Source organism: Callospermophilus lateralis, chromosome 17 (genome assembly GCF_048772815.1).
Source record: "Callospermophilus lateralis isolate mCalLat2 chromosome 17, mCalLat2.hap1, whole genome shotgun sequence".
NCBI lineage: Eukaryota > Metazoa > Chordata > Mammalia > Rodentia > Sciuridae > Callospermophilus > Callospermophilus lateralis.
In genome coordinates, this window is record NC_135321.1 from 45,793,928 (window position 1) to 46,082,285 (window position 288,358).

At 40.3% G+C, this 288,358-nt stretch overlaps 5 protein-coding genes across 7 annotated transcripts in view; 3 read left to right on the forward strand and 2 right to left on the reverse strand.

Moving 5' to 3' along the window:
• Nucleotides 1–5,155: 5,155 nt before the first annotated feature.
• Nucleotides 5,156–51,958, forward strand: Ankrd29 (ankyrin repeat domain 29). Of its 2 annotated transcripts, XM_076836855.2 has the most exons (10): nucleotides 5,156–5,350; nucleotides 17,117–17,227; nucleotides 22,770–22,868; nucleotides 26,112–26,210; nucleotides 29,154–29,252; nucleotides 32,010–32,108; nucleotides 41,264–41,362; nucleotides 42,757–42,852; nucleotides 45,194–45,292; nucleotides 51,633–51,958. In XM_076836855.2, exons 1-10 carry the CDS (start codon nucleotides 5,330–5,332, stop codon nucleotides 51,714–51,716), a joined length of 906 nt encoding a protein of 301 aa, XP_076692970.1. In that variant the 5' UTR covers nucleotides 5,156–5,329; the 3' UTR covers nucleotides 51,717–51,958. The 2 variants fall into 2 exon arrangements, with proteins under 2 accessions (XP_076692970.1, XP_076692971.1); XM_076836856.2 differs by lacking the exon at nucleotides 17,117–17,227.
• Nucleotides 51,959–64,842: 12,884 nt separating this feature from the next.
• Nucleotides 64,843–113,518, forward strand: Npc1 (NPC intracellular cholesterol transporter 1). Its single transcript, XM_076837253.2, has 25 exons — nucleotides 64,843–65,036; nucleotides 76,378–76,500; nucleotides 77,421–77,527; nucleotides 79,379–79,554; nucleotides 85,928–86,095; nucleotides 86,604–86,853; nucleotides 88,928–89,001; nucleotides 89,538–89,908; nucleotides 91,323–91,549; nucleotides 94,022–94,122; nucleotides 96,640–96,742; nucleotides 100,012–100,201; nucleotides 101,609–101,791; nucleotides 102,506–102,620; nucleotides 104,242–104,369; nucleotides 104,477–104,617; nucleotides 105,497–105,586; nucleotides 105,970–106,160; nucleotides 106,504–106,619; nucleotides 107,154–107,283; nucleotides 108,788–108,988; nucleotides 109,959–110,190; nucleotides 111,145–111,258; nucleotides 112,074–112,236; nucleotides 112,724–113,518. The coding sequence occupies exons 1-25, from the start codon at nucleotides 64,953–64,955 to the stop codon at nucleotides 112,804–112,806; spliced, it is 3,861 nt and encodes a 1,286-aa protein (XP_076693368.2). The 5' UTR covers nucleotides 64,843–64,952; the 3' UTR covers nucleotides 112,807–113,518.
• Nucleotides 113,207–133,734, reverse strand: Rmc1 (regulator of MON1-CCZ1). The gene is made up of 20 exons (XM_076837254.2): nucleotides 133,489–133,734; nucleotides 132,691–132,767; nucleotides 130,093–130,177; nucleotides 129,011–129,067; nucleotides 127,996–128,082; nucleotides 126,692–126,832; nucleotides 126,276–126,379; nucleotides 124,683–124,772; nucleotides 124,493–124,598; nucleotides 123,483–123,594; nucleotides 120,168–120,212; nucleotides 119,869–119,922; nucleotides 118,335–118,463; nucleotides 117,412–117,518; nucleotides 115,303–115,422; nucleotides 114,927–115,004; nucleotides 114,543–114,647; nucleotides 114,385–114,453; nucleotides 114,076–114,301; nucleotides 113,207–113,394 (listed from the first exon to the last, which is right to left on the reverse strand). Exons 1-20 carry the CDS (start codon nucleotides 133,588–133,590, stop codon nucleotides 113,315–113,317), a joined length of 1,974 nt encoding a protein of 657 aa, XP_076693369.1. The 5' UTR covers nucleotides 133,591–133,734; the 3' UTR covers nucleotides 113,207–113,314.
• Nucleotides 133,735–147,336: 13,602 nt separating this feature from the next.
• Nucleotides 147,337–174,139, reverse strand: Riok3 (RIO kinase 3). 2 transcript variants are annotated; one of them, XR_013089027.2, is made up of 14 exons: nucleotides 173,862–174,139; nucleotides 166,705–166,820; nucleotides 165,763–165,908; nucleotides 165,562–165,669; nucleotides 165,301–165,410; nucleotides 163,925–164,068; nucleotides 160,832–160,959; nucleotides 154,927–155,124; nucleotides 153,568–153,727; nucleotides 151,754–151,834; nucleotides 151,575–151,664; nucleotides 150,388–150,495; nucleotides 148,408–149,026; nucleotides 147,337–148,340 (listed from the first exon to the last, which is right to left on the reverse strand). XR_013089027.2 is itself a non-coding variant. In XM_076836800.2 (13 exons), the coding sequence occupies exons 1-13, from the start codon at nucleotides 173,922–173,924 to the stop codon at nucleotides 148,919–148,921; spliced, it is 1,560 nt and encodes a 519-aa protein (XP_076692915.2). In that variant the 5' UTR covers nucleotides 173,925–174,139; the 3' UTR covers nucleotides 147,337–148,918. The 2 variants fall into 2 exon arrangements, 1 of the variants encoding a protein (XP_076692915.2); XM_076836800.2 differs by having other exon boundaries at nucleotides 147,337–149,026.
• A 12,438-nt stretch (nucleotides 174,140–186,577) lies between these two features.
• Slc35d4 (solute carrier family 35 member D4) overlaps nucleotides 186,578–288,358 on the forward strand; it is a 118,969-nt gene continuing 17,188 nt past the window's right edge. Inside the window, exons 1-13 of the mRNA XM_076836959.2 lie at nucleotides 186,578–186,662; nucleotides 190,885–190,931; nucleotides 196,021–196,098; nucleotides 214,448–214,529; nucleotides 227,837–227,914; nucleotides 232,561–232,586; nucleotides 236,371–236,422; nucleotides 237,894–237,942; nucleotides 239,181–239,226; nucleotides 240,460–240,495; nucleotides 244,914–244,948; nucleotides 253,792–253,861; nucleotides 258,072–258,165. Coding sequence (XP_076693074.2) covers nucleotides 186,591–186,662; nucleotides 190,885–190,931; nucleotides 196,021–196,098; nucleotides 214,448–214,529; nucleotides 227,837–227,914; nucleotides 232,561–232,586; nucleotides 236,371–236,422; nucleotides 237,894–237,942; nucleotides 239,181–239,226; nucleotides 240,460–240,495; nucleotides 244,914–244,948; nucleotides 253,792–253,861; nucleotides 258,072–258,165 — 765 coding nt within the window. The 5' untranslated portion in view covers nucleotides 186,578–186,590. The remainder of the gene's footprint in view (nucleotides 186,663–190,884; nucleotides 190,932–196,020; nucleotides 196,099–214,447; nucleotides 214,530–227,836; nucleotides 227,915–232,560; nucleotides 232,587–236,370; nucleotides 236,423–237,893; nucleotides 237,943–239,180; nucleotides 239,227–240,459; nucleotides 240,496–244,913; nucleotides 244,949–253,791; nucleotides 253,862–258,071; nucleotides 258,166–288,358) is intronic.

Sequence of the window (288,358 nt, forward strand, 5' to 3'; positions counted from 1 at the left end):
CCTGCCCCCAGGGACATATTTCTTCCAACTACACCCCACCTCTTACAATTTCCACCACTGCCAATAGTCCATTCCTTTACGAACCTATCAATGGATTAATCCATTGATGATATCAGAGCCGCAGCTTTCATGAGCCAATCACTTCCCCCAAAGCCCCACCTCCCACTTGCTGCACTGGGATCAAGCCTTCAACACATTAGTCTTTGGCTGACATTCAAGACCCAGACAATAATAGGCAGTCTCATGCTGCAGACTCTCCATCCCTAATCAGCCACAGGAGAACAGGCCTGAGACATCTCCTTACCAAGAAAAAAGAGTCCTTACAGCCTGTGCCGGGCTTGTTACCTCACAGGGGAATGTCTGTCCCTGTAGTGATGGGGCACCTGGCCAACCCCACTACTCTATCTGTACCCACAGGAAGGGGAGAGGATCCTACTGCTACATCACAGAGGGCTGTGTGCAGACTAACTGCCTTTCATTGGCTTCTTGGAGAGACCCACTGGCTATAGGGGTCACTGTCCACCACTGAAGCAGATCTTGTTCTGTCTCTCTGTGAGGAAGGTGATGTTCCATCCAGGGTTTCACTGTGCTGTTTTCCTTGGTGACCCCAATACCAAGATGTAGTGGGTAGGAGTGTTCAGACTTCTACTCCTGATGATAGGAAACAGGTGACACTTGCTTGATAGATATTTTCAATCATCCTAAGGTTGTAAAATGCAGAATGGGTAAGTTCATTTTGATATTTATTCAACAAACGTTTTTATACAAAGCTGGTGAGACAGCACAGTAGGGGGTGCAGGGGCACCCTTGGATTAGCCTGAGTTCAAATCCCTGTGGTCACAAACAAGTTTCTTACCCACTATGAGCCTGCTTCATCATTAATAGCTTTTATATAAGGTTGGAATGAGAATGAAATTCAGGGACACATCTTAGTACATAGTGGACCTTAGTCCACATGGATTAAGTTCCCAGTTCTTTGTTCAGCCATTCTCACCTTGTATCAGAATACTTCCAATGGAAACTAAGAAAGAAACAAACTTCAAGTGACTTAAACAAGAAGATATCCAGGGGTTAGACATCATAGGGCCTTAGTGACAGCATCTATCTGCTCTGCCATCAGAGTTTCCCTCTTGGTCACAAAATGGTTGCAGCAAAACCAGGCATTGTTGTATCCACAAAGGGCCTGTGTTTATCTTAAAAGCAAGGAAACTTTTCTCAGAAGCTCCAAGAACACCTCCTTTCATGTCTCAGAAAGCATAATTTGTCAGATGTCCTCACCTAATCCAGGCACTGTCACCAGCCTAGACTACAGACCTTCAGACAGAACAAGAGACTGCTGTTCTCCCCTTTTAGTCTGCTTTCTGTTACTATAACAAAATACCCGAGACCAAGTAATTTGTAAAAAATAGAAATTTATTTAGTTCATAGTTCTGGAGGCTGGAAAATCCAAGAGCACAGAACCAACACCTGCTCAATATCTGGGGAGGGCTTTTTTGCTGCATCATAATGTGGCAGAGGGTATCGTATAGCAAGATAGGGCAAGTGTGCTAACCCAGGTCCTTCTTCCTCTTCTTATAAAGATATTAATGTCATCATTAATATCACGATATTAATATCATGAGGGGACTCCACCCTCATGACCTCATCAGATCCTAATTACCTCCCAAAGATCTCACTTCCAAATACCATTAACATATGAATCTGAAGACTAAGTTTCCAACACATGAACTTTGCAGGGGACACTTCAACCCCTCTTAAACACATCTCTATAATGCCAACTTTGCAAAGTATGGTAGATTCCTGGCAAAACTGGCCTTTGGATAGGGAGAAGGAAAGGAGAAATGGACATGGGGTCCGTTACTCAACACTGGCTCTCTCTGCTGCAGGAAGCCTCATCTAGTGTAAAGTCCAACATGTAAGGAGAGATTGAGAGATGGGGGGTGGAAAAGTGGACAGGAAATGTAGACAGATAAGATTCCAGGATGGACTCTGAGTTGGGAATTGAAGGGCTCAGGAGACCAGCTTGACCTGCTTCAGAATTCTGGGTAAAGCAAGGTCTGCCTTAACTGAGACAGTGCAAAATTGAGGCCAAACACACTATGGTCTGTGCTGGTGTGAACAGAAGGTAACAATGACCATGGCCTCATTTGAGATGAACACAGATGCCCAGGCATTTGAGCAGTGGTATGAGTCTGTGCACAGAGGTGGTGAACCTTCTGACTGTGTAGAAGTGGACAGCACAGTCTTTGACTGAATCAGCAGTTCTTAAGTTTTGACCACTACCATATCTCCAACTGGAAACGAGACCCTCAGGAAAGTAAAAGACACGGAAGGCACAGGGTTTGGCCTTGACAAATTTGAACTCTGCTAGAGGAATCAAAAGTAAGGGAAGGTAGCCGGGCACAGCGGCACACGTCTGTAATCCCAGCGGCTGAGGAGGCCAAGACAGGAGGATTTCGAATTCAAAGCTAGCCTCAGCAAAAAGCAAGGCACTAAACAACTCAGTGAGACCCTGTCTCTAAATAAAATACAAAATAGGGCTGGGGATGTGGCTCAGTGGTTGAGTGCCCCTGAGTTCAATCACTGAGCACACCATCCCCCCTAAAAAAAAAAAAAAAAGGGAAAGAAAATTGAAATCAAGATCAGACCCTTTGGAATCAAGGGCTGAGGGATGTGGTGCAGGGTGGTCTATGGCAGGAGGTTGGCTAAGTTGGAGAGAGATGGGAGGGTGGAGGGGAGAAAGGAGAGCTCCATCTGTGGATTAGTACCTTGGGTAGGTCTGGATTTTATTTAGGGCAGACAGAAGAGAGGAGAGAGTTGAGAGCCATTAGGAGTGAGAGAGCAGATAATATGGAGAGGATGAGGCAGAGGCTCTCTGGAGGTGGGAGGAATTATTTGAATGTGGAAAGTAGATCATTTAAATTTCCTTTCCTGTTAGGCCCAGCGGTCACTGATAAATTTTGGAAGAGTGAGCCATTTTAGAAAGAGTGGCCTGGTAGTGACCAAGCAGGTTTTGTTCTTTTGGGGGGCTGTTTTGATTTAGATAGGCTTAGCCGGGTTTGTGGGATGGTGTATTAGGCACCTGGAGACTGGCAAGAATCCCATCAGCCAGTTGTGTGGGCCTGTGGATTAGGCACAGTCTTTCCAGAGACTGACAAGAATCCTATCAGCACCCTGGCCAGAGACTCTGCCAAAAACAACTCTGAGCAGCAAGTGTGGAAGTAGAAAGGAAAAGGGCTTTGAAGTCAGATAGAATTAATTAAAGGTCTAGGTTCATCTGTCATTAGTAAATTACTCCATCTCTCAGAACCTTAGTCTTTTAATCTGTGGAATGGGTATAATACTCACCTTGTAGGATTTTCATTAAAAAAATAAAGCTGATACCTAGAAAACATTCAAAATATTAGTTTATCAAAACTACTAAAGTAAAACCTCTGATACTTGATCTTACGTAACATTGTTTTATGGCAACTTAAAAATTGTCTTGTCTATAGATACCCAAGGGAAAAGTTTTGAGTCTTTCTTGACTTAAAACTTGAACTTTTCTACAAAATTTCAGGATGTTTTTATTTTAAAATTGCTTTAAACACAAAGTAATACGATTTAGGGGATAAACATCACATTTTCATTATTAAGTTTTATTTGTCATAGTCTTAAAACTTTTTATCTTCATAAGTATTTTTAAATTTACATATTTTATTGACGCATTATAGTTGTACATAATGGTAGAATCTGTTGTTATATATCTGTGCATGCACACAACATAACAATATTATTTGGTCAATATCATTCTCCAGTATTTCCCCTTTCCCTCTCTTCTTCCTACCCCTCCCATTCCTTTTCTCCTTCAATTTTCATGAGAGTTTTTTAACTTTTATGTTAAAAACTTCTTCCAAATTCAGTTAGGAAGCAGGAGGCACAAACAGGCGAGTGAGATAATAACTAAGTGGATTCCTATTGCTTGAGGAGATAAGACATTCACTTTTTCACCTTAGCAGTTGAGTTTTCTTAACAGGCTTATTATTGCCTTCTATACTTAAAATTTTGAGCAAAACATACATGACCCTCCCATTGTTAATTCCTGCAAACCAACCCTGAGCAGCCAGCGGTATGGCTTAGGAAATGAACCACTCTTCAGTACTCCAAAATGACATTGAAGTATTGAAGGCTTATTCCCTGGTGGTGTGCTCCTGCAATCCCAGCTGCTGGGGAGACTGCAACGGGAGGATTGCTTGAGCCCAGGAGTTCCAGAGCAGCCTGAGCAACATAGCAAAATGGTGTTTCAAAAACAAAACCAAATAGGCTTGTTTCCCAGGTCTTTTCCCCACAAGGAAAAATAAATAAATAAAATCAGCTTCTTAGAAATTTAGAAAAGAGAAAAACACTGAGAAAGACAAAAATTAAAATGAAAATAACTATTTGAAATAGCGGTGGGATGGCAAGTGAATTTTTTTTTCTCGTTCTTCATTTACATCATTATAACATTTGTATTTTAATGAAGATCAAAGTATTATGAGGCTCTTTTCCTGTGTGTGTGTGTGTGTGTGTGTGTGTGTGAGAGAGAGAGAGAGAGAGAGACAGAGAGAGAGAGACAGACAGACAGACATTGTGTAAGGACTGTATATGTGCAATGTGATGTGGAGAATGTTGTGTGTGTGTGAAACCGTCTGTGTGGGATACGCAGAGTGTGCACAATGTACGTGGAGTTTGGAAAGTATTGGGTATGTGTGTGTGTCAGACAGCAGATGTGTATGAGTGTGTAAACCTGAGTGTGAAGAGCTTTGTGTGTGGAAACTGAGTGTATGCTGAGTTTGCCCTTATGAATGGGGTGAGGGTGTGTAAGGAATGTGGGTGTGTGAACGTGAGTGTGGAGTTGTGTGTGACCTTAGGTGTGTGGAACATGGTGACTGCACAGTGTGTGGAGTTGGGAGAGTATGCGGTGAGTGTGTAAGTGTGGGTGTATGAACAGGGGTGTGAGGGTGTCGTGTGTCCAGAGTGCGGAAAGTATGCACAGTGCCCTCTGAGTTTGGAATATGCGGCCGTGTGTGCACGCGCAGCGTGGAGTGTGCAACGCGGCATCCTGTGCGCAGTGCGCGCGCACGAGCGGAGCGCATCGCAGGGCCCAGGACGGGCGGCCGAGGCGCGCTGCCTCCCCGCCCTCGGCGGCCTGAGCACCCGGCGGGCGGCTCAGTGTGCGGCCGCGGCAGTCCGGCCCGGCGGCGGGAGCGCGCGGCGCCGTGGGGGCCGCCCCTCTGCGGATCGCGGAGGGAGAGGGGAAGGACGGGGAGATCCCGGCGCCCCAGCGCTCGGGCTCTTGCCGGTCGCGGACATGTGCAAGATGTCCTTCAAGGTGAGCGACGCGGGCTCCGGGAGGGGGAGCTCCGACCCAGCGGCCGACCCCACCGAGGCGGAGCCAGCACCCGGTGCCCTCCAGAGCCGCCGCCACTCGGCCCGCAGGTGGGGTAGGGCGCTGCCCCTGGCCCCTGGCTGCCCGCCAGGAAGAAAGAGGTGGGGCTGAGGCTTGTCCTGTGGGTTTGTGGTTTGCTTGTCTGCTTTGCTGGAAAGGCTTTCTGCACTTATGGTTGCAGGTCAGGTGAGCTGGGCGGTGGTGACTGTCGCCGGGGTAACAGGTCGCGGGTGGAGGCGGGGAAGAAGCAGGCGGCCAGCGCTTTCCTGCAGCTGCAGGATTCTTTGAACCCGAATCTCTGCGTCCTTCAGCTCTCGCTGCTGTCTCCTTCTCAGAATACTTTTTCTGGACACTGCAGCCGAATGTCCAGCACTGAGAGGAGCTGCAATTGATGACCAAGCTTCTGTGTCCCAAAAGAGTCTTGTCTTAGAAGAGTTTATTAAAATCATCCTATTTATTCCCACATTTGAGGCTGAGAGTGGAATTAAATGGTTTGCATGGAGACAAACCTTTTTAATAAGGTTTTAATAAAAATATTAATAGTTAACATGGATTGAGCATTTAAAATATACCAGGCTGAACCAGTCTTCAGGAAGGCCTATAAGATGGTGCTCTTTGTGACCCAACTGTTTTTAAAAACAAGGAGACTAAGGTATAGAAAAGTGAAATAACTCTCCTAACATCTTGCAGCTGTAAAGTTTATTGTGTTGAGTCTGAAACTGGAGTGTCTGACTCTGAAGCCAATGTAGTCCTATCTCTAACAATAGCTCATGGAAGCCCAGGAATGACGTGGCAACATTAGCATGTTAGAAAGATCACTGGCTACAGCAGAGAAGAGCATGGCACTGGGAGGCCAATCAGGAGGATGTTGTGGTCATCTCAAGAAATGGTACTGGATCAGGGCATAATAGGCAATGAGGATAGAAGGAGACAGAGGTGAATGACTCAAAATTTATTTAATTCAGTAATTGATCTTATTCGCTGAATAGAGAAGGCAGGAGAGGTTTAAAACATGAAACTTTTGGTTTGGAACAAAGTTTGAGGATAGATGGGAATCCAAGCAGCTGTGTTGATTAGCTGACCGGGAACTCAGGGAAAAAAAATCTAGGCAGCAGATGGAGATGAGATTTCAGAGTCAGCAGCATTAAGAGGTAATTGAGCTCATGGGAATGAAGTGATTACCTGGTAATGAAGACAAAAATCTTGAAGATCAAAATTTAAGAATGAGCAGAGTAAGAGAAATCCAATGAGAAACAGCAGCAAGAGATGAATGAGAAAAATCAGAAGCACACTGTCACTTAAACCAAGTATCTTTAGTCTTTAAATAAAGATGAAGAAGATCTTAGTGTTCAAGGCCACAGTGAACTCAAGCTAAGAGTGCAAAAGTAACAGAACAGCCACCCATGACCTTGCCAAGAACAGTTTCAAAAATGCTAGTTTCCGGAGCCAGATTGAAACAGCTTGAAAAGAGAATGGGTGGAAACCTCAAGTGTAGGGAACATTTTCAAGACATTGTGCAAGAAATGGGATTTTTATTTTATTTTATTTTAAAGTATTGGTTACAGTGGGGAACCAGAATTGACCAAGGGTTTATTGGCTTTATAGCAGTAGAAACTTGAACATCTTTAAATGCTGATTGACAACTCTACAATAAAAAGATAATTTGGAAATGGGCAAGGATATAAATAGATATTTCTCTCACGAAGATGTACAGATAGATGGTCAATAAGCATCTAAAACAATGCGCAACATCATTAGCCATCAGTGAGATGCAAATCAAAACCATGATAGGAAACTACTTTACCCCCACTAGGATGACTAATCAGCAAAACAGACAATGACAAGTACTGGCAAGGATGGGGAGAAATTGGAACCCTCATACATTACTGATAGGAATGTAAAATGTTGCAGTCGTTCAAAGAAAAAAAAAAGTCGATCTGTCTTCAGAAGTTTAAAACAAGTTACAAATGACCCAGCAATTCCACTGCTAGTTATATACGCAGGAAAAATAAAAACATATGTTCACACAAAAACTTGTATGCAAATTCATAACCATATTATTAATGGTTATGAATCAAAAGTGGAAACAAATTGAATGTCAATCAACTGGTGATATATTATGTATTGCAAATAAGGTAGATTGGTGGACTTAAACCACAAGTATTTCCCTTGATGCTACAGGCTGGAAAGTCCAAGATCAAGTTTCCTGCAGATTTGGTGTCTGGTGCAGACCTTTTGCTGGCTTGCAGATTTTTACCTGCTCCCTGTTTCTTAACATGATTAAGAGACAAAACTGAGGTGTCTCTTTCTCTTCTTGTAAGGGCACTAATCCCATCAGGGGCTCCACCCGTGGGACCTCATCAAAACATGATCAACTCCCAAAGACCCTAATGCCATCACATTGGGGATCAGGACTTTAACGCACAGATTTAGTAATGACACAAGAGAACAGATGTCTCTAGAAAAGGAGGATTGTCTCTAGAAAAGGAATATTGGCTGGGGGTCCAATATTTATAAAAGGACTGTTTCAGGGGCCAGACTGAAGGCAAAGCCAGAGTGGACCTGCACAATTTCATGCCAGTTTTCCCTGTGCTTGGGTATTTCCCTCATTTTACAAGGGTATGAGCCAAAGGCATGTTGCCCAAGATAGACAACTGTGCTCTCTGCATCTCAATGGCTTGTGGGTATTTCCTTTAAGATTCAGTATTCCCTCTTTAAGTCCCTATCTCAGGAGGAGGACATAAACATTCAATCTATAACATTTCCTGGCCTCCAAGATTGTCCAATAAATTGTCTCCAGTAAATGTTCCTGTAGTTTTTTCCTCTGAGCTATATTTATTTATTATAATTCATTGCATAAATTAATGGGTTTCACTCTGACATTTCCAGGCATAGACATTTCATGCTTTGATCATGTCCATCCTCCCTTCTATGTCCTTGAGCCCTTCCCTCTCTCACTCTCCTTAACCCTCTTTTACTTTCTGTGCTTTTTTTCTTTCTAGTCTTCACATATGAGAGAAAATATGTAATACTTTCTCAGTCTGCCTTATTTCACTTAACACGATGTTCTCCACTTTCATCCATTTTTCCTGAAAAATGGCATAATTTTATTCTCTATGTCTGAATAATACTGCATTGTGTATATATACTATATTTTCTTTATCCATTCATCTGTTGTTGGACACCTAGGCTGATTCCATGTCTTGGCTATCTATGTTCTTTTTGCATGCAAAATATATTGCATTTTATGCAAAATAAAAAGCCTTTATTTATTCAACTCTAAAGTTGAAGTGTCATCTAAATTTCATATCAGATATGGGTGACACTTGAGGTGACACTTGAGGTATGATTGATTCATCCTGAGGCAGATTTTCCTCCAGCTGTGAGCTTGTGAAAGCAAACAAGTTATGTGCTTACAAAATACAATGTTGAGACAGACATCTCCAAAACGGAGAACTGGGAGGAAGAAAGGGTGATGGGTTCCAAGCAGGTGTACAACCTAGCATGGCAAATGCCATTAGATTTTAAGGGTGGAGAGTAATGCTGTTGGGTTTGATGCTCTGCCTTCTGGGCTGACTGGGGCAGGGATCATGCCCTCAAGACGCTGACAGTTAGAGCTTCCACATATAAATTTGGAAGGGACACAAACAAGGTATATCCATACCATGAAATGTCCTTCAGCCATAAAAAGGATGAAGCACAAATACACGCTACAACATAGATGAACCCTGAAAGTAGTATGTAGAGTGAAGGAAGAGCAGACTGTATGATTCCATTTATATGAAATGTCCAAAATAGGCAAATCCATACAGACAGAAAATAGGTTAGTGGTTGTCAGGGACTGGGGGAGAGGAGGAGATGGGAAATGATTGCTAATGGGTGTGAGGCTTCTTTGGGGGTGATGAAATACTCTAGATAGTGCTGAATATACCCAAATATATATATACCCAATATGCCTCATGAATATACCCAAATCCACCAGATTGTATGTTTTGAAAAGATGAATTGGGTGCTATGTGAGTTATCTCTCGATGAAAAAGCATTTTAAAATGATGACAGGGTGTGCTAGACGGCTTGGAGTAGAGGGAATATTGGGCTGAGTGACTGAATTCCTGGGGCAGGGGCGCAGCAGCCCAGCAGGGGTCCCTTGGCTGGAGGAATGGGCTGGGAAGGTGGGGACCTCTCCCATTGGGATAAAAGGAAAGGAAATGAAGTTGAACAACTGTGTCTTGTAAAGGGAAGGCCAGGATGAGGTCAGGATTTGGGGTGAGTAGAAAGGAAGCTGCCCAACTTCACACCAAACTTGATTATGTGACAACTACCAGCTGAGGTGGAGTAAAGGCTGAGAGGTGGGGTGGCCTGACTTTTGAAGGAGCAGAGATTTATTCACTTGAATGGACCACAGTGGTCTGGAAGCCAGGTAGGCCTGTTTCCCACTCCAGTGCTGGTGTGGGAGAGGGCCCTGTTTCCACCAGGAGGGGGTGCTGGGAAAGTTGAGGCAGAGAGAGGAACACCCTGTGCTAGGTTGAGGAGGAAGAGGAGCTGATTTACCATGGAGTGGAGTTCCAGAGGCACAGAGGGAGGGTTTGCAGGGGAAGGGACCCGAGTCTCTGGCCAGTCTACAACTTAGCACTCTCTTGGCCACTCTCAAACATATCACATATTAAAATGCATCCACAGAGCACAATATATAGAGACTTTTATTATAAAAGTTTTGAAGGGAATTTCATTATATTGCTTATTAAACTGTTTAGCTATCAATTTACCTTTAGACCATGACTTTTCTGAAATTGTCATCTATGGTCAGTAGCTCTTGTGCAGTGAGAAAAATCAAACCTACAAATTATTTTCACATGTCATCAGTATTTCATGAATACTGGGGCTGGGGTTGTGGATCAGAGGCAGAGCACTCTCATAGCACGTGCAAAGCACTCAGTTGGATCCTCAGCACCACATAAGAATAAATAAATAAAATAAAGGTCCAACTACAACTAAAAAAAATTTTTTAAATATTTAATGAATACTAAATTTAGCTATTAATAAAGTTAACAAGATGTTATATTTTATAGCTATTTAATTGCATGTTTATCAATTTTTATTTGGGAGCCATGGATTAACTTTTTATTTTTGTAGCCACCCCCCCATAAAAGTCTTCTAAGCTCCAGGTTCTGAATCTTCAAAGCCTACCTGTAAAATGGCCCAGCATTGTTGGATGAGTCTGTGGGGGAATAAACAGCATTAGTCTCCTCTTGATTTAGAAGCACCCCAGGTGGGGCCATTTGCATCTGAACCCCAGGAGCCTCTGTGCATCTACTTTTTTTTAGTACTAGGGATTGAACTCAGGGGCATTTTACCCCTGAGCCACATCCCCAGTCCTTTTTATTTTTTATTTAGAAACAGGGTGTCACTAAGTTGCTTAGGGCCTTGCTAAGTTGCTGAGGCTGGCTATGAACTTGCAATCCTCTTACCTCAGCTTCTAAAGCTGCTTGGATTGCGGGCATGCACCACTGCACCTGTGAGCAGTCACCTTTTCTTTGGTTGTAGGGCAGTGCCTTAACTGAGCTTCATCCCTGGTCCTTTAGCAGTCTCTTCTCCCTGGTATCAGTGTTCCTCCAGTAATCTTCCTTTCACAGTCAGCAATTCCTGATTTATTCCAGTTGAGGAAATAGGTACCTGTGTGTTCCAATTTATTTTTTTTAACCAAACACAAACTCAGAGTGCAAATCTGAGCTTTTTTGTGTAATAAAGTTCATGGATTTCAGTGTATTGACTCTCAACTTTATAACAAGTATTTTAACTGCTCAGACTGAAGTTGTTCTTCAGGACTGAAGGTGCCAAAAGCCTAACACAGTTGGGGAGGAAGGGGGTTACCATAAGAGGCGAGGTCCATTGCTAGATTAAAAAAAAAATCTAGGTCTTTTTTGAGCTCCTCTTAGCCAAGAAAGTAAAACATCTCACTGCCTGGTGTCATGCCTGAGCTGGAATATACAAACCTGTATCCTTCATCCCTGTCTTGAGAGTGTGTAAATTATAATCAACTCCACTTCATCAATCAGTTTAAATCATTTAGATGAGCCACAGGAAAATAAATTTTAAAAACCATATTCTTTTGTGTGTGTGTGTGTATGTGTGTGTGTGTCCGTGTGTGTGTCTGTGTGTGTGTATACATACCTCTTTTTTGGGGGGTGGTTACGGAGGATTGAACCCCAGACCTCCAGCATGTTAGGCAATCTCTCCACCATTGAGCCGCATCCCCAACAAAAGCATATTCTTTTTTTAACAGCTTTGATAAATCACATACTAATTTATCCATTTAAAGTATTCGTTTCAGTGATTTGTAGTAAATTCAGAGTTGTGCAACCGTCAGCACAATCAATTTTAGAACATTTTAATCACACCCAAGGGAAAACTCATGCCCATTAGCCATCACCATTACTCCAAACCTCCCAGCTTTAGGCAACAGCTAATCTCCTTTCTTTCTCTAGAGATTTGCCTATACTCGATATATATGATTTTTTTTAAATTTTTTAATTTGTTTTACCAGACTTTATACTTGGTCTTGAGTTCTAAGTCTGGAGATGCTCGACTTAACATGGGCCTACCTCCAAGGCAGAATGCCCAGGGCAGAGCACTTACTTTTTCTCTTCAGTTCCCTATTGTTCCAGTATAATAATATTGTTATATTTGTGTATATAATAGCATAATAATATTATTATATTTGTGTATATAATAATATTATTATACTTGAACAATAGGGAACTGAATAACACTGACAACTCTGGGTTTAGACTTAATGCTTATTAAGTATTAAAAAAATTTCAAATACTTAGCTCAGAGTGGGACAATGGATATTCTTAGCCAGTGACATCTCAAAAACATTCTTCTGCACACGGCTTCTCAATTTATTGTTACATACTTATTTTATATAACCTCTAATATCCCAGAAATCCATTTATTTAATATACTTGATAATCTCTTGATTAAATCACTGAGTGCTCAGTTGAAGCCCACATTACTCTAAACCCTTTTTTAAAACAATACTTAGAAAATGTGTGCCCCCCACTTGGCTTTTCATTGGAGTTGCAGTTCTGTATAAATCAGTCTCCCTTCTGTGTTTCTGCCTCCCTTCCTTCCCTTACTTAACTTCTGGTAATGTGTCATGAGCCACACATTAGCCAAAATCCTGGCAGTAAAGGTTGGGGGATCGGTGCGGGGGGGGGGGGGGGGGGAGATGTGCAGAGAAAGAAGAACATTTGACAGATTCAGAGCTTTATACTCAAATCCTCAGGATGTTTGAGGCAAGCTTTCAGACTCTGCACCCAAACAGACTTGGGTTCAAATCCTGGCTATGTTACTTCCTCACTGTGTGGCCCTGAATAATTTATTCTGTGCTTCAGTTTTCTCATCACGAAATGGGAATTATTTATACTACCAGCTCATGGAGCCATTTGGGGAAATAAGTGAGTGAAAGCAGTTAAAAAGCTTAGCACACTGCCTGACATAGAGCAGGATGTCAGCCTTTGTTTTTGTGGGCATTACTCATAATTTTCAACCAGCAAACCTGAGGAAGGCCCACTGGCCTTATTGTAAAGATTAAAAGAATCAAAACGGCATCTTTGAAAAAGTGCTAAGCATTTTCATCTGCATCAACGTTTTTTTAATTTATTTTTTACAGAAATGTATTGGAAATTATGGGGAAATGTTACTTGTATGGAAGGCACTTCTAAGAAAGTAAAGCAGAACTGGAATTCTGTTTAAAAGCTAAGTGAGGGTAGAGATTAAGCTATTTGTTTTAAAAAGGGTTTAGAGTTATGTGGGCTTAAATTACACACTCATTAATTTAATCAAGAGAATATCAGCTTTATTAAATAAATGGATTTCTGAGATGTTAGAGGTTATATAAAATAAAACCGTAACAATGGATGCAGAAGCCCGGTGCAGGATATTTTTTGAGATGTCATTGGCTAGTCTAATCCATTGTCCCACTCTGTGATAAGTATTTGAAATTGTTTAAATGCTTAATAAACATTAAGCCTAAACCCAGGGTTGCAAGTATTATTATACTTGAACAATAGGAAACTGAAGAGAAAAAGTAAGTGCTCTGCCCTGAACATTCTGCCTTAGAGGTAGGCCCATATAAGTCTAGCATCTCCAAACTCAGAACTCAAGACCAAGTATAGAGACTGGTTAAAATCACCTATATCGAGAACAGTTCAGATCTCTAGAAAAATAAAAGAGATTTGTGGAAGTTGGCAAGTCCAAGATTGACGGGCAGAGTGGGGACACTGGGGAGGACGCATCTTCTCTTTTAAGGGGTAAAGGACTTGCCCCTGTCCCTCTTTACACCATTTATAATTGTGTGCCTATTATATCCAGAGAAGACTGGGAAGTTATCCAGGGAATGTGACTTGTGTAGACCCCCAAAGAGAAGGAAAGTTGAGGGACTTTCCATCTTGGCAGGAAAGGATCTTGGAATGGAGGACAGGAAGGAGGTCATCAGAGGTCATTTGCTTTCTACAGAAGAATTCCCTGGAGGCAGCACAGGGTGATGATTAGCAAGGCAGCCTCAAGCAGCAGACTGCCTGGCACACTGAGGCCTGACTCACTATTTCTCACCCCTCACCTGTAAAATGGGATAGTAATAGTACCCACTTCCCTGAGCTATGGTGAGGATTAAATGAGGAAGTCTCTACAGAAGATGTACCACGTGGTACCGAGTAAGCACTTCATAAGCATCAGCTCAAGATTCTTGACCCTAGTAAAAGTGTGGTCACAGTGCCATGGGACCACATGCCCATCTCTTTGTTAGACATTCCCCCAGGGGAACTTGGAAGTCAGCACATTCAAAGCCAAGACCATCACTTTTTCCGAAATCCCTCCAATGGCATTTCTGACCCTTGTGGCACCATAATCAGCCTGGCACTGAAACCAGAAACCTGGGAGTCAGTTCACTCTCCTCATCTCTCTTTTCATGCACACACCTTCGCAGACCAAGACCATTCCATTGAGCTCTTTAAAATGTCCCCAGTCTGCCTCGCCCTCCCATTCCCACTGTCATTGCCCTGTTTGGGCCTTATATTGTTTGACACATCTATGCAGTTGACTCCTAACTCTGCAGACACCAATGTCAGGCTGGCTCCAAACCTCAGTCCTCGCCCCTGAGTCAGGGAGACCTTTCTGAAACACAAGACTGATGGTATCTCTCACAGATGTGTCCTTGGCTCCCCAAGGCCCACCAGGATACAGTCCAACTTCAGTGGTATGGTACCACAGAACCCACAAAATCTGCCCTGCTCCGATCCTGCTATCCAGTTGTGCCCTCTCTCCCTCACACCCTTCACTCCATCCCTGCTGAGTATGTGGCAGTCCCCAGGAAGCTGGGGCAAGCCTCAGTGTCTGTGCTTCCCTACGCCCTGTGCGCGGGATGCTCCGTACCCTTTGTGCACCCAGGGCCCTACCTAGCTTTTCAGAACTCATCATAAGGCTTTGTTCTGCTGGGAACTATCCCTGGCGCCCTCTCAGAATTGACCATCTCTGGTTTGTGCTGTTATCACAAGCCACTGCTTTTCTCCTTTGGTGCCTACAATAACTTTCCATGCCTGCCGACATGACTTATCTTCCTGTTATACCATAAAGCCTGTGTGGACAGAGATCAAAGTTGATATATACCTCTAGCCCTAGCCCCTGGCCAGTCCACACACTAGTGACCAAGTCAACACATCACCTCGACCAGGATTGTAAAGAGCTGTGAGGACTGTGCCTTTATAACTACCATTTCTTGAGTGGGCACTAAGTGGGTTTATGTGTTTTTTCCCATTTAATCCCCCAACAATACATGACAGAGGTATTATCTGCATTTTACTGGGGCCTCTAGAAGTTAAGTAACTTGCCCAAGGTCACAGATCTAAGAAGCAGTCTGGACTTGAACACAGCTCCTTCTTTCCCCAAATCAACTCCACTGCCATCCCTCCACCTCAATAATTCCAGCCCTTAAGGAAGAGCAAACTAGTTGCAGCTTTTCAAAAAATCAGTTTCTAGAATTTTATGGGAAACCAGATGCCCAGTCCAGCAGGAAGGGAATCTCCAAGTCTATTCTAGAGAGTAGAAAGTCCTGGATGGAGAGCTTCCCATGACAGAAGATACTGGCTGTTCAGAGATGGTCTATCAAAGGCATGTTTGAGGCTAGAATAGAACCACAGCGTCACTGAAAGTGAATTTCCATTTATCTCTCTCATGTTTGCACATTTTAGGAAAAGTCAGTAGAGCTGTTCCATGGTGTATATTAAATTCTCTTTCTAATTCACCCTCCCAGATTTCACTTGGGCCTTGTATTATATTTCATTATTTATTATACAGTTCAGCCCTGCCTTGCCATTGCTTCACCCTGTTACTAACAACTATCCCAGGTTAGACTCCGCCTGGTGCAAAGGCAGCAAGCTCTGAGGGTCAAGGCCACAGTTGCAATTTGGCCTGAGAACTTCATCTAGTACAGCAAAAATACCTACCCAGAAAGGTAGATTGTTAGCCTGGAATTTGAAGTGTTTTTCTTTTCCCCCTCCCAAATGAGCCAGGAGGAAACTATTCAAAGTATGTTTGTGATCTGGTTATCACTCCCCAGCTTGCCCTTCTCATCCAGATATGCACAAGAGCAGCGGTTGGGCAGGTGCTGAAGGACTTCTGAAATGAAATCCTCACACCAAGCAATGTTGTCATCACTCTGCTGTCCCTGTGCCTTCATTTTAGATAGCTTCCTTGATAGCTGAAATTATGGGCGTTTTCTTTTTAGCATCATGAATTATTTTATTTTATATAATACAGTAGTCCCTCTTTATCCATAGGGAATGCTTCTTGAGACTCCTAGTAGATAGATGCCTGAAACCACAAATATCCCCAACACTATCAATGTTCTGTTTTTTCTAAACATACAAGCCTGTGGCAGTTTAATTTATCAATTTGGCAGAGCAAAAGAGTAACAATAAAACTAAGGATAAAATAGGACAATTATAACAATATACTGTAATAAAATTGCCAGAATCATGATTCTTGCACTTTGAGACCATTATTAAGTAACATAAGGGTAACTGGACACAAGCACCATTGATAGGAGAAAATTCTTTTTCCCAAGCTTCCTTGTTCTCATCTGAAACCTCTGGCATGTTCCAGCTACAGCACAGAAAATTAGACAGAGGAAAGTGAGGGGTTTATTCAAATAACTGGAGTAGGAAAACATTGAGAACATAGAAAAATTACCAATAAACTCCCGAGAGATGTCAGAATGGGGAGAAATTGTGCTCTGCTGAGCAGGGAAGAGACTTGCAATGTTACAGAGAGGAAATGGCATTTGAACAGAACCTTGGCCCTGAAGGATGGGGGAAAGTTCATTTCAAGCGAAGAGGAAATTGTGTAAACAAAGACACAACAGAGGCAGGAAAGTGAGGACATTGGTGGGAACCGGGGTATTAATAGTGCTGTATTGTCAACAACAGTGCCCTGAAGACAACTTTGTGGCTCATGTGTCTGGCACCAAAAACGTACATCCCACAACCAAGTATTTTACAATCTCCCCCCCCCCCCCCGCCCAGGGAGCATCTTTCAAATGATATAACAGACCTGGAGATTCTCTCTTTTGAATGGTATTGTCTAGATGCATAGAAGCAGTCATGTTCCCTAATGTTGATTTTAAGGTTCTGGTTGGTTTTGCTCTTGCAGAAGGAAACTCCACTTGCTAACGCTGCATTCTGGGCAGCAAGGAGAGGAAACCTGGCCCTGCTGAAGCTGCTGTTGAACAGCGGTCGAGTGGATGTGGACTGCAGAGACAGTGTACGGAGGGACTCGGTATCTGCATGCCCAGAGCACCCTTTTCCACCCTGCAGGCACGACAGCATCTCACCAATACAGTTCCCTTTACAATGTTGACTTACTTGCTTATGTGTTTGCTTGCTTTATCCTTTTCAAAAAGTGCTGTGTGTAGTGGTGATCTTAAAAACACACGGGCAAAGTCAGAAAGGAAACAGTTGCATGCACACAGTGGAGGACAGCCACCAGAAGGTTGAAAAGGCACAGGAAGCAGAACTGGCAGGTTCCAAGAAAAAAAGACTGTTGAGTAAAAAAATTCACTTTAAAAAAAATGAGATAATTTAGAGCACACATGGGTTGTTGTGGATGTGGGAGTTGATTTTCTACAAAACTGAGAAAACTGAGACATTGAAGCCTCCACCCAGCCTCCTATCATTTCTTCACCATTCGTAAACAAAAAGACATTAACTGTCAAGTAAGAAGGGGAAATAAAAATAGATACTAGGCCTACTGGCAGGTCCCATCTAGAGAGCCCTTTCCCTCCTCCACTAGAGGCCATGATTTCTTCTGTTCTCAGCAGGACCTCTCTACATCTCTGGGGACAAAAAGCATCTCAGATGAGAAGATGATTTTAGAACTTTAGTCAAAATGCTTTCAAAGGAACCTTATTGTTTTTCTGCAAACAGGGGATGCCATTACACAAATTTATTGCACAAATTTGGTAAATGAGGTCTACCACCAGCCCAAGTGTTTGCTCCAGTTGGCCCACGGGGGATCAGGGCAGGAGAGTGGGCACCATCATATCCACTCCGTACCCTTTTCTGCCTGGCTCCATGTTCCAGAGTCTGAACCATATGAACTGCCCTCCTTCTCTCTGGCCTCTGGTTGGTTTTGGCCAATGGAAGCACCAGCAAGAGACAGAGGCTGGGAGGAGAGAGGGCTGGGGAGCCCAGGGCCCTCCCTGTTCTGTCTGGCAGTGATGCTCTTACTGTGTGCATCCTGGGAGCCGGGCTCTTCCCCTTTTACCTCTGGCCTAGCTGGTCATGGAACCCCACTGTTACTAGCTTCCAGAACTACACTGTTCTTTATAGCCTTTAACACCCAGGCCACAGTGCACACACACTCTCTCTCTCTATATATATTTTTTTTCTTTTTTCTTAATTGATTTTATTTTTTAAATACATACAGCAGCAGAATGTATTACAATTCTTATTACACATATAGAGCACAATTTTTCATATTTCTGTATATAAAGTATGTTCATGCCAATTCATGCCTTTATACATGTACTTTGTTTTTTTGCTTTTTAGGTTTTTTGCATTACAGTTCTTATTACCCATATATACCACAGCTTTATAAATAGTCTCTTTATTAAACTTCTTTCCAATTATCCTAATTTGAATGTGCCATCTGTTCCTTGCCAGAACCCAGGCTGACATAGGGTTCTGGGAATCTGTGAACTGACCATCCTGTTCTTACTTGGATCTCACAGGGCTAGGTCATACCCGACTCTGTCCAACACAATGGGATAGGCCAGTTATTGTGGCCTCAACCACTAACCACTTTGATGACCACTTTCTCTGTTTTTCTTCAAATTATTCCTATTCACATGCCCCATGACTTCCTCCTGACTTTTGGCTTCTCAAGGCCAGTCTGCTGCACCCCACACTCTCCCCCTTGCAGGCACTCTAAGTCATCTGTCCTGTCACCTTCCTTCCAACAGAGCTTATGCTTTGTTCCTGTCTGTCTATTGGGTGACCACCAGCTATTTTGGCCACAAAGTTTGCTTTCATGGATAGATATTAATAGGTTTGTAGATGGCCTCTTCTTGTCTAAATTAAAAAGCCACTGGGGGAAAAAAGTAAAAGGCCATTTCATCAGGCTGGACGCAGTGGCACACACCTATAATCCCAGCAACAGCTCGGGAGGCTGAGAAGGGAGGATTACGAGTTCAAAGCCAGCCTCCGCAAAAGCGAGGGGCTAAGCAACTCAGTGAGACTCTGTCTCTAAATAAAATACAAAATAGGGCTGGGATGTGGCTCAGTGGTTGAGTACCCCTGAATAAATCCCTGGAACTCCCCCACCCCCGACCAAAAAAAAAAAAGCCATTTTATCAGATTTCCAGAGAGATGATTCCTTAACCCAAGGAGCATGCTAAATGGTGGTCATTTCAGACGTAGTATTATTTTGAAAGGGCCTCTCAGGTTGGTGGTGACTGAGAGCCAGGAGATATGTGGAAATAGTACAGGCTTTTGTTTCTCTTGGAATGTCGCTGGCTGGGCTGCTGCTTCCTTCACAGGCCATCTGAGCACAGATTCCAGGTTCCAGGATGATCTCTTGCGATGATTGATATCTAGGCGAGTACTTTACTGGCTTACGGGGCCAGCCCCAGGATCACCTAGGAGGCCTGTGAGAGCCATTAGAAAGCAAGGAGAATGGGGCTGGCGTTGTGGCTCAGGGGTAGGGCACTTGTCTAGCATGTGTGAGGCACTGGGTTTGATTCTCAGCACCACATAAAAATAAATAAATAAAATAAAGGTCCATCAACAACTGAAAAAAAATTTTTTTTTTAATAGAAAACGAAAGAAAGCAAGGAGAGGCCCACAGGACTTTCTTCATTGTCCTTAATCTGAAGTGTGACAATGTTCAGATTTTTCTAACAAACAGCATTGTAAAAAACAAATATTTTTCTCTCTGAGCCACCTACTGTACACCAGAAACTTTGGTTTGCTAACACTGATTCACCTTTGATTCCTAAATGTTTTCTTTTAGCCTTTTTAGATGTATAAATGTATGTGTTTCGTTGTCTTTTGATTTTGGACTTCACTATATTTATATACAATTATATTTGCTTGCTCTGTTCAGAACCAGTTAGGTTTTTTAAAAATGCATTTTAACATGAGTCAATGACATGAAGCAATCTTCATCTTTAGAAAATTAAAATCAGTCAAGCCAATGAATGTTAAATATGTAAAATATTTTATTCTCTTTATTCTCGTTCTCCATTGATCCATTCTGACTTTTTCTCAGTTGACCATGATATAGAATTGAAATACAATCTACAAAGAAGTATTATTGTTATTTGTTTGAATCCTCTTTTAAAAAAAAAAATGAACCTAACATTTTTTATTCTTTTTCAAATAACAAAATTAAGTGCTTTTGTACTTTCTTTAGATCACAATTAATTTTTATTCTGAGACCAGTGTGACACATGATTTTTTAAAAAAATGTCTCTCCTCTCACATAAAAGGGTATATTCGATATATTCATAGCTTGTCTAGTGTAAGACCTTTTTTTTTTTTTTTTTTTTTTGCAGGTGGTACTGAGGATGGAACCCAGAGCCTCATGCATGATAGGCAAGCACTCTACCATTGAGCTACATCCCCAGTTCATAGCTCTAGTTAAGTTGGCTTTAAACTAAGTGTCTTAGTCCATTTGGACTGTTATAACAAAATACTTAAGACTGGGTATTTTTTAAACAACAGAAAGTTAATCCTCACAGTTCTGGATGCTGGGAAAACCAAGGTCAAGGCACCGGAAGATTTGGTGTCAGCTGAAAACTGACCCTCTGTTCATGGATGGTGACTTATTGATCTTTCTCACCAGTGGAAAGAGGAAAGATGTCCCTTCAACTTCTTATTTAGGGAGCGGGGGCCAGGAGAGTAGGGATTGAACTCAGGGGAACTCTGCCACTGAGCCATATCCCCAGTCCTATTTTGTATTTTATTTAAAGCCAGGGTCTCACTGAGTAGCTTAATACCTCGCTTTTGCTTAGGCTGGCTTTGAACTCGTGATCCTCCTGCCTCAGCCTCCTGAGCTGCTGGGATTACAGGCGTGTGCCACCTCGCCTGGTTTCAACTTCAGGGTACTCATGAAGATAAAATTCTCTTGACTTAATCACTTCCTCCAAAGCCCTACCTCTTAATACCACCACAATGGGCACTCCAACATGAATTTTGGAACCACACATTTCAGACTATAGTATGAAGGGTTCTCCTATCTGCTGTCTAGATTAAATATTCTTCACATTCAAGAGGATGTGGGAGGCTGGAGTTGCAGCTCAGTAGTAGGGTACTTGCCTACATGTGTGAAGCACTGAGTTCTATCCTCAACACCACATAAAAATAAATAAATAAATAAATGTATAAAAAATACAATGACATTATTTTTAAAAATGGGGGAAGTTGGTAATACCAAGCTTGCCACTAATGATCTGGAGAATATAAAGGAAGGAGCTCAAATGAATATGGATGATACAGCTTTTATGCAGCCTCATACCCAAATTCCAGGCATAGTCACGTGGGATAGAAGTATCATTGAGCACTACCATGAAGCCATTAGCTTTTCTTGACTCTATGTACTTTCCACGTGAAGCAAACAAGACTTTCCCAAAACTAACATGGCCATTGATAGATGTCAACAAAAGCTAGGTGATGGCCTAAGATTTACTGAACTTTTATCATAATATCTTTTAATATCTAATACTTTCTTAACTAATAATCTAATAGTATGAAACTCGTTGACTAACTAATCTTCTTTACTAATTTAATTAGATTCCTTTTTATTCCCCCTTTTAACTGACAAATAGAATGATAGTTTTAAAGGTTTAATAATGTGTCCAAGTTCATACTGTCAGTGACCAGTCAACCATACTGGTTCCCACGCATGGAAATAGCACAGAGACTAAAATTCACTCAATTACTAAGCATACCTAGTAAGCTGTCCTGTGCAGACTGTCCTTCTTGTCATCCATTCCTGGGAGGCAGGTTGCTAAATATGAGAAGGAGGTGGTTAATATTACAGTTTCAAGCCCTTGAAAACAATTGCAAATTAAACTACAAAACTCCACTTTAACCAGACAGGTGCGTATCATACCTCAAATCCTTAAATCTTTTTTTCTCTTTTTTTCTTAAGCACATGCTTTTCTGCTAAACTATCTCACAGCCCCCAGCCCTTGAATCAAGAGACCTCAATTTAAGATGCAATAAATGAGTCCCAGTGGTGTAAGCAACTTGTCCCAGGTTGTGCTATTGTTTGATGACACAGGCAGACTTGGTCCCTTCAACCCCTGATTTTCAATTCTGAAGTCTCAACGCATTCATCTTTATCTGAATCATTATGAAGTTAAAGATTGCTAAATACAAGTTTAAACTTTTTAATTAAAATAAATATTATTTTAAAAAATTTAAGAAGAATTCTAAGTTCAGAAAATCAACTGGTACTGTTTAACCGGTTTTTGCATTTGGCTCAGGAATAATTTAATGTAAATCATAAGTTGAGAGCAATTGTATCACTGATGCCTTAAAATACAATGACCATGGTTCACTTGGACTCTGTTTCTGAAATTAATAGAAGTAAGTGAATTCATAAACCTCAGCATTGTCACTTTGCTTTCTCCCATCTAGACTGTGTTATAGGATGATTCATGAGGCATTTTGATCACTGCAGGAAATTTTGCACTTGGATTTGTTCTGTATAGAGCTGATATCTCTGTGGTCTCTTCTCCAGGATCCCTCTCTCTGACTTAACGAGGGCCTAACTGTTCATCTGTCTCTCCTTCATCCAGCATGGCACCACCCTCCTCATGGTGGCCTCCTACGCTGGCCATATTGACTGCGTAAGGGAACTGGTTCTGCAAGGAGCAGATATCAACCTCCAGAGAGAGGTAGGTCAGGTTATGCATTTGAATAAAAATGACCAAGCCAAGAGATCTGAAGTCATTCTAATAATGAATTGTAAAGAGGACAAGAGTCTTTATTGCTTTTCTACTACGTTAAAGTTCATTGTAGAATTTGTTGTGCCTTAAATAAGGTTGAGGAACAGACTGTCACTGGACATGTCTGAGATAATTTTAAGAATCCGTTTTGTGTTGCTCTAATAATACCTGAAGCTGAGTACTTTATAAAGAAAAGAGGTTTATTTAGCTTGCTGTTTTGTAGGTTGAAAGTCCAACATTGGTCATGGCAGTATTACAACATGGTGGGGAAGAAGATGGGAAATAAAAATGGCTGCATGCAGAAGAAACAAAGCACATGGGGTGGCCTTGCTTTATAACACTCCACTTTTACAAGACTCACTCACTCTCTGAGACCAACATTAATCGTTTCCAGATTCTACCCACCAATGACTTAATTGCTTTCCGTTAGGCTCTACCTCTCTCAGGTCCCACTGCCTCAACACTGCCACACTAGAGCACAAACTTCCAGTGGATGAAACTTTGGAGGACACGCTGAAACCACATCAAATGCATAGCACGCAGTAACCAAATCTCCTGCCACGTTTCTTAAACATTAACACATTTTGTCTCATGCATAAATCAGTTCTTCCTTCTTCTCTTGGCATAGATGCTATAGCATGTATAGGATTTTCCTAGAGGTGTTTTTAGTCACCAATCTATTCATAATGAAACTTGCTTGCTCTCCATCATCCTCACCAAACCATCTCTTCAAAGGACTTTTCTGTCTGGCCATGTATTAAATAAGCTTTCCCCCAAAAAGCCATGTGGGTGAGTGTTGAACTAAAATGTGAGCCGGTGCCCACACTTCCTTCAGGGTAAGCTTCGGAGTTTGGTTTTGCCAGAGGATCCATTTTTGGTCTAATCTAGAAATGAGTAGGAAGGCTGAGATATTTTAACATACTTTGAGATTCCAGTCCTAGGAGCTTCCATATATTTCTAAGCTGACCTAAGATCTGGTAAAACAACCTTTATGGAGATGTGTACTCTGGAGATCTGAGAGTGAATCTGACCTCTCAGTTCACACTGACTCAGACCTGAGGTGGGCATCCTGGGCAAGCTCCAAAGCCAGCACTTGGTTTTCCTAGATCGGGGCTTATCTCAAGATCTGCCTTGCAGTTGTTTCAGAAAGATAGCTCATCAACCAAAGCCTCACAAAGCCAATGTAACCCATCCTTCCAGTCTAGACCACCACCCCTAAGTGGAGCAAGTTAGGACACAATCAGGCAGGTCTCTGGGCTATGTCAAGAATTCCAAAGTACATCCAGTAGTCCTTCCTGTCACTCTCTGGGGGTTGGAGGCCTTGGCTGTAGATCATGAAAGAACAATGTGTGACTGACAGTTCCTGGAATCTAGTTCCCCATAGACCTTGTTCAGCAAGGCTGGCCTATTAAAAGGGGCAGTGTAAAGAGACCACAGCAAGTTCAGTCAATCTTCCCACAACCAGGTTCTTTTGAACGATTTCCATAACAATAGATCATTGTTTTAGGTCATTTTTCACATCAGCACTTTGTTTCTTTCTGGGATGAAACTCTTTGGATCCATTTAGAATTATAGTTTAAAATTACCATCATCATTTGTATTCTTCCTTTCTGTTTTATGGTCCTTGTTTATTATAACTTTAAAGCAAAGACATTTTCTCTAAAGAAAACAATGTGGTCCAGATCTGCTTACTCAAAAACCGTATCCCAAAGAGCAGGTCCAACATGCACAAAAGTCTGTTTAGAACAACTGAGAAAAGCAAGGAGAGAGAAGCATTTGATTTCTAGCATGGATGGTTTTTATGGTTTTATATTAATCTGTTTGGTTTCAATGGCTCAACTAGTCTTACAGATAAGGATTCACCAAAGTACACTCAGTTTAGAGGTAAACCATATGACTCAAATGATGATACTCTTTAAGTTTCCAGCAGTCCCTTGAATATCCTGAAACCATGCCAATCTGGGGCAATAGAACTGCTAAACCAAAGGGAGACCCAACCTCACGCACCTGATTTGGAAGCTGGATGAGAGAGCCTTTCTATGCTTTGGAATTTACTCTTACGGTGGATTTATACCTTGGTCCATTATTAATCCATTTTGAAATCAAAATATTTGTTTCCTGAAAAAAATACCTGTCATTGTTTCCTTAGCCTGGCTCTGTAGGTACACAGAGTTTTCTAGGGTGGCAAACTGGAAGCTAAATAGTCCCAAAAGACCATAACTATAGAGAACCGCAGTCATGGCTGGTTATAACTGGCACACACAGAAACTGCAAATGCTGTTAGTATGAGACCCTGGGTTTCAGTTAGTAAAGTACATACATTTAAGACCTTTATTCACATTCCAGACTGAAGTCTAGATTCTGTTGTCTATGAAGTGCTCCATTCTCATGCATAATGGTTGATAGTATGTAAGTTAAAAAATTGGCTCAAACTGCTGTCATTATGGCTTTTTATTAATGTGTCAAAAACATATTGAAAAACAAGCTATTTCCATCTCTGACTTTTTTCAACTTGTAAAACCTGAAAGTCTGAATCCATTAAACAATAACTCCCCATTCCTCCCTCCCCTTCACCCCTAGCAACCATCAGCCTGCTTTCTGGTTCTATGAAGTTGACTTCTTTGGACACCACAGTAGAATCCAACTGTATTTGTCTTGTTGTGACAGGGCTTTCTCACTTAGTACGTCTTCAGGTTTCATCCGTATTGTAGGATGTGTTAGAATTTCCTCCCTTTATAAGCTAAATGATATTTCATTGTATGGATATACCATGTTTTGCTTGTACATCCATCCATGGACACTTCAGTTACTTCCACATTTTAACTGTTGTAAATGAGGCTTCTGCTTCACACTTAGGACACTTATCACTGAATTTAGGGCCAATACAGATAACCCAGGTTGAGTCCATCCTCTGAAAATCCTTAACATCTTTTGCCACATAAGGTGATATTCGTGAGTTTTAGGAATTTGAACCTCATCTTATAGGGAAACACCATTCACCCTACTACATCGGGAATAAACTTCTCTTTCACCTTGTCGTATCCCTGATCATGAAATAAATGAGTTTAAATGCAGCCCCTTCCTAAGCTAGAAGGTCTACATGCAGGGATAATGTTTTGTATTCTTTGTAAATGTATAAATCAAATGTAATTTAACTGAATGTCTTTCAAAGCCAGCCTGTCTCTCTCCCAGTCAGGTACAACTGCCCTTTTCTTTGCTGCACAACAAGGTCATAATGACGTCGTGAGATTTCTCTTTGGATTTGGAGCATCTACGGAATGTAGGACCAAAGTAAGAGAACCTTCTTGATTTCATACCCTATTGAAAATTTTCAGAAGTTTTGGGTATTAAAGAAACCACCAATTTGTACAATTTCTTTCTGCAAGATTATACAAATTTGTGCTCCTCTTTCTACAAGATTCTCAAGCCTACGGATGTGGACCTCACCATGTTACTTATAATGATTCAGGGATAGTTCTTGGAATTCATTCCAAACACTTATGATTTTGCTCTGAGCTCAAAATGGGAGAATTTCCTGAGGAATTATTTGAACTCTTTCTTGCACTGGTTGGTGCAAGACAACCAGTGTCTGGGACACTAAATCTTATAATCAGGAGGAGCACAGCATCAGGTAGCTCTCTAACTTTCCCTGTTTCCATGTAACTTTGTTCTGTTTCAAGATTAACCTCAATACTATAATAAGAATCAGTGGAAGTGTTAATCTGATCCTAGTAAATCTCAGAGATTTCTAAAGGCAGCAGTGCTTTCATGAGCTGTCCTCACTGAAATAGATAAGGCATTTACAGTTTATGTAGTTGGGCAAGTCGTTGTGGTCCCTCCTTTAAAGAAGTTATTGATTTTTATGCAGATAAGAAAATCAATGGGCTGGGGTTGTGGCTCAGAGGTAGAGCACTTGCCTAGCATGCATGAGGCACTGGGTTCGATCCTCGGCACCACATAAAAATAAATACATAAAAAGATGTTTGTCCACCTATAATTAAAAAATAAATATTAAAAAAATAAGACTCTTTAAAAAAAGAAAAGAAAATCAAGCCTTGCAAAAAAGACCAATTTTGTGTTCACAACCTAGATTTACTTGGTAATGTTCTGTAGTAGGAGAGTATGAACTGCCACTAGAGTGTTGTAGTCGTCAGCTCATTTCTGGCCTAATCATCATAAAAGCAAAAGTCCTGAAAAAAAATTTCCAAGTTGGAAACTTAGGTTTTCTTAACCGACTGTATGCAACATTTAGATGTCAAAGGAATTTCTGGTAGATCTTTTTTCCTGGTAAATTGCTAACTATTAAAAAAATCCACATTTCATATAGGATTTCCGCCTTTTCTGAAACCTGCTATTTCACTGTGCTCACGTTTCCAAACATACTGAGTATAATATACAGAAATACAAAATATTTATGTATATTTTATATTAATTATCACCTCATTTTTAAAAAATATTTATTTTTTAGTTGTAGTTGGAAACAATACCTTTATTTTACTTATTTATTCTTATGTGGTACTCTGGATTGAACCCAGGGTTTTGCATGTACGAGGCGCGCGCTCTACCGCTGAGCCACAACCCCAGCGCCCCCCACCTCATTTTTTATAATGAGAAATGCAACTAAAAATAGAAAGGTCTACGAACTTAAATCTCCATTCTTTTAACAAAGTCAGAATGATCATGTGTGACCATGTGACTACTTCAGTCTTCTTGGTTAACAAGTTAATACTGGCTTAAAGCCTTTACACCTGAGCCAATTTGTCCTGTTCCAGAAATCCACAGCACATGGGGGCCCAAGAGGAGCAATTCCACATGTTTCCATTAAGTCAACTGCAAGTGTCCAAGAGCTTTTTTTCTTTCAAGGGAAGAAGAGGCTGCAAGTTTCAAAATGCTCCTGTCTTCAAAACTGACTATGTTTCAACAGTTGTTCTCTTTGTATTAAATCTAAAAAGTTGTAATCTAAAACTGTGTCCTTAAAAATCAGAGCTCAGTTCTATCATAATCATTGTATTTTACTCTTCTGTTACCTCATTAGTCAAATAGCTGAGAAAATTGGCAGGACAAAACCTGGAAACAGTGGAACTAATTGATGCTATTAAGCAATTTTTTGATCCCCCCTCAAACCTCCCCAATGAGCTACAGCCTTCAGTCCCTCTCCTCTCCCTTCCCCACCCCTCAGGGCCCAGCTTAGCACCCGTCCCCACCATACAGCCAAACATCTGGGCCTCACCACAAACTTACTAAATCAGACCCTCTGAAGGTGGAACTCCTTTTGAACAAAAACCCTATTCCTAAATTTAGAAACCACAGTATCATATTTATGATTCATATTTTTTAGGCAGATTACATGTTCTTGAATTATTTAAATGTCCACCTAACAATTCACAGAGCCAAACAAACAACTCAACCATTCTAGAAGGGAAAAGAAAATGTCTTACCTGTAGGGTCTGAGAAACACCATTAATGGTTTTCATTGACCACAAACTCAATGAGTCAGTAGTGTGATGTGGTTAGCATCAAAGTTAATTCTAATTTGAGCCACAGAAATAAAAGTAGAGTAGATGGAAGAAAGGAATCTCCACATCAGAGCACACAACTTTATAGTGTTCTGCTTTGGGGGCCCATTCTTTAGAAGAGACCTGGGAAATTGGCGTATGTTCAGAGGAAAACACTAGGTATGACAGTGAGAGACACGTGGGACATGCTGTCATCCTCTGCTCTCTTAATAGACGCAAATCTTGTCCCAAGAAAGCAGTGGTTCCAGAGGATCATCCAAAAAAGCACCTTAAACTCAATGGATTATAACTGGGTGGCACCACAGGGAGAAGCCAGTGTTTGTTACGGAGGGGGGTCTCTGGCCAGAAGCCATGGAGACTCTTCTGGCTATTCCAGGATGGAACTGACAAGACTTGGCACAGATGTTGTGCTCTGTTTTTCTCATATTGAGAAGCAAATAGATGGTTCTGCATTCAGCATGGGAAATTTCTTATCATAATAACTTGGTGAAATAACTGTAATAGATCTCTAGCAAATCATCCAAGTGTACAACATAGACATGTCCTTAAGATGAACCTGATCGTGATTATAAAGCAAAGGTAAAAGGGTGAAAGAAAGAGAGTTTGTTACTATCTATGGGCAAATTCTCTTCCAAAGTTCTATCTATGTGAGGAGCTCCTCCTTGGTAAATACGGGCCTATACTTCTCTAAAGGCATTTATACTTTTCATGTCCACAGGATGGGGGCACCGCCCTGCTGGCTGCCAGTCAGTATGGGCACATGCAGGTGGTGGAGACCTTGCTGAAGCACGGAGCCAACATCCATGACCAACTTTATGTGAGTGTGTTTTCAAGCAGACACTTGCTCCTTCCTTCATCACACACATCATTGCAGTCTAAATCCAGATGTTGGAAACACCAACTTCAAAAACATTCGTCTGAGACATCAAAAGGAAAAGATATAGTTGACCACATGAGCTTTTTCTATATAGAAACCATATAATATTTACCCATCATTTTTTTTGTCCTCACTCTTAAATGTTGTATGTCTGAAACATTTCAGATACCTATGCACATTAAGGTCTTCAAAATCATAAGATACATAATCACTCATATCATGATGACCACATAGCCCAGCATGTGGACTTGCCAATAACCAAAATATACTGTCCTATTGTATAGTCATTTGTGAGGAAGGACACAAGGAGGAGAGAAGCGGGTGGGTGGGCGGATGCACCATAGACCTTTGAAAGGCACCCACTGCTAATGTGGGTCTATTTGTAGCTAATTGGCAATTATCACATTACCTCGGGGCTCTTTTAATTGTGACTGTCATTCCATAGGCTTCATGGAAAATGTTTTCCCGGTTTTGTAGGGGAAAAAAATGAAATATGGGGAGATGAAGTGACTTGACAGAATCTCGTGGAGAGGAGGGAAAGAATTCCTACCTCCAACAATCTAGGAACCATATTCTAGATTATCCCTAAACTAGGTTTTTAGCCCTTATGCCTAGGGCACTCTGCTTTCATAGCTGGATAATGAGCTGTGGAGGTGTGAACGTTTCCACTAGAGTACCCTTTCCAAGTTTACCTAGTTAGCTCTGACAAATCACAGGCCTCTTTGAAGTCCATGGCAACTAGCCTTACCCCTCTGCACTTCAAAATCTGTGACACTCTTTGAGCCTGCAGCATTAAGAGTAGAATGAATGAGTTACTTGATAATGATCTAAAGGAGTGATTCTCAACTCTGGCTGCCCATTAGAAGCACCTGGGGAGCTTTAAAAAAAAATATTTCAATTCCCAAGCCAGCCAAAAAGAGTCTCTGAGGGCACAACTTGAGCAACAGGTGGCTTTGATGTATGGCCAAATCTAAGAAACACAGGCCTATAGCTTTAGCTATTTCTTTGGCTTTATATAGGTAAGGTGTGCCTGAGTGTGTTTACTAGTGCATATATGTGTAGATTGATAGGAAGAGACAAAGTCTTTGGAAAGGGAAAGTTCGTTGTGATTTTCATAGCTATCCAAATTGACTATGGGTAGAGAATTTGTACTCATTAAAAAATATTCTTCCAGAAGACTCTTGAAGGACACATACCTCAGAAATACAGAGTTTTGGTGGGGAACCTCCCATGCCAAATTCCTCTCTATTGTAAGCCGAATCAAAAATTTTATGCATCGATAAAGGGGAATGAAGGGAAGGAAGGAGAGATGGGAATAGGAAGGACAGGATGAACAGGACATAATTTCCTATGCTCATACATGAATACATGAGTAGTGTAACTCCACATCATGTGCAACCACAATAATGGGAAGTTATACTCCAGGTATGTATAATATGTCAAAATACATTCTACTGTCATGTATAGCTAAGCTACCCAGTCAGCTCTAAAATAAATAAAAAGTTGTTTTTTTAAAAAAAATTGTGCATCACAACTTCCCTTTACTCTCACCCGAATATACCAAATACGGGGGTGGGGAGCAGGGGTCAGGGATCTCTTCTAGGAACTGAAACTTGGAATGCCAGTGAAAAATGCATCACTGCCCCAGGGATGCATAGATGGTACAGTTCAGAGAATTCCTGAGAGCAGCTGCTAAGGGCATGGTAGACTTATTGAGGCATTAGGGAGCAGCTGGGATTTCTATCCCTGTATCTGCTTAAAAATCTGTACAGACTAATTTTTTTTTAAATTACTATTGCCTTGAGGGCAGTCTGGCAGCTCAGCTGACACCCACTGGAAATCCAGTACCCTGCACATGAGGCGCCTAGTTGGACTTGCAGGGAAAGGTGTTTTGTGTTTCAGCTGTTTGTTAGCATTCCCAGCTGGAGGTATGATAATTAGCTGGGCTGGGTGGGTGTTTTCCACTAAGGTGTGCTCTGGGTTTTCCACTGCAATCTAGAAACAATGAGGCCAACCCTACTCTGTGCATGCAATCTGGGTGAAGAGAGCATTTGGGAAATGTGCGCTCTCAGTCAGTCATACATTTACTGCAATTACCTGGTGACCTGTGTCCAAGAAAAAAAGAAATGCCCAGGAGACAGAGGCACCCAGTTAAAAAGAAAACTCAAGAAAATGGGAGCACGAGCTTTGGGCTTTTATGCCTCACCTTTCACATTTGTTGATGTCTCCTGGATTGGGAGCATCTTTGTGGAGATTCTTTCAAAGGGCAGTTTATCTGAAAACATCATACCTTTTAATTTTTGTTGTTATTCTTGTGGTGATGGTTATAGTGGTACTGGGAATAAAACTGAAGGTCTTGCATATGCTAGGCAAGTGCGCTACCACTGAATTATATCCTCAGCCTATTGTGCCTTTTAATACTCAGGGAAACCGTATGTTAAGGGGACATGGATAAGGGACCAAGAAAGACAAAGGTGTAGGAAAGATCAAATTGAAAAGACATTTTTACACCCTATTCAAAAAAACACAAAATAGGTTTGAGGAATTTTTGTTGCTATCTAACACTAAGCTCATCATTAAAAAAAGGATAAAAATCTAAAAGGAGGGGGAAATTATATTAAATGTATTTTTCACTTTGATTTATTTAAAAATAAACATGACATAATTTTTGAATATTTTCAATTTGTCTTCTTTCAGGATGGAGCCACTGCCCTCTTCCTAGCAGCCCAAGGTGGTTACTTAGATGTTATTCGATTATTGCTGTCTTCAGGAGCAAAAGTCAACCAGCCAAGGCAGGTAATGTCCATTGATGAAGTTTGCTCAAGTGCATGAGGCTGTCAGACGTCCTCTAGCAGGACATACCTAAGATACCCAGTCAGCTCTAGGCATTCTTTGAACCCTTTTGCCTCTGTGATGAAAACTTAATCTTTGATTAAGGTTTCTCCTGGTCTATGTTTTGGACTAACCAGAAAGCCTATGGAATCAAGTTGACATCACCATTCGGTGCTTTTTAAACTGGAGTGTTTAGTCTGAGGTCAAGTACGCATTCTGCCACCTCCTGTTCAAATAAAGTATGACTCCACTGAAATAATGAGTGTTGGCTAGCTTGGACCATAGGTAAATAGAGGCAAGTCCTGCCCCGCCCCTCTGCTGATACTCTGCCTTATCTCCTACCCCAACCCCCACTTTCCTCCACCACGCATAGAGGAGCCCAAGCTGTTGGAATCTTGAGCAGATTCTGCACCTTCATCTCTCACAATCATATCACTTTTGAGACTTCATTTACCAACAGCCTATTAACATCTGGCTAGTCCATCCACAGATACTTAAAGGAACAGAAATGCAAGTTAACGATGGCAGCACTTGATGAGCAGTCAAGAGCCTTCCGAAAGTAAGGCAGCATAATATGCTGCTCTTTCTCTGCCCCAATTAATTTGCAAGGGGAGGGGTGGTACCAGGTATTGAACTCAGGGGCACTGGACCACTGAGCCACATCCCCAGCCCTATTTTGTATTTTATTCAGAGACAAGGTCTCACTGAGTTGCTTGGTGCCTCGTTTTTTTGCTGAGGCTGGCTTTGAACTTACAATTCTCCCATCTCAGCCTCCCAAGTGCTGCATTTACAGATGTGCACCACGGTGCCTGGTTTGCCCCAATTGTTTTTAACAAAATATTTCAGATTAAAGAGACATGACTATAAAGGTAGTATTTAGGGTAAAGCCAAGCTGCTGTCTTACCAGTAATGACCCCCAGGCAGGTTTCCATTGTAATCCATCTGGTAAGGGAATACCTAGACATTTACAGAATGCCTCGCTATGGGAACCTTTGGATTGGTCTGAGATCTTGGCCATAAACCTTGTGGGTCTTCAGAAGCTCATTAAAAACTGAGGAAAGAAAGAGCTTTGGGGTATAAGGTCTGGATTACAGAGTTCTATATTCGGTAACAAGTTGTGTGGTTTTGAACAACAAATCAACCTCTCCAACCTTCGTCTGAAAATTAGGAAGCTGGGCACGATGAACCTAACAACACTTCGAGTTGTCAAGTTTTGATAGTTGTTTTATTCAACATTCAATCTGTGTTTCCTAGCACATATCATGTGCCAGGCACTGCTCCGAATGTAAAGTTGTATTTTTAGAACTTTAAAGATCTTAGCTTTACATGGTGATAAGAAAGCTATTTAGAAAAAAGTCAAATCCTAAGACCTACCGAAGCTGATATTTGGGGTGGAGTTTGTTATTTTCTTGACTCTCCTTCTTATTTTGAAGTTGTTGACTGATTCTGAATCGGAGCCTTCATTTTACCAAAATTAATTAAAGAAATTCATTGTTTTTAGACTGTAGAAATTTGATTTGGAGATGATTATCCAAGGTGCCACTGTGAACTCAGGCATGAGATTATCAAGCCTCTGTTAGTACATCCTCCCCAAATAATTTATGGCACTTCGACAAATTTATTTGTAAAATATATTTTATTATTCATATGCCAAAGGTTCTGTCTGTAAACAAAAAAAAAAAAAAAAACAAGGTTGATAGATGATATTTCAAATGTTGTATGGGTTTTATCCACTTGAACCTAAATTGAGTCATGCAATGACACTGAAACCAAAAGTTAGAGAATAAACCAACACTGCAGCAGTAACCACAACATGTGGTTGTTTTCATTCCTAGGGAGTGTGGATAAGCTGGTCAAAGGATAAGCTGGATAAGCTGGCCTCTGAGGCCTCACCCTTGAGTTAAGACACATTCTTCTAAAGACTGCACTTCATGGGCTCATTTTGAATTGTTCAGAGCCCAGCTCTGAAAGCACCATTATTCAGGAAAGGGGTGTTTTATAAAATAAGAATTGCTTTGAGGGAAAAAAGCAATGGAATTTTCCCTTTTTATAGAGTATGCTGATCCCATTGTGTTCTTAAATCGTAATCAGTTTTACTAATTGCTGTGAGTTTATAATGAAAGGCTCTTATCTATCCAGGTCAGACTAGCCCAAGTTCTGCCTTCTTTGAAATTATAACCTCTGCTGATTTCATTCTGTTTTTTAAAAAAACAAACAATGTCATAAAAGTGACAAAAGCTATACAAGTCCTGGCTGACTTTGTTATAAGTAATAAGGACCTTTAAAAAAAAAAAGAATTGTAATTTCAAAATTTCCATTAAGATGACCTGCACCTGGTAGTATGTTATAGGCAGAGCATCTGGATACCAACCTTTTGCTCTGAAATCGCAGCTGACATATTGTGTTGTTATCAAAAAATTCTTAAATTTACAAAATAAGGACAAGGATATTTGCCTGGTTTCATTTCTTACTATTCTTAGATAAATCTGAGTTATAATCTTTGTGCTGCCATTGTATGGAGTCCCCCTACTTACCGGTTTATGACTACAGGATGTTAATAAAGTTTCTTTGAAATTGCTCAGCTGACATTTGATCAGAGCTGCAGGGAATCTGAACTGTACTAAGAATGACTTTTCTTTGTAACTCTATCACTGAGAACAAAACGGAGACCTTTGCTGAGGAAGCATAAACACAAGCAAGCCCCAGTCAGGAGTGAGAATGACTAAGCTCTTAATTTGAAACTTGAAGATTTTCCTTCCACCTTGTCCTAGGTAAAGAGGTCAAGAGATCCTTGAACTCCAAATCACACTAAAATCTCATTTGTGTTTCTTTCCATGTATCCTTTCCAAGTAGAGTTGACATGAGTCAAACCTTTGAATCAGTAGCCAAGGTGCCTACTTAGTCTATTTTTCAATCAATAAAATGCCTGGATAGACTGGTTTCCAACTCAACTCAACCACCTTATTAAAACAATTTTTCTAGAATGGCAAAGGTCTGACTTGGTTTACTCCCAGCTGAGATTTGGCCTCTCATCACTCTCTCTTCCTGGTACTCTTGTTATGCTAGTCTGCTTTTCTCTGAAATCCAACAGAAAAGCCATCTAATAAATTGACTCCTCTAGCAGAGGCCTTATATTGGATTTGCACACACAGTTGCTGGGACCTAGAAAATAAATGTTTTTCTGAGTTACAGGATTAGATGGGTGAATACAGAGGTGGATAGGGGAAAGGAGAGAAGACAGATTGGCAGAGTACCTGGGGCTATGCAGACAGTAGCAGACAGACAAGGCCCTGATGCTTGTGGAGGGCAGTGACAGAGTTAGTCCATCTGCATATGGTGACACTCAGAAGAGGAGTGTTGACTGCCAGAAGATATTCTGGAGCTTGGGCAGAGGATCAAAGGGATCTGGAAGCCTGCAGCACAGAATGATCTATGACTGGGAACTAGAAGACTCTAAAGTAGGGCTCAAGGGGCAATGTACCAGTCCCAAGAAGACAGAAAACAGCAGCTAGGGAACCAGATTAAGGGCTCTGGGTGGGGAGAAGTGTGGTAGTTATGGGGACATGAACATATTAAGGAAATGCTGTGGTTTCATTTATTAACTACATGACCTTGAGCAAGTTGTTTGCTTTCCCTGAACCTCGTTGTTTGTTTGTTTATTTGTTTGCCATAGGTTTGCTGTGAGAAAATTAAATAACATAATTCCTGCAAAACTCTTAATGCAGCAGCTCTAGATCAGGGTAGGACTGATGGCAACATTGTCTTGAGATTGAACCTCATCTGCTACTGATGATGCTTCCTTGCATCTCTTGGACCCCAGCTTAGAACAGAATTGATTCCCAAGACTGTCTGGCCTGAGTCTGCAAGTAGAAGTAGCCATATACATGGACTGGAAGGCAGCAGAAACAGGGAATTAGTGTCTCTTCATAGACTTCTTCCTATGGGTTTTAGTTCTTTTTTCTAAATCTTCGAAAGCCTAAATAAGACCATATAAGATTAGTTTCTAATCCAGGTCAAGTCATATGCTCCATCTCATGCTGTGATCTATCCCCCAAAACCAAAGGCTGAATGTTCTGATAAGTGGATGCTGGTCCATAATGGGAAGGTATGGAAATAATGGAGGAACTTTGATGGGGCTAGATTCCATCTCTTGCTGTGATCTATCTATAAAATATCTTAGAGGATACATGACTAGAACAACACTGTTGGAGGAACTGCAAAAGTCACCCTGTTGAATTGTCCATCTAGTGTCTGAGTCCTTCCCACACTAGTAAGCTGCTGTTGAACACCTGCAGGCTTGGGGAACTCATCAGCTTAGTTAGTGTTTAGCCAGCCCTCATTATACTTTCTTTCTTACAGTGACCCCAAGTTTCCATGTGGCTGCAAAGTTTCCATTTAGACTGCAAAGTCAGTCTAAATCCTTTTCCACTTGGTATGCACACAAATAGTAAATAATAGCTATCATAGCCCCATGAATCTTACTTTTCTAAAGATAAATGGCAGACACCTGTAATCACAGGGACTCGGGAGGTGAAGGCAGGAGGATCATAAGTTCAAGGCCAGCCTGTGCAACTCAGCAAGGCCCTAAGCAACCTAGTGAAACCCTGTCTCAACATAAAGCATAAAAAGGGCTGGTGATGTGGTTCAGTGATTAAGCACTTCTGGGTTCAATCCCCAGTACCAAATAAATAAATCTAAATGCTCTTTTTTTCTTTTCTTTTTTATTAATTAATTTATCTTAATTGGGTATATATGACAGCAGAATGCATTTTGATTCATTGTACACAATTACACCACAACTTTTCATTTCTCTGGTTGTACACGATGTAGCAATGCACATTGTGCAGTCATACATGTACCTAGGGTAATGATGTCCATCTCATTACACCATCTTTCCTGCCCCCATGCCCCCTCCCCAACCCTCCCTCCCCTTTGCCCCATCAAAATTTCTCCATTCTTTCCATGCCCTCTCATTATGGATCAGCATCCACTTATCAGAGAGAATGTTTGGACTTTGGTTTTTTGGGATTGGCTTATTTCTCTTAGCATGATATTCTCTAATCCCATCCATTTACCTGCAGATGTCATATCTTATTCTCTTTTAATCCATTGTGTATATATACCACAGTTTCTTTATCCATTCATCTACTGAAGGGCATCTAGGTTGCTTCCACCGTTTAGCTAGTGTGAATTGAGCTGATATAAACATTGATGTGGCTTCGTACTATGGTATGCTGATTTTAAGTCCTTTGAGGAGTGGGATAACTGGGTCAAATGGTGGTTCTATTCCAAGTTTTCTAAGGAATCTCCATATAAACCAATAAACAAATCTAAATGCTCTATTTTCTTTTTTAAGTGCAATAGAGAATATAACTCAACTTCACAGTGATTTATTCAATTGCATATATTCTGAAACCGTTTTTGTCCAGAAATATTCAAAAACTGATTTAAATAGTTTAAAATGTTTTTTCCCATTCTGATTCTTTCCAAAACTCTACCAAAAAAGCTATATTGATTTGTTTTCCATCATTTTCATTATGAAAATGGAAGCTAAGAGCATTGTAAAGAAGGAAGAATAAGAAAAAAGAAATGGAGCTGAACAGAGAGGAAAACCTCTCCCATTCACAGCTAGATAATCACCTGATAATTTGATTTGACTGTAATGTTCTAACTCGCACACAACCCTCTGTGTTCAAAAAACAGATTAGGAGAAGCAATTACCCATCATGAAATACACAGATGACCCCCACATCTGCTTTTACCAGTTATTCCTTCCTGCTCACAATTTACTCACAGTCACTGGGGAGAATCAATTAAATAAAGCAGGTGGAAGTACTTGGGTGAACAAAAGTAGAAATTAAGTTGCTTTTTGTTTTTCATGATGAATAATACTCAGATTCAGTTAACTTTCCTAAGCATCTTTCAGCCTGTTCTTATGCCCACCACCTTTATATAGATTTCCTCCTTCAGAAGTATTGCTGTGAGGCTAATATTCTTACAGATGAGGACATGGAGCCTGAGAGGGATTTGCCTAAGATCTCACAGGCAGGAAGTGGTGACTGCTTTCCCCAACATGGCTTATATAAGAATAATCTGAAGCCAGGCGCGGTGGCACACGCCTGTCATCCCAGCACCCTAGGAAGCTGAGACAGGAGGATTGAGAGTTCAAAGCCAGCCTCAGCAAAAGCGAGGAGCTAAGCAACTCAGTGAGTCCCTGTTTCTAAATAAAATACATAATAGGGCTGGGGGTGTGGCTCAGTAATCAAGTGTCCCTGAGTTCAATCCCTGGCACCAAAAAAAAAAAAAAAAAAAGGAAGAGATCTGAGTGTGACTGTGATAAACTGATAAAGTAAAAGCTGATCCCAGACAGTACCTCTCAGCACTCTTCCAAATTCAGTTTTACTAGAACAATCAACCCCTTGGGAAGCATATCCATCAGGCAGCCCAGCTCATGTCCCTGCCTGCCCTCTGGTGGACAGAACAGAATGGACCCAGAGCAGACAAAAAGGGAGATGCTCATCAGCTGCTGAGTGCCAGAAAACCCAGCAACATTTTAGGTCTCTGGAACCCAGATGCCCTGTCCTGCTTCCCCAGACCCCACCTACACCCCTGGGCCACAGCCTCTAGATTGCCCACCTGCCTGCCAACCCATGTCTGTCCGAGACCCTGTGACTGTATGTGATCCTCCTTCTCTCTAGAATGAACTTTCTTCAGTAAAAAAGACCCTCTGCCAGGTCATCATGTTCCTTTTTTATCCATACTTTAATGCAACACGGCAATCATAGAGAAATTTCCAGGTTTCTTCTCTAGACTAGGTTCCTTTAAAAACATTCTAGGTCTCTGGAATCCAGAGGAGATGTTTAACGATTGTCAGTTGGTTGGATAAATGAGTGATTGATTAAATCCGGAATCTGGGAGAATCAAACTAAAGAATGTAGAAGTGTTTTAGCTTTGGAAACAATAAATCATACCTTAATTTGTACTTAAAATCTGTACTTTCAATAAGAGTGATAATTTGCTAGTGACAAACAATACTCAGATTCAAGAATATTTCTAAGAGACCCCAGTATGAAGGAGTGTGAAGCAGGTGAAAATGTCTTCAGCTTTCCTGAAGCCTTAGTTTCAGGACCTCTTTCCCTACCTCTCCCAGGACAGCCCACATCCTCTGACCTCCTCTCTGCAACCCCAGTTTCTCCTGGGTTTTCAGTTTGACATCTTGCACCACCCACTCAATTGTCTTTGCCTTCTGTCTTTTTGCCTGGACAGCAATGGACAATCATCCTGGGCCTCCTTGGCTAACAGGCTCGGGCTGAAATTGCACTCTACAGCAGAAAATGTAACTTTAAATTCTATAACAGCATCAGGTTGTCCTTTCAGTCCACATTCCCACTGATGGGTAAGCCAGTGTTCTCTGGCTGAAGCAGACTCTTGGCGCTCTATTACTGTAAAGACCTCTGAGGTTAAATTTAGTCAATTCTGGATCCTGCTCCCTCCTCCTGTCCTTCTCTCCAAAGTGACGTAAGATCTCAAAGTTAATGCTTCTTACCCTGGCATCAGGAGAGACTCATGCCTGAACTTTGTGCTGGTCTCTTTTGTCTCCAAACATCCTGAACTGGTGCCCCCCAAATGCAGCTGGTTTCACATAATGTTGACCCTGCCATGGTCTCTGCTCATGAATTTGTGCCTTGTCTTCCCAAACCCAGGCTTACTCCAGGCCACTGTTGCCTGAGCACTTCCAGTCCACAGGCAGACAGGAAGTCCTGGGTACCCGGACGCCTGGTAGATGCGGGTCATAGGGGTTGTGGGATGTCTCAGGTCCACTGTCAAAGGTGACAAGTCCCATCACCATTTCTTTTCTATCTCTCAGGCACTAGCCAAGAACAGAGCTTCTGTAAATCACTTATGATTTTCTTGGGCTCCATCCCAAGAAAAGGAGACAATCCTTCCCCATCTGGAATTCCCCGTAATTTACCTGGGTGTTTCCACCCTTAATTCACTTACCTTCCTGTCTCCACACAACCAGACTCAACCCAGAAGGGGAAGAAAGTGTGGACACTCCACCTCTCTTGCTTCTCCTTCCTACACGAGTGGGTTTTCCCATTTCCTGTTTCTTCTGGCAGGACCCACCCTGCTGTCAAATCCTCCATCCTTTGGGTATTTCACCTTGTCCTCTCTGGAGTCATTATTTCAGCTTCAGGGCTTCTTGTTCCCAAAGAAGTTGGGGCATAATATCAAGAAATATTACCTTGGGGCTGGGGATGTGGCTCAAGCGGTAGCGCGCTCGCCTGGCATGCGTGCGGCCCGGGTTCGATCCTCAGCACCACATACAAAGATGTTGTGCCCGCCAATAACTAAAAAATAAATATTAAAAATTCTCTCTCTCTCTCTCACTCTCTCTCACTCTCTCTTTAAAAAAAAAAAAAAGAAAAAGAAATATTACCAAAAATATTGCCCTGCTTAACTCGCCAGGGTGTGTCACCTGCTAGAGAAACAGAACATTATCTTCACATAAAATGAACCTAAGCTCCCTTAAAACATGATGTGGCTGTGGGGGACATGAGTATAGAAAAGAAGAAGAGAAATGTCTTGAGTTCTCTGACTCTACCTTAAAGGACAATTCTCAGTTTCCCATGGTTACAAAGGACTTTCACTAGGCAGGATGTATTGTGTGCACATGACTGAGCACCAGAAAAGAAATTAGTGGTCTAGAGGCCGAGGACAGGAAGGACAGCCTGGCTTCTTTTCGGATGTATGTAATCTTGTTCTGCCTGGTGTGCTCTGCTGTCCCCTACACATTCCCAGTAAGATCCCAGCAAAGTTCCCACACGGCCTTCCTCAAAATCTGTACTACACTCTGGGGTTATATATCTAGCCCTAAATGACGGTTTTTATAAGCCCCAAACTGGATATTGGCAGTCAGGCAAGCAGTCCAGGCACTGCCAAATGCCAGTGTATGTCAGTGGATTAAGAACACTCTCTTCTTCACTGGAGACTTCTTGGGAGCATATCAATCAGTCGGAGGGTCAATCTGCCTTTATCAAGTTCTTTCCCAGGGTTTTTGGTTTTGGAAATTTGGGGTCAAGCACCGAAGTCACACTGGCCGCCTCCTCTTCCCGCAGGATGGGACAGCGCCCCTGTGGATCGCGTCCCAGATGGGCCACAGCGAGGTGGTGCGGGTGATGCTGCTGCGGGGTGCAGACCGCGACGCCACGCGCAATGTGAGTATCCGAGGGATCCCCGCGGCCACCAATCGGAGTCACCCAACAGACTTGACCAGGCTTGGATGTACACAGAAAGTCGGGTGTTTCTTTAGTTTGCAACTCACCTGGGCTTCCTCCCAATCTCCACGTGCTCTTTAGCAAGAAAACAAAGTCAAAGTTAAAGTCCAAGTCGGTGGAAACTTCTATGAATTCTGGGCGGAGTGGGGAGCCACGGAATCTTGCTGGACCTCTGGCCTGTGGGTCATGGAAGGTCATGCATGGTGTGCAAGGTCATGCATGGTGTGCAAGCAAGTGATACCCCTGGCTGGCTGCATCTCACCCCTGGTCTCCGTAGCTGCAGACTTCTGCACCACATTCCTATGCTCCTGCTGTCCACACTAGCCTCCCAAGGTGTTACCTAATCCACTTGGGTGTGCCTGGAACAAGCCCTTTACCCCAGGGGAACTAAAAGGCAGCTTGGGGAGATTCTACCCACACCAGGCTGTTTGCTTTTTGTCTCACTGTGCCTGACCTCTTTACCTTTCTATCACCTTTGCCTATGTGACCCACCTTCCCCTCTCCAAGTCTAAGCCCAGAAAAGGAAAATCCTAAGATACATTTCCGGCTACTCACATGTCCTTTCTCCCACTCTCTCTTCCCACCATCACTGAAGCCAGAAAACAAAAATCTGTTAAGCCTACCTTCCTTCTTCCTGATGCCAGATAAACCCTAATGGTGACTAGAGGAAAGTTCCAGAGCTAATCCTACAAATGACAGCAAGTGATAAATCAAAGCAGGAAACTTTGAAAAAAAAAAAAAAAAAAACCCTCTTCTTGTCCCAAAAGCGATGACAGAAGCTGAATATGAATTCTTGACTTTGTCCTTGAATTCTTTTTTTTTTTAAAAGCAGATTTCAACCTACCTACCTGGCCCCCTGTCATCAAACACAGGCAAATGGGTATACAGAGGAGACTAGGGCAAAGTTGTATAAATTTTTAAAACAGTACATACAGTACAACAATAATCTAAATGGTTAAAAACAGATGATTTCTGTTAAGTCACCAGCAGCAGAGAATGCCTCTTGAATCCATTAATACCCTAAAAATATGCTCTTCAAATTCCCCTTGTCTCTGACCCCATATTCTAAGGGACTGGGGAATTATGAATTCCCAAATGCAGACTTCTAAGTTAATATAACGATCACATATTGTGTCTAATATTCTTCACGCAGAATTAACTGCTTAATACGCCCCAGACTGCTCCGAGATTGAGACATTGCTGATGTGCTTCATTTACACACTTTGCCTATTTCTGGCAAACACACTATACTCCCAGTTCTCAACTGACAGTTAGTTCTCAGCCAACCCAGACATATGTTAATAATCAACTTTTATTTTCCTGTTTCTATTCAGGACGGTACCACAGCATTGTTGAAAGCAGCTAACAAAGGGTATAATGACGTAATCGAGGAGTTGCTTAAATTCTCTCCCACTCTTGGTATTTTGAAGGTAAGACCTAAGAGAAATTATACAATCTAGAAAGGTAATAGGTTAGAAAATAAGTTGTTATTGAGGACTGCAGTAGAATTTGGGTATAATCAGCCTGGGGAGGGCGTTCTTAAGAAGACACACCTCCAACTTCACGGTGCTGGATTTCAAGGGTACTAGTAAAAATGAGAAGGTGGTAAAAGGAGTAAACTGAGTCTCTAGTATTCTAGGAAAAAAAAGATAATTGTAATGAAATTGCTAAATGGGATATTGATATCATTTGGAAGATTTGTGAAATCAAGGAAGAATGCTCTTCTCTTCATTACCCTAAGCAAAGAACCCCTGAGCTTGGTTACCTTAAATGAAATAAAATTTGCTTCAAAGATCTGAAAGCCTCAGAAAAAATGTCTTTCTGGGTCTTCCACAAAACAGAGCCCAATCCTCTTCGGTAAGTTTTAATACTTTCAGATTAAAATATTTATAAACTATAGTGGATGTCAAGGTTCAACAAACGTTTTTCTATAAGGGACCAGAGAGTAAATATTTTAGGTTTTCTGTCATAACTGCTCTACACTGTTGTGGTGGTGAGAACTCAGCCAGGAACAATAACAACAAATGGGGCTGACTTCCCATAAAACTTCATGTACTTACGGACACCATATTTATGGAATTTTGTATTTTCACATTACAAGATATTCTTCTTTTGATCTTTATTTAATCATTTAAAAGTGCAAATCCAGTTCTTGGCTTGCAGGGATACAAAAACAGGCAGTGAGATAGACTTGACTGGCAGACAGAAGTTTGCTGGCCACATGTATGCCTCTCCTGTCTTCTCAAATAGAGGATGCCACATCTTGGCACAGTGGCTTAGCAGTTTGGGAACTGTGCCCTCAGAGTCTGTCAATGTGCATAAAGTCTACTTGCCCTTGAAGGCTTTGGGACACTTCCTGCCTGTCCTTTAGAGTTTTCGACTCCATTCTTGCTATCAGCTAACACAGAACTGCTGCTGTCAGTGTATGGGTCCTTCCAACACTGAGCTACTTCTGATCTTACGTGAACTTGGAAGACAGAAAACTGCACTTGTTAAAATCATTTGTAAAGTAGGAATAAATCATCTTTGAAAGTGAACTTTATGAAGAAAAGGGATGGAGTTTTAGAAACAATATCCAGTCTTTTTCAAACAGCTCTTTAATTTTTTTTTAATTCATAGCTGTGTTGCACATAGGTGACATTGATAGCCTGGTTAAGATATAGATTTGAGAAATATTACTAAATTAGTAAATTACAACACTTTTGAAAACAACCATAGAAAAATGCTATTCTGCTAGATTTTCCCCCCTCTTCCATAAAACCAGCATAATTTTTAAAAATTTATTTATTTTGGTACCAGGGATTGAACCCAGAGGTGCTAAACCACTGATCCACATCCTTAGCTCCTTTTTATATTTTATTTAGAGACAGAGTCTCACTAAGTTGCTTAGGGCCTCACTAAGTTACTGAGGCTGGCTTTGAATTCATGATCCTCCTGCCTCAGCCTCCTAAGCCACTGGGGATTATAGGCATGCACCACCATGCCAAGCTCAGCATAATTTTTATTAGTCATTACAAAACTAAGTTTGAATTTAGGTACTGTTTATACACATCTGTACCCTCTGGAACCAATGTCCTGTATTCTTATGTAAGTGGTTATATTCTCTTCCCCTCCCCTCCCACATCCAGCTACATGCCACATTTAGCTGCTTCCTTATTTCAATGAACATTTTCACCAAATTTCATATAATGTTAGCAACTCATCCAGTAGTTCATTCTGGGCTTAGAAATAAATGTTCTAGCTCCAGAGTCGCAGGGGTGGGGAGGATGCCTCAGCCCACATATTCTTCCTGCTAAATGCAGTGACTGCACGCCCACCCCTGCCCACTAGAGTGGGCAGACATAGTGACTAGCTGGGCTGACAGGTGGTCCCACTGGCCAGCCAGCTGTTCCTCCGGCCCTGCTGCAAGTGGCTCACCAAATGTACAAAGACTACCTGTGTTATTCTTCAAAAAAAAAAGTTTGGCACAGCATTGCTGGGTATTTTTGCAGCAATTCCTAAAGTATATAAAACTGCCTGAAGTTATCTGTACCGTGGGTCAGATTCCTTGTTTCATTTGCAAAAAAATATTGGCAATATTTATACTTATCATAAGCTGTGTATCCAAGAACACTATACCAGGTTCTGATGTGACTTTGAAAAGTACAAGGGGAAGATAAGGACAAATAAGGTTCTGACATCACAGTCTCATCACTGAGGTAATTTAGGATGAAAGTCAAACTAAGCGCTGATATGAGCTCCTTCCTGACACACACTGTCTTTTTCTTCTAGAATGGGACGTCTGCACTCCATGCGGCAGTGCTCAGCGGGAACATTAAAACAGTTGCCCTGCTCCTGGAAGCAGGGGCCGACCCAGCCCTGAGAAACAAGGTACCTATTTCTTTTAACCCCATTTGGCCCTTGTGCAAAGAGATAAGACTACATCCTCCCAAGCCAGAATAAGCATTTTTCTGGCTTCAATCCCTATTTTCATTCTTATGCACTGGTTGTGTATGCAAGGTTGCTATTAATAGTTTATTCCTGAGCAGTAATTTGGACCCAAGGAATTGTACTAAAAATCCTGTGTCATCAATGGTTTTTCTGTTAACAGTGGTGCAGGCTTTCAGCAGGGATGAGAAAGGCAGGCCAAGCAGTTATTATGGCGAGGAAGTATTATTGTTTTTGTTGTTGTTGTTGTTGTTGTTTTGAGTGTTTTGTTTTATTTTGTTGGTACTGGGGATTGAACTCAGGGGCACTTAACCACTGAGTCACATCCCCAACCCTTTTTTGTATTTTATTTAGAGACAGGGTCTCACTGAGTTACTTAGTTCCTCACTGAGTTACTTAGTTCCTCGCTAAGTTACTGAGGCTGGCATTGAACTCATGATCCTCCTGCCTCAGCCTCTTGAGCAGCTGGGATTATAGGTGTGCACCATTATACACAGAAAGTATTATTGTTCTGTCATCAGAGATGTGCCCTAAAAATGCCAGAGTTCTGGTAGCTAACCACCATCCCCATAAGTTGGATGTCCATGTCTTAAGAATTGTTTGCACTATTCGGTGATTATGTAGGGGAAATGTTGCCTTTATATTGTTAAAGGCAGCCCATGTCACTGTTACAAAACCAACTCATATTTTTTATAGTCCTAAATCCTTTTTACAGTTAATCCAGGGCTAGAGATGTAGTTCAGTGGTAGAGCAGTTACCTAATTGCACAGGCCTTACATTCAATCCCTAGCACTACGAATGAAAGCAAATAACAACAACAAAACTAGTTGCCATAGGCCAAAGTTGGAAGTTGGAAAGTATACAATAACAACGGCAGGAATGTCATTGTACTTCCTCCTATTCAGCATCTGCCTCAGCTGTCACATGCACAGATTCAGGGTGAGGAGACTAACCTAGCAAAAATCTAAACTACCCATTTTTTTAAAGATTTTTTTTATTTGTTTTATTTAGTTACACATGGCAGTACAGTGATCTTGACATATCATACATTTGAGTCAGATGGGATATAATTTCTCATTTCTCTGAGTATACAGGTTGCAGAATCACACTGGTCATGCAGTCACGTATATACATACAGTAATAATAATGTCTGTTTCATTCTACTATTTTTGAAGGAGGATGCATTAATCAATAAGGGAAGGTATGAAAAAAAACTTTTACTTTACTCCAAACACTCTTTGAATTTTATAAATATCTATTACTGTTTTAAATTATTTTAATAATAAAAACAAAACATGGGGTTGGGGGTGTAGTTCAATGGTAGAGCACTTGCCTGGCATGTATGAAACCCTGGGTTTGATCCTCAGGATTGCAAAAAAGTGTGTGTGTGTGTGTGTGTGTGTGTGTGTGTGTATAATATCATGACATTTTGAAAAGAAGCCATTAAGAAGTGCCAATTAAACAATATGCCAGGGGCTGGGGATGTGGCTCAAGCGATAGCGCGCTCACTTGGCATGCACGGGGCACTGGGTTCGATCCTCAGCACCACATTAAAAAAATAAATAAATAAATAAAGATGATGTGTCCACTGAAAACTAAAAAATAAATATTAAAAAATTCTCTCTTTAAAAAAATAAACAATATGCTAAAGTCAAGGGTCATTTTTGTTTTGTTTTGTTTTATTTAGACAATAGAAGTATTTTTCTTTTCCTATTCTCAACCTTGAGTTGCTTGACGATAGTGTTTCTGCTTATCTCTTCCTGGGATATTCAGATCTGTTCTCCAGCCGGCCTGGTGGCCAGTTGAGGTCACAGTTGCCTTTCTTTTAGATCTTACCTTTAGACCTTGCGCATGGACTTTCAGAAGAGGTCAGTCTTTGTTGGTGAACTATCCAGGACTGAATTAAGCAAGGGGGACACATTCAATCCCTAGCCCTTAATATAGGACTTGAAACATGCAATTCCTCCCACCATAATGCAATAATCCTCAATGATAGTGGTTTGAGGTAATGTCCAGTAGGAAAAGGGCTGAACTTTGACCTATCCTAAAACTGCCTCAGTGTATGTTAGTGCTCATGTTGGAGCCTCATACTACTGAAGCCTTTAGAGTTCTGGGAAGCCCTCACATGTCTACCAGCTCTCCTAGAGAAGCCATCATCTTTAATGGCAGCTCCAGAAGCAAGGGGGAGCCTCCCAGGACTCTTGAGATAGTATTCTTGGTTTTCATTCATTCATTCAACAACTACTTGTTGAACACCTAGTAGATATCATGCACTGTTAGTGCTTGTGCTGAGGATATAGTGATGAATAAGATTCACATCATCTCTGCTTTCATGGAGCGCAGAGTTTAGTGGAGAATTAAAATAACTAAACAAACAATTGCAATATAAATGATACGAGCTATAAGCAGGGAAGTAGAGAATGCTATCAAAGGCTTCCAAGCTGAAGTAACTTCTGAACTGTATGGAAGCACTCTTTTGTTCCAGGGGTCCTATGACTTCTGTTCTGGGGCTTCAAGGCCCAGATGCCCAGAAAGAGGACTAACCAGTGGCCCTAATAGCCACTCCTTGCACTATAGCCACCCCCGCTCTAGGTCCAGGAGTCTTGTGTTTCCAATATCCCTAAATGAGCACTGAGAACACATTTTCTTCCAGAAACAATGGGAAAATAGAGCAGTTTGATGCGATAGCATCAAATATGAATATGGGCCTCGGGTTCCTGCTCCATAATGAATAAGATGGGCATGAAGGGCTAACCTGGGGTACCAGCCATCATGAAAATCCATACCACCTTGGCAACCTGGGAATTAAGTGGGGACCAACCAGGAGAGAGGAAGATGAACAACCAGGTTTTTAGAACTACCTAAATGACACATAAAACCATATCACCCAAATTCCTTTCTTTTCATGTTGCTGCTAAGTCACATTCTTCAAGCAAAATTTAATAATAAAGCTCATTTTTCATGGAAAAGGATGTGAACATGCATGCAGATGATCACACAAGGCACTGAGAAGTGAGCAAACTTATAGACATACAGCTCCATAGCTCCTTCTTCCTCCTGATTGTAGTGGCTCATCTGGCCACCTCTGGCGTGCTCACCGCTGATCAATAACTGATATAATCAGTTCAGTTATTCCTGAGTGTTTACTCTGGAGACTGAGTGAAGCTTAGGTCTGTTTACCAGGAGCATTTCCCTGCAGGCCCAGGTGTTAAGCTTGTGCAAAGTCTCTTGCAGGAACTAAGCACATAGTAGACTTTGACCTCATGAAAGGGCCTCTGGCATAGCATAGCAGTTTCCTTTCTGATTCAGTCCAGGGGCAACATCCAAGGTCCCATGTGGTGGGCACGAGCGCAGCTACAGAACATGCCACACAGCAGACCGTTGTGGCAAAGTCATACTTCCCCACAAGTGAGGTCCCAGCCAGCAGGTAGGGAAGCAGGGGTCAGGGAACAAGATCCAGACTTGATGATGAGGACAGCAGGCGCTTCACCTAGGATCAAGTTCCAAAAAGCAGTAGATGGTCCACGAGAAAAAATACATGAAGCAGGTAACATCTATATGCAAGCCCTCCCTCCCACCGTTCTGTGTACCTTTTTACTCTTTTATGATCTGGCCCCAAAACATGTTTTTGATTCCTTTATAACCACTGTTTTCAAAGTGTGGTCTGTGGACACAGGAAGGTCTTCAAAACCTTTTCAGGGGATCTAAAAAGTCTGCACAGTATTCTTGATAATACAAAGATGAACTGCCTTTTTCACCATACGGACATTTGTTCCAATGGTACAAAAAGCAACAGGGGGTAGGCACATTGGCGACGTGGTACACTTCAAAGCAGGTGCACTAAATGATACTGGCAAAACAGTTTGCAATCCTTTGTAAGTTATTTTACAAATTTTGTCGATTACTTTTCAAGAATATTGATCTTTAAAATGTCTTTGATGAAGCAGTGAAAAAAATGTTAATTGTATTAAACCTTAACTTTTGCTGCACATCTTTTAATATTCTGTGTGATAAAATGGATAACGCATTTTTGCAGCCCACTGGAGTACAATGATTGTTTTGAAAGAAAATCCCTCTGCAGTTGTTTGTATTGCAGAGTGAATCAGCCACTTTTTTTCATAGAATGCCATTAATACCTGAAAGAACAACTTCTATGCACCACCACAAGTTCAAGGCTGATAGTCCAAAAAGGCTTTTCTGAAAAATCAGTCGTAATATTAATGTATGTTGCTATTGCACAACAAAATGTGTCAAGATTCAGAAGAATTACATAATTCTGTGAACTGTTTTCCAAATGAGCAATGCATGATGTCACAAATAATGCATGGGTAAAAGATTCACCTATCAATAAATGGACCTGTGGAATTTTTTTTTTTTTTTTTTTTTTTTTTTTTACCAGGGATTGAACCTGGAGCACTCAACTACTGAGCCACATCCCCAACACTTTTTATATTTTATTTTAAAACAGAATCTTGGACTGGGGTTGCGGCTCAGTGGTAGAGTGCTCGCCTAGCCCTAGGTTTGATCCTCAGTACCACATAAAAATAAATAAATAAAATAAATATATTGTGTCCAGCTACAATTAAAAAATAATTTTAAAAAAAAAAAAAACAGAATTTTGCTGAGTTGCTTAGGGCCTCGCTAAGTTGCTGAGGCTGGCTTTGGACTTATGATCCTCCTGCCTCAGCCTCCCAAGCCACTGGGATACAGGTGTACACTACCATGTTTGTGAATTTTAATGTAGCAGAGAATTAAAAGTTCATTGATGTGGTGTCAGGTCTCACATTGCAGTTAAACTTTAAGAAACTACCTCTTGTTGAAGTTTGGTGTAGCATCCAAGAAGAATAGTTCAGAGATCCACCAACCTGTTAAAATCTCCTCCCTTTTCCAATTCTGTATCTGTATGAAGCTGAATTTTCTTCCTGTGCTTCAACGAAAACAACATATCACCAAACACTGATGCAGAAGGAAATATGAGACTCCAACTGTCTTTTATTAAGCTACACATTAAAATAATGCTACTCTTCTCACTCATTTTTTTCTGTTTTGAAAATGTAGTTATTTCTCCATAAATATGTTATATATGCTAATCTGTAATGGCTTTATTATTTTCAATACATTAGGAAGTATATTTAAATTTTTTTCTGTTTTAGTTTCTAATAAGTCAAAACCAAAATCTTGTTAGAGTGCTCAATACTTTTTAAGCATAGGCAAGGGTTCTGAGACCACAAAAGCTTGAAAACCATTGTCCTATAACACCTATTACCTGTGGGAGGAATTGGATTCCTGAGTGCTTGGAGACTGTCTCCATAACAATGAGAAAAGAAAGGACTTCAGGTGATGGGGGTACCTGTGATGAGTTACTGGGTCAGGTGAAGGTCATAGCCACGAAGCTGTTCTTTCTTGGGTTTTGTTCTGCTCTGTGTGTTTCCTAACTCTGCCTTCTCATCCACAGATACGTGTCCTAGCACTGCAAGTTGTCACTTATAAGTGCAAGCTGAAAAGTTGATGTCATAGCAGCAAAAAGTAGAAGAGTGGTCACTAGAGACTAGAAAGGGTGGGGAAGGGATAATAGAGGGAATCAGATAACAGGTGCCAAAATACAGTTATTTAAGATTAAATTCTAGTGTTCTACAGCACGGGATGGCATAGCTTACAACAATTTATTATACATTTGACAGAGAACCAGAAGAGGCGTTTTAAGCTTCCCAACACAAAGAAATGATAACTGTTTAAGGAGCGGGAAATGCTAATCACCCTGATTTGATCATTACCCTCTATATGCATATTCAAATTATCACATTGTAGCCCATAAATGTGTAAAACTTAAAAATAATAAATGAATAAATAAATTGGAATGCAGAAGAAAGAAAAGATACTTGCCCTGTGTCCTAAGTCCCTATTGGACAGAGCACCTCACATAATAAATAATTAAGAATAAGGTATCAACTTTAACTTGACTAGTGTTTATGAGCAGAAATAAGATGCACTACACGTTGTGTTGGAAATGAGGACATAATGATTTCTACAACATAGGTCCTACCAAAAAACTCCAGGAGATTCTTAAGGCCCTGGATGGAAAGAAAAATAACACTGAGATCAGAAAGTAACAGGTAACATTTATATGTTTAAAGGAGATTTTGATTGCTTTAATACAAAAGAGTGTCCAATGGGGATTTTTCATTAGTGGAGGAGAAATTTGTGGGTCAGGTGCCCTCTTTGGAGGCCCTGAAATCACACCAGCTTTGGGAAATCACTAATGACCATTTCATCTTGTTTTCAGGCCAATGAACTTCCGGCAGAACTCACAAAAAATGAACGTATATTGCGTCTCCTCCGAAGTAAAGAAGGACACAGTAAGAGCTAAGTTAGTCTCATGTTTGACAGAAAGGTAGAAACCTAAACCACAATGTCCAAAAAGAAAGTGCTTTTTGCCAGGTATGGTGGTACATACCTGTAATCCCAGCTACTCTGGAAGCTGAAGCAGGAGGATCACAAGTTCAAGGCCAGCTTCAGCAACTTTGTGAGATCCTGTCTCAAAATAAAAATAAAAACCAGGGCTGGGGATGTAGCTCAGAAGTAGAGCTCCCCTGGGTCAAACCCCCAGTATCTATCTATCTCTCTCTCTCTCTCTCTCTCTCTCTCTCTCTCTCTCTCTCACACACACACACACACACACACACACACACACACACACACTTTTCAGTGTTGAAAATTCTTTTAAAAAAGAACATGCTTAGAATGCCCATCCTGTGGGACCCTAAACAAAGAGCTGAGTCAAGAACAGAAGAGCTCACGGTCCCTGTCCCCTCACTTACAGTGAGCTTCTTACACTGCCCTGAAACTCAGTTCCCAGGGACCTGGCATATTCATGGATTCCACAGAAATTCATTTGCCGCTAGGCTAACTTGTGTCTCAAGAGTTAAACTCAAAGTTGGACAGGGTTTTCAATAGTATGCAAAGAGACACAAAGTTTTGTTCCTTTTAAAAACCGAAAGATTGACCTTCAATGAATTGATGTACTTTTGGTTTTGTGTTAAATGTAGGTGTGCTAAAATACGTAGATGCATCCTATTTGACATATATGGACCTATACGTATGTCATTTCAGTGTTAAATGTTTTCTTCCACCGAAGATCATAGCCGTGATAATTGAGAATCAATGACGTGCAAGCATACATTAGGGAAAGCCACTTCTGAAGCCACCATGAGCTATTTAAAGAGGGACTGTTGAACTATAGAATGGGCAACCCATATGTTTGTTGGTTACTGCTCATCTTATTCCTGACATGTAAAAATCCTTTCACTTAGTCAACATGGTAGGTATGTTAGGATACAAGTGGCAAATTTGAAAATCCAGAAAATTATAAACTCTAAGAAATGTAGGCTTGTCTCTTTTGAGATTTTATTTTGGTTCTATTGTTGGGAGTCTATTTCCCATACAACAAATAAGTAGACCTAATATGCTGTGGAATCTTGAGCTTCCAATACCACACCACTTGATACAATGACCGAGGTCCTCAAAGAAAATATGATATATGCAAGTACACGATGCTATCACTATTGTAGGAGTACAAATTATAAAAGATGGCTGTTAGTATTTGGTAAGTGTTCATCTATGCATGTTCTTGGGTTGATGGATTCCAAGAAGGAATTCTGAGTTTTATTGAATTATTCTTTTAAGGGAAATTAAAACTTACATTGAATGCACTTTATGATCAATGGTTTCTAACTGCCTCTGTCAGTGCCTAACTGCACACACACAAAACTAAACCTTCTTTCTATAATCTCCCATAATAAATTCTAATAGTATTTCTGTTATTTAAATACATTGTTAATTTTCTTGCTCCTGTTTTGCTCTGGTTTCTAGCCAATGTTCTGTGTAAAGACACATTAATATGGAGAGAAATATTATAATCCTAGAATAAGTTTTGTTTAATCAATTTACAGTGGTGCTAAAAGCATCATCTTTAAGTCAGTAAATGATAGAATGTAATTTTTGAAAGTAGAAGATATTCTCTTACATTCTTATGATTAATACAATAAAAATAAGCATATTTATCAATGTCACAAACAAAGCCACAGCCTTCAGAGATACCTATTACCTGACTAGCTATACAGAAATCTTCAGCCTAATTCCAAGATAAAAGATTAGAAAGCTCTATATTGCCAAAACACTCAATATAAACATTTTGGTAGCTACAAAGCAGTGCCAGTTTCCTTGTTGACATTCTTTTATTCAGCAAAGTTATACAAACACACGTTTTCCCCTGTGGGAATTTCAGAAAGCTATATTCATTTTTAAGAAGAAAATAATGTGGGCTTAAATGCTTTATAATTTTCCCTTTAGTTAGCCCTTATGCCAAAAATAGTTGCTCACCCTGATCCAAAACAGAACAGCTTAATGGGTAAATGACAAATTTTCCAAAGACAAAATCACAGACTTAATATTTTTAAAGTATGTTGTCATTGGTCTATTCCTTAGATGTGTTAAGTGGATAATGTTCTTGAATAATATTAGGGCCTTAAAAATGAATCTAGTAGCTTTAATAATATTTAATGAAGGCCTCTTACTATCTATAGGTAGGAGGTGTCTAGCTTAGAAGGAACACATTTGAACTAGAGGAAATTATTATATTATCTACAGCAGCAATGGTGATTAATCACCTACCAAAGACCGAACAGAAGGTCTATTCTTTTAAAAATTACATTTTAGTTTGCACACATGTAAATGATTCTTATTTTACATTTACCTAATTCACAATTCAATTAGTTCTGCATCCTAGGACTTAAAACTACCAAGTCTTAGTGCAAATCATCTGCTTACTTAAACTACAGAAAATTTTCATTACATGTATTTGTTTGATGACACATTCCACATTGTAATTCAAAATAAAGTTAATATACTACCCAGTTTGCCTTTGCTGATTTTTTTTTTGCTTGTTTTCAGTCAGAGATTATTTCTGTGATTTTTAATAGCATGGGATTTTAGAGTGAACAATTCAACTCTGTTGGTAAATGTGTTGATTTGGAGGATCCTGAATAGAACTTCAAACTTTATTCTACTAATGGGTCTATGATTTTGTTATTTTTTTTTCCTGTTACATATCAAATGTTTAATATATATGTCACCATTACTATATTTTTAAACAGATTCTCTACCTAAGTGCACAAATACTCATTATTTGTAATTACTTATTTTTACATATATGCTTTCAGCAAGTCTTGAAGCAACAATTTGATTTTTATAAGGTACACGAAAATTTTTTTTTATATTTATTTTTTAATTGTAGTCGGACACAACACCTTTGTTTTATTTATTTATTTTCATGTGGTGCTGAGGGTCGAACCCAGGGCCTCGCACATGCTAGGTAAGTGTTGTACCACTGAGCCACAACCCCATCCCAACATAAAAAGATTTTACCAGTGTTTAAAAGTAATAGCTAAATTCTAAACATTACTTCAGAAATTGAATGAAACTGAATTCAGAAATTTAATTGAACTTAACATTTTAACACATATTCCATTATGGTATTTTCTGGACTATACCCATTCATTGCTATCTCTGAAAATCCAGGACCATTTTCTTACAGAACACAAAGGCTATTGCTCAAAATTCTAGTGAAGACATTGTCAGTAATCATTAATGAAATTAAATAGACACTAAAAGGAAAATAATAGCAACAAAAAAGAACCCACACAAAAAATAATTTTTGAATTAGGTATTGAACCTTAAAACATGACTCAAAGGTATATTTTTGAAGCTGTGTTCTTGGTGTGGGAGATATATATATATATATATATATATATATATATATATATATATATATGAAAGTTTTGGCAAAATGAAGAAAAATATTTTTAAAATATTTAAAAATAAATTTTGAGCAACTCTTCAGTGCATTAAGCATGAATAGGTTTTTGACCCTGAGTTTGACTCCTAGCACTGTTTAAAAAAAAAAAAAAAAAAGTGAGCCTGGCTCATCTTCAGATGAGAAGACTCTTTTGCCATGTGACCTCATCCACATATGCTACTTTCTGTTCTTGGCATCTTGACCCAGGACTTTCAGCCTCCAAAATTGGGAATGCAATAAGCCTCTTTTCTTTATAAAAACCCAGTCTCATATATTCTGTTACAGGAACACAAAACATACTAAGATATATGTTCTATGGGCAAAATTAGAAAAATAAATTCTACATTCTCCAGCCCAGCTGGCCGACCTCTGCCATTTTTTCTTTTCCTTTTCTTTCTTTCTTTTTTTTCCCCCTGTATTGAGGATTAATGTAGGGGCATTCTACCACTGGGCTACCTCCCCAGACTTCTTTTATTTTTCATTTTGAGACAGGGTCTCACTAAGGTGCCTAGGCGGGCCTCAAACTTGCAATCCTCCTATCTCAACCTCCCAAGTCACTGGAATTAACTCCACACCCAGGCCCCAGCCTGCCTCTTGACTCTGCTTAACCTACTGAACACAATTGGGTAAACCAATAACACAGAGAGAGACCTTCTCCAGACTCCCTGACTATCCTCAGCCCTTCATTAAAAATGTATGTAATTAGTGAGTCTGGAAAGTCTTAGAATCTTTTCCTGGTCCCTTTACCCTTATTTTTAGCAGTACTTTAAGGCAATTTTAAAATATGAATGAGTGAGGTTATGCGTTAACAATTATAGGAAGTTATTTAAAGATTAGTTCTCAATTCCTGTCAGCTTTATCTCTGTCAACAGAAAGAGTGACTCCTCTGTCTAGTTCTTCTTCCCTCCCTCACTAGTATTTAACCAGGGAAATACTGTTATTGTTCCTATTTTGCTGCTGTTAAAATTTTAAAAATCATCTTAAAAAGAAAGCTTTGAGTTTAAAGGAGTGAGATTCCCTGTTTTAGAAAAGATTTGACCAAAAACCCACAAAATGTGTGATAGAATCTTCTAGAGAAGGGAATGCTGATTTGAAACCCTGACTGCTAAACTGGAAGTTTTCCCCACCCTGATGGCGTCCTGAGTGGATCCCATGACTGGGTCAACCACTGACTCAACCATCTTTACTATGGTGAATAATATTTTTACTATAAGTCTGATCAGCAATGCCTCATTTCTGAGTCAGTCATAACTATCGGTCATGAGTTGTAGGCATAAGCTGTTTTAAATGAAGAGGAGTGTAAAAATACAGCTTGCTTAAACAAGGAACTTTAAAGGTCTTACTGCAGAACCCAAATGATTCAAGACCACATGTTGAATGTAAGACATGTTTGACAAAGCTCATAACAACAGGAAATGACCCAATATTTTACACCTTGGAATACTACTCAGTAATAAAAAAGGATGAGTTCCTGCCACAAACAATGTGGACGAGCTTCCGACATAATGAGTGAAAGCAGCCAGATACAAAAGGCTATAATTTCATTTACACAAAGTTCAAGAACAGGACACAACAACCTATAGTGATAGAAGTCAGAGTAGTAGTTATTTCTGGGTTAGAAGCTAGTGATGATATTAATTGAGAAAGGGCATGAATGAACTTTCTAGAATGCTAAACTTTCCCTTGGGTATTGGCTACATGAATGGAATGGCCCCAATGTTCCTCTCCTCTAATATTCTTAGACTTGTATAGTCTCTTTCCTGCCTGGGATCAGGACTGGTCTGTATGCCCACCAAAATATGGCAGAAGTGATAGCACATCACTTTTGAGGCTAGAACATGAAAGCCTGTGGCTTTGCTGTGCTGTCTCTTCGATCCTTCATTCTAGAGGAAGCCAACAGCCATGTCTGGAGGATACTCAATCAGCCTAAAAGAGGCCCACATGGAGAAGATGCCAGGTCTCCAGCCTACTGTACCTTAAAAGCAGCTCTTCCAGCCTCATCAAGGGTTCAGATGACAGAAGCCTGAGCCAACATCTTGACCACAGCTTTGTGACAGAAACCATGGGCCATCATCACTTAGAACCACTCCAATCCCTAACTTTAAATTTTTTTTAAACAATACTGAGGATTGAACCCAAGAGCACTCTACCACTGAGGTACATCTCCAGCCCTTTTTACTTTTTATTTTGAAACAGGATCAACTATGCCTGCCCTGAGTATTTGTTCTTTTGACCTGCTGGATTTAGAGATAATTTGTTATGCAGTAATTAATGTAAGTATATGATAAGTTGAAAAAAAAACTGTGAGGATACAGTGAGAAGTCAGCCATCTACAGCAAGAAAGAGCATTCACCAGCAATCAAATCATCTAGGACCTTGACCTTGACCTTCCTGCTTATAGAACTGTGAGAAAGACATTTATTTCTGTTGTTTACCATTACACCACATGATTGTCACAGATTTTAAGCCTATTTTTTTTTTTTTTTGGCAAAAAATGTGAGGTGTGACCATGGTGTGATTTTTTTTTTTTTAATGTGCTGGTATTACTTTAGACTGATTTATTACTAAATAGTCTTTGGTGCAAAATTAGGATGCACAGAATGCTCATGAATATTCATTAAAATTGAGTAATCCATATTCATGCACATGACTTTTTCATGACAGTGAATGTTTTTTTGGTCTGAAAAAAAGTTAATACATCAGTGTGATTTGTGTATTGTAGTCAAAATACTACACTTGAGAAAACTTGTAACAGTGTTGGGAAGTATGAATTTACAAAATTTAATCTTTTGTGTCCAAAGATTCTGCACACTGTTACTGGTTTCATCAATTGACATGCCATCCTCAGGGTCACTCACAGAAGATTTGTTTACCATTAGAACTGCAACCTCTAAACAAAGCATTTAAATCTCAGGAAATCCAGCATGTGCATTCGGAACTCTGGGCCCCTGGCTCCCAGTGCTTGAGAAGACAAATGCTTACTACCTACACTGCCCTGGTGAATATGTGAATTCTGTTTACCATTTTTCCCCTTTTTATTTGTTTTATTAGATACAGAATGTATTTTGGCATATTATACATACATGAAAGATAACTTGTTCTAATTAGGATTTTATTCTTGTAGTGGTACATGATGTGGAGTAACCTTGGTCATGTATTCAAATACAAGGGTAGGAAGATTACGTCTGATTAATTCTATCATCCTTCCCATTCCCCTCCCCTCTCCCATCTCTTCATTCCCTTTTTTCTAATCCTATGAGCTTCTATTCTTCCCCTCCCCACCCTCTCGTTGTAGATTATCATCCACATATCAGAGAGAACATTCAGTCAAAAATCAGGTTTTTGGTATTGTCTTATTTTACTTAGCATGATAGTCTCCGGTTCCATTCATTTACCAGCAAATGCCATAATTTAATTCTTCTTTATGGCTAAGTAATAGTCCATTGTGTATTTATACCACATTTTTCTTTATCCATTCATCTGTTGAAGGGCACCTAGGTTGGTTTCACAGCTTGGCTATTGTGAATTTAGTAGCTGTAAATATTGATGTGGCTGCTTCAATGTAGTATACTGATTTTAAGTCCTTTGGGTATAAATCAAGGAGTAGGACAACTGGGTCAAACAGTGGTTCAATTCCAAGTTTTCTAAGGAATCTCCATACTGCTTTCCATAGTGGTTGCACCAATTTGCAGTCCCACCAGCAATGTATAAGAGTATCTTTCTCCCCACCTCCTCATCAACACTTATTGTTACTTGTATTCTTGATAATTGCCATTCTGACAATTACATTTCATCTGAGTGAGATGAAATATCAGTGTAGTTTTAATTGACATTTCTCTAATTGCTAGAGATATTGAACATTTTTCATATATTTGTTGTTCAATTGTATTTCTTCTTCTGTGAAGTGTCTGTTCAATTCCTTTGCCCATTTATTGGTTGGGTTCTTTGGGGTTTTTTGGTGTTAAGTTTTTTGAGTTATTTATATATCCTGGTGATTAATGCTGTATCTGAGGTACAGGTGGTAAAGATTTTTCTCCCACTCCGTAGGCTCTCTCTTTACATTCTTGATCCTTTGCAGTGAAGAAGTTTTTTAGTGTGATACTATCCAATTCATTGTTTCTTGAGTTTATTTCTTGTGCATTAGGAGTCTTTTTGAGGAAGTTGGTTTCCAAACCTACATGATGGGGAGTTGGGCCTACTTTATTTTCTAATAATCAGAGAGTCTCACACCAATGACATATCAGCTGAAAGGGAAATAAAGAAAACTACCCCATTCAAAATAGCCTCAATAAAATAAAATAAAATACTTGGGAATCAATCTCATAAAAGAGGTGAAAGACCTCTCCAATGAAAACTACAGAACACTAAAGAAAGAAATTAAAGAAGACTTCAGAAAATGGAAAGATCTCTCATGTTCTTGGATAGGCAGATTTAATATTGTCAAAATGGCCATACTACCAAAAGTGCTACACAGATTTAATGCAATTCCTATTAAAATTCCAATGTTGTTCTTCATAGAAATAGAAAAGGCAGTCATGAAGTTCATTTGGAAAAAATAGGAGGCCCAGAATAGCCAAAGCAATCCTTAGCAAGAAAAGTGAGGCAGGAGGCATCACAATACCAGACTTTACATTATACTAAATAAAGCTATGGTAACAAAAACAGCATGGTATTGGCACAAAAGCAAATATAAATACCAATGGAACAGAATAGAAAACATAGAGACAAACACACATAAAATAAAGTTGACTCATACTAGACCAAGGCACCATAGATATACGTTGGAGAAAAGATAGCCTCTTTAACAAATAGTGCTGGGAAAACTGGAAATCCATATGTAGTAAAATGAAATTGAACCCTTATCTCTCACCCTGCACAAAACTCAACTCAAAGTGGATCAAGGATCTAGGCATTAGACCAGAGATTCTGTTTACCTTTTAAGGATGTGACAAACAAAATTATACCATGAGATGATTACTTGATGAAAAGTTATAAACTAATCTTTGAACTGAAAAAAACAGGATGTAGCTATTATGCTACGTTGACAATTATGCAGTAAAATACATTAAGCCACACAATCTATGGTATTTTGCTATAGAAGACAAGAGGAAAAGGTGAGAAAAGAGTAACCAAGGTAAAGAGACTCTAGGTCTATTAATAGCAGTCTCAGATATCACCAAGTAAGATCTGTTGCATCCTGTTACCCACAAAGACCCAACTTTATCTTCATTTCCTATTATGAAATTTAGGCTTCAAGTTAAAAAGTAGGCAATCATGTAATCTGTGCAGTAGTTAGGAATTCTTGTTTTTCTTCACCAACTTGAATCACTATATACTTTGAAGTTTCCAAATCAGCTGCAGATGGGAAAGGCTTTATTTAAGAAAAAAAATCAAATTTGCTTTGTTGTAATAAAACTCTATTAACGTGACTATATTTCTCAAATCATATCTTGTCTAGAAGATAAGATATTGTCAATACTTAGCCAATGAGGCGACCCAAGAAAGACTTAAGGAAGAATATGTTTCACAGAGGAGAGTGTGATCAACCATGTGGAATGCTACTAGTTAAGTGAGATGAGAACAAAATAATTGTTATTGGATTTGTCGACCCAAAACCAACGATGACCTTAAAAAACACAGGTATGGGGTAGAAGTTTAGCTTGGTGGTAAATCACTTGTGTAGAATGCACAGGCTCTGGGGTTGATTCCCAGCAAAGAAGAAGGAGGAGGAGGAGGAGGAGGAGAAGAAGGGAGAAAGAGGAGGAGGAAGAGGAGGAGAAGGAAAAGGAAAAAGAAAGCAGGTATCCATATTCATTGTCTTAGGGGAAGGAGGAAAGCTAATTTTATTTATTTGTTTGTTTGTTTGTTTGTTTATTTTTGGCTGTGCTAGGGATCAAGCCCAGGGCCTTGAGCATGCTAAACACAATTACTGAGCTACACCCCCAGCCTAGAGTTGTATCTTTATGTGATTCTTTATAGTAAATAACTCCAGGTAGATCATTATTTGCATGAAATGATTAAAAGTTTACAGGAAAACATGGAATAACTTTTATAACCCTGAAAACTAATAAAATAGTAAGTGTATCTGCAACACATATTATAGACCAACAGGCTAATTCTTAATAGAAATATTTTTAAATAATTTAAAAAGAAAATAATCTGATACAAAGTAAAAGGCACAGAAAAAGAAAGAAAATCACAATACATAAGAAAAGAGTCTTGGGCTGGGGCTGGGGCTCAGTGGTAGAGCACTTGCCTGGCATGTGTGAGGCACTGGGTTCCATTCTCAGCACTGTATATAAATAAATGATTAAAATAAAGATCCATCAACAATTTTAAAAAGAGTCTTATTCTCATTTACAATTAAATACAAAGAAGGCATTCTAACATTTTTTAAAATAAAAAATAAAATTGGGCTTGGGTATTGCTTAGTGATAGAGGCTTGCCTAGCATGCACAAGGCCCTGGGTTCAACACTCACTACAAAAAAAAAAAAAAAAAAGAGAACAAATCACAGATTTACAAGTCACAGATTTTATGTTCACCTATTTGAATAGCAAAGTGTTGGCAAGTGGGTAGGGAATAAGGCACTTGCATATGTTGTTGACAAATGTATAAACTTCAGTCTCTTTGGAAAGCAATTTGATAGTAATCAAAATTTAACTTTAGATTTCCTTTGATACAATATAAAAAAAAAAAAAACTCCCAACATCATGTTTGCAGGTTATTGCAAATACTTTGGTACAAAGCTGTTCATTGCATCATTATTTCTTATAGTAAGTATCAAACTCAATGTCTATTAGGAGATTTATTAAGTGAATTGTGAATTGGATCAAAATGAATATTTCAACCTTCCTCTTCCATCTGCCTGCTAAATATAATTTTGTCTTGGGTCAATTTTTCCCTCTCTCCCCCAAAGGGAAATAAATGTTCAACAGTTTTTAGATTTTTGTGATGGAGTACCATGAGAAAGTGGAAGGCACAGACAGATACAAGGCTTTGTGGAATCCAGAGAAGCTCAGGAATGTGAGAAAGTGTAGAAAAAGAAAAGGTAAATTTATGGGTTATTACTAGGACCACACAAATCTTCACATGTACCAGAAATCCAAGTACAGAAAATGAGTTGTTTTGAAATACTTGTTAGTTGGTGATCTGAATTTTATTGACTTCAATGCTATTCTGCAACTGGCCCATAGAAGTCATAGAAGTTTAACTTCAGATGTTTTGTACACATGTATTAAAAGTAAAAGTTACAAAAGTATATTGCTAAACTACAAGATGAAAACCATGTACAATATGTTCCCATTGTTTTAAAAGTCTGTATATTATATTCACATACAGATTTTTAACTACATAGAATTATTCTAAAGGATGTTTTTGCACATTTATAAAAATGCATATGTCCAATAATTATATTTTCCTTCTTGTTTTGTCCTTTATTCTGAGATCAACATTGAATGGTGTTTAAGGTAGTGGTACTGAATATTCTTTAACCCATTAAGTCACAAGTTTTCAACTCTGCAAACATAAAAAGTATTCAAACACTATTTCAGTTACCAGTATATTTGTTGCTTAATTTAAGTTTTTTATAGATGTTGCATATTTGGAATGATGAGTCAAAATGGATTAAGCAAACAAGTTTCTTTTAGGATCTCAACCATGTCAAAAAATTTTTCACAAAAGGTGAAAGTACACCACAATAACATGAACTATCCATCAAAGGAATTATAAGTGATTTTTTTGTTGTCTCTAAACTTTTGTGCGTTTTTCAGTCTCCACCATGAGTGCAGATTATTGTATCAACCAAACAAAAAATACCACACAACTGTTTCTCCTAGATAAATGATACTTTATTTTAAAATATTCCCTGGGCTGTTGAACATTTTTTGAAGATGTATAATAGATTGAGGCCTGGGGGAGGTGAGGGGGTGTCTATCAGATGTTTTTGTTAATGTTTTAGTGAATGGTGGACATAATTTGTGGAGTATCTGCCCAGTCTAGAAATGTGTCTCCTGGAACTTGAAATTGCCTTTTCCCAAGTCAATTATTTTAGTAAAGGTGGTTTTGTTTTGTTTTCATGAGTAGTTTACTAAAAGTGGAAAGGTAATTAACTCACCAGAATCCAGGGAATACAGTCAGCAAGAAGTTGAGAACCTAATTGTACAATGGAAACACAGGGAGAGTTTGCTAAAACATGCGTGGCTCCCCCACCCACCCCCCTGGAGGAAAACTTGAGAATTTGCATTTCTACCAAGTTTTCAGGTAATGCTGCTGTGGTGGTCTTGTGACCACCCTTTGAGACTCCTTGCATGAAAGCATATTTATCATCATACATATATTTTATATGTATTTATATATTTTATAGCATACTTACATTTTATCATCAGTAGAACCACCCACCAGAAGCCAGTATCTGGGGAGTAGGAGAGCACTGAGCTGGATGAGAGCCAGGAGGTCCTCATGGAAGATCTAGGGCTAAAGGTCCAGAGGAAATCTACAGTTTCACTGCCAGGCCAGCCAGGTGGACATCTCAGAACTAAGGAGGAAGGGAGGAAAGATGGTAATTGAAATAGTGCTTTGTAGGGTAAGGATGGGAAGGTCACCTTTATCATGCTACCTACATAGAGTTTGGTCATTGCTACACATGATAATTTTTTCACTATAAATGGACTTCCACTATTGGGAAAGAGATCCTTCCATTTTAACTTCAAAATGGTAATGACTGACGCATTTTAGTGATCTGAATAATTGAAGTTTGAGAGAAAATGGTAACAGAGAAAATCATGCAATAAAAATAAGTGCTGAGCAAAAAAATATATAATGAGGGCATGGCTCAAAAACGAAGGTGACTTTTTGTGTGTGTGTGTGTGTGTGTGTGTGTGTGTGTTGCTTGACTTCACCTAGAACTTAGAATACACTCTGGTCTTCCCTCAGAATCATTCTCGGCATTTTCTCTCCCATTGGTTTACTGCGAGGCGAGGCTCCGCCAGCAGGTGGTGCGGTCCCAGCACTTTCCCAAACGTGGTCTGCGTGCACCATAAACAAATAGATTGGCTGAGGCGCACCACCCAGCTCCGCGCTCCGCCCCCTGCGCTCTAGGATCACAACGCCATCGGGCCGCCGCGTCACCGCCCGAGCTTTGCTAGATGGTTCCCAGGCACGAATTCCTTTTGGGTAACTGGGTTCGGGAGAAGAACTGCTCAGTTTGGGGGGCCGAGATAAACATATACAGCACGGAGGAATGGGGTCTTCATTGGGAAAACTGTCTCCAAGTATTCGCTTTTGCTAAAACCTCGCCACCCTCTCCAATTCAGGAGGAAAATAAGGGTGACGGAAAGGAAACAAAGCATCAGGGCCAGATACTGTTGACACGATTCTAGAAATATCCTCCCAGACTGGATTACAAAAGCTCAGCTGCCCAGGTCCGGGAGTCCCCAACCCAACGTTGCGCACGCAGAGGCCGCAGGATGAGAAAGACTGTACGGGCCGGCTGTCGTGGCACTGTCAGAACCCGACCCCGCCCCGGACCCCAAGCCACGCCCCTCTAGGCCCCGCCCCCGAGCGCGCTGGGGGCGGTAGCAGCACCTCCCAGAAAGGGAGGAGCCGACGACGCCTCTTTCCTTCCTGACCTGCGCGCGCTGCCTGCAGCCGCCCGCGCCTGCTCCCTCCCTTGTCAGGCGCCGGTCCCGAAACAGCCCCGGGAAGTGAAGAAGCAACCCGGCGCTCTGCGGAGCGATCCGGACCCTAGCAGATGTGCGCAGCCCCGCGTGGCCGCAGCATGAGCGCGCGCGGTCCAGTCCTGTGCTTCTTCCTTCTGCTGCTCTGTCCTGCGCAGGTGAGCGGCGGTCGGCGACCCCAGCGCACTGTAGGGGACGTGGCCGGGCCGCGAGTCCGGGAGATAGCAGGCAGAGCAGCGGGTTTGGCGGACGTTCCCCGGAGGCGGGGGACCCAGGACGTGGGAGACTAGGGGGCGCGGACCGGCTGGGCCTAGGGAACTTGGTCTGTGGGTGCAGTCCCCGGAGGCTCCCCCACGTCTCCTGGCTCCAGCCACACTCTTCCCTGTGGTCTGGAGGAGGGTGGCAGCTGGGGGCTTGCTTGCTTGACCTATTTAGAGCTCATTTCAACTGTGGTCGTCTAGTTTCTCCATTTAAGATTTGGGATCAGAGGGAAGGGGGCACGGGAACGGTGGGTGAAGAGGGATCGGGACTTAATCTTTTTTTTTTTTTCTAATTCTATATACACATATGAACTCTGTGAAAATTTGTTTAGAAGATCCAGCCACTTTATTTCCTTTTCTCTCCTGAGAATGGAAGTGTAAGGGGAGGTGAAGAATGGAAATTCATGAAGCACCAAATTGAAACAAACTTGAGTACTTTATATAATATAGTCAGCTTGATCTTCTAAGGGGTGCAGCTTGCTACTTATCACCTCCTCTTTAACATTTCAGGAAACTGAGGCCCAGAAGTGGGTAGTTGAATTTCCCCTTGTCACAATTAGCTAGTGACAGAATGGTCCTGGAACTGTGTCCTGACTCCCTGGGTCGACTTCTACTTGGTTTAGTAGCCTTGGGCATTGGCCCCTCACTGATGTTTGTGTGTCTACAGTTTTCTCTTTTAAAACCATGGGGAATGGGGGAAACACCTAAGGATGTGGGTGTTAATGAAATCAGATCAGGATGAAAGAGTGGCCCTCTGGGAATTTTGTGCCCATTAACTCCCCTCAAATAGGTGGGTCATTAGCTAATGGAGTGGTGAATCTGTGGGGAGAGCAGATTAAGGGGTTCTGTGAAAAATCTATTCTTTAAACTTCTGTGTAGTGCTCAGAAAGGGATAGGTGATGCTGATCCAGTAAGGGCCCAAGAGCCTGGAAAGGAGCTTCTTCCTCCAGAAGTGTGTGTGTGTAAGTGTGCAATCCCCAGCTCTGTGGGCTTGTGGAAGAGCCCACATATAATATCAGGGTATCCGAATGAATCCAAAGATGGCTGGTTGGGGAGAAAAGCATATGAAAACAGATTTCGGAGGAACAGTTTGGGATAGGGTTGAGGTTCAGGAGTTAGATCAGTCACCAGCTCTGTGGCTTTAGGCATTTTACTCTCAGGCCCTAAAATCTTCTAAAGATAAATAATACCTTATAGAGTTATTGGAATTATTAAATGCCAAAATATTTGGAGAGATCTCATCACTATGCCTAAACCCAGGAAACAGCAATTTCTCAATAGCCCTAGAGAAAATACAGCTACTCAGTTTCCATAGATCAGAACCTAATCAGCATGTTTCACATTATTAAGTAGCTTTAATTTATCTCTACATCCTTTTGTTTGTTTATTTTCTGGGTTTGGTTTTTATTTGTTTGTTTGGTTGGTTGGTGGGTTGGTGGGTTTTGGTTATCTTGGAACTAGGGATTGAGCCCAGGGGTGCTTCACCACTGAGCCACATCCCCAAATCTTTTTATTTTTTATTTTGAAACAGGGTCTCACTAAGTTGCTTAGGGCCTGACTAAATTGGCTTCAAACTTGGGATCCTCCTGCTTCAGCCTCCAGAGCCACTGGGATTACAGGCATACACCCAGGTCTGCAGTCCTTTTACCTCAAGGCTAATAGCCCCGATGGGTGCCTCCACTCTAGGGCAATTGGAATAGATCAAAGATTGTGAATCTCTTGCAAAATTCCTGGAAGCCTTTTCAAGGTCTGCAGATCTTAACAAAAAAACACTCCTTTTGCTATTTTTAAATTTAACTCCCTCCAGTCTAGAAATTTTCACTGCACCTGACAGATGGGGGAAAGCCTGGAAGCTAGAGAGATTGGGGGAGGGGGTATCTGCTTTTAGAAATCATACCAATGATAACCACTCATCAGGTTTCCATCTGAGCACTAATCAGCTTCTCTTGGAATTACACTAATTATTCTTTGTAAGGTTTGAAATACATTTTGAGGAGATTTTTGTTTTTCTTAATTTTTACTATTTATAAATGATGAAATAACATTACTAAACCAAATGATTTTAAAACATTGTGGTTACCCAAATAATGCAAGCAGTTTTGAGAAATAGTATGTATCTCTCCTGAGTGAATTTTTTAAAAAATTTTTTTAGTTATAGATGGACACGATATCTTTATTTTGTTTATTTATTTTTATGTGGTGCTGAGGATCGGATGGAACCCTGTGCTTCACATATTCGAGGCAAGCACTCTGCCACTGAGCCACAACCTCAGCCCCTGAGTGTAATTTTTAATAAGCTTTTTCTTGAGGGTCTTTAAACTCAAGTGAGGGCTGAGAGAAATTAAGCATTGAAGTGACCTTTCCTGAAGAGATATGGAATGGGTTCCTCTTTAGACCTAGAGTGGGATGGAACAACCATTTGAAATTGTAGTGAATGTGGGTAATCTTGCGCAGTCTCCCCCAGTCCTTGACTATTGGGGTGATTAGAAGTCTTATTAGCCTAAGTCATCAAGGGGAAAAAAGATTTTTTTTTTTTTTAAAGAAATTTTAGCAAGTGGGTAGAGAGAAAAGGATTTGCTGAATGGGTCTTTGTATTTCTCCATGTTTGTTCTATGACTCAGAACAAAGAATCCCTCTGATCATGAAGACAGTATGATCTCTCTCTCCTGGGTAACCCTTCCTCAGCCTTCACTTCTGAAAGGGATGCAGTGTTTTATGCACAGCATATTACTTACTGGGAAGCCTGGATTAGGCCATCTCTAATCTGATCTCAGATCTCAGGTGCTCCTTTCCACATGTCACCGACAGCTCTGTGAAGGGCATCAGTTCTCCAACAAGATTAAACTGTTAGCTATCAGAATTCTGCCCCAGTCAGTGTGCTACATTACATGATCCACGATGTTTTCATCCTGTTCTGCAGCTAGGATACCTTCTCTCTAAAGTTCTTGGCCATCAGAATTGAATTTGCAATTGGTTTCCAGTGATCGAAGTGATCCACTGGATAGGCAGCTTTTTCTTTGTCTTGAGCTTCCTTGGAACATTTGCTTTGGCAATTAAAAAAAAAAAAAAAAAGAAAGAAAGAAAAAGAATCAGAAGAAGAAGAAGTAAAAAACTCTCTGATACACTTGTATTGTTGAGAGGATTTGAGAGATGCTTTAAAATTTTATTCTTCATCTTGTTACTGTCTCTTCCTTTGAGAAACTCTAATTTCCTTTAGGGGCTCTGGGTACAATATAGGATGCAAAAAATAAAAAATAAAAAAATGAAAGAATTACCCATTTGGAAAGTAGTCCATATATTTTAAGATGCTGTGTTTTAATGTTATTTGTTGTCCCTTTCTTGTTTATGGTTAATGAGGGGAAGAGCAGGGATTTAAAAAAAAATTATAATATAAAGGGAAGTCCTGAAATAAGGATGAGGCCCAAAGGAGTTCATTTTTAAGTTCTGTTTTGAAGAGTAAATTGACGTATACCAGGCGGACAAGAGGAATCAGAGGAAAATGGGGGAAGCAGTACCTAGAAATGATTCATGTTTGAGGAAATGCTGATTACCCTGATTTGATCATTATATGTTATATACATGTATCAGAGTATTACGGTGCTCCATAAATATGTACCAATATTATGGAAAAAAACCCTAAACTTAAAAAAAAAATTTTAAAGAAAATGAGGGGAAGTTACTTCATTGCTCATTAAAAATCATCGAACACTTGAAAAGGGTGAATTTTATGATATCTTAATCATCTTCATAAACCTGTTAAAAATTGGCAGGGAGTCTATTCTAGATTACAGAAAATTGAAGACAAAAAAAATAGCTACCTAATTTTTGCATAGTGCTCCATTGCTGTCCCATATCTGTTCTTACTTTGTCTCACACAACTCCTTTAAGATATTATGACTGTTTTTCTTGTTTTGTAGATACAGTGGACATTAAAGCTCAAATTTGTGCTAAAGTTACATGGCTCATGAATGGCAGACTGAGAGCCTGAACTACTGTCTTCTGATTTGTTCTCTGATTTATTCAAATTCAGAAGATTGCTACCTGATTACTTATGTTTAACAAGCTAAATTGAATGGCTGTTCAGCAGATATTTCATTTGGCCAATAAAGCATCTCATTCGAGGCCTATGCCTATGTCCAGTTTGGCTTCTTCCAGTAGTTGGTAATAAACTAGAGATGGAATTAGCCTGTAGGTCTGACCCATGGCCCTGTTGCCACATTGTGTGAACATTCCATAATAATCAGCACAGACCATGTACTGACACCCACTTTCATGGTTTTGTTTTAGTACTGTGGCTTTTGGGTTATTTTTCAAATTTGGTGTTACGAGAGCTCAGAAGTGTCTAATAGCAATTAGCAGTGTGACATTGGATGAGTTAAATACCAAACTAAAGGGATTATCTGTAAAAGGAAGACTTGGACAAGCTGAACCTAACTCTAGAAACGTGACTGAAACACCTATAGACAGGCAAGTCTGGTGCAGACAGATTAATCTTTGTTATATGGATATGTTCATGCCAGATTGGCCATTAAACAGTTATCAGAGACTTCCATCAATAGAAGTCAAACCAGCCTGGCCTCCACCTCAAAAGTCCTGCCTATTTGTTTGGTCTGCTTTCCTGACTCCAAAGAAAATAGCAACCAGTATAATCTCTGGGCAGGATTCTCCATTCCACTCCTTCCACCCGTCATCCTGCCTTGTCCTGACTGGCCAGGTCTGTGTCCCTGCTCCTAGAGAAGCAGTGGGCAGTGGAGTTAACTAGCAGTCACCTTCCCTCCTTCCAGGAGCTTGAGCTGGGTGTGTCCCCAGGTTCTGCCATTGGCTTTACCTATCCAGGACAGCAGCAGCAGCAGCAGCAGGGGGAACCCAGCCCTGCCCTCTTAATTGTGGTGGAATGGTCCGATGCTGACCTGGGGTGGAGGGATGCCAATGGTACTGAGGAAGTGAGTCATTACTTGACAGGTACTTAATGAGACGTGAATTATAGTCATTATTTCTGCAAGTGAACAAGTTCATGAAGAATGAACGCCTGTGTAGGATCATGGTAGATCGGACAGCCTGTCTCTGGTCCATTTTCAAATTCTGAGGCTACATCAGAGCCCAAACTGATTGGAGTTTGAACAGTGAAATGAGCAAGGGGAGTGGGGGAGGATGAGGGAGATGGGTGGAGAACGCTTAACTGAGCTTTGAAAATCATGTCTCATCATCATATGAGCCATATGACCTCAGAGTATCCTCTCTCAGTCTTAGTTTTCTTGCCTATAAAATACTCCTACTCTGTTGTTGAGAAATAAATGAGACAAGGGGCTGGGGTTGTGGCTCAGCGGTAGAGTGCTTGCCTAGTGTGTGCAGGGCCCTGGATTCGATCCTCAGCATTGCATAAAAATAAATAAAACAAAGGTATTGTGTCCAACACAACTAAAAAAGAAAAAGAAATGAGACAATAAATGGGAAATCACTTAACTCTGTGCCTGGCTTGCAGTTGTGGTTCACTCATTGTTTGGATGTGAGTAAGGCTGCAGTAAAATTTTACTAAAGGCAGCCTGGAATATTAGCTTCTCTACTGGTGTTCAGAGCTTTTTCATGTGATAATGCATGCTCTTGGAGCACCCTATTAGAATCAGGTTTAACAATGGCTTTTAGTTGCTGACAAATGGCAGAAGAGGCTTTTTATTTTTATTTATTTTTTTAACCTTTCCTGAACTGTCCTGACTGTTAAAGAGGCTTTCCTGTCCAGTCTTATCCCTAGTAATTAAACCCTGGAGCATGTTGTGAAATATCCACATGAGCTAACCTTTAAAAGTAGAGACTCTCTAGCCTTGTAATGTCCAGATTCTGAGTCAACACCAAAATGACCAGCAGTTCTCACTTCTGAACTTCTTATATAAGCCAGTTGAATTCTCTCAACTCACTTCAAGTTTGGTGGTTTCTGAATCCATGAACATCAGCTAAAACATTCAAAGGAATATTTCACCTGAGATTTGCCCTTTATGATTTTGTGGCCTCACAAGGAAGCTAAGACAAAAACAAGAAAGTACTCTTGTGATTCTCACAAATATAAATTCTGCTTGATCCTAGCACAGGAGCCAGAAAACTGGCCTAGACTGAGCCTGTTTTTGTGAGTAAAGTTTTATTGGGACGCACCCACACCCACTCATTTACCTCTTGTCTGTAGTTGCATTTGAGCTTTGAACTCCAAGGGTTCAGTATTTGCCACAGAGACCTTAAGGCTCACAGGCTTCATCTTCTTATTGTTTGGCTCATCTAAAGTAATGTTTAGCGGCAGAAATGGGCACACCAGAACTCTGGCAGAGAACATCTGTGTTCCCCCAACAGGAAGATGAGGGCAGATGCTCTGTGCTCCAGGCTCTCAGCCCAGTGCTGCTTCTGTTCAAGGACAGCCTTGCTTTACTTCGGGAACACCAGATTAGGACCAGGTGCAAGGAGTCAGAGTGGAGGAAATGAGCCTTGGGAGAGGCTCCTAAGAAGGCATAATTAGGGAGGGCGTTCCAGGATGGATAAGAATGAAACCTGTGGAGGAAACAATGGGTAGGCTTGTTTTTCTGGGGTTGGGGATAAGGACTGGAGTTTGGCCTTCCGGATCTGGATAAGTACAGTTCAGATAGAGCAAAAGCCAATCTGGAAGGTAGTAGAGATTTATTTGTTTATTATTATTATTTTTTTTTGTATGTCCCCACACTTGTATATGTTTGGATGTGTATATTTATTTATGTTTACCTGTAGGGAGAAATTAAATTAGGTCTTCTGCTAGGAAGACCTAACTCCTAATAAATTAGCACTACTTAAATCTGAGGAGTAAGGGGACAGAGGATTTTCAGTGTTATTCTATATACATCTGTGATGTGTGGATATTTGTGATGAATGTATATTTATTTGTAAATAAAGTCTGCTACTTTTAAAAATATTTTAGGACTTGGCAAAAATTTTTAAATGCTTAAGTAAGGTAATTCTAATGGCTATAAAGAGCCCTTTAAGATTACATGACCACAAGATGAACTGGGAAGAATAATTATTCTTTGGACTGAAACCTGACTATGGTTTGAATGTGTTCCCCAAAATGTGTTGGAAACAATCCCCAGTGCAGCACTGTTGAGGTGCTGGGCCTTTAAAAGAATTAGGTCACGCGGGTTCTGCCTCCTGAGTACATTAATGCCATTATTGCAGGCTTGGGTTATCACGAGAGGGTTCCTAACAAATTGAGGGGTTCAGCTTCCTTCCCTCTTGAGTGCTCTCTGTTGCCCTTTGCTTTCCACCGTGTGGAATGATGCAGCAGGAAGGTGGTCATCAAATGCAGCCCCTGGATCTTGAACTTCCAAGCCTTCAAAACAATGAGCCAAATAAATTGTTTCGTTAAAGTTACCTAGTTTCACATATTCTCTTACAATAACAGAAAACAGACTAAGAAATATGTGTAATAAGAATTGTAATGCATTCTGCTGTCATATATAAATAAAAAAAGAAAAAAAAAAGACCCTCCTGGTACATAAACCAAGCTCTAACAAGACTGGGTATGTGCTATGACACTCATGCCCATAGTTCTTCATCTTATTTAATCTGACAGCTTTTTCTCTTTTAACCTCAGAATGGTAATTGAGAATGTGGGTACTGCAGTTCTTGCCACTGGGCTTTCCTTTATTTTTTTCAATATCTTTATTTTATTTATTCATTTTTATGTGGTGCTGAGGATGGAACCCAGTGCCTCACACATGCTAGGCAAGCGCTCTACCACTGAGCCACAACCCCAGCCCTGGGCTTTCCTTTTATATGGTGAAGGACATCTGAGCACATGGTTCTTTTGATGTGTGATCTGTAAAATACACATAATGTAAAATTTCCATTTTTAACCCTGTTCAGTGATGCTGAGTATATCACATTATGTGTAGCTATCACTACCATCCATCTCCAGAAGTCAGTTCACATGTTAAGTAAATGCACATTTTGGCTATGGTACTCAAATGTTGGTGGATTTTATTTTGATATTAGACATGATACTTCCTTCCCCATGAGACTATTATTGGATGTAAAATCAGGGTTCTTGTATCATAGTGAATCCAGCTTTAAGTTTGGAAATTAGATGCTTCACTTAAAAAGGAAGTATGTGCACTGTACAAGCCTTGTTTGCCCAGGATACCATAACATGTGCTGCTATGAGAGTCCTAAGGGATCTTGAGGTACATTCACACTGTTTGTCAATAAAATCCAAACTGCCCGCCACACTGGTGATTTCAAGACTGAAAGACCAATTGCTTGGATGCCAACTAGAATCCTCATGGGTCACAGAGATGAGCATGTCCCAGCCCTGTCTGCCCAGATCCACCATGGAGAGTCTGTTTCTGGAGCCAGAATGCTCTTGTTTGAAACCTGATTTGACCACTACCTGTGTGATATTAGAGAAGTTCTTAGTGTTTCAGTGTTCCCTCCATTATAGCATCTCCCACATCAAACTGTTGTTAGGATTCATTGGGCTGATATAAAACAGTGTCCGGAACATAGTGAGCACCTTGTCAGTACTTTGGGGTCCACTGACTTAGGGCTTGCTATAGGCAGGATGGCTTTGTGAGAAGTAAACCGAAGAGTTTATTCAAGCCCAAATTTCTTGGACCCAAAAATACCTCAGATATTTTATTCTGTTCAGATCTTTGGAACCTCAGTAAAGAGGTTCTAGACAGTTGGAAGACATTATGTCGTTACATTTAATTGTAACTTGCCTTTTAGTTTACTAAGTGCTTGTTATACACATGTGTGTTCTCTCATCATCATGTTAAACCTCTGAGATAAGCAGAGATAATGAACTTCATTTCACAGGTAAGGGAATTTCTATTCAGTGTGGTTTTAAGTAATCCGCCCCAGATGGAGTCCCAGGTGCCATGAAGTTTATTGACCAGATCATTAGTTCTTTGGATCAGAACCTAGAGCTGCTGATCGCATGCCTCCTGATCACTCCATGCCTTCCCCTTCCCTCTTCCACCAGATGGGTAAAAACAGCACTTTGCTTCAAAATAAATGACATAAAAGATGATCTTGGTTAAAAAGGAAGCTAAACAGCATTGGGTCATCTTGATTTGCCTTTGTAGCACCAAGTGCTGAGGAAGGGAAACTTAGGCTCCAGACACCCATTCTGTTTGCCATGCTGGGACTGGATTTGTTGACTAGGTTCCTGTTTTTTACTAAAATTTGTGGGAGGTCATGGCTTTGGACTGGGCACCTGCACTAGGCCCAGTAAACCAAAGCAATCTAGAGTTTAATTGCAGTTCTGGTTGGTTATAGGAGGTCCTCAAACCAGTTAACTAATTAAGCAGTAACCATTTGACTGGTTGTAAAGCAGTAGCAGATTGTTTCACTTGGGTTTTTCCATAAATGTGTCTGATCACATTGTTTGTTGGCGTTCCTGGAACCTGCTCTGTTCTGGGAGCTGCCAAGATATGTTGGATTGGTTTTGTTTTGTCCTGCCCAAATAAACTCTCCTAAATTCAATTGGTCTAAGGAATTTTCCTTTTAACACTGTCACTTCTCCTGTGGTTGACCAGTCTGGAATGGCCCTGACCTGTTTGGCCAGCCACTCAGTTGAGAATTCCCTGAGGTCTTGGGAGGGATCCCTTGTATTTAAATTATGTGTAATTATCAACAGTTCATTCCATCTCTGTCATCAGCTTTCACTTTTTCAAGCTTTGGTTAGATAGGCAATGACCTTTTTTTGGAGATCTAGAATTGCAACACTTTCTTTAGATTCTCTAGGTTTTTGAGAATAACAGTTGGGGATCTTTTATATAAAAATGTTGGTGGAATTATGCAACTTCTTGACAAAGGATTGGTACAGGAGCTTCGTTGAAGGCTCACCACTTCCTCATTTATATAATTTCCGTCCCTGTGGCCCAACATATGACTTTTAATGAGTCAAGCAGAGGGATAAGTGGTAAGTGGTAATTTTTATTTTAGAATATCTGAAGGTTGAATTGAGTGGACAACTCAATTATATTGACTCCTTGGATTCCCCCAAACATGCACACCCCTACTTCCTGCTTGTTTGGTTTTTGTTTTTGTTTTTGTTTTTGTTTTTTCCCCTCTGATGTTTCAGGGACTGTTCTGGGATTCTGTCTTGACACTGGGGACCAGCAGACTCACTTAGCTTGTTGCATGTGTGTAGGTCATGTGCCGCTGTCACTGGAGAGGACTCGCTGTCACTGGAGAGGACTCGTGCTGTTGCTTCTATTGAGATCTTTTTAAATGACTTTCTCCCAGGCATTTTCGGGACTGTAGTTTTGCTTCTTGGTCTCTCGTTTTTCACTAAGGGACAGACAGTTACAAGCCAGTGGCTCTGGCTCGCTGGGCCCTCTGTGACTGTCTGAGTTCATTGTGATACCAAGAGTCAGGTTGCTTTGGGCAGTGTCCTTGGAACAGGGTGCTGATTCATTCTAAACCCTCCCCACTTATGAATTTTCTGACAGCCTTGTGACTCTCACATGGGGAATATGAGTGACTCTTGAGAAATCTTTTTGCAAGAGATTTAAAAAAAATTTTTTTTTAAGAGTGCTTAGGTGATTTTCCTTGGAGTTAACAGGTGCATTCCTTGCTTTCTACGTAAATCTCAAGGATATAATGTTCATTCTTGCTCCTACCTTGCTCATTGATGTTTATGGTTTTGTTCTTCAGGTTAGTTATGGAGTACTTAACCTAAATATATGTGGGAATATCCTTCATTCTTTAAAACTTAGTAGTTCCTTGTGCAGATGTGCAAAAGTAGTGTCTCAGTAATTGCTAACTTACTCTATCCTGTGATTCTTAGTGATTTTTATAGGGAACTGTAACTTCTCTTAAATAAGCAGAAAGTTGAAATCATGTAATTAATTTCCATGACCTACTTTATTGACTTGACAAATCCATTTGGGTCATTTGGTCTATTTTTTTAAAAATTTTTTTGTAGTTGTAAATGGACAGAATGCCTTTATTTTATTTATGTATGGTGCTAAGGATCGAACCCAGTGCCTCGCACATTCTAGGCAAGCAAGTGCTCTGCCACTGAGCTACAACCTCAGCCCCCCATTTGGTCTATTTCTATTACTGTTTCTCAAAATGTTTAATAAGTGCCTCTTGCTGTCACTTCCTTTTGCAGGTAGCATTGAAAGGTTCTGTAATGGTGTTTGAATGAGCACTTTTTTATTGTTGAAATATGTTTTCCATTAGACCCCAGTTACACCTAGTCTTGTGTTAATTTCTGTAGGTGTTTTTACAGTCCTGTGTTTGGTATGGAGAGTGTGGAATTGCATCTGGAGATAAGAGATACAATTGCAGATATTCCGGGCCACCAAAACCACTGCCAAAAGATGGGTATGAGTTAGTGCAGGTAAGTTCCTTGTTAGCCGTACAAAATGCTGATCACAAGATCTTCTGTAATTAAACCTTGTGGCACAGTGTGGGTAGAGGTGAAACTAATAGGCCTAAATCTTATCCCAGATTCTAACCTGTAATGCACAGTATAGAGAAGATAAGCTAACTACAGAGGTTTAATTTTTCAGACACCGACTTTCTACCTCTCATAGAGTTTCCCAATAGCAGGTTACTATTTAGAGACTGACCTTAGTCCTCAAATGCTACTCTTTGAAACTTCTGCAAAATATATTAGAACTTGACTTCTTGATTCCTAGATCCCAGGACTTGAACAGACTGCCACTAAGAAGCTCTGACTTCCTCTTTCCCTGTGTATTTTAGTGATTTCTCTGTGTTCCCCTGAGCATGTGAATTTTGGCTGTCGCCAGGGTTCTGCTTTGTTATCATTTTTACCATCCTGCATGCACAGGGTATTGGAAAAGAACTTGGAAAATCGGGGTGGAAAGACTGATTTTAGAGACTTACGTAATAAAAAGTCAAATTGACATGGTAGGAGATCTCTGCTTACTTATTCCTTTCATCAGAATTAGTAAAAGTTTTGACTTTCCCTGGAGTGACTAATGGAAATCATAAATAGCACTCTGGTTGAACTTAAATAAAAAAAGGTAGGAAGAGGTAAAATGACTGTCAGGGGGAGAGACAGAGCTTCCAAATAAAAACTAAATTAGAAATGTCTCTACCACCTCTACCTGTGAGTCCCTAGTTTATGAATAGTATATTTGATGACCTTTCAAGAGAATTCTGCAAGAATTTCGCAAATGCTTGCCTTATCCTCAGGCACTGAAAAGGTTTATATGAGCAGAGCTGTTTTCTTTCTAGAGGAATGGCATCCTTACCTAACTGCTACTCTCATATCTGTACTCTGCCTTCTGAAAGGAACTCTGTCCTGGATTCTTCTTCGACGATGTCAGTCTCTGTTGTGATGTTCAGCAGCTTCGGACTCTGAAAGACAACCTGCAGCTCCCTCTGCAGTTTCTGTCCAGGTAGGTTGACCACCAGGCAAACAGAGCCAGGGCGTTTCAGCTACTTGTTAACCAGTAATGTTAGGGTCTGCTTGTAAAGTCAGAATTTTGATACGTTCTGTTTTGATGACTTCTAAGAAATAGAGGAAAATAATAATCATGATAGACTTGGTTCTCTTCCCAGTTACATCCACAGTTGTGACTTGGTTTCCTCTGAGATGCCCTGGCTCTACATAGTAGGCTAGTTCTTTCAGATTCGAGTTTCTGTGCACCCTGGAAAAGAGAGGTTCCTGGTAGTCCTGCTTAGGTCCCTCACCTATGCAGTCTTCTAATCATTTCCCTCTCCTTACCTCCCCTGCTTTGCATGTCATTTTGCCTTTTTCTGTGGTGAAATGATATGCTGCAGGTCCTCACTAGGCTGACCTTGGGTCACTGTTCAGTTTGTTCTGGCATAGTTGGCCAGTTTTGTCAAAGTTCGTTTTCTGTTCCATCTGTTCTTCATGACCCAGGCCAGTGAAAGAGGATTGCATAATAGGAGTTCTTCTCTATAGGCCTATCTAGCAATTTTCAGATGTGCAGAAGAACAAGCAAGATTGTGTTATCTTTGTCAGTTTTTCAGACCTTAGCACACTGAGATAGATGGATGGGGAGCAAATATAAAGAGGGGGAAATGCTCTCTGCAGTTATCGCTGCAAGTGGCAGGGCATAAGCCACCTTCCACCATGGAACCCTGCTTCTTATCAGAAGTTACAGTACAGAATGGAAAACCATCATTCAGTTGTTCTCCCAGGACATCGTATAATACAATATCAAAAGCTGGGAGTCTGTTTGGGCCACTATATCTTACGGAAGGCTGCTGGACATTGATGGAGCTAGATTGGACCCTTCGTCATTCAGTCAAAACATTTATTTAGCACCCATTCATGAACATCAACAGATAGCTAAGATTTTCTCCAGAGGTACCAAAGCTTTGTTAATAACAACAAATAAGAGAAGTAACCTGACATATGGACTCTTATGCAGCTGTTGAAATTCATGATCAAATGAAATAACATGGCAAGAGATTTGTAGAAAACTGTACACCCCAATAGTGATTCTTATCAGGGTAATGATTAAAGTTTCTGGTTTTGGAAAGCAAAGTTTTCCTGAAAAAGAATCTGTGTGCGTATCTGCTTCACTGGAGCAGAGGCTTTTGAAGGCTGGGTTACACCTTCCTCATTCTGTGTCATGTGTGATCACTAGCCCTGGATCAGTCTAGAAAATAATCTCAGTTGTGTTGTGCGAATGCACCAAAAGGAGAGAGCCCTTGTGCCACATAACAAGTCAGCTTAGGAGCTTAAGCTTTGAACCCGAAGGGCATCAGTCAGCTGTCCCTTGTGCTTCTCTAATGTATGCAGCCAGAGAACACCATGGCTGTCCCTTTTGTTTTCACAAGTCACAAGGGGATCCTGCTGTGTTTTGGGAAGGCCTGGGATTACCCAAGGCTTGGAAGAAAGCCTTTCAGTAAGTTATAAGGTGAAAATTCTAATGTGAAAGCTCATTTTTTTCCCTTTTGTTCTTAATCAGAATTGTCACAGCTCTAGGACAAAGAAAGATGTCTCTAAATTACAAAAGCACAGAATTCATAAAAGCATCTTTCTCTTTTTGAAATTACATCTGAGCAAAGTAAATATAGCAATTACAGCAGTTTGGGAGGGGATAGTTTTAAAAGTTACTTATTTTAACATGAGGTTTTAAGTGAAGAATTTTTGGTTTTAACATGTTCATTTGTCCCTTTGCAGTAAATTTTTAAAATTCTTTATTATCTTTAAATCATATTTTTGCTGGCCCTATCTGTGAGATCATGCAAAATATAATTTATTTTTTCTCTAGATGCCCATCCTGTTTTTATAACCTAATGAACCTGTTTTGTGAGCTGACATGTAGCCCTCGTCAGAGTCAGTTTCTGAATGTTACAGAAACTGAAGACTACGTTGATCCTATGACAAACCAGACAAAAACGAATGTCAAAGAATTACAATACTATGTTGGACAGAGTTTTGCCAATGGTAAGTAAAATTAATTATTCCCCTTTTAGCTAGCATGAGGGCAGGGCATCAAGCTGTTCTTTTTGTTATTCTGTCAACTGTGTGGATCCATTCAGATGTGGAATGATATTCAGCACTAAATAGAAATGAAAAGATGTAGATACCACTAAACATTGATGACAATTTCCAGTTCCATTGGCCTTGAACTGAGAGTCATTTCTTGTTTGTATCCTAGGACTTGGGCTACAACCAACAAAGCCATCTCTTTAAAGCATTGGCTTTAACCCCTTCCCTAGCCTTAAGCTCCTGTATGGAAAATTTTAGAATATGCAAATTTGTGCACATTTTAATAAGCATTAGAATGTTGATTCTAGCAGATGTGAAATGTTTAATATCATGAATTACTGCAAGACTTAGGAGGAAATAGATGGATAGAAGTAGTTGATGAGGAAAAGAAGTTTTGACTCTGAGGCACAAGGGAGTGAATAGTATTACAAATAGGACTGGCCCCCTGGCTGCTAGAGATCATAGAACAATCCAAAGAGACCCTCTGTTGGTTGAAAATGAAAGAATTCTAAGAAGAATAAGTAACTTCCGAAAAGGAATGAACAAATTAGAAATAGAACCAAGTGGATCTAATGAGGGAGAAGTGATCATTGGAATGGATTAAAAGATAAATAGCAAATTAGGTAAACAAAAAGTGTCCAAGAACAGTCTAAAAAATAATAGAATTAATCAGCAAAGTTATTGACTATAAGAGTAACTTAGAACATTGATCATGTCTGGATCAATTCATGAAATGCCAATTAAAATAGTGAACCACCATTCATACTTTATCAGATTGTCACAAATATAAAAAGTTATCATAATGACCAATTAAAAATAAAAGAACAAGTTTAATAGAAAAAAAGATTCTATTTACAAAAAAACCCAAAAAAGTATGGTAACTAGGAATCAGGCTTCCAAAAGATGTGACATAAAGGCAGCCTGAGTGAAGAGAGATCATTCTGTATAGAAATAAAAACATGAATACATGGAAAATTTATATATAACAGGTGCATCATTGCAAATCATTGAGGGAAATGGGGTTTTGTTGATGAATGGGGTGATAAAACTGATTATATTCATCTCCTTTTTGGCATATACTAAAAAAATCTACTGTATGAATTAAAAATTCTAGCCTTGAGAAGTTTTAGAGCAAATACAGAATATCTTCATGACTTTAAGGTAAAGAAAGATTTCCACACAGAGAAAAAGCAGAAACCAAAATGAGAATGTTTATGAATATAAACAAATCATGTCTGGATCAATCCATGAGATGCCGATTAAAATACTGAAACACTATTCATACATTATCAGATTGTCACAAATTAAAAATTTAATGATAATGATGTGGAGCTATAGAAGTGTTAATAAATTGCACCTCTCATAACCAAAAGCTGGTGCAAATGTTTGAAAACAATTTTGCATTACCTGGTGAAGTTGAAGATGGATAAGCACATCCATACTGCAGAAATTCCACTTATAAAGGCCCACCTAACAGAAATTCTTAATACATATGAACAGGAAGGCCCATATAGTTATGAATATCCATTATAGCATTATCATTGATTATGAAAATTGGAGACATCCAGAGAATGAGAAGAAGACAAATCACAGACTGGGAGAAAATATTTGCAAGAGGCATATTTGATTAAGAGCTATTAGAGTATACAGAAAATTCTTAAAACTTAACAATGAGGATACAAAGAACTTGATTGAAAAATGGGCAAAAACCCAAACAGATAACTCATCCAAGAAAGAGTATAGATGGTAAATAAGTATATGAAAAAATGCTGAACATCTTATGTCATTAGGGAATTGCAAATTGAAACAACAGTGAGATACCACTAAACATGTACTGTAGTGGCCAAAATCCAGAACACTAATGCCACCAAATGCTGATGAGATGGGGAGCAACAGGAACTTTAATTCATTGTTGACGGGAATGCAAAATGGTACATCCTCTTTGGAAGATACCTTGGCAGTCTCTTACAAAACTAACCTATACCTGTCATATGAGCCAGCTGTCATCCTCCTTGGTTTTTAACCAGATGAGTTGAAAACACATCTACATGAAAAACCCTGCACACAGATATATAGACCACGTATTCATAATTGCCAAAACTTGAAAAAAAACACTCAGGCTGTTCTTCAGTAGGTGAATAAGTATATAAGCTGATCCATTCAGATGTGGAATGATTTTTCAGCACTAAATAGAAATGAAAAGACGTAGAAGAACCTTTAAGTCATATTACAAAGTGAAAAAATCTAATCTAAAAAGCTGCATAGCCTATGATTTCAACTCTGGCATTCTGAAAAGGCAAAATTTTGAAGCCTGTAAAAAGTCATTCATTGCTAGTGGTTAGGGAGGAGGAATGAGTACACAGACTACAGAGGATATTGAAGAAGTGAAATTATGTGTGACATCATAATGCTGGATACATGTCATTATACATTTGTCATATCCCACAGAATGTACACCAAGAGTGAACCCATTGTAAACTATGAGCTTTGAATGATAATAATGTATCAATATAGAGGTTCATCATTTGTCAAAATAAATAAATAATATACTACTCTAAGTCAGAATATTGATAATGAAGGAGGTTATTATGCATATGTGGGGACAAAATATGTGGAAATTTTGAAATTTCCACTTAATTTTACTCTCACCCCAAAACTGCTCTAAAATATGAATTCTATTAATTCTTTTTTTAAAAGGAGACACTAATTGCTCAATAATAGAGAATGGATAAATACATTGAGTATAGTCATGGTCATAGAAAACTTAAAACTAAAAAGTAATGGATTAGAATCATATTTGTTACATGGGTGACTTAAACACAATGACTAAAAGGCTATAGAGTACGTGTAGTATGTTTATATGACTTTAAAACAGAAGTATATATAGAATCAGTATCTCATAGGTACACAGACATGCATAGGAATATGCATCAAATTCAGATTTGCAATCACCTTAGGGAAGAGGAGACACTGGCGAGAAGCAGTAATCAGTGGGTTTCAATAAAATCTATGGTGTTTTTTATTTTTGTTCTGTGACAGTGTTAGAAAGTTAACCTAGGGCCTCACACATGCAAGTGGCTCTACCAGTGAGCCACATCCACAATGTGGTACATTATTTTTGCTTTGTTTTGGTGCATTGTTTTGAAATGCCAACACAGGTATTGTAAGATTGATAAAGCTGGGTGGTGAGTAAATGAGAATTGTGTATTCTCCATATTCTTCTCTAGGCTCTAAATATTTAATAAAATTCTAAAATCACTGGAAGATATGAGACAATTATCCAGAAAACATCATACAGATATAAAGATCTGGATATCATTAAAGACATGACATGGGATAAGGAGAACTCGGGGTGGGGGAGGGAGAGAGTTGGGGAGACATAAACAGAGGGATAATGGCTAAAGATTTTCCAGAATGGATGAGTAATGAGTCCTCAGTCTTAGGAAAATAAAATCCTTAAGCAGGATAAACTAAAAAGAAACCCAATATGAAATCTGAAAATGAAATTAAGAAAACAATTTCATTTATAGTAGCATGAGAAAATAGGGATAAATGTAACCAAAGTACAAAACTTAAACTATAACACTTTATACAAATACATTAAGGAGGATCTAAATAACTAGAACAATATCACATGTTTGTGGATCAAAAATATTGTTAAAATGACAGATTTTCCCCAATTGATCCACAAATTCAACTCAATTCCCAGCAGAATCCCAACAGACTTCATTGTAGGAATTGACAGGGTAATTCTAAAATCAACTTGGAATTCCAGCAGACCTAGAAGAGCTAAAAGAATCCTGAAAAAAAAACAAAATACAAAGACTCACTTCCCAATTTCAAACTTAACTACCAAGCATTGGAAATCAAGGTGATATGGTCCTTTAATAAAAACAGACATATGGACCAATGAATATAATTGAAGATAAGCTGTATATCTATAATCACTGTTCTTTGACAGAGGTGCTAAGACCATCACTGGGGGAAAATCCTCTTCAGCAAATGGTGTGGATTAACAGTATCCACATGCAAAAAAAAATGAAATTGGACCCTTACCTCATTAAATTAAAAAAATTAATTGAAAATGAATCAAAGACTTAAATGTAAGAGCTAAAACTAAAGAACTCTTAGGAGAAAAAATAGGGGTAAATCTTTATGACCATGGATTTGGCAGTGAAGTCTTAGATATAATATCAAAAGTATGGGCAACAAAAGAAGAAATAGCTAAATTAGACCTCATTAAAATGAAAAAAAAAAGAAATGTTTGTGCTTCAAAAGATATCATGAAGAAAATATTTGCAAATCATGCATTTTTAAGGGACTTATATTTAGAATATATACAAATCTGTTATAACCTAATAGTAAATAGACAGCCCAAGGAAGGTATGCAAATAGTTAATAAGCACATGAAAAGGTGTTCAACATTATATTCATGGAAATACAAATCAAAACTGCACACTCACCAAGATGGCTAATGTCAAAAAATCAGATACCAGGTATTGGCATGGATGTGGTGAAATCAGAACTTCATTCATACATGGGAATATAAAGTGGTATAGCTGCTTTGGAAAACAGTCTGGCAATTCTTGAAACAAATATAGTTACCATATGACCCAGCAGTCCATCCAAGTAAAATGAAATGTGTCCAAGCAAAAACTTGTAGCAACATTACTCATAGTAGCCAAAAGATGTCAACAAAATATGGTACCTCCATGTGATTGAATATTATTTGGCCATAAAAAAAAGAATGGAGTGTTCAGTAGGCTAAAGCAGGAAGATCACAAGTTCAAAGCTAGCCTCAACAACTTAGCAAGATCCTGCCTCAAAATAAAAAGGCTAGGGATGTGACTCAGTGATTTAATGTCCCTGGGTTTAATTCCCAGGTGGGGCGAAAGCTAAGTAAAAGAAGCTCATCAGAAAACACTAAGCATTATAAATTCTGTTAATATGAAATGTCTAAAATAGGCAAATCTATAGACACATTTAGTGATTGCTTAGGGTTTGAAATGTGAGGAAATAGCAATCATAGTTAAAGGGTACAGGATTTCTTTTTTGAGGAGTTGAAAATGTTCCAAAACTGGATATAGTGGTGGTTGCATAAATTGATGAATATACTAAAATTCATTAAACTGAATATTTTTAGTGGGTGTATGGTATGTGAATGATATCTCAGAAGTTTTTTTTAAGGGCTGGGGCTCTAGCTCAGTGGCAGAGCACTTGCCTACTATGTGTGAGGCACTGGGATTGAGCCTTAGCACACATTACAAAAAAATTAAAATAATTTTAAAAATTTGTTTTTAAAGCAAAAGGAAACCCATACCTTAAGTATGACTTAGAAAAACGAATGCATTTCAAAGAGAGAGATCTTAAAAGCAAATAGAGAAAAGACACAAAGCTCTTCAGAAGAATGATAATTGAACATTTTCTCACCAGCCATAATATGAAGCCAGAAAGGACTGATACATTCAGAGTTTTGAAAAAGACAACTGTCACTCTAGCTAACCTTTCTTTCAAAAGTGAGGGTAAGGGGCTGGAGTTGTGGCTCAGTGTTACAGCACTTGCCTAGCATGAGTGAGGCACTAGGTTCGACTCTCAGCACCACATACAAATAAATAAAGTAAAGGTCCTTTGACAACTAAATATTTTAAAAAATAAATAAATAAGTGAGGATAAAATCAAATGAATATGTAGAGATCCCCTTGGAGGTTAAGAGAAGAAGATCTAGGCAGATTGTAGCAAGCAGGGACTGGTGAAATGAAAATTAGCAGTACAGGACACTCCACCTGCCTCCCTGTGTGTGATAGCATTGATATTAGGTACTGTGTTATCTTTGTGTACTAAAATAAAACTAAAAAGCAGAATGGTATTAGTTTAATTCATGTGTGACCTCATTCCTAAAGCCAGTTTTCCCTGTAATTTCCATGATTCAGCTGTGTAGTCTCCTGCTGCAAGAGGCTGCTCCAGGTTTTCTGGAACCAGCTTCACTGACTGAAGAGGTACTGAGATTCGTAGCTTTAATCTACTCCTCTGGACAGTGGAGAGGAGACTTCCCAAAGCTTTTGTAAGAACTACATGTTATGCCATAAGCCTTTCCCCTTCCTGTTTTTTACTTTTAAGTTACTTGGAGTCAAGCTGGAATAAGCCATTTCAGAGGGAAGTCACCTCTCCCTTCCACAGTGTGCAGTCATCCCACATTCCAGTCTGCTTGCTAACCTGGTTGCAATCCACCTGGAGTCCTTTGTTCCCATTTCAGAGGCCTTTGCAAGCTCTTATCTGGAGACTAGAGCAAGTGTCATGTCGCTTTTTCCCCTTGGGATTCCTTTTCTAGCAATGTACAATGCCTGCCGGGATGTGGAGGCCCCCTCAAGTAATGACAAGGCCCTGGGACTCCTCTGCGGGAGGGATGCTGATGCCTGCAATGCCACCAACTGGATCGAGTACATGTTCGATAAGAACAATGGACAGGCTCCATTTACCATCACTCCCATTTTTTCAGGTAGGGATGACTACTCCCAAAGTTGCTATATTTATAATAATGTTATAATGCCAAGGAATCAGTCTGCAGTAGGAGGATAAATTCCGGTAACTAATACCTAGAGTTTCAAGTAAGAGAGGTTACTAGGGCATTTATCCGGTATGAATGGAAGCGGGAAAGGAATTGCCTGTAGGGATCGCTGTGTACTTGAGGGAATAAACTGAGGTTTTGTTTGTTTAAGAAAGGCTAAGGAGTGTCACAACAGACTTTTCAGAGCTCTGCTGAAATCTTAGTCTAGCTATTCAGAGTGGGAGTAAGACAGGACTGAAAGTCAGCTCTTGTAATTTTATAAGGCAGAGCAATAAAACATAAAGGGATTGGAGATTAAATTAAAACCTCCAGTCCTTATTCTTTCAGTTGTGTTATGCTGTGTTTCAGAATGCTTATTATTGGGTTTTGAGATAGTTCAGTACACAATTTTTAATGTTTTTTCATTGAGATTGTCACTCAACACAATTCCTTCCCATAGATCTTCCAGTCCAGGGGATGGAGCCCATGAACAATGCCACCAAAGGCTGCAATGAGTCTGTAGATGAGGTCACTGGGCCATGCAGCTGCCAGGACTGCTCCATCGTTTGTGGCCCCAAGCCCCAGCCCCCAGCACCTCCTGTTCCCTGGAGGATCTTTGGTTTGGATGCCATGTATGTCATCATGTGGATCACCTACATGGCATTTTTGTTTGTGTTTTTTGGAGCATTTTTTGCATTGTGGTGCTACAGGTAAGAAGCTGTGTGTGTGTGTGAGAGAGAAAGAGAGAGAGAGAGAACTAGGGCGAGAAGATCAAAATTACTCAAGTGGCACTTGTAGCTTTCACATAGCAGGTTTATTAGAACAGGAAGCAAATACCTGTGTGAATGCCACTCCATGGATTGCTTATGATCTTCAGCTAGTAAATAGTCAAGTGTCATTGAGACATTTAAACGTTTGAAGTTAGTTTTATTGATTTATTTAGAACGATGTGTGAGTTAAATCTCAATGCATTAACCCATTCTTTAGAAAGTCAGAGTCAAATGAACCAAATGGTCCAAATTTAATTGAATGTAGTGCCATCATCCTTTTAGATATTTGCAGCTAGATTTAGTATAGTACTTTTTTTTTTTTTCTTTCTTGGTACTGGGATTGAATCTACCACTGAGCTACACACCCAGTTTCCCTGCCCCCCATTTTTGGTACTGGGGATCTGAGTTGTTCAGGGCCTCACTAAATTGCCAAGGCTGGTTTTGAACTCATGATCCTCCTGCCTCAGCCAACCCGAGTCACTGGAATTATGACTATCCCCAGCCTTTTTATTTTTTATTTTGAGACAGGGTCTCACTAAGTTGCCCAGGTTGGTCTTGAAGTTGCAATACTCCTTCCTCAGCCTCCTGAGTTGCTGGGATTGTGCCACCACTTCTGACAACAGTACATTTTTATTAATTTTAATTTCAGAATTGTTTTAGACTAACAAAAAGTTACAGAAATAGTAGAATTTATATATACCCTTTTCCCAGCTTCCCCTTATGTTACCACTGAGAGAACCCAACATAATGATCAAAACCATGTAACTGGTACCGTATTATTAACTAAACTACACACTTTACTTAGATTTCACCAGTTTTTCCTCTCATGCCCATTTTCTGTTTCAGAATCTCATAACACATTCACTTTTTGTTTTATTAGTCTCCTTCAATCTACGATAGATGGTTCCTCTGTCTTTTTCCTTTTTTAAGATCTTGACACTTATTGATGAGTACCTGCCTCTTATTTTGTAGCCTGTGCCTCTTGCCTTCATCCAGTGTTTTGTGGTGATTAGATTGAGGTTGTGTGTTTTGGACAAGCACATCACAGATGTGGTGATGTGTCTTTCTCAGGATATCATGCTAAGGAGTCCATGATGTTGATATGTTGTTACCAGGGATATTAATCTTGATCTCATGGTTAAGATGGTTCTTCTGGGATTATTCACTGGGGTTACTATTTTCCCTTTATAATTGAAAATTTTCTTGAGAAAAGATATTTTAAAACTATGCATAGGCTGGGGGTGTAGCTCAGTGGTAGAGCACTTGCCTAACACACATGAGGCACTGGGTTTGTTCTTCAGTACCATATAAAAACAAATAAATAAAATAAAGGTATTGTGTCCATCTACAACTAAAAACAAAAACAAAAAAAACTATACTAATGCTTTCTCCTCAGACCATCACCTACTGCCCACTAAATCTTGGATTCTGTCTGCAATCATGATTATTGCAGTGTTTGCCTGATAGCAATTGTGGATTTTTCTCACTCCCTACAACTACTAATCAGACTTCTTCTTTCACTTATTATTCATTTAGTTACATTATGGACCTTTTACTTATTCTGTGGACTCCATCTAATTCCATTGTTTTGCTGCTCAGGTTTTTTCCACGTTGGGCATGGGGAGGTGCCTTCTGGTTGACTCTTATGTTCTTTTGACATGTTCCCACCTTTGGGATCATCTGCTGTTCTCCCTGCCCTGGCCCAGGATAGTATTTGAAATCAAGGACAGGGCAGCAGGTGTGCTCGTTGCTCCTAGGCAGGATAGTGTGTTTTTAAAGGATCTAAAATGAGGGTTGCAAAGTGAAATTATCCTTGAACAATTTGGATTTTTTTTTTTTAATACAGTCTTAAATTTTCTGCTGAAACTAGTAGGCATAGAGACCCAAGGGAGCTTAGGATTAGGGAGGAAGAAGTCAGGATGAGGAAGTAAGCTTTTAGTGGGATTTTGGGATGTCCAGATAACAATCTTATCGTGATGGCCACTAATACCGCTTATGTGCTTTTATTTTTCAGAAAGCGTTATTTTGTCTCCGAATACACTCCCATTGACAGCAATATAGCCTTTTCTGTTAATGCCAGTGACAAAGGTAGGCATATTTGTACAGAAAATAAAGGGTTTGGATTTTGTTGGCCTGAAAGAGCCCTTGTTTCCTCAGCAAATATTGACGTGCCGATTGTGGGTGAGGCCGTGCACAAGTGCCAAGGACACAGCTATAGTCAGCACAGACATGTCCCTGGCCTGTGGCTCTGATGTCAGGGTGGCAGATCAGACCCAAGTAATCAATGACAGCAGTGAAATACTTAGGGACCAGAGTAAAAGCCACAAAGGTGCCTGTGTGGCAGGCCAAGGGCAGGAGCAGCAGAGCAGTCAGAGAAACTTGCTTTTCAGAAGCTCTCGTGTGAGCATCTTTCCACCCAGGAGTACAACAGTGTCCATTGTGGGTAGCCAAAAAGAATAGCTTCCCCAAGCAGACAGAGAGCACAGGGCCTGGGGTGTCAGTTATGTCACCCAGGGGGCTGGACTCCCAGCAGGTGCAGTGGTAGCTAATGCTATCCCTGTTCCGACTTTCAGGAACGGCCTGGCTCTTAACCTCCACCCTCCTTTCCTCTCCCACTCTTCCAGGGGAGGCGTCCTGCTGCGACCGGCTTGGTGCGGCCTTCGAGGGCTGTTTGAGGCGCTTCTTCACCCAGTGGGGATCTTTCTGTGTCCGAAACCCTGGCTGCGTCATTTTCTTCTCACTGGTCTTCATCGCCGCATGTTCTTCAGGCCTGGCATTTGTCCGGGTCACCACCAATCCAGTTGACCTCTGGTCATCCACCAGCAGCCAGGCCCGCCAGGATAAAGAGTACTTTGACACACACTTTGGACCTTTCTTCCGGACGGAGCAGCTCATCATCCGGGCCCCCAATACCAGCAAACACATTTACCAGCCATACCCCGCAGGAGCTGATGTGCCCTTTGGACCCCCACTTGACAAAGAGATTTTGCACCAGGTATTCTGCCATTAGTAAATGTCCGTCTACCTGGGGGACCTGGTGGTACGCTGGCTTTTACATATAGACCAATTCTATCCAATACGAATTTGGGGCTGATGGTTGTGGTATCTCTTAAGTCTTTAAACATTAAAGTAAAGGTGTTTTCACTTATTTTTCAAGAAAGTGGTGCTAGTCATTGAATTTAATAAAAAATTTACTATTGCCTGCTTTTGGATTGACTTCAAACAGCAGGTCCTGCCTTTTTCTTGAAATTGAGATGAACACAGGAAGGTCTAAGTAGCATTTCTCTGTTGAAGCAGAATATATTTATGAGGAATTTACCTCAGGAATCTATGGATTTTTTTTTTTTTTCTTGTGTTAGAGTAAAATGAAAGGACCCAAAGGAATGAATTTGTTTATGCTGTCCTGAGGTCCGGGGCAGGAACTGCTGGATCATTACTAATCCAAGGTCTAGGAATGAAATTATTGTGACCTGAAGGTTAGCTGCCATCCTGTAGTTAGTGGAAGATACACTTGGGAAGAGATCCATCTGTTTTCTTTGTTTGTTTGTGTTTGGTTTTTTTTAAAGAGAGAGAGAGAGAATTTTAATATTTATTTTTTTAGTTTTCGGTGGACACAACATCTTTGTTTGTATGTGGTGCTGAGGATCAAACCCGGGCCACACGCATGCCAGGCAAGCGCACTACCGCTTAAGCCACATCCCCAGCCCGAGATCCATCTGTTTCTCTTACAAAGGCCTTTAGAATTTCCTGTTGTCCTTCATATTTGCTACGGAAATATGTACCTGTGAATAAACGACATCTACTTCTTTAATGAATGATTATTCATTACAGTCACCCAAATTTTCCTTTAAATATTGTTCTTGTCTACAGAAAGTGTGAGATTTTTAAAAGCATTGAAATGAGCCAAAAATTTTAATGGAATTTTTCTTTCTCTACCTAGTGACTGACTGTTCCATTTTCCTAGCTTTTTGCAAAAGATGAACAGCACAGACATTTACTTCCGCGAGTATAGTCTATATTGGAAAATATGGGCGTATACGTAAATGATTGTAGCACAGAGCCAGGCATGTGTTTTGGTGTGTTTTGGGAAGGGGGAGTGTTGGGAAGACCAGGCATCACACTCTAGTCTACTCTGTGGCCCCTTGTTAGTGGCTGCTGGAGACAGGTGAGGAGAGATGGTTGTGGATGCTGTATTGAAATCAATCTGATCACATATCCCCTCCCCATCTCTGGAGACCTCTTACCAGGCCTCACCAGATACTTTACTACAGTGTGCGTGAACCTCCTCTGTCTTAGGATGTGTTTTCCTCAAAGACTTTTTCTTCTAACCTCTCACAATACTAGTTAGTAAAGATTTGAAGAAATCTGACATCTTTCTGGGTTTGTTTATTTTTAAAATCTTCTTTCAGGTTCTTGACTTACAAACAGCCCTTGAAAGTATTACTGCAAATTATAACAACGAGACTGTGACACTTCAAGACATCTGCTTGGCCCCTCTCTCACCTTATAACAAGAACTGCACCATTTTGAGTGTGTTAAATTACTTCCAGAACAGCCATTCTGCACTGGACCATCAAGTAGGGGATGACTTCTTTGTGTATGCCGATTATCACACGCACTTTCTGTACTGCACACGGTAAGTGGCAGCAGCCAACCATTTGTATATCCTGCCAATACTCGAGCACTTATTTTTGCTTTCACCACTCATGGTAATAGAGACCCATCAGTGAACCAACAGAGCAAGACGTACCCCGCTAAGCTCACATCTTAATGAACGGGAACTGGCAATCAGTAAATACAGTCATATGTTTCTTCTCAATGAGGACCCATTCTGAGAAATTCATTGATAGTTAATTCTTTATTGTGGGAACATATCATGGGGTATGTTTACACAAAATAAGGCAGCTATGACATCTCTAGGCAATATAATCTTGAGGAACCCACTGTCATGTGTAGTCCATCATTGACAGAAACGCTATTGTATGGCATACTGAATATATATGCTCTCATGTCAGTAAAAGATTAGGGTTGGGAAAAGCTTAGCAAAAAAGGAATGAGTTTTAAAGAAGAAACTTGCACAAAAGACAGCCTGTGGATATCACAGGAAAAAGTATTTGCAGCAGAATAAGCAGCATGGGCAAAGGCCCTAGAGTGGGTGCTTCCTTGGTGTGTAATCCAGGATCGATCTTTAACTCTTGCCTGGGTCAATAACAGTTTGATGTCCACACGTACCCCCCTAAGATTTGAAGGTAGAATCTTATTGAGCTTGTGCCTGTTTTCATGTGTAACCTGATATCCCGATACCTAGCTGTGTTTAAAGCATGTCACCTCCTTTTGAGGAGTTGGGGAGAACTGGCATGCAGTTTTAGATTAGAAGGCCTTAAACTGCTTCCCTTGGGAGGCCTGCATCTGGCTGGGCCAGGCTTCTTTATAATTGGGATTAGTCGCCCAAGGAAGCTGTGTTTAGGTGATCTGTGAGCTTTGGGCTTATTCAGTCTGCCATCTCTGAATGCTCCAGAGCTGGCCTGAGGGCGATTGTTCAGCGATGTGAACAACCACGGTGGCTTTGTGTTCACCACAGGAACAGGAAAAATGCTTCCATGTCTCCTTTGATTGCATTGCTTAACTCACTGTGTCAAGAGCTGAGCACTCTGGTTTCTGGTTGTCAGGAACTCTGGTGACCTTAAATTTTATTGTTCAAATGTGACTGCTCAGGCTGTTGGTCAGTATTCATTCTGTTTCAAGGATGTCGCCTTTTAAACATGAGTTGTAACTCAAAAAACAGTAAATAAATGTATGCCTATGTGCCTCAAAACAGCATTGTAGATAGGGCAGACGGTACGAGGGGACTGTGGGTAACCAGGAGGGTATGTGGGTGATAAATATGATATTACGTAATTGCTTTCTATATTTCAGAGGGAAAAACTATTTTCTTTTTAATAAAATAAAGCCAAAAAAATTGGGGGGAGAGGTGTGTGAAACTTAGGTTTTATCAAAGGGCCTGGTTTAGACAGGCATGGAAGCCCTTCTGGGACAGTTCCCATGCCAGGCTGTGTGACTCGGGCCTGTCTCTCGCTCTCACTCCTTTCCACATGCACATCCCAAAGAAACAGCAGACTTGGCCTTCCCAGAGTCAGGGCTAGACTTCTTTCCCCGGTGTCTTTGAATGGCATTGACATCTACCAGTGAAGCCAACATGAGGCTCTATCCCTGACTTCCTCCTCTCGCCTTCCTCATGTGATTGTGGTGAATCTTAACCTCTCCAGGCCCTTCCTGCTGTGACAGTCAGACTGTGGGATGAAGGACCTCACAGCAGCTCTGAAGGGCAGGTCCTCTGTGCGGATCTCCCTGAGCGCCCAGCCGAGTTCTGGCTGCTGGCTGCCTTGAAATGCTCGTCCCCTTCACACGGAGTAACCCTCTGCCCATGCTCTCTTGCCTGGGCCGTAGCACAAACTTCCTGACTGCCCTCCCACCTTCCGGTTTCTTTCCCACTCCCCAGACCTCCTTCCACTTTGCCACTGATTTTTTTGGAAAACAGCTCACGACATCCCTTCCCCAGACATCTCTGACTCTTCCCCAGTGCCTTCAGGGTTAGAATTAAACCACTTAGCCTGGCATCGATCAGATCCTTATTTTTGCAATTGTTCATCCTTTCCAGCCCTGCCCCCTCCTTTAGGAGCACCCCTTGTCTGCTCCTCATATGCAAGGCCAGGACTTACTGTGACCTGACCACCTTCCTCTTACATACCTGTTCTCTCCCCCAGGGTGGATGGAGCAGCTCTTTGCTGCTGAATTGCCCTTATACTTAGAGGTGTGGTCTAGAACCACATCCCTACAGGTCTCCTTCTGGTGGCAGTTTTCTCCTCGTGTCATTTGCCCCCTCCTCTATACCCACACAGCACCAGACACCAGGGCCAGGTCTGATGCCTGTAGTCCAGGGAATCCGAGTTCTGAGTGGCTCGGGACAGACGGTTATCATCTAACTCAGGAAACTTAGGGCCACCTTGTACTTAGAATACAGTCAGCCACAGTAAGTATTTGCTGTCTAAATGTCCATGATGTCTTGAGGCTTATTCTAAGTGGGAGGTGTTTTCTGATCTCTGGGCAGGGCTCCTGCCTCTCTGAATGATACAAGTCTGCTGCATGATCCTTGCCTCGGTACATTCGGTGGACCCGTGTTCCCGTGGCTTGTGCTGGGAGGCTACGATGGTAAGTAAGAGAAGCTGAGCTTCTCCTAGTAATCCTGGTTCCATCATGCAGTTAAGGGTGGTTAGGAAGATTTCATAAATGGAGCAACCTTCTTAATTCCCTGACTGTTGAATCTTAAATATAATATTTTCTTTGGCTTTGGCTTTGGGTTTTACTTTGGATTTAAAAGAAGTGGATTATGTTTACCTTTTAGGTCACACATGCCTTTGAGAAGCTGTCAAAGGTTAAGGACATTTTCCCAGAATAGTGTAGTTGTGTTGTTGGTCAATTGCAAGGAGGTCACAGACCTGGAAGCTTACCAGTAGAACGTCTCAGGAGGCCATGACCTCAGGTTCAGAACCCACGTAATGGGGAAGGAATAAAAAACCAAAGTTGGTGGGGTTTTTTTTTTTGTTTTGTTTTTTTGTTTTTTTGTCCCCTTCTAAACCATTCAGAACAATCTGGATACCTTTATAGTGGAAAGAACATTCTTCGCTGGTTTCTGTGGCATCTAGGACAGATGGGGTAGATAAAATGGGGTGGTGATTCACGCAACATCTTTGGCATCTGAAGCCTCCCTGCAGGCTCAACAGGTTTTTCCCTAGCTGATGAAGAGGCCAGCTAGGTTTTCTTCCCTTGGCTCAGAAGCAGGAGAGAACTTGTGATCTGTATTTAAAATTGACTCTGCCCCATATAATAAAATGCCATTTCTAATCGTAGGGAAAGCATGACATCAGCAACTGGCTAGCCAAAGGGGAAAAAAATTAAAACTGTCCTCTTCCTTATTCCTTCTACCAAAATAAACTCCACATAGATCAAAGATTGAAATGTGAGAAGTAAAACTGTTGGAGAACTGGAAGATCACACAGGAATATGGGAGGATTTTTCCCCCTAGTACTGGGGACTGAACCCAGGGCCTCACACACGGTAGGCAAGCAAGCACTCTACCCCCTGAGCTATATCCCCAGCCCCTACAGGAGGAATTTTTAAAAATAATTTTGAAATGACAAAGACATTTTGAAATAAGAAAACTGGAAAGCCACAAAAGGAAAGACTGATGGATTTGACTACATAAAAAATGTTGAATGCTTGGGTGGAGAACAACCATACAATTAAAAACTGGCAAGAAACTGAACAACAACAACAACAACAAAAATTAGCATTCATAACAGCGTTTCCTTAGCACTGTGAAACTACAAAGAAGTGGTTGAAAGTTAACAGAAGCAGCAATACAAATGGCATTTAATTATATGGAGGAAATGTTCCTGTTCCCTCCTGATGGTAAAATGCATCTCACTCAGTCTTTCTACCTAACAAATTGACAAAGGCCTAAACGAGTTGATAAAACCTTGTGTTGGTGGAACATGGGAACTCTACTATTGTTGCTGAAAATGTAAATTGGTTACTCAAAAGTCAATTCCAGGAAGATGGGATTTTTCTTTTACTCCCTGATATATATCCACAGGACCTAAAGTAAGGCCTGGCACAAATTAGTTCTCAGTAAGTGTTTTGTTAAAGGTATAAAAAAAATAACAGCCTCTTTGGACAGCAGTTTGTGAGAATTTATCAAAAATAGAAAGTCACATAGTTTTTTTAATATTTATTTTTTAATTGTAATTGGACACAATATCTTTATTTATTTATTTTTATGGGATATTGGGGATTGAATCCAGGACCTCGCTTGTGCTAGGCGAGCACTCTACCACTGAGCCACAACCCCAGCCACCCCCCCCCCCTTTTTTTTAATATTTTAGCTGTAGTTGGACACAATATTGGCACATAGTTTTTGACTCAGGGATTATGCTGTAATATTTGATCCTATGAATATGTACTTTACATCCTAAAAATATAGATATACTATATATATATATTTATACATCTATGGATATATAAATAGTTATAGTAATTTTGTAATTAGTTATATAGTTAAATAGTTACAGTAATTTTGAAAAGTTGCAAGAATGTCCATCAATTGGGAATTGGTTGAATTATACTGGCAAATAGCATGTTTCAGGAGAAGATTAAAAAGTTCTATATATACTAAAATGGAGCAGTCTCCAAGATACAGAATTTTAAATTGTAATTTGTAGAACAGTATGTTACCATTTGTGTAAGTAAAAAGGAAAAGGGAAGAATATCCATATGGGTTTGCTTGTGTGCGCATGGTGCAGCTGCTGGACAGATTCACAAATGGACACAGCATGGAAAGAGAAGCAAAGAATGGAATGGAGAAAGGAAGGGGAGAAAGTTCTCACACAACACCTTTCTATTCTGTTTGAAATTTTTACCATATATGTACTGTGTAGTTTGAGGGGAAAAATCATTCTCCCTGAATTATAACTGTCCCCTTCAGACAGGGAAGCCTGTTCACTAACCAGGATACTCATAGACCATTTCTTGTTTGGTCTTAGAGCACAGACTCCATTTGTCTCCAGTGAGAAATCAGATCAGCTACTGTGTTGTGATTTCCTCCTTGTATTTATCTGATTTTCTACATGCTCATAATCTGTTTTTTGATGTCACGTTTTCCCTTTCTAGATCAAAACTATAATAATGCCACTGCTCTTGTGATTACCTTCCCTGTCAATAATTACTACAATGATACAGAGAAGCTCCAGAGGGCCCAGGCCTGGGAAAAAGAGTGAGTCACTATTGGATAAACAAACTGTCCTTGCTTTTTGTGAAGCTGGATATTTGCAACAAGCCCTTGAACTTCATTCTCTAACTTAGTCAACATGAGTTCTAAGATATGTAATATTTTTCACTTGCTAAGAATTGTGCTCAGAAGAAATCTTTGGACATGCTTACATATAAATAGATGTTTTAAGCAGGTATTCTTACCCAGGAAGGCAAAGCATGCACAAATGCACCTTGCCTTTTTTCTAACAGCAAAACTGGGAGCATACTGAATGTACAGCAATGAGGGATGAGTACAGTAGAATATTATGCACTTATTAATGAGAACAAGGTAAGTAAATGATTCCAGATCTAGTAAAAGCTGTAGTCAGCATATTTACATGAACATAAGCTGTTCATGCAGTTCATGAATATAAACTGTTCAAGTAGATGGCCTGAAAAACTTAACTGTGTTCTTAACCTCTCAGAACATGCAAGAGAAGTGTCAAGAAGATGGGGGACTTTAACTCTTCATACCCTTCTGTACTTTTTTGTTTGGTACTTGTGGCACTGGGGATTGAACCTAGGGCCTTGCACATGCTAGGCAAGCACTCTACCAGTACGCTGCATCCCCCACTCTTTTTTTATTTTGAGACAGGGTCTTGCTTAAGGTACCCAGGCTGGCCTCAGTCTGCAGGATCTTCTGACCTCAGCCTCTTACGTAGCTGTTAATTGCAGATATGTGCCAATCAGCATATTTTTAAAAAACAGTTTTATTGAGATGATATAAACTATAGAGTTCACTCATTTGAAGTGTAGTTTAATGGCTTTAGTGTATTCACACATGTGGTCAACCATCACTACAGTCTATTTTAGAACACTTGGATTATCTTGGAATGAAACACTGTATCCTTTAGCTGTCACCCACCTTTTCTCATCTTCTTCATTCACCGCTATAAACGGTCACTAATCTACTTTCTGTCTTCATACATTTTCCTAGTTTAGACTTTTATATGGTTGGAATCATTTTTGTGGGCTTTTGTGTTTGGCTTCTTCCACTTAGTGCGTTTTCAAAGTTCATCCACGTTCTCACATCTTTTGATGACCAAATAATATTCCATTATGTAGTTCTACCATATTTATTTGCCCATTCATCAATTGATGCACATTTGAGTTTATAAGTTTTCATTTCTCTTAGGTATATATCTAAGAGTAGAATTGCTAGATCATGTGGCAACTCTACCTTTAGTTGTTTGAAGAACTGCTGGACTCTTTTCCAGTATGTGATGGTTCCAGTTTCCACACTTCTATGCCAGCACTTGTTATTATCTGCCTTTTAGATTCTAGCCATCCTACTGGATATAAAGTAGTATGTCGTTGTGGTTTTGATTAGCATTTTCCTAATGATGAAAAATTGTAGGCATCTTTTCATGTACTTAATTCTCCATCTTCCTTGGAGAAATATCTATTCATATGGTTTGCCCATTTTTTTATTATTGATTTGTAAGAAATTTTTATATATTCTTTATCAGATATATGACTTCCAAATATTTTCTCCCATTCTGTTGGGTCTTTTTTTGGTTGTTGCTTTTTTGATGCACAAAAATTTTTTAATTTTGAAGAGATTCAATTTTTTTTTTTTTCTTTTCTGGCTTCTCACCTTTGTCCCAACACGGGCAGCCCTTGGTAGAATGGGCTGGCTACAAAGCAAAACCTAAGAAAACCAGAACGACCTAGAAACTGCAGGACACAGAAAATATTTTCATAAAGCGGAGGCAGGGCGGGCTAGCCGATTATACAGATCGAGCTTTTATACTAAAAAGGCAAAATGGAGCCTGCGCTTGCTTTATATATATCAGGGAACACCAAAGGCTTTTCATAACATGTTCTTCACCAAAAAAGTAGAAGGTGGGCTGTCCAGTTCCCAACAGGTTACACCCATCTCCACAGCTTCTGTGAGGGACTTTCCTAGTAGAGTGGAGATAAAGGTCCCTGCCTTGGGCAATCTGCTGTGTTGGAGAGCCATGGATAGTTCCCAAAGTTAAACCTAAAATCTCCCTGACTACCATACTGAGAGAAGACCCTCAAGTAATTCATGAGTGGCTTCTCGCAGTGGCTCAGACTTTCAGTGTCTTGTCCAAGACACCATTGTCTAATCCAAGAACATGGGGGTTTACTCTGCGTTTTCTCCTGGGAGTTTTATAGTCTTAGCTCTTACATTCAGCAATCTGATACCTGGGGTTAATTTTTGTGTGAGGTGAAGGTCCAGGTTCATCCTTTTTCTTGTAACTCTCCAGTTGTCCTACAGCATTTGTTGAAAAGGTTTTTCTTTCCCACTGAAGAGTCTTGGCATCCTTATCAAAAATTAATTAATCCCTGACACATGGCATGTTTCTGGACTCTCAAAAGTTTGTTCCTTTGATCTGTGTCTCTTCTGGTGACAGTATAATGGTGTCTTTATTACTGTTGTTTTCTAGGAAGTTTTGAAATTAGGAAGTGCAAGTCCTACTTTCTCTTCTTGAAAAAGTTGTCTTGGCTATTCTTAGCCAGGCAATTGCATATGAGTTTTAGAATCAACTTATCATTTTCTACAATAATCAGCTGGGATTCTGATAAATTTTGGTGGGCTTCTTTTTTTTTTGGAACTGGGGGTCAAACCCGGCCAGGGTTTTGCAAATGCAAGGCAGATGCTTTGCCATGAGCTACATCATCCCAGCCTGATTCTGATGAATGTTGCATTGTTCAATGAGTTTTTATGTTCATTAAAGTGTACTGCCCATAGATATCTTTTTTTCACTTTAATTTTATTTTACTTTTTTTAATATTTTATTTTAGTTGTAGTTGGACACAATATCTTTATTTTTATATGGTACTGAGGATCGAACCCAGGGCCTTGCACGTGCTAGGTAAGCACTCTACCGTAGAGCCACAACCCCAGCTCATATAGATATCTTTTTTAGTTTAAAAAAAAAAAAAAACACACATAGGTAGAACATGAACCCATTTTAAACTTGTTCCAAATCTGTTTTAAATGGTGGAAAGTTCAAGACTCCGTGACAGAGTGCTTGCCTAACATGCTTGGGGTTTGATTCCCAGCATCTCCCTCACCAAAAAAAAGAAAACTCAGCTTGACAAGAACTGTGGTGGTGTTTCACCTTTTAGGCTTCAGTGTTGAAGCTCCTAATGCAGGGCAAAGGTTAGGTGTGGCCTTGGCTCTTAAAAGTTGGGAAAGAATCTCTTACTTATCTGTCACTTAGTTTTAACTAAAACTATTAAATTTTGCTTATCCTTTAGGTTTATTAATTTTGTGAAAAACTACAAGAATCCAAATCTGACCATTTCTTTCACTACTGAACGAAGTATTGAAGATGAACTAAATCGTGAAAGTAATGGGGATATCTTCACTGTTGTCATTAGCTACGCCATCATGTTTCTGTATATTTCCCTAGCCCTGGGGCACATCAAAAACTGTCGCAGGCTTCTGGTAAGTGTGTGTGGGTGGGGGGGGGATTGTATTATGTGTCTATTTCATGTTCCTATGTGTTTGTTATTTGTGTGTTAGAAACTGGCATGATGTTGTATTTAAGCCTCTACTTAAGTCTATTTTTTTTTCTTTGTACTGGGGATTGAACCCAGGGCTCCTTAACCACTGAGCCCCATCCCCAGACCAAGAAATAGTCTCCTTTTTATTTTTTATATTTTTGTTGTTGGAGTGCTGGAGATTAGAACCCAGGGCATTGTACATGTAGGGCAAGCACTCTACCGACTGAGCTATATCTCCAGCCCCCTTTTTATTTTTTATTTTGAGACAGTCCCACTAAGTTGCTTAGGCTGGTTCTCAACTTGGGATCTTCCTGCCTCAGCCTCCCAAGTTGTATTACATGTGTACTACCATGCCTGGTGCCTCTACTTATTCTTTTATATATATATATTCTTTAGTTGTCAATGGACCACTTATTTATTTGTATGTGGTGCTGAGAATTGAACCTAGTGCCTCGCACATGCCAGGCAAGCACTCTAACCACTGAATGACAACCCCAGCCCCTCTACTTATTCTAAATTCATTTAATCTCCTAAACTCTTTTTGAGCTTGGCACAGTGTTGTGTGCCTACAGTCCCAGCTATTGAGGAGGCTGAGTTAAGAGAATTACAAGCCTGAGGCTAGCCTGGGCAACTGAGGGAGTCCCAGTCTCAAAACAAAACAGAAAGGGTTGGGGGTATAGCTTAGCATTAACACATTTGTTTAGTGTATATGAGGGCCTGGGCTTAATCCCAAGTGACACAACCAAAAAAAAGGAAAACTTAGATGTACTGATGTACTACTATTCTTTTTGAGGGACTCAGGTGCAAACTGTATGTTAATTATATAACTTCTGTTTCTTGTATCTGTTTTCTTCAGTTTCAATTTTTTGTTTCATCTTAATCCTAAAGTTCTTCACATTGTTTGTTTGCTAGTTTGTTTTTTCTAATTTGTCCACTCCATCACTAAGAATGTGAGCTCAGGAAATATGCTACTAGGAAAGACCTGGAAGTTTTTTCATCTCTCTCTCAAATTAGGAATGATCCTTTTTTTTTTTTTGGTACCAGAGATTGAACTTAGGGGTATTCTACCACTGAGCAACATCCCCAGCCCTACTTTGTATTTTATTTAGAGATGGGGTCTCACTGAGTTGCTTAGCGCCTCACCGTTGCTGAGGCTGGCTTTGAACTCGCAATTCTCCTGCCTCAGCCTCCCAGGCCCCTGGGATTACAGGCGTGTGCCACCACACCCGGCTATACTTTTAATTCTAGGTTAGATACACCCATGTAAAGCAGTAAAAATGAGGACCTTTTAGTAATCAATGGGCAAAAACCCCTCTAACGGTCAACTTGTGTCTTCGTCACCTCTCAGGTGGATTCTAAAATCTCCCTAGGCATCACAGGGATTGTGATCGTGTTGAGCTCAGTGGCCTGCTCATTGGGTATCTTCAGCTACATGGGGACCCCGTTGACCCTCATAGTGATTGAAGTCATCCCGTTCCTGGTGCTGGCAGTGGGGGTGGACAACATCTTCATCCTGGTGCAGACCTACCAGGTACGCATTCATCTTCCCAGGGAGCATGCCATACCAGTATGGGGGCCTGTCAGCAGCTGGGCATTTGTCAGTGCAGACAGTGAGGAGGCTTTGTGTCATTGCCCTCTGTGGCTCACAGGTGTCCTGGATTTATCTCGGATATTTTGGGACCAAGAATTTCAGCCCTGTCTTTGGTAGGTGGCATAGATGTAAAGTGAAAATTTGATTTTTAAAGTATCTTTCCACATGTGCACAAAAAGGGCCAACATTTTGGGAAGGCTTTTGGACATAGCTTATTAAAATAATTCTCAGCACAGTGTAGAAGAATGAGAGTTTTGTTCTAAGCACCACTAAAAAGACCCAAAGTCAACACACAGCCTGCTGATGTAGAAAGTAGTCCCAGTCAGTCATCCTGAAGCCCCTGCCAGAGTGTAGAGTCAGGGGCATAGAAGCATCATTTAAGGGTCCAGCCACCTGCAGCCTGTGTTCCTGTATACTTGTGATAACAGATTCAGTTCTTCCTTGGGTTTCTCACCTAGGACCTGGGCAGTGGTTCAGAAATACTGTGCTTCAACCTAAGAAGTTTGGAGTCCCCACCAAAGTTTATAGGGTTAGCTATACTGCTAATCATCTACTAATAATTTTATATTATCAAATTAACACAAAGAAGCAAAGAGGTGGCAATTTTATTGAGAAATTTTAATGTTGCATACTTAATTTTTTTTTTTTTTTAAGAGAGATGAACGTCTTCAAGGGGAAACCCTGGATCAACAACTGGGCAGGGTCCTAGGAGAAGTGGCTCCTAGTATGTTCCTGTCATCCTTTTGCGAGACTTCAGCGTTTTTCTTTGGTAATTATGCTTTAAATTGTACCAGTCCTATAGTTTGCTGAGCCTGAGAATAGAAAGAGCTTGGATTTTGCCCCTTCCTGCCTCTTCCTTTTGTCATTTTTATTCTCCACTCAGTGGAGTGGAGAACAAGAACAATTGGGTATCAGTTTGTAAGTGCCTTCTTTCCTATGAGAGGCATTGGCCTGCAGGATGTTCTGGCTGTGTTTTGGTAGAAGTCTTCCTCCCCTAAACACACCACTCAGTGGGGGAGCGGCCTCCCCTAGGGGTTTATGCATCTTTCCTCAGTTCGAGGAGCTGGGATAAGCTGGAACAAAAAATCAGCCCTTCTATACTTCTTTTCTATGGAGACATCGCCAAGTAGACTCACGGGTGAGACTGCCGGCTACATCTCTGTAGTGAGTGAGGAGAAAAGCAGTTGTCCTCAATAGAGGAGGGTGGATTAGAAGCCATCAGCCCAGAGAAGATACTGTCTGTGGGTCACAGACCATAATGCCTGCATGGTCACAAGGTCACCTTCAGCAGGGACACTGTAGGATCTTCATTGATGGTAGTCTTTGAACACAGATATGCTGTCACCATGTTAGTCTCATTTCCACAAAGCTGAATGCTTTTGAAACCTGTGGCCTTTGTTGTTCCTTTTGATGGACACAGGTGCAGAAGAAAAAGTTCTTCTTACTTTCGTCATTAGAAAACCCGTGCAAGGATAAGGATATTGGCAGCTGAGACTGTGCCTCAAGGTTGGAGTGATTTTGGGGAGATAGTTTGGGAGGAAGCTGTGGCACCCTGAGTGCGAGTGTCCCTCCTATAGAGGTAGTGACATGTGGCCAGCCCAGGATTGCAAGGTCTGATTTTTCTTTTTTTTTTTCAAAACTAGATTTTTGTGTTAAAACTATCTCATCATTAAATACTACTTTTTTTTTTTTTCTTCAATGCTAGAGATTGAACCCCGGCCCAAGCCTTGTACAAGCTAGATAAATGCTCTTCCTTAGAGCTGTGCCCCTAGCCCAAATGCTGACTACTTATTAAGAAATATTTTTAAAATCCTAAAATGGACCACTGAAGTGTGGGCCAAGCAGTATACATCTGGCCAGGGGCTGCCAGTTTACCTTTGAGTCTTACCCTGTTACCTTTGACCGGGAACACCCTCGTTTGATTGTAAACTCTCTTTTACTGTAACTTCACAGGGAGGCGAGCATTGTTGAAACAATAGCAGGTGGAAAATACAGTCGCTTTCTCAGAATGAGACATATAGGTTACTCCAAGAAATAGCCTTATTTTTCATGGTTCTCAAAGTGTAATGCACATAAATTTGTCTGAAAACCTTTTAAATACATTAGAGTTGGGGTTGAAGTACGCGATTGTGTCTTGATTAAGCAGGATAGGGCCTGGGACCCAGAGTGTACTCCCCAGCTGCTCTGGTGCTGACACCATTTGGAAAAGCTCTGAGCTCTTAGGCCCCGTTCCTCTCCCAGTTTCCGTGTGGAATCCGTGCAGACTGTGGCATACCTTTTAATGGGTCAGGCCTATGTGGCCCTTTGTGTTCTTGTGTCCACATGAGTGTGACTTGCACAGACTCCTCTGCAGTGAGTGGAGTGACACAGAGCTATTCCTGTCCCTGTAGGAGCCCTGTCGGTGATGCCAGCTGTCCACACTTTCTCTCTGTTTGCGGGATTGGCCGTCTTCATTGACTTCCTACTTCAGATTACCTGTTTCGTGAGTCTCTTGGGATTAGACATTCAACGTCAAGAGGTAAGTTGGTACCAGGGCTACAGTCCGTTTAATATGTGTTTGAAATCTAGATGAAGGAACCACAGGAGGGTATTTTCTGTGACCTTTGTTCTTCTTTGTCCCCTCAGAAAAATCGGCTGGACATCCTCTGCTGTGTGAAAGGTGCTGAAGATGGAAGCAGCGTCCAGGCCTCAGAAAGCTACCTGTTTCGCTTCTTCAAAAACTCCTACTCTCCACTTCTGCTGAAGGACTGGATGCGACCCATCGTGGTATGCACCCCTCTGTGGTTTCTCTCTCTTCCCCACAAGACAGATGTGTCTCATGCCTTCGAAGAACGCAAACAGCCCGAGAGGCAGATTTCTGACAGCTTTAACATGTATAAATGGTAAAATCCTTTTCTAGCAAGGTTTTATCAGTCCCAATAAGCAATAGAGTTTTCAATTTTTTTATTATTTTAAATAATTATAAACTCAGACTATTGCAAAGGTTACAGATGGGACCCAGGTTTCCTGGACCCAGTTTTCCCCAGTGGTACATTTTACATAGTTATAGGACAACATTAGAACCAGGACATGTCTCTGTGTATATATGTGTGTGTGTGTGGTGCTGGGAAGGACATACTAGACAAGTGCTCTACCATGGAGCAAAACCTGCACCCCAGAACCAGGAATTTGACATTGACACAATGTGTGTGTAGTTTTGAGATATTATCACATTGTGCAGGGTCCCATGATCTTCACTGTAGTCAGGATTCAGAACTGTCCTATCACTGTCCAGACCCCTCCTTGGTGCGCCCTCTCATTGCCAGATAGTGACCATTCTCTACTAAAAGAACACAAGGTAATTTCCCATAATAGCAAATAGCAATAGTGATATTAACATTTTTTGAACATTTAGTATCAGTTGGGTACTGGGCTAAAATTAGAATTATCCCTGGATTTTAGAAAAGGGTCCTGCTTTGAAGTGTAGCTCAGTGGTAGAGCCCTTGCGTGTACATACTACCACTGGGATTACCGGCACTGAAAAAAAAGAAAAAGAAAAGTCCTGTTTTGTGTGTGTGAGGGAGGGAGAGAGACTGATTTTATTTCTCTTCTTCAACTCATTGTTATATTAAACAGTTGCCATTTTACAATTCACTTTCATTCCAGATTGCCGTCTTTGTGGGTGTCCTGTCATTTAGTATTGCCGTCCTGAACAAAGTAGAAATTGGATTGGATCAGTCTCTTTCAATGCCAGATGTAAGATGTTTCTTATTATTTTTTACTTTAACTGGTGATGAGTAAAGTTTTCAGTAAATGAACATGAGTGTTATGCCTGCTTCTCTGTGCAAAGGCAGCAGGCAATGGTGACAGTTGATCACATGCTATAAGAACTGCCACCAGGCTGTGTCATTGTGGGCCACCTTCACCTGCTGGGCTCTTTGGACACAGCCAGAGAATGGAGGTCTGATCTGATTGGGACTGGCAGAATGAGCACCCTGGAACCCAAGGAAGAGAATCACAAATCCAGGCTGGAGGCGTCTGGGCCTGCTGGTGCCCTCTGAATTCTCAGTGACCATCACCTCACTTAGTTACCATCAGATCATTCATACATTCCTCCTCTTCTTTGGTCTGTCTTTCAGGACTCTTACGTCATAGATTACTTCAAATCCCTTGGTCAGTACCTGCACGCGGGTCCGCCTGTGTACTTTGTCCTGGAGGAAGGGCACAACTATACATCCCTACAGGGGCAGAACATGGTGTGCGGCGGCATGGGCTGTGACAATGATTCCTTGGTGCAGCAGATATTTAACGCGGCTCAGCTGGACAACTAGTCAGTACCACCTGCTCCTCATGCGCCTCAGCAGAAGCAGTAGGAAAGGGCTCCCAGCCAGTCAGCTCAGGCCTGAAATTTCTCACTGAAAATAGACTTTCTTGGAAAGATTAAATGTTAAATCTAATTTAACCTAAGCAAAACCTTTCAAAAACTAATTTGCTACCTGGTCCTTTGAAGGTTTTTTTTCCACTGAGTTATAATGTAGTTTGTCTTTTGACTGATAGCATTATAAAGCAATGAAAAGGTATTAAGTTTCAAGGAAAAGTACTGAATTTAAAGACTCCTCCCTGTGCAGCAAGTTAACAGTTTTTGTTTTTGTTTTTTCCTCCTCTTTCTCCAGCACCCGGATAGGCTTTGCTCCCTCGTCCTGGATTGACGATTATTTTGATTGGGTTAAGCCACAGTCTTCTTGCTGTAGAGTCTACAATATCACTGACCAGTTCTGCAATGCTTCAGGTATTTTCACCTCCTCCTCCAGATCTTTCCTTTTTGCTGAAAATTTTTAACATTACTTACAAATCATTTGCATTTTGCCTCAGTGTGTGCCCGTTTCTGTGCCAGCTCCGGGTTTCATTCCCTTTGTCTTTGTCCCTCTCTGTCATTGGCTCTGAATCATGCCATTTGTTTCTCTCTGAGCCCTCCTCGGGGCTGCAGGCCAAACAAGGTCACTCCAGGGAACTGGTTCCCAGATGAGGGTTCTCATTCTGCCTTTTTTGACTGGCCACTGGCCCTGGCTTCTCAGAGGCATGCTTGCCTTGGTTTGTCACTGTTCCCATATTACCAGTCGAGGTTGTCATCCATGAAGCAGGAAATGCTGTATGGTCTGCCTAAGATGAAGCTGTGTATAAATCTATTAAACAATGAAAGTCACTTGTGACTGAAGCTTTTGGATAAAGGGAAAGATTCAGGAAAATCATTCAGTCTCTAATTTTTAAAAAAAATCTGGAGGCCCATTCTTCTAACAGTTGGTTCCCCCTCTGTTTCTGCCAGTGGTTGACCCTTCCTGCGTCCGCTGCAGGCCTCTGACTCCGGAGGGCAAACAGAGACCTCAGGGTGGAGACTTCATGAAATTCCTGCCCATGTTTCTCTCTGATAACCCTAACCCCAAGTGTGGCAAAGGGTAAGTGCCGCTGAGCCAGGTCAGATAAGCGTCTGCTGCAGCTTTAATTTGTAATGGAAAACTAAGTGAGGGCTGGGTTAAGACAGTTGATGGGAAAGGGCATCTTCTCCACCCTCACCCATCCTGTCCCAATCCTGGGGCAGTAAAGAAACTTAAGACACCTTTAAAAAAACAAAACAAAAAAAAGTCTGTTTTCAGCAGATTTCCTCCTGGCTTGTGACTCGTTTCTTACACTGCTGTCTGTGTCCTGTCCCACTGGATGTACAGATAGGGGCTGGTTCCGTGTACATTATGAGGGGACTGGAGGGAGAGGGTAGACATGCCAGTATTTCAGAGTGTGAATGAACTTGGTTTGTCCACTTGTGCCAGTGGGTGTAGGGACCATGCCTTTGCTTTGGTAATACTATCCCTGATCAAGGTTTAGTGGTGCATAATCATGATCCCAGGGACATGGGAGACTATAACAGTAGGATCCCAAGTTCAAGGCCAACTTGGCAACTTAGTGAGACCCTGTCTTAAAATTAAAAAAAAAAAAAAAAAAAAAAATTAAATGCTAGAACATAGCCCAGTGGTAGAATGCCCCTGGGTTCTATCCCTAGTACCAAAAAAAACAATGGTTTAGATTCGGTTAGCCCCACCATGAGCCCCACCATGCTCCTTGCCAGCCTGGCCGTAGAGGAGGCTGTGGGCTTTCTCGCTCCCTATCCAGCCAGCTGCCCACAGTGCAGGATATCTGACTTGGAAATAGTGAAGAAGATTGGAAGTCTCTGGGAGTTGATTTGGAAACTTTTGCAGGTGGAAGACGAGCATCCACATGTATGTGATGTGAGGTTAACTGAATGTACTTGTTTTTTCGTAAGGATCCATTTTTTACTTGAGTCACATCAGTTAATCGTATGTATCGTGTCTGTGTTTTGAAACCTGTACTAGGTTCCACGGGAAGACTGCCCCTAAAAATAAAAGAGAAATGAGTCTTGCAACTTGGTTCCTGAGTGTTTTGACCTACATAAAACCTGCTGAGATCAGCTCAGTTGTAACAAAGGCAGCCGGCGGCGGGCACCTGCTATGCAGAACTGCCCATCCAGCCTGGGGCCTGCAGCCTGTGGCGCTGGTGCTGGTGGTGCAGAGCTGGAGGCTAAAGCTTGGGTGAGGGAACTTGTCAGGGTTTCAGGGCCAATAGCAGCAGGCCGAGGTTGAGTCCAGGCCTTGGCCCTTCCCTGCCTCCTGTTACACAGCAGCACTAAGTAAACTCTGTATCAGAGCATGTTTGTTTAAGAGCAGAATCAGATAGAAAAACAATAGCGACCAAGCACCAGAGAAACCACAGCAGTAAAGAAAAGCCAAGCCAAAGCTTCTGCACTCCCTCATCAGGACACCTTTTTCATCTGCGAGGGTACAACTGTGTCTGACTTCTGAGCCCGCTCAGGTGACTCCACTTAGCCTGGAGTGCTCAGATTCTGCCCAGTTTGCAAGGCTGGCCCTTCTGACACCCACTCTTTCCCAGGGGACATGCAGCTTACAGTTCAGCAGTTAACATCCTTGGCAATAACACTGGCATCGGAGCCACATACTTCATGACCTACCACACCGTGCTGCAGACCTCCGCTGACTTTATTGATGCTATGAAGAAAGCCCGACTTGTGGCCAGTAACATCACCGAAACCATGAGCACGAAGGGCAGTAATTACCGGGTGTTCCCATACAGGTAAAATCTGGATTTTTATAAAGAAGGGTTTCCTGGAGAAGGGTCTGTCTCTTAGGGGGATGCTGGTCTTCAGCTTGGACTCTGATACTTGCTCCAACTTGAGCACAGGAGATGGCATGCTGGGAAAATGGAACTAGAATCTTGAGCCTCTGAGAACTACAAACTGCACTTGGCTAGTGCTGCCTCACAGCCCCAAAGAGACCCCAGGCAGGGTGCTGCCTCAGGGAAGGGCTGCCCTGGCGCACCTAGAGAGCAGCTGTTGGGTATTCCTGACTGCGATTACTCGGTGCTTTTAAGTGGACTTTTCATTTGAATGGTTTATTTATTATTTTTTCCTGCCAAGGAATGTATTATATATTAAATACTGAATTGGGGAAATAGAGAATGGTAAAAGAGACAAGTAGCTTTTTTTTAAAACCACCACCATGATCCCTGTGGAAGAAGTTCTTAAAAGTGTATGTCCTAATTCCTGGGAAGCACTGATTAACTTTTAGGGGTAAAAATAGCCTGAGGTAGTTCCCAGGTCAGATCTGGACCTTTTTTTCCGAAAATACTACGGAATGCTTTTTGTCAATAGCTGTAAGGTAACATAGTTTGGGCTTTGAATCAAAAACCTTATATAGGGGGCTGGGGATATGGCTCAAGTAGTAGCGTGCTCACCTGGCATGCGTGAGGCACTGGGTTCCATCCTCAGCACCACATAAAAATAAAATAAAGATATTGTGTCCACCTAAAGCTAAAAAATAAATATTAAAAAAAACCTTATATAGAACAATACATGAGGCCCTTCTTTGGGTGTCAGTGGCCATCAGAGATCCAGATGAATTACTGTGCATGAGTGGTGCAGAAACAAGGGAGGTGTTCTGCAAGGGTGTCTCCAAGTGTCCCAGCTTTGCAGGAGTGAGTGGTCCAGGGTGGGGCTCCCAGGCATGAACGTGTGCTGTAACGGAATGTCCCCCTTCCTCCCCAGTGTGTTCTACGTCTTCTACGAACAGTACCTTACCATCATTGATGACACCATCTTTAACCTTGGTGTGTCCCTGGGGTCCATATTTCTGGTGACCGTGATTGTTCTGGGCTGTGAACTGTGGTCTGCAGTCATCATGTGCGTCACCATCGCCATGATCCTGGTCAACATGTTTGGCGTGATGTGGCTGTGGGGCATCAGTCTGAACGCAGTGTCCTTAGTCAACCTGGTGATGGTGAGTCCTCATCCACTCTCATTTTGTCCCTAGCTCCCGTCACTCACATGAATGGTTTCCTGAATTTCATATAACCCTAAAATGGAGTAAAATACCAAGTCTGCCTCTTACTCTTGGTGCTTAAGGAAAGGTGGGAGGAATCAGGACAGGGCATGGAGAGGCAAAAGCTGGGAGCAGAAGCACATTAAAGATAATCTATTCCCTCCCATTGTTTCCTCTAATCCCTTTGCAGCTATAGTAAATAGTGTGGTTCATGACGTCTGTACCAATGGTAATGTGACCCCACCGTCTGGCATGGATATTCTGCTTTTATTATCCAGAAGGCACTGCAAAAGCATGTAGCCTAATGACAGCAAGATATTTACTTTACAGAAAATTATCCTTGCCCTCCCAACAGGGCATCCCATACAGTTGCCAGGTGCTTTTAAATAAAATCTTGAAGTGCGCATTCAGGAAGGTATTAATGGAAGATAGAAACTGCATCAGTACTTTCAGATAGTAACCCTTTCAGAGTGGTGGTGGGGCCCAGTTACAGGGAGACAGTGTGCTCGCTCAGGGGTGTACTGGGGCCAACCTTGAGAGGTTCCAGCAACTTTCCCTAACAGAGCAAACATGCTGTAGAAAACTGGTGTACTGGGTGGTGCTTAGAGGGTTCCAAGGTTTCCTGCCACCATTTAGGTAGGTATGATGGGAACTTTGTTTTATAAGTCAAAAGAGCTGCTTGAGGGAGCGCTGGGGTTGTGGCTCAGTGGTAGAGCACTCGCCTAGCACATGCAAGGTCCTTAGCACCACATTAAAATGAAGGTATTGTGTCCAACTACAACTATAAAATAAATATTTTTTAAAAAGGGGGGTCCTCCAGCACCCCTGGTAAACCCCCATTTTAGGAAAGGGAAGGTGGCTCAGGATTTTCAACTAGAAAAGAGCCATTCTCATGTAAGTACTTTATTATAGAGCTGTGGCATTTCCGTGGAGTTCTGCAGCCACATAACAAGAGCATTCACAGTGAGTGCAAAAGGAAGCCGCGTGGACCGTGCAGAAGAGGCGCTCGCTCTCATGGGCAGTTCTGTGAGTATCCTCTGTGGGTGCATGCAGCAGGAGTGGCAGGATGGGGTGCATGCTCGATGATTTTCTGAGAAGAAACTTTAAAATTCAGTGGGTAAAGCTGTTTCCGGGCTGGAGTTGTGGCTCAGTGGTAGAGAGCTTGACCAGCATGTGAGGCACTGAGTTTGATTCTCAGCACTACATATAAATAAAATAAAGGTCCATCAACAACTAATAAAAATTAAAAAAAAAAAAAAAACTATTTGGATCTTTTACTGGACCTTACAGGTACTAAGTAGCTCCTATAAGTTGTCAGGCAGTTCATGAAATAGCTGTGTGTTGTATAGACCTGAAATTCTTTACAGTCATGTTTGTATGACTCCTTTTTAGGTAGCAGGATAGCTCAAGCATATTAAGAAAGATTTGAGAGTGCAGGAAGCCAGCATGGTGTGTTGACCAGCAAGAACTGCCTCTTCCCAGAACCAAGCCCACAGCCTGTAGTGGGTGTCTGGAGGGTCTTAGTCCAACTCTAGTTCATCAGTTAATAATATTTTCTATAGTGGCAAGGCAATTAAAGAATAAAGATTGCCAGGTGCATGCCAACAACTTTGGAGGCTGAGGCAAGAGGATGGCAAGTGTGAGCAAATTAGTGAGGCCCTATGCAACTGCCTCAAAATAAGAGTAAAGACTAAAATTTAGGTAGACAATAATGCTACTTCCCAGTACTTCTAAAAACTGTCTTGCATTAATTTGGATATTGAATTCTAAGACATCTTTGTATTAGGGAGTGTTCAGTATAAGTTGATAAAAGGAGTTTGTAACACTGTCTATTCTTTTAGGTATTCAGCGGAATCACACTTACAAAATTTGGAGGAATTGTGGTGTTGGCCTTTGCCAAATCCCAGATTTTCCAGATATTTTACTTCAGGATGTATTTAGCTATGGTCTTACTGGGAGCCACTCATGGACTAATATTTCTCCCCGTCTTGCTTAGTTATATAGGTAAGCACTGTTTTATAGTATTTGAACTTGTACTATGGTTGGTCATCTGATAGATATTACTAAGTAGAAATTCTCTTTAAAGGAAAAAAGTCCTGTCCAGGGATTTCAGGAATATCCAAACTATTTCATTAGTAAATTGTGAACATTTTTTTTTATTTGTCTGCTTAACAAAAGCTAAATTCTGATCTTTGAATGAATTCGCATGATAGCAGGCCAGGATGCCTTCCCCCTACTGAGGAATGAGCCCCAGCAGTTCAAACAGTTGTTCATTCCCCTGGCTGATGAAGGCCTTTACCTCCACTATTCCTTTATGATCTGTTTACTTCTGTGACTACTATATCTTGTACAAATGTCCCCTGGTTGAAAGGACAACATTATTATTTGCCTTATACCTTTGTAACTGAGGGACTTTTCTCTATCCCAATCCAGTATAAACTATCTCCTTTTCTCCTGAAGAAATAACAAATATTATTTCTCTCTTTCATAGGCCCATCAGTAAATAAAGCCAAGAGTCGCACCACCCAAGATCGGTACAAAGGCACAGAGCGAGAACGACTCCTAAATTTCTAGCCTTCTTCAAGGGTTTGTGACTTTGAACTGTGTCAAGGGGTCGGTGCGTTTACCACTGGACAGTAACTGCATCGTCAAGACTGAGCGGAACACCCGATGTTCCAGGCCTGGGGCTGTTGAACAGAGCTTCAGATGTCCTGCTTTTAAACTCAGGAATGCGCATGTGACTTGTGAAGCAGTATTATGAAATCTGAAGGGACTTTTGGGACACTAAAGCCTCCCCCACCTCCCCACCCTAGTCCTTCAGGAAAGAAACCTCATGTTTGACAAGAAGAATGACACGAAGGGTAACTGTGAATGTGATCTGCTCATGGACACTGTTTGAAGGCCAATCTACACACTGGCTCCTTTTTTGGGGAGTAAGCCATCATACACATTCTATACCATATTTTTAGTAACATTTGAGGATATTGTAGATATACTTTATTATGAAATTTTGTAGTTTAAAGAGCTTTATTAATGCAATAAATTAACTTTGTACACATTTTTATATATATAAAAAAAAAACCTAGAATGTTGTAGGCCTCATTAGAGCTTGGTCTCCAAAAACCTGTTTGAAAAAAGCAACATGTTCTTCACAGTGTTCTCCTATGAAGGAAAATAGAGATTTAATCACCATTAGGTGTGGCAGGAAAGGAAAACAAGAGAATGTAGCTCACAGATTGTATACTGGGTTTTAACTTATTTTTAATAAAATACCTGTTTTCCTAACTTTTGGGGTTGCCCTTTCTACTACAGAACTAGTACCTTCATAATTCCTAGCAAGTCACCGTGTGCTCAGATGAGCAGAAAAACTAAATGGAAGTGATTTGCACCAGTTATTGGGGTCAGTACCATCTTGCACTGGATGCTAAGAGAAAAGGTTGGCAGACCTAAATTGGAGTCCGTTCTAAGAAGAAATGTCTTAGATTTTTATCACTATTTGGAGATGAGTTATTAGCCAGTGTTTCAAGGCTTACTCAAAGAATGCTTCCATTTTAGGCAAGAATCGTTTCAAACCCTTAGGCCACCGTTTGCTCTCTTGTTTCTGAATGTCTCAACCCAAAACACCTCTGCTGTGAGTTCCAAAGTGTAATTAATTCACATTAATTACACCCACGTGATAAATCCACAGTTTAGACCACAGGCTAAGCTGTTGTTAGGAACTTTCATTTCCAGAAAAGCTAACATAGGAATCCTCCTTACACAAAAGCTGCCCACCCACATCGGGTTCCTGCTACTACATGAGTCTGTGGTTACCCCAGGTTTTCCCCTAGCAAGTATACTCACCTGGTGTGAAATTAGGGTTCCCTCGCAAACGCTGGTTTCGCTGTTCAAAAAACCGAAATATAGTATAGAAAAGCATGTTGTCTTCGGTCTGCTTTGCAGCATCTAAAAATTTCCGTGCAGAAATGTTGTCATGGCCACCAATGCCCCGGATAAACCTCAAGGCAGCTAATACCTGGTGTTTAGACAGAAGAACTTCTACTATCTCGTCATTGGCTGTTGAAAGTCGCTGGAAGGGAGAGACAGAAGTGCAGATCAGAGCAAGTGACAAAAACACTTTTGCTGACTGAAGCTGTGACAGACCTGTATTACCTTCAGCATATCCAGAGACAGCTGATGAGCAGGAGGGTAAAAACTCTCAAGGGACAACAGCAGACAAGCCTGCAAGACAGTTTCAGATGAGCTTCAGTTGGAAGGTTAACATTTTAAGCTTTTAATCACAACAAGAATAAAAATCTGGTGATACACACCAAAGGTTTGGAGTCGCTGAGCACATGGTACTGCAGGAACTGGTGCAGCATGTAAAAGCGGTTGTGCTGGACAAGCGTCTTGATGACAAGTTCATGTAAGTAATGCTGGGAACAAAACAGAAGGACATTTCCAGTGGCTCAGCTATGACAGACGGGGTGCTGCCTGAGGACTGCAGGCAGCCACTGACTTGGGCAAATGTTTCAGTTATGGTTTCAACCCAACTTGACATTACACTTTCATTCCAACTGAACAATGGGGGATGTTCAAGTCACTCAAAGTTCTGTGTCAGGTATGCAGACCCTTCTAGTGAGTAAAATTGTCATCTAAGACTGAAAGTGCTTTTATTTAACTCCTCTTAGGATGACAAATGCCATTAAAGTTACCTGTACTGTAATCTGAAACTGGTTAAGAGAGCGAATATATTCCATCAGCACAGCTATCACAAATTTATGTGGCATCTCCTACAGAGAGAAGAGTGGTTTTTTAAGCACCAGAATTAACAAAAGGAACTACATATAACTCCTTTATCCTACCCTGTACTTGTGCCCAGAGTAAAATGGCCCAGTTTGGTTTTGCACTGATCTCAGAACCACATGAAGGGCAATTCCATGAGTTCTGATATTAGAAACCAAAGTACCAGCAAAGGCCATCACCCAAGGCGGCTCCAGCTAGCCTAGTTAGAGTGTGATTTCTACTACTTCCCCATAACAGCCCATTTGGAGAATTCTTGGTCCCAAAAAGGCTGAAAAGCTGTAGCACCTTGTTTTCCGCGAATGCTGACAGCACGTGGGTGTACATGTCAGACTGGTCCACCACAGCCTGGGTCCGGGTGGGCCTTTTGAGAGGTGGGTTGCTCCGGCTCTGCCCTGCTTCTACTGCCTAAAGTGATAAATCACAGGTGTTGATCTTATTAACTGTCTTCTAGAGAAATGGTACCAATTACAGTTAATCCCAAAAGACTGAACTCCATGATGGAAACCTAAGACAAGACAGGACAATTTCACTATTTAGAGAAAACTTCCTGTGCCAACTTGGGATGGTGGCAGGTCAGAATTGATCATTTCGGAAATATTCAGGGTGGATCCATGGTAGGTGGAACTACATAAGCCTAAGTCACACTTTTCTCTTCAGATACATCATACTTTTTTAATCTCTGAAAACTTTCAACCTCCTTAATATTCTTAATACTGAACTATGGCATTGTTAACTAATAAAAACAAAATGGCTAGCTTGTTTTATGAAGCTCTGACTAATAATAAAGGTTGCAATGAGAATATTGGGATCTTTTTTTTAAACTTTTTGTTTTGCTGTGATACTAGGGATGGAACCCAGGACCTCATGCATGTTAGGCAAGTGCTCTGCCACTGAGCTACACCCCTAGCCCAGTATATTGGATTTTTAAAAATATTTTTTTAGTTGTAGTTGACACAATATCTTTATTTTATTTTTAATGCGGTGCTGAGGATCGAACCCAGCGCCTCGCACATGCTAGGCAAGCACTCTGCCTGAGCCACAACCCCAGCGCAGTATATCAGGATTTTTAACGGGAAACCCCAGCTCCCCAAATATGTCTAAGATGGGAGAGACCATGCTGTGAGAAGACCTTGACTATTTTGCCTCATGTTTCAATGAAGTATAGACTCATGCATGTTCTGCAGTAGCTGTGGGTGCAGCCTGAGACCCCACATTTCTGTAGCTCCAGGTGCTCGCCATCTCCAGTGAGTGGGCTGCACCCACAAATGCTGAGTCTGTGAAACCTGGTGGCCATGTAGGGAAGCCCAGAACTGCCATCTGGGGGCAGACCTTCTGACTGCCACAGCCCAAGACACCAACAGCAGAGGGGTCTGGGAAAGCTCAGCCATCCCTCGTGGCTGACGGGATGGGGCAGAGAGGTGATCCAGGCAGCCCGCCTCCTTCTGCTTCAGACCTGCTGCCCTTGAAGAGCTAAAGGGGAGTTCTGTGCGTGTTGTTTATAACCACTTCCAGCATTAGGACAAATCAGGCCCTTGATGTGAAATAATTTCTCCTGCTTGTCCTAAACTTTTCTTTCTTGCTTCAGAAAACATGATGCACCAATAGTACAGTACCTGGTCATAAGCCATGTTGATTATTTCTAGCCCCTCACTACAAACTGAAAAGCATCGGTCTGCTCAGGATACTGATGGAATTCTAGGATGAATCTTATTTTTGTACTTATTACATCCTAAAGCAAAAGGAAGAGGTGTGATAAATAATGGAAACTGCATTTCTAATTGCTAAGTCCAAGCTCTAGCAATGTATAAACAAACACAAAGCTGAGACTGATTTTCGTCTCTACAAAACAGAGGTAGAACAAGGACCTGTTTATGTGTAAGATCAAAACATTGGTTAAAAAGCAAGGCAAAGGGCTGAGGCTGTAGCTCAGTAACAAAGCGCTTGCCTAGCATGTGTGAGGCACTGGGTTCAATCCTCAGCACCACATAAAAATTAACAAATAAAATAAAGGCATTCTGTCCATCTACAACTACTAAAAAAAAAAATTTTAAAAAAAGCAAGGCAAAAATGAGATGGCTCACTGTATGTGCTATTGCCACCCTGCCCTCTCCACACATCAAACCTCAGTGACTTTATGCTATCAGAATCTTGCATTTTAATGGCTGAGGAATTAGGGGGTTGGATTTGAGGTCTCACTCAAAAGCACCTGTGTCAATGCAGGAATACTCAATAAAATGATTAGATTGTGAAACAGCCATCTATAGACTGAGACCTCTGAAACCACGAGCCCCAAATAAACTTTCCCTTCTCTAAAATCGTTCCTGTCAGGTATTTTGGTCACAGCAATGAAAATGCTGACTAAAACAGGGCTTGGTTATGAAGTATCTAACTTACCATCACGTAACTCTGCTCAGCGTCCAGGTACTTTTTATACTCATGGTTGAGTTTATCAAACACAGTGGCTATCACAGGCAGTGTGGCTCTGTCTGACTCACTCAACACTGGAAAGAATACAATACAAAATCAAACCAACTATGTAATCTTTGGAATTTCAGTGTTTTGCTGATGACTCTTAATCTCAAAAGGTTGCTGATAACATTCTTTTAAAGGGCGTTCAAAGAAATGTTACATATATTTTTTAAATATTTATTTTTGGTTGTAGATGGACACAGTATCTTTATTTTTATGAGGTGCTGAGGATTGAACCCAGGGCCTCACTCGTGCTGGGCAAGCATTCTACCACTGAGGCACAACCTCAGCCCAAAGAAATGTTATTATTTTATAGAACCAGCAACTGAAAAATCTCGTAAAAAATAGCTAAGGCAAGATACTAGAAGATGATTTGGGGTTTGGGGTATTTTTTTTTTAAAGCTTTGAAATAGGGTTTCACTATGTTTTCCAGGCTGATCTCAAATTCATGGGCTCTTCTGCCTTAGCCTCTCAAATACTGGAACCACAGGTGTGCACCACCACACCTGGCTCAGGACATTCTTCAAGCAGCAATATCTGCAGTTCGTGACTCGGGTTCTGGAAGATATTTGTTTTAACACTAGAGGTAAAGGGCCCATTCCATTGTGTATGCCCATTTTCAAGTCTGCTTTCATCTGGAACTATCAATTTTCTAGTCTTTTCTACTGAATTCTCTACAAACCATGTTTATTTCTCAGCCTTTCCAAGGGATTACATAAGCCATCTTTCAATTAAAAAACAAGTCTACAGGTTGTAGACCTTGTGTTACCTCCCCATAACGGGGAGGCTGGTGGCAGCACAAGCCTACTATGGGAACAAGACTAACAGAGGAGGATTCTTTAGCTTACTCTGTGAACAGACAGACAGGATGACCATCTTGCACTCCTTCCTCTGGAGAAGAAAGTCCATTAATCTTCCTTTATCTGGCAAGAGATTTACTATGGGCTGGAGTTTCACCTGAAGATTCCAGAGGTAACCTGGATTTTAAGAGGCAGCAAATTTAATGATATAGTACAAATCAGAACAAAAGTCCAAAATAAGTGGTAATCCTAAACACTCATGGAAAAAACACAAATATTGTTAATGGTCCTTTCTTTCTAACCAAAGTCAGGACACTAAGGAACACATCTGACAACAGAAGGACAGGTTATCAAACTTTCTGCGTGCCTAGCTGATCCCTTGAGAGCAAGTTCTACATTTGGAAGCATGTCAGTGGTGTATATCCCTAAATATGGAGGTCAGCAGGTCCTTAACTCCAAATAGGACCACAGTACCTAGGCCCTTTAAATGTTTCACATAGAAAAAGATGTCAACATATAGCATCAACATCAGCCCAAACTTGGGACACTCTGCAAGCTCTCAGTGGGATTTCATAACTCACTTATCAACCCTGATGTGTACTGAACGCCCCCCCTCCCCCCGCACTGTGGGCAGACAGGCCAGTGCAGTCTTTCTCAATTGAAGTTCCACAGGAGAACAAAGCACTCATCAAAAATGACCAGAATGTGGGCTGGGATTGTGGATCAGAGGAAGAGCGTTCACCTCGCATTTGTGAGGCACTGGGTTTGCTCCTCAGCACCACATAAAAATAAAAGATATTGTGTCCACCTATAACTAAAAAAATAAATAGTAAAAAAAAATGACCACAGTGGGCTGGGGTTGTAGCTCAGTTTTCATGCATGAGGCCCTGGGTTCAATCCTTAGCACCACATAAAAATAAAGATATAAAAATAAAATAAAGATATTGTGTCCATCTACAACTAAAAAATTATTTTAAAAAATTTGTTTTAAATGACCAGAGTGGCCACTTTCTCTACTGTCTCTAGGCAGAACAAAGCTAGTGTGATTATAGATGCCCAGGAGAAGCAAGTTCATGATACACACGATGCACACAGCATCAAGGCTTTCTCCTTGAGAATCTCAGAAGACAGGAAATACACAAGTGACTCAAGACTAATATAGAAAGTTCTCTAAGGGAAAAAGACACAATATGACTGCCAGGAAGAGACAAGAAACCAGCTGAGGGAAGCTTCACCAGCAAGGTGAGAAAGGGGAATGTTGGTGGCACATGTGGGAATGTTGGTGGGGGACAAGAATGGAGACCCCATGCCATGGTGTCTGGCTTTTCAAAAGGGACTTATAGCAGGGGCCTGCTGCTTTAGTTGTTGCCTTAATTATTAAAAATAACATGGCTTGGGACAAAATGAATGCAGAGCAGAGAGCCGAGCATAAGCTAAAAACAACCCCATTCCCAAGGTTGAAGGAAAAGGTCATCTCTCAAAGATTCATGTCAAAAACGTCACTGGCTACAACTCTGAGGTAAAGTCAACGAGCACTATTTTCTTACATGATGACTGTCCTTGACTCTCCCCTGAAACATACCTTGGCTTGCACTGATAATGATGTCAGGTTGAAAGACAATCCAGGATGAAGAATCTACACATTATAGGAAATTCTAAATCAGGAAGAAATGCAAAGAAAGGGGAAGCCCAGGTTCAGTTAACACTGGCCCCCCTCCATGTGCTAATCTCACTCTACGTAAGCCCCAAATGCTTAGAAAAGATCGCAGGGCCTTCTCCACAGGCGCCTTGGGCTGGTGGCCAGGATACTCCAGGACCAGCTCTAAAGAAGAGGCAACCACTGCCCCCTCTGGGCAGTGCCAAGGCCTTGGTAAAGGATACAGAGTTTACAGGGAACAGGAGACTGGCTGGTCACAGCAGCAGGACCTACAAATTGAGAAAACAGAGTGATGAAGCAGTCGGAAAATGCTGCAAACACTGTACTTAAGATGCAAAAGGTGACACTTTTTAAGGCCCTCAGTAAATGCTCATTTGACTGTAGGAAAAGCACTGTCCTGTCTCACTGGTAACACAGAGGGAAGAAGAGGGAAGGAGTCGAGAACAATCCATGAAAATGTCTCCTCGGCAGACATGGCGGCACATGCCTATGATCCCAGCAGCCTAGGAGAGACAGGAGGATCACAAGTTCAAGACCAGCCTCAGCAACTTAGCAAGGCCCTAAGCAACTTAGTGAGACCCTGTCTCAAAAAAGGGGGGGGTGGGAGTGGGCACTGATGTGGATCAGTGGTAAAGTGCCCCTGGGTTAAATCTCCAACACCAAATAGAAAGGGAGGAAGGGAGGAGGAGGAAGGAAAAGAAAGAAAGAACAAAGGAAAGAGGAAGAAATGGTCTCCTCAAGGAGAAAAAAACCATGACAAGGCTTCATTCACAGTGGTTTAATGACCAAAGATGTCACCATGCATACATACACATTAAAGAACCGAGAAACTAATCAAGGTGATTCAAGATCGAGTACCCAAATTCACTGTTTCAAATAAAAATGGTTTGTGATTTAATAATCTAAATAATCAGCTTGAATATCCACTGCACAGACTAGGTGCAGGCACAGAGAGCTGTCTGGGAAACAGATCCACCCAGATGACCCAAGCCTCACATGCTAGGGACCTGGGACAGTTACCCTATTCAGGTATCATGTAGGCAGTTGTACAAACTAATAGTTTGTGAACAGTTCTGTTTCCATTACCCAGGTACAATCAGTCTGTGGGTGGGAAGGTGATCATTTTCAGTAGACCACACACCCTATTTTGGGGAAGAGCCCAGATGGACAGGCTTCAGTACTGGCTGGACCTACACTTGAACTGAGCCAATGGCCCTCAACACCACACAGCACACTGATTCACGTGCCCCTGGGGAGAACTCCCTTGAGTTTTTTAAGTTCCCCAAATGATCCTAATGTGTAGTTAAATTGAGACCACTGGTTTAACAGGCCAAAATCAGAAGCATTAAAGGGTAGCTGACTCTTCCCCAAACTGCTAGTTACAAAACAGCCCATTCAGCTCCTGAATGAACCCCACCCCATGGTAGCACAGGGTGACATACAGAGTGTCAAGTCCGCAAGGAGCTCACAGTCCAGCAGGAGACAAAATGAAGGGCCAGTAACCTCAAAACAAGCTTCACCAACCCACAATCCCTAGAACTCCACAGACACCACCGGGCTCTTGGATTCCTAATGCTGGAGCTATTATTTTGACCATGCCTGCCACTTGTTTTATCAAAATGAGTCAAGGAGCACCCAAGGGTCTCTTTTGACTAGTCCTTTACAACTGGCTCAAAGCTTAAGATTTTAAATATTTCAAGCGATTTTTCCCCGAATTCACCAGTACTTACTTTCATGCCAATTGGGCAACAGATATAAGCTAATCATCTGACACAATCTATTCTTTTAATGCAAACATAATTACCCAGGGAAAACTGAGATGCAGGAAAAAAGCTGAAAAACCCAAATATCTGAGAGAAACAGCTCCTTCTTCTAGACCATGCAGGAAAGCAATTAAGCTTTTGGCTGATCAGCAGGATGGGCAGGTGGCCCACAGGTGCTTTCACTAAACTACCACCCACCAGGAGCCTGACTCTCACTCTTCCTTGGGAAAAGCAGGAGGAACTCGTGAATGCAAGGCAGTCCAAGCATGGGATGCCACCTCACAGGTGTTCCTCTTAAGAACAAAACAAGGCCACCAGAGTCCCAAACATGAGCTGTCAACTATGGTTTACATTGAGACTTTGACAACTAACTGTGAACTCCAATCTCCCTTTAAAAGAAAGCAGAATACTGTCTTAAGTTCTTGAAATAAATTTGCATTGGGAGCAGGCAAAAGCTGGTTCTTTCACCTTTTTCTGAAATTCTGACTCCCATCTGACTTCTTCCCCCTGAAGCCAGAATAGACAGGCAGAAAAGCAAGGGTCAGATTCCAAGAATGGAGGAAGTAAAGTGTTAATTCCTTCAGAGCCCTTCCTCCACCCTATCAAGATAACCTGCCCCTGATCCAACCAGTTGCTTTTAAAGCAACCAGTTCCAGGAATTGGCCCTCCCTACAGGGAGTTATAAAGTTGTTAATTAATGTGTCCTGGGCTGCTCCATCCGGCCCTTTCCTCCCCAAATCCATCTGCTTCTCACCTTTTAGTCATCCCACCAAGCACCTCCTAGGCCTAGTCACATACCATACACAGGAAGGAGAAAGATAAGAGAAAGAGAGCAAGAGAACAAAGGAAGCCTAAGACATAAAAAGACAGAGCACCTTGCTTCTTGGGATACCAGGATATCAGCTATGGCCCCCTTCTCCCTCCCAGGAGAAGTCTATGGTACCCCTTTTTAAATAAACCCTACTTTATATGCTTGCCTCGGCATGCTTCTCTAATGCTTTACTTCAACATTTGAAGGAAGCAGAACAGGTAACCGGCAGTATCACCCCAACCTTTCTGGGCAGGATGACAACTGATTTGTAATAAACCAAGAACCATAGCCCTAAGTTCTTACTGTTAGCCCTGATCACAAGAGAATGCGGGTATTATAGTGACACAGAATGTGAAAAGACAAGGAAAAGTAACCCTGTGTTAAAATAAGAGCCATCAGCAGCCCAGTCTCATTGCAGGGTTATAGAGCTTAGGCAAAGAGAAAATCTTAAGTGGTTATCAACATTAAAAACCTTTCAGCTCTAATGCATAATCACAATGCTCCATTTTAAAACTCAGGGAAGAGAAATCATTCTATCTCCTTCAAAGGAAAATATTCTTTTCACAACACAATTTTAACTTATGCAATTATAATAAGTTGTATTCTTTTTAAAGTAGAACAGACCGGCTGGAGGTGTGGCAAGTATGAGCCCTGGGTTTTATCCCCAACAGTGGAGGAAGAAAATATAACAAACGTCCCTCCCCAAAATCACACTGACTGAGGAATCCCTGTGTATTCCTCGTAACTTTTTTTTTTTTTTTTTTTGAGATGGAGTCTCAGTAAGTTGGCCAGACTGGCCTCAAACCCACAATCCTCCTGCCTCAGTTTCCTGATTAGCTGGGATTGTAGGTGTATGTTACCACCCCACCCCTCATCCCATCTTGAACATGACTCCCAGAGATCACAGCAAGAACCAGAGTACACAGGGAAATAGCAGCACAGGCCTCTCACAGAATTCACTTCACCTGCCATGGGAATCTGATAGGGCTGGATCGATCGAGCTGGAAGCACTGGGTGATGGAAGGTAACCGTGCCATCGAACTCTCCCCGCAACTTGATGTCGAATATCACTGAAGTCTAGGGTGGAGACAAAGAAAGCATTACATCTAATCATTCCAGCTGAGTTTCAAAGTCTGTGTTTGCATTCCATCCCTTCAGGCTAATTCTAATTTGAGGAGGAATCTGCCATTAACACAACAACTTTCTTTTCCACTTTTACCTCTTCTCACAAATACGTCTTGCACTTATGGCAAGCTTCCTTTAAGAGCTCAAAGTGATTGTTTTTCTTTTTTCATTTTGTGGTACTGGTGATGGAACCTAGGGCCTTATGCACTCTATCACTGAACTATATCCCTAAACCTTTTTTTTGTTTTCTTTTGTTTTGAGACTAGGACTAAGTATCTCAGGCTGGCCTCGAAATTTTGATGCTTCTTCTCCAGAGTAGCTGGGATTATAGGTATGTGCCACCACTCCTGGCTCAAAGTGATTTCAGCAAGTCTTTAACTTGAAACATCTCCAGTAAGGCAAGGGAGGGAAGTGGCTTGTCTACACCAGAGGCCCTGGTAACAGCCTACAAGCAGGCAGGCCTCACTTCAGATCTCTTGGGCCCACAGCCTGAAACCACGACTGCCAGGCTCTATCATCTGGGCCCACACAGGAGTGCAGAGGTCATGGATGCATGCTCCTCTGTGGTTCTGCAGGGAGCTCTCAGCTGGCTCAACCAAATAATTGTTCTGAAGGTCAAATCTCATTCTGCACTAGTTTTTAATTATCCTTAGTCAACTGTCAGGGGAATCACTTTTTTCTAAATCATTTACAATATCAAACCCCCTTCCACCTAGAAGACCAAAACTTAGAACATAAAGAGCACTTTCTAGTCCTTATTCAGAAGTTTTGCCAATTTTCACAGTGCTAAGTTTTAAGCAACTCTAACCTGTACACACACAGATCAGATTCCCTAGCAAAGAACCCATACCTCTGTATCCTGATGATGAACGACTACCAGGTTGTCCACCACGTTGAGAGCAAACTTTCCCGTCCTGTTTAACTTTAATATGTGCATCTTTTTACAGGCACCCTCTCTGTAGGACAACAGAATAATCAAAAAACAGAGCAACAGGCTTTACTTCATTATTTTCAAATCAGAAAAAGAATATAAAATGTACCGTGGTAAATGATACAAGACCACCTCTGCTCCCGTGCTATTGGAGGTCCGAGAATGATGTCGCAGGAAGAGAACATAAAGCTGCCCATATCTAATCAGAAGACAGACATGAGTCACATTTTTGCCATTTAAAATTTCTTCCTTCTAAATGCTGAATTATGCAGTCATAGTTAAATAAACTGTGAGAACTCACTTAATAAGACTATTTTGCAGCCAACAAAAATGTTTACAAAGAAACTGCAGTTAATGACACAAAGCCTATCATAAGCTTCAGAGGAGAAGGGAATGCAAGATTAAATACGGTTTGATCACTACCTTTCAAAAGAGAATCATAAATCTAAGCAGAGTTCAAAAGTATTAGGAAGGGATACATGCTGTTAATAGCTATCCTTAAGTGGTAATAAGCTATGGTTACTTTCATTTTCTATCTTTGCTTTCCAAGTTTTATATAATGAGTACATATTCTTTAGTAATAGGAAAATATAACTACTACTCATTTTAATTGTCACCTAATAAATACTGTTGTGAGCAGTTCCTGAATGCAAATTTCTAATACACTGGTTAATACTACACTGGGCTTGCCACATGGATGAGGAGGAAGCTGAAGGGACAGGGAATGGGTCTCCAGACCCACTTCATCCAAGACTGCTCTCACTTTGTCTGTTTTCTAAACTGGGATGCCAAAGAATAGTATGTTTAAAAAAAGAAAAAAAAAATCATGCTACTATTTAAAATTTTTTAAGTTTACAGAAGAATCAAATACTTTAGAAGCAAATTTTTTAATAACTGTTGAATTATGGATATGGGCATGCAGACAGTTCTTTGTATCTGTTTCCATTTTTGTGTTTGAAATTTTCATTACATAGCTTAAAAATGAGAAATGTTTTTCTAAATGAAAATATACCTTCCTATATCAATAATTCATTTCCATGTTTATTAGATGAACAACTTTTTATATTTAGGTCAATTATATCTTAGCTACAAAAAATCCTTGTTAGACTTTAACTCACAAACTAAACAAGAAAATATAAAACATAATTAAAAAATAAATTTGGCTCAATGTAGTGAAACATGCCTATAATCCTAGCTACCCGGGTGGCGGGGGCAGGAGGATCACAAATTCAAAGCCAGACTGAAGAACTTAGTGAGACCCTGTCTCAAAACAAAATTTTAAAATGGCTGGGGATGTATCTCAGTGGTAGAACACCCTGGGTTCAATCCCCAGTACTGAAAAAAAAATTTTTTTTTGATGTGTCTAACTAGAGAGGTGAAAAAAACTTCCCTAAAATCACAAAGCTAGTAAAATTTTAAAAGAAAATCAAAAGATTTCCTATATTCATAACATCTAAGTAGTACATGTCATAGGGAGTCCTTATGAGTTCAAAGGGTCCTTTCCTTGAGAAAAGGTCATTACTGTCATGCTCAAAACACACTCCTAGGCCTGGGGATGTAACTCAGTTAGTAGAGTGCTTGCCTTACATGCACAAGGCCCTGGGTTCAATCCCTAGCACCAAAAACAAAAACAAAAAATATCCCACATTCCTATTATTTATGTAACTAGAAACAATTACAAGAAATTGTCTCGAAGACCTACATGGTCGCCATTGCAATGTCTCTTTCAGAAAGGCTGAGCTTAGTTGACTTTGGTGCAGCGGGTAATTCAATCTCAAACTTGGGCAGCTTTGACATAGTGCCAGCCTGTGTAGGGAGAGAAAGTTTTAGGAAAAGCTTATTAAATTTCTTCAATGTTTTTTCTTTTCCTACATTAAATCAATGAAGTGAACCCAATCTTTCCATCCTTTCCAAGGGCCCACTCCTATGTGCTGAAAACAGCTCCACAGAGTAAATCTTTCTTGGAGTTGATGGGATGGTGTAGGGTGCCCTCTACTGGCCATAGTGGTGAGGTTCGTGTTAGAGGAACTTGCCCCTTTAAAAGGGGACCCATTAGGACATAAGAACAGGGTAGGAGTGGGGAAAAGGAATTTTTTTAAAGGGGGAGCTTAATCTTACCCTAAAATAAAAAGGCTGAAGAACATTTTCAAGAACTGTGGTAGATAGCAGAATCACAGCACTCTCGGGACAGTACATGTACCAGTTCACATTGATATTATGGCTCTTCAGGAGTTTCAGACTCCGTTTCTCAGGCAGTACCTGAGGCAAAGTTCAAAACACAGAATCTTCATTTCAAAAACAGAAAAGTATCAGAAGATGATACAGTAAATTATGGAAGACAAAATTCACAAAAAGCCCAATGAACTAATTAGAAAAATGTTATTTGTATTTATTACAGCTACTATTCTTGGAACTCTATGCTCAATGCTTTTCATATTCATCTACTCTTCACAACCCTGGGGAAGTGGACATCATTAGCTCTTTGTAACAAATGAAAAAAATAAGTCTCAAAGAAGCGAGAGAGCAATTTAATAAAGCAATTTTAGCCTATCACTTGAAGCCTCCATATGCTGGGGCACCAAGCACCAAAGAACAAGGAACAAGGAAGTTCTCACTCATCAAGGAAATGATCAAAACACACTGATACCCCCAGAGCCCTGCATATTAGGCCAGTCACCACCTAGCCTGCAACAGCTCTGCCTTCTGTCTGATCTCATCTCCACTCCAGTTTGCACTAGACCAGGGAGGGGCTCCCTTTTCTAACTGAAGCATTTATGAGACTCTGAATGTAAATGCAGTATTTTAGAATCAAGACACATTTAAAAGAGTCTCTACATATTCTGATACATAAAGAAGAGTATACAGAGCTCAAAAAACATGCTTATGGAGAGAAGTGGTAAAATAAACTTAGTATATTATCTACACTGAATACTATTCAGTCAGAATAAAATTCAGAAAGGCTGGGATGTGGATCAGTATAAAACACTTGCCTATCATGAGTGAGGACCTGGGTTTAATCCCTAGCATCACAAAAAAAAAAAAAAAAAAAAAAAAGACACAACATGAAAAATGTCCAAGATATACTGCTATGCAAAAAAAAAAAAAAAAAAAAAAAAATCCAGCTGAAAGTTTATAGACAATATTCCCTTTGTGTAAAAAATTTTTAAAAAAGAAAAAAAAAAGAAAGAAAGAAAGTATATGTGTAGAAAAACATGGAGGACCATGCATGAACATCATAATAGTTATTTCTAGGGATGATGAGGGATTCTACTTTCTACCCATAATTAAGAGAAAAATTAAAAACACAATCAAGAGGGACTAATGCTCTAGAATCTCAAAATTTCTCTTTAGTGCTGAATTCAAAAGGCTGCCAAATTGCTAACACCCTCTTCTCCAGCAAACATAAATGATAAACCTAATACCTGGTAAAATTCGATTCCTTGATCTGTTATAAAGACAATTTCAGTAGAACTAGTCCAGCAGAATCCTAGTATGTTGGCATTCTTGGTCTGAAAATAATAAAAGTTTTTATTTACTTATTTATTTAATAAGAAAGGCATGAGTAACTTTCTTCAAAAGCTTTAATTTAAATGCTCTGCCATTTTTATCACTCTTTAATGGAAGTTATCCAGAACACTTACTTACTAGCAAATCAAATTTTCTTTTAAATACAGCTTTCTGTGATATTTGCCCATAATATTTCAAGACCCTTAATTCGTTTAGTCATAAGAACAGAGGAAGCCTGAGTTTTGTGAAAAAATAACTGACCAGAGCTCAGAGACATCAAGTTCTACCTCCAAGAATCAAAGTAGCCTTGATATTCACATAGAACAGCTACAGAACTGGGAGGGGTTACATGCCGATGCCTCTTCCTGTTGAGGAGCCCACCCTGAACTCCATTAACAAAAGAGTTCTAAAGATGCACAAAGCCATTCACCATGCATTAGCGGCATTGGTTAGTTTCCCATGTGCCAGGTACACTGAGTTAAGCCTCCTCCGGCCTAGTTTATTATACTCAGCAAATCTAATTAACATGGATTAGAATCTCCACCTGGGAAAAAACAGCAAGCATAAAGAAAGCAGAAAGTAGAATAAACTGAGGAAAGAAATAGTGGGAGACAGGAAAAAATTCCTCCCCAAAAACCTCCAAAGGAGGCACACGCCTGCCAGCCCAGTGTGGAAGCCCAGGACCCAAACAGCCACTAACAAGGCTTCGGGTAAAAACTGTCACCCATTCACTCCTCTCAACTCCACTTGACACATGAAGAGACACATTTTCAAAACTGGGAAAACTGTCCAGTGTCCTGGAGGAAACTCCTGGCCACGCTCAGCATTTCCACAAGCCTGATTCCAAGATGGTGCCTCCACCACCTGCTCACAGCTCTCCACCCACAACCCACAGCCAAGGCCACCAGGTGAGGAAGGAACCACCCATACCTTGCACTCCTGTGTGTATTCCAGCTGAGAGTTATCAGGGATAAAATTACAAAAATCCTGTAAGAAAAAAATAAATAGGGAAAAATTTGGATTGGGCAGCAACCTACTTGACATTCTACAAGATAAATCGAAAAAGCTAATTAAATTTTAAAACTTATCAGAAAATAACAGACAAATACTCAAAATTAGAAAGATATAGAGAATAATGTAGATAATCTGCTTTCTTAAAAACAGCAAGTTTATCATTCAAATAAAAAAAAAGTCTATCTAATTATTTAGAAACTGATTTTCAAAATTCATTCCTCAAATGGGCAATGTCAGAGAAATGGGTTTTACAAGAGGCTTCCCAGAAATTCCAACAATGAATAGTGACTGAAGAGGTACGGGCAGGATTCTGCTGGTCTTTCCTGACAGCTTTTCCGCTACCTCACAAGGTCAATGGTGAATATCTCTAAATGCCAGGGAGCTGCTCCACTAGAAATATCTGTTCCTATTGGACCCAGCATTCAGCAATGAGAGAAATAAACACAGCAACCCAGATAAGGCCAATATACCAAGAAACCAAAACCGTTCCTCACATAGTCCATGCTGCTAGCTATCAAACAACTCAAAAATGCAGGAAGTTTCAAATTACTTTTAAAAAGATCTTAAGTCAAAAATGTCAGATTCAGGGCTGGAGTTGTGGCTCAGTGGTAGAGTGCTTGCCTAGCATGTGTGAGGCACTGGGTTCAAACCTCAGGACCACATAAAAATAAATAAGCATATTGTGTTCATCTACAACTAAAAAAAATTAATGTGAGATTCATTTATCTACTCAAATCTATTTCTTACCTTCAAATACTCAAACATAATGTTACACAACTATTACCTTTCAAGACAGTTTTAAAAAAAAAGTTTCCTTTAACACTACAATTTTGCAATTCCTCTCTTCCAAATGTTTTTTTGTTTTTTTGTTTTAGTAATGGGGATCAAATCCAGGGCTTTGAGCATGCTGGAAAGGCACTACCACCAACCTACACCTCCAGCCCCTAATGTACTTGTAATGTTCTCTTTTTAACGCTATTTTTAAAGATATGTCTCACCACAGTCTTTGAAGTCCTCTGGACAGCCAGTATCTTATTTTCTAAGGAAAACTTAATGCACTTCACTTCTCCTTTGTCATCCATTCTTTAAGAAAGAATATGTTAAAAGTTAAATTAAACAACTGAATTCTGACTACTGTCATCTACTGGGAAAACAAAAGACAAGACAAATATTCAGAAGGTAGCAAATCCTCTTTGAACATTAGAAGTATGTTGTTGAAGCTGTCACTGGTATCTTTTCAAACAATAAAATTTAACTGGTGACAACTTGCTAGAGAAGCTTACAATATAATGGACAACAAGTGACTGAAGAGTTAGATCACATGTATTTGTCACCTGAAAAGTAGTTTAGATATAAATAAATACATATGAGCATACAGTAACCTTCTCCAAAAATACGGCCTTCTAGCCACATTATTCTTATGGCAACGCTGTCAGAAAGTTCACTGGGGTCCCACTCAATACACAACCAAAGTAATGCACTAGACCGCTCCACCTCCAGACTCTTACAACTCTTCAAACCACACTAAAAAGAGAACTCAAGGGATGGATTACAGACAGGCACAAGGAAACTTTGGGGGTATGGACATGTCTATTGTCTTGTTTCCATGGGTGTATACATGTGAAAACTTATCACACTATATACTGTTACGATCTGGATATGAGGCATCTCCTGAAAGTTCCAGTGATAGATAATGCAGGAATATTCAAAGGTGCAACATAATCAGTTCATGCTAGTTTGAATGGACTGACTGGGTGACAACTAGAGACAGGTGGGTCATGGCTGGAGGAGGTGGGTCACTAGGAGTGTACCCTGGAAGGGTTCCTCTTCCTGCAGCCCCTTCCTCTTCCTCTCTCTGCTGCCTGGTCAGCCATAAACACAGCAGCACTCTGCCACCACACCCTTCTGCCATGATGCTCTGCCTTCTCTTGGGCTCAGAGCAATGGAGTCAGCCAACCATAGATTGAAACCTCTGAAACCATGAGCCCAAAATAAACTTTCTCTCCTCTATGTTGTTCCTGTCAGGTATTTTGATCACACCAACACAAAGCTGACACATATACAGTAAATATGAACAGTCTATCATGGGCCGATCATACCTCAATAAAGCTCTTTAAAACAAAACAAAAAAGTAAAAAAGTTCAACTCCATACCTTCCCCCTCAAGCTCTTCAGAACTTCCAAATCTAGACTATCATGGGCGGCTCACTTTCCTTTTCTTCATTGTGCCGACCAAGTCTCACCAAGGCCTTTCTAAGCATGCCCTGATTCCCATGCAATGGAGGTAGCATCTGGGATACTGGTCTTTGCAAAACCTCGCTTAGCCAATCTCCTTTGTCTCTCAGTGGTATCCCTGCCTCTGATATGCTTCCAATAATCCAGACTCAAGGATGTGAACAGCGTGATGTTTCCAAACACTGATGGGATCACACCACACCTGACCTGATAAATTTTCAGTAATTTATATATTCCACTGTGATTCCACAGTGGACTATATAAGGTTCAAAGCTGGCTCTTGCCAGTGGCCACACCACTACCATTTCCCCTTCCCCACAGACACCCTAATCTGCAATTACACAGACCTGGGGCCCCCAAACACCCAGACTTTACACATGATGTTCTCTATCTAGAAGGCCTCTCCACTTCACCTATAAATCATCCATTCAAATAAAGCTTTATCTAAAGGCTGCCTCCTCTGTGAGAACACCCCTCTACCTCCCCAAATAGTGATACCCTAGCCCATCCCAAAATCAAAGTCACATCTTCTGTGTGTTCCCACATTCTGAGCAGAACTCTTATTGCACTTATCATAGCAGATAGTACTGTGCCCTCTCTTGTCTCCCACATTAAATTTATGAGTTCTCCAAGAGGAGCCAGGCTAATTCACTTGCTTGGTGCCTAGCACAAGGGCTGCATCAGTGTTTGCTGAACAAATGCAAATAAAAGAAAAAAGAAAAAAAAAGGTCCACTGTTTTCTACCTCAAAAACAGTTTTCCACTAACACAAGCCAACTGTAAATTTTTTTTTAAAGTCATCACCGAATTGAGGGCCTACATTGTATTTTCTTCCTCTGTAATCACAGGAATTAAGGTGACTGAACAGTTTGTCACCCACTGAGACATTTCTGAAAATTGAAAAGGGCTGCTGTTAATCACACCAGCTCAACTTGTGTAAACTGAGACATCCAATCACATTAAGTATAGTGGAAGCCATGATTTTCTTAGGGTATGTGAGAAACATGAATGTCCTCCATCCACCAAACACTCTAGAAAAACCTGGGCTAAATAGAGTAAGGAAGTCCCCATGCTACCCCCCAACAATCCGGAAATGAGTGCATCCATGCACTGACTCGAGGAAGTAAGTGCACTACTTTTGGAGTACTTGGTTCCCACATCAAGGGCTACACTCTGACAGATCGAGTATGTGTTACCTCACACACATCTGCTCACAGGTATCTGCTTCCCCCTCCTATCCACCTCCATACAATCCAGACCTCTTAGGGAATGCAAAGATAAAATCAGGTAACAACCTTTTGAATCAGATAAACACCATTTTGTTTACATGTGGAAATTATTCAGAAAATGTCAATACTGTTACCTAAATGAGATGGGATTCCTATCATCTGGGCCTTTAACTACCACCCCAGTAGCACCACCTGATCGAACAGCAAAAACCTGAGAGGGAAAAGAAACGATATTAATAGTCTGAACTTTGAAAGGATCTAGACTCATAACACCAACTTACCAATGATTACTTCTGCTACACCCCATCCTGGATTAAATTAAACTAACAGGAAGCAAATCAAGATGCTTGGAGGGTCACACGAATTTCAAGAAACAAGAGACTAGAAACCCTGGTGATCACAGATGACACTGTCAAAAAGAGAGTGAGACCAAAAAGACTCCCATTCCTAGTGTTTCCCACGGTGCAAGATCGCAAGATCGGGTTGAGTGCCTGAGGCTCCATACCTGAAGCCAGTGTGTGCATTGGCTCCGCTGATGCACTTAAATAGGGTCTTTGCTCCCTTAACAGAATTTCAGGGGCGGGGAACGAAAATCTCTAAATTCTTGACTGCAAGTATACAATGGCACATAAAACAAAAGGTGGCTGGAAAGGACTGGCGTGCTGATAACACTGGCCAAGGGGCCACTGGGCGGGTGGCGCTGGATACGGATCCATCCTTGTGATCCCCCGCTAGGACACCTGGCAGCCGGGCGAGGTGGCGCCGGTCCCTCCGCCCACCCACTGGAAAGGACGGGCGCGGGGACCGTGGGGGAGGCCCGGGCCTGGTCCATGACACCCGGGTTCCGCACGCCGACAGCCCCGCGGCACCGGCACAGCGGGCCGCACCCGGCACCGGGCCGCGCGGGGGAGAAGGGCGCCCGCCGCCCGGACCTGCTTGTTGGCCTCATCGAAGAAAACGCAGTTGACCGGGTTCGCCTTCTCGAACTGCACCGGTCGCTCGCACAGCTCTAAGTAGTAGTCCTCCTCGCCCATGGCGGGCGCCGCCGCGGCGGCTGGGGGTCCGGAGACGGCCGCCAGCGTGGAGCCGGGCGAGCGGCACCGTGGCGAGGTGCGTGGGGCCGGGAAAGTCAGGCCGGGGCAGAGACGGCGGCGATCCCGGGCCGGCTCCGAGGCTGCTTCCTGGTGCCACGCCCACACCACTCCCACCACGTGACTACGGCCTTCAGCACTTAAAAGGGCCACTTCCCGAGGTGGGACCCACCTACCGTAACCCCGCCCGGGCGCGAAGGGCTCCTCCCCTTTCCTGGCGGGAGAGCGGTCCTGTGACCTGGAGGTTTGCCCTCGGATGCCGCTAGCCCCGGTCTAAGACTTTCCAGGGAATTTATTATGCGCAGCCTGTGCCAGGGTTCCTGCGTCTGAGAAATTTTAGTAAGAGAGATGATCCGAGAGGCTGGCTGTGAGCTTGCAGCAGGGATGCAATCTAATTTAAATCACAGGTCAGTAAGCCCTTTTTTTAAATATGGTTTAAAAAAACATAAAATTTACCAGTTTATCCCTTTAAAAGCATACGATTCAGTAGTGTTAAGCGTAGCTACAATATTGTGAAACAGATCTTCAAAACTTTTTCATCTTGCAAATCTGAAACTCTACCCATTAAACAACTCTCCTTTTCTCCCTTCTCCCAACCCTATTGTCTGTGGATTTGACTGCTTTGGGTATAAGCGGAATTTTGCAGTGTCTTTTGTGTCTGGCTTTTTTTTTTTTTTTTTTTTCACTTAGCATAATATCCTCCAGGTCTATCCATGTCTCCATGTTGTAGCATTTCCTTTCTCTTTTTTCTTTTTTTTTCTTTTCTTTCTTTTTTGTACTAGGGAATGAACCAAGGGCCTCCTACATGATAGGCTTGAGCTACACCCCCAACCGAGGATTTCCTTCTTTTCAAAGGCTTCATAATATTCTATTGTGTGAATACACCCATTTACTTTATCCATTTACCTACTGATGCACATTGGGTTACTTCCATCTCTTGACTATTGTGAATAATATTATGAACTAGGATGTGCAAATATCTTTGCTTTTATTTCTTGAAGGTATGTACCCAGAAGTGAAATTATTGACTCATGGTAGTTCTGTTTTTCAGAGAACGATTTATGAGTGGCTTTGACTGGAGAAGCAGGGGGGAGGGCAAGCTCTTCCTTCAAGGAATAGAACAGAAGATAGAGGAAGGAGGAAGAGAGGGGGTCATGGATGGCCCCCGTTTCTATTCTTAACTGACAAATGGATTTGGAACCTTGGAAACTTTGGCAGGGAAGTAGGACAGATTAAGAGTTCCATTTTGAACATGTAAATCTGAGAGAAATGACAACTAGACAGATGGAGCTATGGATCTGAAACTCACTAGAGAAGTGACAGGACAGGAATTACAAGACTCCTCCCCTGGATCTCAGTCTCCCCCACCAGGACCACAAGCCACAAGTTGAAAAATCATTAACTGGGGACCCTTCTCTGCAGCCACACCCTGCCGTCCCTCCAGCCAGCATATTCAGCTTCTCTCAGGGACCTTCCTTCAACACCACCAGCACCCTCAGTCCATTGTCCTATCTCCTCTGCTCCAGTTTGTCTGCCCTCTCTTTCCTCCCTTCCCTCATCATCAGCTGCAATTCCATTTTCCTCCATTCCAATACTGTTTCTGCCATTACTTTAATGTCCTTCTCCTCTGTCTTTGTCACACTTGTCTGGCAGAGCCTTAGCCCTAGATGAGCTCCACCACCTGCTTTCTCTATAAAACTACTGGAGGAACCACACAATAGGGCGGAAGACACCTGAATGTCAGATGAGCTCTCAGTCCTGACTGGCTCTCCTCTTTATCAGCTCTCCCCCTCATTCTTTGCAAGGACATTCCAAGCCTTATGTTGCCTCTATTTTTGGAGAACTTTCAGCCATCACATGGAGCTGGAGTTTTGCACCAATTGCTCAGGCCACCATGGATACTCTCTCCTGTCCTGACCCTCCTGCTGTGGAAGAAAAACAATTTGCCCTGCCTGAGGCTAGAGCCAGCAATACCTCTTTGAATCCATTCCTCATCTTCTCGGGAACTGAAGAGTATTGATCATCCCTTCTCTTTGGTTTATTTACCTCTCTCCAAATCCTGGCTTCTAGAAATGGCCTTTCAACTTGCTCATCTTTTTTCTCTTAAACACAAAACAAAAGCTAACTGAAAACCAACACAAGGAACTTCTCTGAAACACATCCCTCCCCAGCTCTCATACCTGCCTCTCCTTCATAGCAAATAGCAAGCAGCGAGGACCCATTTCCCTTGTTCAGCCCTGATGCCCAAGGACAGGCCATCAACTGAGGATAGAAATTTGGAGACAAGAGGGAGGCTTATAGGAGGGCTGGGGTTGTGGCTCAGTGGTAGAGTGCTTGCCTAGCATGCATGAGGCACTGGGTTCCATTCTCAGCACCACATACAATGATAAATAAAGTTATTATGTTCATCTATAACTAAAAATATTTTTTTTTAAAAAAAAAGAGCACAAAACTCAACTCAAAATGGATCAAGGACTTAGGAATACAACCAGAGATCCTGTGTCTAATAGAAGAAAAAGTAGGTCCTAATCTCCATCATGTGGGATTAGGCCCTAGCTTCCTTAATAAGATTCCTGTGGCACAAGAATTAAAATTAAGAATCAATAAATGGGATGGACTCAAATTAAAAAGCTTCTTCTCAGCAAAAGAAACAATCCGTGAGGTGAATAGAGAGCCTTTATCTTGGAAGCAAATCTTTACCCCTCACACATCAGATAGAACACTAGTCACTAGGCATATAAAGAACTCAAAAAGCTAAACACCAAAAAAAAAAAAAAAAAACAAATAACCCAATCAATAAATGGGTCAAGGACCAAAAAGACACTTCTCAGAAGATGATGTACAATCAATCAACAAATACATGAAAAAAATGTTCATTATCACTAGCAATTAGAGAAATGCAAATCAAAACCACTCTAAGATTTCATCTCACTCCAGTCAGAATGACAGCTATTATGCATACTAACAACAGTAAGTGTTGGCAAGAATGTGGGGAAAAAGGTACACTCATACACTGCTGGTGGGACTGCAAATTGGTGCAGCCAATGTGGAAAGCAGTATGGAGATTTCTTGGAAAATTGGGAATGGAACCACCATTTGACCCAGCTGTCCCTCTCCTCGGTCTATACCCAAAGGACTTAAAAACAGCATACTACAGGGACACACCACATCAATGTTTATAGCAGCACAATTCACAATAAGCTAAACTGTGGAACCAACCTAGATGCCCTTCAACAGATGAATGGATAAAAAAAAATGTGGCATATATACACAATGGAATATTACTCAGCAATAAAAGAGAATAAAATCATGGCATTTGCAGGTAAATGGATGGAGTTAGAGAAGATAATGCTAAGTGAAGTTAGCCAATCTCAAAAAACCAAATGCCAAATGTTTTCTTTGATGTAAGGAAGCTGATTCATAGTGAGATAGGGAGCAGGGGCATGGGAGGAATAGACAAACTCTAGATAGGGCAGAGGGGTTGGAGGAGAGGGGAGGGGGCATGGGGTAATTAATGTTGGAATGTGATGATCATTACTGTCCAGGGTGCATGTATGGAGACATGAATTAGTGTGAATATACTATGTATACAACCAGAGATATGAAAATGTGCTCAATATGTGTAATAAGAATTGTAATGCATTCTCCTATCATGTATAAAAAATTTACATAAAAAAGAGGCTAATAGGAGAACTCATTAGACTTTGCCTAACTGCATATTTTGAACATGACCCCTATGGGAATGTCTATCCAGCTCAGTGGGGAGCAGGGCAGTGTGCGTGTGTGTATGTCACACTTAACCCAGGGGAGGGAAAAAACTACTGCCTCATTTCAATGCTGGTTATCTCATCCTTCTTCACAGAGAATTAGGTTCAGTTGATTTTGGCAGGATTGGGTGTGTGTGTTGGTGAGGGGGGGTCCCTGACTAAGAACCAGGATTGATTTTTGTGGAGCTTGTTTTAGGACTACAAGCCTCATCATTATCTGTTTGAATGTTATAGGTTAAACTGTCTCCACAAATTTATATGTTTAAGTCTTAACCCCCAGTATCTCAGAATGCATCTGTATTTGGATATAGGGTCTTCAAAGAGATAATTAAAGTAAAATGAGTTCTTTAGGGCAGGCCCTAATTCAATATGACTGGTGTTTTTATTAAAAGAGGTTAGGATAGCCAGGCTTGGTGGTACACACCTGTAATCCCAGTGGCTCCAGAGGCTGAGGCAGGAGGTTCCCGAGTTCAAAGCCAGCCTCAGCAAAAGTGAATCACTTAGACCCTGTTTCTAAATAAAATACCAAATAGGGCTGGAGTTATGGCTCAGTGGTTAAGTGCCCCTGAGTTCAATCCCTGGTACCCCACCCCCCAAAAAATGAGATTAGGACATAAAACACACAGGCTACCAGGCAGCCCTTGTGAAGACACAGCAAGAAGATGGTTATCTGTAAGCCAGTGAGAGAGGCCTCAGATGAAATACATCTTTTTTTTTTTTAAAGAGAGAAGTGAGAGAGAGAGAGAGAGAGACGGACAGAGAGAATTTTTAATATTTATTTTTTTAGTTTTTGGCGGACACAACATCTTTGTTTGTATGTGGTGCTGAGGATCGAACCCAGGCCGCACGCATGCCAGGCGAGCGCGCTACCGCTTGAGTCACATCCCCAGCCCTGAAATACATCTTGATGTTGGACTGCCAACCTCCAAAACTGTGAGAAAATAAATGTTGTTTAAGCCACCCAGGCTGTGGTACTTTGTCATGGCAGCCTGAACAGATAACACACTGCCAAGGTGAGAGGTCTTGCACAGTGATCTTGACATTGGTTGTGGACCCTGGAGATAGTGAAGCCCCTGGGAAGTGACTGCTGGCTGTGCAGAATCCCAAAGAGCCAGAACCAATTTGTAGCCCCTCTGAGTGGTCTCTGTGACAAACTTTTTTCTTTTTCTTTTTTGCTTTACAGACCATTTGACCATTTGATTATTGGCCCCATATAGAATTCCTTATTCTTCCCAGTTTTTTTAAAGTTGTCATTTCTTTGATCAAAATCAAAACTCTGAAAATAGTCCTAAAAAATGGATCAGAAGTCATTTCTGAAACTTTGAGGTTCCAACTGTTACCAGGACTCATTTTTTTAACAGCCTAATATCAGTGTGGAATTCACAGTGATAGTCCAGAACTTGAATTAGGTGAGAATTTCCTTTATATTATGTGCCCCTCTGGCCTGAAAATTACTTCTGTTCTCAGAAAATTCTTTCTTTGGATTTCCTTTGCCACTAAGGCAGATTTCAGTTATTTATGTAACAGATAATGTTTCTGGTGTTTCTCTAAACATCAAATTGAAGAAAGAATGTGAAGATTAATCTGTTTTGGTTTCTTTTCATTGCTGACATGCTTTTCTCGGCTCCTGATTTGATTTTCAGAGGCAAAAGTTCATATTATAAATAAGAATCATCCAAATGTTTAGTATTTAAAATTCACTTTTATTAGTAATAAAAAATTGCATTAAAAAATGATTCATTAAGAAATCTTAAAACATCATTCTCTTAGTTGTTTTGGAAGATCATTGAAAAACCTGTTTTTGTTTTTTTCACATTTAAACCCACAGAAGAACCGGTAGGCACCATTTTGCTCTGGCCTGTGAATTCTGCCAGGGAGTTCATGGGAGAGTTTGAGATCCAAGATATTTCTGAGATTGTCTAGCTTAATGGCTCCCCAAACCAACTAATAATTATCAAAATCCAAAGAGTTAAAAGTAACATAAAATAATGCCATGTTGGGCTGGGGATGTGGCTCAAGCAGTAATGTGCTCACCTGGCATGCACAGGGCACTGGGTTCAATCCTCAGCACCACATAAAAATAAAGATGTTGTGTCCACCGAAAACTGAAAAATAAGTATTAAAAAACTCTCTCTCTCTTTCTTAAAAAAAATGCCATATTGTAATTACAGAAATGCATATGGGTTAGAACAATTCCAATAGTATAGAAAGATATCAAATAGACAACTCCTCTTTGTCCCTCAAATACTCAGTACCACAATCCTGAAGAAGCCATTGTAATCAATTTCTCATTTCAGCTCTGATGGTCACAGCATGACTCTTGTATATGTATTGTTTTATCAGCTTCACAGAGTATTTGTTGTTACCTACTACAAAAAATAAGATGAGGAATTTAGCACATGGATCTCTCTCTCATCTCCTTTCCTCCTATATTTCTGATTTTTATTAGTTGTATTTTTACTTCTTCTAATATTTACTTGCATAATGTTGTGGATTGAATATGAAGCGCCCTCCCGAAGTTCCTGTATTAATGCAGGAATATTCAGAGGTAAGATGATTAGATAATGAAAGCCATACCTGATTGGTCCATCCAAGTTTGAACAGACTGACTGGTAGTGAGTGTAGGCAGGTCGGGCATACATAGCTGGAGGTGGGTCACTGGGGATGTACCCTGGAAGGCTGAATTTAACACACATAACTTTATATACTACACCTTGACTTCCATTTTCTTTTACTTTTTTTTTTTTTTGTAGGGGGCAGGTACTAGGGATTGAATTTCAGGGGTGCTTTAACTCTGAGCTGTATCCCCAGCCCTTTTTATTTTTTATTTGGAGACAGAGTCTCACTAAATTGCTTCTGGCCTCCCCAATTTGCTGAGATTGGCCTTGAACCTACTATTCTCCTGCCTTCACCTCTCAAGTTGCTGGAATTACAGTCATGCACCACTGTAGTTTTGACTTCCATTTTTTATCTATCAGTGTTAGGAAGTTTTAGTGAGTCTCCACTCTGTAAAATGGGGAAATGAGAGTACTTACACCAGTTTTCCCTTTTCTCTTTCTTCTTCCCTCCTCCAAACTTGCTTTTACATCTTATGACGACAGTCAATTCTATGTGTCTATTCACTGGGCCATGGGTTACCCAGACATAGAGTCAAACACTATTCTAGGTGTTTCTCTGAGGGTGTTTTTGGATGAGGTTAACATTTAAATCAGTAGTTGAGCAAAGCAGGCTGCCTTTCCTAATGTCAGTGGGCTTCATCTAATCTATTGAAGATCCTAAACAGAACAAAAAGGTTGATCATCCTCCGAAAGGAAGAATTCTTCTTGCCTGATGGCCTTTGAGCCCAGATATCAGTTTTTCCCTGTCTTTAGACTCAAACTGAAATGTCAGCTCTCCTTGGGTCTCAAGCCTTTATACCAGAGCTACATCATTGGCTCTCCTGATTCTTAGGCCTTTCTATTTGAACTGAAACTAAACCTGCCTGAGCCTCCAGTTTGCCAACTCATTCTGCAGATATTGGAACATGGAGGCTGCCATAATCACATGAGCCAATTCCTTATACATAGTCACTTGACAAAGGGGATATGTTATGATAAATGCATCATTAGGGAATTTCATCATTGTACAAACATCATGGAGTATGTTTATAAATATTTTTTTTATTTTTTAATATTTATTTTTTATTTTTTAGTTTTCGGTGGACACAACAGCTTTGTTTGTACGTGGTGATGAGGATCGAACCCAGGCCGCACGCATGCCAAGCGAGCACGCTACCGCTTGAGCCACATCCCCAGCCCATGTTTATACATATTAAGGCAGCTATGACATCACTAGGCAATGTCATCTTATGGGACAACCATTGTATATGTATTTCATTATTGACAGAAATGTCATTATGTGACACATGACTTTGTGTGTGTGGGTATTATCCTAGTGGTCTATTTCACTGGAGAACCCTGGCTAATGCACATTATTAAATTATAATAAATATAAATTCAGTACCTTGTCTACAAATCAACCCTAAAATTTGAAGTTAATAAATAGTATTTAAGATCTGATTGCTACTGGGCATGGTGGCACAAGGCTGTAATCCCTGTTGCTGCGCAGGCTGAGGCAGGAGGATCAAAAGTCTGAGGTCAGCCTTGGTAACTTAGCAAGATCCTGGGGATGAAGTTCATGGTAAAATGCCCCTGGGTTTAATCCCTAGTACTGGAGGAGGAAAAAAATAACAAAACTATTGCTGCTTTAAACCATATTATGAATATTCATTATAGAGCCACATAGAATAAGTCTATGGAAGAATAAATATAATCTTTGGCCACTAGACCATTTGAAAGAAAATGTCTCCAGTATCAAGGTCAAAATTCTCTATCACTTGCTTAAAAAAATAAACAACAATTAATTAACTATTAAAATAGAAGATTTTCTCACGATTCTTCAATAGTTTTCAGTTCACCTGAACCTAAAAACATTAGAATATGGAAAAATAATTAGCAAATTAATTAGTATCTTAGTTTTCATTTGTCATAAAAGTTGTTCTGTTACCTTTTGTGAAGGCATTGACGAGCTTCCAAGGCAGTCAGAACCTGAGAAGCCAGAATCCTAGAGAAAAGACCATCTGACACTTGCTGCTGCTTTGCTCCAGATGAATGTGCTGTTCTGAGAGCAATGACCGAGAGGCTGAGTGTTGAACAAAACATTGTTTTAAAGCTGGGTATGGTGGGGGGACACCTGAAATCCCAGCCACTCAGGAGGTTGAGGCAAGAGAGTTAGCACAAAAGGACCAGGTTGGACGCAAACTTCATGGATCAGCACAGCTTTTATTCGGGAATGGAGTGATGCCTCTGATGGACCCACTTTCATGGTGGAAAATGAGCCACAGGCCAAAGGGGAGTGTACGCTTATACAGGTTACACTGAGAGGTGACTTAACTAATTAGTGTGTCAGTTTGGGCACTCAGGAATTTGGGGTCTGTTTTACTGGATGAGATAAGAGGGGTTCTGGGGTCAGCAGTCAGTATCTGGGAAAGGATTGGTTTAGGGAAGGATCAATGCTTTGGCCTCTTCCCAGAGACTGTCACTTCAGACTTGATGGATATATCCTCCCCAGGACCTGTCTTGTCACTAGGAAAGAATGTATTGGGAAAGGATTGATGTGTTGTCTTCTCCCTCATTCCCTCTCCCAGGCCACATTATCTCAGGGTTTGTCATTTTCCATATCCAAGAGAGGATCACAAGTTCCAGGCCAGCCTCAGCAATTCAGGGAGGTCCTGAGCAAATTAGCAAGAACCTGTCTCAAAATAAAGAGAAAGAGCTGGGGATGTAGCTCAGTGTTAAAGTGCCCCTGAGTTCAATTCCAATTACCGAAACAAAAACATTGTTTTAGGTATATTCAGGGCTGGGGTAGTAAAAATGGGGGTTCAAATCCTGCTAAAAAGTCCTGGCAAACTCCAGGCTTTCTATGGGACACAGGGTCGGGGGCACCTACTAGGAGAAAGTCAGCTTAATTAGAGGAAGAACCAAGTGCAGCCCCCAGCCACCCCAGCCTTAGATGAGGTTAGGGTCTCCTTCCTGCCCTGAGGGTGAATGAATCAGCAGAGGGTTCACTAGTTTTTCTTTCTCTTCCTTATTTTACTCTGGCCCTGTTTGCCAGAGCCCTGTACCTCCTGGTGTATAAGACAAGCAGCTACACATGCTTATTTTAAACCCGACTGGCCTACATTGTGCTTCTAACAACTTCTAAAAGCTAAAGCAAAAGCATAGGGTTTTCCTGGCTTTTTGAGCTTTGCTTGTTGTTATTCTTTGTCAAACTATATGACAGGTGTCTCAAGGGATATACACCAAAATCTGTAGTGACTCACTATTGGGCAGGTGTTTGGATAACTTTTACTTTTTTTTGTTGAACTTTCTAAATTTCTTTTGGTTTTAAAATGTACATGAATAACTTTTGTTCTATAAGAAGTATAAAAGTATGGACCTATACTTACTGCAAAACTTGACTACATATCACATTTATTTCATGAATATTTTGTTTGAATGCATGCTTATTTATATATTTATATGTATATATAAAAAGTCTTAGAAATAATGTATAGAATAGTTGTCTTGAACTCTGGGTGATTTTTTTTTTTTTTTGGCTTGGCATTGTTTAATTTTAGAAGTGAACATAAATTATCTTCCTACAGAAAAAAATTAAATATAGATTTAAGGAGTGAAAAAATGCCAATCCTGTATATTGACTATTTAAATCAAGGGCATTTGAAAAACGACAGGTACAAGAAGATAACTCTGACCCTCATGCTGTTTCTTAAATGCAGATGAAATTCCCACATGAAACCTGGCACAGTGGCACACACCTGTAATCCCAAGGGCTCAGGAGGCTGAGGCAGGAGGATCACAAGTTCAAAGCCAGCCTCAGCAAAAGCGAGGTACTAAGCAACTCAGTGAGACCCTGTCTCTAAATAAAATACTGGGGATACGGCTTAGTGGTCAAGTGCCCTTGAGTTCTATCCTCGGTACCAAAAAAAAGGTGGAGGGGTTAGGATTGTGGCTCAGTGGTAGAGTGCTTGCCTAGCATGTATGAAGCATTGGATATAAATAAATAAAATAAAGTCCACTGATAAGTAAAAAAAAAAAAATTAAATTTGCATACGAAAATTACCCCGACTATACTAGAAGAAAGGTATCTTTATCCTCAAAGATGAGAAATCAAGACCAAAAGAATTATGCACACATCTTGTTGTGGGGGCTGACACTTTTTTAAAAAAAAAAATCTCATCTTTTAAGCCTTCTCATATAATTTAGTTGCTTCTTCATGACTACTCTAATTCAGTATATGAGTAACTGACTCTAATTGCTTCTTTGGGCCTTTGTTTCCTTACAAGGGCTCCAGTGCCATGTAAAACCTGTATTAAATAAGTTTGTATGCTTTTCTCCTGTTAACCTAACCTATGTTGATTCAATTCTTGGATCCAGTTGGTGGGACCCTAAAGGATAGAGGTGGATTTTTGTTGTTGCTGTAAGGGTAACTGAAGATACAGAAAATTGCACAAAAATTAACCCACCCAACCAACTCCTTTGTACTCATCTGTATCAAACCCACCATTGAGATCATCCAGCCCCTGTGTTAACAATTTAGGTAATAAGGAGCTCATGTCCTGCCACAAAGCCTATTTCCTTTGTGGGTAGTTATTAGAAACTCAGAAATCAATGTAATTTCTATCCCAGTTTTAGCCTCTGAGCCAATATAGCTATAATAAACCTTTCATATATTCAAAATACATTGGAGCGTCTACTCAAATGTGCCAGGCACCATCGTAATACTTGGGATACAGCAATGAATAAAGCAGGAAAAAATTCCTGCTCTCATGGGGCTTAATAATGTAGCGGGTAGAAATAGAGTTGAGTAAAATGTATTAAATAGGAGTAAGTTCTATAGAAAAATAAATCGGGGGAGAAGGAAGGAGTTGATGAGGTGATGGCTGTACAGTTTTGGATATAGGGGTAGCCAGCATCCATTATGGCCTTCAATGATTCCTGCCTCTTCGTACTTCGTCCTTGTGTGGCCCCCTCCTATGATGAAGAGGGCTGACCTGTATACAGTAGGATATTATACAAATGACAGTAAAACTTCTGGGGATAAGCAATAAGTGACACTGACTCCTACCTTATTGTTTCTTGGATAAATGGCTTTTGGGGAAACCAGCTATTACGTGGCAAGGGCCTGCAAGCAGGGCTCTTGTAGAGGTTGCTACCTTAAGAACTGACATCTCCTGCCAACAGCCAGCAAGAAATTCAGGCCTGGGGCCAACAGTCATGTGAAGGGGTACAGAACATGCCAGCCCAAGACATGCCACCCTCACACATTGATTATTAAAGAAACTTAAAAATAAAACAGCAGATACAGGAAGGACAGCCCTGACCTTCCTAAAAGCAGATGAAACTTCTACATGGAAGGTGCCACCCTCTACCTAGAGAAAAAGACATCCCTGTATATTGACTGTATATCCAGAGATGAGGCAAAGATGAAGAATCTGTACAAGCTCACCTTGTTAAACCTTCCTAGTCGCTTCTCCACCATAAACCACTCTAGCCAACCCCCCTTGTCTTGTCACATTGGCATGATTTACTATTCTGTCCAACTCATAATATAAGGGGTAACTACCTCCAAATACAGTCCCATTAGGAGTTGGAGTTTCAACATATACATTTGTGGAGGACACATTTGGGCTACTGCAGGCTCTTAGGTTTTTATAAATATGATACAACTTAAGAGTAAATAGATGAATAGCTATTTTGTTATTTAATAACACACCAAATACTTCAAACAATGGATATAGTTCTTCAAGCTTTGGATTTAACTTTAAAAATCCTTTTTGTTGTTTTCCACATTTTTCATAAATATTGGCTTATTTGAGGCTTTCCCCAAATACTGTTCATTCTTTTTGTCAAGTATTCTGTTCAAGTGTTCTTTTCATATCAAAAAGCATTACATTCATAGAGCTAAAAGTAGTTGCTCACGCATTTATTCTGTAATGAATACCCCACCTTACCCCTCCATTTGCTTTCTTATCTACTGCATTTTATTTTTTTCCACAATGCTGGAAATCAAACCCCTAACATCATACATGCTGGGGAAATGCTCTACTACTGAACCACACTCTCAGCCCCCTATATTTTATCTTAACTCTCAAAAAGCTAGCTACATTTGAGAAAGTTTTAAAGTCTAGTCATGCTCTTCCAAATGTAATATTTTGCCAGGTGCATACCTATAACCCAAGCAGCTTAAGAGGCTGAAGCAGGAGTATCGCAAGTTCAAAGCAACTTAGCAAGAACCTGTCTAAAAATAAAAAATAAAAAGGGCTAGGGATGTGGCTCAGTGGTTAAGCACCCCTGGGCTCAATCCTTGGTTAAAAAAAAAAAAAAAAATCCTATTATTTTTGAATTGGAAATTGAAAAACAAAAGAAAAAAATTAGAGGCGTTCAACCTAGTAAATGGATATGACCAAGCATAAACTTAGAAAACTTATTCTTTATGAAATCCCTGTAAAGTTTTAAAAGAAAAATATATTTTTTCATAAACTTAAGTATCAAGGTTTGAAAATAAAATCAGATGAGCTTCCCCCCAGCCCCACTTCTAAAGTGCTGAAAAAAGGCTTGGAATTTCAAAAGGGGTGGAAAACAGTCTCTTGTGATGGTCAGAGCCTGAGTGAGCAGTAAGAAATGCATCCATCCCCTTGACCACATCTCAGGACCTCTGGCTCCTCCATCTTCCTAAGGGCATCCACGCTGTTCAATATTTCCCCATCAGCTTCATCCCAATTTTTGTTTGAAGAGTTTTTATAAAGAGAAAATAACATGCCGAGGGTAAAAAATAAATTGGCAGGGATGTATGTCAAACTATTAATAGTAGATTTTGGAAATCAAGGGATTTTTTAACATTTCTAAATTTCTGTAATATTTAAATTCAAGTCAATTTGCATTATTTTTGGTAAGCAGAAAAAAAACCTTTTTTTTAATTATAAAAGAAACTGTCAATGAATTATTTTATTGAAATAAAAATTCTTTACAGTCATCCTTGTTGATAACTTATTTTATACCTATTTATATCCACTTCCATTAATGGTGAGGTAAAATATCCCTATTTCCATTTTTATATATATTTATGTGTATTTTTTGGTATTGAATTTTATAGTAAAACCAACATATTCCACCATGTGAAATATTTACTCTCTGATCCATAAGAGGGAGGGGAAATCCTATTTGTAATATAAAGTAGACCAGTTGAGAGTAAAATTAAAATATGAGTTGAAGGGGAAAATTTTTACTTAAAACAGTATTCTTGAATTGTATATAAAAATAGTAATTTGGTGCCAGGATATAAGTTAATAGAAGGAACGGGAAGAAACCACACAAAAAAACAATTCTAAAATGATCTCTGCATTTTTAATTTCTTAAAAGGCATGTTCACAGCACACTCCAAGCAATGGTTTGCTGCTTTTTGTCAAACAGTATGTCAGAAAACAAAGTTTTAAATGATTATTTCAAAAATTAGTTCTCCGAAATTTCTGTAAAGCCAATAATTGCCAGTGATCTAAATCTTTATTTCAGAGTAGTAAACATTTCGGAAATATAAGCCTACCCCAAATAACACTTCTCTGAAATGCAATTAAAAGCTATATAACAGAAACAAAAATAAATATTTTTCTAGAAAGAACATATTTGGCATTTTAAAATGATGTTAAAAGAAAAGCTTCTAAATGTAAATAATGTTTAGATTTTTACTTTCTACTACTGGACAGAAAGTTTGGGTCTTTACTGGTTCCAGTATAACTTCAGTAATTGGAGGAATGATTATGTTGTAGTTAATAAACTTCAGTCCTAACAAAGCCAATGTACTTTTCCAGTACTGTGATTGCTTTTCTCTTAAAAAAAAAAAAAAAAAAAAGGCAGTGTGTAGCCATTGCTAAAAACTATTAAAAGTGTTTTTTAATAGGCAGCTCAAATTAGTTGGTTTGTTTGGTATCTGACTTACTTTATACATATTTTTCATCCTTTACTATCTCTAGTTATTTTTCTCAAAATTAATAATCAATAAGTATATGGTTTTAATGAAATGTAATCTGAAGTTTCACTGATTTCATTAAAATATAGCAAGTATAGTTAAGTCTTATATTCTGTCCCTCTAAATAATTTACATCTCCATTATAAATGTAGAGCAGCCATGCTGTGAGTTATATCCCAACCTTTTAACCTAAATGTAGAAAAGTTGAAAATTAAATTTAAAATTTTGGTTGCTGAAGAAGTTCTCATATATTTGTCTCTTTTAGAAACCTATGATGCTTTTCTTGATTATGAGCATGGGAAAAGTAGCATTCTGTTCATTTTTAAGATGTACCAATAAAAACTACATTGCTCAGGCCTATTCCTACTAGCCATTCTGAAACCAGAATGGCTAGTAGGAATAGGCCATTTGTAATCTCCATTTGTAATACCCACTAAGGAGAAAACACTTTCTTTTAGAATCATGGTCAAAATCTGGAAGAAGAATTGAGAAAGGCTAATTTTAGGCTGATAAAATAATTGAGCAAAAATGCAACACAAAACAGGAAGGTGAATATCGCAAAGGTGTGGTCACAAAACCTCCCTTGTAAACACATCTGTCCTTTCCTTCCCATATTTAGAAATGTTACCTAGTTTTCAAATTTCTCATCAAAACATTTTATATCATGAGTCATGTAAAATTCAGTTTCCTTCAACTAGATGATCCACAGCTGTTAAAGAATTATATTATCCTGTTCATAAGATGAGAGGTAGTGACATTTTATTCTCTCAATGCTTAGCTAAAAATTCCACACATCTGGCACATGGGTTACAAGGGGGAAAGCACAGAAGCACCATTGTTCACCCCTCCTTGTTTTGGTACGTCAAGTCACCCACAACTTCATTAGCTATTGCAGCCGACAATCACCACTGTGTTGACAAAGAAAGCAGTGGGCGCAGGTACTATTCATCACATAGCACTGGCGGGTCTCCATCATCTTTCAAAAATGAAGCAGCTTTCCTTCCATTCTTCTGAACATGATCTTCATTCATTTTCTCCAAAGCTTCTATCTACAAAATCAATACAATGAATTCATTTGTCAAATTCCTACTTGGCAGAAATCATACTTTAGATGAAGGCAGCATTTTCACTCTCTTAATACTGAGTCATTCCTATTGATGCTGGCCTTGAATTAGAATTACTCTGTGTGTGTGTGTGTGCGCGCGCGCACACATGTAGGTACATATACAGATGTTTTTACTTGACTATACTCCCAGGGTCAATATTGCATATATCTATGAAGCTAGTAACTGGAAAATGATAGGTCTTATTGTGCACTCCATAAAGCTTTTCAGGAACAGAAAAAGGAATTTTCAGCATTTGTAAACAACACTAACACCTACTTACTGAGCTATTATCTTGTGCTAGTATGCCGCAATTTACCATCTTTCTGGCACTCCTCTTGTAGCCATAGGCTCCAGCAGAGAGTGGCCAAATTCAAGTCATACTAGGGAGTTCTGGAGCAGACTGTGTAATCGTTCTCTGCTTTGGTAAAATGTTGAGAATCATTAGCTACTGTTTCACTTTTTAGTTTTGGTTCAATTCTGAGCAATCTTCTAAAAGGAGTTCTGTTTGCTTACCTGCTTCAGTGACTGATTACATATATACACACTATATGTATAGCATATATATTTTACATATAATATTTATATTACAATATATCAGATCACATATATTATATTATATACAATATTATATGTATATATATATATATATATATATATATATATATATATATATATATATATATACACATATAATATATATATATTTGTACCAGGGATTGAAGTCAGGGGTACTTAACCACTGAGCCATATCCCCAACCCCTTTTTCTTTTTTTCTTATTTTTTATTATTTTAAGACAGGATCTTGATAAGTTGCTTAGGACCTTGCTAAAAAAATTGCTAAGGCTGGCTTTGAACTTGCAATCTTCCTGCCTCAGCCTCCTGAGCCACTGGGACTACAGGTGTGCACCACAGCACCTGGCTGGTAACTGATATTTTAATAAAAGAATATTTCCAGGGATGATGACATCTAACTTCTGGTGTTCTATTAAGAGCAGGTACTATGTGTTACTGGTACCTGCTCTTAATAGAATGTGCACCAATTTCCTCACTCTCAAAGTAAGGAAAATAGGCCTAAACTAGAAATACTCGTTCATCTTAACCAAAACTGAACTCCTTGAAGAAGTATTTTGCTATATGTTTATGCTAAGTTTTAGGCCTGAAAAAGACTGAGAACAACATCTCAACAGGAAAAAAGTCTCAATTTTGTTTTGAAGGAGGAGAGCATAAAATTAGCTCTAGGTTTCTAGTATCCCCTCTATGCATCTTTTCATCACCAGCAAGGAAAAAGAAATGTATTCACTTACCTCTGCTAAGAAATCAGCTTCATTGTCTGCTGAGATATTCAAGCCTGAAACGGCATTGAAGAGTTCCCGTTCATTAAGGGCTTCCTTTACTCCTCCTTTCTGGAAAAACTAGTAACAAAATGTAAGAACATCAGTAAAAGACACGATTCTCTTATAAACGAAACAGTATACTTGTAAGGCACCACTGAATTCTTAAAAAAAAAAATTATTTATTTATTTTAGGTGTAGATGGACACAACACAATGCCTTTATTTTTATGTGGTGCTGAGGATCGAACCCGGGTCCCGCCCGCGCTAGGCGAGCGCTCCACCGCTGAGCCACAATCCCATTTTTCAGACACTGATATTCCCACTTCAAGTTTAACTATACTCAGTTCTCCTTGATTTTGTCCTCTACATATTCATTTCATCTCTTAGATTTCGTTTGTCACACTGCATCTTCTTCAGCTATAAAAATGGTCTATATAAAATTGTTTGGCACTGCTTTGAATGTGTAGATATAACAACATGCACTAAATCTCCTGAATTAAAAATTTCAAGCAGGCTCAGAAGTCGTTTCCAAAATGAAGTTATTCCGTCCTTTAGAAAGATCATTCCTATCTAAACCTGTTGCTAACAACTCATATCCCATAGAAATGGCAAACAACCATGACCCAACTTTGGGCTTCCTTCCAATCCTTTTACTTTGCTTTGCAGTGATAGTGACCATACACTGTCCTACTAAGGAGACTGTTCTCCTTTTCATGGCAACAGTAATGGCAGTAAGTATGCAGACTTTCACTGTATGTCAGCTTCTTTTTAAATGTGATGCACACATTAAATGTCTACTCAACTGCTTGAATAGTTAAGAGCCAAAACCAAAACTTATCTCTTGGAAATTTTGCTCAAATGTGAGGCACAGAATCAAAATTTGCTGAAAATCAAATCTGATAAATTGATTTTAAAAATGTTTTTCTTTTAGTTGTCAATGGACTTTTATTTATATGCAGTGCTGAGACACATGCAGTGACTCACACATTCTAAGCCAAGTGCTCTACCACTGAGCTACCCTAGCCCTGATCTTTATATTCATATTCTAAAGGCAGCCAATATCCCTTCCTTCAATTTCTAAGAATATGGCCATCACTTACTTATCTGAGTAGTAAAAATATTTAAATCTGTTACAATCTACACTGGTTACACACCTACCTGTGAAATATTCCTACAGTCACGGAACAAGAACTCCAGGCCATGAGGATGGGTTGGTTCTACAGACTGACTGACATCAATCAACCAGACCTATTTAAATAGAGAGCACACTGATTTATTTACATTCAATAATTTATACCAGGTAATTAATCTGAACTTTAACACAATGTTCTCCTCACCTTTCCAGCATGCCACAGCATGTTATACTCGCTGAGGTCGGCATGTACAAGTGTACATTCATTATATAACTGCTGCATCAACTGGGGGAAGAAAGGCAAACATTTAGAAAACTAATTCTAATTTATCTACATAGTTAAAATGTGTACAGCATCCAATATCTTCCAGAAAAACAAAACAAGGTTATAAAACTTATTTTCTTGTGATGCTGGGGATCAAACCCAAGGCTATGCTCATGCCAGGTAAATGATCTACAACTGAGTTACAGTCCTAGTCCAAAAAACTTAGTTCCTCTTTACTTTGTGTAATCTAGGTCTAGAATTTTGCTGTCATTTAGATAGTGAAGAAACAGTGAAACAATGGAGAGTAACTTGTTATTTCCTCACCCTTGGGATAGCAAGATCAGGAGACCAAAGGTCAGATTTGGATTCTCACGTAGGTAAGATGGCAGTTGTGTCTGCAGTCAATAATCAGGGGAATAAGGGAAGCTACTTCCCTTTATAAAAGGACAAATATCCCTCTATGAGTACAAACAGGAAAGGTAATTTCCTTCCAAACATGTTAGAAAAGAGATACTCTTTTAAATTAAGTAGCATAGTATATTCATTATTGATAGTGATTCCTAGCCTTGTAGTAGAACCCAACATTATGTATTTGTTTTCTAGCCTAAATAAAATTAAATAACAAAGGTTAATCATCAATTTAATCACCAACCACTCATGTCCCAAAGAATCCAGAAAAATTGCTTGATTTTCTTTTCACTCTTCTCTTATTGGAGGCAGGGAAAGGTGGCTCTTCTTTCTAGTACACCTTCACAAATTATTTTCAATTAACACTTTCATATTCAGATCAATTGCTGCATGACATGATGTCTCCATACAAAGACTATGCAAAAGGCACATAAGTTTTGCCAGTGTTCAATTAGAAAAACAGAGGAATCACAACAGTATAGAAGCATTTTCTTAAGGTAAAAGGCCTCAACTATATCCCAAGTATGACTAACTCCCTTAAGAGTTTTGACATATGCCTGCATTCCCTACTACCTTCAATTTTCATCATCCCTTTTTTATAGTGAGACCAATTCAACTTCTTATTTCCCAGCCATACCCACAGGTCCCTCCTTCAGAGCCAGAACTCTCAAAAAGACATACACACTAAGGAGGCACTTTACCTACTAAGTCTAGTAACATGAATATTAAGGTAGTTTTGTGAAAAACAGCTTCATGCTGTATATCACTAATGTCAACAATGAAGCTTTCTCTTGCTCCACGAGTCTCTTAAGTTTTCTAGAACTAATCAAGATACCAAATATCAGTATAAAAATAACTCTTTGATGTTAACATTCCTTTACAAACTGTAGTTTGCCCTTATTATCACCTTTAAATAATACTGTTTGAAGAAGTTTTGTTTTTTTTTTTTTTAATTCAGAGAACGATTTCTTTTTTCTTTTGATATGGGGGGTTCCTATGTTGCCCAGGTTAGCTTCCAATTCCTGGACTCAAAAGTGATCCTTCTGCCTCAATTTCCCAACTAGCTGAAACTACAGGGGTATACCAGCACACTAGGCTAGAAATGTTTTTTAAAGTTAGTGTGTGAAGCTGGGCATGGTGGCACATGCCTATAATCCCAGCAACTTGGAAGGTTTAGGCAGGAGGATTCTAAGTTCAAGGCCAGGCGTGGCAAGGCCCTAAGCAACTTAGTGAGAACCTGTCTCAAAACATAAAAGGAGCTAAGGATACAGCTCAGTGGTAAAGGGGATCCCTGCTCTGAGAGAGAAGGTCAGCAGTATGTGAGTGCTTTTAAAGACACAACTTACATGAAGAGTTTGATAGTAGGCGTCTTTCATTTCTTCACTACTGAGCTTTACTTCTTTTAATTTAGGGGCTGGAACTTGATCATGGCCAATAAAAGACATAACTAAAATGTGTTTCTTGAGCAGTACAACTGTTGGACAAGGAATTCCCGCTCTCTGCATTCTACACAAAAAGAAATAATTAAGAATGCAAAGATCAAAAGGAGAAAGTATGTCATTTATTTAACAAATACCTAACACAGGCCTGCAATGAGGTGGCACTATGTCCCACCCTAGCAACATGGGAACACAAAAACACTAAGAGAGAGACTCTGTCCATAGGAAACCCATGGAGTGGTGGAAGTAACAGCCACATGAGGAGGTTAATAGAGGGAAGTGTGATACATAATGTTGGCAAAGATGTGAGCAGGCACTACAGGAGCACAGAGGCTTTTTAAAAGAGTAGGGGGGCAAGAAGACCAAATTAAGACACTATGAGAAAATGCACAGAGACATTGAAGAGCACAGTCCATTTGGGGAATGCAGATTAGTCAACATAGCTGGATTTGTGAGGACAGGGAAGGGCAATCTGTGAAGTTATCGAGATGGTCAAGTTTCATGTCACAAAAAGGTCTTTGAATTCACACTAAAGATTATGATAGCTGCTGACAAAGTGAGAAATGCAGGCATGAGAGCTTAGCTATATAGAAATGGGATTAGAGAGACAGCAAAACCACCGAAGATATTTATTCAACTTGAAAACTGTAAGTAGAAGAATTTTGCAACTAGTAAATGTGGATAATTGCTTTTGAAACCAAACATCTTTAGAAAAGAACCAAACTTAAGTTTTCTATAGATTAATAGGAAGATTTAATTAATGGGAAAATATTTAATAGGGAACTTAATTTCTTGGTTGAATGAAACAAATTCCTTGATAGAAAATAAACTGCTTAGAAATTGAGAACTAAGTCTAATAAATGAAAGGAAAATCAATTTGATTGGTTAAGATACTAACCCCATCAAATTAACAAATTAGAATAATAAACAACATTTTCCCAAACAAAAAGGGAAATCATTATTTGTACTAAGCCTAACAGGAAGCTAGACAGTTTATAATTCAAAGACAATTCAAATGTGATAAAATTTCTAGGCAGAATATTTTCCTCAAATGTCACTGGGGAAAGAAAGTGACTTTTTTATCCTGAAAGTATGAATTCCGGTTATATACATAGAAATATAACCTCAGAAGCACTAGAATTTCAAGGCTTTTCATTATTTCTATAAATGAATGTAAGAGAAAGCATGGACTTTTTGCCTGGCTAGTAGTCCTCACACTAAAAGGCAATTACCCAAGGTTACTTCTAGCACAATGATTTTCTTTACCTTGTGAGATTGTGCATTTCTTTTTCTGCCCACATGCGGATGATCTTACGTGGATTTAGTTTACTGAAGCGATCTTTAAACCTGAAATCATCTTTAATATATTTGTCACGATTCTTAAACTCATTAAGGGTTGTTTTAAATACCTTGATGGCACATTCTGTAGGTATAGCTTTACCATCTTCCTTTTCATCTTCCATGCTAAGTGGAGAAGAAAAGTTAAATAAGTACAAGTTATCAGTTCATAAGTGAAACAATTACAAAATAAAAATTCTATAACACTAAAGTAGATCTACCTTCTCTGAGAAGGTCAAATTTTTATTTATTTATTTATTAAAGCCTTCAAGTTAGAACTTGGGTTTTGAGATTTTTATTTTTGTTTGAGACAACGTCTTGCTAGTTGCCCAGGCTTGCCTCAAGCAATCCTCCTGCCTCAGCCTCTCAAGGGGCCAGGACTACAGAAGCATGCCACTGTACCTGGCTGGTTTTCTTTCAAATAAATTGTCAGTCAGTTTTGAACAGTCCATTATAAAATATTCTTCATTTAATGACCCTGATTGACCAAGGAATCAAGCTTGAGAAGCAATGAAAAGATATGCACTTTAAAATGGGACACAGTCTACCTGAGATGGTTTAGGGGCAAAATTCAATAGGAGCAACACAAAGAGTGGTTTTTAAAAAATAACTTTCATTCCTAGCAGATATAAAGGTGTGTGAAGGGGTCCCTGTCCTGTAAGTATGCAAGGAGGGCAGGAGAGAATCAAAGAAGCACGTGAATGGACAGGGCTCTTTGGATTGGAAAGGGCAGCAAGGCTTCATGGCACAAATGGCACTGAAACAGAACCAGGACAACAGGTAGGACCTGACGATATTAGCAAAAGCAGAGGTAGAAGCCTCAGGATATATCTGAGGAATATTAAACACTGTAGTTAAGACTAGGCTGGAGAGGAGTGAAAGAAGCTGAGCTGAAGGGATGCGGGGAAGACAGATCTATGATGAGCCTAGTCAAATCCCCAAAGGCAGTGAGGAATCCTGAGGGCTCCTGAGCATTCTCAAAGACGCACAATCAAGCAACCACAATATCAGGATGGGAGGGAGCGGGGAGAAGCTTGAGTGTGGGGCTGACTTGTGACATACTCCAACTATGAGCTGCTGAAAGGGCCCAAGTCATGGTGGTGGCAGTGGGGATAAGAGGAGGTGGCTGAAACGAGAGCAGTATTTACCTTTAAATATCTGAAGGGATATTAATCTGAAGTGAAAGGAATGTATTTCCAGAGAACAATCTGAATCAAACTACCAACCTTCATCTGTACCTTATTCTCCTGGTTGATTCCTTGTCCTCCTCCACTTAGCCTTAAAAGGTCAGCATCCTCCAAAAGATTCTAAAAAAACCCCACTTCTCCTTCTGGGCAATTGTATATAGCCCATAGCTTTAAATATCATCTCTGTATGTATAAAACTCACATTTCCATCCCAGTCCTTAGTTCCTCTAGAACTTCAGGTTCATTTATCCAATGCCAATTTGACAACATTTGGTTGGATGTCTAGCCAGCATCTTCAACTTTACATGTCCAAAACAAAACTCTTGATGACTGCTACCTTAACTTACACTTCCCTAGGGTCTTGCCTCAGTAAATAGTACACAATTAGATGTTCAAGCCAAGAGACCTCCCATGTCCAAAGGGTACAAACTTTTTATTCTGCCTTCAAAACACATACCAACAGTTGTCTCCAGTATCTTCACTTTCACTATTACCCAGAGTCCAAACCACCACCATTGCTCATTTCAACTGCTACAATTACTTTTTACTATAATGCTCTTTCCTCATAGTAGCCTGAGTCATCTTTCGAAAATAAAATCAGTTTTGGTTCCCACTGCAGTTAAATGAACAGCAGATTATTGCCCTGGTTCACAATCCTGCCTACACCAAACCCTGCCAAATTCTCCAGCCTCATCTCTCCTCTGCATATACTGTGCTCCAGTCATTCTGGCTTTCGGACTTTATCTCAAAAACCCTAAGCTTGTACCTGTCTGAAAGCATTAAGCACTAGCTGTTCTCTAGTCTAGATTGTCCTTCAACCTGACCTATGAGGTAGCCTAGATGTGTCATTCAAGTGTCACTTCTCAAAGAAGACTTTCTTATTCTACTAATCAAATTCAGTCAATGAATCACTATAACAGTCACTATGACATCGCACATAACTGAAAATTTTTATTTAATATCGTCTTGGAAGAGTGTTAGAGAAGCACACTCTGCAGGGACCCTCCTTGTACCATTCATTGCTGTACCCTCAGAACTTAGAAGAGGACCTGGCACATGGTAGCTGCTCAACTATTGGTGAATGGACGGAGTGACTTTCAGGGAGAGAGATTAAGGACATACAAAGAATCTAAAGATATCACAGACAGAAAAGGCTAGATTTTGAGGTGATAAACAAACTCTTTGTCATTAGAATAGTTTAACCATATAGTACATAAGGCCCTATCAAAAATACCAGAGAAGGGGGATGGGGATATAGCTCAGTTGGTAGAGTGCCTGTCTTGCATGCACAAGGCCCTAGGTTTAATCCCCAGCACCAAAAAACAAACAAACAAACAACCCAGAGATTTCTTTTAGAAGATTTGTAGGAAAGTCTAAATATATGATTTATCTTATCATTTTCCTAGTTAAAAAATAAAAAAAAAAACCAACACTTCCTTATTTCTTAGCAAATTATACATCCCCCCCCCCCCTTATTTTTTTCAATACACAGGGTCTAGCTATGTTACCCAGACTGGCTCCAAACTTCTGGGCTCAGTAATCCTGCTGCATAGCATTCCAAGCAGTTGGTATTTTAGGCATGTGCCACAACATCAGTTTCTTCTAACTTTTTTTTAATTGATTTTTTTAAAAAAAATAAATGACAGCGGAATGCATTACAATTCTTATTACATGTATACAGCACAATCTTTTTTTTTTTTTTTTTTTTTTTTTGTTAAATTTTAATACTTATTTTTTAGTTATCAGCGGACACAACATCTTTGTTTGTATGTGGTGCTGAGGATCAAACCCAGGCCGCATGCACGCCAGGCGAGCGCTCTACCGCTTGAGCCACATCCCCAGCCCCAGCACAATCTTTCATATCTCTGGTTGAAGACATCAATTTGTGTCTTCATACATGTACTTTGGATAATGATGTCCATCACATTCCACCATCCTTACTAATCCCCTGCCTCCTCCCTTTCCCTCCCACCCCCTGCCCTATCTAGAATTCATCTATTCCTCCCATGCTCCCCCTCCCTACCCTACTATAAGCCCGGTACCTCCACACATGTACCTTCTAATCTTATTGTGTGAACCACAATCCTTATCTAACTTTAAAAGTATATAAATGTCCAATGAATAAACATCTATAGATGGTATACTATATATATTCTACAAATAACTTTTTGTATTCAACATTGGTTTTGTTTTGCCTATTTTTAAAATGTAGGTTGAGATATAATTTTATTTCAATGCCTTTCCTGAATCTACCTGACAATGACCTTGTTCTGTTGTTATTACCTGCAGTGAGGTCTCACTTGTATAACTGGGCATTCTGTTATTTAATTACCTTTTATTGACCATAACCATTCCTGCTAGAATGTTCTCTCTCCTTGGCATAAATTCTTTGAGAGTGTAGAGAATATGTTTTATACTTTACTCCCTGAAAAGTATAACACAACTCACTATGTGAGCAATTGTTGACTACAGGACTGAAGCTGTAACTCAGGGGTAGAGTATGTGCTTAACATGTGCCAGGCCTTGGGTTAAATCTTTAGCACCAAAACCATAAACAACAATAACAACAACAAACATTATCAATGGCTTGACCATCTGGAAAATGCCAGAATCTAGAAGAGCTTTGTAGAAGGAAGAATTTTAAGCTGATCCCCACGAGTTTTGCACCCCTTATATAATAACTCCCTGTCCTTGAGGGAATTGGACAGCCACTTCCTAGACTAGGTTACAATATATAGCAAAGGTGACATTTAGACAAAATCTTAGCAGAATGAAGGAAAAGATTCTCCTGCTGGTTTTCACAGGAACTATGAGGGCCTGTGAGGGGGTCACATGGTGAGGATCTACAAGGCCAGGAGTTAAGAGCAAGCCAGCCCCAGTTGATAGCCAACAAGAGTAGGAACTCCTATACCTTCACTTTCACTACAACCCAAGTCCAAATCACCACCATTGCTCATTTTAACTGCTAGTAAAAGGTGCCAAGGGAAGAGGACTCCAAGTTTCAGAAAGTAACATGGCCAGGCCAACACTTAAGACTGCCTTGTGAGACTGTAAGCAGAGAACCCAATTGAGCATAGAACCGAATAAGCCAGGCCTGAACTTCCTGTCAGCAGGAACTATGAGAAGATGGGTGTTGTTATTGTTGGGTACCACAGATAGAATCCAGGGAGGGTTTACCACTGAGCCAAATATACAGCCCTTTTTATTTTAATATATGGTTTCACTAAATTACTCAGAGGTTCACTAAGTTGCCGAAGCTGGCCTTGAACTCACCATCCTCCTGCCTCAGTTTCCTGAACTGCTGGAAGGGTATTATTTTGAGTTGCAAAATTTATGGCAATTCATTACATATAGCACATTATATATGTTTTTGAAAACATTTTTCAGTTGTACAAAACCGGATGCTTTCTAGATTTGCTAACTTAAATGCAGAAACAGATTATGATACCAATACCACCAGAAGGAAAGTAAATATTCATTATATCAAAGTATCATTAAAAAAAAAAGATTTTGTAATTGTTAACTTTTTAATATAGAAAAGTCAAGAAACACCACTGCTACAATAGCCAACTAGGGGCCAAAACAGTGAACAAATTCATATACTCCTCATTTTGTGAGGCCTTTCACTGCTTAAGAAAAAGAAAAAATTCATAGTCTTTGCACCAGCAATTTCATTATTAGTAATTTAGTCTAAGGACATATTTGCAAAGATACACTAACATATAAGGATATTCTTATATGTAATGGAATGCACTCTTAAAAATGGGGTGGTACAGGCTAGTAATATAGAAAGGTCCAATTTATATTAGCTAAAAAAAGATCATGAATATAGAGTATGATCTTTTTGCATATGCAAAGTAAAGGACAAACACATACAAATTTCTGTAAAATTATAGACTTAAAACTGTTACTAGTGGTTTCTTTTGGAGAAACAGCTATTGGACAAGGGTAAGAAAGATAAAGACTACTTTTTCATTTTAATCCTTTCTACAAGTTTTAATCCACCACCATAAGTAATCTTTCACTTTTAAATAATCTGTATTATTTATTTATATTGCCTGGACTCAGGAAATCCTCAGTTGAAATTTATAAAGAGGGAAACAAACTTTAAAGGAGGACATATATGCTGACTAAAATTAATATCAATATTATCTAACATGATCTCATTTAGCCTGACAAAAATCCCATGAGGTGAGATATAATTTTTTTAATGAGGTTTAGGAACTTGTTCCAGATCACATAACTTGAAAATGTAAGCTCCAATGTTAAACTCTTTTCTTTTTCTTTCTTTCTTTTTTTTTGGTGCCAGAGATCAAAACCAGGGACTTCACTGAGTTACACTCCCAGCCTCAACATTCACTTGTACCTTCTTCATTTTTAGAACTTAATAGTATAATTCAATATATTATCATGTATATGTGTTATCTAGAAAGGGAGACTAGTTTAATTAAATACTTAAGAAAACTAAAGACAAGAACTTGACCAAGTCATTTAAAAACTCTTAAATACAAAATGAATACCTTTTATATCATCTAGATTTTCTATAATACTTTTTAAATAATTTTACTTGCCATGCAATGTTAACTCTGACTTTGTATAAATCTGTTAATCCTGGGGAGAAAGGATTTCATATTTTGTTCATTTACCTCCCTCCATATGCATGAAAGACAACAGATTCCTTTCCTGTACTAATACAGCCAGTGATTGTCTCCAACATTCCAGAGTTGACCATTTTATACATAAGTAAACGTGTCTTAGGATCAACTGCTTTTTCCTGCAAAAGATAAAATACTGTAAGTAAAATGACTTATTATAAAATATTTTCTGATGGCAATTATCTAGAATACAAGTAACAATAAATGTTGGTGAGGATTTTGGGAAAAAGGTTCACTCATACATTGCTGGTGGGACTATGAATTGGTGCAACTACTCTGAAAAGCAGTATAGAGATTCCTCAAAAAATTTGGAGTGGAACCACCATTTGACCCAATTATCCCACTCCTCAATTTATACTCAAAGGACTTAAAATTAGCGTACTATAGTGATGCAACCACATCAATGTTTATAGCAGCCCAATTCACAATAACCAAGTTATGGAACCAACCTAGTTGCCCTTCAACAAATGAATGGATAAACAAAATGTGGTATGTATACACGATGGAATATTACTCACCCAGAAAGAGTGAAAATATGGTATTTGTGGGTAAATGGATGGAACTGGAGTCTATCATGCTAAGTGAAATAAGCCAGTTCCCAAACCCAAAGATAAAGGGGAATAAAGGGAAGGGAGGGAAATGGGAATAGGAAAGACAGTAGAATGAATAAAACATAACTTTCCCATGTTCATATATGAACACACAACTAGTGAAACTCCACATCATGCATGACCCCAAGAACGGGATCCTAAGTTATACTCCATGAATGTATGTCAAAATACACTCTACTGTCATGTACATCTGAATAGAACAAATAAAAAATCATTTTCTGAGTCATTTCTAAGATCTAACATTCAAAATACATATTTAATTTTTAAAACTTTATTATTTAATTTACTTAGATGTATATCTTAAAAGAGTGCCATGAAGATACATTTCATATAACTCTAGTATCTCTGAGAGTGAATAGCTAAAAGAACCATTCCAAGTCAGATGCTAAGGGGAGTCATAGCTAAAATGAGGCATGGGGCCTGGAGATCTCAAGGTCGGAGTTCAGATAGTACCATGAGGCTAATATGGGTTTAGTGAAAGTCTCAAGTTTGTGCTGCACAGTCACTGTTTCTGTAAGGGACATCCTTAGGGGCAGGGTCAAAGGGCTGACAGCAGAGCTGCAATTGCCAATGTCCCAAGGGAAAGAGAGCTTCTGAAAGGAGATCGCCCAACATGGTCAGTTTGGAAGGAGTTTTGAGAGGAGTTTCTAAGTGGAGGACAAAGGGCAGAAGTGAGCAAAATCAACTTAGGCCCATCTCCCCTCCAGCCACACCCACCCACAATCTGCACTAGAACTATCTAAAGATTAAGAGTTCCATCTCAGCACCACATAAAAATAAACAAAAGTATTGTTTCCATCTACTTAAGAAAAAAAAAAAAGAAAAAAGAAACACCTCCACACTCTGGGAAGAAGCTGGTCTCCACTCTCCTCCGGTTTGCTATGGGCCCCAATGTAAAGACTCTGAGGGAGGTAACTCCCAGGTGCTCAAGCTCAAGAGCATCAGCAGAACCAGCCCCAAGAAGGAACACTTGCCCTGACAGTGGACATCACCTTCCTCCTCACAGCATCTTAGTTCTGGCATCTTAGTTCTTTCTTCCCGACAAAGCTGGAAAGGAGCACACTTTTGGCCTCTCTAAGGGAAGCCTAGACATGGAGTCTATACCATATTATTTGTGCCTGCCCCTTCTGCTCCCTCCTCCCAGGTAGGGCACTGAAATAGACAGGTAGAGAGACAATCATGGGCTCTACATGGCCCTGGCTCTGGTAATGTCTGGTGCCAAACTGACGCTTAGGACTCTCTGTCCACTGGTGCCCTCTCTCTTTGTCCCCCAAGAGAGACAAAGATGCTCTTTGAAAGAGCAAATTGAAACATGGGGGGCTGGGGACGTGGCTCAAGTGGTAGCGCGCTCGCCTGGCATGCGTGCGGCCTGGGTTGGATCCTCAGCGCCACATACAAACAAAGATGTTGTGTCTGTCGAGAACTAAAAAATAAATATTTAAAAAAAAAATTCTCTCTCTCTCTTTAAAAAAAAAAAAGAAAAGAAAAGAAACATGGGAAGCACCAGCACTATTTTACCACCTGCCACCCCTTCCCCATTATAGCAATAAGTATGTTTTCCTTCCCCTACTCCCAGGATTATGGTTAGGGTTAGATCCAAATATATAGTAGACACCCTTGGAGTGAGAAGCAATAGACAAGATAGCAAGGGGTACCTAACAGGCATGTAATATACAGATAGCATCTCTCTCCATAAGGTAGAGGCAGAGTCCCTCTCCTTCCAAAACCCCTGGCTTTTGACTTCCCCTTCCAGCTTTAGACACACTTTCCAACAAGCTAGGCCCCCAACCAGGTATCCTTGGCCCCATTTGCTCTTCTGTGTAGAACCTATGCAACACAGAGACACTTTTGGAAACCATGAGACAATGCCTCCTTCCTTCTAGCCCCGAGCCAGGACCAAACACATAGGACCTTGCCTGGCCCACCCTATGTGGTCCTCCTGCCTCCAGGGTCTTTTTCAAGAGATTTGGCTGTGATTTTCATAATCTGTCCTTAATCTAAAAAAGTAAAGTGGAGATTTAAAAAAAAACTGAGATACTAAATCAAAATCTTATTTTATCACCAGTTTAAAAAGCTCTAACATTCCTACTATTTTTCTAAATATTTAACAAAATTAGTTTATTATCAAGATGGTAGGCATTATCAAGAATTCATTAGAGACTTATAGGTCACAAATATATCAATAGAGAAATAATTTTTTTTAAAAATCCTGGAACGTTCAGATGCAATGTAAACTATACAGTCCAAATTAATTATGACCACTAAAATGTACGTTTTGAATAAGTAATTAGTAACCATTATGTTAAACCTGAAAAGTCAAATGGCAAAGTCATTTAGACTATATTTACATCTTTGATTCAAAAAACCAATCCTGTGGAAAAATATCAAACATAAAATTTTATTTTGTTGTCCCTCCCACACTCAAGTTTTCTAATATGAATATATTAAAGGAAAAAAAATCTAAGATCCTTACTGCAGTAGAATGTTCCTTCTTCTCATGGAGGCGGGCACTTCGACGTTCTTCTGAGTAGGCATGTTGTTTTAAAGCATTGAAAACATGGTTTGACAGTTTTAAATCCATTCCGATTCCATCTCCTACCTGAAATCCAGGTGCAAACTAACAAAAATAGAACAATTAGCATCTAAATATTTTTAGTTGGGAACAGAAAAACAAAACAAAAACAGTGAGAAGTCTTTACTTGGAACAGAGTTCCTACTCAATAGATAATCATGCTATAAAAACAAAACGCAGGGCTGGGGCTGTAGCTCAGTGGTAGAGTGCTTGCCTCACACATGTAAGGCACTGGGTTCGATTCTCAGCAGAAAGAAAGGAAGAAAGGCAGAAAGGATGGAAAGGAGGAAGAAAGGAAGAAATTGTGTCCAATTACAACTTAAAAAAAAAAAAAACCATAGGTACTACACTGAAAAATAAGTCACTAATACAAACAGGAGAAATGCTACTAAAAAATTACAGTCCAAAGGAAGGTACTTATTCTATACACAGAAAACGCCCAATTATACCTAAAATTAAGGTCTTTCAGTGTATGCTTTGAACCTCGTTTTAATATCAGCCAAAGTACACAGTACTGTATTGTGAAGGCTTACCAAAGAAATCAATATCATAATTATTTATGAGAACTGAGTTAGCATAGCAAGTTATGCCCATCCCATCTATGACAATTGCATTGTAGAGTTGTATAGCACAATTAGATAGCCACTTGCCACATCTGGATATTTAAATTTGAGCTAATTAAACCGAACTTAAAATTCAGTTCCTTAGTTGCTTCATGGTGGCTACCATACTGGAAAACACAGATACAGAGCACTGTCATTAACACAGAAAGTGTTAATGGATGGCAGTGTTCTTAAACCAGATATGAAATATTTTTAGAAATTATATACTTAATAAAATATTTACTTAACAAGCATTTGTGTTCTAAGGTCTGTTTTCTATTAATCATAATATTTATGGAAGTTAAAATGTTATCTTTTAAAAATTGGATTTCTCCCTCTCATTCCCAGCTCAGTTATCACTGTTATGTATTTATTGGGTAGGGATGCTATTGATAAAAAATAATATGAAAAATGAATGTTATATAAGAACAATTTCTTAATTTTATGATCAATGTTAAGTCATTTTAATTTTTTAAATAATATAGGGTTTTATTCTGAGATACTGTATATTCTCAAGTGGTTGAGTTTGCACGATATTGCTACATTGCCATATAAACAGCTAATGTCTTCAGAAAGACGGATTTTTAGAAATTTAAGATATTCTGCATAGAATCCTGTTTTCAAAACATTCAAACAAAACTCTTGATTCAGAGATGGGTATTCTCTGTAACTTACATTTTCCATTCTTGCTGTATTCTTTCTGCCACAGACCACTTCATCATGTTTGGTGGTGATATCTTTTCCTTTTCCAATAAAACCCTTTTTGGGAGTAGGAACTGGTTTTGCTAAAGGCAATTAAGATAAGCCAAATATATGAAAATAAACATTGAATCTAATGGAGTAAATCATTAAATGAGATTCCAAAATAATTCACTGGAAAAATTAAGTTTTCTATACTATTCTATTCTATCCCCCCAAAACTAACAGCTTTGATACCTGGTATGTAGGGATCATCGCGAGTGTCCTGCCAGTCAACCTCATCTTCGGAACTATCGCTGTCTTCAAAAGGATGCACTTTTCGATAATTTTCAAAGGAAATGGAAACTTAAAAGGAAAAAATAGTTGAAGATTTATTTAGGAGAACAGTATAAGAATTTTCTATCACTCAATGGAGTTGTCACAATAAGGTAATAATACCTTTGCTATCGCCATTGAATTTTTTTTCTTCACGCCTAAGCTGTGCATCATATTCTCTGTCAAATTCCATCTGTAGCATCTGAGCCAGCATTAGGTCGCTGGAAGTATCAGTGTTTTCTCCAGAAATAAATGGTCCTTCAGCAACACTATTCAAAATAAAGTGATATAAACTAATATAATGTGCTGGTGCAAACAGGGCCTGTTGATTATGACAGTAGGATATGCCTTTTTAGGGTTAGAATTGTATTTAACAATGGGCAGAAATCTACCAAACCTTCTCTTCACCTTCTCCTGCCCAGGCAGCCTCAAGACCAATGGCCTATACCTATGAGAACACCAGCCAGGATTAAAAGAGCCAGAAGAGAATGCTATTGGGTCTATTAGAAAATTCAAACTGAAACCCAGAATGTATTTTTTCTGTGTTCTAGTTAAAGGATAAAAATTTATAAAAAGATAAAACTACAAACACTTCAGAACTACACCTCACCTAGTTCAGCTGTTACATTAATAAGAAATAACAAAACTCAAGAGAAAGAGTGGTTTATCCAAGATCATATAAGCTGAGTATCTTTTATACCAAATGCTTGAGAACAGAGGTTTTCAGATTATGGAATTTTTTCCTTTTTTGGAATATTTGCATAGAATTTATCAGTTGAACATCCCCAATATGAAAATTCATATTTGATATACTCCAAAATCTGAAACTTTCTGAGTGTCTTTTGAGCACCCAAAGCTTTTTGGGTTGTTGAACCTGTACAGAAAACCAGTCACATAATCAGGACCAAAATTTAAATATCAGTACATTCCCAATATTGTGCTCTTTCTACTGCACTGCTTTTTTAAATGTATTTAATTGCTTGTCATGACAATCATTAATCAAATCCCTAAACTTTGTTATAGTAAGCTACAAAATAAAATAGATATTTTGTGAATTTTACTTACGAAACCTCAGGAAAAGCAGCAGCTTCTTCTTCTAACTGTAATTCTTTAGCCAACTGTTCACTCATTACATCAGCCAAAGAACAGGATATTGTGTTTTGAGGGGTAGCCCATGGACACTATTAAAAACAAAAACAAAAACAAACCTCATAATTAACTTAGAAATAAAATGAGGGTCCCTTTTGAAAATTAAACTGGTTAAATGAACACAAAATGCAAGACTAGTTATTTGAAGAAATTATCTTAGAAGTAAAAATATCACCTAGCTCAATTTAAACAAGGATACACACATACACACACACACACACACACACAAAAAAAAAAAAAAAAAAAAAAAAAAAAAACAGCCTGAAGTACTTTCTGGCCTATTCTCATAGTTGAGGGAGGCACCAGGCTATTATGGTATCATCTCAACAACCAGAGTTCAAGTTCCTCCCGTTTCCAATTCCTTGCTTACTGAGCAACCTTTGGCTTATGATTTGGTTTTCCAAGTAGATTCTCTCATAGAAATAGACAATACCAACTAGCACAACTTAAAACCCACTTAGAAATTATAATTAATTCTAATTTAAGTATTAAATCTTAGTTTTATACTTATAAAGTGTGTCTGCCCCGTCTCAAGACTTTCTAAAATAAAACCAAAAAGAACCACAAAAATTATATTTTTGAACCTCAGAATTTGAGAGACAGACTCTTGAAATAATATAATTATAATCAAAATAATATTCTGAGACTCTTCTTGAGCAACTGGCCAGTTGGCCTTCCTCAATGACATCTGTGTCTCAACCTTTTCTTTTTGGTCCTGGAGTTTGAAGTCAGGGGCACTTAACCACTGAGCCACATCCCTAGACCTTTCTTGTATTTTATTTAGAGACAGGGTCTCACTGAGTTGCTTAGCACCTGGCTTTTGCTGAAGCTGGCTTTGAATTTGTGATCTTCCTGCCTCAGCTTCCCAAGTTGCCGGGATTACAGGTGTGTATCACAGGTATGTACCACCGTTTCCAGCTGTCTCAGCCTTGTTGAAACACAAATTCTAAATTTATTTCACTATTTTCCTAACTAATCTTTTTGCTATCTTGCTTACTTACATTTTTCACACCAACAAAAGTAAAAAATTCAGATTTGATTGATTCCTCATCTAGATCTCTTTTTATTGTTTCCCACTGCCTTTGGGATAAAGTTCAAACTCATTTCTTTACTAAGTGTCTAATATGGTATTTATCATACAAGGATATCTGTATTAGCCCCAAATTTAATTAAACAAGATTAGTCAGCACAGGCTCTCTATCTAGTCTAAGAGCCTTCAGGCATGGCTCTGAGAGACAACTGGACAACTGACCCTTGTACAGGCCTCATAGCACTTTGGTTCAGGAACTGACTTAGCTCAGCTGTTTGGGTGGAGTACTTAGGGGTGATAAACAATGATAACTATATTTATGCCTGAGTGAATCAGAATCAAGTTTCATTTAATCTCACACGGAGATTCAGGAGGTACACCTGGTCCTTAGCACATACCTACATTAGCCATCGCAGAAATGATCCAGACTTATGTATAAGGCCAGACCTAGGGAGAACAGGGAGGCTTCCTCAAGTTCTGGTGTGACTCAGAGTTTATCTGTCATTGAGTACATCCCTGATAAGTCTTTTGTGGTCTGGCAACTTGAAGCTCTCTGTAATTTACAGATCATAGCTAATCTTTTGGTTACATGATTCTGCTGGTTTCTTTCTGCTCTTTAACCTGGAAATACTTGAATCAAAATCAATTAGTTTTGGTTCAAAGTCCAGGTTCCCAAAGGCAGATAACTTTATTTTCTAACTCAGAATTCTCATTCACATTTGACGATAAATAATAGTAGCATATCGGAGAGCATTTCAATATTCCCCGTTATTTAAGCAGCTTAGCTAAATACAAATAACATACACAGATTATTTAAATCATGCCGTAACCGAGTAGTTGTAATATCTTTCCCATTTTAAAGGTTTGGAAATGAAAATAAAGACAGGCTTTCTAACTCAAGATAAGACTGTAGGTGGAAGTGCCGATGAGACCTGACCCAAGGTTGTAGGACTCAAGAGGCTACATTTCTTTGTCTTTTACTGCAGCTTCCCTAATTGCCTTCCCTGGAATGTGAGAAGCAAACTCACTTATTGTCTCTAGTATAAAATCCACATTCCTCAGAAAGGAATGCCCTTCACAACTTGCCCTCACTTACTTTTCCATATCTAACACTCATAGATCCTAACTAATTATATACCAAATATGGCATATTTCACCCCTCCAAACCTTCACTCATTCTTTTCTCTCAATAGTTTTTCTCTGTTTACATCAATTAAATGTTACCTCCTCTTTTAAGACTATCTCCATCACCAGACAAAGTTGGACTCTTGCTTTTGTGTACCTACACACACTATGCAAACACTTCTATTTCATGACCCACTGCTAATTAGGGTTCATATATCAGCCATGATGAAGCACAGGCTCCTTGCAGGGTGGAGTCTTCTCATCTCCAGAGCTCAGCATAGAGTTTTGGACATAAAGAAGCATTCAAGTACTTACTGAATAATGTGCTGCGAGGAAACAGTACTCAGTTAATGGAACTGCCAAGCTGTCCATAAGCTGCAAAGGTCTGGTACCTTTTGACATTCCTACTATTCTGAAGTCCTTTCCTCCACCCTTTCCCACCCACTTCTAAGGCTTCCAGTCTTTTGACATATGTGAACTAATTCTGTAAAGATATTAAAACATTAGTTGAGAATTTCTCATAAGAGGCAAAAATGATGGGCAGCAATTTGGTCACTGCGAGGCAAAGATTCCCTACTCCTAAGAGTCTGGATCAGAAAGAGAAACACGTAGAGATAACATACAGCACCTGGACACCCTAATGGTCCCCCTCCTACTGACTTTGCTCCTCAGAGCCTCACACTCTAGAGTTACACTTCCCGTACCTCTGCTGACCAACTTGGCTGGGCCACCTCACTCTGAAGCAACTTCCTGGGGTGAGGTAAATAAGTAAAGATTTCAGAAAGGCTGCCAACTCCACACTTTGAAATCAAATCAAACTCTTCAACCAGTCATCAAAAGCCGTCCGCAAAAATTTTCCACACTCTGTGAGGGACAGCTTTGGAGCAGGGAGTAATTCCTTGGGCCTGTGCTCATCTCACTAAGGGGACTTTGAAAAATTTACTGGAATCTTCTCTTACCAACAGGCACCGGATGATAATATATTGGAGAATTCTCTGCAGGTGTGACTCTTCAGTCAATCACTATTAAATGTTAAAATTGTAATAGTAATAAACCCAAGGCAATGAGGGAAAACTCACAATCTTGCTCTATCCTTGCTATCCAAAGTCATTTCCTACTATTCTGTTCATCAACAATAGATCCCCATAACACCAAGATTTCATGAAAAATCCCACACAGTTTCTAAGGGCTTTCAAAGCCCATAATCAGCTACATGAGTTTTTTCCCCATTGCTAAAGAACCCTAAGACCAATCCTGTCTTCCTCTCCTCTGGGAAACTGCCACTGACCCCTGTTCCTCAGTATTCTACTCCACCATCACATTCTCCCACCCCTGGGTGGCTATAGATTAGATAGAAATCATCCCCCTTTCCTTCCAGGTCCTAAGGATGTATCCTCTGCTGCCTGTCCCACTTTCTAAAAAGGTTTTTTACTAAAGACAACTATGGAGAAAGAATCAAGCAAAGTAAAAAATGGCAAACACAAAGGAGGCACAATGCAAAAATCCAGTCCTCTTACTTGAAGTAAACAAAAAACACACAACCTGGAAGAAGATCCCTTTTCTAACCAACAGCCAGAAGATTAAACTCTAGGTAGAATATTAAAGTAATTTTACATCTCAAGACAAAGGTTTCGGGAACAAGAGATCTGATCTACACACCACCACTATCCATTTTTAAATGAATATTTTATACTAGTTTTCAATTTGTAGAAAACTAGCAAAGATAGTAGAGTACCCAAACACTCCATATCCAGTTTCCCCTACTATCTTATGTTTGTGTCATGCATTTGTCATAATTAATGAACCAATATTTATACATTAACTAAAGTCCAAACTTTACTCAGATTTCCTTGGTCTTTCCCTGATGACCTTTTTCTACTTCAGAATCCCACCTGGGACAGCACATTACATTTAGTTGCCATGTCTCCTTAGGCTACTCTTGGTAGTGAGTGTTAAGACTCTTCTCATTTTCATGACCTGGACAGTTCTGAAAAAATACCACTAACACATTTTTCCACAGCTCTCTCTCCAACAGAGCTACACATTTCTTCACTTTCACCTCTAGTTTACCAATCTTTCCTTCCCAGAATGTCTCCTAAAATTCTTTGTACATAACAGCAGCTTGGCATTTTATAAGCAGCACCATAGGACTCTGGTGAAGGAGACCCCAGGGCCCATTCAAAGAATCTGCAGAGTCAAAAATTCCAAAATAGTATTAAGACATTCTCTTTGAAGCTTATTCTTTTATCTGTAGAATTTTCACAAGTCCATATCATATATCATATGTGATGGCATCATCACTGATGGTTAATGGAATGTGTGCATGTATATTCTAGCATTTTCTAGAATTTTCTAAGGCAGCAAGTTTAGGACACAAATGTGCATATTTAGAGATTTAACTCAATTCATTCTCAGTATTTCTATTGTACTCCTATTCTGCAAAAATGGATTTTTTTTCATATACTTCAAACATATTACAACAGATTGAAAGAAAAAAGAAAAAAAAAGAGATGAGAATCCAGCTATCTTCTACTGAGTGAAATGTTAAAGAGAGTTTAAAAAATATAAAACAATAATATTCTCTTCACTAATTTTCTTTTGAAGGCTTTTTAAAGATTTGTTCTAATTAGTTATACATGATAGCAGAATGTATTTCGATTCATTGTACACAAATTGTGCACAACTTTTCATTTCTCTGGTTCTACAAGATGTAGAGTCATACCACACCTGCAGTCATACATGTACCTAGAGTAATGATGTTCACCTCATTCCACCATCGTTCCTGCCCCCTCCCGTTGAAGGCTTTTTAAATATAAAAATGTTACTTATGAGCTGGGGTTGTGGCTCAAGTGGTAGCACGCTCACCTGGCATGCGTGCGGCCCGGGTTCGATCCTCAGCACCACATACAAACAAAGATTTGTGTCCACTGATAACTAAAAAATAAATATTTAAAAAAAAAAAAATTCTCTCTCTCTCTCTCTCTCCCTTTAAAAAAATGTTATTTATGTTAAGGTGACTTTTAAATAACTTAAAAGTTTATTTCTCAGTTTTAATTTCAGCCATGATAAATGTCAATAGATATAACTAATATAAACAATAGTGGTTTTTTTTTTTTTTTTTTGGTTTTCAATGATTTTTTTTAAAATGGTACTGGGGATGGAATCCAGGGCTTTGAACATGTTAGATAAGTGCTCTACCATGCTGCTACATCTCTAGCCCTTGTTATTTTAATGCAGCTAGAGCTAGGGCCCAGACTGGTTTTAAATTTGCAATCCTTTTGCCTAAGTCTCACCTGGGATTACAGGGGTGCACTACCACACCTGGCTTCAAAAGTATTAAAAGGTCCTAACCAAAAAGTCTTGAGAATTATTAGCCTTAAATCTTCCTTCCATTTTTCAAGGCCTTCGTCAAATGTCTACCTGCTTCCTCCATTCATTCTAGTTTTCTACAAGTTTAGAGAAGAAAAGGGTTAAGTGATACTTTTAGCCTTTTTAAATAGTTTTGTTTAGAACATTAATAAACCCTAGGAGTGTATTTATTGTTAAATGATGAAAATGGAATTTTGCGGTTTTGATTATGTACATTTAAATGACAATATAACATAAAATATTTTCTTAATCAGTTCGGTAAAATTGGTTTTGAGGTTAGGATCTATTATGAACAGTTTGTCTCATTTGACATTTTCACCAGGCTTTGTGGATGTTTAACTGCAGGAATTTAACATAGAGTATATATATTTGTTAGTCTATTGATTTTTATGTCCACTAATCACATTTACCAATGTAATGTCTTAGATTTCTCCTAAAGTTGTATAAGAATTTTTAAAACCAGGCATGGTGGCTTGGCTTGTAACCCCACAACTCAAAAAAGAGGCATATGCTGGAGGGTGACAAATTTAAGGTCAGCCTGCCCAACTTAGCAAGACCTCTCAAAATAAATAGGGCTGGGGATGTAGCTCAGTGGTAAAGCACAACCAGGTTCAATTCCCAGTATCACCAAGAAAGGAAAAAAAACTTTTATAAAATCAACTTTTCTTAAGAGCTAATTATTTACCTCCTTAACATAATTATTTACCTCTTAACATAAGTTAAGACCAAGTCTAAAGGTCCAATAAGATTAACAGGTAACCTTTTGAATGAAACAAATGTTCTGTGTTTGCATGCAAAGGACAATTATATAGTTAAAACTGCTGGATTTCTTCACAACCTTAATTTGAGGAACACAAATCCCAATGTAATTGCTTTTGCTCTCAAGCAATCCTCAATAATGCGGCACAAATCTTTTCACCCATCTAATGAATGTAACATCAAAAGGAGCAGCCTGAAAATCAGAAAACAGATGTGAAATAAAGGTATAAGTTTTCTATTCTACAGAAAAAAACTTCCACGTTAACACTGAAAATTCACAACCGTTTTACAGTATGTAGTATACACTTCCGTATCAGCGTCGGAGGAGGGAGGGTCTGCCTGCGTTCCATACCACTTCCAAAACAAGAAATCACAGAACTGGGATAACCACATTTATTAAATTAAGAAAAAGCTTCCTAAAGCAACCTTCTGTCTAGCTTTCTATGAATTGGACTGACTCACTTGGCCTGTGAAAAACAAGATCGTGTTCGTTTCCCCTCAAGTGTCAGTGTCTGTAAAGGGAATTATATGCAAACATATGCTACAGAGACTCAAAGGCAAGGTAGGCAACTAAAGACAGAGCCCAGACCACCCAGGGCCACCCGCGGGAGCCCTAGCCGCCCTCCGCTGTCTCTTCCCACTACCACACCCCGGGAGCCCGACTGCGGTTCCCCCGTCTGTAAGTCGTCGGGGTCCCGCCCCTCTAACTGCCTGAGTGACTTCTCCCAGCGTTCCGAGAGAACCTGCCCGGGTGACCAAGGCAGGTTACGCCAGCACGACCACCACTCACCTTGCTGGGTCCCCAGGCCGCTGCCCTCCCGGGCTCAGGTGATGCTACTTCGACCAGATCCATTGGGGGAAGAAAGCAGCAAGAACAGAGCAGAGAGGTGGCAGGGCGGGAAGCAGGTTTTGCCGAGGAGAGAGATGGCAGGACGGGAAACAGGGTCTGCTAAGGAGAGAGGTGGCAGGACGGGAAGCAGGCTCTGCTAAGGAGACAAGCGGGGCGGCGGCGACTTGCTGCTGGTGCCGGAGTTAGGGTGACAGATGGCGGCGGCTGCCGCCGCGTCCGGAACTAGACCTCTTCTCTTCCGTCTTGACCGCAGGAGCATTCGCTTCCGATTGGTCGCCCTCCCTTGGCTCCTCCTTAATTCACTTTGCCCCGCCCCCTGGAGGAACGCACTTCCGGCCGCTGCCTGCTGGACCTGGGGCCTCCTGGATCAGCTCCCAGTGGCAGCGGGTCTTCCTAGCTGCAGCCCGTTTTGGCGGGGTTGCGTATGGCTTCCTCTAGTCCAGGGTTTGCCCTGTCCAGGCACCGCCTTCCCCTAACTTCCTTCCTGGTTGCTCTAGATAGTCACCGAGTAATTAAACTAGACAGACTGTGTGGAGTATAAATAAACAAACGAAGCTGTCTCTGTTCGTTTTTTCTCAGCGTAATTCTAAATTGGGATGGATTGGAAGACAGAAAATGGCAGGTTTAGAGAGAGGAAAGGGACTGAAGACGACTCTCAGATTTGGTTATTAGTGCAGTTATTGTTTGTGGACAGGATGTGGAAAGTAAAAATTTGTAACTTGTATTACACTGAGAAAAAATACGATTGCATAATAAAAGTTTTGATACTGTATTTTGTAAGGAAATCCTCACAAAATGACTGGATAAAAGTTTTGCATGTCACTATATTCATGTATCCTTCAAAGTATTTTAACTCCTTAGTCCATGACACTGAGGGATAAATTCTATCCTTATCTCCAATTTTATTGATAATGAAACTGAGGCATGTAGAGGTAAAGTAACTTGCAGGAAATCATACAGCTAATAAATAGCAGAACTAATTAGTGTTGGACCAGGCAGTCTGGGTTCAAGAACCGGTTCTATATTGTCTACAAAATGACTATCCAGATAGTCTAGAAATACATATTGAATAACAGGTTTCCCTAAATCTCACTTCTGAGTCGAATCCCTTTCTTGAGAGCCCTAATATTAATGATTCATTAGCACACAGTCCCTGCTTCGTTCCCATTCCAGGACAGAACATGTTCTGAATCTCCAAAACACTCCAAATAAAATAAAGAAAAGTTGTAGGAACATAACAGGATACAAATGTATGCTTGGCAGGTGTTGCTCATGGATATGGGTGTGTGTGGAAATTGTGTCCCGATTTAGTATTCAAAATGTTATAATTAGGGTACAAATAGTTGAGGGAAAATGGTGTATGAATGAAACAGACCGCTCAGTTCTGAATAAGAAAGAAATAGGAGAGAGATAAGCCAAGAGAAGTTATTGGAGCTTCCTATTAAATTAACAAAGAATTTATAAAGAAAATATTAAAAGAAAAAGTACAAACCAGAAAGAAAAGTTGAGATGCAATGCATGACAAAAATGTACTGGTGAAGGGGACATAGCAGAAAAGGACATGAAATTGGAAATAAAGCTAAAAATCTGATTTTTTTTTTTTTTTAGATAATGACTCAAATTTCCATTGAGTGTTTGCCTAAGTCCTTAGCAATGGAGGAACAACTATTTATAAAATAGGTGTCTGCCCTCTTGTACCTTAAGGTCCTGAACATAAGTACAATTAAGTGTCAAAGATGCCACAATAGAAGAAAGTGCAGGGCTGTTGCAAGTGGTGCTATTAATAATTACTCAGAGGCGGATTGTCTTTAAATTCAAGTGTATATTGGATCACACCAATCATTAAATATAAACAATGCAAAAAAGTGTTGGGTGTGCTGGAGCACCCCAACCAGCGTTCAGTGCACACTAATTAAACACTATAAGCAAATCATACAATTATAGGGCAACCACAAGTCCCCAAATACCTCCAATGGCTTCTCTTAGCCAAACAGCAGATGTTGTCCTTGTCTGGTGGTTCTCTGTAGCTGATGGCAGGACATATGGGAGTGGTGGAGTAGTCCAGGGACAGAAAGAAAGGTGGCCAATATCACTGATCTCCTTGGAGCAAAACTCTTCAATGTGGCAGGACCAGAAATTTAAATATAGTTCCAAGTTGGTGGTGTATGTTGGTGATTGGTTATACCCAGTGAAAATCAATGTCCATTGGTTATGACCAGGGAGGTGATGTAATTGCAGCTGGCATGTTCTTTTTGCATGTCCGTGGAGCTATGCTCCCTATCAATTGTAGCCAGTCATTGCTAAGCATACCTATGGCTAGTGCCCCTCACAGCTCCTTATCAATTGCAAGCAGACATGACTAAGCAGTTGAATGGCTGCTGTTCCTTATGGCCATCAATTTAGTGAGTCCTAGCATGTGTCAGCATGTCTATGGCGGATGCTCCTTACAAGGGCTCATTGCAGATGTAAAAGATGAAGTTCAGAACCACCCAGATATTCAGGAAAGTTTGCTTAGAGATGGCACTTGAGCTCAGCTTTAGAAAATGATCTCACATTAGTGAGATGAGCTTTAGGGTGGAGCAAAGGCTTCCACACAGAAGAGAGTTGTATACAGGATACATCAGAAAAGACTAGTGGTTTGGCATGGCCAGACCTAGGGTACAACAGGGACAGAGGAAAAGATTGGGTTGAGTAATGCATATAAAGTCCAGGTCCAACGCATATAAAGTCTAGTTTTAATTCTAGGGACTTCAGAGCTAAGTTCAAAAAAGAGTCATTAAGAGGGGAAAGTAGCTGGGCACTGTAGGGTGCACCAATAGTCCCTGCTGCTTGGGAGGCTGAGGCAGGAGGATTGCTTGAGCCCAAGAGTTCAAGTTCAGCTTGGGGAATATCTTAGGGGAAAAAAAGAAAAGAGTGGTTTTCAGATTTATTTACTAAAAAGATATTTCTGGCAGCTGTGTGAAGTTATATTGGAGCAGGTTAGGCTGGAGACTAGAAAATCTGATAAGTAGTTAATGAGGAGGGTTGCCTGGATTTCCCTTGACATTTTTCTTTAAATGTGTTAATACATTTTGTGTAATTTCAAGTCTCATAAACTTCTAACAATTTCTTTTAGGTGACTTTGAATATTCTAACTCTGATCTCGTTTATCTTATTTCCAATATTTTAGTTTTGGGTTTAGATGCTGAGGGGGGTGAACTGTTTAAGAACTAAAGGTTGAACAGTTGAGGGTTATTTGCAAGTAAGAGGAAGGCATGGTGAAGCAGCAGAGAGGTGAAGATTGGAACCAGGATAAAATATTACAATATTGGAGAGGTGGTCCACATAGACCTTGGAATCACCCAGCAAGATGGCAGATTTGGGGATAGAGTGGAAGAATTTGTGCAGGTGCCAGAGTCCTCAGAAAAGATGCAGGCTATATCCCAGAGGCTGGTAGATGATGCTGATCAGAAGTTTGGAGATCCTAACAGGATATTCAGAGACTTGAGAAGAGACCTGTTTAACTCAGAGGGCAGGAGGAGTGGTTCTCCAGCTGAGCTGGAGAGAGAATCCTGCTCCTATTCTTTGCTCTGCACCAGAGAAAGGAATAGTCTCAGAGGACATTCGAGTTTTACTTGATACCAGGAATTAAGAAAGCAGGCTGTGGGGGCAAAGATAATTGATTCATCACGGGATGGGGTTCCCACAGGTTTTTGTGGGTTAGCAATTTTAATGGTTGTATGTCAGCAGTTAAGGTACATGCCTGATGTCACCAACTAACCACATGCTCCCTTAAAAAGAAGATATGTGAACATTTAAAATATTTACAAAATTTGCCTTTTACACTTACAAATATTAATAGGAAAAGAGTGATTTTGTGATTTCATTGTGAGTCCTTGAATAGCCATTTAATGTGAAGTGGAGTAAGCACAATGTTCAAAGGGTTTGATTTCAGCTTTTACACCTGTCATCACTGCTGATCAAATCACTAGTGCTTAGCAGAAACAAAACTATTCGAGAATTTACACTGCTGAAACACAGGAAATCAGCAGATTCTTTGGTCTCTAAAGAGAACAGAAAGAAGTCTCTTTAGTCTTTCATATTGAAATTAATCACATGTATTTTATAAGTAGCTGCTCCAGGTACTTAACAGATATTTATCAACTGCCTAGGATATCCTTAAAGTCTTGTGGGAGAATCAAAGAATTATGAAATTCTGGAGAGAGAATATATTCACACAACAGCATTAAATAATGGAGCACTTCTTTCTCAAAAGAGTGCATGATTTATGACATCTATGGACAATTTAGACAAATATGGACAATTATCATTTCAGGATTCATTATGGGTGAGTGGGTGATCTGCAAAGGCTGTGTGGAGAAAGTACCACCAAACAAGGCCACAAAAGTTGGGGAGACAAGAAAAGGCTAGTGTAGGTGGAAGAACAGCATACTACTGGGCACAAAGGCAAGAAAGTCCAGAGCATATTTAGTGACTACTGAATATTTTCATAAGGATACTAGAGTGGAATGTTATGGATATGGCTTAGTTAGGTTCAAATGGGACTCAGTTGTTCTTAAGTCTATCCAATCCACTGCCACTTTTTAATAGCAAATGTTTTGTTTTTATCCCTTTAGCATATAATTGATATATATATACATATATATATATATGTATATATATATATACACACACATATATATTTATGTATTTTTTATGGTACTGAGTATTGAAACCATGAGTGTTCTATCACTGAGCCCCATTTTAAATTTGTTTTTATTTTGAGACAGAGTTTCACTAAGTTGCCTAGCCTGGCCTCAAGCTTACAATCCTCCTGCCTCAGCCTCCCAAGTCATTGGGATTATAGGTGTGTGCCACCATGACCAGCTGCATGATCTTTTAAAATTGATATATGATGCTCTGATTACAAAGAATAATTATATATATATATATTTGGTTCTAATTACATGGGGTATCTAAAATAGTCAACTTCTTAGAAACAATAGGTAAAATGATGGTTGCCAGGGGCCCTGAGAGGGAGAAAGGGGAAATCAGTGGGTATAGAGTTTCAGTAAGTGAAAAGGTTCTAGAGATTTGTTGCTCAACAGTGTACACAGGGTACAGTATTTAAGGATACAGAGTAACACTATGACACTGTATACTTAAACATGATTAAGGTGGTAAGTTTGATTTTATGAATTTTTTTTACCACAATAAAGGTTTGAGTATGTACCTATACGTCAAAAAGTGAATCTCTTTCCATTTAGTTTGTTCAGGATTCATTGTCCCTACTGTATCTGAGGTTCCATGCTTTACATTAGTTCTGGAGGGGAAAAACATGCCTCTACAAATACTCCCCTTTCTCTTTTTATAGAACACAAACGAAAGGTATGTTACACCTTCTTGTTCTATTCTTTATGAGTCTTAACTGTTTTTATTTTTGTACATTTTTCTCTCTATGCTGTATGCTTATAATTGAAATAAAACACATACAAAAAATAACACTAAGTTTAGATCTGAACAAATATCTGCAAAGGAACACACCGTGGAAACAGCACCCAGATCAGGAAGCAAAACGTTCCCAGCACCCTGTAAGTACTCTTGTGTCCCCTTCCAGTCACAGCCACCTTTAAGGAAAACCATTATCCTCTTTGTCCCTTAGTTTAATGGTAGATGTTGGGATGTGGTTTTGCTAAGGGCTTTATTTTTTAAAGAAATATTAACGTTATTGAGATATAATTCACATATCACATAAGTGATCCACTTAAATTATACAATGAGTGTTTTTTAGAACTTTCAGTAAGATTTACATCCATCAACACAGAACATTATCATCCCCCTCATGAAGAAATACCATGTCCATTAGCAAGCAATGTCCACCAACCTCCAAGTCCCAGGCAACTACTATTCTATTTTCTCTGAATATAGATCTTCCTACTCTGATATTTAATAGGAATGGAATCATACACCATAGAATCCTTTGTGGCTGGCTTCTTTCACATACATTTGAGTTAATTTTTATGTGTGGTATAAGGTAGGGGGCCACTTTCATTCTTTGGTAATCACGGGTACCCAGTTGTCCTAACACTATTTACTGAAAAATGCTATTCTTTTTTCACTTGTCTTGTCAAAATCAATTGGCCACAAATGTCAGGGTTTTTCTTTCAGATTTTCAATCCGATTGTTTAGCTATCCTACTGTATACCCTTATGCCAGAGTCATACTGTTTAGACCACTGTTGCTTTTCTTTTGTGGTGCTAGGGATTGAACCCAGGGCGTTGTGCATGCGAGGCAAGCACTCTATCAAATGAGTTATAACCCAAGCCCAAGACCACTGTAGCTTTATATTAATCTTTGAAATAAAAACCTGAGTTATTTAACTTAGCTCTTTCTTCAAAATTGTGTTGGCTATAATGGGTCTCTTAAATTTTTATAAAAATTTTAAGATTTGATCTGTTAATTTCTGCAAAGAACGGGAAGCTAGGTGGAATTTTGATGGGGATTATGTTGAATCTTTAAATCAATTTGAGAAATATTGCTATCTTACCAGTATTAAGTCTTCCCATCCAAAGAATGTTTTCCCATTTATTTTGGTCTCCTTAAGTGTCCTTCAATAATGTTTTGTAGTTTTCGGGGTGCAGATTTTACTAAATTTATTCTTTAGTATTTTATTCTTTTGTATGCTATTTTAAATGGAATTGTTTCCTCAATTTCACTTTCACATTATTCTTTGCAAGTGTATAGCAATATAGATCAATACAATTTTTAGGTATTGATCTTGCATCCTGCAACTTTGGTGGACTATTTTATTATTTCTAATAGTATTTTAGTGTATTCCTTATGCTTTTCTGTATACAAAATCTTGTCTTATGTAATAGACATCTTACATCTTGATATTGTTAAAATATAACAGGCAGATTTCTTCTCTTGAAATCTGAGTGCCTCTTGTTTTGTCTTATTGTCCTGGCTAGAACCACTGATACAATATTGAGTAAAAGGGACAGAGTAGTCATTCTTGTTTTGTTCTTAATTTTAGAGAGGAAAGTGCTGCCCTTTACCATTTAAGTTACATGTTAGCTGTGGATTTTTCATAGATGCCTCTCATCATTTTGAGGAAGTTCCCTGGATTTTTTTTTTAACACAAAGGAATGTTGGATTTTGTCAAATGCTTTATCTGTGTCTACTGAAATTATAATATGTTTTGTCTTTTATTCTGTTGATATCATGCATTATATTAGTTGGTCATTAAATCAACTTTGTAGGATAAATCCCAGTAGTCAAAGGTGCATACTCCTTTTTAATTTTGCTGGATTCCTTTTAGTAATGTTTTGTTAGGATTTTTGCATCTATTTCATAAGGGATATTGATATTCTATCTGTTTTTTCAATATTTTTTTTAGTTGTCAATGCACCTTTATTTTATTTATTTATATGTGGTGCTGAGAATCAAACTCAGTGCCTCACTCATGCTAGGCAAGCGCTCTACCACTAAGCCACAACCCCACCCCTTCTGACTGTTTTTAAGGGGATTTCTGTAGTTTTAAAAAGTATATTACTGTTTCTACCATCTGTCAATAATTCTCTATGTGTACTATCATAAAGATTCATTCTTAAAAATATTTTGGTGGAAAAACTTAACAAAGCATTGTTTTATACAAGCTTCCCCATTTTTATCATGCAACAACATCTATTTAACATTTGTGAATACATTATCAAGAAATAATAACATTATCTTTGGTCTCAAAGATCTCAAAAATGCAAATAGTTAATACATTTCAAAAGCATAGAAGGTTACCCCAGTCTCATCTACAGTAGCTTATATCAATAAATGTAAAACCCAAGATTTAGTTTTCATTGGCTTAGTTCTGTTTATTTTGTGGAACAGAATAATACAGCTTTAGAAAAACCAACAACTCTGGCAAGGTCTATCAACGCTTTTGTTGCTAATGTCAATTTCTACTTGCATGATTACTTTATTGTTTTGGTTGTTACTGCTTGCTAAGCAAACTTGATTAAAGAAAACAAATTAAGCGATAACTAAGAAATAATGAGGCCTAAAATAACTTCCTAGTTTTTATCTTTAATATAAAAACAATATATTTGGTGTTTGGATAATAGAGTCTGGTAAGTAGTTTTATTTAGGGACTGCAAGTAACTAGGTCTTTATTTATTGACTATATAATCTTTAAATGATTTCATAAATTGTAACCTCAGACTTAAAGAAGTCAATGCATCAGTTTGGCTGAGACATAGTGGTTATTTCAGGGTGGGCATTTGTCCTGAGAGATGGTCTGAGTTTAAAGAAGCACAGGATTGTTTGCTGAATGGGGAAGAAAAATGAGGGCACCAGCAACCATAGTTACTGTTGGCAGCAGTAACCACATGAGGACTTGTCACATCCTGGACAGCAGAACAGAGAACAGGAAAAAACTGGGTTCTTGGTCAGTGACCATATAATTTATCATCCAAACTAGGACAACTGTAATAATCATGCTAGCACAAAAAACATAAATCAGAACTGTTTTGGTGTATCAGAAGCCATGGTCACTCAAGTTCTCAGTGATACCTCAGGCCCTGGTGGCATTATGCAGTACCTGAATCAATATATTTGAAGCATGATCCACCTCTCAATTTTTTAATTATGTGAACCAATGTATTCTTTTAAGGCCAGTATGAGTTATATGTTCTGTTACTTACAAAAAATATCCTAACTAGTAAATTCTCTCAACTCTTTTCAACTTTTTCTGTTTTGAAGTGATTAGAATTTCTAGACATGACAGGAAATAATAATCTTCCATGACATGGGTTTATAAACACTAAGCTGGCATTGCTGCCCTGATCAGAAACTAAGTTCAACTTTTACATGTGGGATTATAAATTAGTACAAACACTATGCAAATCAGTATGGAGGTTCCTCAAAAGACTAGGTGTGAAACCATCATATGATCCAGCTATACCACTTCTCAGTATTTATCCTAAAGAATTAAAGTCATCATACTATAGTAATATATGCATATCCAAGTTTTTTTATTGGTTGTTCAAAACATTACAAAGCTCTTGACATATCATATTTCATACATTAGATTCAAGTGGGTTATGAACTCCCATTTTTACCCCAAATATAGATTGCAGAATCATATCGGTTACACATCCACATTTTTACATAATGCCCAATTAGTAACTGTTGTATTCTGCTACCTTTCCTATCCTCTACTATCCCCCCTCCCCTCCCCTCCCATCTTCTCTCTCTACCCTATCTACTGTAATTCATTTCTCTCCTTGTTTATTTTCCCATTCCCCTCACAACTTCTTATATGTAATTTTGTATAACAATGAGGGTCTCCCTCCATTTCCATGCAATTTCCCTTTGCATATCCAAGTTTATAGCAGCACAATTCATAATAGCCAAACTATGAACCTGCCTAGGTAGCCATTAACAAATAAAAGGATACAGAAATGTGTATACATTCAGAAATGTATATACCACATACATATTACATGTATATATGTAATGGTATATTACACAGTGGAGTTTTATTTAACCATAAAGAAGAATGAAATTATGTAATTTGCATAAAATGGATTGAACTTGAGATCATTATGTTAAGTACAATAAGCCAAACTCAGCAGATCAAGTGTCACATGTTTTTTTTCTCATATGTTGAAACTAGAGAAGAAAAAGGAAAAGAAAGGTATGCTTGTGTAAGGGAGGAAATCTCGTGAAAATTGAAGGGAGAACTGTAAAGGAGAGGGACCAAGGAAAGGGAAGAGGGAAGGGAAAGAGGAAATTTTGGAGAATGATATTGGCCAGATTATATTGTTACATTGTGTGCATGTATGGATATGTAACAACAAATCCTACCATTATGTACAACTGTAGTGCAACAATAAAAATATGGAAACAATGAAAAAAAAAGAAACCAGGTTTAGATTCTGTTTATTTATACTTGGATCTTTAAAATGAAATTAAACAACTAAGTATGACAATCATATCTTAGAACTAACCAATTTGCTTGATAACAGTACAAAACAGGAGATTAAACTTAATATAATATGAACAATTTTAAATAGGAACTGAATTGGCATATTTATAACTTTTCAGGCAGCACTGCACAAAACCTGAAAAATAGTGAATCAAACAATTAGAAACAGCAAAGAACTCTACCAAGACAAGAGTTTTCTGGCAATGCAATTTAGGCCTCTCCATTGCTATAGTTTTTTTTTTTTTTTTTTTTTTAAGTAACTGGGAATTAAACTCAGGGGCACTCGGCAACTGAGCCACATCCCCAGTCCTATTTTGTATTTTATTTAGAGACAGGGTCTCACTGTTTGCTTAGTGCCCTGCTTTTGCTGAGGCTGGCTTTGAACTCAACGATGCTCCTGAGCCACTGGAATTACAGGCATGCACACTATGCCCAGCAAAGCAATCAAATAGTTTTAATAAATGATTATAGAGCAACAGCAATTCATCCTGAGGTTCTGAAGAAATGCTATCATTTCCTGTGTGGGCCATGATGTAGAAAAGATTTTAGGTGCTAATTGTTATAACAGGTATTAAGGAAGAAGAGAGAGAGTAAGTTCTGCCTGCCAAGCTTGAGAAGAGCTGGACCTTGAAAATAAGTAGTTTCTCACAGGCAGAAAGTAAAGGGATGTAGAGAGTCATAGTTTTAAAAAATGAACCTACATTGTGATTCTGCAATTCCCCTGTTAGGAATATGTTCTACAAAAATTAAGCCATCAGTGAGTAAACACTTGTGTACAAAGCTATTGATATAACCTTGTTTTTTGTACCAAAAGACTAGAAACAACACAATTATAACAATAGCAGAATAGATAAATAAATTATTTTAATCACATACTATGGCATATTTGCAACTTTTAAAAAGAAGTAATTAAATCTCTATGTGTTGACTTGTAGTTACAAAAAAAAGTCATACTGCAATGTATATAGTTAGATACATTTTTGTAAGGCAACAACTTATAAATGAGTATATGTTGAACAATGAACCTGTTTATATTGGTTACTTGGGTAGTGGTAAAGAGTGGTATTGGTTGGAAAGGTTTAGCGTGGATTAGAGGAACACAGAGAAGTGATTGATTTTCCTTTTCTTCATTTCCATTTTAAAGATCTTGTTACAATATGTATATATTTTGAGATGGTGTCTTGCTATGTTGCCCAGGCTGGTCTTGAACTTCAAATCCTCCTGCTTTAGCCTCCCACATAATAGGATTATCAGTGAGCTTCACTGCGCCCTACATAACAGTTTTTTAAAAAATCGTCATTAAAGGTTGGTGTTTTGGAGAGGGAGATACAAACCTGTAGGCCAAACTTTTGGGTGGAAAGTAAGTGCAGCCTTGTGAGAGCCCTCCCAGTGGAGTGTCAACTGTTCATATGATTTCATTTCTGTGCAAAATAAAACAGTGCATTCAGAACTTTCTCTCATCTCTTCCTGCTCTGTAATTCCCCCTTTGAATACTTTGAGTATTTGGGTCAAGAAAGTTACATACTCCCATATTACTTGGCTAACTGCTTTGAAGGAGACTGAAGTTAAGGGCAGGAAGGTAAATCAGGCCATCTTCCATCTCTGTATTGATTCCCTCCCATGGCCAACCAGAAGACCCAAGAAGAGACCAGAGAAAAATATTAACAGAGAGGCAATCCTGATCCTGTCATATGACTTCAAGGGGATAAGCCAAGTTCAGCCCTCTATCAATGTTGGAGAGAGCAGGGAGGAATGGGGCATGCCTCAGAAAAACATAAAGGTTACCCAAGACTTGGCATGACCTTTCCCAGCCACTGTTCCACATTGAGAGCCATAATGTAAATTTGTGCTATGCCTTAAGGGTAAAGATCTCCCTGTTCATGAAATGTTTCTAAAAATCTGTTTCTACAGATTAGCATTGCTTGCTATCCACCAACTTCACCAACTCGTTTCCTTGCATGTTTACTACTATTAGTCAGAGCCTGGTTAGGTTAATCTTTGTCCTAGAATTATGAACTGTGCTTGAAACTTTACTTTGGGAAATATTTCTTGTTTTAGAGAAATTTCAATACAATGAAATGACTTCTTATAAAGGAAAACAAAATTAAGACTATTCTAGTGTTTTTTTTTAATCAACCTTCCTTCTGGTTTTTATTTTATTTTATTTTTTGGTCTTTTTTTGGAACTGGGGGTTGAACTCAGGGCTTTGGGAATGTGAGATAGACGTTTTGCCACTGAGCTACATCCCATCCCAGCCTTCCTTCTTTAAATATTTCTTGTTAGTCTTTTTTGTGCCATTTGCCTAGATAAACGGACTCAATGTCAAAAAATAAAAATTTGGGAAAATTCAGTAAAGCATAAATAGTTTTCTTAAAACGGTAATGTTGGGAATTGTTGTAAACTGCCTTATTTTACTTTTCCCCACTCCCCAAGACTGTCATCAGATCTTTTTGTAGCTAGGGAGGCCTAGAAGGACTTTGGTTCCACTCCCTTTCATTCACAGTCGACGCCCCGCCCACCGCGACGCCGTGGGACTCTGGCTGGCGCGGCCCCTTTAAGGAGGCAGGCGCCACGGGGCGGTCCCCGCGCTGATTGGCGGAGCTCAGAGCCACGTGGCCGTGCCGGGTGGAGTCTCCCTGGCCCTGACTGGGGGCTCTGGAGGGCGGCTGGGCACCGCCTCTTCCCCCGAAAAGGGAGCAAGTTGACAGATGAGCTCGCGGGGGTCCCTAATCGGGCTCACCTTTTGTACCTGCTACCTGGCTTCTTACCTAATGAACAAGGTGAGGGGGCGGCGCGGGAGGCGTGATCGCACGTGGGATTTGAGCCGGATCCCCGTCCGTGGGAGGAGTGCAGCCTCCGGCTTGTCATCTTTTTGATGAAACCCAGTCTGTGTGGGATCCTCTTCTGGAAGTAGGATTTCTTGGGATCCCAGGGTCCTCCTGTTCTGAAACACCCGGATCTCCTGGGAAACAGGATTTTTTTGACTGTCCATTTCCCGGGAACTTAATTTTGGGTTGCAAGCACTACTTTTAAGCGAAAGAAAGCAATTAGCTTCAGTTCCCTCAGGGAAGGAAAAGTTGGAGAAGAAGTCAGACGCATTCTGTTTCCCACCCCAAAGGCGTTCTTTCCCCCAGAAAAACAGAGTTCGATAAGCCTTTTAAATGGAAGAGATTAATCCATCTCCCTCTAGCCCCTCTGATCCTCAGACCCCTTTTTTTTTTTCTTCCAGCCCAAAGCACTTCTAGTATATTCAAGGGATTTTTGTGGGATTTTTTTGAATATAAAACTTACGTTTAAAATAATATCATAAATCCGTTTGATGAGGCAGAGAAGCACTGTTATCTTGTTCTGGTTTTTGTTTGGGTAGGAGGGGAAAGCTGGGTTGGGTTTGGTACCATGCAGGGAAATGCTGGACCTATGGGCAAGGCTAGGGCATCTGGCCTGGACTCTGGGTGGCCTGAGCCAAAGTGCCCCATGGGGGCGAGCTCTGCTGTGCCTATTGTGGCATATCTACTGCTCTCTCCCTGCATGTCCCTCACTCCCAACAGCGCTGCTTTCTGGAAAAGAACCATCAAAAAACATTTCTTTATGCCCTGCTTTTAGCTGCCTTCAGTATATTCAGAGGATAACCCTAACCCCTTTTTTTCTCCAGTTGATTTTTAGTTATGGTGCTAGGCCTTTGAAGATTCATAATGGAGCCTGGCAGGGGGTGGATGTATATCCTGATTTTTCTCTTACCTGGTTTCTTTGTAAAGCTACGTTTTTTTTTTGTTTTGTTTTGATTTTTTGTTTGTTTTTAGTGGTTCTGGGGATTGAACCTGTGACCTTGAGCATCTTAGGCAAGTGCTCTATCAACTGAGCTTATCCCCAGCCCCTACCATAAGTTGTTTTTTTTTTTTTTTTTTTTTAACTTTGAGATGGGATAGAGCCTTCTGGAGAGGGTTATTTTGAAAATGATGTTTGTGCTGGGCATAATGGCACATGCCTGTAATCCTAGTGGCTTGGGAGGTCAAGGCAGGTGTATTGCAAGTTCAAAGCCAACCTCAGCAACTTAGCAAGGTCTAAGCAACTTATTGAGATCCTGTTTCAAAAAGGGCTGGGTTAGGGGTGTGGGGGTGGTTAGGGGGTGGCTCAGGGTTAGGCCCCCCCCAGGTTCAATCCTCAGTACCAAGAATAAAAACAAATGATGTTTGTTTGTAAGGTGGTTGGTCTAGTGACCACCCTCATGATAAATGTTCTATAAGACAAGTGGAAGTTACTCTTGAGGAAAAGAAAGGGAGGAAGAAAAGACTATCTTTTGTTTATCGTGTGACACAGTAATTATTAGCTTTTGACAGATTTATTTGATCCTCATGGGGCAAATAGCTAAAGTCTTTTTTTTTCTTTTAGTAGTACCTCCTCAAACATATGTGAATTTGTAGCCTCCCTGGTGGCATAGCTTATAATCCCAGAAACTCAGGAGCTGAGGTAGGTGGATTGCAAGTTCAAGGCCAGCCTCCTAAGCAACATAGCCAGACTCTTAGCAACTTAGTGAGACCCTGTCTCAAAATAAAAAATTAGGGGCCTGGGGTTGTGACTCAGTGGTAGAGTGCTTGCCTCACATGTGTGAGGCACTGGGTTCAATTCTTAGTACCACATATAAATAAATGAATAAAATAAAGGTCCATCAACAACTAAAATAAATAAAGGTCCATCAACAACTAAAATAAATAAATAAATAAATAAAAAATTAGAAAGGGCTGGCAATGTGGCTCAGTGGTAAAAGTGCCTCTGAGTTCAATCCCTGTACACACACAAGAAAAATGAATATGTGACCTTTTATTTGAACTCTTTTAATTTGTCTAGCTAACATGATGGATATATTGATAATATTTTACTTTAAAATAAAATGACCTTCTTTCTATTTCCCATAATCACCAGAAGGGGCAGAGTATGTCCTTCATGAAAGCCCACAGCTATGGCATTGATTGGGAGTAAGGGGGGTTATTTATCTTAGCATCCCCACTCCAAGCTCAGTGGACAAATAGTTTTTAGTTCATAGAAATTAATAACCCTGAATGTACATTTGCATTTGAGGTATTATTTTTTTTTACTTAATTGGAGTACCATATCATTTAACAATATAATGAAGACTGAATACCTTCCTTGTGCATAAGGTATTAGGTAAAATTAAACCAAGTCTAATGTCTCCATGAATAATAATCTGAGTAATAGAAATCATAGATTCCCAAGGGCTCTCAGAATTTATTTTTTATTTTAATTTTTGGTACTGGGGAGTGAATACAGGGACACTTAACCACTGAGCCACATTCCAGCCCTTTTTTCTTTTTTCTTTAGAGATAGGAACTAAGTTATTAGGGTCTTGCCAAGTTGCTGAGGCTGGCTTTGAACTCAAGATCCTCCTGCCTCAGCCTTCTGAGCTGCTGGGATTACAGGTGTGTACCACCATACCCAGCTGGCCCTCAAAATTTAAGAATGCTGTGGCTTGGGGATGTTGGAAAGTGTCAGAGATAAGATGGAGAAATTAGGACAATAACGATAGAAGACAAGAAAGAAGGGAAGACTGAGGATTTTAAGAACGGTGGAGGAGGTGAGCTCTAGAGTGAAGGGCCAGGGTTGAGGTTGTTCAGAACGGAACTCTGGGAAGAAACTTTATGACTCTTAGAAGCCAGATTGGACTCCCTTCCTGCTACCCAGACTGAGTGGATTGGCTTGGACCAAGTGCTGTGTCCTTGTCTATCCATGATTTCACTTTCTGCAGTTTCTGTTATCCACAAACACAGTCAGAAAACGTTACTTGGAAAATCTCAGAAATAAATGGTTTATAAGTTTTAACTTTTATTACAGCATAACACTGTTATAATATTTCTATTTCATTATTAGTTATTATTGTTTATGGGTTTGGTGGCCTGGGCTGGCTGACCTCATGACACATTCCTCTTCCTGTGGGAGGTCCCAGCAGTATCCTGGGCTCTGGAAGCCACCTGTCACAGCTATTGAGCCTTCAGCCTGAAGGCAAAGTCCACTTCTGTTTTTTCAAAGCTTCCAAATTGTTCCTTCCCAGAACATCATTATAAGGAGTTGCTCTTCTGCCTAATGGCATTTTGCTCTGAGTGACATGAGGAATCACTAAAAGGAGACCTTTTTAGGACTAATATTGCATTAATCATAGATTTGTTTTAGCAAGGTGAGGCAAGGGCTTCCGCATTTTATTTTAGTTCTTTATTTTGCAGTGCTGGGGCTCAAACCCAGGCAAGTGTACCACCTCTGAGGTATACCTGCCCTGGGCTTCAGTATTTTAGATCTCCCCTAACTAAGCACACAATATTGAATAAACATTTGTTATCATAATGAAGGTCAAGGGTGTAACAGGACATGACCAGGTGCTCACTTAAAGCTTCCCCTTTCTCCATTTTAGGAAAAAAAAAATCAGATCAAAGTAATATCAGGTCAAAGTAATATTGAATTATTGTAAATATCGAAGAATTGTAAAAGAAGACTACAACATAGACAGCCATAGTTGTGGCATTTAGGAGCTCAAAAAAGGGGAACTTGGTGGGGGCTGATCCCTGGGGAAAATGTATATGCAAACTTGCCCAGTCCCAACTCTCTCCATGTTTTTGATCATGTGAAGAATTAGTAGACTTTAAATGGTTTTAGGCTTTTAGAAAATTCTTAATGTGTTCATAATAGAAAAAAGAATAGAAAAAGATATCCAGATGGACAAAACAATTCTTCTATTTTCCATCATAAACTACTATAAATCTAGTTAAAATACATAATAGAAAAACAAATAGACCTGAGTGGTTTTTAAAAAATCCATTCTCTTTAATATGACTTGGAAGACCTTTTGTTTGCCCAGTATAGGACTTTGTGGGGAAATAAATGTCTTTTTGAAACTTGAGTGTACTTATATTTCTTCAGTAGGAATTTCTTTGATTATTTTCTCTATCACTTCTCTATCATTTAAAATGTTGATTAATCTGGTATTTGTTTTTTCAGTATGTCCTGTCTGTCCTGAAATTTACTTACCCTACATTATTCCAAGGGTGAGTATCTTTTTTGCTATTTATACACATTTGTAAGAAAAGTTCAATCAACATCATTAAATGTTCTTTGAAGTAGTTTTAATGACTACATAGGTTCATCATCAAGTAGACGCATAGTAATTTACTTAGATACTTTATTAGTGGGCATTTAAATTGTGTCCATTTGGGGTGCCTAAAAACAACTTTGTCAGATTGTAAAAATTCAAATCTGCCAAATTTCCAACATTTCTTGGGGATAAATTTCTATGTAAGAAATTTGATTTCTGAAAGAAATGAGTTATTTCTCATGTTATGAATTCTTTTAGTATTCTTCTTGAATATTGATTAATTATTTTCCAAAAATGCTTTACTAGTTTATCTTGCAACCAGGCCTGTATAAGTTTTATAATGTCTTAATTATTAATAAAGTTGGACAGTTTTATTTTGTTTACTATCTACATTTTTTTCAATGAATTGTCTACTTGTGTCTTTTTTTAAAATATTTTTTTTTAGTTGTTGATAGACCTTTATTTTACTTTATACGCGGTGCTGAGAAACAAACCTAGGGCCTCACACATGCCAGGCAAGTGCGCTACTGCTTAGCCACAGCCACAGCCCCCTGTTTTTTTTTTTTTTTTTTTTAAGAATGGGTTTTACAATTTTTAAAAAATATTTATTTTTTAGTTGTAGTTGGACCCAATACCTTTATTTTTTTTTAACTTATTTTTTAGTTATCAGCGGACACAACATCTTTGTTTGTATGTGGTGCTGATGTTCGAACCTGGGCCACACGCATGCCAGGCGAGCGCGCTACCGCTTGAGCCACATCCCCAGCCTGAAATACCTTTATTTTATTTATTTATTTTTATGTAGTGCTGAGGACTGAACCCAGGACCTCACAATTGCACCACCACTGAGCCACAACCCCAACCCCTATTTGTGTCTTTTACTCACTTATTTTTACTGAGGTTTTAGTATTTTTCTTGTTAATTTAATGTATTTATTGTATTTTAAGGATGCTATCACTTGTCCATCATGTTTATTGGAATTTTTTTTTTTTTGCAATTTGTTCTGTCCTTTACTTATAAATTATTTAGATTACTTAAAAGTTTTATGTTCACAAATATATTAATTATTTCTTTTGTGATTACTTCCATTGCTTTTGTGTTTATTCTTCCTTATCACCACATTATATAGATATTCGTCTATATTTCGTTAAAGCTTTATCCAATTTTTAGTCATTATCAGTTTTTAAAAAAATATTTTTATTAGTTGTTGATGGACCTTTATTTTATTTATTTATATGGTCATGAGAATCGATCCCAGTGCCTCACACATGCCAGGCAAGTGCTCTGCCACCGAGCTACAACCCCAGCCCCAGTTTTTTTTTTAAATGTATGGTACAATGTGAGGAAATCATTCCTCCTCCAGTAGTAATTTATACTATCCTCATTTATGTGTGATTCTTCTTTTTACCTTTGAGTTGTTAACATCATATAGAAAGTTGTTCTTCTAGAATCTTTTTTCAGGTACTTACTTCTCAATTTTTTATGGAAAGGACTAGTGCTGAATTATTAAAATTATTATTAAAATTATTATTTAAATTATTGTTACCATTTAACTAGTAGAGCAAGTCATCCTCATTCTGCCTTTTCAAAGATGTTCTTTGTATTATCACTAATATGTTGTTTCAGGTGAACTTTTGAATTCCTTTATCAAATTCTTCCCTAATATTTTAAGAGCAAAAGTTTTAAAATCCTTGTGATTATGCATGTTTCAATCAAGAAAGCTGAGATACTGTTCTCTCTGAGTGATTAGGAAGCATTTCCTGTCCCTGATTGTCCTTTCTTGTCTCTCCAGGGAGGGGAACTTAGGGAACTCAAGGACAATGTTTTCACCTAGATTGCTTTCCCCCCTCTGGTCTGTGTTTAGGTCAGACTGAGTGCACCTCCCTGACAGAATGTTAGCTCTGCAAAGCCTGGGTTGGGTTTTACCCCTTGTCTTTGGAGTATCCCTGGTTCTGGGACATGTTTGGTGCAGAGAAGGATCATCATAGGGCACCTTATTCTACAGATATTTCTTGGTGAATACTCTGTGCCAGGCACTGTCCTAAACACCTGAGGTATATTAGTGAAGAAAACAAAGATCCCTGCCTTTGTGGAACTTCTCATCTCTCCTTTCTGTTCCTTAAGTTTACCTGCAGTGAATGGTACCTTCTGTCTGGTTGTCCAGCTCAGAAACCTGGGAGTTCATTTTCATTCCTTTGTTTTCCTCTATCCTTAATATCTAAAGTTAATCACCGGGATCTCTTAAATATCTTTAGAATCTGTCGACCTTCTTCATCCATATTGTCCCTTCCTAGGCCACTGTCATCTCTCAAATTGCTATAACATCTCCTAACTTGGTTCCTTGCCCCTAGCCTTGCTTCTCTCAAAAACATACTCTTCTCGTAAGGAGACGGAACTTTCCCAAATATAAATATGACATTGACCTTCCCATGTTTAAAATTCTTCCTTGGGAACCGAGTTTGAAGTCCCAACTCCTTGTGGCAGCTGACATGGCCCTTCAGGAGCAGCCCCATCTCTCAAGCGTTTCCCCCTCCCCAATTGCTCAAATGCTAAGGTCCAGACCAGTTGAACTTCTCCAGAAGCTTTGAAGGATCCATTATCTTTCTTCCCTTTGGGCTTTTGTCTCTTGTGGGTCTTCTGCTTTGAATGTGTGTCACATTTTTGCTTAAACTTGCTTTTTCTTCTAGGAAGTCTTACCCCGTTCACCATACTAGATTAGTTGTCCTTGCTGGGATGGCTTGTGATACCTGGTCCTCTTCCTGTTAGGGTTTCACCACAGTTTTTTGTAATTATTGGTTAATTGCCTTCCTTTCTGCTAGCCTGACCTCAGGATGACATTCCAGAATTGACATTTTGAGTTGGGAAATTCTTTGCTGTGGGCTGCCCTGCACATTGTAGGTAGGATGTTTAGCAACATCACTGACTTCTACCTACTAAATGCTGGTAGCAAACTTACTCTCTCCCACCCCCAGCTGTGACAACTAAAAGGTATCTCCAGACACTGCCAGAGGTCCCCTGAAGGAAGAAATCACCTGGTTGAGACCACTGCTCTAGACCAAACTCCTTCAGGCCATGACACATGTTCTGCTTGGCTGGGCCAGTGAAGCATCACAAAGGAGTTGTGTAGACTGGTTGTTGTCACTGAGCAGGGGTTCACCAGTACACAAGAAAAGGACAAGAGCATCGTGGGCAAATGGCCAGTCCTGCAGACTCCTAGATATCCTGAGGCTGCAGGCCATTCAGTATGTCTGGAATGTGGCGACCCAGGGTCTTCAGACAGAGCTGATCCTGCAGGGAGTGGACACCAGTCCAGAGGGTTTTGTGTTACACATAAGTGATTTTGTTCTCCTGTAATCCCAGAGCGTGGAAGGTGAGGCAGGAAGATGGCAAGTTCAAAACCAGCCTCAGCAACTTAGCAAGGCTCTAAGCAACTTAGTGAGACCCTGTCTCTAAATAAAATATAAAAATATTTTTAAAGGGGGTGCTGGGTATGTGACTCAGTGGTTAAGCATCCCTGGGTTCAATTGCTGGTACCAAGAAAACAATTTTTTTCCTCCAGCTAATTATCTCAACAAAATTAAGAGGAAATTAAACTATTTTTCCCACTTTAAGATGAGAGAACTGGGGCTGGGGTTGTGGGGTTGTGGTTGTGGTTAGGTGCCCCTCAGTTCAATACCCAGTACCAAAAAAATAGTGACTGTCATGTAGACCAACATAGCCACATCAATGTTTATAGCAGCTGAATTCATGATAGCTAAACTGTGGAACCAACCTAGATGCCCATCAATAGATGAATGGATAAAGAAACTGTGGTATATACATAGTGGAATATTACTCAGCATTCAAAGAGAATAAAATTATGACATTTGCAGGTAAATGGATGGATTTGGAGGATATTATGCTAAGTTTTAGTGGAATCATATCTTGAGGTGAGGTGTCTCAGGGCATTTATAACTAAAAACAGTTTAAAAATGTACAGATGAGGAGCTGAAGTTGTGGCTCAACGGTAGAGCGCTTGCCTTGCACTTGTGAAGCACTGGGTTTGATTCTCAGCATCACATAAAAATAAACAAAATGAAAGTATTGTATCCATCTGCAACTAAATTTTAAAAAATGTACAGTTGAACTACCTAAAATAAAAAAGTGACTTGAGTGAGACAGAACAGTTTTGCCTATAGAATTTCTCTCACTTACCATTTTGATGTTCTTTCTACAGTAAGAGAGAGAAGGATGTTTTTAGTGCTGTCCTATACCCCTGCTGCTGAGGGCAGTGTGTTCCATGTGAGCTTCGTGACCTCAAGCATGCCAAGGCAGCAAAACTGGGCTGAGTCAACCATTTTTAAAATGACCCAAGAGTCACAATTAAATTTCAGTTTAGAATAAACGCTTTGGCTGCAAGCTAAAGAATGCATGGTAGAGAAGGCTCTGGAGGACAGCCCTGAGGGCAAGGGGACCATTAGGGGACTAGTGCTATGGGTCACCTGTGAGATGGTGAGATCTGAATTGAAACAGAGGTGGGGAGCCAGCTGTGAGGCATCTCATACCGACCCTCTCATGGGGACAAATAAAATCAATAGGATTTTGCCAAGTAGATGAGGGAGGTAAGGACTGGGATGACATCCAGGCTGGCTGTGTAGGGACAGTAAGAGGATGATTGGGGTGGGGAGGGAAAGACCAAGGTGATGTTTTAGGCATGGTATAACTGGGAGTTTGTGGGATTTTTAGGGTGGCAGTATCTGGGTGAGAACTGGGATTTGGGAGTCATCTGTACTGAGGCAGTGGCAATGGGTGAGATAGTTCAGGAAAGATTTAGAATAAGAAGAGAAAAAGCATGCATGCAATACTTATGTACAGTTGCACCCAAGGGCATAGCAGAGATGGAGAGCGAAAGGTCTGAGTGATGGAGAGTGGCTGGGAGAGTGGGAGAAGAGTTATAAGAGGAGTTGAAACGTGTCTCTCTGTGTCTGTTAACAGATCTGCCAGGGTTGGATTGTTCGAGGCCAGAGCCTGTATTAATTCACATCTGCACTTATCCTTTGCAGGTGGCAGACATTCATTGGTGGACTTCTGCTCCATGTGTCATGGAAACTGGGCTGGGTGGAGATCAATAGCAGTTTAAGGTATAATGTCCTCTCTGTACTTGATTCATGATTCATACACTGCTTACTTTAAGTATGATTTAATTTCTGATAATGTCATACCAGGAAACACAAAAGTGTGTTTCAGTTGTTTGGTCTCTTAGTTCCCTTCTAACCTAACTCAGTGATTTTATAATCAGATAAAACTCAAATAGTATTTTCCTGGTTACTAATGCCACCAGTATTGAAATTCATAGAGAACTGCAAGTTCTAATGCCATTTTAATTTGGTTTTGTTTTAGATTATAGGCTCACTACAAATAACTTATTATATCAGCACTTTTTTTAGTAATAAAAAAATTTAGTTGTAGATGTACTCAATACCTTTATTTTGTTTATTTAGTGCTATGGGCCACCTGTGAGATGGTGAGATCTGAATTGAAACAGAGGCAGGGAGCTAGCTGTGAGGCATCTCATATGAATGCTGTCATGGGGACAAATAAAATCAATAGGATTTTGCTAAGTAGATGAGGGAGGTTTTTTTTTGTTTTTTTTGTTTTTTTTTAATGTAGTGCTGGAGGTCGAACCCAAGGCCTCATGTGTACTAGGCAAGTGCTCTACCAGCCCATGATAAATTTTTGCTGTGCAATTATTTTCTACTTTACAGAAAAGTTAGTATAGTCCAAATAACTACCATATCCATTAGTCATATTCCCTAATTGAATTATTTTGCTGTGCTTTAATATTTTCTTGTGATGCATATATATGCACACACGTATGTATGCAAATATATTTATACAAATATATATACACATATATATTTCTGAACTATTTGAGAGTAAGTTACTGATTTGAAAGAAAGATGTGTCTCTTTTTTTTACTTCAAATTCTTTAGTGTGTATGTTCTAAAAGTAAAGACACCCACTTATATGACTAGAGTATAATTGTCAAAATCAGGATATTAACATTGGTGCAACACTCTTATCTATATACCATATTTTGTCAGTCTCAGTAATATCTTTTATAGTTTTCCTTGCCAAAACTCTGGTCCAGGGTCCAGTCCAGACTAGACATTTCATTAGTTGTTATGATTCTATTAAAACAGACTTTAAAACACATTTAAAAGAAATCTCCAAGGCCATGACATTTTTCAGATATAAATATAATTTAAGGTATCTGGTTCTACCTTACCGAAATAAGTCCTCCTGATTCTTTGGGAATATCCTGCCTAACCTGAAATGATGTACAAAATGAAAAAAAAAATCAAGTCAAGGTGTGTGTGTATTTATATATATATATATATATATATGTTATTTATATATGTTATTTATATATATATAATCTCCATCCCAACTGAATGATCAGGCCAAGTCATTCATTTTTGTAGTCCAAATTATTCTGCTTAACTTCTCCATTAATCAGGTGAACTGCATACTTGCTAAGCTACCCTTTTGTTCACCACTTTGAAGGTTTGAGAATATGTCAAGTGTAATAGTAATTATTTTGACTTCTCCTGAAGTCAAAGTAATTTGTTATTTTTGTTCTCTAGCTTTATAGTCTCCTGAGACTATAAAGCTAGAGAACAAAAAACTTAATTAAGAGGTTTAATGGAAGGGCTGGGGATATAGCTCATTTGGTAGAATGCTTGCCTCACATGCACAAAGCCCTGGTTCAACCCCCAGCACCATACACACAAAAAAGAGGTTTAATGGAGAAGAAGCCCTGGGAAGATAGGTGTACATTAACTTACCTGACCCTATTAAATCATAGTCCATATTTTGAAAATATATTATATATAAGATATAAATATATGTAAGTCATAATTTTGCATTTTCATAGTATGGCATCCTTAGCTTGTTGAAATAAAGATACTTTTGGGGTTTTGTATATTATATTATGCACAAGACTTACTTAATAACTCCATGGTTATGTTGGAGAGTTCTGTGATAGTTCACTTAAACAAATAGGAATCCTGAATTTGTAAGGTCTGTGATAGTTGCAAAATTTAGTTAAATAATGAAGCATACTGGTTCCAAAGAGTTTAATTTTTTCCTCCACAGGAGTAGAAGGTTGTACTACAATTAGGGAATTAGAGATCAAAATTTTAGACTGTGGGGGACGGTCACTGGTTTTAGTCCACATGGGTCTTCTAATTTCTGATTTGAGTGACTTACTTTTACTTTTAATAATAATATTTTTAAAATTACTCACATTTCCTGAAAAGTAATGGTATTTTTCATATTTAATTTTTTTCACTTACTGTGTTAAATATACATAACATTCATTTATCATTTTTTTTGTACCAAGGGTTGAACTGCAATAAAAGAGAATAAAATCATGGCATTTGCAGGTAAAGGAATGGAGTTAGAGAAGATAAGTGAAGTTAGCCCATCCCCAAAAAACAAATGCCAACTGTTTTCTCTGTTATAAGGAGGCTGATTCATAGTGTACCTCATGGGAGGAATAGATGAATTCTAGATAAGGAAGAGGGGAGGGAGGAATAGGGAGGAGGCAGGGGGTAAGCAAGGATGGTGGAATGTGATGGACATCATTATCCAAAGTACATGTATGAAGACATGAATTGGGTATCAACCTACTTTATATACAAACAGAGATATGAAAAATTGTGGTAAATATGTGTAATAAGAATTATAATGCAAAAAAGCAAAGCACATGTATAAAGACATGAATTGGCGTGAACATACTTTATATACAAAGATATGAAAAATTGTGCTTTATGTGTAATAAGAATTGTAGTGCATTCCACTGTTGTGTATTTAAAAAAATAAAATCAATTAAAAAAAAAAAGAAAGGGGTGTTATCAGATGGCCAGCAGAAAGAGATAACAATAGGTTCCCTCATGGTGTCCAGTTGGGTTCATGTTTGCAGTGGCCGCTGTTTCCTCCCGGGCTGGCTTTTCTGATTAGGTCATTGAGGAACTGGAGCCCAACTGGGTAGCTGTATACTTGTGCAGATATAGCAGAGGGTTGGCTCTTCTAAAAATGGAAACCACAACAGAGTCCCGGAGGTCATTGTGGAGCAGGGATTATAGTGATGGGGCTGGAGGGTAGGTCCCAAATTGGTACTGAATAGAATATGCTACAGACAATGCAGTTAGACTGCCCTTATAAACTGGAGAACAGAGAGACCCAGATTCCCTCTTGAATGAGCCTCAAAACCTGACAACACATTTTTTTTTTTTAAGTATAGGGATTGTATTTTATGACATACATGAAGCTCAGTACCTGGCATCAAATAAATAGGGATGTGAAGATGAAATGAGAAATGGTCTGCAAGGACCTGACACTTATCACAGTGCTTAGCAAGCATCAAGTACTGTAAAATGGTTTTCATCAGTGTGTTTGTATCAGTTGTCACTTCATATCAATCGCCCAAAGGCTCAGTGATTTTATTAGTCTTTATTATTTTTACAGTGATTTTATCCCTGTAAACATTTTTATATTTAATTATTATTATTATTTGTCTTTCCATGTTTTTATTAGTACATTATAGTTGTATACAGGGATGGGATTTGTTGTTACATATTTGTACATACACATGATATAACAATATAAATGTTTGAGCTGAGGCTTAAAACAATAATAGTTAAATATGGCCCATGAGTCCACAGGTCAGTTGTGGGCTGGAAGTTCTGGTTCAGGATGGCTTTGGTTTCAATGATTTGTCTCTGCCCTACCACATTTCTTATGTTGCCAAGAGGCCATGTCTGTTGTGTCTAGCCGTCTTTGCCACACCAGGTACTGGTTCCTTAGAGGGATCTTATGGAGTTATTGTCTTCCCAGGATGTCTGCCTGGGGACCAGTTATAACCATCAGGTCTTGGATGATGCCCTTGAACCTTCTTTCTTAGAACAGATAGCATTGCTTTACAACCACACACTTGCCATTATATGGAAGCTACTGCTGTTGCCAAGCCATGGCAAAACACTGAAGTGATTTTTCCAGCCGATGATGAAGTCCTTTGCTGTAGGCTTTCTTTATTTCCAAAATGCAATCCTGAAAGAACCTTGTGACCTGTATCTTCTGACTGGACATCTGGTAGCACCTTGAGATCATGACGTTTTTGGATTCTTAAGCCATTGCTGAGGATGGCTCCAGGTACGATTTCACTGGAGACAGCAGGCACCATCTCAGAGTTAACGTATGTTGTCTATATGTTTAAATAAAAACACTTGAAATAATTTTTAACATACTTGCCATTTTTGTCCATCTCAAGTAAGAGCAAATTTTGGATTCTCTTGTTTTCTTTCTTTCTTTTTAAGTCCTGGGGACTGAATCCAGGGCTTTGTACATGCAAGGCAAATGCTCTACTGCTCAACTGCATTACCGGCCATTTTATTTTTATTTATTTTTTTATTTTAGAGTTTCACTCAATTGCCCAATCTGGACTCAGACTTTAGATCCTGCTACCTCAGCATCTCAAGAAGCTGGGACTTCACTGTGGCTGGCTCAAGTTTTCTTTTAATTTGAAAAGTTCTAAGTTGAAAGTTATATGCTATATTACCTTTTTAAAAAATTTTTTAGTTGTAGTTGAACACAATACCTTTATTTTATTTATTTATTTTTATGTGGTGCTGAGGATCGAACTCAGGGCCTCACACATGCTAGGCAAGCGCTCTACCACTGAGCCACAACCCAGCCCCATACGTTACCTTTTGATCAGAGACTTCTAAGATGAAATAGAATTCACCACCCATTTATTTTTTATGCAGAATCCTTGCTGGAGAGTCCCAACAAATACCCAGCTACTCCAGAGACTGAGGTAGGAGAATTATAAGTTTGAGGCTAGTTTGAGCAATTTAGGGAGTCCCTGTCTCAAAATAAAACCCAAAAGATCTTGGGGTGTAGCTCAGTGGTAGAGTACTTGCCTAGCATATGTGAGGCCCTGGGTTCAATCCCTAATACTACAAAATAACAACAAATATCTTTAATAAAACCTCCAAATTAACTCAGCACAATTTGTAAAGAAATGAGTAGTTAACCAATCAATTATGGTCCCGATGGTATTTTTCATTGTTGATCATTTTTAAGTGAGATAGCCCATCTTTGTCAGAGCTTATAGTGGTTGGACCTCTCCACGTATTTCTTGCTATGCTGGTATTTCTTTTTACATGTCTCTTGTAGTTCTAAAAAGTTATCTTTGCTCACAAGAGGAAAGTTAGCACTCAAATTCATGTGAATTTTTCTCTGTTGTTTTCTCTCCAAAAAGAATTAAGTGTGTGTATTATTTATATATGTATATAATATATAAATATATATTTTATTAGCCTCCCAAATATTATTTATTTATATATATATTAAATAAATTATATATATATAATATTTTGGGAGGATAATGAAATAAACTTTCACAAGTTCCTCAGAAAACTTACTGAGAGCCCCAGAGAAGACATACTGCTGAACAATATCACTTTGGTGTTGGCATGGTGATTGTGGGAAGAGTTCATGAGCCCAAGGTGGGTGGAAGATGGGGTTTTTGACTCTGGTGTACATTAGGGTCTGCAGGTTGAGCCTACAGAGCACAGTATTTTGAACTCCTGTTTTATCATAGATCATCCCTCCTGTAGCTGTTGCTCTGTTCATGAAGCCCCTCTTTGGTCTCCTCTCAAGGCCAATGCAGCAGTATTCAACGTGAAACCCCCAGATCTGAGCTCATAGGCTTTGCAGCATGCACGTAGCTTATATTTTCATTCATTCATTGACTGCCTACTGGCAAGTCTCTCTCTTATTTCTTTGGATAAGAGATTTTCATTGCTTATTATTAAGGGTTCCGGGAGACCTATTTTTTATTTTGAATTTTTTGTCAACTGCATTTCTTAGCGCTGACACCTCCTGTGTTCATTTACGCTGCACTTGCAGTTCGTGTCCTGAGGCTCACTCAACTCCACAGCTGACTCTGCCCTTCCAACAGGCGTGAGGAGCATGAGGCGGCTGGGGAGGGGCAACCTCTCTCGTCAGTGGGGCCTGCAGGGTGGCAGATCTGGCGACTGCACCAGGGTCAAAGCCTAAACTTGAAGGGGGTTAGTGAAGCCTGGAAGTGTGGGACCTGAGAACTGGCTTCCTGAGGCTCTTGTTGATCTTTGGGGATTGTTGGGACTGAGCTGTAGGTGACAAACTTTCCATTTCTGCATGAACAGGGGCTACATTTTGAGACTCTTGGGCCAGTGAATAAAACTGAAGTGGGAAGAAATGATGATTCCTCATATGTAGAGCAGTAAGAAGAGCCAGTTATGAAAGTGCCCTGAAAAAATGGAATTTTCTAGAAACTCAATGGTAACAATGCCCTTTGTGTCTAATCAGGGCCACTGCCTCATGTGTGAAACCTTGGGTACTGCAGGTAATAAGTTTCAGAGGTTGGGACTCCCATTGCTGTATTCCAAGTCAATTTAGCCCACAAGCTGGAGAGTAGATATTGAAGGCTTTGTAGGAAATGCTATCCCTGTTGCAACTGCTCTGCTATCATAGCACAAAAGCAGCCACAGACAATCCCTGAATGTGTGGGTGTGGCTATTTTCAGAAGATGGTGCATGCCTGTAATCTCAGCTACTTGGGAGGCTGAGGCAGGAGGATCACAAGTTAGAGGCCCTCATCCACACTTAGAATGAGACTGTGTCTCAAAATAAGAAAAAAAATTAAAAAATTGGGCTGGGGTATAGCAAAATAAATAAAGGAGGAAAGGAAGAAAGAAAGAGGCAGTGGGCAGGATTTGTCCGTAGCCCATAGTTGTTGCTGACTCCTCCAACTTCTATTCTGAGGACAGTATCATCACAGGACTCTTTTTGAGGTCAAGTAAAATCAGGACTGGAATTTTGTCAAGGGCATGTTTGTGATTCTCTCTTGAGACAGAGGGAAAAGTGAAGAGTAAAGGAGAAGGAACTAAGGAATAGGAAGAGAGAAAATGGGGTGCAAGACCCTCAGGAACATAGTCATCAGGCCCTACCTGATGGATCAAAATAATGAAATCTAGGGCTCTTCTGTAATTAGAAATCCTCTTCAACTGTAAAGCAATTATTGACTTTAGAGTTGTAAGGTTAGTTTCTATTTTAGACAATGTCAATAGTCAGTGTATGAACTCTGGCACGTTGCTCTTATTTTCATATTTGAAAACTGTTCTTAGGTCCACTAGATGTCAGTAGAACACAAAATTTTCAAGAATTCAGTAGGAGGAGCCCTTCCTACACCCAGGCATAGAACACTGCAGGGTGTTTTCAGCTAGCAGATGTTCTCTCAATAATGCACGCTCTATTTGAAAAACAAGTGATTTAATTTAATTAGTCTTCCTCTCAATAACAACAGTTCTCTAATTCGTGCCAACAGACTTTTGTTAACTTCATGTAAAATGTTTTATTCATCATGGTTCTTAAGGAGGGTAGTTTGCATGCAAATGAAAAATGAGCCCCTGATTTAAACAAGATGCATATTTGTGCCTGTAAATCAGTTAAGGAAAATTTCACATCACCACAATTTCCAAATCAGACCCCTTGGCAAACCATCCTTCAGCATGGTAGGATCTGCAAGCCATCCAGCTAGGAGCTGCTGGGAAGCCTCCCTCCCTACACACACACATACACACACACACACACACACAAATGTACACACAATCATGCACACAAACACGCTCACTGGGTCAGTAGCTCCCCAGAGGCCTCCAAACCACAGGGACCTGAAATTCTGCCGGAGCCACCTCAGGATCTAATTCCATCTTCCCTCCTTTGTGGGCAAACTGGGCGATGAAAGAAAGAACCAGCCTGGGAGGCCCAGATGGCTCCCACTGATAAATTTGAGGTGGAGAAAGGGGCCCTAATATCTTCCTCATGTTCAGGCCTTTGCCTCTTAGGATCAGATAGTTGGAGCTGTAAAGCAGGGCAGGTCAGTGGGACCTTCCTATAAGGTGATTCTGTGATCACTTATACATTTCAATGCACGTATCTTGAAATAGTAATCGCACTTTTGGGGGATTTATCCTGAATATCGGGAAAACATCATGAATCGAGAAGAGAATATATTCAAAGATAATGGTACAGCATTAGAATAGTAAAAAGATTGGATCAACTTAAATGTCCAGCAGTATGTGGGTATTCAGTTATTAATAAATTGAGGGTGACTTTTTTGACATGGGAAGATTTTAAGTTAAGCAGGTTATAAAACACTATGTACAATAGGCTTCCTTTTTTTTTTTTTTTTTTTTTTGGTACCGGGGATTGAACTCAGGGGCACTCAACCACTGAGCCACATCTCCAGCCCTATTTTGTATTTTATTTAGAGACAGGGTCTCACTGAGTTGCTTAACACCTACTTTTGCTGAGGCTGGCTTTGAACCCACAGTCCTCCTGCCTCAGCCTCCCAGGCCACTGGGATTACAGGCATGTGCCACTGCTCCAGGCTTAGGCTTCCCTTTTTCTGAAATGTTTATATGTGCACTATTTGGAAGGACACTGTGTCAGTTTTTTGTTGCTGTGACTAAAATTTCTGATATAAACAACTTGCAGGAGGAAGGATTTATTTTGGCTCACATTTTCAGTCCCTGGTAGCCTGGCTGCATTGCTCTGGGTCTGAAATAAGGCAGAACATCATGCAGAAGGGCACGGCAGAGAAAAGCTACTCAGCTCATGCAGATAGAAAGTATGTATGGGGGCTGGGCAGGGACAAGGTATAGTACCCAGGGGTTTTCCCCAGTGACCTTTTCCCCACCAATCATACCCTACCTGCCTCCAGTTTCCACAACCTCCAGTAAGTCTGTTCAGCTCTCAGTGGATTAACCAATGATGAGGTCAGAGCCCTCATGACCTGATCACTTCTCCAGTGCCCCACTTCTGGACACTGCTATATGGTAGACTAAACCTTCAACACATGACTTTGGGGAGACATCCAAGATCCAAACCATAAGAGACACAGCAAGGTATTAACAGTAGTTGTCCATGGGTAAGAGATTATAATTGTAATATTTTTCTTGATTATCTGTTTTTTTCAACTTTTCTAGTATGGATAGTTACTACTTTTTTTTGTACCATGGATTGAACCCAGGGGTGCTTAACCACTGAGCCATGTCCCAAGTTCTTCTTTATGTTTTATTTAGAGACAGGGTCTTGCTGAGTTGCTTAAAGACTGGCTAAGTTGCTGAGGCTGTCCTTGATCACCATCCTCCTGCCTCAGCCTTCAGAGCCACCAGGATTACAGGTGTGCACCATCACACCCAGCAGGTACTAATTTTTAATAGGCAAAAGAGAGATTCAGTTATTATAGAAAACAAAATAACTCTCCACTCCATGATTCTAAGTTCATATCTATTGAGGGAAAAAAAGTATGCTTGTTTTTTTAATGCAGTTCATCTTTTTTGTTGTCATGGTTATAGGTTACAACATGATTGTTAATAAGTGTTTATTGAATTTGAAATTATAGAATTCCCCATTAGGGCCATTTCAAAGAGACAGATGAAGGAGATAGAGATTTTTTGCAGTTATCTCTGCCCTTTAAAACTGAATAGCTAACTGGGCGCCAAGGTGCATGCCTGTAATCCCAGTGGCTCGGGAGACTGAGGCAGGAGGATCACAAGTTCAAGGGCAGCCTGAGCAACTTAGTGAGGCCCTAAGCAACTTGCCGAGAACTTGTCTCTAAATAAAAATAAAACAAGGGGGAGAATGGGAGAAATGGAGGAACATTGATTGGGCAGAGGGGAGGGAGGGTGCATGGGGGCAGGAAAGATGGTGGAATGAGATGGATATCATTACCCTAGGTACATGTGTGACTGAACATATGGTGTGACACTACATCATGTACAACCATAGAATTGTAAAGTTGTGCTGCAGTTGTGTACAATGAATCAAAATGCATTCTGCTGTCATTATAAACCTAAATAAAAGTTTAAAAAATTAATTAATTTTAAAAAAGGACTGAGGATGTGGCACAGTGGGTAAGTGCCCCTAGGTATAATCCTCAGTACCAACCAACAAACAAACAAACAAACCTGAATAGCTGACAGCATTAGCACTTCTGATCAGAGCAGAGTCTCTGAAGGTCTTGAAAACATCAGAGGAAGAATGCTAGTGATGATCAAGACTGGATTTTGTTGCTATTGTCTTTCCTTGTATTAATCTAGAGAAAGAAAGGAATTTTTATTACAAAAAGAATATATGGTGATTCTTTTTTTTTAATTTTAATTTTTTAATTTGTTTTAATTAGTTACACATGACAGTACAATGATCCTGACATCATACATTTGAATCAGATGGGGTATAATTTCTCATTTTTCTGAGTGTACAGGTTGCAGAATCACATTGGTCATACAGTCACATATATACCCATAGCAATAATAATGTCTATTTTATTCTGCTTCTTTAGCAAATTTGGATGCTTGCTGTATTCCAGACATTGTTCTAGGTGCTGGGGACATACAGTGCATAAGCAGAATCCTTGATTCATAGAGCTGATATTCTAGCTGAAGGAGGCAGTCACCACACAGATGAAAATGTAACTGTACAATGTCTCTTTGCCATTCAGGACAGAGAAGAGTAAGGCTGGGCAAGGAAATGGGTGGTATATGGATGCACCAGTGGGTGGCGGGAGGTTGTTATTTTACAGAAAGTGGGTGAGAAGACTGACTGATAAGGTGACTTTTGAACAGAGATCTGAATTCATGCAAGTGGGCCATGCACTTGGTATCTGTGGTGAGAGGGTTCCTGAAGACACACCAGCAAGCCCTGAAGTGCCAGCATTTTTTATGACCAGCAGTTAGGCCAGAATGCATTTTTAATTCCATTTGTAAATGAAAACATTATCTTGTGTGCCTTTGCCTATGTTCAAGATTGTTTTCCAAGAAGAAAGTCATAAAAGTGAATTTTTTCTTCCATCAGAATATAGGTACTTTTAAGGCTTTTGTTAAGTCAGAGAGATACTGGTTTATATCTCACAGATGTACACAAGGGGTCAGTTTCATGACCCATTATATTAGGCAGTACATTTTAAAAAAAATGCTAGTTTCTTGGGGAAAACTTGCTATATCTTTAGTTAAAGCTAATCAAATGCTCTTTTATTATTAGGGGACTTGAATAATCTTTTTTATATGTATTAGTCATTTGTGTGTGTGTGTGTGTGTGTGTGAGAGAGAGAGAGAGAGAGAGAGAGAGAGAGAGAGCCCACACAAAAAATTACTGCTTTGTCTACTGTTTTTCTTTGGGGAGTTGACTTTTGCATTAATTTGTAAAGAGTCATTATACATAAAAATACTAACCTTCAGTCTGTTTTCTGTTATCAGTATTCTTTCTTGATTTGTTAATTAGCTGTCAATCTACATTATGGTGTGTTTTTGGCCCTTACATTTTATGTGGGTAGATGTATCAGTCTTTAATGACTTCTGACCTTGGAATAATGTGTTTTTTTTAAAAAAAAGCCAGAAGGGGAGCATTTACTGAGTGTTGCTGTGTTGACTGTGCTATGCAGTGTCCCCAACACCATACATTCATTTTCTTGTCTGGTTTTCTCATTAGCCCCTTCCAAGCTTCATCATTCCCATTTTATACATGAAACAAGTGAGTTCTTGCAACCTAGCTTTAGAGTTGGGACGTGGATCCAGGTTTGCCTGTGATGACTGTTAAAAACTTTAGATCAAGTAAATTTAGCAGAGCTTATTTGAGCAATGAACAATTCATGAGCTGGACAACACTTAGAACAACCAGAAGAGATTCTGCAAGCTCCGAATGCAAAAATAAAGAAACAACTTGATTGGCTATAGCAAGGCATCTGCCTTATTTCGGTGTAGTTCAGTGGGAGGTTCCTACTGGTATAACCAATGGGCTGGTGGCTGCTTGTGATTGGCTGAGGTTCAGTTTTTTTTTTTTTTTTTAACTTTTTAATCAGTTTCAAGAAATGTCTCCAAGTTAAGCGGTTTGCTTACGTAAGAGCTCTGGGTACAGAGACAACCCCAGGCTATGGTGTCCTTCTTATTTGCTTTAAACTGCAAAGGCCACATTCTTTCCACTACATGCAACCCCCTGCACTGTACTTGTGCATCCTTTCTGTCCCATGCTTAGATGACCTGCCTTCTGACAGAAGAAGGGACTCAGTCCAGGGACATGCTGAAACTTTGTCCATCTGTTAGAGCTAGCGGTTAAAGTTACTCAGCTAATTGCTGGAATGTTCTTGGGAGCAAGAAAATGAATTATACTTTCAAAAGATACTTTTCAAAATATTTACATAGCCTTGTGAATATTACAAGATTATACTCTCCTGCTTGGGAGGCTGAGGCAGGAGAAACGCAAATTCAAGGCCAGCTTGAACGACTTAGTGAGACCCTATTTCAAAATAATAAAAAAGGCTGGGGATGTAGCTGAGTGATTGGACACTTGTCTAACATGCACAAGACCCTGGGCTTAATATCCGGTACCAAACAGAAAAAAGAAAGTTGTTTGGTGAATCTCCCTGGAGAATAATAGTCAGTTTTAGCAGAGCTAGCTAAGATGTTAAGTAATAGTTTCATTGCTTCCTGAAGAAAAAAATTGTTTAAAAAATATTTATGGGATGACAGAAGCACAAAGGAACACCAAACTGCTAGCTCTTGTCCTTAGCTCATCTCCACACTGGAGAAGCAGGGGAGACCCAGTTGTTATGAATTTTATCTGCACCAAGCCTGAGCCCTTAGAGTTTGGGTAGTGCTTTAGCAGTCATGGAAACCCTTTAAGCCAGAGGTCCAAATTCTTATTCCTGAAACAGCAAGTGTCAGTAGTTCTTCAAATTATGTAAATACAGCTGTGGGCCAACTCTCTCTTGCAGCAGATTCTGTCTCTCCCCTTAATACACCCACCTTCTGTCTCTTTTTTTGGTACCAGGGATTGAAATCAGGGGCACTCAACTACTGAGCCACAATCCCCAGCCCTATTTTGTATTTTAGAGACAGGGTCTCACTGAGTTGCTTAGTCTCGCTTTTGCTGAGGCTGGCTTTGAACTCGAGATCCTCCTGCCTCAGCCTCCAACGCTGCTGGGATTACAGGCGGGCACCACCATGCCCAGCTCCTATCTCTCTTACCGTGGCTGCTACAGTCTGTTTATTGCCTGACTTTCCCACTTGCTTGTAAATTTCATAAAAATAAGACCTTAGTCTGTCTAAAGAGCTATACCTTTAATGACTAGAATACTGGAATATAACATGTACTTAATAAATAGTTAATGAATATCTTAGTCTGTTCGGGCTGCTATAAAAATAATACCATGGACTAAGTGGCTTATAAACAACAGAAATTTGTTACGCACAGTTCTAGAGACTGGGAAGTCCAAGATCAAGGTGGCGGCAGAGTTGGCATCTGGGGCTGACCCACTCCCTGGTTCAATGATGACGACTTCCCTGTGTCACCAGGTGGTGGGAGGGGCAAGGGAGCTAGCTTTATGAAGTCTCTTTTATAAGGGCACTAATCCTGTTCATCAGGGCCCTGCCCTTATGACCTAGTCACCTTCTGGAGACCCCACCGTCTAATGACACCACTTCAGGGGTTAGGATTTCAACATATGGATTTGGAGGGGGCCAAGATATTCATACCACAGCAATGAAGAATAAGCTTGTGACAGAGCCTTTCCAAACCACAGGGAACTCTTACTGCTGTTACTAATGAACTTGAAGAAAATATATTTAAATTTTAGTCTCAAAATTGAAGACTGGGGAATATAGGAAACATCAACTCTAAGACAAATTTAATAGCACATTTTGTATTATTAGAGAACAAGGGAGGCTCCCCAGAACCTTATAGCAGTTGTCTACTTTACATCTTTGCATCCCCAAAGTGAGATGACATAATAATGTTCAAGACAACTCATGATTTCCCCCAGTCAAACCTGTTTTGGTTTCCCCTGTCTTAGCATACTACCCTATGTCATTCCAGTCTATTCTCTATACTGTCGCTGGAGCAACCTTTTCAAAACTCAAGTCGAATCCTATCACACTCTCTCCACCCCTGGGTTTATCCCTTCTTTTACTCAAGCTAAACTTGTCTTCCTCTAATTTTTCTCTTGTTACAGGGCCTTTGCCCATGCCATTTTTATGTCTGGAATGCTGTGTCCCTTCTGCTGCTCTAGCCCCCAACTCCGTACCCAATTTAACTTTGACTTTCATTTCAAACATCACTTGAAATGACTTTAAGAGGTCAGAATGTCATTAGGGTACAGCATAGTCTTTTAGTCTCTTTTGTAACAGTTATCAATATAGTATTTTAGTTATTTTATATAAGCAAGACATACAGTTTCCATCCTTGGGAGGCTTACATTGTAGTTGGGAGCTGGGGGAGACATTAATAATATATACAGAAGCTCCTTTATCTGACTATTGGATAGACAATTAGTGGGTTAATCAAAAGCCAAATACATCAGGGAATTATCTTTGATAGAACAACCTATTCATTTTGACTTAAAACATAAATATGCATGTATGGATTGCTAATTGGTATTCTCTCAGGTCTTTTGTTGTATAAACTATACCTAACTTATACTCTGTTGTTTTTATTTGGGATATATTCTTAAAAAGTTGAACAAGAGTCTGCGTGGTGGCACACACCTGTGGCTTGGGATCCTGAGGCAGGAGGATGGCAAATTCAAAGCTAGCTTCAGCAAAAGCTAGGTGCTAAGCAACTCAGTGAGACCCTGACTCTAAATAAAATACAAAACAGGGCTGGGATGTGGCTCAGTGGTCGAGTGCTCCTGAGTTCAATCTCCAGTACAAAAAAAAAAAAAAAAAAAAAAAAAAGTTGAGAACTTTGAAACCATACAAATATAGAATCTTTGATTTTTAGTTATTTTTCCCTTTTTTTCCTACCCTCTCACACTTGCCTTACCCACACCTGTTCTGGCAGCCATTTTCCCAGACACTCATATTTATTATTCTTAATGGCGGCTGTGGGGTTATGTTAGTGTGTGTTGGAAGAAGGCAGCTTCACACTGGTGAGCGCCCAGGAGGGCCAAGGAAGGGCCCCACAGCCAATGGCTTCTTCCACAGGTGTCCCCAGTGCTCCCTTGAGTGCATGCTGCTTTGCCCTGTTGGCTGTGAGTGAGGTGATTATGGTCAACACAAGCCCCAGTGCCCTGTGCCTGGTCCCACATTTCCCAGAAGTCTGTGTGTTTGTTCTGGTGGAAGTTATTTCCTTGTGTTTCAGGGCAGAGGGGTTAAACTACAAGATGTTCCCTAGGTTGCTTTCTTTTCCTCACGTCCACAGTCCCTCAGATTCTCTGGTATCTCTTGGAGGATTTGACTCAACAGGCGCTTTCTTTGTTTATTTTAAGGGGGACTGGAGTACAAATGTCAGGGGCTCTACTGACCTTACATTCCACAGTGCTGGGCGTGCTGCAGCCAGACCAGCTGCTGTTTCACGTGGTGCACCCCAGACTTCCTCATCAACACTCTGCTTGCACCATAGCCCGGGGCTCCTTCCAAGGACAGCAGGTCACAGGCCTGTGTCCCTTCTCCTGTGATCCATGCAAGCTTAATGTCAAGTGGGAAACCTTTTCCTAGAGGAGGAGCAATTAGCTGCTGTTACTCCTGGCCCCTTAGGGGAGAAGACTGCATCCTCCTTTCTCTGACCTCCTTTTAGGTGGGGGTGCCCGACCTCTTATTGCATCAGGGATGGTGATAACAGAGAACATTCCTCAAATAATTAGCTGCTTTATCTGCTACTAAATTTCTGTTGTGTTTGCAGCTTATCTGTTTACATGTCTGTTTCTCCATAACCTATGAGCCTCCAGAAGGCAGTATGTAAAAGGGGCTTTAGAGCCAGATGGACCTGGACTCAAATTCTGGCTTTGCCATTTACCAGCTGTTCTAACCATAGGCAAATACCTTTAAAGTTTTTGTCCCTCTGTTTCCTTCTGGGCACAATAGGGTAATAATACAGATGCACCTTGACTTTCAACCCAGTTATATCCTTGATAACACCATGGTAAATTGGAAATACTGTAAAAAATGCACCGAATACATCTAACCAGATCAGCATTATAGTTTAGCCTAGTCTATCTTAAACGTGCTTGGAACACTTAACTTAGCCTCCAGTTGGGCAGAATCAGTGGAGACAAACTTATTTATAATAAAGTGTTAAATATACATGTAATTTATTGAATACCACATTAAAAACAAAAACCAGAAAGGATGTATGAGCGTGCTGTTAGAAATACTGGGGTGCCGCCAGGACTCAAACACATGCTTGGAGTAGCTCGGCCCGCCAGCTTTACATCTGCAGAAGGGTGTGCGCCCCAAGAAGCACGTTGGCCTGGGCAGTCCAGGTTTTTATGCCTAACGCTGCACTGCCCCTTGCTCTGAAGGAGGAGCTTGGGGTTACAATCTACGCAATTTTAAAAATTGGGGTGGGCACAGGAAAGGGCGATATTGACCAATTAGCCTTGTTACTTTTTCAATACCTGATAGCACAGATATTGACCAATAGCTTTGGTACTTTTCCAATACCCAATTAACACAGTATTGATTACTGCCCCCACCCAGTTAAAATGGTTACAATTGAATCTCCAAATGGCTAGGGTTAGATCTCATATCCCAATTAAGGCTCAACACTATATTCTGAAAATGGATCACTAGACTTTCTATTTCTCACAATGCTTTGACATCATCATAAAGTTGAAAGTTTTTAAATCAGGGACCATCTGGAACAACTTCCTCATAGGATTTTTGTGCAGATTTTTAAAAGATATAGCATAGAAGTGATTTATCACAGTACCTGGTTTGTCACAAGCAGTCACTAAAGGTTGACTGTGAGGCTGCTGCTCATATTCAAGTCCCAGCACTGTGTTAGTTTCTGTAAGTATTGTTGAATGAATTGATGTAGTGAGTAAGGTCTGAAGTACTTGTTAGCACCTGGAAGCATTGAAATGCTACATCTAGATCTGGTCTTGGATGGGGGGCCTGCCCCTGCCCATAAAATGAAGCCCATCTCTTGAGCAGGTACCATTCCAACAGAGCAGTTCACTGAGTTGGGGTTATTATGGGATTATAGTGTTATACTATGTGGTAACAGCATCACTTATTTTATTCATTATTAATGAAGAAGATAGGGGAATGGGCCCCCAAAGAGGCTTCTCTAAATGAACAGATTGTTCCTTGAAATTAACCTGTAGAAACATTCCAAATTTATCTGCAAACTCCTTGTCCTGGGGCAGCAGAAAAAGGGGGGTGGGACAGATAGGAGTGAAGGCTACCAATTAGAATGTTTGTGAAGGACTAACCAATTAGAATGTTTCAGGCTGGTCCAATAGTTGTAACACTGTCCCAGTACCTGATCAGCATAGATATTGACCAATATAACTTTTCCAATACCTGATTAGCCTAGATATTGACCAATTAGCCTTGCTACTTTTTCAATACCTGATAGCATAGATATTGACCAATAGCTTTGGTACTTTTCCAATACCCAATTAACACAGTATTGATTAGTGCCCCTACCCAGTAAATCCCTAGACTAGCACTCTTAACTACAGTCCCTGTTGAGCTTTGTCTCACCCTGGGGAAGCTCTATTTTCTTCTCACTTTGATAAGCCCTACTCTTTTATACTCATGAGTCCTTGTCTGTGGTTTTTTCATTCTTCCAGTTGACAAGACAACCTGGAGAGAAGTCACTGGAAGGCAGCTGGGGTCTGCTGTAACATTACAGCAGCAGAGGCTGAAAACGCGGTTTCTTTTGGATAACTTTGGGAACCTGAATTAGTGCATCAGATGCATTTCTAACAGAAGGGGGAAGCAGGTTGCAACCTTTAGTGATAAGCATTGTATGTGAAAATGAGGATTTTGCTTTTCTTGAGGAGAACGAGATTCCACACGGTAATGAAAAAGCAGTTCCTGGTGTGTCCACAATTGAATCAAAGAAATGCGCCCTTCAGAAGTCCTTGAAGATTCCCTGAAACAGAATTCCGGCAATGCCAGGTTAATGGTTGAAGTCAACATATGACCACCCTGCTGAAGTTCTAGAATTTATTTTTAAAAATTCATTATTTTTATTTTAGTGGTTCTTTTTGTTGTGATTCCATGGAACTGTTTGATAAATCCTAGGTAAAGAGTCTTTTTATAATTTTACTGACCAAATTAAAATCACCAGCCTTGAAAAAAAAAATCAGATTTGTTTTCTTTCCTGGCCTGCAGCAAGCCCTCTCCCATTTCCAACTGTGGGGTCAATAGTGCTAGATAGTTGGCACAATGACAGGGCTGTAGAAAGGACGTCTGCCTCTGTGGCTCTCACAATGAATAAGGACCACATCTCACTTAAGGAGTCCATCAGGGATATTCAGACAATCCCTGTGGCTGGAATTGGTGCCTCTGACACCAACTGCCTTTTTTTTAAAAAAAAATTTTTTAACATAAAGCAGCAAAGATATTATTGTGGCTTTTCCTCCTCTTTTCAGATCTGATGTTTTGACTTGGCTTCCTGCTTCAGTTCTGTTTGTGGGGATAATCTATGCTGGGTCCAGGGCTTTGTCCAGACTGGTAAGTATTAGAGATTGGGGTGGGGAGGGATGACCCCTGTCTCCCCTTCCCCTTTGCCTTTTAACATATTGCATGTGGCATCTGTCTCATCCATGGGTTGGGGGCAAAGCATCAGCTTTAGTAATGGTAAAGCTAGATTGGAGAATAAGTCTTGGGTCTGAGCCAACATGGAACATTACCCCTGCTTTCACCGAATTGAAAATAACCTGAAAATCAGAAAGGGCCAGCTTATCTTGCAAGGATGGAGCCATTCAGGGGAAAAGCAGAAGAGAAGCAACAGGCTTTGCTTTGGCAGCCTTCAGTGGAGGCCAGCTCTCCACTTGCTTGAGTCAGGCTGTCTATGGGGGCAGGAGGGTGGGGTGGGGGCTCAGTCTGCTCCCTGCTTCTGAGGAACTTGAACCCTGCCTACTGGTAACATGACGCAGAGAATGTGGCCTCGGTCATGGACACAAATGCTTGGTGCAGAGTTGATACCCAGTACATGGGGATGTTAGTAAAATAAATGATCTGTTCTGTTGTCCCACCCTCTCCCCCCTGTACTGAGCTCCTCAAATGTAGGAACTATGAAAAACAGAGCTGCTTCCAGATCCCTTATTTAGAACTCCAAAAATTTAGTTGTCAATAAAGAGAAATCATCATTGATGGAAGGTGGCATAAAAATCAGGAGTGGTATTAATGTATGCCCCCACCCACAGGGCTGGGATTGGCCTTGTGCTTGCCTGGCAAGTGTTCTGCCACTGAGCCACACCTCCAGTCTTCCTGCTCCCTTTTAATACTCTGCTATTTTTGTTTGTTTTATGGTACTGAGGATTAAACCGAGGCTTGTTCTTTCAGTAAGCTGCACCCCCAACCCTTTTAAAAACATTTTTGATTCAGTCTCTAAATTGCCCAGGTTGGCCTCAATCTTGCAATCCTCCTGCCTCGGCCTCTCAGGTGGTTGGGATTAAAGGCATATGCCACCCCTGGCTTGCCATTTTTCTCAGAAAATGTCTGTGTTCTGACTTTCAGAAAAATGTAACTTTGTAAAAGAATTCTGTCTTTTTATTTTGTTATATTAGTCCCTGAGATTTCAGATATAACAGTAAAAACAAACAAATAAACAAAATCCGCTTAACTGGATAACAGTGTTGCAAAATAGCAGTGGAGAATGTAATTTCGAAATTAAACCATCGTTTTTCTTTCCTGATTCATAAGCTTGAGAAGATGGAATGATACACACAGTGGGAGAAACTTTCTAGGTCGGCCTAAGAACTAACCTGCAGTGCATGTTGATGCTCAGCCCAGAACATGCAGCTTGAGCTGGTTTTCCGTCTTGGCTCCATCAGGCCTGTGGGTTCCTATGAATCTGTTGCCTCACTTTACACCCTTTGTCCAGCAGAGGGTGTATCTTCTCCTACAACAGAGAGGATTTGGTGGGAAAAAAAATCGTTGCTCAAAGGCTTTTACAACTTTTTCCTAGGCTCCAGATAATTATGGGTGCCAGAATTTTGAAGGTTGAGTGAGAAAGGCATTGTGCTCATAATACTTTCTGTTTGTAGAGTGCTTTTGCATGGGTTTCCAGAGTATTTCCTTTGTATCTTTTTCTGTGATTCTCATAATCACCAAACAAGTGGTGGGCGAGGCAGATACCAGTTACCTGACACAGGAAGAGATGTTGGTGTGGAAAGTCTTACTAACCTGCTTCTAGTCCCAGGTAGTGGCAGCTCTTCTGGCTCCCCACCTTTTGTCGTTCCAGATTTGTGTCTTTAGGACCAATGCCTAGGATTTTCCCCCTTTTGCACTGGGGATTGAACCCAGGGGTGCTTGCTCTACTATTGAATTATATCTCTGACCCATTAATTTTTTTTTTTTTTTTTTTTAATTTTGAGACAAGGTCTTGCTAAGTTGCCCAGGCTGGCCTCGAACTTGCAGTCCTCCTGCATCAGCCTTCTGAGTAGCTGGGTTTATAGGCGTGTGCCACTGAATAAGCCCAAAGTAAAAGCAGTCATGCATAACTTTAGACCCTTTTGACTGCATGTGTTAGAAAGCTTACAAACTAGTCTAAACATAAGGAAATTTAGCAGTATAATTAAAAATTGTAGGGTAGAGACCTACCTGAAGTGTGGCTTGATTCAGGTTCAATGACAACTTCTTTCAATGTTTTTCAGTTCTGTTCTCTGTCTTAGCCCCATTTCACAGCCAGGCCGTCCCCTCTTAGGCTTACTTTCTTATAACTGAACTGGAGACAGTCTTACTAGTAGTTCCTATATGAGTTCCAGGTTTCTCTTGGATTCAATCAGTCAGGGCCATTGCCTATCCCATCTTAAAACTAGTCGGGAGGATGGAATTATGTTGATTGGCTGGTCCTGGATCTTGGCTTCCTGAAACAACTGCTGTGGTTGGAGAGGTTGGGAACACTGATTGACTAGCTCTGGCCATAGAAGATCCTCACCTGGATCCCATAGATGAAGAAGAGGGTGTGGCAGATTCTCAGTAGAGACACCATAACAACAAAAAAAAGGGACATGGATATGAGGTAGGCTGAAGTCCATTGTAAATATCACTCTAGCATGGCTTTAGGCAGATGGGGAGTCCTATAACCTAGAACAATGTTTCTCGAAGTGTGATCCACAGGTGCACTGATCTTTGAGCTCCTTGTTACCTGTGAGAAGATCGCAGCAGGACATACATCAGCTTCAGCACTAAACACACTTGTTTCATTGAGTGCCTGTGGCTGCTGCTCTTTAACAGCAGTATTGTTTGAAGAAGGAAGTAGTGCATTGATTTACATGTTGGGTGAGCTCCTTCTCTTCTCCTGTACCAGCAGTGGAGTGACTTTGACCTAATAGCCTTCTTTAACCAGCAAAGAGAAACCACTCAATTTAAACTCTTTGAACCAAGGGAAACAACCCAACTCCAAGTATGCCCAATTAGAGTGAGAGGAAGATGGGTGCGAGACACTTACTATTGTTTTTTTAGCAAAAGGACTCAATCCAGCATCTTTTCTTTGTTTTTGAAGTTCTTTGTTTTTACACAGTTGCTTCCTAGGGTGGGTAAACATGAGGCATTGGTACAGTTTGTGTTGGATAGAAAACAGGCGTCAATATGCTGCTGCCAAGCTGTCAGTTTAATGAATCCATAAGGAATTGGGGGGAAAATACTTAATTAAAATCTGTGGGTGTATTGTTATGCAAAACACTTTTAAGGTAGCTTTCCCATGAAGACTCCGTGATGTGGCACGGCCCTGAAGTTCAGTTCTGATGTGCAGCGCCCAGGAGGAAGCCAGACAACCTTGCAAGGGCCCTGTGGAAAGAGTTCTTTGTGGATTTTTCTCCACCTTGAACTCACAAACAAATGATACGTAGACTTAAATATTATTCTTGTGGTTATCCATTAAGAAAATATTTATTTGGGACCTACTGTGAGCTGGGGCTTAAAGACAAAGAAGACCTGGTTCCTGACTTTGAGGAACCGGAAGGGATGAGAGGCAACGAGAGACACACGGCTCCCCGCAGGGGCAGCCACCGTGAATTCTCAGTGTCAAGCATGTGCTGGGCGCTTCCTGTGTTGCCAGTTTGAGTGTCATATGACGTTGAACTTCCTCTCCCTTTGACACAGCTGATTCTGGCCTGCCTGTCCATGCACTGCATGACGTCACAGCGGTGATGGCTCTGATGGTATGAGTGCCAGTCTTTGAACAGTACAACTTTGACGTTTCATTGTCACTCTCATTATAATTTTCTGCCTTAAGTCTTCTCCCCTAGGCTGGGTTGCCTCAAAGCCTGTGCTGATGAGTGTTTAGGACAGATGTACAAATCCCTACATGAGTGAGCCTGCTGGGGAGAGGCCATGGTGCTGGTGATTCACCTGCTGCTCAAACCATGTCATTTTCTTGCTTAGGGAAGGCCAGGGTCAGCAGTTGGAGAGACTGTGCAAATCTTGGTTAAGGCACCTTGACAGGACTGGAATTGGTTTTCTTGCTGACCTCTTTGAACTTGATCTTTCCTAACTGCTTGTCATGGTTTGTCTCTTCCATGAGCTCAGCAGCCACTCAACACATTGTAGGTGGAGATGAGATGGAGGGAGGTGTTGATGAAGGACATGTATCAATAATTAAACCCATTTGGAGTGAATTACTCAGTTAAGCAAGATGGAACTTGTGGGTCTCCTCTGCCTTGGGTTCCAGTATCACATAAAGGAACTTGGATCCACGAAGGAAAGAATCTAAGTGTTGATGTTGAAAGGAGAAGCTGTCCTCCTCTTACTGCTGAGAAGGGATTGCTTTTCTTTTTTCATATTGTTTTCTCATCAAGGCTTTTGCAGTTCAGTCAATCTACAAGGATTACTTTGTTCAATCTACACTGATTACTTTTTAAAACATAGGCTTGGCAGCAATTCAGTAAATCCCTCCCAAGATTTTCATTATCTTCTTGCTACATCTAAAAGTGTTTCCCATAATCTTATAAAAGATTATGGACTCTGGGGAAAATATTTATGACATTGGATTTGACAGTAATCTCTTGGCTATGGTACCAAAGGCATTGGCAACAAAAGAAAAAAATAGACTAACTGGACTTCATTAAAACCATAAACTTGGGTGCATGAAAGGATACTATCAACAAAGTAAAAAGGCGACCTACAGAATGGGAGAAAATGTTTGCAAACTACTTCTCTGATAAGGAAACATTATAGATACTATAAGGTGAACTCTTAAAAATCAACAGCAAAACCCAAACAACCTATAATCCCAGTGGCTCAGGAGCCTGAGGCAGGAGGACTGAGTTTACAGTCAGCCTCAGCAATGGCGAGGCACTAAGCAACTCAGTGAGACCCTGTCTCTAAATCAAATACAAAATAGGGCTGGGGATGTGGCTCAGTGGTTGAGTGCCCCTGAGTTCAACCCCTGGTACCAAAACAAACAAACAGAAAACACAACAAACCCAAACAACTTGATTAAAAAATCTACAAAGGACTTGATTAGACATTTCTCCAAAGATGATTTATAAATGGTCATGGAGAAATGATCAACATCATTAATCATTAGGAAATGCCAATCAAAACTATGAGATATTTGTGTGCATGTATGAATATGTAACAATGAACCCCATCATTATGTACAGTTAAAATGCACCAATAAAAATATGGAAATTAAATTTTACAAGGAAACAAACAAAAACCTATGAGATACTACTTCATACTCATTAGGGTGGTTAGTATAAAAAAAAAAAAAAACCAGAAAATAACAGCCATCGACACCATTCATTTCTAAAACTCTTTTCATCTTGTAAAACTCAAACTCTGGACCCATAAAGCACTAACCCCCCATTGACTCCTCCAGCCCCTGGTTAAGTATCACTTTATTTTCTGTCTCCATAAATGTAACTGCTCATATAAGTGGGATTATTCAGTGTTTGTCTTTTGGTTAGGATGTGGAGAAATTGGAATCCTTGGGCACTGCTGTCAGAGATGTAGTCATATAGCTGCCGTGGAAAATGGTATGGTAGTGCCTGAAAAAATTTAAAATAGAATTATCATATGATTCATCAATTCCACTTTTGGATATATACCCAAAAGAATTGAAAGCTGGAAAATGAAGAGATATTTGTGCATCCATGTTCATCTATTATTCACAGTCCAAGATAGAAGCAACTCAAGTGTCCACCAGTGTTTAAATAAACAAAATAATGATATGTTATTTAGCCTTTAAAAGGAAGGAAATCCTGCCACATGCTTCAACATGGATGAACCTCGAGGACTTTATACTAAATGAATAAGCCAGAAGCAAAAAGACAAACCCTGAATAATCCCAATTTATATGGAATACTTAGAGTAATTACATTTATGGAGACAGAAAATAGAGTGACACTTAACCAGGGGCTGGAGAAGACAATGGGAGGGGTGGGTGTTAGCGTTTGAGATTTACAAGATGAAAAGAGTTTTAGAAATGAAGGGTGTCCAACAATGTGAGTGTATTTAATGCCTCTGAACTCCACATTTAAGAATGGCTAAAATGTTAAACTTTGTATTCTACACATTTTGCCACAATTTTAAAAAATAAAAACATTTAAAAGCCCCAGAAGAACTTTTCTTGGGGATTATATGAAAAGGAGCTGATAATGTGTTCTTATTGGTCTTACTAGCACTCTTTGGGGTGCTGTGGGATATGCATATTTAGTTTAACTGAATTCGGGTAGAAGTGCAAGAAAAATAGCAGTTCATCGAAACCAGGACTTGAACAGCCTATTGCTTCAGGGTAGGCTTTTGTGCCAACCGGAGGGTTGTTGCCTCCTGAGACCTTTTCTTATACCCACACATATCTCTTGGGATTTGCATTTTACCAAACTGGAGGAATTCCTGGTATATTCAGATGCCTATTTTTCATACAACAAGGCCCCTAACCTGTCAGCTACTTTATGTGATACATGGAGAAAGAACAGAAATGGTCTCTGAGCTTGTGCTGGAGGTACATTAGGGCAGAAGGCAGTCAGCTCCTCTTATGTAAATAAAATATTTATGTAAACAAATACTTAAATTATATCATGCAAATCAACTTATAAATGTTCATTTATTTGTACACCTGTGCATATTCAAATACTTCAGAGCTTCCAGAAAGGATGTATGGTAGCTGTTGTAGTTTTGACATGAGGTGTCCTCCCAAAGCTCCTGTGTTAATGCAGTAATTAATATTCAGAAAAGTGAAATGATTAGATTATGAGAGCTGTAATATAATTGGCAAATTAATCTCTTTCATGGATTAGTAATTTGAAAGGACTACTGTGCTAGGTGGTAACCGTGGGCTGGAGGAGGTGGGTCACTGAGGGCATGCCCTTGGGAATTGTGTCTTGTCCCCCTGCACCCTTGTAGCCTACTCCCAGTCGGTCCTTTTTGCCACAGTGCTCCGCTGGATCTTGGGCCAAGAGCAATGGAGTTGGCCGCCCATTGAATGAATGTCTGAAACCTTGAGCCCAAAATAAACTTTTCCTCTTCTAAGTTGTTCATGTTGGGTATTTTAGTCACAGTGATGAAAAGCTGGCTAACATAGTAGTTTATAAAAAATACTTATAATGAAAACAAGATAAATATTTTCATGCAGAGGATTTTAGAAGAAATACAGATGAGACCTCAAAGACTTAATGCATATTTATGCCATATTATTTTATGACATAAATGCAGTTGGGGTTTGAATCTAGCTCTCAGCTTTCTGTAGCGGAATAAAAAGTCCCAGGACTCTTAGTGCTTATTAGAGCAGAGCCATTGCTGAAGAAAAGCAGTGCTATGCCTTGCTGTCAGGTCTGAAGGGAAGTTTCCCTGGGTCCTCATAGAGGATTGGCTGGGAGACTTTATGGGGGCAATTCTCCCATACCGTCCTTATAATAAAACCCTCAATAACCTAGTGTCTTGGGTTCTTTGGAGACACAATGACTGAAGAAAAAAATTGCTGGGGCTAAAAACCATGGCTCTCTAGTTATCTGGCTCCATTCTAGTGTGGGCAGATAGCCTCAGACAATTCCTCAGGACATTATTTCTTCTATGCACAATTCTGATAAAAATTGGACTGTCCACAGTTGCCAGTGTGACTTTAAGCGGGGACCTAGAGTGCAGTTATTCCATATTCAACATTAAGGACATAACTACGTATTTAAAAATCACCCAAGGAGAAGAAAGTAGGATTGACATTTTTTGTTTTCTTTTGCTTTCTTTCTTTGGTACTCAGTATTATATACAGGGGCACCTAACCATTGAACCACATTCCCTCCTTTTTAATTTTTAATTTTTTTTTTATATTTTAATTTTGAGACAAGGTCTCTAAGTTGCTAAGGCTGGCCTTGAACTTGTTATCCTCCTGCCTTGGCCTCCCAAGTTGCTACAGGCATGAGGCACCATACCTGGCTGGACTGGCATTCTATAGAAATTAAAAGACTAACCCAGGTCTTGCTTGACTAAGGGTCATCCACACCCCTGCAGAGTGACCAAGGCCATGTCTGCAAATGAGACCAGAGTTTCCCATAGAATATTGCCCTAGGTTAGTTCCAACACCTGAACAAATAATCAAGGCTTCAAAATTCCATCTGAGAAGCATGAGAATAATGAAATATTTCTAAGGAATAGTTAGCACTTTCTTCTCATATCTGAAAAAAAATTCATTAGCACATAGATGAAATGTTAAATTTTAAGCTAATGCACTCTAAAGAATAAATTAGTTGTTAATTGTGCCCCTAAGTAATTCAGTGAATTGACCTGTAATATAGTCAAATTTGGCCAAATACATTTTGGCAGACTTATGTCAAAAATGATGATTGGAGCTTGACAATGGTTGATGTTGGGTCATTGTTTTTTCCTGATGAAGGATGACTGTACCTTTTGTTGTTGAGGGCATTCCAAGATTCTTGATATTGTGGAAGCACACACTTATTTTTCCATTCTCTTTAGCCACAAGTAGACATTTAGGTTAGAAAGGGGAACCAGAATGGATGCCTCAGTTTTCTCATTTGTATGATGGGATGTTAATAGTAGCTCATTTATGGAGTCACCATGCATTTTAAATATGTGAAAGCAGGTAGATCAGTGTCTAGTATGTTGTAAGCATTCAGTGTGTCTCACCTGCTACGACTGCTGTTATCATTTTTCAGAATTTTTGTTTGGTTTAACAGAAGTCCCTGCTGAAGCGAACTCCACAAAGATAATGGCAGATATCCTAAAGAATCAGTTACTAAAGGGTCTTCTGAACTAATGTAACATACTTCAGACGAGGACCTGTGCAATTAGAAGCCAAGAAAGCTTGGTGAAGTTGCCTGCTGTCTTTGATACTGTTGTTTTGCCTTTTCATTTTTTGATATGGGGTTCTTGGAATGTTGCCCAGGCTGGTCTCAACGCCTGGGCTTAAGTGATCCTTCTGCATGCATCAGACTTTTTTATTTTGGCGGGGCTGGGGTGGGGGGGAGGTGTTATCAGGGATTGAACTCAGGAACACTCGACCACTGAGCCTAATTCCAGCCCTATTTTGTATTTTATTTAGAGACAGGGTCTCACTAAGTTGCTTAGGGCCTCACTTTTCCTGAGGCTGGCTTTGAACTCACGATCCTTCTGCCTCAGCCTCCCAAGCCACTGGGATTACAGGTGTGCACCACGTTGCTTGGCCTGCATCAGCTTCATGAGCGGCTGGGACCACAGGTTTATACCAGCATCCCTGGCTTAATACTGTTTTTGGTAGCCCCTTGTACAGGCAGAGAGTGCAACTGGTCAATTGTAGGCTATCTCTAATGCCTGTTAGCTTCTCAGTTGGAAAAATGGATTAAGAAATTCAGATTTAAAATTTAAACAGGAGTTGAAGGTATCCCTTTTAAAAATGGCATATATTTTACTTGATTCATCCATTTTATATTGTACCAGTTTTACTGGAATAAGCAGACTGCCAGGATTTGGAACACACCAAATCAGATTGAACTTTAGACAGTTGGAGAGATGGGAAGCTTTCACTAGGGACTTGACATAATTTAAAAGCCATAACATAAAGACTGGGAGCCTTGGCTTGCAATCAAGAGTCATAGCTCTCCCAGAACCAGTTGTAAGAATTTAAGCAAGAGGCCTAGTCTTTACGCCTCAGTTTTCCTGTCTTTAAAAATCAGAGTAATAGCATCTACTAGTGGAGTTATTGGGAGGAGTTTTAAATAAGAGAATGCAAATAAATCATTGGCACCGTATGCTTAACACATTGTTGGCAGCTACTATTAGTGTGCTTTAAAATCTACACATAGGGACGGATCGTTTTTCCAGAATCTGATCCAAGTAGAGCCTAGAAAAATTGAGTAGTCTACAGTTCATAAAATTGAAAAAATTAAGCCTCTTTGAAGTCCAGAGTAGGTCTAGTGTCAGGGTCTCAGTTCTAAATCTGATCTCAGTGCCGCAGTCTGGCTGGGCACAAAATAACCGAGCTGCCAGGAGGCACACGTAGGTTCAAAACAGGAACTCCTTTATTATCCAAACTCCTGAGAACGCCACCCACGCGGCCCTTCCAGGAACCACCAACCGGAAATCCCTCCTGAAATCCCTCCTCCGGCACTTCCCCAACCAATGCGAACTCTCCAGGAATCCCCAAGAGAACTCCAAAGTATAGTGAGAACTCCAAAGTAGGGGGGGGCGGCAGGCGGACAGCAGGGGTCTAATATACAATTGAATACACAGCTTAACATAACCATCATCATCTCAATGGCTCGCTGGCTTCACCTCTCAACCGCTCCCTTCTGGCACAAATGCCATGCGTTATTCCACTGGGCTGTGGCTCTCAGCATCTCAGTACTGGTTTTTTTAAAATACCTTTTTTAGTTGCAGATGGACACACTATCTTTATTTTATTTATTTATTTCCATGTGGTATTGAGGCTTGAACCCAGTGCTTCACACATGCTAGGCAAGCACTCTACCACTGAGCCACAACTGCAGCCACTCATTACTGATTTTATAGCCAGGGAGTAAAAGCCATTTCAAATAAGGTCTTCACTTGATAAGCTTACTCACTTTCATGTGCCACATGATTAACGTAAGGCTTTCTTTGCCATCTTCTCAAGAACTGGAATCCCTAGGGCCCACCTTGCCAAACATGGGCCAAATGGATAAAGCCACCTTTTAAAAAAAAATGCCCTTTAATAATTTTTTTCCTTTTTTGTGGGACTGGAATTGAACCCAGGGCCTTGTACATGCTAGGCAAGTGGGCTAACCCTGAGCTACATCCTGGCCCTTCCCTTAATCATCTTAAAACACATACAAAATAACTTAAAATATGAAAAGTTTAAGAGGAATTATTAAAAGCACAAAAGATAAATGCAAAAATAGAAAAGATTGAAATAAACTCTGATTTTGAAAAGAAAAAATCAAAATGAGTTGAGCTTTTTTTAAAAAAATTTTAAGTTGAACATGGACACAATACCTTTGTTTTACTTATTTATTTTATGCAGTGCTGAGGATTGAACCCAGTGCCTCATGTGTGCAAGGCAAGCACTCTACCACTGGACCACAACCCCAGCCCCATGAGTTGAACTTTTAAAAAATATATTTTTTTAGTTGTAGATGAACACAATACCTATATTTTATTTATTTTTATGTGGTGCTGAGAATTGAACCCAGTGCCTCACACATGCTAGGTGAGTACTGTATCACTGAGCAACAACCCCAGCCCTGAGTAAAAATAAAGACATGTTTTTTTAAAAGGCAAGAAAAAAATGCCAATAAAAAATTAAAAAAGAAAAACAAATAGTGCAAAGTAGAATAGAATACTGAAATAGAGTAGAAGCTAAATGATCATAAAAATTTTAAAAACAAGGTAAATATATATCCTCTCTAAAGATAAAGCAAGGAGGTGAGCTGCATAATCTTGAAGCAGATCCTCTGAGCTGAAACAATGGGATGAGCTGCCCATTAGTGATTACCTTCTTCTGTGCAGTGCTGAGCCCTGGTCATGGTCCTTCTCCAGTGTGATTTTGTTGGTTCCTTCTAGCAGCCCCAGCTGTTATCCCCCCATTACCAGGGAACTGCAGCCTGGAGGCTTGCCTTTCTCCACAAGAGAAAGAGGCCAAAACAGTGCTCTTATTCTTGGTGTTTTTCTGCCTTCCACGAAACATCATTATGTCATCGGTAATGAAGACAATAACAGACCCCCTGCCCTTACTCCTTCCCCCTCACCTTGTCAAGATGACCTGTCAAGTTAGGAGAGACTGTCAATCTTAGCGAATGTGTAATGGATCCTTGCATGTCCTAATAGCCCACTGTGTTATATTTTTTATATCTTTGCCTCCTTTTTTTTTTTTTTTAACTTGGTGCAGATTTGGTCCCATTTATCCATATATTTCCTCAGTTCCATCTTCTAAGTATTTCCTTGATGTGGCCACTTTTCTCCAACTGCATTGCCACCACCGAGTTTAGACTACCATCTAGTCACTGTATCAGTTTCCTGAGGCTTCTGTAAAAAATTACCACATATTTGGGTGGCTAAAAACAACAGAATCACATGGCCAGAAGTCCAAAATCAGTTTCACTGAGTTGACATCAAGGCATTGGAGGATTATACTCCCTACAGAGGCTCTAGGGCAGAAACTTCCTCAACTCCTCCAGCTCTGGTGTCTGTCAACATTCCTTGGCTTGTGGCCACATCACTTGAGTGGCTCTGGGTTCCAGTGCTTCTTGACTGTGTGTATCAGACTCTCCTTTCTTTATGTTAGGATACTTATGCCTGCATCTAGGGCCACCAGCTAATCCAGAATAATGTCCTTGTTTACTTAAATTCACAAAGACCCCCTCCCCTCTTTTGCCGTATAAAGTAACATTCCCAAGTTCCGTGGATGAGGATGTGGATATATTGGGGGTGGAGGCTCAGTCTATGGTATCCCTAGACTTTTGCAGCCATCTCTGTCTCCTTTCCCCGAGTTCCTTTAAATATGCAGAACAATTCATATCTGAGTCTGCCTTAGAATTCTTTAGTGATTCTTGTGGCCCATGGATGCTCCTACTTCCTTGATGTGGCCTGTCATTGCCTCTCTGCCTTTTCTCCTCCTGCTTTTCTTTTATTGTATGTTCCATTCATGCTCAATTTCCTCTAGTTCCATGGAGGAGCTGGGTTTGCTTCTCTGGGCCTCTGCTCTATTCTCTCTGAGACACTTGCCTGCCTCTGTGTGAGTCCAGTTCTCACTTGGACTTGGGTCTTCATCTCCTCAAGAAGACTTGCTGTCCCTGCCTGGGTCAGCTATGTCTTTCTGTGTGTTCCTTTTGAGCTCTCACATACTTGGGACAGGATCCCTTGCAATGTCCACCTTGTTCATGTGATGTGTCCCCTGTACCTGGCATGCTGCCTGATACACAGGAGGTGCTTAATAACGGTTTCTTTCTTTCTTTCTTTCTTTTTTTTTTATACCAGGGATTGGACTCAGGGGCACTCAAACACTGAGCCACATCCATAGCCCTATTTGGTATTTTATTTAGAGACAGGGTCTCACTGAGTTGCTTAGTGCCTTGCTTTTTGCTGAGGCTGATTTTGAACTCTTGATCCTCCTGTCCCAGCCTCCTGAGCCCCTCTGGGATCACAGGTGTACGTCATTGCACCTGGCAATAACTGTTTCTTGATGAGAAAACTTACAGGAAGGGGAGCCTTTCCAACCACCCTACCAAGAATAATGCCCCCCAAAGAGTGCCAATGTATGCAGAAGAGTCTTTGCTGGAGAAATGCTCTATGGAAATGCCAGACATTCCCACAGATCTTTATTTTTAAACAAAAAATCAAGAATCATATAACTATGAGATCGGAGAAAATATTTCCATGCTTATTATTCTGTTTTCTTTCAGGCCGTTCCTGTGTTTCTCATTTTGCATAATGCAGCTGAAGTTATCATCTGTGGCTACCAGAAGTGTTTTTGGAAAGAGGTAAATGATCATGCAAAACGTTAGTTTCACATCCCTAGCCTTAAATTTCTAAGAAACAGTCTTCTTTTCAGCACCCTCAATGAGTGTCCATTCCTGCCACCAATTTCCAGTCAAGATTGCCTGACAGTGGTCACTGATTGCAGGGAACCTGCTTTTAACATTGCTCGGTGGATCAGATGTTTCTGCTAATGTTTGTTAGTGTGAATGCAGCTCGACTCCAGACCAGGGCTGAACCAGAACCTCAGGAGACAAAGAGGAATTTGCCCAGGCCTGGTTGGTAGCAGTCCCACCCATAGCTAGTCCAGGTACCACAAGAAAATGCCCGCAGGGCTTTACACAGAGCATTTGCTCAGCCAAGGAAGCTTTTCTTTCCAGTCCTAGCTGTATCTCATACCAGCCAGAGCAAGCCCTTCACCTTTGGGGCCTCCATCTGTAAAAAACAACAGCTTCGCATGTGTAAGTGCCTCCCACAGTTTCTAGCACATCGTAGGTGCTCTGTTTGCCAGTTGTGATGATCAGTGTTATCACGGGTCATTTAATTTGGTTCCATGGCTTCCTGTCCTTGGGGTCTCCCCAGGCATCTGTAATGCAAAGGGATCCAATAGAACCGATCTGCTTTTCCCATCATGCTTCTCAGGTGGGAATCCCAGTTCTGGCCATCTTCACCCAACTCAGAAACCTTGGGGTCCCTTCCACTCCTTAGTCTCCTATCCCCCCTACCTTCAGTCTGTTACTGAATCTGTCCCTTCTTCTCCCTTCCCACTGCTGCAGTCACCCTATTCAAGTCCTCTGTCTTTGGGTGGCCTAGGTGAGGGGCTGAGGGATGAGAGCTTGGTCCCCTGAGCACTTGTGGCAGTCAGGGAGGGCCTGTGTCCTTTCCTCTGCAGCTGTTCCAGGCAAAGGTGGGAGCTACAGTCCACTTGGCACTTGGCCGATCTCCATGTGGGTAAAGGGTTCCTTGCTCCTTAAGGAGAATGGCACCTTTCTCTCTGATAATTTACTTACCACACCATCGTGCAGTTTCCCTATATCACCAGTTCTACCACGTGCTGTGTTTTATTTTATTTTATTTTTTTTTTGCTTTCATCAATCTAAAATCAGGAGACTCTTACAATCAATCATGTGGTTTGTTTTCCTTCTGACATTGTATAATCAGTGTTGTCTTAGGTTCAGTGAGATAGGGAAATATTTTCCTGTGTCTCCAGGAGGCTTCCCTTGAGCCCTCCCAAGGTCAGGGATCATGGGATGGGTGTCTTTATAGAAGTGGCGCTGAGCTGAGCTGTCACCGAGTAGGCACCAAGGATCAGGTTCACCATCGCCCTGAGAGCTGCTCAGCTCTAGGAGGCTGACTCATGACACTCAGATTCCAAAAAGCCCAATTAGTCCTGAGAGTGGTACTTTCTTATGAATTTAGAAATGAAGATTTACCTGGTCTGGGGGTGGGATTGAGGTACCTCTTCAGAGTTTTGTTTCCTGATGGACAAGTCGAGTCCTGTAGATGAAGGCGAGTAGGACTTGGGGTTAGAGAGTCCCCTCGGGATATTTCCATTCAGCAGGCGACCCTCCTCTTCCCTGCAGGCCAGGGGCCAAGATTCTGTCTGAGAGAACCTGTCCTTGGAATTAACTAACTCCATTTCATTAGTAAGGCAAGTCAACCTCATTTCTTGTCTGGGAAAATTAGAAAACAATTGTGTGGGTAACATTTTTTCTTTAGTTATTTTTTTTTAAAAAAAGCTTTTCTTTCTTGTATAAATATAAGATGCAATCTGCTATAGAAAAGCAGAAGAAAAAATTCTGGAAATCAACTGTTTCTGCTTCCCCAAGGAACCTGTGTATTTTTAGCAGACATTTTTTTTCTATGTACATCTAGAGATGTATTTACACAAAGGGTGAAACACACCTGGTGTTTCCGTTTAACACTTTGTCAGGAATCCATATTCCTGTCAGCATTCCATGTTGGATGAAGCATACTTTTGGCCAGTCCCTCCTTGCAGACCCGCAGGTGGTTTCTGGCTACTCACCATTAAAATCTGCTCTGTGATGAAGATGGCTGGGATGTATGCTGGGTGTGACTTATGTTCCTCACCCTGTGACTGGGAGCCCTGATGTATGTAGGATCCCATTTCATAAGGAACACATTGCTCCCCACCTCACAGACTGTCAAATGGTACGATGTTATTCTGTCCCTTATGCGTAGATTTTAATAGAATCCATTTTGGAAGGTCAAGTTGACCTCCTCATGACCTTGTTCCCAGATTATGAGAATCAACTCAATCTGGAGCCTGTAGCTCATTTTCATGATCGACAATTTGTTCTTTGTGTAGGCACACATACGTGCACACACAATTTGACTGTAAGGTACTGTGTGGCTCATGGAATTCAACATCTACCTTGCAGATACATTGGAATAATGCTTTTTGTTTGTTCGGCAGGTGTACACTAAATAGCAAACATTTTGCTAGGCCTAAAACTGGAGATGTGTAGGAGGTATTGATTATCCTTATAGAACTCAGCATTGAGCGGACATGTAATTGTGAGTTGTGATGCCCATACAGACTGGGATGAGGTGTGGGTGGACCAGGAGGTGACCACCAGCAAGTCCTCTGGGAGTGAGCAGGGAAGGCCTCCCCAGGGCTAGATTTGAGCCAAGACACACAGGATACATAGGGATTTTCTAGTTAGACAAGAAGAAGGGGTGCTCCAGGCAGGCACAGGAAGCAGCAAATGAAGGGTGGTGACTTAAGAGGACCAGCAGTTGTGTCCTGGCAAGCAGACTGGAAGAAAAAAGTCAGATTTTGAAACCAGAACGCCTGGGTTCAAACCCCATGTCCTTGGATGACTTCCCTAACTTCTCCAGTGAGTCAGGTGCCCTTATCTAGAACAGATAACCCACAACTATTAATTATCTCGGAATTAAATAAGTCAATGCATACAGAGCCCTTAGGAGTAGTGCTGGGCACAGAGTAAGTTAGCTAACCCTGAGTGATGTTAGCCACTTATTGTTAATTTTGGCAGTGTGACTTTTGAGGAGCTGTGTTGGCCCATTCAGAAACTGAGCTCTTGTTGGGACTCATTACTGGGTTATTTCTAAACAAAGGTAACATCAAGTCCTCAGTTGTTTTCAGAGCCCTGGGAGAAGAGAGCTAAGTAACGAATCCATTGCTTGTTTTCATTGTCTGGGCTCTTTTAATCTGAAGGAGTTTAAAATTTAAAAAAGAATCTGTCCCCTGTGGGAGGGGGAACTCTTCCAGGCTCTGGATGGATTTGTTGCCTTGCAACAGACACCCCACAATAGTTACTGGGCAAACATGTTTTTCATGAAAAAGTTGGGACTTCCCTTTAATCTCTGTCCTTCCTGACCTATTGTTCCACCAGACTGTGGAGATTTTGGTTACATTTGGCTCAGAATCTTTTAGAAATATATTTTATCTGTAGTGGGGACCATTATGCAGGAACCGTGAGCCCTTCGGTGGTTATCCTCTCTGCATAAACGAAAGGCTAGATAAATGAAAGCTGTTCCCACCAGGGGGCAGAGTAGCCATGCCTGGCTCGGCTTCCTGTACTCAGATGCCAGACTGGATAAAAATCAGAGATTAAAAATCCCAAGGATGCAAGCCACTGCTTTGCACACAAATAGAATCTGTTTATTAAAATAACAAAAACTTGGTTATTTAGTAAAAATTGCACACTTAAGATAGCCTGGTAGCAAACCGCTTATGTTTCTTTTGTCAAAGCCTCACTTCTAAACAATATTTATACTTCACACTTTATCTGAACTAATGTCAAAATTGTAATTTGTCCCCGACTCGCAAAACGATCCTTCTGAAATCTCCAGAATAAATCTGTCATCCTACCTGTCTGTTTCTTCTATAAAACACAAGAATCTGTGCTACTCCCTCCTTTGTCTGTTCAAAGAATACAGTGAAATTGATTAATTGGCAGGAGTTTATAAAGGTTGAGTCCAAATTAGAATTTATTCATTGTAGGAAATCTTAAATGAAAAGTTTCCATTCCCCAGTCTGCCATTTGTTGTCTCTCTCTTCACCTTTTTTTCTGTGTATTAATTTTCACATCATCACTGGTCATTTTATTGAACTGCTCAGAGTCAGAGGTGTATAAATGAAAGGGTTATTTGAAGAGACAGACCTGTGGCTCAGGGTGCGTGCATTCATCTCTAGTCCCAGCTACCTGGGAGGCTGAGGCAGGAGGAACACTTGAGTCTAGGAGTTTGAGGCCAGGTTGGGCAGACCTCATCTCAAAAATAAGTAAATAAAAATAAAGAGACCGACCTAGAAGAGAAGTTGGATTAGAGCTTAATTTATTTTCCTACGTGGATATGGATGGCGTCCATCTCTCTCTCGTTTCCCTCTGCTTGGTATGGAAGATTCTTGAAGGTTGCCCTGACATCATTTTGCTTTTCACGGGTAAACATTCTAATGGTGAAAGTGCTTTGCCGAGGTGACTCAGCTCTGGAACTGAGTCATCCTTCATTTGGTCCAAGCAGAAAAAGCTTTAAAAAATAGTGAAGTGTAGCAAGCTTGCAAAACCTCTAATAAATTCGCTCATAATTTATTTGCCTCTTAATTGAAATGTTTTTGGGGGGGAATATTTGTGAAGACTAATTATGTGTCTTTACTTTCATACAGAAAACATCTCCTGTAAAGATCTGTAGGTAAGTTTTTAAAAAATACAAACATCTCTTTAAAACATAAGATTGAACCTCATTTTAACTTGGGTGATATACTTTTGAAGATTCTGAGAGCTGACAGAGGAATTTATTACAAACAGTTATATATCCCTATTTTATGTCTTATTTTAAAACATATTCTCTCCTCTTCTCTCTCTCTCTCTCTCTCTCTCTCTCTCTCTCTGCAAAATTTTATTCCTAAGGGGAAAACAAAACTAACTCGTGTTAGATTTCAGCTCTTGATGCCCCAAAACTTCATAATAGTTGTGCAATACTGGTGGAGAACTGAAAAACATGGAGATGACTTAAATTTTTTTTAAATAATGCAGTTTATTGAGGCTCTAAGATGTTCCACTGTGGGAAAAGCATTAGTCTGTGAGTCCCAGGATCTAAATTGCAATCCTGGGCACAGCACAGTGATGGTGGGCAAGTTTCTTCCCCCTCTGAGCCCTGGTTTCCTTGGCAGAGCATGACTGGACTCTCATACAGGTCTCTCCAAATCTGAATTCTCGTTCTAACTCCTTACCTTGTTCTCTCACCCCTTCCTCCTTCCTCTGCTGTAACTCAGATGCTCAGTCCCACGATAGAAAACCAACAGCAATGCTTTGATACACAGATTTAGGATTTTTGTTTCAGATATTTCTGGGCTTCCATCCAGCCGCGCCCCCCTCTTTTTCTTTGCCTTTATTACAGGTTACAGCTGGAAAGGAAAATGTAAAACAAAATTTCAGGACTCACCACTTGTTTAAAAGGAGATTCTCAAAGTGTTAAAGAGAGGCATCAAAGCCCCTAATATTGTGAGGTGGCCGGCACCCTGACAGGGTAGATTCCTGCTCAGGAGGTGTGAGCTGCCTGAGGAATAGAAAGTCTGAATTAATTAGTAAGAAATAGAGCCAGAGCCAAAAATTAGATGAAAGAAAAGTGGTTCGCCTGGTAGGTCTCCAGTCCTGATAGGAGCTGGAACTGAACAACTGAACATGGATCCAGTTCTTTATTCAAGGGGGAGGGCTTCAAAGGCAAGGATAAGGTTTCAGGGGCAGGGGTCTTGCAGCAAATGGGTTGATTGTCATCTTGGCAAGATACCCCCATCTCTGAGAGGCTGTGTGGCTTCAGCAGGTCACTGCATCTCCAGTGCAGTGCTGAACTTAGACAGAGTTAGGTACGAAGTCACATGAATTGAGCATTCTCAACAGCAGGGTTGCCACTGGGAGTTCCCGAGACCAGACCTTCCTGCCTAATGGCTTCCATGTCGTTTGGGTTCACACACAGTTCACAAATGCTCCCAGCACCCTAATACCTGATACATAATTGCTCAAGTACCATAGGAACCAGGCCCCCGTCCCACCCCCTGGGTATCCCCCCATCTCCTTTATCCTCAAGGGATTCTCTGCATGAGGGGATCTCTAAATGTGCATTCCCTGGGTGGGAAGGAGCCTATATTCCAGAAAGCCCTCTACTCCAATAGACACCAAACCTATGAGGAGTCTCCTCTTCTCCCACCTAAAGCCTATTGCCTATTGCTGAGCAGCCTCAGCAGCCCCCTGACAATCTCTCTTCCACTCACCCCAACCTTTGCCCTTCATTCTTCTCTAGGTCACTTTTACGTGTGCATTGAAAGCAGGGAGGCTGAAGGAGTGGGGTAGACTGGGTTGGAGAATTTTCTGGGCCTCATGCTGTTTCACATTCTCCTGTCCTGATCTTCCCAAATCTGGGGCCCAAGTCTGAGGGTTCCTCTGTGCCAGTCTCCTGCTCTGGTGCAGCCATCTGGCGTCATTGCAGCAGTGAGCACTTGGAATTGGTTAGCATCAGTTTCCAAGACATTGAGATTGTTATTGTCTGCTTGTTGAATGTTACATAGGTATGATATAATATATTACGTGCACAAACATCTATATCATGTAATATATACGTGTGTATAATCTATGATCTATAGAAGAATATAGATTAATCTATAGTTTATATTTAGATAATGTATAAATATGTGATCTATATAAAGAACATAGAATTTTGTATGTATGGGATCTGTATCAGTATGAGATGCCATATGACAGAATCCCCTGAAAGTGAACATTCTGTATCCAGTGCTTCTTTTCATGCCTTGATCCTCTGCTGTTTGTCTCTTGATGGAATAGGTCAGTAGTGAGGGCCTAACATTATATATGTTGTTGCACTTATAAAATGAAAAGAGAAGAGAGACCAAGACTTAATTTGGGTTTTGTGCTTTCAGATGCCTTCTTTTAGGAGAACAGAATGATTGGGGAAAGCTACAGGCAAAGTCATTTTGTATATGAAAACCAAAAGACAGATGCTAAAAACCAATGATTACTGAGCCAGCTCCAAACGAACTTTGTGATGAATGAGGATAGTTTTCTGAAAATATCTGATTGGCAACATTATTTTTTGTGCAAGAATTTTTGAAAAACATTATATTGTGGAAATCTCCAAACATATAAAAAAAAAGTAGACAGTAATGTAAGGAAGCCCATCTACCCATCTTCCAGCTTCAATAATTTTTAATTTATGGACCTACCCACTGCTTCACTTCAGTATGACTTTGAAGCACATCCTAGCACCATAGCATTTCATCTGTAAATATTTCAGTATGTAAAAGAAATTTTTCTAGTAACAATATTTATATGAGAAATAAAGTGTAAACCTATAGAGAGGTTGCAAGAATATTACAATGAACGCCCATGTACTGTTCTCCTACATTCACCCAGTGGTAACATTTTTCCATTCTCTCTCTCTCCCCACCTCCTCTATCCTCCCTTTTCTCCCACATATATAATGCATGTCTACACATACCTAACATTACCCCAAATACAGAAAGATATTCTTATTTTTCTGAACCATTTGAGTGTAAATTGCAGAGACCATGACCCTACTCCTAAATACTTCAAAGCATATCTCCTAAAAAAAAAAAAGCAATCCTTTTAGTATAACTGAAGGGCACTTACTAAATTTAGGAAATTGATATCTGATACAATACTGTTATCTAATATCTCAGCCCAAGTTCGTGTTTTTCCAGGATCCCAGTATTATCTTTTGTAGCAATTTCCCCCTCAAGAATGTCATGTCTCTCTTGTATCCTTTAATCTAAGACAGTTCCTCAGCCTTTCATTGCCTTCACTTTTTGAAGCATACAGGCCTGTTGTGTTTGTGGACTGTAAGTTTGGTTTTGTCTCAGCCTTTTCTCCTAATTCAATTCAGCTTTCACCTGTTTGACAGAGCCTCAAGTGTGATGTTGTACCTTAGTGTGTCCTAACAGGAGGCACAGGGCATTGATCTATCCAGTTATTGGAGATTATTGAGTCTGAACATTAGATTAAAGTTGTGTACAAAGGATTTTAATAAGCTTTTTGTTGTTGTTGTTGTTCATGGTGTTTCTGTTGTTGTAACTGGCAGGATGGTGATCTGATTGCCTAACTAGACACTCATGTTTTCTGGGGATCTGTAGTCAAAAACCTCCTTTTATTAGCTATTTGACAGACACACTGTTTCTTGAGTGAGCCAGCTCTGGTTTTCATGTGTCCTGCAAGTGCCCGACTCTGGGCAATGGCTAGCTGAGCTGCAGAGGAGACGTCTGACTGTCAGCAGAGAATGTAACTGAAAACCACACAGGAGTCTCAGAGGATGAAGGGGGAACTGGGTTGGTCTCAGGCTCTTTGCCTCCTCCAAACGCCAAGGGATCTGGTCCAACCTCCACACTCTCTGGGAAGGGCTTTGATGTTGAAAGGTGAAGCTGCCTGTTTTATCTGCCTGTCCACAGCGCCCTCTTCCTCCTGGCAGCTGCAGGGTGCCTTCCCTTCAACGACTCCCAGGTAAGTCCAGGTAAACTCCTTTTGCCTTCAAAGAGTCTTTTACTCTCTGAAGTCTCGCATGTGTGCAGACTTTCCTAGTCCTTGCTTTTAGAATGAGGAGGCCTTCAGAAGCTCCCAGGCTGGGGCCTTTTGGCCCAGGAGCACCATTTCCCCCAGGCCTTAGAGGTCTGGCCCTGGGTTGCATGCATTTCATTCTTGTGCAAGTCTGTGAACCTGTACTCCCATGCCTGGGTCGCCCCAGCCTCAGGCATTGAGGCAAAGTTGATTTTCCTGCTCATCGCCAGGGCCTCTGCTGGAAGTGAGTTTTACTTGATCACCCTATGCCAAATTGGAGATTTCCTCATGAGGCACTAAGGACCCATCATCCCCAGTAGCCATCTCCTTGCTAGGTTTTTCTTTCTTTTCTGCCTCCCTTTCTCCCCCAGCATTCTTAAGTCCCCCCCGACCCCATGCCACCTTAGTGTCAGGCTCTGAGACTTTGTTGTGGCAGAAATCAGAGTCTATTCAGAGCAAAGAGGGAGGGAGATGGACAAGCGAGCAGTCAACTAATTATGACAGGAAGACCAGGACTCAGTCCAGAGAGGTAGGGAGGCTATGAAGTACCTAAGAAGACTCAGGGACTTGGAAAATAGGAACAGCTAACAATGATAGGATCCTGCTGTGTGCCGTCCCTGCACCAATTCTTTTTATGACCTATTTTACTTAAAATTTCACAACAATTCTGTAGGACAGGGACTATTATTATCTCCATAAATAGCTAAAGAATAGTGAGATCCAAAAGGTCATCGGCTACTGAATAAGAGGGGATTTTAGAATGTAACCTAGATCGCTCTGGTGCTAGAGCCAGGCACTGCTTACTGAACCGAAATCTGAAACAATGAGGAAAAGTGCCAGAGGGGCCATGGGTATGCTAGGATTTGACTTTAATGAACACCTACTAGGCGGCCACCCCATTCTAATTCCTGCCTTCCTGGGACTTCCATCTAGTGGAGGGTGGGCGGAGATGGGACAGACTTAGAATAAGGAAACTGTAGAGTGTGTCAGCTGTATCGAGGCCTGTGGAGAATAATAGAAAGGGAGAAAAAGAAAGAGTCTGCTTGGCTAGTAAGCAGAGAGCCTTTGTTTTGGAAAATGCAAACCATCCTTGTTCTTTGAGGGTGAGGGGCTGTAGTCATGACTGGAGGGTTTTGGGTGGGCTTGTCATTGAGGTCCTTGAGTACCATGAGTTTGGATTTGCACATAGTGTGGTGGCAGTGTGGGTAAGGGGGGCCGAAGGCCAAGCTGCATCAGGAAGTTGTTGTAGGCTACTGGGTGACATATGAGGGAGAATGGACCTAGACCCTTAGAGTACTGGTTTGAAACCTTGCCCGGCACTGTGCTTTGATGACTCAGGTTTCTGCCTGCTGTGCGGATGCTGTTTGTACTCAGAGCTGTTTTTTTTTTTTTTTCTTTCTTTTATCCTGTATTACAGTTTGATCCAGATGGATATTTTTGGGCTGTAATTCACTTATTTTGTGTAGGTAAGTTTTAACTAAATGCTTACTTAAATATTTGAGGTATGTTTTTTTAATTGGTACATTATAATTTTACTTAAGAGTGGGATTCATTATGCCATATTTGTGTAAGCACATAATTTGATCATTATCATTCCCGTTGCCTTCCTTTTATCTCTTCCCCTAATTTTCTAGCTGTATTCACTGATAGTGACTCTGGACAATAGGAAAATTAAATCCAAGGTTAAGGGCTGGGGTTCTAGTTCAGTGGTAGAGCACTTGCCTAGGATGAGTAAGGCACTGGGTTTGATCTTCAGCACCACATAAAAACAAACAAATAAATAAAATAAAGGTTAAATTCCTTTAAAAAATCCAAGGTTAAAATTAAGTGGGCATTTTCTGGATTTGTTTTTTTATTTTGGAGTTTTCTTCAACTCTTTCCCTTTCCAGTATAGTTCCCTTTCCTCTCTTTCATGATAAACATTAGCTCAGATTTTGCCTGCCAAGCCCACTGGTAGAATGCTGGTTGTTCTTTCTTTCAAAGGGCAGAAAGGAAGGAGTCCAAAAGCATATTTTAAAAAAGCAAGCAAATAGTAATAATAATAATATCATCAAGTTGGTGTAATAAAAGAACCATCTGATTTTTTTTGTTGTTGTTTTTTGTTTTGTTTTAGTACTGGGGATTGAAATCAGTCAGGGGCACTTAACCATTGAGACAGGATCTCAGGGCCTTGCTAAGTCACTGAGGCTGGCTTTGAACTTTCGGTCCTCCTGGCTCAGCCTGCCAAGCCACCAGATTTCAGGATTGCGCCAGCACACCTGGCAGACCATCTGATTTTATTTCAAAGTCATATGTTCAGTGTTTCTTGTTTGTAATCTTAGGGGGAGTAAACAGTGCCCTGGATTTATTAACACAGTTTAGAAATGTTCAGAAATACCTCAGTGTTTCTCTTTCCCATGTGCATTGTGTGAAGGAAGTAAAACCTTCCTTTTAATTATATATCTACGTGTGGATCATGACACTTTCCTTGCCCGGTACTCCCTGTGGCCACTTGAAGGACTGACATACATTATCATGGAGAACCATTGAATTCACATCCTTGAGTCCCTCCAATGTTATTAGACCTCTCTTGTCAGTGTGTGACCCTCATAGGGAAAAGGGGACCAGGATCTGTACTGTTAGGGTTCTTCTCTGCCTGGATTTTGTACTTTCTTGAAAGTGCAGGCAGCTCTTTAAGCAGAATGTCATGTGACTTCATTTCCAGGTGCTTATAAAATACTACGGAAGTTCCAGAAGCCTAGTGCATTAAGGTAAGCTCTGAATGTTTGGTGAGTTGTTTGGTTAAAGGAAAGAGATGAAATCTACTCAGCATGAGATTCTTCCATCTGGCCAGACTCTCTGCAAGTCTGGTTGCAGGAGGGCAGCAGAGAGCCCTCAAAGCTGCCTGTCCTCTTGCTGCCTGCTGCACCAGCCACTCTAGGCCAGGCCCGCTGCCATCTGAGAGGGATCAGCTTTCAGCTATGTGTGTAGAGACATGGATCACCTTTCCTTCATGGGAAGCCATTGAGATAAGAATTATTTAATGAACTGTATATGATCAGCTGCTTTGGACCCCAGTCGACTAGGTTTTCATTTTTCCCCCAGTGCCTTCCAAACTTGACTCAGTTTATTCCTAGGAGTCTCCCTACTTCTGTTCTTGGATAAAATAAGACCTCGTTGCAGCAAGCAATGGAGTCCCTTTGGTGAATGTGAATAAAAAAAAAAGATAAGAATTGTGGCCTCAGTTGAGGGGGATTAGCCGCCTCCGGGTCCTGGGGCCTGAAGCCCTAAAAAGGAAAGGCCTGAAGGCGGTGGCCTGAGAAGGCAAGGGCCTCTGAAAACTCCCAAGCACCTTTCACTTCCCAAGCACCTTTTTTTTTTTTTTTTTTGAATAAAGTGTTTTTGTAGCAAGAAGCCAGTAGAGTTGTCTTGATAGACAGGAAGCCCTTTAAATTTGAATTTCATCTGAGCAGCAAACTTTTACAGTTTAAGTATGGCCCATGTGATATTTGGAGCATACACTAAAACATTGCTGTATCTGAGATGCAAATTTATTTAAGTGCCCTTTACTTTTGTTAAAAATGGTAGCTCTAGAAGGCAGTCTAGAGCCCTGAGATAAATGATAGTTCTTTGAAAGTGGTCACGTGCACACGGGAAGCCATCAGCCACACAGGTGAACATATGTGTGTGTTATGGCACTTAACTAGGAACTGTTTTTAAAACAATAAACGGAGGGGGGGGGGGAGGGAGGGATTATATGCAAATTTAAACATTTAAAAAATAATTCAGTTATACAAAATAAATTTTATAAAGTTATTTCAGGTTAAAAAAAACACCCTGGAATTTGTTTTGAATATTTTTTATTAAGAATAAAATTTATTAAGAATTTATAAATAGTAACATGTAGAAATAAAATTTATTAATAGTGGATAATGACTGTATTGTGTTTTTAAAAATTTCTTCTATTGTTTCATATGTTTTATCTTTTCTCTCTCATTCCTTAGTGACATTGATCAGCAGTACTTAAACTATATATTCAGGTAAAATATAATTTGCATTTTGAAGTACCAATGCATATTCTTCTAGAGCTAATGAATTTTATTTTCCAGTAATATTTTGATTAGAGAGCAAATGGGGCTGCCAGGAAAGGAAGTTAAATAATTTGTGAGATGACCAGAGATGGGAAAACCAGACAGTTGTCTTGCCCTTAGACCAGGCCTCCGTCTATCCCTGAACTTCAGAGGGCCACATTCCCCCCCTTGGAGGCTAAAGGACATTTCATACAGACCCCACAACCTCACTTCTAGATTGTGCCCTTCAATCCCCTACCCAAATGGCTCCAAGCTCCCTTCTAGGCCCTTCCAGGTCTGTCTTCCCAACTTGTTCCTATTAATGGGTGTCCTAGAGAGGCTGTTACCGGAATGGGATGCAAACAGAGGATGTCCTGTTTGTGTACATGTGTGGAGAATTCTTGGGGAGCAGGAAGGAACCTGGGGTGCAAAGAGAAGAGAGCACATTGGGAGCCTGGAGCCAGAGGCCAGATCTCCCCATGCTGCCACCTGACACAAAGCTCCAAGCATTCTCAGAATTCTAATTTAAAAAAAAAAAAAAATCTTAATTTTTTTAGTTGTAGTTGGACACAATACCTTTGTTTTATTTATTTATTTTTATGTGGTGCTGAGGATCGAATCCAGGGCCTCGCTGAGTTATAACCCCAGCCCCAGAATTCTAGATTTTAATCTAGATTCCAGGTTGTTTTCAAGGTGTATTTGTTCAGGTAGGATCAAGTTTGAGGTTTGGTTTTTGACTTTTAAATCGGTATGTAGACTATTGTTTGTACCCTTGTCTGAGCCAGGCTGAGGATGAGGTCACCCTGCTAAATAGTATAGCTGGGACTCATTCTTGGATCTCAGTAGCTGCAGTACTAGCTGTTTGGCCTCTGTGTCTTGGGATCTGAAGCCTTAAAGAGGAAAGGCCTGAAGGCAGTGGCCTGAGAAGGTCAGGCCCTCTGAAAGCCCCCAAGCACCTTTTGTTTTTTGAATAAAGTGTTTTGAAGCAAGAAGCCAGTAGAATTGCCTTGATAGACAGGATGTGCTACCATACAGACCTGAGAGAGAAAATGAGGTTTGCTGCTGGGAACCCAATGTTGCCCAGTGTTGTGAATTTTAGTGAAGAGGACCAAGGTTGGAGATGTGCCCCACCATTTGGTCATGCTGATTTCTGGAGGAAGTTACTCTACTTAACACATACAACTTGACTGTGTTCTCCATGTGCAGAGGAAGCCCGTAAATATCCTAGTATTTATTAAAATGCCTGTGTGAATGCAAGATACACCCCACACATGGCTGTGGGCCACCTTGGTGCCCAGCAGCAGTCAGTCGCACTCTGCTCAGACCCACCAGCTCTTTCAAGAGATTTTTCTGAAAATACAGAAGGCTATTGTTATTTAAAATACTTCCAAAGGCTAGGGGTGAAGTTCAATAGTACAGCACTTGCTTGGCATGCACAAGGCTCTGGATTTGAACCCAGCACTGCAAAACAAAACAAAACCAAGTTTCTAAGCCATTGTGCCATTATAGGCAATTCTTCTGTACAAAACATATAACCCCAGATCGCACAGCAAAGGAATAGAGATATAGAAAAATGAGCCTCTGTTGACCCTCAGCCCTTTCTTCTGACCTCTCCCCCTCCACCTGGAGTGAGGATATTTATTGCCTATGATCTGGGTACTCCCAGCTTCCTGGCTGAGACTGTGGCATACCCTGCTTAAGCCGTGACTGGTTCCAGGTTTTTTCTGGTACAAATGATAAAGATGTATTCAATTTCCCCTTGGCACTGGGTGCTAAGGGTATTGGTGTCCAGAAATCTGCAATCTGCTCAGATTTATGGTTTGTCCTTGTTGGGGCCAACCTGGAGTGCTGCATGCCAGGGTGAAAAAATTGGTTTGAACTTTGGATATTTTGAGAAATGCAAACAGTTGGATGGTTCTCTGCCTTTGGCAGACACTCCTACTTCACTGAGGATGTATTTGCTCCCTGACCCTGACTTCTTGATGTTTCTAATATAGAGAATAAGGAACCACGTAAGGGGAAAGAATGAAGGAAAAGGAGAATGGGAAAGGCTGTCCACAGGCTGAGCATAAATAAATTGCTAAAATTGGATATCACTTTGCTCTGCCTTTTGAGGAACTTAGACAATGTGTAAGGAATGAATGTTATAGAGTGACCTTGTAGTACCAGTTCTTTTTAACACGAGGCAGATACTGATCTCTCTATTAAATAAAAAATTACTATAATGTTACTCATTTATTCTCCATCTCCTTATTTTCCAGATGCAATTTTGTGTATGTGTGTCAAAGGGAAATAGGTATTCTCTCTGGGGTATGAGTTAGAGAAACAGAAAAAAAGTATTGGAATTTAGCATATGTAGATTGTGGTTTCCTTGTGTTCTCTCATTTTATTTCCTATGAGCATAGGATGTTTCAGTTTTGTTTACCTGTTTCTTCTTAGATAATAGAACAGTACCTGACACATATTAGACACTTGATAAATATTTATTTGAATGAGTGAATTTTAAAAAGGCCTGCTAGTTGGCATGATATGCCTTTTATGTTAGTATAATTTCCTCTTTAGAGTTTACATGTAACTTATGATCTTAGAACTATTGGGGGCTTCAATTTATATTTTTCTTCAAATGTATTCCTACCACAGATAACCTAGAGGTAATTAACTACATTATAACACATATTGAGCCCTGCTGTATGCATGACACTATATCCATGTAGGTACTTGGGATTGAGAGATGAATAAAATATAGTTCTCGCCCCCCAAGAGGTCACAGCGTAGGACTTAGGAGTGGGTTAGCATTGTATTTGCAAATTTCCAGACAGGAATTAGAAGACCAACTCTTTCACTTAATTATTTCTACCCCCTAATATTTTGGAGTGACCCTTATGATGGGAATTGGGGAACCATGGCAGGCCCTGAGAGATATTTTGGGATGGAAAGAGGTGCTTCATATCCGGCAATCGGAGGAATTTCTTCTGCTCCTGAAGTTATAAACAAAAGAGGATCCAGGGAGTTAAAATAATGGCATATGAAGAGATTACAAGTTTTCCAAAAAATGACAAGATGTCAAGTGAAGACTTACAGAGCCCATGTGAAGGACTAATCATGCCAAAGTCTCCAGTCTTGTGTAGTATGTGTACTTTTCAGAGCTACAAGTAAGCCCTGTCTTACAAACCGACAACTTCCTTAGGATCCCCATAATGGGCTCTTCTCCATTGTCCTCCCAAGCATCCTCTCCTGCTCCTTTGCCAGCCATACTGCTACTGCTCAAGGGGACACAAGAAATGGGCTTTCAAGGCAGAGCTCAAGAGAAACAGAAATGGTGCAGGGAGATAGCCCTAGGAGCAGGGCAGGGCTGACAGTCTAACAGTGGTTTCTGCTCACGGCCACCTTCCTTCAGACTACCTACAACGTCACCACTCGCTGGAGATTGCCTATTGTGATCCTCGGTTCCAGTGCATTTTAGAACTGCCTGGGCCATCATGGAGAAAACTTGTCTGGACCCTGCCCTGGGAGATTCTGATGTAAACCAGGATGCTGGACTAGTCTGATATGCAGCCAGGGTTGAGCCAGAGCAGGCCATTCCACACATTTTAAAAAATTCCTTCCCATACTTAGATGTCAAGTTTTATTTCTAACCTCTAACTAGATCAACTGTCTGGATGGCATGGAGTTTTTGTAGAAGAAGCTGAAGAAGGGAGGATTCAGTCCACTGCAGTGGGCATTGGACAGTGTGCAGGCACAATAGAGGGGTGCAGGGATACAGAAGTTTCCAGAGGGAAAGAATGGGGTGCCACGGTCCAATGTGGCTCACATCAAAGAACATTCTTCCATCTCCTTTCCAGACCCCCTCCCCGCCCCTTCTGTGGACATCTATTAAACTTCAGTCCAGGTAGTTTTCAGCTGTGGTTTGATGGATCAATTTGTGGGCCGGTTGGAAATTTAATTACCTTAAACACACTTCACTTTATGGAAAAAGGATACTCAGCTCACATAGCTCAAAGGCTAGCTTTTGGATTGCAACCTATTTGTAATGTGGAGTGCCCTTTGTTTAGCTCTTAAATACTCTGGGTAAATTAAATGTGATCATAGTTATGGTCAGCCAGGACTGAGAAAAGTGACATCATTGGTCCTCAGGTGGGACAGGAGACCTTCAGTCTGTCCCAGGAAGATTCAGCCTTCTTGCCAAAACGTTTTAAGAGATTCTCGCTCTCTGAGTTGGGCTTAGGCAGAATGAGACCAGTCACTATAGAAAATTTGCTTTCAGGCCAATTGAACTATTTCCAAGTAAAATGGATGGAAATGTATGTTTTTATATCCCTCCCCCCCCCTTTTTTTTTCTTTTTTGTGCTGGAGAAACTTTCTTGACTACTTTGCTGTGTCTTTTTCAGTGTGGCGTTTCTGGCATTTGCAGCTCACCCCACAGGTAAGCCGTCTGGCATTGACCCTGTTTAACCCAGTGTTCTGAGCTTGGTTATTATCTCTGAAGACATCCCAAAAGAGAATATGGTTGCCTTCCAGTATATCACCCTGAGAGTTAAAAAATGGTCCACCTACTTGAATTTGCTCTTAATAACCCAATACAGTGCACCTGGGGATATAGCTAGTGGTAGAGCACTTGCATAGCATGCCTGAGACCCTGGGTTCATTCCCAAAGTCAAAAAAAAAAAAAAAAAAAAAAGACCCACTGTGACTTTATTGCCCAGGAATTTTTTCTTATCTCTGTTGCATTTTATTGTCAGTGTTTTCATCTAGTGTGATCTCAGATATATAGCTGAGTCTGTTTATTACCTGCCAAGTCATCTAGTGCTTGTTTTGCTCTCTTCTAAAGTCCCTTACCCAAGCATCCAGAATCGCTGTTTTGGTGCTAAAAGGATTTGGTGAAAAAATTCAAATACACTCCATTTCTAGCTGACCTCATTTTGTAAAGTTTTTATCATATATCACCATCTAATTTTCTGAATTCTGGAGTAAAGAAGTCAATTTTAAAAGCTTATTTTCACCCTAGTGCTGCCTCAATTACTCTGTAGTTGCTTTTCAGATTGAGGAATGAATTACCTGGATTCCTGAATTACAATGCTCTATTCCAACGTTTGTTTTACTTTGAAAGGCTTTGGAGTCATGTCAGTCTATTTTCTGTGGTTAAAAACACAGTACCATAGATGGGATAAATTATAAAGAAAATAGGTTGCTTTGGGCTCCCGCACTGATTCATGGTTACAGGGCCCCATCTGATGACAACCTTCTTGCTGACAGAGTCCTGAGATGGCACAGGGCATCATATATTGAGATGACACCAATGAAGAATGGTACACATGTGTCAATTCTCCACCTTGATGACCTGTTTCCCAAAAGCACACATCTAAACATCATAGTTGGATTTAATTTCCACCCTCTCTCTCTCTCTTTTTAAGTACTAGGGATTAAATCCAGCTCCTCCTGTGTGCTATGCAAGCTCTTTATTACTGAGCTAATTCCCCAGCCTCCTCTTTTATAATTTTATTATGAGACAGGGTCTTACTAAGTTGCTATTGCCTTGAACTTACAATCCTCCTGCCTCAGCCTCCCCAGGTAACTGGGATTCCAGGTTTCCAGGTGTACACCACCACTCCAGCAGTTTCCACCCTCCTAAGACCTCACAATGAGAGTTTGACTTCAAAGTGAGTTTTGGAAAGGACAAACCATATTCCAACCATAACAGAGGTTGTAAAACAGTAGTGTCTATGTGTGATATGAATGAAAATATACATCTTATTGGTCATGCTCTTTATATCATGGTAGAGTGTTGGAAAGAGCATTGATTTAGAGTTGGAACATCTTAGGCTCCCTCATGAGTGACATGAAGACTTTTTTTTCCCTTTTTTTTGGTGAGCAATAACAACAACAAAAAAGAAACTAATGTTTTTTGACTACTGACATGCCTGAAGCACTACCTAAGTCCTAGAGTCTCCGTTTTCTCATGTCTAAAATGAGAAAGGCAGGCTGATTCTTTCTAAAGCCTTCCCAGCTCTCACCCTGTGCTCAGTGACAGCATTGTGTGGCAGTGACAGCTTCCATTGGTGTTTTTAGCTGCTTTTAACTGATTGAGCTAGTTTCCTCCATAGTGACCCTGGAGTAAGGCTATTGGATTATAAATGCTGTGTCTGAGCCCACTCTCCTAAGGATCATTCAGATCACTTTTTCTTAATGCATTGCTCTCTCCATTCCCACTCACTTTTGTTTGCTCTTTCCCACAGCCTGGGGACATCTCAGACTCTGAGGTTTGCTCTTGAGTGTCCTCCCGACTGTCATGTTGAAAGCCTTTCCTTTGTACAATGATAAATCCTACGAAGCCATGCTGAACCCTAAGCAGTTTCTATCTACCCGTACTGCCGGTTATCTGCCTTCAAATCCTGCCTCTCGTCATAGCGTCAGTCACCTGGCAGATGTTTTAGGGCTCTCTCTCTTTGAAATATGCACTTGTCAAAAGCCTTTGGAAAGTTATATTTACTGATTCTCCTGATTTACAGGTTCATTTACTTCCCGAGTTATTTGTAGGGGATGTGGGTAAATAATTTTTTACCTAAAGAGGTCATTTTGCCCTTCAACTAAGAGATTATGCTGTTCCTTTGTCAACTCATGATTAGCAGAGCTGGAAGGAAGCTTAGCAATTAGCACAGGTGCTTCCAGATTTTACAAGTGAGGAATATGCAGCTCAGAGGAGTTAAGTGATATGACCGAGACGATGCAGAGCAGGTGCTTAGCAGAGGGAAAAGCACTTTTAGGTCTCCTGACCCTGCTGCCAGGTTTTTCTTTTTGATTACTGCTTTTTTCACTGATTCTATACTTTATTATAAAGTGTCTCAAGCAAGTGAATACTTTTGTAGGACATTCCTGATTTCTTTCTAGAATTTCTCTTGATGTGGGACGCATTTTCTCCACCAATTTCCAAGCATGGTGGTTGTTGGTAATAGTTTATCTGAAAAGTCCAACTTTTCACCTTGAGTTATTACTAAATTTTTAGGCCCATATAAGAATACCTTCATGCATTGTTACTCTTTGGAAACACAAAGTGGCTAGCCACCTAATATTGTTGAATAGTTTAAACAGAAGAATAATTTAAAATGGGCATCAAATCTCTTTTATGAGGGGATACAATATTCTGGAATTAGATAATGGAGATAGTTGCATGTTTTAGCTAGATTTTTTGCTGCTGTGACCAAAACAATTGGTAAGAACAGTTTTAAAGGGGGAAAAGTTTATATGGAACTCACAGTTTCAAAGGGCTCAGTCCATACCTGGCCGGCTCCATACCTTTGGGCCTGAGGTGAGGCAGAACATCATGGTGGAAGAGTGTCAGAGGAAAAGCAGCTCAGGACCTGGCAATCAGGAAGCAGAGAGAACTTCACTCACCAGGAGCAAAGTTTAAATCCCAAAGCCAAGCCCCCAGTGACCCACCTTCTCCAGCCACACCCTACCTGCCTACAATTTCCACCCATTTAATCCGTATCAGTGAATTAATGCACTGATAAAGTTAGGCTCTCATAACCCAATTATTTTACCTCTGAATATTCTTGTACCATCTCACATATGAGACAACAGTTTGGGGGAACACCACATATGGAAACCATAACATTACATAGTTCTGTGAATATATTATAAACCACAGAAAAGTACACTTTATTTGTTTATTTGGGTACTGGAGATTGAACCCAGAGGTGCACAACCACTGAGCCACATCCCCAGCCCTTTCTATTTTTTATTTTGAGACAGGGTCTTACTAAGTGTCTTAGGGCCACTCTAAGTTGCTGAGGCTGGCTTTGAACTCATCAACCTCCTGCTCAGGCTCCTGAGTCACTGGGTGGCATGCGCCACCATGCCCATCAAAAGGTATACTTTAAAGGGTTAAGTTTTATAGTATGTGAGTTATATCTCAATAAAAATATGTAGAGAAAAATAAATTTCTCTGATTTGAGAACCTGTTTGGAACTTCATTATGCCAGAAGAGGATCCTTAGAAGGATTAATTTTCCTTCAATTATATTTTTAGGGCTGTGAGTGTAGCTCAGTGGTAGAACACTTACCTAGCTTGTGTGAGGCCCTGGATTTGGTTCCCATCACTGAAAAAAAAAATACACATACACACACGATGTTATACATATGTAAATATATAAATACTTCTATATAAAAATATGTGAATGATACTTGCCCCCATTCCTTCTCCTGCAGGCTTCTAACCCTTGCATGGTAAGTGCTGAGGACTGCTCTGCAGTAAGCAGCACAAGTGAGTCATGGAACCTGTGGGCTTCCTCAGAGAGAGCCTTGGCACACTTCTCCTGAAGGAGTCCTTTCTGCAAGTTTGGTTTACTGTGACTTCATGCTAACTGAGGCAGATCATTAAAGAGGCTGGTCACTGAAGAAGCTGGATTTAGAAATTTGAGCTTCTGAGAAGGATTTTGCTGGGCCAGTGATAGTGGCTGTGCCTCTTATGCCAATTAGTAGCAGAGACCTTGGCTTCTGGTGCAGTAAGTAGCTGAGGTTCCCCAGCAAAAGCATACCCTAATGCTATAAGACTCAGGAATCCTGCAAGCCTCAGTGGCCATCATAACAGGCCTTCTGCAAAGGCCTAGGGAAGGGGAAAGGATACTCACAGGGTCCACGCAAAGTCCAAAGACCAAGCCACACACCGGAATCTCATGCAAGAGATTTATTGTCAGTAGCATGAGGCAAACCAACAAGGCTGTCCCTTCAAGGAGAACAGCAGCTGTCATGGCACTCACGGAGCAACTTTATAGCCCACAAAGAGGAATTTCATAAGCTGCTTAGGAGTTGCGTCATAAGCTGGGATGGCGTTGATCATTCTGCAGGTACACTTCTTACGGGAAGTTAAGTAGCATTGCCTCAGAATTGAAACTTTGAAGCCTCTAGATAAATTGGCTCCTGACCAAAAATGGCCAATCTGATGCCAATAGAAGGTCAGTGTGGGATGAGGTACAGATTGGTGACAGCCTTCCGGAAGAATCTGGATACTTCCAAGTATACCAGTACCAAGTTCAATATTCAATCCTTGAGAACTCCAGGGAAACACTGCAAAGCCATGTAGTCTTCTGTGTGTGTTAGGTAATATAAAGGCATGTTCTTTTTATAAAGGTGCTCTGTATGTGATCACTGAGGTCACCTTTATTGCCTTCTTAGAACTTTTACAAATTGTGTGTCAAGGTGCCTTAAAGATGTATCTACTTTTCCTTTCACTTCTTATCAGGGGAGTGCCATCGATTGCAAACCTTGGTAGCTGTGGGGTTTGTTCTTGAGTGCCTGCATGGATGAGGACCATTGAGTGGTAAAACAATCTTAGAGTACTGAAGCTTCTTTTGAAATCCAAATGAAAAGAACCTGTCCAGGTCTTGAGCACCATTAGTCTTTAGGAATTCTCAGGGCTGCCACAGACAGCGTGGTCTATATAAACAGTGTCCTGCTCTCTAATGTCATGCAATCCGTAACCTATGCAGCTGTCAGCAGCATCCCATGGCTTCAAAAAGTGTTCAGAAAGACCCCCAGGGAGAAGTCATGCTTACGTTGGGTCCCACTATGGTATCCCCTCCAAAACTCATGTGAGAAAAAAAAAGAAGTACCCAGGAATAGTAAAGTGCTTGTCTTTATTTGTTTGTCAGAGTAGATAACCAAAGCAGATAGATATTAAGGTATAATTTTGGTGTGTGAAAAGACAGAAGCTCAGGATCTAGAAGACTCCATAGGAGTCCATTACCCTGAACTCTCTGATAGCTCCTAGTGGCATTTTTTCATGGTAATATGCAGCTGATCATAAAGTTTTGGCAGACAGAACAGCTAAGCAGGATTAGTGGGTCTTGTATGTATTTTATTATTATTATTATTATTTTGCATTACAATTCTTAATACACTTTTATACCACAATTTATCATGTCTCTGGTTGTATATAAGGTATGTTGCCACCAAATTCACATCCTCATACATCTTGTATGTATTTTTAACTTTGTAAAAAAGTACCAGTGTTCCAAAGCGTTTGTACCATGTGAGAGTTCTAGTAGCTGCACATCCTCACCAACACTTCGTGTGGTCAGTCTTATTTAAACTCTTCTAGTGAACCGTGGTCTCTGCACAGGGCTTTAGACTAAGCTTCTCTCCTCCGTCACTAATGAGTGAGTGGAAAGACGAGCTTCTTGTAGATGAACCTTTGGGGTATGTGGGATCAGGTAGACAGTTCTCCATGCCCTGGACTCTGAGCTTGCTTCTGGGTGGACAGAGTCCATCACTTCTTCTAGCCTCACTATTCCTGTAGAGGCCAAAAGGCTCTCAGAATCTTGCTCAAGAAGAATCCCTCCTTTCCTCTTGGACTGTTTTAACCGGTAGTAGAGAGATTCTTCCTAAGCTTAAAAACTTACACTTCATATTTGTATGGAGGCCCCTCTGCTGTGGTATTTGAGAGAGAGAATTTCAAGGAACCAGAGGAACAAGGAGACCACAGGCCTCTGACCTAACAACCGGGGTGCTGCTGCCTCTGGGTGAGATAAAGCAAAAAGCAGGAATCGCTCCTGGGAACCGACCTCCCATTCTTCTGCCAGTTCTGATGACTGAAATGTGGCGAGAGGAAATTTTTTCCATTGTTCAAATCTTAGTCTCTAGCATGGCAAGACTGGGCCACACCTCCCACCATGACAATTTTGTGCTCTGTGATCTGCAGAGAAGGGATTCAGTCCCCCACTCAGATCAGCAGAGTTTGCAGTGGAGCACAACGGTGACGGGTCAACTCAGACTGGATGGCGTCACCTCATGTTGCTGCCACAAAGCATGTTGACAGCTCTCTGGCTTTGTGCTCATGCCATGCAGCTGTATGTGAGGTGGTGCAGAGTGTTGGCTTGAGAAGGTTATTGCACGTGCTTTTAGACTTGTGGGTTGAGCTCTGTTGGACTTGGACCGGCCAGCCACATGCTGCACCCCCTTGAGGGGTATTGATGGCAGAGTCACTAATCTTTGCTGTTTAGGGTTTCTGTTTACAAGTGCCTTAAGGCAGGGATGTGGCTCAGTAGAAGAGCACTTCCCTGGCAGGCACAAGGCCTTGGGTTCAATTCCCAGTACCACAAAAAAGAAAAAAAAAAAGTGCTACTTGAGTAAAAGAAAAAGGAGCATCAAAGGAGAAGCATCTGGAGTCAACTGGAAATTGAGGACCATATAGTCAACCGGAAACTCCTTGGCACATTCTCACCTGGGAAAACAAGCAATCCTCAGACCTTACAGTTGTCCTCTGTTCAGTAGGGTGAGGGGCTGACACAGTGGCTGCAGAGATGAGTAGGGGGTCTGCTCTCAAAGATTTCCTAGCTCTAGGAGGTGGGACATGAGTGACTTCAAATAAGTCCGGTGTGTAAAATGTACAAAGGTGTTAGAAATGGCTCAGCAGTAAGGGCAGACTCTTTCATTATTTTTTCTCTCTCAATTTATGGGATCCATTTTCAGGGTCCGGGTGAGGGTTACTATATGACAATTCCCTGAGAACTGTGATTTATTCCTTATTTTTCTCCCTCCCAGTCTCCCATTCCTCCCATTCCTCTGCCCTTCAGACCCCTTCCAAAGCCTGGGCCGGGTTGTAAAAATTGCCAACACGCCCATACGTCCTGTTCGCCCTTCTGGAGTGCTTCCGATAAAAGACTGGGTGCCAAGAGGAAGCACAGCCTAAGGGGTCTCGAGGTCCTGGACGTGATTGCTCACCCTCTCTGTCATTCCTCATTATCATACTGACTGCGCTGTACTGCCTCTCACACTGAGAGGGAAATTGGGAAAGAGCCAGGAACCAACAGCTGCTGAAGGGACAGAACCAATTCTCCATGGACATCCCTTCTGCATGCCTGAGCAGGGGACTTTGGCCACTCTTGAGGTTCCGTCCCCAGGGTTGCTTTGGCTGTTACTTCTGCGGGGAAAGGGACCTCACAATACAGCCCTGCCCTTCGTGAGCTGGAGATCTGACCTGATGGTGCCATTTCCAAGTTCCTGGTTAGACAGCACAGGTGTTCAGTGGTGTGATGGCCCAAAGAGAACAAGAGCTCGTCACCTCCCATCAGTCTTCATGAAAAAACCCAAGAAACCCTTTAAGTTAAACATATGTATGTGCATGAACAAATGAAGATAATAGTCCACTATTAAAAAAAAAATCTTTCAGAGAAATAGAATTCAGAACTTTCTTCCCCATAGATGGTTGAATCATCTGAGATCATTTAGATCTCTGAGGAAGGGTAGAAGCCCATGTGTCTTTGGTTCTGAAATGCTTGATTAGCAGGTCTAGTGGTGGAGGAAACACGGCCTGCATGTTCTACTGCTAGTCGATGTTCCATGAATATTTAGAAAAATCAGCCCTTTCATTCCAGTCCAGAACTGAGATTCAGACCAAGGGCCAGGGGTCTGGAGGGCCAGGTTCCTGCAGACTCAAAAAAAATTCCAGATTTGGAAGGATTAAGCTATCCGCTGTGGAAATGCTTAATTCCTTTTCTCAGGACATTTTTGGAAGGCTTTCTGCTTTTTTAATCTCCTGACTTCTTGTTTGTGACCAAATTCAAATTCCAGAGAGGGAAGCCGCCAGTATGTGTGATTATTTCCTCTTGCACCAAGTGGAACTAAAAGAATGAACTTACTTCACAAGAAATAAATGTACCCTTTGGACCTTAAACTGAAATGATTTGCACAGTCAGTCTGGCCCCGGTGCTGCTGGTGCAGTAATTAAATACGAAAATGCAAAAAGATGTCAGGAGAATGCATTCACAATCTTTTTTTAGACATAAAACAGAAAAATCGAAAAGAATCTTAAGAGACTTTCCCCTACCATACCCTCCCTTGTGCAGGGATGGCTGCCTGGTGAAGAGAAAAGATTTTAGAGTTTGAATTAACTGGGGTGCACATTCTGGGCCCACAGTTCAAGAAGTATGCAGTCTTAGACTCTCCCTTAACTTTTCTGCACACCAGTTAAAATGGGGACTATAGAATCCCATTGAGTTGTTACAAGGATGGAAAGAGATAAAGACAGAAAGCTTTTAGTGTGGGCCCGTGTGTGAAGATGCTCTTGCTACGACATCATCGTTGTTGTTATTATCTTATTAGAAAGCAGTGCCAATAACAGAGTCCCTAGGAATGCCAGAGTGAGGCTGCTCAATGTGCAGGGGCTGCTGTGCCCAAGACCTTTGCCTTGTGTTTCCTGGGGCAGCTGGAAGAGGGGCATGAGGGCATGAGACTGTGGGGGCCATTGTTTCACTATTGCTGTCCTCCTCAGGTGACCTGTTCAGCGTCCTGGACTTCCCGTTCCTGTATTTCTACAGATTCCATAGCAGCTGCTGTGCCAGGTAATGTTGAACTCACTAATGTGTATGCTTTCTGTGCAATCAGCTGTGACTCTGTGAAGTTCAGGGTCACTGCCAGTCATAGGAATAAGTGGCAGAAGCCAGTGGTGGTGGGTGCAGTGGGAAGCAACCTGCTCGTCCCCTGCAGGTTGTTCCTGGCACCCAAAGATACTCATGGCTGGCCATGTCCAACAAGGACCTCTGACCTGCAGCTCGCTCAGCCAGGGCAGTGGTTTTCAAATGTGCTGAAGAGTGGGGCTTCCCCCACTCTTTTCCCTTCATAAGCAAATCTCATAGAGGACTTTAAAATATATATACATATAAATTACATATTATAAATAATGTATATAAATTTCAAAGTATGTAAATATGTATTTTTCTTTTTGCAAAGTGTGATGGTGCTCACCTATAATCCTAGCAATAAGGGAGGCTGAGGCAGGAGGATCCCAAGTTCAAGGCCAACCTGGGAAAGTTAGACCCTGTGTCAAAATAATAAATAGAAAGGGCTGGGAATATAGCTTAGTGGTAGAGCACTACTGGGTTTGATCCCCAGCACCAAAAAAAAAAAAAAGTTTGCAATTTTTATCTTACATATCAATATATATATAATATATATTTTAATATATTTTCTGATTTTGGGAATCAGATCCAGTGAGGTACAGTCTACCACTGAGGTACATCCCTAGTCCTTTTTAAAATTTATTTTTTATCTTTAGTTATTTATTTATTTTTTAGTTTTTTGGTTACTCAGATTTGAACTCAGGGGCACTTGACCACTGAGCTACATCTCCAGCCCTATTTTATATTTTATTTAGAGACATGGTGTCACTGAGTTGCTTAGCACCTCCCTGTTGCTGAGGCTGGCTTTGAACTCACCATCCTCCTGCCTCAGCCTCCCACACCACTGGGATTACAGGTGTGTGCCACTGCTCCCGGCTTATTTTTTATTTTTAGATAGGGTCTTACTAAGTTGCCCAGGCTGTATTCAAATTTGCAGTATTTCTGCCTCAGCTTCCTGAGTCACTGGGATTATGAGTGTTCACCACCGCTCCCAGCCAGAACTTTAATATATTAAACTGATATAACTGATTCAGTTCAAGGGAAAATTTGGTTCCAGAAACCCACCCTCTTAGCTTCCACTTGGGCCTCCCTTTTACTCCCAAAGGCAGACTCTAGAAATCGCCATTGAATCCTGAAACTTTCAGAAACAAATTATAGAAATCAGTGACTAGATGTCTAGACAACAAGGTGATCATTAGTATTTGACCTTGGCAAGGAGTTGGGGATATAGGTCAATCAGGTGGATTTATCCAGACTCACAGAAGTTCATTCCCACCTTTTCTGGTGGCAATCCTGAGAAGGGGAAGACTTCTGTGGGAAGTCTCAAAGCTTGTATTCTGGTACAGTGGGAAGAGCGAACTTGGGCTGAGCCCCAGTTCTGCTACTTACTAACTTTGGACAGGTTACACCAACTCTTCTAAGTCTTAGTTTTCTCATCTGTAAAAATGGAAAAATAATACCAATATAGGGCTTTTCGTATATATCAAATCAAATATGTATATAAAGTCCTAAGCCTGGCCCAATAAATGGTGGTCATTATTATTAACTGTTCAAGTCACCTACAAGTAAGATGTTAACAAACTATGAATAATTGCTATGTAAAAGCCAGACCATCCATTCCCACACATAAAAATGGTACCTTGTGAAGCAGTAAGTCTTTTCATAGAGGTAAAAAATGGATATGTGTATAGATACTATTTTTTTTTTATTTGTAGATGAACACAATACCTTTATTTATTTATTTATTTATTTGTGGCGCTGATGATCGAACCCAGTGCCTCACATGTGCAAAGCAAGCACTCTATCACTGAGCCACAGGCCCAGCCCTGATACTATTTCTGATGGGGTTTGTCCTGCTCCTCAAGCATATTAGGGTAAAGGAAAAGAAAGAATCAATGTTATAATTTGTCTCTACATTTGATTTTATCATCCTCAGAAAAGTTCCAGGGAGCTCTGTCACAGAATGCATCTTGCCAGTTCCTGTCAATTTGATTTGGCCTGTTCACTTGTCCGTTAGCTGGGATTCCTGTGTCGTTGAGCAGCCGGGGCCTGTGGATTGCTTCTCTTTGAATGTTGACTATTTGGCAGCCTGGGCAAGCGGCAGGGAAGGGGAGGTCCACAGTTGTTTATTATTTGGAACAGAGCAGTATGTTCCCAGCGCATTGGTGTGTCTTTGTGGAGTCACATTCTTGCTTTACTTCTGCCCCTTTAGTCTGAAGCTTTCTCATAACCCAACGTGATACTTCAGGTGTTTTTATTTTAACGATTCGGAAATCTTTGAATGGATTTAACTGTTACGTTTTGCCTCCTAGCTTGGCGTCTTTTTTTAGTCTTATTTTTTAGTTGTTGATAGACCTTTATTTATATGTGGTGCTGAGAATCGAACCCAGTGCCTCACACATACCAGGCAAATACACTATCGCTGAGCCTCAGCCCCAGCCCATTGGCATCTTTTTTAAGAATGAGTCCAGTTTCCCCATGTCATTTCAGTGGCTTCTCCTTGTCTGTATCTCGGACCGAGAGTTTCACCTTCAGAAGGTCCTGCCTGGGGTGAGGATAGAAGTAAGTCACCAAGAGGAGCCAGGAGCACAGGCTACCTCACTGTCCATTTCTATCCTCATGTCCATGGGCACCTGGAAGCTCTCACTCTGTCTGGCTGGTCAAGAACACATCTCCTTGGAGAGGTTTGAAGAGCCATGGAGACCTGGATTCTAATTGTACTTGTGCCTCAATTTCCTTGTTAATAAAGTGAGACTTTGGGGAAAGTAACCTTTCTGATCTAAAGTCTCTGGTCCATAACATTGAATGAGGACTGCCATGCTTATTCCTTATGCCTCAACAGAACCCAGGCAAGAAAAAGGGGGATTTGGTCAAGGTCATGAGGGTCAATGAATACAGCTAAGAATAGAAGTCCAGGCTGCTTGATCTAATTGGGTAAGTCTTACCCACAGTGCCTCCTTGCCTTTTGGGTGTGAGGCTTGATAACTTAATCCACAGCTGTCCAGTCTCCCATGACTGCAGAGGCAAATCTGAATAGACTTTGCAGGTGATCAGGGCCAAAGCCACAGAAATATACAGGGGAAACCTAATGCCTGTCCCTGGTACTGCCCCAAGAATGTGGCTATGAAACTAGTCTAATCTAATGAAGTGAAAGTACACAATTCTGTGAAATTTGGTCCTAGGTGTGTTTGGTTCAATTCAGCCTGCTTCCAGACACCTGATTGGTGTGAGGGTTGAAGCTACAATAAAATTCAGAGGGAAATCTGGCACTCCAGACTCTGGAGGAACAGATGAAATATAGCTCTCTAACTTGGGGTACAACTAAAATCATATCACTTATTTATGAATTTTCAATTTAAAATAAAAGCCACACTCAAGCTACCACTTGAACACATATGCAAGAAGTCAGTCTCTGTCTCTTGCAGTCTCTCTGCCTCATCTCTTCCCTAGTTGTCCTACCTCCAATTGTGAGGAGTTGAGAGCTTTGGTCCTGACCACACAGGACACTTTTGAATTTGGTTCCAGCATAGGACCTGCTGCATGGGTCCTGCGGTGACGATACCCTTGCTGGTCCAGACTTCTGAATGCTGCTCCACCATCAGGCTCCCGTGGGTGAGGCGCTCTCAGTTCACACACAGGTGTTTGGGCATCGTTCCAAAGCATAGCTCCTATGAAGATCTGCCTGGCTTGGGGACTTCTGGCTTTGCCACAAGTGTTACTGGAACCAGCCTTCAGATTCTTACCTTGAGCCCAGGGCCCAGTCCAGACCCTTTCTAACATCTGGAGAGTTTCCCTTTGACAGTTTGTTTTCTTGAAAGAAATTGAGGTTCTATCTTGTCATACTGTGTTCCAGAAATAATACAGGGAGGAGCAGTGGTATTGTCTGCTATATATTTTTTTCTTTTATGATTTAGCCAGAGACCTCCCAAATTTCTGTACCTCTCCTTACCTCTGATGACATGTTCTCATCATAGCCTCTTTGAAAAATAGAGCTTCATGGACTTTGATTTTTTTCTATTTTTATTCAAAAATCACTAGGAAACACAGATGTGACAGAGGTCATGCAATAATTAGGAATTGGCCACTAAAATGGAGTCAGCTAATGGCTCAAGGAAGACAAATCACTAACAAAAGAATATTTTTCTCCTTTCAGTGGATTTTTAGGTTTCTTTCTCATGTTCACTACAGTGAAACTAAAGAGCCTTCTGGCCCCAGGACAGTGTGCAGCCTGGATTTTCTTTGCTCAGGTAAGAGGGAAGGGGGAGGGGTGGGAAAGTCTGTCCCAAGAGGCTATGTAGCCAGTCTTCTCAGAGCCTGGGGAATGTAAGTTTGATCTTCAGGAAAGCGTTGCTAGTCACCTTCCCTGAGCCTGGTACTTATTCAGGTAACAGTTTTTGAGGCCTTTTGCCTATTTTATCAGCATGACATATTAAATTTTTATCACACTTGTGGAAGGTGACCATACGTAGGCCCTTCATTTCCCAGAGCTTTAATTTGCCCATGGGAAAATGAGAGGTTTCATCAACACTAAAACATTAGTGTTTTATCCAACATCTAAGAAACTGGGGTCCAGAGATATGGGGCAGTTCGTTTTCCTTCCCAGGGCTTTGAGGGTGTCCAGAGCTCAAGTGACTTACCTAAGAGCCCTCAGCCTGTCTGTGGAGACAGAGGAAGGAAAATCAACAAATGGCCGGGTCTGAAGGCTTCAGTGAAGCCTTCCAAAAAGAGACTGTTAGGAGAAGGGTCTTTGTGTATCTCATTGACCATGGCTGAAGCATAAGAGAAAGAAGTGAGTAAACTGTGAAGGAACAAGAGCAGAAAACCAGCTGTGGGAGGCACCATCTTAACTGAAGTGCTTTGAGACTAACGTCTTTCCACAGGCCTATTTCATTTCCCTCATGTATATGAAGGAGTCAAAGTCAGGGCCTTAGGTGCTGCTTCTGAGGAGTGAGATTTTCTAATTAATCTAATCTAATGAAATAATTATTGAAACTTGTGCCTTTGGTCATCTTTACTTGGGGGAAAAAGTTTTTAATTTTTTCACAGGTGGGAAAAGTGAACTTTTTATTTAAAAAAAATATGTATACACACACACACACACACACACACACATATATGTTTTCAATGAACCTTTATTTTATTTATTTATATGCAGTGCTGAGAATCGAATCCAGTGCCTCACAAATGCCTGGCAAGCACTGAGCCACAACCCCAACCCCATATTTTTCTTTGAAAATTAAATTTCATAGTGATACTTCCACCTACATGGTCTACATTTTGATAGCTTTAATGATTTCAATTCCAGAAGAATGTAAAGAATGCTTGAGATATTGTTTTCCAGCATGAGAGAGTGAGGAGGTTGACAAAACTTCTTCCCCCAAAGCAAATGGGAAGATGGAAGAAAGATTGTCAAAAACATCCATTTTCATGCTCTAGAACTAAAGGCAGTTAGTAGTAACAGACTCAGAAGCATTTGTTCATGGAAATTACTAAGCTTGGGATAGGAACAGAATTGATTTGTGGTGTTCTTGACCATCTTGATCCCATTCCCCTCCTCCCCTCCAGCACTGTTAGGGTGATGGTTCAACCAGGTAGGGTAAACTGAAAACTAACAGGCATGCTGCTTCTTCCAGAAGGGGCTCACTCTTTTTGGAGGATTGTCAGTTCAAGTGGCCAACTTGGTGGTAAATGGGCAGAAGAGGCCAATACTTCCACTGGATTGAGTTTATAGTCCTCTGTGGAGCAAGGTCTTTCTGGTGACTTAATAAGTAGTTCTGGGAGGTGAGAGAGCTATCAGGGGCTTCATGGCTTTCTGTATATCCCAGATTGAACTTAGTCTGTGTGCATGATCAGGAAAGATAGACAGGTCCAAGACAGCCATGTATCCCTGGCCAGTGGAGCCCATGAGCACTCACACAGGTGGACGTGAAAGCAGTCTGAGGTTTGCACATGCTCCCCACACACAGAATCAGAAGCAGAGGGAAGCGTTCTGGCTCAAGACAGAACACTAAGCTATGTACACATGGGGATAACCCTTAGAAATCAGACTTAGAAATAAAAACAAGAAAATTAAATTTGGTAGAGGCATCAGCAACTGTACCTTATGTGGGAGACAAATATCACAGACTTAGTTTAGGAAAATTATTAAATAAGAAAAACAATAGCAACAACTCCCATGGGGGAAAAATCAGAATTCAGAGTACTAATTAAATTGCCCAGAATTCATAAAACATTTAAACATTATGTGGGAAAAGAGCAGCCCATAGGAATTAGCTCTGAGCATCTGTCCTCTGATGGAGGATTTAGCTGAAAAACACTGTAAAACACCTATTTAAATATGTTCAGAAATTGAGAGGCAGCCATGTTTAAAGAGTCAAAGGAAACACTCAATGAACACAGAATTTCAATAAAAGAGTTTTGTTTTTTTTTTTAAAGATCCAAATGGAAATTCTGGATTTGAAAAGTATAACTGAAATAAAAATTCTCTATATGGGCTCAAAACAGATTTGAGATGGCAAAAGAAATAATAAGTGAACTGGAGGGTAGAACAAAAGAAATTATTCGACCTAAAGAACAAAGATTTTTTTTAATTGGAAAAAAAAAAGTGAACAGAGCCTCAGAGACCTGTGAGACATCAAGTGTATCAACATATATGTAGTAACAATCCCAGAAGAAGAGGAGATGGAATAGATGAAACATTTAAAGAAATAATTGCTGAAATACCCCATCTGATGAAAATGTTAATTTACCTATCTAAAAAGCTCATCATAAGAACAATCAAAAAGAGAAACTTACCTAGACAAATTGTAATCAAGCTGCTAAGAGTTGAAGTAATCTTAATAGCAGCTAGAGAAAATGATTTAACATTTAAGAAAACAATACAATTAATAACTGACTTCTCATCAGAAACAATGGAGGACATTTGTATTTCTTCTTTTGAGAAGTATCTATTTAGATCTTTTGCCCTTTTATTGATTGGGTTATTAATTATTTTGGTATTAAGTTTTTTTGTTCTTTGTATATAATGGATATTGATCCCCTGTTGGAAGAGTAGTCGGCAAAGATTTTTTCCTATTCTGGAAGTGCTCTCTTCATCCTTATTTCCTTAGCTATACAGAAGCTTTCTAATTTGATGCCACCCACTTATTGATTGAAATGGGAGGATCTTATGAAAATAGAAGGAGACTAATAGAATGGAGGAAGGAGATTGAGAGGGAGGGAGGAGGGAAAGACATGGGGAAGTACTATGGAATTAAATCTACCAGACTATGCTGTGCCTCTATACTAATATAATAAATCCTATGTGTGTGTATAAAATTATGATACACTAATTTAATTAGTAATAACAATAACAGCAAGGAGATGAGTAGAGCAAGTGGATTTGTGGAGAAGGGGAGGGAAAGAGATGGTATTGGGGAATGATATTGATCAAATTATGTGTATGTAGGAATATGGCATAATGAATCCCACTATTATGTATAATTACAATGCACCAGTAAAAATAGGAAGCCAGAAGAAAGTAGGATGACACATTCAGCATGCTACAAGAAAATCCTATCAACTTTGATCAGAAAAACTGAGCTTCAAATATGAAAAAGAAATAAAGACTTCCAAATAAAGACAAATTTATTGCTAGCAGCCATCAATAATTACATTACATGTGAATGGACTAAATATCCCACTCAAAAAAACCCAGTTTGGATTAAAAACTATATTCTATCTACAAGAAACATACCTTAGATTCAGAGACACAAATAAACTGAAAGTGAGGATGTGGAGAAACTAGAACCCTCATAAATTGCTGGTTGATATGTATGCAACCACTTTGGAAAAGTTTGGTATTTTAAAAAAATGTCAAACTTAAGTGGACTTACAATGCATCAATTCTAGTCTTAAGAATTCAATTAAAAGAAATGAAAATATTTGTCTACTAGAAGCCTAATTTGATGCCACCCACTTATTGATTAAAATGGGAGGATCTAATGAAAATAGAAGGAAACTAATAGAAGGAGACTAATAGACTAATAGAATAACTAATGTTATAAACACATGGGTGTTTATAACAGCATTATTCATAACAGCCCAAAACTAGAAACAATCTAAATGTGACTTTATTGGCTAATAGTTAAATAAGATGCGCGCGCGCATACACACACACAAACACACACACACACACACACAAACACACACACAATTTATTCTTACTTAAACAATAAGAAATTAGCTACTAATACATTGTATGACATGGATGAGTCTCAGAAACATTAAGTGAAAGAAACCAGTCACAAAAGAATGCATATAGTATTATGCCATTTTATGTGAAATGTTCAGAAAAGTCAAACCTATAGAGACAGGATGTATCGGCATGATTTTTGGAGCAGAAATTGATTGCAAAATATGCTTGAAGGAGTTGATTTGGGTAATGGAAATGTTCGATGACTGGATTGTAATGATGATTGCACAATCATTTAAATTAATTTATTAAATTTGCTCATTAAAAATCATTGCATTTTATAATTACAGCAAGTGAATTTTATGGCATATAAATCATCCCTGGAAATTGTAAAGTATCAGTACACAAGCAATCTGCTTGTATCTTGTCCTTTATGATTTGGTAGGACATTTTTTTCTTTATGTGGCTTTGTCTAGTTGATCATTAGTGTCATAAATCTCCTTTTTATTTGTTTTAATTTTTCCCTAAACTCTACAGGAGGTTTAGAATTTCTTTCTCAAGAGTTAGTTCAGAAGAGGGATGATTTCTAATGGGTTGCTGTGGTTTAAGGCTAATCCTTCTTAAGTATGGAGGATTGAATTAGATGAGCCATTAAAGTCTCTTTCAGCCTCAGTACATCGAGCAATCTCTCTCTTCCTCTCACCTCCCCTCCCCTTTTTTATTTTCTATTGACAATAAGTTCTGTGATCCTCAGTGTCAAACTATGCATATGTTATTTGGACCACCTACACATCCACATGTACTGACATTTGAAATATGACACGATTACACTTAGTAATACAGCATTTCCTCATGATGTCAAATGACTCCACTGGTGTCAGCATATTCAGAAAGTGACTCAGAAGGATGTTCCATTGGTGCCAGAGGAGAATTTGGATCCTGTTAAAGACTCATAATACATGGGCAGGAAGGTCATTAGGTGCCTTTTTCCTTGCTCCAAAAAGGATCCGTTCTTGACCATTTTCCAAGGAGTTGTCACAAGAGCTTCATCACTTCTACATTCTCAGGAAAGCCATTCATTTCTCTTTCTGGTTCTTACTTTTCTCAGCATATTTTTCTGACTTGAGAATACTTAGCATAGAGGAAAAAAATTTCTTCAAAGATATTTAATATTCCTATCACAATTATCATTTTCTCTATGGAAATGCAATACACATTTTAAGAAACTAAAAATATCAGAATATTTAGCAACTTTTAAAAAAATCTCTCCCCTTCATTTTGGTAAATTTAGGCATGTGAAACATAATTATATCAATAGAATGTTGGGATTCCCTCTTACTTTATAAAGTAAAAGATTAATGCAAGAAGAAAGTAAAAAGAATTTAAGAGAAAAGTGTTGAAACTTATAAAAGTACAAGGAAGGTGTGGTAAGAATTTTCATTTTTTCCTAGTGCATTTCTCTAGCAGATTTCAGTCCTCCCATAATAATTCTTTCTAGATTGAGTGGTGCCTTGTCTCATCCTTGTTAACTTCAAATCAGCTTCAGTTCTTAATATCACTGGAAAGAGGCAATAGAGGCCAGAGTGAGTTTGTATTGAGGACAAGCCAGGGAAGCGAAGCATCCCCCGATAGCAGTACCAACTCTCCAGGATCCTGAGCATCCACTACTTGCAACCTCCTCTTTTATTGGGGGCGGGTGGGTACCAGGAATTAAACTCAGGGGCACTCAACCACTGAGCCACATCCCCAGCCCTTTTTTGTATTTTATTTAGAGAGAGGGTCTCACTGAGTTGCTTAGAGCTTTGCTGTTGCTGAGGCTGGCTGTGGACTCATGGTCCTCTTGCCACAGCCTCCTGAGCTGCTGGGATTACAGGCATGTACCACCATGCCCAGCTTACTTTCTACACTTTTAAAACGCTCTCCGTAAGAAGACTTTTTTCCTTATTTCCTTAACTAATGCCATAATTGTCACTACCATTTTCTGTCCTGAAGGTAATTATAGACCAGAAATCCATGTCTGTTTTTTTTAAGTCCTTGGGGAAATAATTTTTCTTTAGCTTGCCTAGGATTGGTCTCTTAGTTTGGTTTTATTTGTGTTTTGACTGTTAGAGTTTCTTCTTTCACGTACACAGGGCCAGGACTAGGGTGACCCCCACTCTCTTGGTTATGCAGTGCTGGTCAGTACCTGTGAGGGAACAAGTACCTCCTTATATGTTATAACTTGGTGCCTTGTGTGCCTCCTCCTAGTCCTTTCCCTAAAACTGTGTCATAATTTGTTACTAGTCAGAAACAGGTTGCATTTCCATGGAATTTAAGATACACTGGATTCTTAGTTTGGGGATTATTAGAAGGGTCTTATATCAAGGTATATGGGTGCTCTTTGGCCTCTTTTGGGGACATGACTGTACCAGTCAACGTTTTTTTAGGGAGACCTTTGGAGTATCTGATAGCAGTCAGGAGGGAGAAATGAATTATTATGTGGGGTGATGGCATAAAGCCTCTTAGTATTCAGAGGAGAAAGTCAGAATCACAAGGGGAAAGACTGTTACATCATCATGCCAAGCTAGGTGGCAGGAAAGTGGCTGACACTGGCCCCTGCAGGTCAAGTTGCATGGGAAAGGTGGAAGAATAGAATGAGGGCCTTTCACAACCAGCGGCAGGGCCCCCTAAGCAAGATGAACAGCTGGGGAACCACGATAAATTAATATGACCACCAGAGAAAGAGTAGAGGCGTGAGGGAAAATCAGGCCCAGAATTCGCATGACAAGAAACCTGAAAAACTATTCCATAGAGACCACTTGTGGGACTCTGCATGAGCTGATTACTGGTAAATAATATTTGAGCAGGTGAATATGGAAATAGTGCTTAAATTGATCAGAACTGAGCTTTAGGCATTTAGGAGGGAGGTAAATCAAAGCATTAATGTCAAGAATAAAGATGAAAAACCAAACTCGACTGACAATTGAAAGGAAAATTGATTTTAATAATTTATCATATAATTATTATGTGATATGATTAAAGAATTAGATAATGAAGACTTGGAGCACTTCAGAACAGGTGGGTAATGACAGGTGGACATTGAGGATGGGGGACGATCACCAGCAGCTTGAAGGTTTATAACTGGCGTCCTAGGAGACCCATGGTATGACAGGATAAACCAGGGTGGTGGTGCACAAGTCTGTGGTGTGTAGAGCTGGTGAAATGTATTCTAGACAGGTGTGCACAGGGACAAGATGTCTAAATTAAGCTGTTTGGAGTAGGAAACCTGGGGTGACATAGTGATGAGAAACTCAAAATCATGTGTCCATGTTGGCTTTGCCTACAGAAATTGGGAAAGTTATATAAAGGAGCTCAGTGGGAGAGAGGGAGGCCGGGAGCTAAGGTTGGGAGATACTTATACACCAGTGACCAGTAACGAGCAGGAGAGAGCAGTAAGAGCCAACACTTAGAAGGGAAACAAGGAAAGTTCAGTTCATGCTAGAGAATGAGGGGAAATTGGAAGAAGTGGTTTCAATAGTCCCTAGAAGGACTGAGGCTGGACTAGCTTTAGAGAAAACAGAAGCCTGTTTCCTGAGCTCCGGTAGAGGGGCTCAGGTAGACGGGAGAGAGGCATACATCAAGGGCCTTGTCTTTTCCATGAGCTGCGTGGTTGAGGGCTGTGATTTCAGCAGGGGAGGAAAGGAAAGAGTACTCAGTGTCTTGACTTGAACCACAATTCACTGAACTTCTCTGCTACGGTCTGCGTGTCTGTGTGCCCCCTGTGATTTATAGGTTGAAGTCCTGTCAGGCTGAGGCTCAGACTCTGGGAAACACATTTGGAATCCCAGCAAGAGAGAGAAGATGCGAGGCACAGTTGGGACAGTAGCCATGCTGCACCAGGAGACAGCAGCAGCCGTTGGCCCCCTGAGTCCTTCCCTAGGCCTTTTTTACGTGCAGGACAGACAAAGAAGGCGCAGTGCCAACAGGTTACATAAGTGGGCACAGGCTCACAAGCAGATGTTTATGACCTTGAGTACATGTGCTGAATCAGAGTGTCCGTGACCTCAGCTACATACGAAAAGCATAGCCTGCTGGAATCTTGGCCAGGGAGCCTAACTACAGCCATCTTGGGCCTGCCCCTCAAGTCCTCATCCCCAGGGAGATGATATTAGAAGGAGGGACTTTGAGGGGATGACTGTCATGAAGGCAGGGCCCTCATGAGTGAGATTAATATCCTTATAAAAGAAGTTCCAGAGAGCTGCCTTGTTCCTTCTTCTGTCATGCAAGGACACAGTTGAGAGGGCACAGTCTATGAGAAAGCATCCTTTGGAACTATGAGAAATACAATTCTTTCTTTCTTTCTTTCTTTCTTTCTTTCTTTTGAGAAATATATTTCTTTCTATTGTTTATAAGCTACCTAGTCTCTGGTATTTTGTCATAGCAGCCCAAATGGACTAAGATATCCTTTAATCCTCAGTTGTTTCATTTTTAAAGCAGAGTCTGGACTGAAGGTATTTGAAGGCAGTTAAGAAATGTAAGGATTCTAATGAGCTATGACAATACTGACAATCTGATATTTAAGACTAAATGTCAAAGTCGTTCACATTCATTAGAGCATCGTATAGTGATCTGCTAGGAACCATAGCATTAATGACCAGTGCCTATTTAATAAAGCACTTTCCAGATTTAAAAATGATTTAGTAGAACTGATCAAAATACAGTAGGAAACCATTCAGCAACCTGACCTTCCATCTCTGTCACTAAGTTCCACCCTCTCTTGTAGAAGATTGTGATGTCTTGTGACAAAGATTTATTGGAATAGTGATGCCACCTGCAGATGCCCTTCAATAGATGAATGGATAAATAAAATGTGGCATATACACACAATGGAGTATTACTCCACAATAAAAGAGAATGAAATTATGGCGTTTGCAGGTAAATGGATGGAGTTAGAGAATATTATGCTAAACCAAGAAAGTCAATCCCCCAAAACCAAAGGCTGAATATTTTCTCTGGTAAGTGGATGCTAATCCAAAATGGGAGGGGGATGGGATGAGTAGAGGAACTTTGGATGGGGCAAAGGGGAGTGGGGGGGAGACATGGGGGTAGGAAAGCTGGTGAAATGAGATGGACATCATTACCCTATGTACTACATATGATTACACGAGTTGTGTGACCCTACTTCGGGTACAACCAGAGAAATAAAAAAATATGCTCCATTTGTGTATAATGAATTGAAGAGCATTCTGCTGTCATGTATAACTGATTAGAACAAATAAATAAATTTTAAAAATTGATAAAGGGAAGTGCTAATCATCCTGATTGAATTAGGACACACTGTATACCTGTGTTGAAATATCATACTGTACCTCATTAATATGTGCAGCTAATACATGTTAATAAAAAACTAAAACCCACAATTATCTGACTAAAAAAAAGATGTATTGGAATCTTTGTCCCCCTTTTTATTTGGCTTGGACAGTCAAATTTCACACTTATGGAATGGGATCTCTCTGCCCATTGCCCTGTAGAATGGAATACTGCTCACATGATCCAGATGAAAGATGGTCAAAGCCTTCATAGACTCAGTTCCATGTGAGTGTGTTGATTTTTGATAGAATCTGGACTTCTAATTGGTTCAAAGCAGATTATATGAAATAATTAAGTAAAAATATTTGGGAGTGGCAAGTGTTCTGCAAACAGCATTATGTAGAGTCCCAGAGACCTAATTTTGACCTATATTAGAATTCTAGGTCTGCCACTTTCTAGGTGTATGAATCATTTTTCTCTTAAGCAAACAAGTATAATAATAATGTCTACCTTATTAGGAGGATTAAATAATATATTGAAAGCCCTGGATTAGTGAGAGCCGGTAGTTGGCAGGTCCTCCGGGGCGCTATGAAACCACTTGTTTAATTCTTTCACAAAATTAACCAGTGACTTCCTGGATCTGAATTTACCATTTGTATTCACAAGTCCCAGGCAATAAATTTAGTTATGGACTGCCTCCTCTAGACACGGCTCCAAATTCAGCATGCATGAGAACAAGAGCTCTCACAACGTATTGAATTAGACATTGTTTAACAAAAGAAGCAATTGATCCACCATTCACAATGTTTTTAAACCTATATAAAGAGTCATTGATTCAGAACAGTTGCCTGCATGTGAAAATGTATGTTTGGTGGTTTCCATGGAGATCACACTGGCTGTTCTGTGATCACTGCTAGCCTTAATTATACACTGGCATCGCCTGGGAGCCTTCAAAGCTGTCTCCATAACAACATCTCCTTGTGGAGTAACATGACCGCCATCCTGGACTATGTTTCCCGTATAGAAGTTTCTCTTAGGAGTCAAGAGGTTCCACGGTAAATTTCAGCCTGCTTGATTTATCCCCATGAAGAACTCTTAAGAGCATAAAAAGTTTTCTGAGTTTCCACTGCTATTCTCACATGCTGTCTTGGCAAGTCTCAGGAGCCTGACTGAAGATAACAGCAGCGTCCAGTGTCTTTTCTCAGTGACATGTTGACATGTCTCTTGACCTGTTGCCAAGATACTGAACTAGGGAGTCTTGACTTGACAAAATTAAACCTGTTTTAAATACTGATGAACTTGTAAAAGCATTATCAATGATACTACTAGTGTTTATTGATGTTGGGAATTTTCAAATGTGTCCAAGATCTTTGGTAAAACTTCTGCCATTTCTGGTGGAATTAAAAAAAAAAAAAAAAAAAAACTGAGTTCTAAATAAATTGATCTGTAGGAAAGCTCTCAGGCTTAACATTGAATCCTACTTTGAGCTTCTGAGGAGGTAACCAGTAGACAGATACGTCAGGTTCTGCAATCAGAGTTCCTAGGTTCATTTCCTGGTGCACGCATACCTGTGTGCACATACACAAGAACAGACTGCGAAAGAAACCCTAGAAGTACAGTTACCATGCCTGTCGTATTTTGCTTTCACTTTGCTGAACAGAGATGGTTCTCTTCCTTTTTCTACTCTGTGTTATTACTACTATTATTTCTTATATTATTCCCATCTTATTCCCATCCTTGCTGTCGCTCTGTCTCTTGGATGGGGAGCCTGCTGCTGTCTTTCTTCACTTCTAGGGTGGTCAAAGGACATCACAAGCCAGGTGGCTTCTCCCCCTTAGTTCATTATTGATGGTTCTCCTTGGCTTCTCCACTTCTTCAGCTTTCTCACCCCTTCTCACCACGCCTCAAAGCTCATTTGAGCCAGGCAGGGTGGCACATACCTGTAATCCCAGTGACTCAGAAGGCTGAGATAGGATGATCTCAAATTCAAAGCCAGCTTCAGCAACTTAGTGAGGCCCTAGGCAACTTAGCGAGACCCTGTCTCAAAATAAAAAATAAAAAGGGCTGAGGATGTGGCTTAGTGGTAATGCACCCCCTGGGTTCAATCCCCAGTACCAAAGGAAAAAAAAAGAAAAGCTCATGTGAATGTAAAGTTTATAGTTCAGTATATTCCCTTTCTTCTGAAATGATCCAATGAAAATAAATTGTGCAACCAAATGAAGCTGTGTTGTAATGTAACTTTTTATGTTGAAAGAGTGTTCTGGAAAAAAAATCTAATTATGGCCGTTTCCTAATTAAATCCTTTTTCTTTTTCACCATCTAAGCGGCTGTAGCAATGAGAATAATTTTTCATGGAAAATTAAAATGTAGAGGCAGCAGCATAATTTCCTTTGCAGTCTCTCGCTCAGCAATAATAACAGCATGTCGATGTCTTTCCATGACATCACTGATGAGGCGGCAGGAACACGGAGGGGCAAGTTAGGGAGCCGCTGTCAGCATTGAGCCGTGTGGAGGCAGTTATCTGGGAATTATTTGTTTATGAACAAGATTTTCCCAGAGGACACATGGGAGGGGAAATACAGTTTTGAATTCAAGGAAAAAATTTTTAAATTCCATTTCCTATTGTCAAAATAATTCATAGAGAAATGAACCACATTAAGGGATGCTTTGCTATTTTGGATAAGGTTGTTGTTTTTCTTGTTTCTAGTTATGTAGTCATAATTTTTTTCTGGGCTATTTTTAGTGCCATTGATCATCCCAATGTTCTGTGTTGCAAAAATATGATAATAATTCTGGGTTTCACAACTTTTGACCTGAATAACTTTGGTTTTTATTTACCGAGGAGATTCACTTAGTTTCTGTAAATTTCCCCACTGGAAAGGTTTTTATGGGTGCTGTTAGTATCCTAGATAGTCTTAAATAACTAAAATTAAAGTGATTTCTTCAGCACAAAGGACAGGTAATTGGAGAAGCCTTTCAAACTTTCCCTAGAGGAGGAACTGATGTGTATAGCTGTTCATTATTGGATAGCACTGAATAAATGAGTGTTGACTGAGTGCTTAAATAAACTGTTTTAATCAGCACACCATTGATGCATGTGCTACCCTCACACCGGAAACAGAGAAAGATGGAATTCTGCAAGTATCCATGTGAAGCAACTTCTTGTGATCTGCATACAGTGGGTCCCCAAGTTAATGATGACTCAACTTACAGTTTTTTAACTTTACAGTGATGCAAAAGCAAAACGCGTGTAGTGGAAAACAGATTTTGGAATTTTGAATTTTTACTATTTCCTGGGCCAGTGATATGTGCTGTGATCCTGGGTAGTGACAGTGAGCCGGCTCCCAGTTAACCCGTGATCACGAGGGGAAGCCACTGTCGCGCTGTGTGGCTAAGTTCTGCTGCTTGGTAGGTTTGGGATATTTGATGCCTAAGTTAACAGTATTTTCAGCTTACATTGGGCTTACGTGGTAGGGAGTTGTCCTTCTATAAGATGAGGAGTATCTGTATTCCATTCTTTATATGTGCAATTTATTTTGGTTGGGTTCACTTTTCCTGGTAAAAACCCTATATTTGTATCCTTAGGAAAAATTCCTCAAGGCGAAGCAAAACAGGTTAATTAGCAAAAAGTGCTTCAGGCTCTGCTTAACCCCAAACCAGAGGGCAGACCTCCAGCAGAACCCAGGGCCCATGTCAGGAGAGAATGAGTGACAGTCCTCTAAGCTAATGAGATGGGGTTTCAGGTCAGCTCAGTGGTAGAACATTTGCTTAGCATTTGTGAGGCCCTAGGTTTGAGCCTTAGCACTGGAAAACAACAACCCAATAAAATGAAACTGTCCTTGGGAAGTCTGAGCAAGCAGACTTTTGTTATGGGAAAGCTAAGTTTTGACATTTGAATGACAGAAAGGAATGACATCTGGATTTGAAAGACTTTGGGTACATATTGGTGCAATTTTGTGAAAATGGCTATCCTGTGACATTGTGCCTTAGAGACTATCTTTGTGGCCTGGTATCCTCTGTTCCTCTGCACACTCGTTTTTTTCTGTTTTACCTCCGAAAGTGGAATTTGTTTAAACTATAAATAATCATTCACTCATTTTTTTTCCTGTTTAAATTTTCTTTCCTCTCTTAAAAAAAAAAAAAAAAAAAAAAAAAAAAAAAAAAAAAGTAGTCCAAACTGGCTTTTTCCTCTTCTCAATTCTACATTGGCATTTTGCACTAACCTGGTTATCCTTTGGGTTAAGGTTTGTTCCCCAACTCCTAGTCATATTTAAGTAGCCAGTGTCTGACTTTAAGGCCAGATAGTTAAGTCTAAGCAGGTGCTGCTCATTTATGACTCCAGAAGAGCCCGTCAGCCAATCAAGTATGTGGCATGAAAAGTTTTAAGTCAACAACTCTTTGCCTTGTACCATGTAAACACAACTAGCTGTTAGACTGAGCTTGCCGTTGTAATTGATTGTGCACTTTGGTGTGGGGTGGGGACGATGAGCAGGAAGATTATGTGAGGATCAAAGTCTCCTTGGCTGCACTTCCACATCTGTCTCCTTGTTGTAAGACCTCTGGAGATGCAAGGGTGCTACAGTAGGGCAGGCCCATGGTTTCATCTCTGCTTAAGAAGAATCCTAATGTTACTTTCCTGTCTCACCTCAGGCCATTTTTCCCTGTTGGGGGCTTTGTGGGTTGTCTGCATAATTGTCCAGGCATGTAGTTATGTTTGGCCTGGAATATAGTAGGTGATTGGCCAAGATTTGATAAGTAGAATGCCCACCCCTTCCCCTTATCTCTATGTCAGAAGAAGAAAAGGAAGGGTGAGAATCAGGCCAGTTAGCAAAATCACAGTAGTCAGGTGACTCTACCTCTCAGCAAAACCACGTGCCATATCAGCTTGTGAGCCCTAGGAAGGCCAGGTATATATTACTCAGAATTACATCCCTTACACCTAGGAGCCCCCCAGACCTCAGAAATATTACCTTAGAAATCTTACTGCAGCCAGGTGCAGTGGTGTACTCCTGTAATCCCAGTGACTCAGGAGGCTGAGACAGGAGGATCTCAAGTTTAAAGTCAGCCTCAGAAACTTAGCAAGGCCCTAAGCAATTTGGCGAGATCTGTCTCAATAAAATATAAAAAAGGGCTGGGGGTGGGGCCCAGTCGTGAGGGCCCCTGGTTCAATCCCCAGTAGAAAAGAAGAGAGAGAAGAGAAGAAAAGAAAAGAGAAGAGAAGAGAAGAGAAGAGAAAACTTATTGCATCAATATTGGCTCTGCTATTCCAAATTGTCAAACATTTGCTGCCATTTGTCTGTGCCATCCAGAGTGCTTTACTTCTCTCTGTGCATGCATAAGACATTAGGATTTGAGAAGAAAGGATTTGGCAGTTACTAAATTTTCATTCTTTGTGGGTTTTGTCCTTTGCTGACAACTAAAACATTCGAGAAGGCAGAGAAGGAGATCCACTCCCTAAAGAAGGGAGAGCACAGGTGTCTTATATACCCCAGAGCACCCGGCCTAGTTTGCCAGTAACAATACATGCTTCTTTGACTGGGGTGTTCCCTGACATGGCATCTGAATTAAACTGCTATCAATTAAACTGCTGAACCCCCTGGAGCTTATCTGTCCTGATAATTTGAAGCCTGAATCTTCAATAAGTTACTTATTATCATTTGCCTCAAGTTATGGTTGGGCTGGTGACTGTTCACTCTTAAGAATTAAAACAGTACATAACCTGGTTTCAATACTCACACTTTTTAGCCAGGCACAATGGTGCATGCCTGTAATCCCAGCCACTTGGGAGACTGAGACAAGAAGATGGCAAGTTGAGGCCAGCCTTAACAACTTAGCGAGACCCTGTCTCATCTTGGGGATATAGCTCAGTGGCACAATGTCCCTGAGTTAATCCCCAGGACTGCAAAATAAATAAATAACATTCATACTTCTCACAAGGTTTTTCTTTGCCCTGAATATTTATTTTTCAAGTAGTTTTATGGGAAGATGTTGTATCAGCATATTTATCTCAACAGGTGTGTAGAATAACCTGTCGCATTCCAGGGGAGGAAGATGTGACAGTAGAGAGCAGGACAAATAGCCCAGCGCTTTAGAGGCAGAAAGACTTGGATAAAAATCCCATTCTGCAGCAGGGTGACCTTAGAAAGGTGATGTCACTTGTCTGTGCATTGTACAGTTTTTCTCACCTGTACAATGGAAATATTTGTGTACACTTCACAGGTGTTCCAAGAATTGTATGAAATCATGTGCATTAAAAAGTTAATGCTTGCCATTATTGTAACTTGAGGAGATCAGAGTCCCTTTGTAGATGGAATAACGTCGGACATACTATTTGCATTTGGGGTTCAGCTACAGTTTGAGAGGGGCCAGTGTGTGTCAGGTAGAAAGCCCTCACTATCGTGTTCTACATTGCCATCCTAGTATCAAGAGAGACTTAAAATGACCAGATTCAACTGGTCCCAGAGGTTTTAAAATACCTTTTTTTTTTTTTTTACAAGTAACTCAGGGGATTTGATTTGTCTTTTTATCTAATGCTCTGGAAGCATTACACAGGTGTTTATTTTTAAAAGAAAAGAAGAAAGAAGTACCAACTCTAAAGATTGTTGGATGAGTCATCAGTAGGGAATTGCAGCTTTCGGTGTGTATGAAATCAGTGACAAGAGAGTGGGGAATTAAGACGGTGGTATTAAATCTGATGTGGAACTGCACAGCCACCCAAATGGTTGCAGTGAAAAAGACTGACAGTTTCAAATGCTATTGAGGACATGGAATGACATTTCTGGTTTAGAAAACTAAACAACAGCTACATTATAACCCAGCGGCCCCCCCCCTGGCGAAATGAAAACAGACGTCCATGACAAGACATCTCGAGCGTCGTGGAATCAGATGATAATAGTGATCACACAACTCTGAGTTTCCTAAAAACTACTGAATTGTGCCCTTCAACAGGGAGAATTTTATTATGTGTTCAGTACATTTCACTGAAGTAAAGGTTGTTTTTTTTTTTTTTTTTTAATTTAAGATATGTTCAGGAATATCCATAGAAGTCTTCTTCATCCTAGCCTAAAACCATAGGAAATAGCTCACACATCAGGGAAGGAGAAATAGATTGTCATTTATCCATATGACAAAGTTCTACAGTGCGATGACAAAGAGCACACAGCCACACAGGTGATTCAGAAGAGGTTGTCATGATTGGGAAGGAGAATCAGGGGTCTGGAGAGATATTGGAGAGATACTCGGAGGTTGAGTATCTCCATACACTTGGTAGCCATGTGAGTGTTTACTATTGCAAATGTCCATCAAGGTGTATGCTTGAGATCTGGGCACGTCACAATACTTATGTGATACCTTAATCTGACATGGATGCTGTCATGGTAGCATCCTCAGAAAGCATGACCCAACATGCTGACCTACCTCCCCCAAATCAGCTGCTGGGAAGGCAAACAGGTGTTGGGTACAGCAGCTTCCCAAGAAGATCCCTCCCTCTGTGTCTGGCTTTGACATTGTCTTTGATCTGGGGTGGTACTTGCTGGGAAAGTAAGACCTTGTAGGCTGGCACCTTGCTTTTCTGAGCAGTAGCCACCACAACTCTTGAACATCATGACTGGGGACAGTTTCTAACAAATATTCGGCTCAGTGCCAAGGTAAAGAAGGTGAGCTCAGACATCCCAGGAGTGTTGCTGAAGTGGATACTGTTTTGCTTACATTCTGCAGGTGTGGACTGTGCCCTGTCAGGTGTGCTGTTTCTTCCCAGACTGCAACTAATTAAGGAAGATGGCACACCTGCCCTTCTCTCAGGCCATGTGGCTTAATTAAGGGAACACTGTTGTTCCAGGGCTGCGCTTCGTTTGCCAGGGCTAGGAGCCTCCTTGACGGACGCCCTAAGGCTTGTGGTGTTGATCCCTCTTCCAGGTTCCCCTTGGCTTTATGGCTTTGGAGCTGGGGTTGGACATGTTTTGAACATACTTTCCAAGTTGATGACTCCCTACGTCCTGGCTTGCTGGGCTGTGGGTGCGTGCTAGCATGTGTTGCGGGTGCTGTGTTATTGAGAAGAGGTGACCTGTGGGAGTGGGAGAAGGGACCAGTCTCCCGAGGGCCTGGTGGGTGACCAGTCCCTACAGGCTGACAACCAACTGATGTTCCACAGCTGGGCTGCTTCCTTGAGCAGTTGAGTCGTGCTGTAGAAAGGGAGTGAAGGGCTCCTTAGCTTTCATCTTATGTTCCCAAATAGAAATTCCAGACTTATCTATCTCATACTATGGGCAAATGAAAAAGGGCTTTTATTGCACAGACAGCAACTTGTGAACTCACCAGTTGATAGGTTCAGCTCCAACACTTATTGAATACCTGATAAAATCAAAAGTGGAAGAGTGCTCACAGCTGACATTGTGTGCTCACTTTGTGCTAATTAGTGTGCCAGTGCTTTGTCACACGTTAAATTCTCATCACGATCTTTTGTGTTTCAAATGATGTGCTTCTCCCTCTATCCCTCCCTTGGGGATGAGGAAACAAAGATGTTACAGAACTTGCCTAAGCTAAAATAAGGGACGTCGAACCTGAACCCAGGTCTGGGACTTGAAGCCTGTGGTGGTAATATTCAGTAGTGTGATATTTAAGAGATTGATGCTAAATGACTGTGCACAGTCTCTGGGAAGGCTCTGCACTCTCCTTTGCTTTGTTGCTGTTGTAGTTTTCTCACGGATAACTGTGCCATATAGAAAATACCTCCAGGAAGCCAAGATCTGATGGAGACTAAGGGGAAGCAGATGAACTTAAGGCAAAGAGGTTGTTATGGGAGCCAGAAACTCAATCTGCAGCTCCGGGCAGTGCAGAGCCACACCGTCAGGGTGTTTTAAGAACTCCCTTGGCCCAACCCTCAGAAGAGGGTTGTGCCCAGATGTGAGCTGGGTGCGGGAATGCCAATCACATGGTTCCTTGTTTAGGTTTTGATTTTCTAGAAAGTGTTTAACTGTAAGGTGTGCTAACCATCACTGAAGCAAATAACGTTATTCCTAACTTACAACTTAATTTTGATCCATGACACTTCTAGAAAATGCCTTAGAAATGATTTGGTCCTCTCTGTTACAAAAGAATTCAAAAGGCTTATTATAGAAAATTTGGAAAGTCAATGAAAAGAAGAAAAAGCTTTATGTGATTTACCGCAAAAAACATTTTGGAGTATTTTCTGTATACACATATAACTGGGTTTGTCTGTTTTTACAGAAATAAGGCCATTCTTTACCTGCTCACTCCTCCCCCCTTTTCCAGTGCTGGGTGGAATCCAGGGCCTTGCACGTGCTAGGCAGGTGCCGTACCACTGAGTTACACCCCTACCTACCTGTTGTTTTTTTGTAACAGTATTGGGACTGTTGTCCCTGTCTTGGGGTAGGTGAGGAAGTGGAGGCCTAGGGAGGGGAATGACTTGTTCACAACATGCCAGGCCTGACCTGGGAGAGGCAGCCCCATACAGCTGTCCATGTCTGAAATTTCTTCCCGTATTGAGGCCTAAGTAGGCAACTGTTAGCCATCAGGTTTCTCAGTGGCTGTGAGCATTTGGCATAGCATCTGACATGCTAAAGCCCTTTGATGGAGGAATGAAATGAAAGAAAGAAACTGACTTCAGTGGCTGAGGCCTCTTTCCCACCATCTGTCTGCATGCTGAGGCTGCCCTGCAGTTTGCTTCAGTAGCCTCTTTCTCCCCGCCAGCCCCACACTTCCAGATCCTCATGCCATCGTTGACTTTGTGGGGACCTCAGCAACCTCCATTGTTGAGTTGGCAGGACAGGCTGTGTCTTCCCTCTCACAGCTGTAGGAAGACAACACGCACATCCTAGCAGTTAAAATCCCCGCTGGGGGTGTGTTCCTCCGATTTTGTAAATATGGCACAAAGTCTCAGAGAGCCTTGGCAGGTGGCAGTGGAAGCAGTTGAGCACACAGTGATTTGAAACATGGCTGATGGGGAGTTCTTGGCCAAGATACCGAGCCAATCACAGAGTTAATCCATTGCACTTTTTTTAAAATACAGTTTTCTCTCTGCAAAGCATCTTAGTGACCATCTATACTTAGAAACATAGACACCGTTGAACCAATACTTTAGTCCCTGCTTATGTAGGAGGATATGTTCCAAGACAGTGGTGCCTGAAATCACTAATAATACCAAGCCCTATGTTATTTCCTATACTGCATACCTATGATAAAGTTTAATTTATAAATTAGACATAATAAGATTAGCAACAATATTAATAAGATAAAACAATTATAGTAATATACTGTGATAAAATTTCTGGCATCACTGTATGTACATTTTGGGACCATAATTAAGTAAAATAAAGGTAACTTGAACATTAAGCTCTGAGATACTGTGACAGTAGATCTGATAACTAATAAAACAGCTGCTAAATAATAGAGGGGTAGCATATACAATGTGGATACACTGGACAAAGGAATGATTCACATACCAGGTGGGAGGGCACAAGATTTCATCATGTTAGTCAGAAGAGTATGCAATTTAAAACTTATGAATTGTTTACTTCTGGAATTTTCTATTTAATATTTTTAAATTGTAGTTGCCTATGAGTAGCTGAAACCATGGAAATTGAAACCATGAATAAGGGTGATATTGTACTTCCACTTTTTAGCTTATCCTTTAAACATGTTTCCACAAATTAAAATGACATATGTGCAAAGTCATTAGGCAGCATTATTATAGTAACAAAAGACTGAATGAAAAGAATTCCAGTGTTTATGAATGAGGGTCTAGGGTCCATCTGGCCAATAGAATACTGTAAAAAAGAAAAAATTGAAAATACTCTATTTACTTCCAGAGATCAATCTCCAAAATATATTAAGTGAAAAATGTAGAGTTAAGTACTATGTGTAATATGACAACTTTTGTGTAAAAAATTAAAAACCCAAAGTCTGTATTCATATTTACTTACATGTACCTAAAAAACTTTAATACATAAGAAACTTGATGTGTGGTAGAAGTGAGAACTGAGTGGAAAGAGCCTAGGAGGAAAGGAAAACACTTCATTGTGTATTCTTTTTTTTTGTAAAATAGTATTTTTTTTGCATTACAATTCTTATTACACATATAGAGCACAATTTTTTGTATCTCTGTATATAAAGTATGTTCACACCAATTTATGCCATTATACATGTACTTTGTTTTTGTTTTGTTTTGCATTAAAATTCTTAATACACATATATGCCACAATTTTTCTTATCTCTGTTTGTATATAAGTTATATTGACACCCAATTCAAGTCTTCATACATGTACTTTGTATAACGATGACCATCACATTCCACCATTTCATTGTGTATTGTTTTTTAACAGATTTTGGTTCCAGAATCTTGATTTATTACCTATCTAAAAACAAAATCAGAAAAGTGAAATGAGTCTCAATATGCTCCCCTGGTGCTATTAAAATAATTGTGCTTTTGTTTGTACATAGCTAAAACCCGGGTACAATGATTTTTAACTAGAAAGAGTTGACCCATTTTAGAAACCAGTATTCATGAGAAAGATGACGGAAGCAGCAATGAGGTGGGTCTCATTAGATGAGAGAGAACAGTGTCCCAGATAGAGTGATGCCCCTGAGTTAAAGGAATATGGCCTCTAAGACCACTGGGAAAGATGGCTGCTCCCTGCAGATGGCTGTGTTTGGAGCAAGCTGTGAGCCAATGTAAAGTTTTCTATATTTATAGCTTTCATGAAGCAGTGTATGTTATAAATCGAAAGGGAACAAGGCAATGCATTTCTTTACTCTGGGTTATTAAATTAGGCTTTATTGTGGCAGTCATTAAGTTAAAGGCTCTCTGCTTTCTCTGGAACAAGGCATGAATGTCTGTAATGTTTTCGTATTAAACTTAGGAGACACACTAACATCGTGACTCCTCCCAAGCACAGTTAGCCTGAATCTTAGGGACATTCATGTGTGGCTGGTCATGAACCTCCTTTGCCTCACTGTCAGAAAGTCAGCAGTTGCACCCACGAGCCCCGTACCCCACCAGAGATGTACATGTCTGTCCCATGGATTGTGGGTTGTAGCCTCATCTCTGCCTCCTGTGTTTCCCCCTTTCTTTTATGTTTCTTGTCTCTTTCTAATCAAAATTTTCTGCCCGTATCCATCCGTATTTTTAAGCTTCTTGAAAATTCTCACCACTCATGGGATGAATAAAATCCCTTCAAAGAAAGAACAAAACCCAGTCCTTGAGGAATACTTTGTAGATGGTTCCTTATTTTATAGAGGAGGAACCTGAAATCCTGAGAGGTGGATCAGCCCACCTGAGCTTACAGCAAGCTTGCAACCCAGTGACGGGCACCTGGACCCAGAGCTGCCGACTTGCTGCTCTCCTAGGGGGGCACAAGGACAAATGCAAAAGAGACTGGGAAGTGTCTGCAGTCCATTTCAAGGATAAAACTACACGCCCAATCCTCCTGGCCCAGCTGCCTGACTTCTTTGAATAAGTATGATTCTCTGTAGGATTTTTAAAAATACCTTCCTAGTAGAAAGGGGCTTCTAGCTATTAATTTTTTACTCTGTTCAGTTTTCCTTTGACTTTAGCGGTGGCTCTACCCGCTCTGAACTTGGCATTTCAGTTAACACCCAGTGGCTTAGAATTTGCTGAGTCTGTTCATGCTGTTCCTTCTAGGGAGAATGCCCTTCCCACCTTCTCACATGGAAATTCTTATGTCCTTTGGCTCTTAGTACGGGTATGTGGGGCTCATTCCTATGACATTGAGAATATGCCATATCTAAATTTTACCATGTGACATTGATTTCCAGTGTTGGCTAATCTGCATGGGGGTGCGTTGGGGCGGGGGGGCTGGCCTTCCTTTTTGGCTCTCTGTGGCCTGGTGTGGTGCTCAGTGAGTGTGATTTGGCTTCAGCTTCAACTCAGCAGAAGCTCAAAAAGCTGTTTTCATTTTTCACTTCTGATTCAGTGGAAGCATCTTCTGAATCATTGAGTCTTTTTTTTTTCTTTTTAACTTTCATTTTTTGAACTCTCCAAAAGAGCAAGGAAGGGTGTCTTAGTCACCTTGACTACCATATCAAAATACCATAGACTGGGTGGCTTTAACAACAGAAATTTATCTTTTGACAGTTTCAGAGACTGAAATGTTCAAGACCAAGATACCAGCAGGGTGGGTATCTTGAGAGGGCTGTCTCCTTGAGTTGTAGATGTCTGTCTTTTCACTAAGTGCTTCCGTGACCTTGTCTTTGTGCCTATGAGTGGGGAGGGAGACAAGCACATACAGTCCAAGAGTGCATGCTCTAGTCTATTTTTTAAAAAATTTCCTGGCATTGGGGATTGAACCTGGGGCTTGGTGCATGCTAACCACATGCTCTATCACTGAACTACACTCCCTAACCTTGATCTGTTCTGAAAAAGGCACTAATACCATCATTATGGTGCCACACTTCTAATTACTACCCCATAAAGGTCTCACCTCCAAATACCATCACAATGGGATTTAGATGCTCAACGTAAGAACTTAGGAGGACACACTTTAGCCTGTGTCATATGGGTTCACAAATGACACACAGACATTTTGCAGTAAGAGCTGAAAGTTGTTGTATGGTCAGAACTGTCACGTCTTTTTGGTTTGTGTCAGTCCCTCTAGTGGAATTTGGCTGGTGACTGAGTTTTGTGCAAGCCTTGTATGTTTCCAGGGAGTTCTCATTGTCATCCTTTAGACCCCAATTTGGAGTCAGGGTTCAGCCTTTCATATCCTGCAGAGGGCTCACTTCTTCCAGCTGATGTTCCTTGAGGAATTACTGGGCTAGAGAAAGATGGCTAGGGTGGCTGGGGTGTGGCCCAGCGGTAAAGTGCTTCCCTCCCAGGTTCGAGACATTGGGTTCGATCCTCAGCACCACATAAAAGTAAATAAACAAAATAAAGATACTGTGTCCATGTACAACTAAAAAATATTTTAAAAAGAAAGAAAGAAAGGTGGTCACAAGCAGTGAAGGGGTTTTACCAGATGGACATCATGTTTCCTATCTTTGAACATTGCAAGGAGGTATTGGGCACCAAGGTCTTGAGGAATATCTTTTGGCACATCAATTATTTTACCTCTGTTATGGCAAAGTAGAACAATGACCTGAATGGAAGTTAATGTTCTATCAAAAGAAGATTGAAAAAAAATCTCCATGGCCTTGGGTAAGTATAATTATGGTGCTTTTAGTTAAAGCTTGTTTGAGTTTAAATTTACCTTATTTCTAAAAGTAGTCTGCAAAGATTAGATTTATACTTTGATTGAATCAAAGTAACTAAAAAATAAAAATACCTTAGCCACATGCCCTTCCTTGCCAGCAACACAGGGTAACCCTGAACTTGGAAGTCTGGTAGAACTTTTTAATCAGCAGGTCAGAAGTTGCAAGAATAACTGACAGAAATCCATCTTTCTGCAAATAAGTCTGATAGTAGGTGTGAACATTTACTGAGGAAAGTGAAACCAAGAAAGTGAAAAGTACTAGAATGAAGAATTATTCTAAGATTTCACACCAGGCTGTCGCTGAATGGAGTTTGGGGGAAATAGAATAGTCTCAAATTCTCCATTTGTCTTGTACAACTGGATGTTCTAATTGTATCTGGAAGGGTTGGAATATAGCATGAACAAGGCCCTGAGTTCAATCCCCAGTACCACAAAAAATTAGGGATGTACACACATACATATATGGGTTCACAAACAATGACACACTGACATTTTGTAGTGAGAGCTGAGAATTGTATGGTCAGAACTATCAGAACTTTAGGGTTTGTGGATACATACATATATGTATGTATGTGTATATGTACATATGTATATATATGTGTGTGTGTTTATATATATATGTTATTTAACTTATACTTAGAAAAGAATAAACAATAGTTAGTCAACTTGCAGTCCCCCTCTATTTGAAAAAAATTACAGTAGTAAAATAATTAGCCTAATCAGGTATCTTAGAATGAGCTGAAGCCAACCACCCAAAAAAGAGAGGGAAGAAGCTCTCCAAAGGTACCATGAAACACCATTTCAACAGACTCATTAATATGCCAAGAAATGTGGGTACCAAAAGGAAATGCTGGACACTCAACTCAGTGGAGGTCTCTGAAGGTCTGCCTGTGTTCTAGAGTTCAGGGTTCGGGTGTTGCTCAGTGGTCGAGCACTTGCCTAGTATGTGCTGGGTGTGATCCTTAGCACTGGGGAAAAAACCCCAAAAGTTCAGGGTTTTGGTTCTTGAATTCTACTACCCACTCCTCCTCCCTTCTTGGAATGTAGACCAAGAGAACATATGGACAAGGAGTAGTCGGCAAGTGGCAAACAAAGTTGGGTTGAAAATAACACCAACTCAGCCATGGCTGAGAGACATCAAGCTTGCTGCTCCCTGCAGGAGGTGATGCTTGCTTTCCATTCTCCTCCCCCAAACCCAACCCACAGAGGCGGAGAGTCAAGAGAGTATCATTGCATGGGTTTGAGAGAAGAAAGAGACCACATGGAGTGTGGGTTCCCACCTTTACAACTCTGGAATCCTACTAACTAGTATAATGATCTTGGCAAATGTACACAGTCAAATGAACAGTTCTTCACCACAGAATGAAGTTAAAAGAGAATGAAAGGATGGAAGGGGAGGCAGAAGGGTTCCTTCCCCCGTGGGCAGAAATGGAATCAAGAGGAAAAGGAACTGAATATTCCTCTTGCTTCCAAACTGCCCTGGTTGTCACCATCGGTCATACATGTCTGAAGAGAAAGAAAGGCCTGTTTCCCCAAGCTGGTGTATACAAAATTCCACACTGTGATTTTTTTTAAAAAAGTTAATTAAAATTGTAACGATGAGTAGATGTCACTAATCAGAAAGAGAATCAGAACAAACTACACAAATCCTCCCCTCCTTGCCGCACCCTGGCATTCAGCAGCTCCAGGGAGATAGCAGTTGGTCAGGTCTGGCTTGAAAATCAGATGCTCAGATCTCTCTGGGTCTGTTTTCACTTGTATATAATAAAGGGAAACCTTCCACTTGAGGGTGTCGTACCTTGTTTGCAACAACAGAAACAACTGGGAAAAAACAGATAAATTGCAAAAACTGAATTTTTAAGGAAATGGCAGAAAGCAATAAGAGTGAAATTAAGTAGATTTCCAGAGTGGAAAGAAGCCCACCTGACTATACTGAGTCACGCAGGTGGGGGTGGGGAAGGAGGGAGAATATTTGCTCTTTCTGGCTGTAAACTAAGGATGTGGCTTTGTCCAAGAGGAAGAGATATTCTCAGGGAAAGAGAAACCAGCAGAGTTTTTAGCACTCATATGGAACTGGCTTGATGGTTTGGAAACTGGGAGAACTCCAGTTTTCTCGTGAGGTGGTTGCTGAGTTCTGGGGCAGTGGAGAGATTGTAGGCTGACTCAGAAAGGCAAACAGAAAACTCTCATAATCTTGGGGTGTGTAGGAGACAAAGTCCTGCTAGAAGGAAGGGCCTGAGACAAATGTGTAAGTCATCTGCTAAAGACAGTTTCCAGATTTTGAACCTGCCTGGGATGGAAGGCTACATAGCTAAGGTCAAAACCTTTGAATGGTGTTGGGGTTGTGACTCAGTGTAGAGTGCCCGCCTTGCACATGCAAGGTCCTGGCTTTGATCCTCAGTACCACATAAAAATAAATAAAATAAAGATATTGTGTTCAACTACAACTAAAAAATAAATACTAAAAAAAAAAAAAAAAAGCCTTTGAATGGCAGAACTTGCATGAATGAGGAGACAGATACCCACCAAGCTCTTAAACACAACTTTGGGAAGATCACACCTGAGAGTCTAGATAAAGTAAAAGTGGACTAAGTTACTAAAGCTGCAACCCATGTCTGAGTCTCAGTCCCTGAGTGCATTGAGGCTATCTCCTATTCGAGGAAAAACTTGCTAGTAGAAGGTGTCATCTAGTCTCCATAGTTCTTTTATACACAGTGTCCAGCACACGATTAAAGATATAGACATGTGAAAAATAGACAGGAAAATGTGTCTGAAAATCAAATGGGAGAAATCATAGAAACAAACCCACAAATGAGCCACACATTGGAATTAGCAATAACTTTACAATGACTGGATATTGTGTTAAAGAAAAGAGGAAACTATGGACAAAATGTGGAGAGAATTTCAATGCAAAATTGGAATCTGTAATAAAGAAGAAGTTATAGAACTGAAAAATACATCTGAAATTAATAGATGGGTTAGATCTAAGAGCAGTTCTGGATACAATGTAGCAGGGTTAGTGAACTCAAGGTTAATAGCAATACTCAGAGTGAAGCACAGAGGAAAAAAATAATGGAAAGCATAGAACAATGTACAAGAGACATGGGGTAAATACTTAAAAGAGCCACACACACACACACACACACACTTACATATACATATATATATTTAAACACTTCCATTTTGTATACTTTTATTTTATTTATTTTTCTGTGGTGCTGAGGATTGAACCCAATGCCTCACACATGCTAGGCAAGTGCTCTACTGCTGAGCTCAACCTCAGCCCCTAATATATGTTTAATTGGAGTTCCAGAAGAACAGTAGGAAGAGGTTGAGCAGAAGCAATATTTGAAGGGATAATAACTGAGAATTTTCCAAAAGTATTGCAACACATCAACCCACAGCTTCAAGAAGCTCACCAAACCCCAAACATAGTATAAAAAACAAAAAAGCCCCCCCAAACCATAATTAAGCATATCCTAGTCAAACTGCTGAAAATCAGATATAAAGAGAAAATCTTAAAATCAAGTAGAGAAAAAAGAAATTATTTAAAATTGAGGAAGCAACCATAAGCGTTGGAAGGCTGACTTTTTAACTAAACTATAAGCACCAATAGGCAAGGAAATGACATCTTTAAAGTGCTAACAAAATAAGGGGAGAGATTGGATCATCTCCCTACTCCATTCCTCTGTTTCCACTTTAAAGAACTTGTTACCAACCTCTTCAAAATTACCATGAAAATATTTGGAGAATTAGTATGGAATATTTTTCTAGACTCTTTTGCTTGTTTGATCTCCTTATTCTCAGATTTCTGTTGAGTCACAAAACCTCAGATTTAAATCATTATAAATCAAATGCAGTCATGCATATTTTGGATTGATCATGTTCTAGAATATAGATGTTACAAGAGAATAACTTTTCTATAAAATGGAAAACCTAACTATGATGAATGCATAATGTTCATTAAGATGTTGGATGAAGTGATTTAGAGTTTTTTGTTACTTAAAATGTGACCATGACACCAAAAAGCATAACAAAAACTAGTTCAAGAGTCTAGGAATATTGCTTAGTTGGTGGAGTGGTAGCCTAGCATGCACAAGGCCCTGGATTCAACCCCCAGCACCATACACACACACCAAAAAAAAAAAAAAAATAGAAGTAGTTCAATTGAACTTTATTAAAATTAAGAACTTTTGAACTGTAAAGGATAAGCTCAAACAAATCATGTATCTGATGTAAGACTTGTATCTAGAATTTGTAAAAAATTCTTATACCTCAATAATAAAAGATAACCCAATTTTTTGAGGGGCAAAGGATCTAGACAGTTCTTTGAAGAAGATGAATAAGTCCATGAAAAGATGGCCAACAAGTCCATGAAAAAGTACTCAATATTACTAGTTATCGGGGAAATGCAAGGCAAAACCACATGAGATATCACTTTATTATGATGACCAAAAAAAAAAAAAAAGGTAATAACAAGAATGGGAAGAAATTGGAACCTGCATGCACTGCTGGTGGGAAATGTAAATGGCGTCGTTAATGACAGTCACAGTGATGATGCAGTTAGTGATGACGGGGTCTTGTTTGACCGTGTTCTGGCTTATTTCATCAATGTTATAAAGTGATCCTGTGATTTTTGACAATTTATGGATACTTTTACTCCAACTAGTGATCTATCAATAATTGGGAGATTCGACCTGTGTTCATTACAAGGAGAGTGTCTAAAAACCATCCATACCAGGGTCTCTAACAAAGCTCTATTTGATTGACATGCAACAGAATATTAGTGAGTTATTTGTATTTTAACTTCTCACAAAAGTCTGGATATGGAGTCAAAGTTGAGAACCACTGAGCCACGCTGACATCTCCAGGGCTTAGCAAAGCTGCCCTGGAGGGTCAACATAGAGGTGGGAAGGAGGCTTGGCACAGGACTCAGGAGAACTTGGTTTTAGTCCCAACTCTCCCCTATGTACTCTGAGCAAGATATTTACTCTTGTGAGCTTTGATGTTTTCATCTGTGAAAATGGGTTAAGCACCCTCCTGTGCAGCGATGTCGTGGGGATCTCATGAGATCACACATGTGGTACTGTGATGATCTGGAGCATTTTATGTCCTCATTCTGGTTATTTTCTTCCATGACCTAGATACTCACATTGCATTTAAAAAAAATTTTTTTTTCTCTCCTATTTCTTCTCCCATAAAATGTAGGAGTTTGGTAAAAGTCACCTAAGATTTTTCCTGGATTAAAATTGATCTTGCCTTCACATAAGCTTAATCTCTTTTGTCCCTCTTCTGTGTTCTCAGTTACATCGTGCTTACAATAAATGTTTTTCTGATGCCTGACAAAACTAATGGTTCATATGTTTTAAATGAGGCGATACCAAAGACTATTAATAGCCATGTCTGGAGGTTAGTGTGAGATGTTGCTCATTAATAATTATACTGATCATGGTAATAAATCACCAGATGGGTAATAAGAGTTAATTGAATATTTGAATAATGCCAAATAGAGTTCTCAGCCTTAGCTGCGTGCGGTTTCTATCTCATGGATATGGACTAGTTCCTTGGATACTAGAAGTAAAGCCGGGTCTCCGATTATAAACTTTACATTAGATTTCCTCAGTTACTTAAAAGGAAAGCTGGATTAGTAACATTCATATGTGAGTTTTCTACCTGGACTCCAAGACTGTCCACACAAACTTCCAGCTCTGTGGTCTATGAGAAAGCAAGTTCACTGTTATGAAGATGTGGCTGGGCGTTGACATAGCAGGCTGAGAAAATAGGTCTTGTGTCATGTTGCTGGAATTGAAGGTCTAGAACAGCACCTGCTATCGTGTGGGCATTGGTCCAATGCAGTGGCTGTCAGTACGTCTGGGTTAGACTCTGAGCTTCTGCAGTCCTCCAAACTCCCTGTTGATAATGGTGCAGCTTGTCTGGGACCACACTTTGCATGACAGATAGATGATATTGTTCTGTCCACCAGCACTTTCCATACCTTCTTCTGGGGAAATGTTCCTTCCTGTGCTCCAGTCTTGAAGTTGAAGAATGATCTTCTGTATTCTTAGATTACTCTGCCTCTCTAGTCACGGTCAGCCAACTGCCCCTGAACCCAATGAGAACCTTCCCTGGCTTGTTTGGACTTGGAACCAGAGAGATCCAGTCTCAGATCCTTTGTGGAGCTCTTTCTAGTCCTGGGGAGGTCATTGAGAGGGGCAGAGAGAGTGTCCCTGTGGTTGTCAAGTTCTCAGGGCTAGTTGTCCTTCAGATGTGAAAAGAGAGTTAAACAAACAATATTGTGATCGTAGAGGTTATATTACCACTAGATCACCACCGCCGTCTAGTGCAGTTGTATAAAATCTAACAGGTGCACATCACACCAGGTCTCTGTTGTTAGCCCCTGGACATTCAAAGCTGAAGAGCACAACCTGATTCAAGAGACCACACATTTCAGTGGAGTTTGGCATGTGAAGTAGGGAGGTGGGGTGTTTCCGATCCATTCATGTGTGTAAATGGAGTTCAGGTCAGGAAAAGTTTTCTAGGGATGAACTTTTGAGCTGTGAGTAGGAATCGTGTGGACGGGCCTGTGAAATTATTCCAGGCAGGGAGAACTGTCTGAGTGAAGGTGAGATGACACTATGAAGCTGTGTTTGAAAAAATGACAGCCAGCTTAACAGGGAGGTGCGTGACTTAACTGATTCTGAAGGAACAGACAATGGATGGTCTTACGTGTGTCATTTTTTTTCTTAAGAATCA

Coding starts and splice junctions, on each gene's coding strand:
- Ankrd29 (XM_076836855.2), top strand. CDS start 5,330: ATGTGCAAGATGTCCTTCAAG. Junction 32,109..41,263: donor AAGTCAACCAGCCAAGGCAG/GTAATGTCCATT, acceptor CTCTTCCCGCAG/GATGGGACAGCGCCCCTGTG. Junction 42,853..45,193: donor CCACTCTTGGTATTTTGAAG/GTAAGACCTAAG, acceptor TTTTTCTTCTAG/AATGGGACGTCTGCACTCCA.
- Npc1 (XM_076837253.2), top strand. CDS start 64,953: ATGTGCGCAGCCCCGCGTGGCCGCAGCATGAGCGCGCGCGGTCCAGTC. Junction 108,989..109,958: donor TACCGGGTGTTCCCATACAG/GTAAAATCTGGA, acceptor CTTCCTCCCCAG/TGTGTTCTACGTCTTCTACG. Junction 112,237..112,723: donor CGTCTTGCTTAGTTATATAG/GTAAGCACTGTT, acceptor TCTCTTTCATAG/GCCCATCAGTAAATAAAGCC.
- Rmc1 (XM_076837254.2), bottom strand. CDS start 133,590: ATGGGCGAGGAGGACTACTACTTAGAGCTGTGCGAGCGACCGGTGCAG. Junction 119,923..120,167: donor TCCTGTTCCCTGTAAACTCT/GTATCCTTTACC, acceptor TATAATGTGTAG/ATTCTTCATCCTGGATTGTC. Junction 115,423..117,411: donor CTGAGCAGAGTTACGTGATG/GTAAGTTAGATA, acceptor TTATCACTTTAG/GCAGTAGAAGCAGGGCAGAG.
- Riok3 (XM_076836800.2), bottom strand. CDS start 173,924: ATGGATCTGGTCGAAGTAGCATCACCTGAGCCCGGGAGGGCAGCGGCC. Junction 155,125..160,831: donor TTTCATGCATATGGAGGGAG/GTAAATGAACAA, acceptor TTCTCCACTTAG/CATGGAAGATGAAAAGGAAG. Junction 149,027..150,387: donor AAGCTGATTTCTTAGCAGAG/GTAAGTGAATAC, acceptor TTGATTTTGTAG/ATAGAAGCTTTGGAGAAAAT.